The sequence below is a fragment of the Pleurodeles waltl genome, chromosome 10 (genome assembly GCF_031143425.1).
Source record: "Pleurodeles waltl isolate 20211129_DDA chromosome 10, aPleWal1.hap1.20221129, whole genome shotgun sequence".
NCBI classification, from domain to species: domain Eukaryota; kingdom Metazoa; phylum Chordata; class Amphibia; order Caudata; family Salamandridae; genus Pleurodeles; species Pleurodeles waltl.
Window position 1 is genome coordinate 25,813,999 of NC_090449.1, and position 288,358 is coordinate 26,102,356.

A 288,358-nucleotide genomic window follows, 5' to 3' on the forward strand; every position below is an offset into this window, starting at 1 on the left:
CACACTGTTTTATCATCTGAAAATTATACTTGGTTTACATAAAAATGCAAATGACACTAATTTAGAAATAGTGCAAATGCTTTCACCTCTATGGAAGCACGAAGGGTATGGTGGATGCGAGGGAGTTTTAAACTCTTGCTGCATGGCATCAATTTCTTATTTGACTATGTTTAATTCTGTGTGATTCTCTTTGGGACTTGAATTACTACATCAAGCTTTGTCACTATGCACTCGCTTGTGAAAGAGTAGTTATAGGGTCTGATTATGAGGCTGGCAGTCTTGAGACTGCCAGCCTTGTGGTGGCGGTCAGGACCGTCACTGCTGTGGCAGACCAACTGCCACATTGCGACCCTAGTGGTCAGACCTCCAGGGTACCGCCGTTACTGCTGGCATCGGAGAGCCAGACAGGCTGACGGTGACGGAGGTCAGAATCAGTCACTGAGGGCCACAGGAGGACCCCTGCACTGCCCATGCACTTGGCATGGGCAGTGCAGGGGTCCCCCTGCCCAACACCCTCGCAATGCCAGTGAGCATTGCGAAGCGGGTTGTGCCTCCTGTGGCAGCAGCATTGCCACCTGCTCGATTACGAGCCGGCGACAATGTTGCTGCCACTTTCCCGTCAGCCCAGCTGGAAAGTCGGAATGGGCCCGACAGGGATGTAGCCACCATGGCGGCAACTTTCTCATCGGGAGTTCAGCAGACGGGTTATCCTGTCTGCTGAACTTGTAAGAGGCACATAGTTCTACTTGACTCCTGTAGAACTGCAAGGTTAAGGCCTGATTTATATAATGGCGGCATGTATACTACATTGCAAAGTGGTGTCAGTTGACAGACTGCATCGCTCTGGAGACAAATGCCAACCCAAATTCCAAATGCAAGGGTGGATTGTCTATGACAGCACCTTGATACAGGAAGCCAAAACAAACAGCACAGTTGAAGGATGGCACAATGCCTTCCAATCCACACAAGTCAAAACCTAACCTACACTCTATACATTTATAGAAGCATTACAAAAAGAGCAAAGCTGCCAACAACTACGAATGGAACAATCTCTAACCCAAATAGGACCTAAAGTTAGCAAACAAACCAAAAAATGTACGACATGCTAAAATTTAAAGTAAAACTCTTCATAAACATCAAATGAATAGATTACTCAGAAATAATAGCCAAATGCAGATTATAAAATAACTACTTACTGACAAAACTCCAAAAAATAGAATACACTTAACCAACATAACAAATAATAAACATAAGATTTCATTAATTCAGTTTAAACATTAAGCTCCAATATTAAATAAGACTGAGATAATAAAATAATATATCATTTTTAACATGAAAAATCTAAACCTCACTAACCAAAAACTTCAAAGAACAAACTCAATCCATGACATAAAATAAATGCAACACATAAACCACACATGTCTAAATGCCAATCACATAATATTTATACAAACAATAAAATATAATATTTCCCACCCAAAACAAATAAAATAAATATAACTTACTGTTCTGGAGCTGTTGATCTTCCTCTCTATCCATATAGTCAAAAATAATAATCCACTAGACATGGAGAAAAGATTTTCCCAAAATCAAACAAAAAATGCAAAAATAAAACAAATTCAATAGAGATCCTTCGAAGCAATCCATATTACCTAGGAACCATAAAAACCTGAAAAAGTGTTTAAAAAATGAAATGCTCATGGAAACCCAAAACAAGAAATCAAAATTAAACATATTGGTTTATTATCAATCAAAAGTAATTCCTTAAAAAAAAAGTAGTAACTTCCAATGCCCATAGGAAATGTTTATAGACAAACATCTGTAAAGTAAACAAGAAAACCCACCAGCAAAACACATTACACTATCAAAAAACTACATTTACATTACACTTAATCATCATAAATTACATATAATATTATAAGATCAAATAATGATACATTATTAAAACAGTGTACAGAAGCCCAAAAGTAAACACAAGTGAAAAACATTAATGTTCATACATGTAAATGTACAAAAACACCACAACCTACAATATAACTAACCTTTAGACCTCGCCACAGATCAACACTACCCTCAAAACCCTTAAAAAACCTTTCAAAAGGACTTAACAGTTCCAATGAGCAGCAGCACCTTACTGTGACACAGATCCTGGCAAAAAGCCTAAAAATCACACAAATAGACTACATAATTAAAGGTGGAGGTAAAAAAAAGGGGCGCTAAATAAACTAAAAAAAAGATTCCCACAGAAGTGATTGGGAAAAAATGTTCAAATGTCGAATAAATGTATTACAAAATGTAAAGAGTTACTAAACATGTAAATAATGTAAACACATTTTTAAAACAATGTAAAGAAATGTAAATTATAAATCAAATAATAGTATAAAATATGCAAAACACTTAAATATATAAACTGAAAAAAACTTATGTTGAAATGAAGTTGAAAATCTGTGTATAAAACAAGTTAAGAAATGTTAAAAATGTTAAACTATGGAAAAAATGGAAAGGTAAAACATACAATACTATTCAAATATGATTTACATTTTCTATATAATAGTAAAAATGTACTAAAATGTTTCATTTATCTATTTAAAAACGTTTATTTTAAGTTGAAATATATATTTTCAAAAATGTAAATATATACATTATACTTTGAAAACCAATAAAATTAGAAACATGTGTTACGTCTTTATTTTATAAACTATGCATTTAATAATATAATATTTTTATTATAAACATACAACTTTTTTATTATATTTCTAAACACTAACAATACTAATTAAATAAACTATTTCTACTACATATAAATACAATTAAAAAGAGAATTTCACATAAAAAATTTAAAATTAAATTATCACACTCCAAAGTGAACCATTTATAAGAATATATTCCCACTCCAATCTAAACCAATTTGGGGAAGGTGCTGAGCATTAAAGGGGTGATATTCACTATTCCCACTCCAAAGTAAACTATGTTGAAGAAAGAGTTGAACACTAAAGGGGAGCAATGTACTATTCCCACTCAAATCTAAACTAAGTTGGGATAGGTGTTGGATACTAAAGCGGTGACATTTACTATTTCTACTCCAATTTATACCAATTTGGGGAAGGTGTTGGAAATTAAAGGGATAACATTTACTATTTGTGCTACAATCTGAAAGATTTTATGCAAGGCGTTACACAAAAAAAAATGTAATATAGACAATCAATACTCTATACTCAAACATAATTTTTTAACTATAAAATAAATAAAAACATAATTCAAAAACACACTAACCAAAAATACAAACCTATATATTCATAATAAAACATATACCCATATTAGATTATTCTTATCGCAATTCATTATTAGTATATTTCTTATCATTCCTAAAACATAATGTAAAAGAATAATCATACTCCACAATTAACAATCATAAAAGTAAAAATAAAAACTATTGCTTATTATAAATAATTTAAAAAACAATAATTTTAGAAAATATATTCTCAACAACAGAACGTATTCAATTATTAAATATAATAAACTCTGATTGTTGTTTTCATAACAAATGTTTCATAAATAAACAATAACATAAAAATATACAACACAATATAAATTCATGCATCATAATTACTACATATTTATATTATTTTCATGTTATAATTGAACAACATTTAAAAATAAAATGTGTCCAAAACAGTTTCTACATATACATTATAATGTCCAAAATAAAAAAATAAAATATTTTAATTCTGATAAAATATTGTATACTTTTTTTAAACATTGAATCCAAATTTTTATTTTATGAAAGTTTACAATTAATATAATTAATAAATATTTAACATTATTATAAACTCTTATGTATTAAACTAATCAATGTAACTAAAGCTATTTAAACATTTCACTATATCAATCTGCATATCATTAAAATAATGAACATTACATTTAAATAAAACTGTCCACATTTTAATAATCATTCCGCCCTTCTCCCCTAAACAATATATAAATCCATTGTTTTCAGACATAAAACAACTAAAAATAATAATTTCTGCAATTTCATAATAAATTATCTTCTTAAAAACACAAAAAAAATTAAACATTTATTATCAGACATGCTACAATAAATTACATTCAAAATAATACTTACAGATGGTATTACATATATTTTTTATATCAATATTTTTTACAACAATATTGAAAACATTTCCTGTCAGTGATATATTTGATGTCTCAGGATTCTTGACACAATATTTTTGTTATCACAATGTCTTTTATAAGATATTTTGTCCAAATTCCCACTCACATGTATTGCAACATACTCCCATAGAAAATTATGGAGTGTCCTATGTGCCCTTATGAAAGTCGCAGCACCATATATTTTTCCCTAGAAAAAGCATTCTGGGACTCAGTAGTGATAAATGGGCATCACATAGAACAATTTAGGCATAATGATCCTTTTATAGAGCCCAATTCATCCAGCAAGACAGAGATATCCACACCTGGGGCTTTGAGTTATGGTATTAAATTCAGTTCCCCTGAGCATCTTGACTACTATGTATTTTGCCAGTTCACTGCTAATTCCAAACCCTTGTAGTAAGTATATGATTGATATGCCCCTGTTAATCAATAGTCCAGATATTTCCTCAAACCTTTCTGGGATTTCAATGACCAGACTATCCCTGATGTTAGATGTGTAGTAATAAGTGATCCACGTAGGATTGGACAGGGTGATTATGTATATTACTACAGACAAGACCCTGCACCAATAGGTTCATATGAATCCATGCTGTCTAAGGCTCAACGGCCAGACCAAACAAGTGGTGAGACTAGGCAGCCATGTTGTGTCTCGCTTTGTATAGGAAATGGAGAAGATAGCACTTTGAACTTGTGATACTGGATGTGGATATTGTAACTGGATGTGTTGTAGGAATGTCAGACCCATGTTAGTCCGCTCTAGTATTAGTGTTTCCAGTTTACAGTGTCAAAGACTTTCTTAAAGTCATTTTGCATAATTACCACTGGGCTGTTATGTTGTGCATCTTTGCCATGACCACATCCAGTCTTTTCATGTTATGGCTTGTTCTCCATATTGGCATGAAGCTATTCTCATAGAGCTGTACTAAAGATGGTTTATTCCAATCATCTGGGTCGCTAGAGCTTTAGTAACTAATTTGTTTTTTGTAATAATCAGAGATTGCATCCCCACCACATGGCCCGGCTTAGGTATCGCAATCACAGTTGTCAAGCATAAATTGTCATAGTACCTTTCTGAGCAACCTTTTCTACCTTTTGTGTCACTTTATACAGGTATTTGTTTGTGATTGAGGAGACTTTTTTAAACATTCAGGCCAGTAGGCCAGTTGGGCCAGTTGGTTTTCCACTATTCATAGCGGTTAGGGCAGCTGACAATTCCTCTTCAGTGAGAGGTTGTTTTAAGTTTAAGAGGTCCTTCCAACAAAATTTTCAGGATTTTGAGCTCTGTATAGGTTTCAATAATGGTTTGCAAGCATTTTAGCAGAATTCTTGAGCCTTACTTCAGGTTCCACCTCTGATTTTAAGGTATGGGAAGCCTTAAAAGCATATTTTAGAGGTCAGGTTATCTCTTATCTAGTGGCTTGTAGGAGGGTGGAAAAGATTCAGCACGCTAATCTTCAAACTCGACTAGAGGAAGCTTTGAAAGTGCATGCGCAGGCCCCTGATAAGCCCACACAGACAGCGTTAGTCCAAGCTGAATTAAACTGGCAGACATTCTTTACAGCCAAAGAAATAGTAAATCATGCTTTATCTCTTCAGAAAAGATATGAGGAAAGTAAATTCATTGGTAAGCATTTAGCTTGGTCAGTCAAACAGAGCCAATGTGAACATCATTAAAATGATATGCAACCCCTTGACTAACACAATTCACTCACCACCTTCAGAGGTGGCACAGATATTTCTTAATCATTACGCCAGGATATATCCCGAAGCGCAGAACAGCTCTTCCCAGGTAATTACAGACTGGTTAGAAGGGATTAGAATGCCAACTTTGACAGCGTCACAAATTGAGTCCTTATCCACACCAAAAACATTGACTGAAGTACAGCTGGGGATAAAGTTGTTACTTAACACTAAAGCCACTGGTCACAATGGAATATCAGTGGAGGTATATAAGACCTGCTCTCCACAATTAGACCCATTTCTCACACGCCTATTAAACCAGATTTTACAAGGGTGCCATATGCCTTGTTCCTTTACAGATCGGTTGTGGTCAGCGTCCTTAAGAAAGATAAGTCAAAGACGGATCCCAATGCATATCATTCCAAAAGTCTTCTTAATAGCGATTATAAGCTATTTACTAACATAGCCACAAACAGACTACCTGTTGCGACTCAGTCACTTATTCATTCAGACCAGAATGGATTTCTTCCACAGCGGTACATTTTCTCTAATACAAACTTCTTGAGTCAAGCGATCGATTTTTACTCCAATCAGGGCACAGAGATTTTTATTTTAATGCTTGAAGCGGAATAAAGCTTTTGATTTTGTAAAATGGGACGTGCTGCATGCAATTCTTCAGAAGCTGGCATTTCCGTCAAGTTTCACATGTTTGATGAGAACATTATACTGCGTGGCTAAAGCTAGTATCATCATAAATATTATCATTAAAAGGAGCACCCGTCAAACATGTTCAATGTCTTCTATCCTGTTCACCTTTATTATAGAACTGCTAGCTTGTGCGATTCATGAAGATCATAATATAAGGCCACCCATTCAGGGGGCGGCAAAGTTAAAATTGTATGCGGATGATATAGTGCTATACTTATCTGTGGACAAGAGAAATATTCAACACACCTTTGACAAAATTGCTGAGTTTACAGCTACCGGCAGTTGTAAAATTAACCCCATTAGTGCCTGTGTCGCTTTGGTGTGAGTGGGCTGCCCCTCCCCTCAGGGGGTTAATTAAGTATAAAAAAAGTAGGGCTTTCCCTCTGGGGGACGATCGCACCCCCAGGGAATAAAATAAAATATATTTAAAATACAAATACAAAAAAATGGCGGGTTGGCCCTTCTGACACGGGCTGACCCCGATGGGGGCATAATTTGCTTTATACCTGTGGTTCCACTTGGGGACACAATCGGCTCACAGGGAAACCACACATATTAAAATACAAGTGTTACAGAGAGATAGAGATTGACTCTCTCTCTCTCGCTCTCTCTCTCTTTATAAATATATATATGTAAGTTTGTTTTATAAATGTGTGCTTTTCCTGGGGGCTGTGACCACACATATATAGAACAATCATTTGCAATGCAATACATCTCGCATAGTTCAAGCAAGTTATTGTCCTCTTTTGACAACAGTGCCCACGAGCAAAAACGAAAGGCAGCATGAGTGGAAACTGACAAAAGACAACGTGGCAAAATAAAAGTAAGTTAGCTTTAAAGAATAAAATGTTGTAGAAGTTAAAAAGAACAAATAGTACCTTGATCATTGTGACCGGGTGTTTCCGTTCACTCCGGCACAGAGTACTACAAGTGACGTATCGGAGGGTTCCGATACGTCACTTCCGCGTCTCCCCGTTGTTGGGGAAACGCGACGAGAGCGAGGCTGGCGGGATGCCGTTGCCAGGGAAACCAATGTGGTTTTCCGGCACGGCAGAATAGAAGAGAGGAACGCGCCGCAACAGGAGGAGAGACCCGTGGAGAGAGGAGAGAATAGGAGCCCGGAGGAGACACACAAGGAGGAGGAGAACCATCAAGAAGGACCGACGAGGATGGGAGGACGAGGAGATCCTGGGGACAACGAGGAACCCAAGCTGGATAACCCTGGAAGGGGAGATCAACAGGAGGACCGCCACAATTCCAGCCACGACCCTGGAGGGTCGTGGCTAAACAAGGTACGGTCCTTTTGGACTCAGAAAAGGGGCACAAATCAAAAGGGGACTGGGGAGGGGATATAGAGGAGGGGTGGAAAGGGAGGAATAAAAAGGGACACCGCGACCATCACATGTGAGACACTATTTCCCTCACCAATCCTAGACTATGGTCAGGTCATTCCCCAACTCCTCACTGGCACCAACCCCATCCTTTTGTTCTTACCTTTTCCCCAGTCAGTGATAGTAGAGAGAGTGAAAACCCTGTTATAGACCCCATACTTACCCTAGCGTTTTCTGTCCTTCTGTTTCCGGTACCGCCCTGGACCCACCTGAGAGAACAAGCCAGCAATTCAACCTGAAAGAGAAAATAAGAGAACCAGAGGAAATCACCAATCCGGGAAAGAAGACGAACAAGGCCATAATTTCGGGAAAACCAACCCCACCTTTGTTATAAACATTTCTTTTTTCCACCATTTAATTTGAATAAACCACTTACCTAAGCAATACCAACACCTCTCAGCTGCCTTTATACTGTTCGATCTGTCACAGTGGTGTCAGAAGTGGGATTTTGGGGACCCCTCCCAGACAAACCGAACAGTATACATAATGAGTGACACCCCCTCGTTGGAGGATATGATAAAACAACTGGCCGAAGGCCAGCGACATCTGCAGTTGGTGTGGGAGGCACACCAACGAGAAGCAAAAGAGGACAGGGAAGCCTTACAATCGGCTTTGAAAAGCCAGGCAACAATCCTAGCAAATAATCAACTGGTCCACGAGACGGCCATGAAGAAATTAACCAAGACCATTGCTGTCAGTAAGGTCCACCCCAATGTCCCAAGTTCTGTGTTGCAGAAATATCAAGAAGGTGAAGACCCCGAATCCTTTTTCACTAACTTTGAGAGAGTGGCTTCGTCAGCCCAATGGCCTGAGGATAGATGGGGCCAGTATGTCGCACCTCTACTTACGGGGATATTACAAGCAGCATATCAAGCAGCAAACCCGGGGGGAACCACACCATACCAAGAGATAAAGACTAGTATCTTAGAACGTGTGGGACATGACACCGAATACTATAGGGTCAAATTCCGGAAAATCAAATGGGGACCGAATGAGGACCCCCGAACCTTTTATTATCGCGTAAAGGATTTGGCTTTGAAATGGTTGGGTCCTTCCGGGAATAGCAGGGAGGAAGTGATCCAGACGATCGTTCTCGAACAATATTTAGATGCCTTGCCTACGGCTACAAAACACTGGATCCGCCAACATCCAAAAGTGAATACTGACATGGCGATCGATTTAGCATGTGCCTATCATCGCTCGGTGGATGTAAGGAGTGTACCACCCCGACCCAGCATAAAACCGGGGCTATCCCACCCCAAAAGTGCTCCCAGAGCCCTTCCCGACGAGCCAGTTCCTCGCAGATTAATCGTCAATCCACCAGTACCAGGACCCCAATGTTACAACTGTGGGGAATGGGGACACATCGCCCGCATGTGTCCGAGGAAACAGGATAGTAGTGAGCCAATGGAGATCGGAGTAACTCGGCGACGGGTACTGTGTACAGGAAGAGGTAACCTGAAGTTTAAACAGACCCTGAACATCAATGGACGAGCGGTATGGGCTCTTATTGATTCAGGTTGTAGCCAATCAGTAGTGAGGAAAGATATAGTAAACCTAGCAGACAAGGAAGTAGAGCGATGGGTGAATATTTGCTGTATTCACGGAGACAAAGAGCAATACCCCTTACATAAGCTAACAATAGAGTGGGGAAATTACCGGGATGTCCTACCTATGGGAATAATGACAGAACTGATTGAAGAATGTATCATCGGGACTGATTATGAACATTTTCAAGAGATCCTGGATCATGTTAGAAAACCCAAACTGACACAGGACTGGTGGGGGGAAGCTCCCTTTTCTGACAGTGTTATTGAATGCCCTATAACCCGTAGGAAATTGTCACGTAGAGAAAAACGGGCGGAAAAAGCGAATCACCGGGGAAAAGAGGCACCAGGACAAAGCCAAGGCCTTATAGCCGAAACACATGAGGCACCTGTCAGTTTTTCCCAGCAACATAGAGAAGATCCTTCTCTCGCCCAAGCTTGGAAGTCCGCAAAATCTGAAGAAACCGAGGAGGTGGGTCCCTACTTCCTAATTAAGAAAAACCTCTTATACAGGATAACCACTACTCGTACAGGGGAGCATAAACAACAACTATTGGTACCCGAGCATTATAGAGATCACGTCCTAACTCTGGCTCATAGTCAACCAGGTGGGGGTCATTATGGGAGGGAAAAAAACGAAGAGTACCTCCTTAGGCGGTTTTATTGGCCGGGGGTTTTCGCCCACATACGCAAATATTGTTCCCAATGTCCCAGGTGCCAACTTACTGAACCGGGTAGACCTAAGAAAGCCCCTCTAATGCCCCTACCCATCATAGACATCCCTTTTAGTAGGATGGGGATGGATCTGATTGGACCTGTAGTACCCTCAACGAAAGGTCACATGTATATCCTAGTTATGGTCGATTATGCCACCCGATACCCCGAGGCTGTTCCTTTGAAAAGTATGACAACCAAAATGGTTGCCCAAGCAATGATAAACGTCTTCTCTCGAGTTGGGTTTCCGCATGAAATACTCACCGACCAGGGGACCCCCTTTATGTCTACTCTCATGAAGCAGGTGTGTAAGACATTAGGTATTTCCCAAATCCGAACTTCGGTGTACCATCCACAGACGGATGGATTGGTGGAACGGTACAACCGAACAATAAAAACCCTATTGAGGAAAGTAGTACAGGACTCAGGGAGAGACTGGGATCAGAAATTACCATTAGTGTTATACGCAATACGAACCCATGAACATGCCTCAACAGGCCATAGCCACTTTGAGCTCGTGTTCGGAAGACAGCCTCGTTCCCTTTTAGACATGGCCATTGAAACATGGGAAGAAGAGGCAGAAGAAGGGGGAAGACCATTATTAGAATATGCCCACAACTTACGGTCTCAGCTACAAAGTTTATGGGAAACGGTTAGAGCAAATATGGAACGGGCTCAACAAACCCAAAAACAGTATTATGACAGAGGGAGTAAGTTAAGGGTTTTACAACCAGGAGATCAGGTACTAATAATGCGTCCCACGTCTGAACAAAAACTGATTGCAAAATGGCAGGGTCCCTATAAGGTACTACGAGCCGTTTCTCCTATCACCTATCTGATTGAAATCTCGAGCAATCCTCAGAAAACCCAGATTTATCATATAAATCTCTTAAAAAAATGGGAAGAACCAGACAACTCCGACACTTCCGGAGAATTGGGCAGATTCCTATGTCCTAGCAAAAACTTGCATATCGAGTTTTGTCCAACCGAACACAACGATGGGGAGAGGCTACCCGCAGTAAATGAATCATTAACAATACCAGAAAAGGAACAGGTATATAGCTTACTAGAGCACTTCCAAAAGTTTTTTTCAGTAGTGCCAGGTAAAACCACCTTGATAACCCATAAAATAAGGACTACACCGGGTAAAATTGTTAGGTTACGGCCGTATCGTATCCCCGAGGCAAGGAAACAGATTATGGAGGACGAAATACAGAAAATGCTAGAACTAGGGGTGGTAGAGCCTTCGACTAGTCCCTGGTGCTCCCCAGTCGTCCTGGTGCCAAAACCTGACGGTACTATCAGATTCTGTATTGACTTCCGGAAGCTTAACGAAAATTCAATGTTTGACACATATCCAATACCTAGAGTGGATGACGTCCTAGAAAAACTGGGAAAGGCAAAATATATGTCCACATTAGATTTGACTAAAGGGTATTGGCAGATTCCATTAGCCCCAGAGGATAAAGAGAAAACGGCTTTTGCCACTCAGTCCGGTCTTTATCATTTCACCGTGCTACCATTCGGACTTCATGGAGCACCAGCTACGTTCCAACGATTAATGGATAGACTCTTAAAACCATTTCAAACTTTTGCAGCAGCTTACCTAGATGACGTAGTTATCTTTAGTGAAACCTGGTATGATTATCTAAACCATTTACAACAGATATTCCATACTCTCGCAAACGCTGGTTTAACGGCCAACCCTAAAAAGTGCGTTATAGGAAAACCCGATATATCTTACTTAGGATACAAAATCGGTCAAGGGAATTTACAACCTCAAACTAAGAAAGTAGACGCTATTCTAAATGCACCTAACCCTAAAACAAAAAAAGATTTACGCTTGTTCCTAGGATTGGTAGGCTACTATCGAGGGTTCATACCCGAATATTCCACCCTTGCCGCCCCCCTCACAGATCTTTTGTCTAAATCCCATCCTAATCGGTTAGCCTCTTTTTCGGAGCAACAGAAGGCTAGCTTTGAGCAACTGAAGTCCTATCTGACCAAAGACCCAATACTACAGTGCCCGGATTTCTCGAAACCCTTCCATCTATACACAGATGCTTCTGATGTAGGGTTGGGGGGAGTACTGGCCCAACCCGACGAGGAAGGTAGGGATCACCCAGTAGTATATGTCAGTAGAAAGCTGTTTCCCCGGGAACGTCACTATCCTGCCATCGAAAGGGAATGTTTGGCCATCAAATGGGCCGTGGACACTTTACAGTATTACCTTTTAGGTCGACCTTTTATTCTTTTTACGGATCATGCTCCCCTCACTTGGTTGGCTGCTCATAAAGATACAAATTCCCAGATTTTGAGATGGTTCCTTGAACTACAACCATTTTCCTTTCAGGTCCGTCACATACCAGGACCCCAACAGGCCCCGGCTGATTATTTGTCTCGGTTCCCGGACTCTACTACGGTCCTCGAACAGGACCGTTCATGGGGAGAGGTGTGTGACCGGGTGTTTCCGTTCATTCCGGCACAGAGTACTACAAGTGACGTATCGGAGGGTTCCGATACGTCACTTCCGCGTCTCTCCGTTGTTGGGGAAACGCGACGAGAGCGGGATGCCGTTGCCAGGGAAACCAATGTGGTTTTCCGGCACGGCAGAATAGAAGAGAGGAACGCGCCGCAACAGGAGGAGAGACCCGTGGAGAGAGGAGAGAATAGGAGCCCGGAGGAGACACACAAGGAGGAGGAGAACCATCAAGAAGGACCGACGAGGACGGGAGGACGAGGAGATCCTGGGGACAACGAGGAACCCAAGCTGGATAACCCTGGAAGGGGAGATCAACAGGAGGACCGCCACAACGCCAGCCATGACCCTGGAGGGTCGTGGCTAAACAAGGTACGGTCCTTTTGGACTCAGAAAAGGGGCACAAATCAAAAGGGGACTGGGGAGGGGATATAGAGGAGGGGTGGAAAGGGAGGAATAAAAAGGGACACCGCGACCATCACATGTGAGACACTATTTCCCTCACCAATCCTAGACTATGGTCAGGTCATTCCCCAACTCCTCACTGGCACCAACCCCATCCTTTTGTTCTTACCTTTTCCCCAGTCAGTGATAGTAGAGAGAGTGAAAACCCTGTTATAGACCCCATACTTACCCTAGCGTTTTCTGTCCTTCTGTTTCCGGTACCGCCCTGGACCCACCTGAGAGAACAAGCCAGTAATTCAACCTGAAAGAGAAAATAAGAGAACCAGAGGAAATCATCAATCCGGGAAAGAAGACGAACAAGGCCATAATTTCGGGAAAACCAACCCCACCTTTGTTATAAACATTTCTTTTTTCCACCATTTAATTTGAATAAACCACTTACCTAAGCAATACCAACACCTCTCCGCTGCCTTTATACTGTTCGATCTGTCACAATCATGTTGGAAGCAGAAGGGCACTAATTAGAATGAATTAATCAGTGCTTGGTCCCTGACCCACACAGAGGACAGGAAATGATGCCAGGTGTGCCTTGATGAATTACCAGTCTGTAAAAAAGAGTGCCACACAAACTAACAAATGGTGAGCGACAGGCGGGCTCCGAGCCCTTTACTGAACACAACAGAGTCTCGCAAGCAAGACGCATGAGCTAGCGCATGCACTCGCAGACTCGATCCTAAAAAAAAGGTGATATATATAAACTAAAAACTGTAAACTTTGCACTTGTATAGCGCACTACTCACCCGTTAGGGTCTCAAGGCTCTGTATGCATACCACTGTGGAACCCCTCCTGGCTTTTCCCTGTGAGGCTCCCACTCCTGGGCACCCCCAGGCATCCAAGCACTGTGAGGGCCGTTGTGGAGATTAAGCAAGCTATTGCCCAGAGTTACAGAGTGGGACTCATTAATTAGATTAGGCACGAGGTGAGAATTATCTGGTCCAAGGGAATTGAGCGTAAGACCCGCCAAGGTCGGAATTGAACCCTGGTCCTAAATATAGAGAGAGAGAGAGAGTGAGTAAGAGTCTCTATATATATGTATATAATAATATAGAGGGGGTATTTTTATAAGCGATATATATAAATATATATATATAAATATATATATTTACATATAGATGTATAGATAGCAGGTATAGATAGCATTCAGGCAGCAATAAAAATGTCACAATAACTCTTCTGATTATGTTCCTGCTAGCAAAGGAGATCGGACTTTTGTCTAGTTGCAGTTTTCACACCATAAAATAGCACAGAAGGTTTATATGCCTGCTGCAAAGAACAGATCTTAATTACATGTGAGTAGTTGAGTGGATTAGTACCAGCCATTACCTGTGCTTTAAAACTCAGAAATGTATGTGCGGGAGGCTATGGAGAGATGAAGGGCACTTTTGCTGGGTGGTAGTGAGGGAATACAAGGAGGAGGTCATGGGACAGGAGCACCAAAAATCATTGTTGCACTGGGCCCCACTAGCACTAAAGGCTGTGATGATGGGTATCTGGCAAGGTAAAGTAATAGTGTGTCTTTTTTGTTTTTCCCAGTGCCTTTAAAGAACCTCCTGATTGAAGTAAGAAGCAAAGGTAAGATGACTGACATTTAGGCCCTCATTTCAACCTTGGCGGGCGGCGGTTGGGCGGCCGCCAATGCAGCCGCACTCCCGCGGGGTCTATTCGGAGATCCCCGCTGGGCCGGCGGGTGGAAACCTGGAGACCAGCGGGGATCTCGGCCGCAACACGGAGAAATGGAACCGGCAGTGTTGCGGCTGTGCAACTAAGGGGGACGACATTGGAGCAGAATCTGGTAGTGATTTTTCAGTCCGAAGAGTCCCATCGGACGACACCTCTTCCAGGGATTCTGAAGGAGATGATGAGGACAGTTGTGCTGTGCCTAGGCAAGCACAGTCTGTGCAGCGGGATAACAGCAGGTTAGCCCAACCCAGAGAGCAGGTGCATGCAGCAGCAAGCACAGACAAAGTGTTCTCTTGGCAGCTCCCCGATTAAGCCCCCCTAATTCCATCTTTTACTGGTGATGCTGAATGTAAGGTCAATACGGCCAACTTTTTGCCAGTCGGCTACGTCCATCTCTTTTTGGGATGTTGACCTTCTTTAGCAAATTGTGCAGCAAAAAAATCTGCATGCAGAACAATTTCTGATGGAGCATTGAGCCACTCTAGGGCACCCCAGTGGACTCCCACTTTGCTGGCAGAGTTGAAGATATTTTTGGGCCACATGCTCAAAATGGGGTTAGTGCAGAAACCCACCTTGCAGTCCTACTGAACCACTTGCATGGTTTGAGTAACCCCTACCTTCACACCGTACATGAGCAGAGATCGTTTTTTGCTATTGCAGCGCATGCACCCGCCTCCGCTCCACCGGGATCCAAGGCCAGGCCCTGGACTGGATCGCCTCCTTCCTCTCAAACCGTTCCCAAAGAGTTTACCTCCCACCGTTTCGCTCAGACCCCACCGAGATCATCTGCGGCGTACCTCAAGGCTCATCGCTCAGCCCGACACTCTTCAATGTCTACATGAGCCCCCTCGCCGACATCGTACGCAAGCACGACATCATCATCACCTCCTACGCCGACGACACCCAACTTATACTCTCCCTCACCAAGGACCCCACCAGCGCCAAGACCAACCTACAAGAGGGCATGAAGCACGTCGCAGATTGGATGAGGCTCAGCCGCCTAAAGCTGAACTCTGACAAAACGGAAGTCCTCATCCTCGGCAACGCCCCATCCGCTTGGGACGACTCCTGGTGGCCCACGGCCCTCGGCACCGCACCGACCCCCGCAGACCACGCCCGCAACCTCGGCTTCATCTTGGACCCTCTTCTCACCATGACCAAGCAAGTCAACGCCGTGTCCTCCGCCTGCTTCCTCACCCTCCGCATGCTCCGCAAGATCTTCCGCTGGATCCCCACCGACACTAGAAAAACCGTGACCCACGCCCTCGTCACGAGCCGCCTGGACTACGGCAACACCCTCTACGCTGGGACCACCGCCAAACTCCAAAAACGCCTGCAACGTATTCAAAACGCCTCGGCCCGCCTCATCCTCGACGTACCCCGCAACAGCCACATCTCCGCACACCTGAGACACCTGCATTGGCTCCCAGTCAGCAAAAGCATCACCTTACGACTTCTCACCCACGCACACAAAGCCCTCCACAACAAGGGACCGGAATACCTCAACCGTCGCCTCAGCTTCTACGCCCCCACCCGTCTCCTCCGTTCCTCTGGCCTCGCGCTCGCTGCCGTCCCTCGCATCCGCCGCTCCACGGCGGGTGGGAGGTCCTTCTCCTTCCTGGCAGCCAAGACCTGGAACTCCCTCCCCACCAGCCTCAGGACCACCCAGGACCACTCCGCATTCCAGAGACTTCTAAAAACCTGGCTTTTCGAGCAGCAGTAGCGCGCTTTATAAATGTTAATGATTTGATTTGATGCTGCATTTCAATTACAATTCTTATGCATTGCCCCGGGACCATCCAGGCCATGACAGGTTGTTCAAAATTCAGTTTGTTGTGGAACATTTGTCTGCCAGTTTTCCAGAGATCTATACTCCTGGAAAGAATATAGCAATCAATGAGTCCTTGATCCTGGACAAAGGGCGGCTGCTGTTCAGAAAGGACATTGCGTGAAAAAAACCTTGCTACGGCATCATGATGTATATGCTGTGTGAGAGCTCTTCTGGGTATGTGTACAGCTTGAGAATGTATACAGGGAAGGACTCCATGCTAAACCCTGTAGGTTGAATTCCCACATTAGGGGTCACTGGAAAGATTGTATGGGAGCTTGTCCAGCCACTCCTTCACAAAGGTTAAAACCTTTATGTAGACAATTTCTATACAGGAGTACAGCTGTCCCCCCTCCCCTCAGCACCTTGAGACCCTCACGGGTGAGTAGTGCGCTTTACAAATGCTATTATTGATTGAGTGAGCTCTACAAAGTGAATAAGTTCCACAGGATATTTGTTTGACATTTTACATTCGAGACCTTAGGTAGTATTCACAATCGTGTCTGCTTCAGTTTCAACTGTAGATATGCTCGCTCTGTTTGGGAATAGGCCTCACAAGGCGTACTCGGACACCCCCAACTTGAACCCACAAACTGGAAGGAATTGGATTCAGCACAGTAAGTGCACTGATTATGCATGAATGACATGTTTTCTTGAGCTTCAAGTAGCTAATGCGGAAGGAATTAGTATAGGTTTAATTGCCAATTATACAGGATTAGTCAGGACTCTGATGAGGACAAAGACATGAACGGGTAGGAAAAGCTTATGGTAGGTGTGCTTTCCCAGTGATATTGCACTGGTAGAAATCAGATATTAAAGGTAGTACAGATGCAAATCTTACACCTATGGATTAAACCCATTGGTGCCACGCTGGCACTGAAGGACAATGACATGTATGGGTCAGTATTTGACCTACTTGCCATGTTCATCCTCTGTCAGAACTTAGTAGATGTTCAATTTGCTATAAGTGCATTACAATCACACACTGCACCTAACGGTGGCTTGGACATATGCTATGTGTCACAGACTACCCTATGTGCCAAACACTACCATTCTTCATAGTTTATTACATTCTCGTTAGGGAACTTCGCAAAAATTCTACAGCATGTCTGCCTTAGTTTCAAAGGTAGATATGCTTACTCCGTTCGAGGCATAGGCCTCACAAGGCATACTCAGAAATCCCAAACTTCCATCCATAAACTGAGTTGGATTTAGCATAGTGAGTGCGATAAAGGCACATGAAAAACAGGTAGTTCTAAGCCTCATGTGGCTGTCATGGGAGCCATAAGTTAAGGTTCCTTACACATGCCTTTGGTAATGTTCAGGAAGAAGGAGGCAGTTACTTGACAGGTGGTAAAATGTAGTCAATCTTATTCTGTCCTGTGGCGTATGACTGTGATGGGCTATTGTCTGGTAGAAGTAAGTTGATGTGAGTGCAGTGATTGGTTGGATTGGGCCTGTGGCTGGCGATACGAAAGTGTTGTGCGTGAATGGACCATAAAGCTGTTGGTGCCGGGAAGTGGCTTCATGAATCACCTTCAGAAGGATTGGTTTCAATATTCATACTTAAATAAGTATTCATGCTTTGAAACCATAAATTATGGAGGTGCTAAAACCAACCAGTGTGAGTGGTGGATTATCTTTAACATATTAGTACCAGGGGAGTCAAAGGATGCAGGACTCCGTGGCACTCAACAGTTTTCCTTCGCCCAGAATCCCCTTGAAATCACAAACTTTGCTTAAAAAACACATTTTCCTCGCATTTCCCTGAGGGAAAGTTCTGGAATCTACAGGCAGCCACAAATTTTATACCAGCCAGCGTTCCCCTAAGTCTCCAGAGAAAAACGTTGCCTCACTTGTGTGGATGGGCAAGTGACTGTGGCTGCGAAGTGCCCAAAACGTATGGTGGAGACATCAAAATTACTTATCACAAAACAGCCTGGTTTTGTAACACGGTCACCTCCATATTTGGTCACGGGCTCAGCGGCCATATACGGAAACCTACCAAACCCAGGCATTTCTGAAAACTAGACACCCAGGGCAGTCCAAGGAGGTGTGGTGTGTGTGGATTCTACAAAGTGTTCATACCCAGAGTACTCTACAAAGGTGAAATGTTGATCAAAAACACTATTTTTCCTTGCTTTTCCATCATGTAAACTACAGGAATGTGCAGGGATCCACAAAATTCCTACCACCTAGTGTTTCCCCACTTGTCCTGATAAAAACATAACCCCACTTGTGTGCCAGTGCCTAGTGCCCATGTCAGGAATGGATCACTCCAAGGTCAATAGTAGTCCTTATGCAAGGACTACCATTGACCCTTGTGTGATCCATTCCTGTCACAGGCACTAGCCCCAGGCACACAAATGGGGTAGCAATTTTATCGGGACATGTTGGGGAATACTAGGTAGTAAGATGATTGTGTATCCATGCATATTCCTGTAATTTACTTCTCAGAAATGCAAGGAAAAATACTTTTTTAGTCAATGTTTCACCTTTGCAGTGTATTCTGGGTAAAAAGAAATTGGGGAATCCACACAAGCCACACCTCCGTGAACTTCCCTGGGTCTCTATTATTCAGAAATGTCTGGGTTTTTCCCAAAATGGTTCCTGATCCCGGACTAATTAGTACACTCACCTTAGTTATCATTATCGTCACAGTACGTTTTGGGCCCTTCCCTGTTGCAGGCGCTTGGCCTAACAACACAAGTAAGGTATCATCTTTATCAGGAGGATTGGGGGAATGCTGGGTGGGAGGAGGTTTGTGGCTCCCCTCAGATTCTAGAACTCTGCATCGCTTTATTGTGAGGAAAATTTGTTTTTTTAGCCAAATGTTGAGGTTTGCAAAGGATTCTGGTTGACAGAACCTGGTGAGAGCTCCACAAGTCACCCCATTCCGGATTCCCCTAGGTATCTAGTTTACAAAAATAATTAGGTTTCCTAGGTTTCCCTGGTGCTGTCTAAGCTATAGGCCAAAATCAACAGCTAGGCACTTTAAAAAAAAAACAGGCCCATTTTCATTGGGAACATTTTATTTCTCCACATTGTGTTTTGGGGCATTTCCTGTTGCGGGCACTAGACCTACCCACAACCATTTTTATTGGGAGACTTAGGGGAATGCTGAGTACCAGGAAGTTTGTGGCCCCTCTCAGATTCCAGAACTTTGCATTGCTAAAATGTAACGAAAATTTGTTTTTTAGGCAAATTATGAAGTTTACAAAGGATTCTGGATGACAGAACCTGGTGAGAGCCCCACAAGTCACCCCATTCTGAAGTTCTCTAGGTGTCTAGATGTTCAAAAATGTATAGTTTTGCTAGGTTTCCCTAGGTTCCAGCTGAGCTAAAGGCCAAAATCCACAGGTAGGCACTTTGCAAAAAACGTGTCAGTTTTCATTGGAAAAATGTAATGTGTCTACCTTGGGTTTTGGGGCATTTCCTGTCACGGACACTAGGCCGACCCTCACAAGTGAGGTACCATTTTTATCAGGAGACTTGGGGGAATGCTGGATGGAAGGAGGTTTGTGGCTTCCCTAAGATTCCAGAACCTTACAGCCCTGGAATGTGTGGAAAATGTGTTTTTAGACAAAGGTTGAGGATTGCGAAGGATTCTGGGTGACAGAACTTAGTGTGAGTCCCACAGGTCACCCCATTCTGGATTTCCCTAGGTGTCTAGGTTTTACAAAATTTAGAGGTTTGCTAGGTTTCCCTAGGTGCCAGCTTAGCTAGAGGCCAATATCCACAGCTAAGCACTTTGCAGAACACATGTTCGTTTTCATTGGAAAAATGTGATGTGTCCACCTTGGGTTTTAGGGTGTTTCCCGTTGCATTCACTAGGCCTATCAACACAAGTGAGGTACCATTTTTATCGGGAGACTTAGGAAATTCTGGGTGGAAAGACGTTTGTGGTTCCCCTCATACTCCAGAACTTTGCATTGCTGAAATGTGAGGTAATGTGTGTTTTTTAGACACATTGTGAGGTCTGCAAATGATTCTGGGTGACAGAACTTAGTGATAGCCCCACAAGTCACCCCATTCTGGATTTCCCTAGGTGTCTTGTTTTAAAAAATGCATAGGTTTTCAATGTTTCCCTAGGTGCCGGCTGAGCTAGAGACCAAAATCCACAGCTAGGCACTTTGTAAAAAACGTGTCTGTTTTCATTAGAAAAATGTGATGTGTCCATGTTGTGTTGTAGGACATTTCCTGTTGTGGGCACTAGGCCTACCCACACAAGTGAGGTACCATTTTTATAAGGGAGACTTGCGAGAATGCTGGGTGGAAGGAAGTTTGTGGCTCCCCTCAGATCACTGAACTTTGCATCGCCTGAAATGAGAGGAAAATGTGTTTTTCAGACAATTTTGTGAGGTCTGCAAAGGATTCTGGGTGACAGAACCTAGTGAGAACCTCACAAGTCATCTTATTGAGGATTCCTCCAGGTGTCTAGTTTTAAAAAATGCATAGGTGTGCAAGGTTTCCCTAGGTGCCGGCTGAGTTACAGGCCAAAATCCACAGCTAGGCACTTTGCAAAAAACACGACCATTTTCATTGGGAAAATGTGATGTGTCCACTTTGTGTGTTAGGGCCTTGCCTGTTGTGGAATTAGACCTATCCACACAAGTGAGATACCATTTTTATCGGGAGACTTTTAAATGCTGGGTGGAAGGAAGTTTGTGGCTCCCCTCAGATTCCAGAACTTTGCATTGCTGAAATGTGAAAAAAATATGGTTTCTTATACAAATTTTTAGATTAGCAAAGGATTCTGAGTGACAGAACATGGTGAGAGCCCCACTAGACACCCTATTCTGGATTCCCCTAGGTGTCTAGTTTTAAAAAAAGTATAGGTTTGCTAGGTTTCCCTAGGTGCCGGCTGAGCTGGACTCCAAAATCCATAGATAGGCACTTTACCAAAAATGAGTGAGTTTTGAGTGGAAACATTTAATGTGTCCATGTTGCATTTTTGGGCATTTCCTTTCGCGGACACTAGGGGGTCATTCTGACCCTGGCGGTAAAAACCGCCAGGGCCAACGACCGCGGGAGCACCGCCAACAGGCTGGCGGTGCTCCCTTGGGCATTCTGACCGCGGCGGTACAGCCGCGGTCAGAAACGGAAAACCGGCGGTGTACCGCCGGTTCTCCGCTGCCCTGGGGAATCCTCCATGGCGGCGCAGCTTGCTGCGCCGCCATGGGGATTCCGAGCCCCATACCGCCATCCTGTTCCTGGCGGTTTTGGCTGCCAGGAAGAGGATGGCGGTATGGGGTGTCGTGGGGCCCCCGTAACAGGGCCCCACCAAGATTTTCAGTGCCTGCCATGCAGACACTGAAAATCGCGACGGGTGCTACTGCACCCGTCGCACCCCTTCCACTCCGCCGGTCCCATTCGGAGCCGGCATCCTCATGGAAGGGTGTTTCCCGCTGGGCTGGCGGGCGGCCTTCTGGCAGTCGCCCGCCAGCCCAGCGGGAAACCCAGAATAACCGCGGCGGTCTTTTGACCGCGCAGCGGTATTCTGCCGGCGGGACTTTGGCAGGCGGCCTCCGCCGCCCGCCAAAGTCAGAATGAGGGCCTAGGTCTTCCCACACAAGTGAAGTACCATTTTTATCGAGATACTTGGAGGAAAACAGAATAGAACAACAAGTGTTATTCCCAACTGTCTTTCTCTACATTTGTGCCTTCCAAATGTAAGACAGTGTGTAAGAAAGAAATCATTTTGAGAAATGCCCTGTAATTCACATGCTAGTATGGGTACCCTTGAATTCAGAGATGTGCAAATAACCACTTCTTCTAAACTCCATTTCTTGTGCCCATTTCGGAAATAGATAGGTTTCCTTGATACCTATTTTTCACTCTTTATATTTTACCAAAAGATTTGCTGTATACCCGGAATACAATGAAAACCCATTGCCAGGTGCAGCTCATTTATTGGCTCCGAGTACCTTGGGTTCTTGATGAACCTACAAGCCCTATATATCCCCGAAACCAAAAGGGTCCAGCAGACGTAACAGTATATTGCTTTAAAAAATTTGCCATAGTTGGAAAAAGTTACAGAAGAAAACAAAGCTAGAAATGGCTGTTTTTTTCAACTCAATTTCATTATTTGTTTTATTTCAACAGGTACATTTTTTAGGAAAACCTTGAAATAGCTACACAAATGACCCCTTCTTGAATTCAGAATTTTGTCTACTTTGCAGAATAGTTTAGCTGTCTGGGATCCACCATTGGTTTCTCACTCATTTCTGTCACTAACTGGAAGGATGCTGAAAGCACCAAAAATAGTAAAAATGGGGTATGTCCCAGTAAAATACCAAAACTGTGTTGAAAAAATGTGGTTTTCTGATTCAAGTCTGCCTGTTCACGAAGGCTGGGAAGATGGTGATTTTAGTACTGTAAACCCTTTGTTGATCCCATTTGTAGAGAAAAAACAGATGCTTTCTTCTGCAGCACTTTTTGCCCATTTTTACCCCAAAAAACTATTTTAGCTGTATTTTGACTAATTTCTCGGTCCCCTCTAGAGGTACCCAAAAACTGTGGGTACCTTGAGAATCCCCAGGATGCTGGAAAAAATAGAATGCAAATTTGGCGTGGATAGCTCATGTGGTCAAAATGTTATAGGGACCTAAGCGCAAACTACCCTGAATAGCCAAAAAAGTGCTCTGCACTGGTGGGGGAATAAGGCCCAGCAGCTAAGACAAATTTGGAGGCCCTTTTGTTTAGTTGTTCCCCAGATATTTTTCCTTCAGCTATACATGCGACATGGCAGGCTGGGCAGCCCGTTCGATATTTGGGTGTTAAGGTCACCAAAACTTTTAGGCCCATATTTATACTTTTTTAGCGCCGCATTTGCGCCGCTTTTTAACGCAAAAACGGCGCAAACTTACAAAATACAATTTGTACTTTTTTTAGCGCCGCATTTGCGCCGCTTTTTGACGCAAAACGGCGCAAACCTACAAAATACAATGGCATTTTGCAAGTTTGCGCCGTTTTTGCGTCAAAAAACGACGCAAATGCGGCGCTAAAAAAGTTTAAATATGGGCCTTAATGATCTATTCGCTCTTAACAAGCGCACTATTATTAAGTAAGGCTCACACACTACTTAAACAATGAGGGAGGCTTCCCTTTACTATTATAGGATGGATTTCCCTCATTAAAATGAACTTACTACCGTTGTTTGTATTCACATTTTCTAACGTGAGCTTTAAATTACCAAAACCCTTTTGATGCCATTGACGCAGAAATGCTACATTTATTTGGCAAGGGAAGAAACCACGGGTAAAGTTAACAACTCTCTAGATAACACAGGAGGAAGGCGGTCTGACGCTCCCATGTTTTAAAATATATTATCAAGCTGCTCTTTTGAACTGACTGCCATTCGCCTCTAAGTGAACTATTAGTGCCTGATTTGAACAATATGTTACAAATCGCAGGGAGAGACCCCACCACCTTTACAGATCCCTAGATCACCAAAGATAACTCGATGTAAGACCCCTAGAGCTGTGACAACCCACTTTAATTTAATCTGGCAGGAATACAAACTCCATAGATTTCACCCACAAATAAGGCTCGATGACTGTGTGCACGGCTGGGGTTATATCTTGGTCCCTACCTGCTTAATCGGTGGGCCGCGGCAGGTTGCGTCAGGCTCAAAGACTTTTTTCGCAATAACCAGTTCATCTCATGGGCGACTTTAAGACAGGAGCATCCACTGGTAAGCCCTCCATTTTTTTTTGTTATACTCAAATAAAACATCTCTGTTCCAGTTATCCGGTAGGTTCTAGTGAAGTAACGGAAAAAATCAGATGGGCTTTTTTTATTTCGCGTTTTTCAAGAGTGGGGAACTAGTATTGAGTCCTATTCCAGAGCTTAGGCCCACATCCAATCCAGACCCATATGAGTAAAATGGCAGCTAGTTCAGGCGGTGAAATATCTCTAGCTCAATGTTGCTATGATGATTGGTATAGGGTAAAGCCATTGGAGCAGCCAATTTGAAGAGAATGGCCTTTTTTGTAAATGTATGATTTAGTACATATACCCCAGACAGAATCAAGCAGATGTATGGTGCAGCAGACGCAATATGTTTCAGGTGTGGGAGGGAAGTAGGGGACTGGTGTCATATGATATTCACTTGTCCCAGATTGTCAGGATTCTGGAACAATATTTATAGAGAAATTGGGAAGCGGGTGAGGCAAGAAATGGTTCCCGATCCATTAGGAGTTCTTTTTGGTATTACTTCCGGGGCAAAAGGATTTTCCACTGAGCAAAACCAGTTTTACTTCATAGCTCCCCTAGTGGCAAAATCTTTTATTCTAGCAAATTGGAAGTCGGAATTTGTACCAAAAGTCGAGGGAAAAAAAAGAACATTATGGCTAAGTCAGCAAATTGGATACCTTGCCTACATCTTAAAATATGCAGCTAAGGAACTACAGTACATTGTTCTGTTTTAGTCACTAAACAGTGAGTACGTTTCCCCTACTTTAGCACCAAATTCATACACTCAGCTTTTTGAAGCCAACCACATGGCTCTTGATGTATCTAAAAGTGTTTATCTGAGGGGCCTACAGGTAGTCTTTAACTGCTTGTGTGTCAATTTGGACTATGTGCTCCGATGTACCTTCTCCAGGTTGGTTAGTTAGGCTAATAGCCTTACTGTTGATTCCTCTGTCAATTTGTTTATCCTGTGGAGAAAGGCCAGTGATCTCCTTTGCACAACCACTTTATATGCTTCCCATAATGTACCGGCTGATATGCCTACGACCTCATTTATTTTAAAGTATCACGTTGACTCTTTTCTCAAGTGTTGAATCAAATTCTGGTCTAGCGGTTCCCATGTTTGAAGCGCCAACTGAATATCCCGCCCAATCAGCAGCTCTACAGGGGAAGATAGGAAACAATCCGGGATCCTGCCACTATGTTTGCATCTAATAAAGTTAACATGAAATAACCTATGCATGAGTATGTATCTTCAGGTGCACAGAAGTAGGTATATTCCCTGGTTTTGTGGTTGCATCATCTCCATGCATCCACCAAGGCCCAGGTAAGAGCAGGCCAGGTCGACATGTCTTGCTGCTGTATGTATCCTTTCCTCTATCCATCCTGGCAATGAAGCATGGAAGGGCATCCACGATCCAACTGCCCAACCTGCAGACAAGCACGAGTCACAGGTGAAGGAATATAAAGGTTCAGTAGGGTTCAACGCTGTGCCTCCAGCTTGCCAATTACAAGTGTGAATCTGCTTTGTACTTCCACTTCATGTCCAAGTGCTGTAAATGGGTAGGACTTATAGAGCAGCATGGCCACCTCTCTAGACTAACATATGAATTCTGCATGGTAGACTCTAGATTAGCCATAGCTTCAAGAAAGGGTGCAGATTTTATTAATCAGCAATGGGGTCTACTGCAGAAACCTGTCTATTTATGCTAGATGCCTCAAGGCATATTGCAGCATTGCACCCTTTTATTCTTACCATTTACATAACTGACATTCCATGACATTACACATGTTTGACCGACTGCCTCTCTACCGAGTCGATGCCATTCAGGTTTATATGTTGTGTGTAGGTGCATAATGTGAGCTCCATTCAACGTACAAATAAGATCTAATCATAACCTAATATAAACAACACAACTGTCCACCTCCCTCTTATTCTAATCCAGCAAGAGAACATGTCAATCAATCACTCATTTGTAGAACACGTCGCTGTCACCCCTGAGGGTATCTGGGTCCACTCACACTCCCCCCCCTTTCAACATTTTACTTATACACTATTTAAGTGGTTTCCTGGACTAGAGAGTAATGTATGTTATCTCCTCCTGGGCATTCTCGGTTCCGCATTCATGGAATAGTCTCATTGGTGAGTAGTCGGGTGTCTAAGAATCATCATAGGGGTATTATTGCTCTTATGATGTACATATGCCCAATCAGGATCTCTCCATATTCCAGGATCAGTGTAATCCCATGAGCACTCTGTACCTACACCACCTTTTATTCATCTGCTATATAACCATTATTTAATTTCACTTGTTTTATGGTCACAATGTTCATTTCAATGTTAACTCATGCTTAATATATACCGGTCGGGCGTCACAGTTATAGCTGGCTTATTTGTCTCTGCCAGGGCCTGTCAAGTTATCTTCTGTTACTCTCGTGCACTGGACATCACCTTCACCAACCAATCCATTATTGTTATTTTTATTTTGTGCAGTTCTATATAGCAAGAACTCGACCCAAAGGTATTGGAGCGCTTTACATGAGCACCAGTTACATTGAATAAGGACACATTCTTTTTTTTTTTTTAGGCATTCATTACCTGTGGTACCCTGGTCCTCTGGCTCCCTTATCATATCCTGTGTTGCTGCTAGTTTCTGTGTGTTAGTATGGCACTTTGCTCCCGGTAGAGAAATTTCTTCCCTAATCTTTGCCGCTTTGAGGCGTCTTGTCTAAAGGGAACGTTCTGATATATGTTCCTCTTTTTGTGTTGGAGGCAACCAGTGTCTCTTTTTCTCAACGCAACTCCATCCTTTCTCCGGGGTCTCGAACAAAACTGATTTTCCTTGTAGGAATATTTTTCACTTAGCAAGATATAAAAGACTACAATTTAGCTACATGACACTTGGGCCCTCATTACGATCCTGGCGGTCGGTGAATTAGTGGCAGTAATACTGTCAACAGGCTGGCAGTAATTACCGCCAAATTATGACCATGGCGGTGATATCTCCGATAGACAGCCAATGTACCACACTGACCCCCAGGGCGGAAACAACAGTCACCACGGCGGTAGCCGCCTACAGCCAGGCGGAAGACAAAGTACCGCCCACCATATTTTGACTCACAAAACTGCCACCTTTACCGGGGCGGTACCAACGCCATCAAAAGCCTGGTGGAAACAGAGCACAGAAGAGAAATGACCCACCATTGGAGACACAGGGAAGAGCCACGCTGCCATGGAACCAGAACTGCAAGTCTTCCCAATGATATTCTATGTTATGCTCCACCTGGAACACCAGCACTGCCAAAGACGACGACGGTGAGTACAGCCGCCTAGCACACAAGGGAGGGTGGGAGGAAAACAAGAGTGACACACACATGCACCACACACACCCGACACACACACACCATACACACAACCATATGCATTACAAAAACAATTTGACCACGAAAATCTGCAGAATAAAGCAAAGGCAACAGGTATTTACGAAAATGATTGTAATCAGTCCAACAATAAAATTAAAAATCTGATTTACACATTAAACAGATCTGTACACGTGTATAAAAAAAGGGACACTGTCCAGTTCATAGTTCACAGAGCCCACATGGCCACAGGGCACAGTCCAAGGCCCCACTCAAATCCTACATCAATCCAGAGAGAACACTGCAGGGGCATCAGTTGGCAAATATGCAGGCCCCTTAGTGGTGGGGGGGGCAACTCAGCCGGGAACAAGCCCACTGGTTCTGGAGGGTGCAAAATGCCCATTGCTCTTTATCCTGGGGTGTGCAAGGCCACAGCCTCTCGAGTGGGTGTCTTCCCCACTGGTTCTGGAGGGGGCAACTTGCCCATTGCTCTTTTTCCTGGGAAGTGCAACGCCACAATCTCTCGAGTGGGTGTCTTCCTCACTGGTTCCAGAGGGGGCAACATGCCCATTGCTCTTTATCCTGGGGAGTGCAAGGCCACAATCTCTCAAGTGGGTGTCTTCCCCACTGGTTCTGGAGGGGGCAACATGCCCATTGCTCTTTGTCCTGGGGAGTGCAAGGCCACAGTCTCTCAAGTGGGTGTCTTGCCTACTGGTTCTGGTGGGGCAGGCTGCACAGCAGCCCTTGGAGGCTGAACTATATGGTGTCCGCTGGCGGTGACGGCTACACTGTGGTGGTGGTTGTGGGAGGCTCCTGCTCAGCCCCTGCACTCTCCGATGGCTGCACTGTGGTGGTGGTTGTGGGAGGCTCCTGATCAGCCCCTGCACCCTCCGATGGCTGCACTGTTGTGGGGGTTGTGGGAGGCTCCTGCTCAGCCACTGCACCCTCTGATGGCTGCCCTGTGGTGGTAGTTGTGGGAGGCTCCTGCTCAGCCCCTGGACCCTCCGATGGCTGCACAACCACAGCTGGCGGTGTTTGGCTGGCAGCTTCCGCTGGCGTAGTTTGCCTCCTCTCCTCCTGCTCATTGGTTGGGGATCCCTTACCCTTCCTGGCACTGGTGGATGGGCTCTTCCCCCCTCTGCCTGCTGGTGAAGGCTCCTTCCCCTTCTTTGCAGCTGCTGCAGGCTCCTTCCCCTTCTTTCCATCTGGTGCAGGCTCCTTCCCCTTCTTTGCAGCTGCTGCAGGCTCCTTCCCCGTCTTTCCAGCTGATGCAGGCTCCTTCCCCTTCAGTATTGTTGGTCTGAAATGCTTACCACCATGAGTAGGTGGTACTACCACTGGCCCCGTGGACTGTTTGGCTGAGGAGCTGGTCTGGGTCCTTGCTACCCTGCCCATACATGCAGGACGGGGGGCTGAGGGATAGGGAAGAGGTCAAATTGGGCAAGGAAAAGCTTTTTAGGTATTTTGGGGGGTTGTACGACGGAACACCGAGTTCCAAAACAACTGGTGCCTTAACAACGAGGTCGGAACACCGACCTCGTTGTTACTACTAATGATTTTACCACGAATGCCTTAACAACGATTTTCGTTGTAAAGGCATTCCTGATAAAAGCATTACTAATAGGCACCATTGACCCTACATCCCTCACCCCACCCCAACCCCACCCCAAAACCTAAAACCCCCTGACCCCCCACTCCCTCCCCAAAACCAAAACCGCCCCACTCCCCCAACCCCACCCCAAAACCTAAAACCCCCTGACCCCCCACTCCCTCCCCAAAACCAAAACCGCCCCACCCCCCCAACCCCACCCCAAAACCTAAAACCCCCTGACCCTTCACCCCCTCCCCAAAACCAAAAACGCCCCACCCCCCAACCCCGCCCCAAAACCTAAAACCCCCTGACCCCCCACTCCTCCCCAAAACCAAAAACGCCCCACCCCCCCAACCCCGCCCCAAAACCTAAAACCCCCTGACCCCCACCCCCTCCCTAAAACCAAAAACGCCCCACCCCCCCAACCCCACCCCTAAACCTAAAACCCCCTGACCCCCCACCCCCTCCCCAAAACCAAAAACGCCCCACCCCCCCAACCCCACCCCTAAACCTAAAACCCCCTGACCCCCCACCCCCTCCCCAAAACCCTCCCTTCTTTGTACCTTAACCACACATGTTCGTAGTTCAGAATATACGTAGTTAAGGCACAAAATAACGGAGTCGTGGTTATAAAAAGCGTTGTTGCGCTTTCGTTAACCATGACTTCGTTAATAAGACGTCGTAATAAAGGATGTTTCCCATTTTGGGGCGGGAAGAGGGAGGAGTAATGGAAGTGGAGGATGAGGGAGTGGTTGTTGAAGGTGTTTGTCTGCTGGATTTGGGTGCAGGTGCTTGGGCTGTATGCTGTTGTGAGGTGGATGGCTGATGGGTGTCTGAGCGCTTGCGTTTGTGTACTTTAGGAGGGGGGCAGACACGGTGGGAGAGGACACATGGGACGCATGCATGGATGTTGTGGAGGTGTCTGCCAGTGAGATGTGTGTTCTGCTTGGTGTGGTGATGATGCTGGTAGTGGATATTGATGTAGTGCATGCAGGTGTGAGTGTAGACGTAACTGGGTGGGAGGTGGAGGAGGAAGGGGAGACAGTGGAGATAGTAGGTGTTGTCGTGTCTGCAACTGAATGGTGTTTGTGTGAGTGCTTGTGGGCTGAAGTGTAGTGCTTGTGTTTGCCTGTGACACTCTTGGGTGTTGTCTTGTGTGCATGCTCATCTGGCTGTGGGTTTGGGATGGGTTGGGGTTGTGGAGAATTGGACTGGAAAGTGGAAGCTGGAGGGGAGACGGTTGAAACTGGGACAATGGCTGCCATCAGAGAGGAGGCCAGAGCCTGAATCGATCTCTGTTGGGCCACCAATCCACCGTGAATGCCCTCCAGGAATGCATTTGATTTCTGCATCTGGGCTGCCAGCCCCTCAATGGCATTCACAATGGTTGTTTGCCCTACAGAGATGGATCTCAGAAGGTCAATAGCCTCTCACTCAGGGCAGTAAGGCTCACAGGGGCAGAGCCTGAGGTGCCTGGGGCGAAGGAGATGCCCACCCTCCTGTGTGAGCGGGCACTGGCATCTCGCTGAGGGGCTACTGGGAGGGCAGTGCTGGTACGGGGGTGGCGACTGTACCTGTAGCTGGGGTGGTCACAAAGGTATCCGCCACCACCAGGGAGCTCCCATCGGAGGAGGTATCAGAGTCTGTATTGTCCCTTCCAGTTTCCACCGTGGTGCTCCCCTCGCCCACCGTTCCACTGGTGCCCTCAGCGTCGGTGGACTCTGCCTCCAGGGTCCTGTGGGATGCAGCTCCCTCTGTCACCAGTGCCGCTGCTCCTCCGCCAGATAATGCTAATGCACATAAGGACAGGATGACAAAACAAGTAAGGGGGGAGAGAGACAAAGGATACACAGGATCAATGACTGCACCAACACCACAGTTGGCGTACACAGCACCCTCACACACAGGGAACAGGCCTACGCACTATGCATGGCACTACCAGTGAAATGGCTAGTCACTAAGGAATGAGGAGGGGCACACACCGCCAACTGCAGCACACCTGGGACCCATGCAGCCCAGACCAGGAGTGAATACTCACAAGCTAGGTAAGCAGTATTTCACATTCAAACCCTTAGCCACCAGAGGACCTAGGCTGTGATGTCTGGCCCTGCCTAGGGGCACCCACTGACACACAACCACCACCCGGATACCACCCCTCCAGCCGTAAGTTGTAATGATAGTGTCAAAGCCCAGCTCACCTGAGTCCTTGTTCAGTTCTGATGGAGGTTGAAGACAATCCGACCCCACCCTGAAACTGCTTGTTCCAGCACACTAGTTTTTAAAACAGTGCACTAAGAACAGAAGCTCAAGGGAAGGGGGGAAGTGGATAAAATAAAATAAAGAGACAACAGCGTTCTTGCGTTTCCACTGTTGAAGTGCTGCACAAATCTGCGGCCCTCTCTGACTTCGGTAGAAACTGGTGCCTATTACTCTAAAGCTTCTAAAACATTAAACAAATACCGTTATTGGAATTATCAATATCAAACATTTATCTTAATATAACTAAAGCCTAAATTGCCAATAGCAGACTCACTTTTCCCATATTTCCAGAATCTTTTATAAAACAAATACTGTACTTTTACGTCAAAATACAGCATGTAATTTGTGCAAGTCCTTGATTTACTGTTTGCCTTGCTGTTAATGGTTTCCACGGTTCGATTCTTAAAAGTTCCATAAAAAAATGTTTGCTTCACAAAGTTCTGCAAAGTATTGTTGTAACAAAGAGTTTGAATCACAATGTTCGTGGAAGGTATCTTGTTTCAAATTGTCTATACACGAATCCAGAAATTGTTGTCAAAGTTCGTTCAGGTAATAAAAGTTTTGCACTTACTTATTGCTGGCAAGAGATACTGATCAGTCTAACCTTGTCTTCTTTCTCTTTTGCAGGTTGCTTGTAGGAGAGAGGCTGAGGCAAGGAGGAATCGGAAACCGGAAGAAGGAAGAGCCAGCAGCTGCGCCCATTGAAGCCAATGAAAGTCTGTAGAGAGCAGGAGTGCCAGCGCCGAGGGATCTGTCCTCAGGTAAGCGGGAGGTAGACGAGCACAAGCACTGGGCGAGGCTCGAGGGCTGCCTTTTATAGACAGGGCTGGGTTTGGTCCTCACATGCTGCACATGTTCTTGAAAGGTGTGCAGAGCTGGGTGTGGTTTGAAGAGCTGGGTGTGGTCCTCACATGCTGCACATGTTCTTGAAAGGTGTGCAGAGTTTCAGTTATTATGCAAATGAGTTAAATTAACACATGGCCTAGAGAGGAGTGTTTTAAAGAAGCCTTGGTAAAAGCAAGGCCCAATGTGTAAACAAAACAGCACATTAAACAAGATACACAGAAGCCTAGGGGGGGGGAAGGTGAGATAACAAGAAAGGCTTTCAATAGTAAGTTTAAAAGGGAGCTATTACAGAACCCACTAGTGCAGTGAGAGGGGACATGCTCTTTGCTGTGCACAAACCCTAACAGATAGCCATTGTACTCACCCCTTGTGGCTGCTGTGATGCCCACAAGCACCCATCCAGCTCTGGGTAGGCCACCGCCAGTATGCGGGCCATCAGGGGTTGTTAGGGTCAGATGGGTACGCCTTCCTCGTAGAAAGGCCATTCCCAGCTGGGCCTCCGCAGTCTTTAATGCCCAGCATCTCAGGTCCTCTCACTGTTTGCGACAGTGGGTGCTCCGCCTGCCATAGACCCCCAGGGTCCAAACGTCCTTGGCGATGGCACGCCATATTCCCTTCTTTTGATGGGCGCTGACCTGCAGAGGCAATACAGACAGGAGAACACCATTAGACAAACAGTCCAGCCTGTCACACAAATGGCCCACCATACCCCTTTGCATCACCACTGGCACACACACACAGCCCACACCATGTACACCGCCAAGAGGACATCCACCCACCCCCCTTACATGAGGCCTTCACACACCACTCCATGCATTCATGCCACATGCATGGTGCCCACAGTGTACTCACCTGTTGGTCTGGAGGCCCATACAGCAGTCCATACTGGGGTAGGACCCCATCCACCAGTCGTTCCAACTCCTCAGAAGTGAAGGCTGGGGCCCTTTCACCAGTCACAGGGGCCATGGTATTTTCCAGACACAGGTCACAGCAGCACATGCAGTGTAGGTCCTCTCCTTTGGAAGGTCAGGAAACAAGTGATGAATCTGATAGAAGATGGCAGTCACGTCCGCAGTGGTGCATACTGTCACCGCCGGCATAGTTCACCATTGGCCACTGTACACCATAGGGCCCAATAATAACCAATGAGGAATTTCACGGCGGTTCACGACTGCCTACCGTCACAGCACACAACGCCAGTGGCATTACCTCACTTCCACCTGTCTCTCCACACAGGACACAGAAACACCATTTCAGGGGCGGTGGACAGGCCTATCGATTAATGCTGCATCACAGGATAAATAGGCACATACTTCACAAATTCCACTGTCCCATAACATGTTTGCACATTGTTCAGTTTGTGACAGCCCACTCACTCTTGTGTCCCTTAGATACCTACTGCTTCGGATGAATAGGAGGTGGAGATCTACCCCCGTGTACAGATCCCTGGTGGACTTGGCTACACTGGAGGACAGGCACATTATACTCACCTACAGACTGGACAGGGCTACAATCAAAAAGTTGTGTGCCCAATTGGAGCCCGACCTGATATCTGCTATCTGTCACCCCACTGGGAATCCCCCTCTTGTGCAAGTGCTATCAGTTCTCCATATCCTTGCAACTGGTTCTTTCCAAGTGACAGTGGGCTTGGCAGCAGGAATATCACAGCCAATGTTCTCAAATGCGCTAACAAGAGTGTTGTCTTCCCTGATAAAACACATGTGCAGCTACATTGCATTCTCCCAGGTTGAGGAATTGGCCACTGTAAAGGCCGGATTCTACGCAATGGGACATATCCCCAATATAATTGCACAAATACACATATTGCATTTGTGCTTCCACGCCAGAATTAACAGGTGTTCAGGAATAGTAAGAGTTTCCACTCCATGAATGTGCAGATGGTGTGCCTGGCGGACCAGTACATCTCCCACGTCAATGCTAAGAATCCAGGGTCGGGGCATGATGCCTTTGTCTTGAGGAATAGCAGCATCCAAAATGTAATGGCCCAACTACAGAGGCACAGGGTGTGGCTAATAGGTGAGCCCTGGTTCCCACCCAGTATATGTTGGTGTATGTCTATGCTGTTGGCCATATAGGATAGTGTGTGGCTAAACGTTGTCCCTCAATATTTGCAGGTGACTCTGGTTACCCAAACCTATCATGGCTGCTGACCCCTGTGAGGAATGCCAGGACAAGGGCAGAAGACCGTTATAATGAGGCAAATGGGCGAACCAGAAGGATCATTGAAAGGACCTTTGGCCTCATGAAGGCCAGGTTCCGGTGCCTCCCTCTAACAGGTGGATCCCTGTGCTACTCACCCAAGAAGGTCTGCAAGATAGTAGTGGCATGCTGCATGTTGAACAACCTGGCCCTCAGATGCCATGTACCTTTTCTGCAGGAGGAGGAGACCGGAAATGCCCCTGTGGCAGCAGTGGACCCTGAGGACAGTAAGGATGAGGAGGCAGAGGATGAGGATGTGGACAGCAGAACATCTGTGATACGTTAGTACTTCCAATGACACACAGGTGAGACAGTGCAACTTTACATTTCTATGACTTTGGTTGTATTCTGTGTGGCATTGGCATGCTGGCATTTCCCACTTCTTTGCCTACTTACTGTTACCTCTGGATATTTATTTTGCAGATGTTGGTGATATGACACATTCTCCTGGTGTGATCACAACAGCCAGCTACTGGTCATTAATTCTAAGCTCATTCTATGTACAGTTTATTTGCAAAGGTTGTAGTTGTTTCAATCAATACAAATTTGAAATACATGAAATAATAGTAGTCGATTTTTGTCCAAGGGTGTTTATTGTAGTGCTGAAATATAGAGGGGAACGTGCAATGGAATGGGGTGATGATGGAGGAAAGTCCAGGGTATTGTTCCAGTCTGTTTGTAGCACAGGTGCATTGTCCATGGGGACATAGGATGGGGAGCAATGGCAGTTCAAGGTGGACAAGGTGACTGAGTGGGATACAAGAGGGACAATCAGGAGTCTCATTTCCTGGCGGTGGTCTTGGTAAGAGTCTCTGGCTTCTGTCTGGTTTGCAGGGAATGTTTGTGTAGTGGTTCACCTTCTGCAGGGGGAGGGGTGCTGGTGGCCTGTTGGTCCTGTGGCAGGACCTCCTGGCCACTAGCGGCAGCGGAAGTGGAGGGCTGTTCAGATGACTGGCTAGTGGTAGGGGTCCGCTGGTGTGTCACTGCCTCCCTCATAATGTTGGCCATGTCTGCCAGCACCCCCTGCTATGGAGATCAGGGTGTTGTTGATGGCCTGCAAGTCCTCTGTGATCTTCTGTTATTGTCCCTCCTGCAGCCGCCTGTTCTCCTGCATGTTGTCTAGGATCTGGCCCATCGTGTCCTGGGAATGTTGGTAGACTTCCAGGATCTCAAAGAGTGCCTCCTGGAGAGTCAGTTCCCTGCTCCTGTCCTCCCCCTGGCGCACAGCAGTCCTCCCACTGTCCCTGTTGGCCTGTGACTCTGTGCCCTGAACGGTGAGCCCACTGCCACTGACCCCAGGTTCCTGATTGTCTTGTGTGTGAGGTGTGGCCTGGGGTCTCTGTACAGGTGGACACACTACTGATTGATGTGCCCTGGGGACAGAGGTTTGGGTACGCTGGGTGGGTGCTGTGGTGTTGGTTCCTGATGGGGGGGATCTGTGGTGGTCTGTGACTGCGCTTGGGTGACCGGCTGTCCAGTGGTCCCTGATAGGTCAGGTAGATCGTCCAGATCCAGAAGTCCAGAGTTACTGTCATCACTGTGAGACTCTTCTGTTGGGGTACCTGTGGGGATCTAAATTATGTATTATGCTTCAGGTGTTTGGCATTTGTACTTCCCTAGCTTCCCCTCTATGGTTGTTTTTTGCTTGTGTATGTTGGTGTATTGTGGGGTTGTTAGTTTCCCTATGCTGTGCATGCTTTAGTGATGAGTGTCCATGCAGGGCTGTGAGGGGTGTCCATGCATTGGTACAGCATGCAGAGCTTGGCAATGGGATTAGTGTGATGTGATGGTGGAGTGTGTGGGATGGAGTGGAGTGATGGGAGTGAGGGTGACGGTGTGTGATGGCATGCAGGTATGGGGGGTGATAATTGTTAAAAGTTGACTTACCAGTGTCCAGTCCTCCTCCAACTCCGGCGAGTCCCTCAGGATGCAGTATTGCCAGTACCCACTCCTCCCATGCTGTGAGTTGTGGGGGAGGAGGTCCACCTCCAGTCCTCTGTATAGCGAGTTGGTGTCTTGCTGTTATGGAACGTACCTTCCCCCATAGGTCATTCCACCTCTTCCTGATGTCGTCCCTTGTTCTGGGGTGCAATCCCACGGCGTTGACCCTGTCTACGATTCTCCGCCATAGCTCCATCTTCCTAGCAATGGATATCTGCTGCACTTGTGATCCAATTAGCTGTGGCTCTACGCGGATGATTTCCTCCACCATGACCCTTAGCTCCTCCTCAGAGAACCTGGGGTGTCATTGTGGTGCCATGAGTGTGGTGTGGTTGATATGGGTGAGGGTGTGTGGAGTGATGTGTTGGGGTGTGTGACGTAAGGTGCGTGGGTGGTGTATAGGTGATATGGTATGTGGCTCTGGTTGTGTGGGTGCTCTTGCTGTCTCTCTCTCTGCTGGCAATGGTTTGTCTTCGTAAAGGGTTGTGTGTAATGTGGGTGTGTGTTGTATAGTGGTGTGGGGGTGTGGTGTGTGTATGGGTGTCAGGTGTGTGTAGTTTGAATTGTCCAGTGTGGTGTTGTTTTGTTTCAGTGTGTGTATTTTGAGCGTGGCGGTATGTACAGCCAATGGTTTACCGCCATTGAATGTGTGCTGCGGTGATTCGTGGGTCATAATGTTGTTGCCATTATTCTGTTGGCGTAACGGTGTGGGCTTGGTTACCGCCAGTTTATCACTGACATTTGGGCTGGTGGACTTGTGAGGTGGCTGTATAGTGACGGACTGGTATGTGTGTGTCATAATATGGTTGGCGGTTATCCGCCGCGGAGGCGTTATGTTGGTGGCAGTCGGCATGGCTGTAAGTGGGATTTACCACCAATGTCATAATGAGAGCCTTAATGTTGTTCCATCTATAATTAATATCTAGGGCAAGTTTAGGATTTGCATGGCTACTGACTTGCCTCCTAGTTTACTAATGGCATTGTCGTTGGAGGGCAAGCCATTAATGTTTCCAAAAACTACCACTTTCAACAAATGTCTGTCTATGCAGTAATATAATCTGATGTACCAGGGTGAAATGCTTCTGCATGTTAAAAAATGCACTTTCTTAATTGTAAAGACAGCATATGAAAATAAGTTACTTGCCTGTAACTGTAGTTCTCCAGTACTGGAATCTTTCATAGTTTCACATGCTTGAATCATTCCCTGTCGTTGAGATAGGAATGCCAGATACCAAATAATAGCAATGCAAAGTTAAATATATATACAACATGAAAGCCTTAGGCCCTGCTATTTTGCAACCTACCATAGTCTATTTAAAAAAGAGACCAAACCTATCTGTCAGCAAATCATGCTGCCCTACCCTCTAGAACACTCCTGAGAGAAGCTCCAGTCTCTCAGATTCTCCACAGCACAAGTGCAGGAGAACCCTAAATAGGAGAGAAAAGGTGAGCTTCCGAGAGGAGTATGGTGGGTTGCATGTGAATCTATGAAAGATTCCAATACTGAAGAACCACAGTTACAGGTAAGTGACTTATTTTCTTGCTTTACTTGAACTTTCATAGATTCACATGCTTGAATCAGAGTAGAAAGCAGGTATAATAGCACAATACACTATGAAATGTTAAGAATACAATTCTTTTCAAATATCATAGTAGAACATTTATACTCAAACATATTATTATTTACGACGTAACTCTGTACTCAAGTTGTAAGATGCGGTTAAACATATGAAAACAGTTCCATATGAAGTTAGTGAATAAAAAGAAACATATTAGATCTTATGCAATGTGCGGAACTAGAACGAAGGATGGTGGGAAGAAGGAGGTGGCTCACTTTTACCGAAAAAGATATCTCAGAACTGTTTGGCCCACAGCAATGAAGCCTTTAAGGGTCGAGTCCAGACAGTAGTGTTGCGTAAAGGTGTGGGTATTCTTCCAGGTAGCTTCTCTGCAAATGTCCTGGAGTGGCACAACAGCAAACTGAGCCATTGACGTTGATATAGATCTTGTGATATGAACATACACTGAAGTCTGTGGTAGCTTTCTGGCTGCTTGGTAACAAAAGTGAATCGCAGCAGCATCCATCTAGCTATGTTCTGTGTGGAAAGAGGTTGCCCCTTCCATGGTGCACTGTAATTCACAAATAGCTGGTTAGACTTCCGGAAAGTCTTGGTCTTGTTTATATAGAATTTCATGACTCTCTTTTGAGGTCCAAAAAATGAAGAGCATTTCAGCTGGTGTTGAAGGGTTCGGAAAGAAAGTTTTAAAGGATCAAGTGCTCATTGAGATGAAAGTCCAAAGGGACTTTAGGGATAAACTTTGAGTTTGTGCAAAGATTTACCCGGCCTTCTCTAAATTGTAGGAAGGGTTCCTGAATAGTGAGACTTTGGATTTCACTGACATGCCTGACTGAAGTCAGGGCCACAAGAAGAGCAACCTTCCAAGATAAGTACTTTAAATCTGCTCTGTGAATAGGCTCAAATAGGTGTTTCGTGAGCTGTGACAGCACCATGTTTAGACACCAAGATGGAGCAGTAGGTCTGAATGGAGAGAATATTTTGCGAAGTTACCATATGAAACATTTGCTATTACCAATATTTTATTTGAGACCCCCTGAGGTCGAGGATAGGCCATCATTCCTTCCACTTTTTTGCAGATGAGAAAGAAACGGGAGTAGAACCCCTTTCCTTGCTGTGTAAGAGGGGCTTCCTCTATCGCTCTTCTGGAACATGGTCTTTAATTCCAATCTGAGTAGATGTTTGGAAATGGAAGTGTGCGGTGGGTTTAATGGTGGGGCCTGAATAAATTCTAGTGTGTGTCTAAATTGAACAAAGTTGAGGACCCATCGGTCCGATGTTATCTCTTGCCAGCATTGGATGAACTGGGATATTCTTTCTCCTAGTCTTAATGGCGGGGGAGAGGAGTAGCCGGAGCCTGCACCAGGCCATTGGCGATGACCTGGTTCCTTTCCCTGATGTGTTGATCGTCCTTGAGGTATAGGCCACTTGAGGTGGTTGTCTTTGGGAGTATTGAGAACAAAACTGTTGAGGAGTAGATGTATAGGAGGGATATCTGTATTGTTGAAAACCTCCTTTATATGAAGGCATCCCCCTTCCTCTGGCCCACGAAAATGCAACTTCTGAAACTGCAGATTTCCCAAACATTAAGCAGTATCCATGTCTGATTTAATTGTCTGTAGCGCTTCTTCTACATGCTTGCCAAAATGGGCCTCTCCACCAAAGGGAAGACCTAGAATCTTATTTTGCCATTCAGGCCTAAAGGAGGTAGCTTTAAGCCAACCTTGTCTCCTGAGCACAGCAGACCCTACTAGTTGCCTATAAGTGGTGTTGGCGAAGTTGATGGTGCAGTCTATAACTTCCGCTGATGTGCCCTGTCCTTCATGCAAGATCTTTTTTACCTCCACCATAGCTTCTTCTGGAAGTTGATCTATGTATGGTGCGATGTCAGCTCATAGCTGCTGATCATATCTGCCTTAAACAGCCAGAGATGTTGTTGCTCTCTCAGTGCTGACATTGAGGAAAAACGCTTACTGATGTTATCTAAGTGTCTTCCCTCTTTGTCCGGAGGCACCAAGATCAGAGTGGAGGGGTTCTTGGATCTTTTTCGGGCTGCCTCTCTGATCAATTAATCCGACTTCGAATGACCAGTAATAAAGCCAGGAAATCCTCCTGTGCTTTATATTCCTTATCGAGGCACGGAAAACCCGCCATCACTGAAGCCAGATTCTTCATAACTTTCAGGCCTTCTTCCCAGATATAGTTGACGATGGGCATGGATCTTACACTCTTCTAGAGCGGTTCCTAAAAATCTTATACGAAATAGTCCATCTGTTTGGTAGGCATGTGGAGGGCAAATCTTTTAGCTGCTCTTTCCAGTAAATTGTGAAAACCCCCAAAGTCTTCCGGTGGCAAGTCCTCTTGGGTAGGTGAAGGAGACTATGGTGTAAGGATGAGGTAGGCATACTATTCTGTATGTGGAACATGCAGCTCTCGCCTCATCTGAGGTATCTGGGTCATGAAGAAGGGGAGTGTATGGTGTGCACCGAATCAAGGTTGGCAATGACATAGGCCTCTGTGCTAGCGTAGATGGTTGAGCGGCATAAGATGTGGTAATGGTGAATGTTTGCTGTGCAGGAGCTGCATTGGATGGAAAGTGCTTTCTATGAAGTTAGAGATCCAGGTAGACAAACCATTTCTTCTAGGTATGGTTGTTGATACTGATTATGGGAAGCATAATAATCCTGGTGTTCAAATTCCTCCTCATTTCCTTCCTCTCCTCTTGGTATTTAACATGTAATTCAGAGGGACTATGTACAACCCCAAAGTGTCCCTCCTCGTCAGAGTCTTCTTCATCCAAAGGATGAGCTGCTATAAAGGGTGTCATCTTGCTGGGAGAGGTGTGTTCTGGGGTCATAATCTTACTTTTTTGTCTTGAAATTATTTTTGTCAGTGACTGAGTCATTGATGGGGTCGTCGACTGATGCGTTAGCTTTATGCTGATTGCCGCAGGCGAAATAGCTGTTGATGATGGAGCCATTGTCAGTGTAGTTGAAAAGGAGCTTAGGGAAACCTTCACTGTTGAAGGTCTAGTCATGGACGCCCTCGACAAGAAGCAAGAAGTGGTAGACAATGTGGTAACTGTAGCTGTTGTCATCGTCGATGATGCCCGCGTATATGTTTTCGTCATCGGACGTCCTCGTCAACAGTGGAATAGTCATCGAAGGTCTGTCGGCAGGCGGAACTGAGGAAGGATTTTTAAAAGAATGACTGACCTTCAGTGGAGATGTAGGTGGCTCTGAGGATGACTTGGAAGACTTTTTTGAAGAGGTAGCCAATTCTGTTTTCTCCTTTTTAGAAGAGGATGACTTGCCTTCCTGAGGAGATGCTGAAGGACTGCGGTCCTTGTAAGACCCGTTAGTGGTCTATTAAGAGCCTTTTTGGGCTGCTCAGAGGAGGATTCTGAAAGGGGTGAGCTTTCCCTCTTATGAGATCTTTTAGGGGACCAAAAGGAATCCTCACTGTCTGAGGCAGAACTGGCTCTTTCCTGGTCTTGAGTTTTTGGAGCCATATTACCAGACTTCCCTCTCTATCCTTCAATGTTTTTGTTGAAAAGGTACAACATACCTTACAATCCTTGGCAGAATGATCAGGATAGAGGCAATAAATGCAGTGCTTCTGAGGGTCTTCTGAATGAAGTCTCTTTTTCCACAGGTACTGCAGGCTCTGAAGATACTTGTGTTGTCTTTGTCTGACATGATGAATGAAGGTCAGGACAAACTAATTCTGTGTGAAGAATGCTGTGGGAACCAAAACAATACTTCCTCAGCAGAAACATCAGATTAAAGTATCCAAATAGGAGCAGAGCTCAGTGGAGACTCCCTAGCAGAACATGCTCTAGAAAATCTGAGGTACTGGAGCTTCTCTCCGGAATGATCTAGAAGGCAGGTCAGCCTCATTGGCTTGCAGATAGGTTTGGTCTCTTTTTTAAATAGACTATGATAGGTTGAAAAATAGAAGGGCGTAAGGCCTTCATGTTGTATATATATTTAGCTTTGCATTGCTATTATATGGTAGAGGGGACTCCCATCTCGACGACGGGGGAATGATTCAAGCATGTGAATCTATGAAAGGTCCAATACTGGAATAACCTATTTTTACATTATGTATTTTGCGGAATATACGTGCCAAAAATGTTCACGGCTCAGCTCGTACATGAACTGTTAGAGGCAAGCCAGACCCATGGCTTGACTCTGGCTCAGCCAGCTCTATTAATTTGCCTGCACGCCCTCTTCTATTTGCAGCTCAGGCTTAGAACATGGGGTAGTGAGTGACTTGATAAAATGATTTGTAAAAGAAACATGCAGCCATGCCCACGTACACCAATTTGATAACCCTACTATAAAGGCTTCTTGTAGCAGAGACAAAGAAGGGAGCATGAAGTGAAAATGCATTTAAATAAGTGATCCTATGGCTGGAGCTCCAGGTCATTGTGCTGTACATGATTGTGGATATGAGTTCCCAAGTGGCCCAGGAGGAACTGGAAGGGACGTATCTTCAGCAGGGTTTTTGGAGTGTGACAACCCACTAATGTATTCTTGGCTTGATAGTTGGGTCTGGTGTGCGGTGAGTCAGGTCTGCTATGTCGAGTTTCTTTTTGTTCTCATATCAATAAGAGGTTTTAACTTGTTCATGTATTGGATCAGGCTTACAAAAAAACAGTAGTCAATCTGCATCAAGAGAGGTACTCCCTGAACAGGTGCAATGTACTACTTTTTGGGATACACAAACATTGGCAGTAGTAGACTTGGAAAGCTGTGCCAGTCTTAAGATACCAGGCATACTACAAGCAATCAAACATTCAAAAGGACGAGCAATCAAAAATTCAAAAGGTGATGGGATGAATGGAAATAGTTTAACCAGTGGCAAACGCTCAGGGTAGTATTCCAACCCATAATTTTAGTCAGAGGCCCGCCTAAAGCAAATCAGTACTGACTCTTGGTCATTTCACCCCTTCACCGTGCAGCCCACTGCTTCTTTAGTTGAGAAATTAGAGATTTACACCCACCCCGAATCTCAGTGATGAAACTACACCCCTGCCATCTCAGGTATTTTTTCTTCAACTGAGATCCATACCAACCTTGCCTATTTCTTCCAAAGCCTTACTATTTGACGGCCTATCTGCAGGCTGGGCAGTCGTAAAGGTGATATAAAATTGTTTGTTTGTTAATACCAAAACAGAGTAAGCTTACACACAAGTGTAAGCTTACCTTCGTGAATCAGGCACCTCGGCTTTAGCAATGCAGCCTCAGTCTTGAGCTGTCTCTTCAGTTTTCATCCTCTACCTCTCTAACCTTTTTAAGCAGCACCAAGGAAATTACATCACAGTTAAGCAATCGATCAATGTAAACAATGCGTTTGATAAGCTTTATAAATCAGCAGACCTAAAGCCCCACAGCTTGTTTGAAGCAAAAATGCACGTGAACTATAATCCTAGCTCTCCTTCAAGAAAATCTCCATTGAAACTATAAATATTGAATTGCCCTGCCCACACACCGTGTACTGGAGCACTTTTCAAAGAAAATTGTATTTCATTTTTGCTTTTCCTCAGAAAAACCATGTCCTCTTTTTTAATGCAAAATAATTCAGCAGCCTATTAAAAAGGCTCGAGTGAACAATTACTTTATTCTCTTTCAAATCAAAACCCCATTAAAATATATAAAAGTCACTGGAGGAATTAGGTGACAAGAAAATACTTCTCTTGCAAACCTTTTTTAAAGGAAAGGAAATTAAACAAATAGGACAATGTAGCCCTGCAGGTTGCCTTCCTTAAGCTCCGAAGTACCAGGAAATGTTGAGAAGTGGTGGTCTCATCCAATACCACACAGCAGATGAAAGTCAATGGAGGGGTAGACCTTCAGAGGCCTTCAAAGGAAAAAGAAAGAGACAAAAATAAAACAAAACAAAGGTGCATAGAAATGCCAATGGGGTGACTGAACTAAGTGAGCGGGAACCATACAACTAAGCAATTGTGAGGCAATTTGCTAATATCAACTGGTTGCTTAAATTACCCAAGATGTGACAGTACTGCAGTGCAACTGTCTGGCCAGAGAAACTCTGCTCCTGCCCATCAGACCCAGTCTCCCAAAAAATGTTGTCCACAGTCTCCGTGCTCGTAGAGTTCTTATTCTGCTCTTCTCCCAGATCTTTCACCTGAGTAGGCAAACCTTACCTGCTCTGTCCATGAGTCATGCTAAATATTCCTTATTTAGGCAGCAGTAATCGCTTCACCCTTACTAGAGCGTGCTTTTGGTCTTTCAGCCAAAGTCTTATTGGCATTCTTGTAGCAAAATTAAAAGCAAGAAAGTATCCATCAGGCGAGAGAAGACTGCTTAATGTAGCCAGTCCTGTGCATAAGGGCCCATAACTGACAAACATGTGTTTAGTTTTTCATATGTCTTTTGTTTTGTCCAAATAAAATTTAAGCACACACCTCCCATCTAATGTATAGAGAGAGATATTTCAGCCAGCAATGCAGGACTGAAAGAAAGTAGGCAAAGCAACAACTTGGTTTAAATGAAAATTTTAGATTATCTTAGATGGAAACTTCAAATGTGTCTGTATTGTCATGTATAATCAAAGGGCTTCCAGAGCTTAATTTGCTACTGGGATGCTGCACAGAAGAGCTGTGATACATTTTCTCGCTACATTGTGACAGATATTCTTGTGATAGTAGGGGTGCCTAGACTCTGATACTGAGTAGAGGTCAAAGGGAGGCACTTCTGTGCCAATGTCGGTAGAGTCAGTATTTAGGACACTGGTTGTCAATATAAATGTACCTGAACACTTACCAGGTTGTGCTGGCATTTTCAGTTGCCAACTTAGTTCATTCACAGTAGTTTGGTCTTTTATTTCTTTTGCTTTCTTCCCTTTGATGGTTCTCTTGGTTTGTGACTATTGCTTTCTTTAAAGACCTTGATTATGGATTGTGTTTTGGCTTTGTTGTTGTTCTCTGCCTTGCACCTTTTAACCACCTTAATTCAAGTATGGGCAGCAACCGGGGCTTGTGTCATCTGTTACATCACCATCCACACACATTGTAGTTTAGGTTTCCAGTGGGCCAAAATTTCAAAGCGGGGAAGCACATCCTAATTTTATATCCAGTTAATATTATACATTCAGGTCAATTTACAGTACTAATGATATGTGTGCTTGTTTGCATTTTAGTGTACATCTAAACTATCTGAGAATGCCAGCCAGTGAAAACCATATTCTGAAATACATAAACCAAGAGAGAGTTGCGTGTGACAAGACAGAGTATTCCTGGCTGCCACTTTCTCTCTCTCTCTGTCCCATTCCGGCTTCATTCTAGTATTAAGTTGTATTTCACTGTGTACTGGGAGAACTGTGTCCTGGGGAGCTGTGCAGGTTGTCATCAGATTCTGCCAGACAACACATGCAATGGCACACATGACCACTTTGTTCTTATCAAACAATGTACAAGGTTCCTGGAAACACAATGCTTGAATTTCACTGACCCTACATGCAAGGGTGATAGCTACACAAGCTGCTTTGCATGACAAAGGCTGAAGGAAAGCTTTCTGAATTTACTCAAATGTAGAGCCCATGATTCTTGAGAGAACAATTTTAACTCCCACAGAGAAGAACGTTTCATGATGGTTGGAAAAACTTTCTTACGTCCTTCTCAAAAGTCTTTAGCACCCAGGGCTTTAAAAAAGAGGTCTGTGAAGGGTATTTTCTTCATATCAACTCCAGTTTGATTCCAGTACTATCCAGTATATGTGCAACCTGTATCGTCACAATTCTTTCCGAGCGAGTATGCTCTCTCAGAATCAGGTTAGACTCAGAAATAATTGTGAAGATACTGGTTGCACATATACTGGGCATTACTTGAATTGTCATAAGGTCCCTACATCTGGCACACCAACCCAGGCGGCTTGCATCCGACTCTACTGTCATGGATGGAGCAAAGATGGCCCTCACTTTCCATGTGTCCATGAGATCGAGCCACCACTGAAGTTCTTGATAGACTTCTGAGGTGAGGGTTACTTGATCTGCATAATAAAGGCCTTTCCGCAACGGTTGTATCTTGAGACACTGAAGTGCCTGATAATGGAGGAAGTAATTGACAATAAGTGGATAAACAGAGAGATGGCCCATTTGTGCTCAGCCATAGAAGTCAGTTTATCCTCCTGACTATATGTTATTAAATTTCAACAGGGTTGTGGGGAGAAAAGGCTTGATACATGAATCAATAACAAGTTACAAAATCCACCACTAAGAGAAATGTACTGAAAAATATTTCTATAAATTCTTTTAGGGTACCCTGGTCTTTTGCTTCAAATACCAGGTCCAGATTTTTACAAAAAGGACCCAAAAAGTCCAAAAGCTTTTCAGGATCTGTTGATGCCCTTTTTCAGAGCTTTCACAAATTATCCTAAAAAGGTGGAGAGTTTGGGGTCAACTTCACGGGGGGTCCTGGCGATTTCCCCATTATAGAAGACTGAGGACACTGTCTGTGGTTGCAGATTTTCTTCAGGAAGGACTTTTTTACTCTTCTCTGGATATTTTCAGCTGTCTTAGGAGAAGGAGTCCACTCAGCCAAACGAGGATGAATGACGTCTTCCAGGTCAAATGTACCTGCAATTCAGTTTGAGACCCTTAGGGACCTTCCTCTCGAGCCCAGGTCCTCCTGTACCTCTTTTTTGACACTGGTAGCCGGGAGCGAACCTCTTCACTTTCCGATGTGTCAGAGTCTGCCTCGACATCCTCTACATCTTGAAGTAACCGAACAGTCACTGGCGTCTCCTCCTTCTCGTCTTCTGTGCGTGTGGCCACGGTCTCTAGGGAAGGCTTTTTTTTAACTCTCCAATGCGCCTGCCTTTGTTGAGGCTAGTTTGGGTTTTTTGGGAGGCTGAAGGTTCCGGACATGTCAGCAATTGTGGAGGTTTTTGTGGTAGTCCAGCCAAAAAATACAAAAAACAAGTTTATACCAAACAGTTGCTCAAATATTAACATATTTTGTTTAATTTACAATCAAATATTAAAAAGATTTCACGTTTTCAAGTTTGCTTCTTTATTTCCATATACTTTTTAATTTAAATGTAGAAATTCATTTATTATTTAATTCTTTAACAAAATCGCAGACCCCCTGGGTAGGCCTTGCAAATTCCCTGGGGTCCTCCAACCACAGATTAAAAACCACTGCACTTAACCAACCAACCACTGGCTTTGGCAAGGAGTCCCTGTGGACTTTCATGAAACATGATAATTTCAACTGGTAACATACCTAACATAAGTGATCACATTTCCATGTAGGCTAATGTATATTGGAATGACCAACCACAAGACCGCCAAACTCGTAATAAGACCCTTAGAATCTGAAAAACGAAAAAAGGATTGATAAATATTTTTTCAGTCTCGAATTTCAGGACATACATGCACTTTTTTTTTGTTAGAGTACCTGCCATACAATTTTGATATTTTGTCTGTGAAACACTACAACAATTTTGTAACAGGCGTTTGATATATACCACCCTTCACTTAAGTTCCAGCTCGGTACTGGGATGAATCATCTGGCCTCTGAACTTCATGAGAAGGTCCAATCTGCAGGACAGCCTCATGTGTGGAAGTTCCGAAATGTGGAGTAGGTCTGTGAATCACCATTGTCAGGGCCACTCCAGAACTGTCAATATCATTCTGGCCTTTGAGTAAGACAGTATGATGAATATGGATGGAATCAAGGGTAACTGAAGGAAAAGCCTAAAGAAATTGTCCGGACCAGTCGTTCCATAGGGTGTTCCCCAATGTCCCTGGCTGGTAAAACCTAAAGGCGAAGTTTGGACATCTTTGTTTTTCTGCAAAGCGAATAGATCTATGTGAACAACAACTTCATTCAGCACTCATTTGTCATTTTCTTGAGGAATGCCGCTTAGGTAATCTGCTAGTATATTCTGGACACTCAGTAGATGGGTTGCAATGATCCTTAGTTTCCTAGCCAGCAACCAATTCCATATTGTTTGGGCTTCCAGTGATAAGGGCCTGGACTTTGTTCCTCCTTTCTTGTTCAGATAGTATATTGTTGTTGTGTTGTCTGGCTAAACAAGGAGGTAATCATTCTTGAAGGATGGTAGGGAAGACTTGAGGGCTAAATAAACAGCTCTTAGTTTCTGAAGGCTGATAAGTCATTTCCTTCCCCGACCATGTTCCCTGAATTTGAATGTGATCCATGTGCGCTCAGCAACCTAACAGAGAGGCATCAGTCACTATTGTTTGAGATGAAACATCCTGATGAAAAAAGTACTTTGTACTAATAATGATCGCATCCTACTATAAATCTCAGGAACTTGCGGTATTTCCTGACTATCAGAGTGTGAAAGTGGAAATCCTGAAGAGCTATGGAACAAAGCTAGTGTCCTTGATGGATTTGAGGATAAATGTGATGTAATTTCAGGCATTCTGAATGTATCCTCTTCGTATTCATTTATTTGTGACTTTCAGATCTACTATGCGCCTGAATTTGTTTTTTGGTCCTTTCATCTTCACCAAGAAATAATGGGAATAAATTCCAATCCACGTTGGTTGGGAGGTGCAAGGCCCACTGCATGCTTCTGTAGAAGAATGTTCACTTCTGATCTCAGCATTTGTAGATGTTGTTCAGATGATTTTAGTGTAATATTTGGTGGATGACTGGTGAATCTGAGGCAATAACCATTTTTTGTGATAGATTTCCACGCTGTTGGATGTTTAGAAATGCTTCCCCTCACTGGAGTGTGTAACAGAAAAAGGGGAAGCAAAGGTTAATTTTTTGGAACCTGCCGGAGGCTTTCCCGCTTCAGCAGTTTGTTGGCCACCTCTTCCCATTGGTTGATGCTTTTGATGCTGCTGAAAATGCCTTTTTGCTGCATACAGTGGCAACCTTGGAAACACTGAGGGGTTTGAACCCTCTGCAAATAAAAATGTCTCTCATAAGCCTTGCAAGGATGTTTTCTCTGTTCTTTACTGCTTTCAAGAATTCCATTTAACTTTTCATGCAAGCCATTTCCTCATCTGTATGGCTCCCAAATAGAGTGTTACCAGAGAAAGGAAGGTTGTGAAGCTTCTGTTGAGATTCCTGCTTCTGAGCTGTTGGAAGATGCTAAGAATGTCCCCTAAGAGCCAATCTGTGGCAATAACTATGGGCTGCTAGCAAAGACGAATCAGCAGCATCACTGATTACTTGGTTAAAGACCATCATGCCTTCATTTATAATTTCTCTGACGTTCTCCCTGCAGTCTCTTGGGAGATCATCTTCAAATTGTAGTAAGAAGCCCCATAAGGATCTATCATATCAGCTGAGGAGGTCAGATATTGCAGCTTTCATGTTCGGACCTGCTGTGCCGCATACCTTCCGCCCTACTGAATTGAGTTTCCCACTTTCTTTGTCTGGTGGAACCGTAAATGAAGGATTAGTAGAATTAATTTTCTTCACAGCCAAGATCACAACTGAATAAGGAGTAGGATTTGACCACAGGAATAACGAATCCTGCTCCGGAGGCTTATATTTTTTCTGAAGCCTAAATGGATCTGCTTTAGCTGAAGCTGGTGTGAGGAAAAGTTCCATAGCTGATTCTAATAAGCCTAGAACCAGAGTCAGAAGAGGTTGAGATGTAGAACGTTAGTGAAGAGTCTCAGATATCACCAATGTAGGCGTTATGGAGCAGCCAATGGAATATTTAGTTTTGTAGCTCCTCATATGAGTACCTCCTCAAAGGTATTTATGTCATCAATTATGAGACTCTTGGCTGAGGAGAGTCAGTCAAAGTTGGTGCATATCTTCTGGTGCTAGAAGATGAAGTTGAATAAAAAGACCTCCTGGATCGTGAACTAGACCTGGACCTAGAATGATATCAGAGTCTGTGGCTAGACAAGCGTCTTGACAGAAAGTGCAGAGAATGGTGAAGGCGACGCCTGGAAATGGCTCTTGATCAAGATCTGTAACGATATCTAGATTTTGCTCAAGGAGACTTAGATATCTGTGGAGAGGCTGAATGATTCACCAGTGAAGGAGATCCCAAAAGTGCCTCTGTCTGAGGGAGAGGCAGAGGTGAGGGAAACGGTGTAGGTGCTGAAGGAGCAGGAGGATGCAATGGAATAGGTTGCTGAGAATCTGGAATGAGGACTGGTAATGATGGAGAGTATGTTCTGGAGTATTCTGAATCAGAAGTTGATGGCAACCTGCTTGCTCTCGTTTTTCTGACCCACTCCACAGATCTGGAATGTCTCAACGTCGAAAGGCTTCTCGATGGTGTGTCTTCTTTGTATCAACCTTATGGACTTCCTCAACATCAGACGTCTCCTCTGTTTCAACCTCATAGAATCCTTTGACGTTGACCTTCTGTGCCTGAGTTCGCCTTCTTTTTGCCACAGGGAGGACGTCTGTCGAATAAAGATGGCATTTCGTATGCCTGGAAAAACAATTTTCAGTCTTCACTCTGTATAGGATAGGTCTCTGTCTATTGATTGGATTACGAGTTTGGCTTTCAGAAAAACCCGACCGCCAAACTCCTGATGAGAAGACCGCCACAGTGCTGGCAGGCTCTCCACCAGCCCCATTACGAGTTTTCCACTGGGCTGACTGGCGGTAACCAAGGTTTCCACCAATTAGCTCAGTGGAAAATGTGCAGAGGCATTGCCCTGGCTCCACATGGAGCCAAGACCAACAACCCCCTAGCAACCTTGGAATGCGCATTGTTTGCAAACCAGACAGTGCGCATTCTGATGGTGCTGGGGAGGGGGCCCCCTACACTGCACTGTCAATGTTGTGGGCAGTGCAGGTTTTCCCCTGTGGCCCCCAGCCCATGTTCTCCACCAGCCTTTTCATGGTGGTTGAACTGCCATAAAAAGGCTGGCAGAGAACATGGTTGTAATCAGCACAGCAGCACTGACTTCAGCGCTGCTGTGGCTGATTACAACCACAGACACCATCATCCCGTCGGGATCAACGATCCTGGCGAAGATGGTGGTCTTTTGGCAGTCTGACAGCTAGGGTCCTAATGTGGGGGTCGGACCGCCACAGACGGAGCGGGCCTACCTCCACCACGAGTCTGGCGTTCTTTGGACCACCAGACTCGTAGTAGGGCCCTATGTCCGGGTTCTGCCAGTGCTTTGGCACCTTCGGTTTTAGTGTGCTCTATAAATTTTATATACATACATACATCCAGACCTGGGTGTGGAGCGCGTACCTGAAGCTCAATCCAGCCAAGACGGAATTCCTGTTATTTGTCAAAAACATCAAACAGAATACATTACAAACTTGGTTCAATTACATGAACCTTGACTGTTTGAAACCCACCATTCACCAAATGGGATTCACCCTGGACACCAACCTCACACTCAAGGAACACACTGCCAAAAAAACAAACTGCTATGGTACCAGTTCTCTCTTATAAAGAAAGTACAACAGTTTCTTCTAGAAAGCGACTTTAGAAGTGCTGTTCAAGCCCTCAAACTCATGCATATGGATTGTGGTAATGCCCTAGTCCATGGCCTCCCAGACTGCACATTGGTACACCTTAGTCGCATACAACACGCAACAGCATGTCTCATCCAGCACCTGAAGACATATGATCACATCTTTCCCATCCTGGTGGAACTCTATTGGTTCCCCTTGCAATCCCACACCATTTTAAAAAGCAACTGCATCATTTGCTAAGCCATCACGAACAGCATCCCTTCTTATCTTGTAGACAGCTCATCTTCTCTAGTGGTTCTCAGCACACCTGCAGCCATGATACCATCAGACTCCAGACTACGCAGTATAAAAAAGACAGCAGGCCTTTTAGATCTCAGCACCCAGAATCTGAAACAACATTCCCATATCCATCAGGACACCATCAATACTGCTCCAAATTCGGAAACAGTTGAAGACTCGCCTCCTTACGGAACACTACATCACAATGCATTAAAAATCCACAACCAAGCTCCCTTTCTCATTACTTGTTGATGTCATGCTTACCTTTGGTTCAGATGCCTTTTGGCTATGTTTGCGCTTTAGAAATACCATATGCATACATACATATACATACATACATACATACATATATACATACATATGTCAAATCTGTCTAGTGTGTGAGCTTCAAATTCTATTTTTGTGTATTTTTACCGCAAGTTTGCATTGCATATATTAGCAGAAATATATGATAAACATGTGTGCCCAATTTGTGATCCATATTTTTGGGTTGAGGAAGAGGTTTGGGTCCCTGCGCTGAACAGTCAGAGGGAGAGAAAATTGAAGACATATTTGCTTGCTACCTGGGAGGTTTGTGGGCTGTGCTTGTGAGAAACAAGCTTCGCTGAACTTCTTCCTTGGGAAGAGGGGCCAGTGCACGAGTGGAGTGACACTCTCAGGTTTGTTACAGCTTAAACGTGAAAGCCTTACAATGCTACTTGTTTGAACTGTTGTATTGTAATCTTTCTTAGGAGTAGCCACTACTGAAATTCCATTAGTTAGACACACATACATTTACAGAAAGAATCGTTTTGAGCCACCCCGCCTCTGTTCCTGCAGTGTCCGAGGAGAAGACAGTCTATATGTACTTCACGAGAAAGAGGTGTCACAATAATCCCATGAGTCTATTTGTATAATTGCAACCACTTCCTGTACATGAGAAACGTTGACTTGTAAATTACATTTTTAACTCAACATTTTTTTAAACAACCTTGGGTGCGTCTGTCGGCCGCTTGCCGACACCGGGGAGGGCTTAAAAGTGTCCTCCACTGCTAGCACCACAGGATTTCTTTTAATAAAAGAAAAAGCAGGGGGGGATGCAGAATTCTTTCCGCATCTCGTACCGTCCTCTGCCCATCTGTGATGTCAGCGCACCACGAGGCTTGCTGATGTCACAATTTCCCTACCGGAGCAGCGAGAAGACACAGGTAGATGTTCTCTCCTGCTCCAGTGGGGGGAAAGGCATGAAAAAGGCCTCCCTGTGGCCACACTGGAAAGCGGAGAGGCGCCCTTTTCCAAGGAGGCCTCTCTGAAACTGCTTCCTGGCAATGGATCGCAAGACACCGTGATCCACTGCCAGGAAACACACTAGATCACCAGGGAGATGTCCTTGGGGGTCAGCCCTCTGGGTATGGCCCTGCCCCTCGACCCGCGGGAGCACGTTTATATATATGAACAAAAGGTGTTTTTTTCCTGTGGGAGGGGCGTGATCGTATGTATATACATATATATAGATAGAAAAATTTCTTCCTCTCCCTCACTCTCTCTATATATATGTATATGTACAGATAAACATACATATAGATAGATGCATATACAGACATACATTTATATGTATATATATATAGAGAGAGAGGGCAAGAGAGGTATTTCTCTTGCTCTCTCTATATGTACATATATATATATATATACATATAAACAAAAACAAAAAAATAATATATATATATATATATATATATCGACTTTAGGGCACTGCAACTGGCACTCACATGGGGATGAGGGGGATGACATCTGCAGAGTTCCTTGTACGTCCAGCTTTCAGGCAGCAATAAAAGTGTCAAGACAACTCTTGTGATTAATGTTCTTACTAGAGAGAGGAATGGAGTTTTACCTAGTGGCACTTTTGACTCTCCACAATGTAGCACAGAGGGTTAATATGCCTGCTGGGAAGAACGACTACTTTGCAGATCACAGATCTGTATTTTATGTTGATAACTGAGTGGATTACTGCTGTTATCACAGATTTGTTTTATTGCTGCAGTTCATAAGATACAACTGTAATGTAAAACAGTGACTGTTAAAAATTGTCATCAAAGAGCTGCATGTAAACTGCATAAAATAGGTCTGAATGTTATGTTTTGTTCCCACAGTCTTTGATTCTCTATTCCTAATGTTGCTAAAAATAGTTAGTTTGGGTAGATGTACATTCTTGTTGGTAAAGCCAGGCTTTACCAGTGCTCTAAAACAAATGAAATGTACTTGAGAGAGGAACTATGGACAGATAAGCAGCTGCTGTTCAGGCAGTACATTGCGAGCTAGCAGCCCACTATGGCTTCAAACTGTACATGCTGTGTGAGAGCTCTCCTAGCTATGTGTACAGTTTAAGAGTGTACACAGGGTAGGACTCCACTCAAAACCCTGCAGGTTGCCCTCCCACACAAGGCGTCACAGGGAAGATTGTATAGGAGCTTGTCCAGCCACTCCTTCACAAAGGTTGTAAACTTTATGTGGACAACTTCTATACCGGGGTAGAGCTGTTCAGTGAGCTGTATGAAGATGGCACTGTGGCCTGCAGCACAGCTCGCTGTCACCGCAAATGATTCCTGCAGGAGCATGTTTGTAAGAAGCTCCAGATATCCCAGAGCAGTGTATTGAGTTCCAACAAACTGCTCACAGTCAAGTTCTCAGATAGGCGTGATGTGTACGTGCTCATTACAACTCATGATGAGGGCACTGCCCCGGCATGGTTTGCGGTCAGATGGCCTACGTTCACAAGCCCAACTGAAAACTTGATTACAACAAGTGTATGGGTGGAATGGATAAGAGCAACCAGGTTCTTCAGCCATACAATGCGAGTTGTAAAACTTACACCTGGTACAAGAAACTATTTACCCACCGGCTCCAAATGGCAACATACAATGCGTATGTTGCTTATCGTCAGACAACCACAGGAATACTCATGTCTTTCCTTGAATTTCATTTGTCAGTCATTGAAAGTCTTACTGCTACAGAAGCAGTAGCCTCCACCTCATATGTTCTGGAGGACGTGACAAGGCTGAAGGAGTGACACTTTGCTGACTGCATTCCTGAAAAATCTAAAAAGGCTCAACCATGTTGTCGTGAAGTCTGCAGTAAGCAGGAAAAGAGGCAGGGGAGTCGAGTTTACTGTCCCCAGTGCCCATCTCAGCCTGCACTGTGTTTTCCTAATTGCTTTATGTTGCATCATACAAAACTGAAGTACTGGGAAATTGATTGAGGTGGAGCTACCGTTAGGTAAACTTTTCAAAGGATGTGCATGGATGCCTATTGTCCATGGGCCACTACTTCGCTAGGCAGACAGCCACAGAATTTTAGTTCCTCTACTTGAGGAAATCAGGGCTTCCTTATGGCCTGCCTGAAACCTTTATCCGCCATCAGAACGTGGTATGTGTTCTGTTCAGCGACTGACAAGTTCATTATAGTCCCGACACTGCACATACTGGTAGACAGAACATACGCCATGTTGTCACGGAGTGCCATGTGGCAATATATTAAAGGCTTGACTAGATTTTGAAATGCTTGTTAGGGAACTTATGCATATTACACAAGGACCACCCTGATTGCCCACGGGAACCAGAGTAAGTTTAGTAAGTCAAACAAATGTCCTGTGCGACTTATTCCACAATATTTCTACTTGCTTTGAAAATGTGCAAACTCAATTAGTAACTTGTATAATAACTAATGTTACTGAAAGGGGGTACTGGACACAATGGGGGTCATTCTGACCCTGGCGGTCATTGACCGCCAGGGTCAACGACCGCGAGAGCACCGCCAACAGGCTGGCAGTGCTCTCAAGGGCATTCTGACCGCGGCGGTTTGGCCGCGGTCAGAAAGGGAAAACCGGCGGTCTCCCGCCGGTTTTCCGCTGCCCTAAGGAATCCTCCATGGTGGCGCAGCTTGCTGCGCCGCAATGGGGATTCCGACACCCCATACCGCCATCCTGTTCCTGGCGGTTCGGCCGCCAGGAACAGGATGGCGGTATGGGGTGTCGTGGGGCCCCCGTAAGAGGGCCCCACAAAGAATTTCAGTGTCTGCTTAGCAGACACTGAAATTCGCGACGGGTGCAACTGCACCCGTCGCACCCTTCCCACTCCGCCGGCTCCATTCGGAGCCGGCTTCCTCGTGGGAAGGGGTTTCCCGCTGGGCTGGCGGGTGGCCTTCTGGCGGTCGCCCGCCAGCCCAGCGGTAAACGCAGAATCACCGCGGCGGTCTTCGGACCGTGGAGCGGTGTTCTGGAGGGGGAACTCTGGCGGGCGGCCTCCGCCGCCCGCCAGAGTTAGAATGACCCCCAATATCTTGTATGATGATTGTTTTCACACCTCGATTAAAACATGGGAAAACAATCATAATACAAGATATTGGCCCTGATTAAAAGTTTGACGGACAGGAACACCTATCCGCCGAACTCCCAACAAGGTGGCCGCCACTGAAGTGGCAACATCCCCGCTGGCCTTATTATGACTTTCCCCCTGGGCTGACGGACGTAAACAAAGGTTTCCACTGGTCAGCCCAGCAGAAAAGTGATGGCAGCATTGTTGCTGGCTTGTAATAGAGCCAGCTGTAATGCTGCCGCCCGCACGGGGCACCAGCACTCTGGCGATGCGCACTGTCTGCACAGCAGACAGTGTGCATTAAGAGGGTCTTGAGAAGGGGGACCCCTGCACTGCCCATGCCACGGCCATGGGCAGCCAAATCAAATCAGGGTTTAGAAAGCGCAACTACTCACCCATAAGGGTCTCAAAGCGCTATGGGGGTTTGTCCTCTGAGCTTCAGTTAAAGAGCCAGGTTTTAAGGTCCTTCCTGAATTAAGGTAGCAATGGTGACTGCCTGAGGTGCAGGGGAAGGGTGTTCCAGCCCTTTGCCGTGAGGTAGGCAAAGGATCTTCCACCAGCCAAGGCCTTCCGTATGTGGGGTACAGTGGCTAGTGCTTGCTGAGCGGAGCAGAGAGGTTTGGTGGAGGAGTAGAAGGTGATGCAGTGGTTAAGGTAGGTAGGTCCTAGGTTATGGAGGGCTTGGTAAGTGTGGACGAGGAGCTTGAAGTTAATTATTTTCTTGACAGGAAGCCAATGGAGGTCTCTTAGCTGAATGGAGATATGTTTGCAGCGAGAAATGTCCAGGATGAGTCTGGTGGAGGCGTTTTGGATGTGCTGTTGTTTCTTCAGGTTCTTCTGGGTGGTACTGGCATAGAGGGTGTTGCCATAGTCGAGTCTGCTAGTAACCAGGGCATGGGTTATGGTTTTACGGCAGTTCATTGAGATCCATTTCTACATCTTCCAGAGAAGTCGGAGTGTGTGAAAGCTGGAGGATGCAACTGAATTGACTTGCCGGGTCATGGTGAGCGATGAGTCCAGGATGAAGCCAAGATTACGTGCATGGTTTGTTGAGGTGGGGGGATGCCGAGGGTCGATGTCCATCACGAGTCATCCCAGACTGATGTGGATAGTCCCAGGATGAGGATCTCGGTTTTGTCAGAGTTGAGCTTGAAGCAGCTGTCCTTCATCCAGGCAGCGATGTCTTCCATCCCATTGTGAACATTCCTCTTGGCAGTAGTGGTGTTATCAGTCAGTGAGATGATCAGCTGGGTATTGTCACATAGGAAATGATCTTCAGCCGATGGTTTCTGATGATGGTTGCGAGCGAGGCCATGTAGATGTTGAAGAGTGTGGGGATCAGGGAGGAGCCCTGTGGAGTTCTGCAGCTGATCTCCATAGGTTCTGACAGGTAAGGCGGGAGTCTGATTCTCTGTGTTCTTCCAGAAAGGAAAGAGCGTATCTATTCTAGGACCTTTCCGCAGATGTCGGATGCGTGTAACACGGAGCAGAGGGTGAGATGTGAGACCGTGTCGAAGGCGGCCGGTCCAGTAGGATGAGGGCTGCTGTATGGCAGTGATCGAGGAGCGAGTAGATGTTATCTGTGGCGGCGAGGGGGCGGTCTCCGTGCTGTGATTGCTCCTGAAGCCTGATAGGTGAGGTGTCCGGGATGTTGTCCTCGATGTGCCTGCAGAGCTTAGCATTGATTGCCTTTTCGATGACCTTGGCTGGAAAAGGCAGCAGAGATATGGGGCGTTAATTCTTGATCTCCAGAGGGTCGGCTGTGGGTTACTTCAAGAGGGGGCAGATCTCAGCAACTTCCAGTCGTCTGGGAAGGGGGCTGTCTCTATGGAGCAGTTGAGGGTGTGTCAGCTTGGGTGCGATAGATGTGGTGGCCTTGTTGAAAATGTGGTGAGGACAGGGGTCAGTAGGGGCTCCGGAGTGGATGCTGCTCATGATGGTACTGTTCTCATCTGTGGTAAGTGTGGTCCAGCAGTGGAGGGTCTGTGGTGGTTCGATGGGTCAGATCTGGGAGATTGTTGGAGGGTTCAGAGGGTCTTGGGATCCGAAGCTGTCAAATATGTCTTTGATTTTCCGGTGGAAGAAGTTAGCTAGCATGTCGCAGAGGTCTTGGTATGGAGGGGTGCTTGCCGTTTCTGACTGGGGTATGGCAAACTCTTTGACCACGGCAAAGAGTTCTTTGGTGTTGTGAGCGGTGGTGCTGATACGGTCCTGCAGGGCAGCTTTCCTGGTGACTTTGAAGCGGTCTTGGTCGGATTTGGTTGCAGCTTTGAAGGCCTCAAATTCTTCGGGGGACTTGCTGTTCCTCCATCTTTCTCTCTAGCCGTCTGCAGGTGTGCCTGGAGTCCTGGAGTGTGAGGGAGAACCAGCTGGCCTTCTTGAGGTGCTGTTTCGCTGAGGTCTTACGGTGAGGTGCTAGGGTGTTGGCACATTCGAGATCCATTGGTGGACGTTCCATTCTGAGATGTTAGCGTCTGCAGTGGGGTGTTGGAAGACTTCCTGAGGGTGTTGGAGAGCTGTTGCTCGGTGACCCAGTTCAATTTTTTGCTTGGGGCTTGTAGTGTGTGGAGGTGGAGGTGAGGTGAAGGGGAAATGGATGCAGTGTTGGTCAGTCCAGTGAAATGTGGAGGTGTTGTCGATGGTGATGTTGCAGGTGGAGAAAATGGCATTGAGCGTGTGTCCAGCAGTGTGTATTGGTGAGGTGATCAGTTGCTTTGTCCTATTGTGGCAAGGGTGTCAAGTGGGAAGCAGTGTTAATGTCATTGCCGTTGTTAATGTGGTAGTTAAGGTCGCCGAGTAGGAAGTAGTTTGAGGAGGCGAGAGTGTGAGGAGAAATGATGTCGACTGAAGCCTGGCCGGATGGCCTGTAGATGAGAGTGCTGTGGAAGGCTGACTTGGGTGTGGCATGTGTCTGGAAGTGGAGGTGCTCCATGAGGGGTGAGTGTTCTTCTGCGTTGGCTGTCAAGCGGAGGGAAGATCTGTGTACGATGGCCAGGCCGCAGCTTGGGTGAAAGGACGGTCTTTGCGGAGCAATCTGTAGTCACTGGGGATGGCGATGTCCGGTTCAGATGCAGGGTTTGTCCAAGTTTCAGTGAGAAAGCCACACTCGTAATCAGGCCCATAGTGTCCTGTATACTTTTTCAATAAGAAAATGAGTTACTTACCTGTAACTATAGTTCTCCAGTATTGGAATCCGTCATAGATTCACACGTTTCAATCATTCCCCGTCATCGAGATGGGAGTCCCCGGTACCTTTCACAAAGTAGTTTTGACATAGGCCTAAACCTAAAGACCGTAGGCCTTTCACTTTAATATTCTATCAGAGTCATTTTGAGAAAAGGACTTAAATTGAGAGTCCACCAATCAGGCAACACAACCCTTTAGAACCCTCCTGGGAGAAGCTCCAGTCCCTTCGTTTTTTCAAGCACTAGTACATAATCATCATAACAGTAAATAAGAGAGGTAATGGTGAGCTTCTCCAGGGAGATGGGCGGTTTGCATGTGAATCTATGAAAGATTCCAATACTGGAGAACTATAGTTACAGGTAAGTAACTCATTTTCTTACTCCAATATTGGAACTTTCATAGATTCACATACTTGAATCATAGTAGTGAGTAGCAGCGATGCACACTGAAGTGTAAGCTATGATTGTTTCAATAGAATATGAACAAGATGCATAACTAAACATATATATATATATAAAACATGGCTTAAGATTTGTTATAGAGACCATACTGCATATCAACATTTCATATTTAATACATTTGAAATAAACAATGTGCAGGTCTGACCTTAGGATGGCAGGCTGGCAGAGATAGCTCACCTTTACTGGAAAAGATGTCTTAAAACTGCCTGTCCCACAGCTGCTTCTCCTTGAGGCACTGCATCCAGGCATGTTGGGTGAATGTGTGGCAGTTCTTCCAGGATGCTGACCTGCAAATGTCCAGGAGCTGCACCCCCGCAAACAGTGCAGTGGATGTTAATACTGCCCTGGTTGAGTGGGCACAAATAGAAGCTTGTAGTGGCATGTCTGCTGCTTGATGGCAAAACCAGATTGTCGATGAAATCCATCTTGAGATGCTCTGCTTGGAAAGAGGTTGACCCCTTCTTGGTGCGCTGTAAGCCACAAACAATTGACTAGACTTGCGAAAGGATTTGGGCCTATCCAGGTAGAACTTTATGCATCTTTTTACATCTAATGAGTGAGGAGCCCTTTCCACTGCCGTTGCCAGATTTGGGAAGAATGTCTTTAGGACCAGCGGCTCTTTGTTATGAAAGTCAAAGGGAACTTTGAGTATAAATTGTGGGTTTGTGCGTAGGAGTATTTTATCCTCTTTAATTTGTAAGAAGGGTTTTTGGATAGACAGAGCTTAGATCTCACTGACTTACCTAGCTGATGTAAGAGCTTTCCTCCATTAAAGAAATTTCAGATTAGCTCTGTGGAATCTCTCAAATGGTTGTTTCATGATCTGTGCAAGGACTATGTTGAGATTCCAGGAAAGAGGAGGAGGTCTGCAAAACGGAAAAACCTTGTAGAGGCGCTTTAGAAGTTGTTTGATAATTCTGGAGGACCACAGAGAAGGTGAAATGCATGAGCATTTAAACAACAAGGTTGTCACCAGGTGAAACCTTATGGAGAAATGAGCAAGGCTGGAACCTGCCAGATGTAATAAATATAGCATTATTTGTTCTGGTGAAGACGATATGGAATGTACCTGTTGTTGCAGGCACCATAGACAGAATCTCCTCCACTGACATGAACAAGTTTTATTAGTGCTGATTGCTCTGGCCCTGGACAGTATATCTCTGCATTCTGGAGGAATCTCTAGATGTGCGAACTATTGTGCTCAGGAGCCACGCAGATAAGTGTAGTCATTCTGGATTTGGATGTAAGACTTGCCCCTTGTTCATTGTCAGCAGTTGCGGAGATATCTTCAGTGGGATGTGAGGCTTCTCTGAGCACAGGAGAAGCTCAGTGAACCAATGCTGCTGAGGCCACGTTGAAGCTATTAAGATCAGCGTGTGGGGTTCCATCTTCATTTTTTTTTAGGACCATTGGAATCAGGAGAATGGGCGGAAAGGCGTATGCAAAGATTCCGCACCATGCCTTTGAAAACACATTCCCCCATGGTCCCCGATGGTGATGCCAGCTTGCGTAGTATCGGCATTTGGTGTTTGATGGGCTGGCAAAGAGGTCGAGGTTCGGTCTCCCCTACTTAGAGAATATGTGGTCAACTGTCCGTTGATCCAACTCCCATTCGTGGCAGACTGATTTTAATCTACTGAGAGAATCTGCTTTTTTGTTTTGCTTCCCTGGTACATGTTTTGCTTGTAGCAACACTCCATGTTGCATATCCCATTCCCAAATTGTTCTGCGCTTCTCTGGAGAGGAGTAGGGATCTTGTGTCTCCTTGCTTGTTGAGGTAATGCATTGTAGTAGTTTTGTCCATTCTTAGTAGTACCTCCAAACTGGCAATTTTTGCAAGGCAGGATGAACTGCTTTTAACTCTAGGAGGTTGATGTGCAGTTTCCCAAGAGGCAGTGGCTATTTGCCACTGATCAGTAGGTCCTGCAGAAACGCTCCCCACCCTTCTAATGAGGCATTCATGGTGATGACCCATGGTGATGGCTGAATTTGGAAAGAGAAGCCGATCAATAGATGAATCTTCTGGGTCCACCAGCCGAGAGCTTTGATTATGGGCAGAGTGATATTGACTTGATTGTCGAAGCTGCCTGTGGTTTGAATCCACTGCAGTCTGAGCGGTAAGGGGCACATTTTCAGTCTGCAAAATGGTACTGTGGGATGCATGAGGACATCATACCAAGTATTGACTTGTAAAGGCGTACTGAAAAGTTTTTTCTTATTTAAACTGTCTTAGCCAAAGCCATTAGCTTTTGCTGTATTTCTGTAGTAGGGCAGGCTATGTTGGAGTTGGTGCTCAGGTTTGCTCCTAAGAAAGTGACTGTATGCCATGGTTGAGGATTGGACTTCTCCCAATTTGTGGTTAGGTCGAAGCTGTTGAGCAGGGCTGTGCACTTTTTTGTTGATGTGCGCGCTGCTGAGAAGGGCTTTGCTTTTACAAGCCAGTCCTCCAGGTTTGGGAATACTTGGTGCCTTTGTCTTCTCTAGAATGCAGCCTCAGGTGCTAGGCACTTTGTAACTATCCCGGGGGCTGATTGTTAGACTGAATGGTAGAACTTGAAACTGGTAGCAGCTGCCGGCTATCGTGAATCTTAGCTATTGTATTTGGGAGGTGTGGATTGGGATGTGAAAATATGCATCCTTCAAATCTACGGTGGACAGATAGTCTCCATATTTCAAACTGAGGAGGACATCCTGCAGAGCTATCATGTGGAATGATTGTTTTTTGAGATAGGTCTTTAAGTCTCTGCGATCGAGGATAGGTCACCAGTCATTCCATTTTCTCTGAGTGGGGAAGAATCTGGAGTAAAATCCTTTCCCCTGCTGAGACAGTGGAACTTTCTCTATTGCACCTTTGAGAATCATCTTTTTCACCTCCAGTTTGGGCTGGTGGAGATATCTGGGAGTAGATGTGCGAGGAGGATTGGGAGGTGACATTTGGACAAACTCCTGAGTGTTTCCAGAGTGTCTGATGTTATGGATTGCCATTGCTGGAGGAATTAAGAGATCTTGCCCCCTAGTTTGAAGGGTGAAGGAGTGAGGTAGCCGGAGCCTCGGATGGATCATTGTCTGTGAGTTGAGTCCTTTGCCTGACGAGCCGATCATCCTCTAGAGATGGTTCTACTGTAGGCCGCTTGCAGAGACTGCCTCTGAGTATATTGATGGCAAAATTGTAGGGAGGTGGGTCAGTACATGGGATTCTCTGTAGTGTTGATAGTCTCCCCTGTATGAAGGCACCACGTCCTTTGGTACCACGAAAGGAAGGCTTTCTAAATTGTAGGGTACCTAGAGATTTGTCAGTCTTCGTATCAGTTTTGATTGCCTGAAGAGCTTCATCAATATGTTTCCCAATTAGGGCTTGCCCATAAAAAGGGAGGTCTAGGATCTTGTTTTGCACCTCTGGGCGAAAAGACGTGGCCTTCACCCAACCTTATCTTCTAAATACAGCAGCCCTTGCCAGCTGACGCAATGCAGTAGTGGCAATATCCATCACACAGTCAATAATCTCTGATGATGTATGCTCTCCTTCTTGTAGGATTTTTTTGGCTTCCTGCTTAGAATCCTCTGGTAGCTGGTCGGTATATGTGGAGATGTCAGCCCATGGTTATCTATCGCATCTGTACAGGACCGCTAGAGAATTTGCATCTCTTACCGTTAGGCTTGGCATTTAGGAGAACCGCTTGCCAATATTATCTAACCTTATTCCTTCCTTATCAGGAGGCACCAAAAGTTGTATGGACGGGTTTTTGGATCTCATCTGGGCCACTTGTGCTATCACTGAATCTGGATGAGGGTGACCAGTTAAGCATGACGGGGCATCTTCTAGCGCTTTATATTTTTTATCAAGATGTGGGAGTACTGCTTTGTCTGTTGCTAGGTTCTGCATAATCTTCAATCCCTCTTCCCATATACAACTGATCATCTGCATGGAGTGTATTGACTTTCGGAACAGCTCTTTGAAGTCGTATAAAAAAGAATCCATTTGCTTGGATGGCATCAGAAGTGCAAATCTTTTGGCAGCCCTTTCCATCAGATTGTGAAATCCTTTGATTTCCCCTGGAGGTGAGTCTACCTTCACAGGTAAAGGAGATGATGGAGTCGGGAGGACATAATCATCCCATTCTGAGTGATTGTCTTGAAGTTCACCTTCCTCCTGCTCTCCTTCTGAGTAGCCTGTAACATGGCTGTATTAGGTGTATAAACATTAGCCAAGGGTAAAGATGTGGGCCTTTGCAGCGGGTTGGTTACTTGAGGTGTTGATGATTTTACCAGTGAAACCAACTGAGGTGCTGCTTCATCAGTGGGTGGGAATTATTTTTTATAGTCCACCAACATGGTTCGCAAGTTAATAATCAGGGAACTCGGCATATAAACCATTCCCTCTTGGTGTGGTAGCTCTTGAACTGTATAAAATTGTGGATCATAGTCCTCATAGTATTTGTTGTCGTCATCTTGACATTTTACATTTAGCTGAGAAGGACTATGGCCCTCATTACAACCCTGGCGGTCGGTGATAAAGCGGCGGTAATACCGCCAACAGGCCGGTGAAAAAAAAAAATTAATTACGTCCATGGCGGAAACCGCCAACACAGACAGCCACTTTAACACTCTGACCGCCACGGTGGTAGAAACAAACACCGCAGCGGTAACCGCCAACAGACAGGTGGCAGTCAATGTACCGCCCACACTATTACAAGGCACCAATCCGCCAGCTTTTCCGGGGCGGTGCCAATGCCTTCAAAAGCACGGTGGAAACAGAACACAGAAGGGAAACCACTCACCTCTCGACACTCAACAAACAACCAGGATGCCATGGAGCCTGAGTTATAGGTCCTGCCGATGCTGGTCTACCTCCTCATCTACCAGGAACATCAAAGACGGCGGCGACGACCACGGTGAGTACTGCACCTAGCACACCGGGGATGGGAGGAGGGAAAAGAGAGTACACACACACCCAAAACCCGCACCCCCCACCCACAACAACACACATACCATATCCAGTCACATCACAGATACACCCCGTCACCCCCTGGAAGAACGCAAGGACCAAATGAAATGAGTTTAATGAGTGTAATATTCGAACAATCAGATAGCCCAAGATAACTTATAATCATCAGTATATACAAATATTAACAGCAAGTAAACAAGTCCGTAAACTGTCCCTTTAAATGTCCGTGGACCATTGGTCCCAAAAAGCATGGGCGAAGCCCACACACGACACCTGCCTCAAAACGGAGAGAACACTGCAGGGGCATCAGGTCCAAAAAAACAGGCACCTCAGGGGGAAGGGGAGAGTACCTCAGCCGGATGATGGGATGACGCCACTGCTCCTCGAGGGGGCTCCATGCCCACTGCTTGGTCCTGGGGAGTGCAAAGCCACAGTCTCTCAAGTCTCTCAAGTGGGTGGGTTGCCCACTGCTTGCGCCTGGGAAGTGCAAAGCCACAGTCTCTCAAGTCTCTCAAGTGGGTGGGTTGCCCACTGCTTGCTCCTGGGGAGTTCAAAGTGTCAGGAGGTCCAAGTTCTCGGGATCTGCACGATGCTGATAAGGGTCCCACTTCCAGGCAACACCAAAGTCAGATGCCGTTATGGCACTGAACTTTAGAGGGGCCCGGCCGGGGGAAGGGGTAGTCGGGAAGGTACAGCCAGGAGGGAGATCTGGAAAGGAAAAGGTTAATACAGCACATGCAGTAAATGATATACAACAATAATTCACTGTCTCCCAAAGATCTCACTAATCTCTATTTCTACCAGAAGAAACAAAATTCTGCATGACTCTTAATCCAGAGATCCAAAACGCAGTATATCAAAATATGTCGCAAATATCTTGCCTTTATAATATTGACTTTTGTTCTGAATTGAACTTACTCAGATCTCAACAAGAAAATGTTAAACCAAGCACAATGTCACTTTCTTCTGCTAAGGAATATCATAGAAACTCAAATAACCTTATGACTTGAAATCAGCGCTTTCACAACGTAAGAAAATTACACCATAATCTAAACGAAATACACATAAGCAATTGTGTAGCCAACTTTAGCAGAAAATGTCACAAAGAACATGGTTACTTTGAGTTACACAAAATAAGCGGAATATACACAAGCAATTGTGTATTCAACTTCAAAGGCAAATGCTACAAGGAAAATTGTTATTTTGAGTCACACGGAAAATAACTGCCAAAAGAAACAATGTTGCAAAGCAACTTGGTCGGAACGTTTCCGATTTCGGAGTTCACTGAGAGGGCAAGAATGCCCCAAAGGAAAGTTCTCACCGCCGTGAGCCAGCTGCTCGTAAATGAAGACAGACTCGAGAAATCTCAGGCAGAGACGCAAAAGGGACCCGCTCTCCAAAGACGCTCACAATAGGAAGCGTTGGTTAAACGGGTGTGGCAGGTATTTATAACCTGACCACACCGAAAGTAGTTTTCGGCAGAGGAGGCTGGGAAATGAAGTCTTTCTTGACTTCCCCGTTTCCATGCCCATTGTAACGTGCATGTTCAAACAATGAGCGTGCAGGTGTCTTGCTCTAATGTTCACAAGGGCAAATGTTCACGAAGGCAACAGAACCACCAATGGCCCAAGTGTCTGGGCAGATGACTTTTACCACACAATGTGCATGGTTTTACAGAGATGGTGGCTTCAACATATGGGCAATTGCTGGTTTGTTGGGATAACGAAGATGAAAGTTACATATTAACCGTGGGGCATGGATTTGTGAAGCAGGTTCCCAAGAGTCCTCTTCGGGACCATAGCCTTTCCAGGCTACTAAATACCATAAAGAATTGCCACGGAATCGAGAATCTCGAATGGACCGTACTTCATATTCCCATTGATCCTGAACAAGAATTGGAGGTGGACGTGTGTTACACTTTGCAATAGCAGGTTTAAGTAATAAAGTGTGAAAAACAGGATGAATCCGTAAGGACGGGGGTAACTTCAATTTGTATGTTACGGGGTTAAGGCATCGAAGGATTTCATAGGGCCCTATGAATTTTGGATGAAACACACTTTTATCTTTGAAAGTCACATTTTTTGTGGACAACCAAACCATGTCTTTCACTTTGTATTCTGGGCCGGTTTGGTGTTTTTTGTCACATTGTTTTTTTTTGTATCTTACCTTGGCTTGTTGAAGATTTTTCTGAAGTTGTAAATGGAGCTTTTTTAAATGTGATAACATCCCCTGTACTGCAGGCGTTTCTGGTGTGGAACTTGGTAAATCAACAGGTAAGATACGTGGGTGTAGACCATAAAGACCATACAATGGAGTGTTTTTTGTCGAGGAATGACAAGAATTATTATAGGCTAACTCGGCAAGCCAGAGAAGTGTTGGCCAAGAAGAAGGATCTTCTGCTGTGTAACAGCGTAGGTCTTGTTTTAAAGGCTGGTTTAATCTTTCGGTCTGTCCATCAGTTTGTGGATGGTAACTTGTAGATAGATTAGAATCAATATATAGGGCCTGGCACCATTTCTGCCAGAAATGTGCTGAGAACTGAGATTCTCTATCGGACAGTATAACCTTTGGAAGACCATGGAGACGTACAATATTTTGCAAAATTAGATTAACTAGGACACTTGATGTGGGAATTCCTTTGCAGGCCATAAAATGAGCATATTTAGTGAGACTGTCTATGACTACTAATACTGTGTTTACCCGGTCGACTTCAGGGAGACCTGAAATGAAGTCCATTGAAATATGTTCCCATGAGTAATCAGGAGTTGTTAAAGGTATCAATAGCCCTTTTGGTTTAACATGAGAGCTTTTACAACGGTCGCAAGTCTTGCATAAATCGGTCATTTGTTTAATATCTTTGGTAAAAGTGGGCCACCAAAAATATCTCTTCATAAGTTTTAAGGTTTTTTGAGGTCCTGGGTGGCCTGCTACTGGAAGTGTGTGCAACCATTGGAACGCTGTGCATTGTAACTCTTTCGTGGGTAAAAAGATTTTAGAATTATAAAAGGGTAATCCTTGTCGTATTGAGTAATCAGTGCCTTTTTTAAGCCAAATTGGCCACTCCGTGGTGTGGAAATGAGTACGAATGGAATCAAGGAATTCGTCTGCTGCTATTAAACATATAATTTGGAAGGATTAATGATTGACATTGGTTGAGGTTTTTCGTGCACTAATGTAGAATCTTGTCTTATTAAAGCATCAGCTTTTTTGTTATCATTGCCTGGTCTAAAAGTAACAACAAAATCGAATTCTGCTAAAAACAACATCCATCGTAATTGTCATGGGGTTAGCACTCAAGCTGAACTCATGAATTGTAAGTTTCTGTGGTCTGAATAGACTGTGATTTGGTGGATTGTTCAGGACAAATAATGTCTCCATTCTTTGAATGCTTCAAGAATTGCCAATAGTTCTTTTTCTGCGATTTTATAATTTTGTTCTGCCGTGTTAAGTTTTTTGGACATATAGGACACGCGATGTAATTGTCCTGTAGTACGATGTCGTTGTGAAAGAATGGCCCCAATTGCCACATCGGAAGCATCCGCTTCTACAATAAATGGATCCGAAATTCGTGGATGAGCTAGGATAGGGGCAGTGGTAAAAGCTTGTTTTAACATCTGAAAAGCTTCTTCAGTTTGTGATGACCAAATAAATGGGGTATTTTTGCGAAGTAATTTCGTAATGGGAGCCACTTTTTGGGAAAAATGATCAATGAAACGCCAATAAAAATTGGCGAAACCCAGGAAACACTGGACATCTCGAACAGATTTAGGTGTGGGCCAATCAATAACAGCTTGGATTTTTCGGTCGGTCATTTGCATCCCCTTGGGTGTTAAAGTGATGCCCAAAAACTCCACTTCTTCTGTATGAAACTCACATTTACTAAGTTTACAGTATAGGTGATGTTTTCGTAGAGTTAAGAGTACCCTTTTCACATGTTTATCATGGACTTCTTTTGCACTGGAATAGATTAGAATATCATAAATGTAGACAATGACAAATAGATCTAGATATTCTCTTAAAACGCCATTGAGAAAATATTGAAATGCAGCAGGAGCGTTACAGAGGCCGAAGGGCATTACTTGATATTCAAACAAGCCATAACGGGTTTTGAAGGCTATTTTCCATTTGTCTCCTTCTCGTATACGGACCAAATGATATGCCCCTCGAAGATCAAGTTTCGTATAAATGACAGCATCCTTTACTTGATCCAATAGTACTGGAATCAAAGGCAAAGGATATTTATTTTTTATCGTGATTTTATTCAGTGCTCTATAATCAATGCAAGGTCTCAATTCTCCATTGGCCTTTGGAACGAAGAACAAGGGGGAGGCTGCTGGAGATCGTGATGGTCTAATTAACTTGTTTTTTTAAACATTGTTCAAGATATTCCCGTAAATATAGATTTTCTTTTTCAGAAAGGGCATAGATTCTACAATTAGGGATCACAGATCCAGGTGTCAAATCAATTTGGCAATCATAAGGACGATGGGGTGGTAGTGTACTAGCTGCTTGCTCACTAAATACATCTGCATATGTGGCATATTGGGAAGGCAATGTTATTATTTTTTCTGCAGCTGCAGCTATCTGTTGAATAACCTGTTTAGTAGTAAGACAAGTGTTGGAGCAGTAGGACGATGAGAAGGTTAGAGTCTCCTTTTTCCAATCTATGTGTGGGTTATGTAATTTTAACCAAGGCATAACCAAAAAGAAACCATATTGGGGGGCTTTAATAACATCAAACTGTATTTGTTCTAAATGTTGATGGCCATTAGAATTATAACATGCCAGTTGAATTGACGAAGTGTGAGGGGTGATTGGACCTCCAGCAAGTTCACTGCCATCTACAGCTTGTACAATTTCTGGTATTACCTTTTTTTTTACACATGAGTTGTAATCGGTGTGCAGTTTGGGAATCTACAAAATTTCCAGTGGCTCCTGAATCTATTAGAGCAAAAGCCTTCTGCCATTTATCCATAATCAAAAGCTGTATTGGAATACGAAAATGTCTATGGTGTTGATTTGAACAGGAATGTACAGAAGGGATTGTAGAACACCCAAGGGATTCCCTTCTCTATCTCTTGGGTTTGCTAGTTTTCATCAACATTTCCTACCGAAGCAACTTGACTTTTGGTAGCAGAAAAAGAATCTGTTTTGTTTTTGGGTTTGACTGAACAATCCCTTACGAAATGTCCCTTCTTTCCACAATATAAACACAGACCTTTTTGACGTCTTTGTTCTTTTTCTTCTTTGGTTAATGGTTGGCGAAGTGTACCAATTTCCATAGGTTCACTAACAATATCCGAAGAGGTGGAGGAAAGAGAGGGGCGATATCTATCTTGATGCCAAGTACCACGTTCAGGTCTTTTCTTATCTCCTTTTCTTTCAGAAAGTCTATGATCAAGTCTTAGAGTTAGATTTATCAAATCTGTACATGTTTTAGGTTGAGGATCGATTTGAGCCAAAACATCTTTTAGTTCCTCCTTAAGGCCTTGATAAAAAAAACGCAGCTCTTTTTTCCTCAGGCCAAGCTGTCTCAACCACCAAACAATTGAATTGTGAGAGATAAGAAATAAGGTCTTTGTTTCCTTGTCGTAGTTCCAATAGTTCTTTATCAGCTGACATGGTAACTGCTTGTCGGTCAAACACCTTCTCAAATTCGTCAACAAATCGACGCCAATTGTAAAGCAAAGGACTATCTTGTCTCACTAGGGGAACTGCCCAATTGGCTGCATCTCCTGACAAGTAAGAAATAAAAAAGGCAATTCTGGACTGTGGGTCAGGGAAAGCAGCCGGACGGCAAGTGAAATGTAACTCCATTTGGGTAAGAAATATCCGGACTTTGTTGGCATCTCCAGAAAATCTCTCAGGAGTGGCCAACGGTATCTGTGTAGGAACAGTGACAGATACATTGGTGGGAGATGGGGGTAAACGCGCAAAGGTGCGCCTCCAGGACCGTCCACCATAGTTTGTAAGTGAGTGACTTTAGTAACTAAAGCTGCAGTTTCATTCCTAGAATCCTGTAGTTCTTTTTGTAATTGCGTTAATGCCTGCATCACTGTATCTAAGGTAGCTATCTCGCCAGCTATCATGCAGATCAAGAGAAGAGAAAATGCGTGGCTTCCTATTCTGTCAGGAGGTCCAAGTTCTCAGGATCTGCACGATGCTGATAAGGGTCCCACTTCCAGACAACACCAAAGTCATTTGCCGTTATGGCGCTGAACTTTAGAGGGGCCCGGCTGGGGGAAGGGGTAGTCGGGAAGGTACAGCCAGGAGGGAGATCTGGAAAGGAAAAGGTTAATACAGCACATGCAGTAAATGATATACAACAATAATTCACTGTCTCCCAAAGATCTCACTAATCTCTATTTCTACCAGAAGAAACAAAATTCTGCATGACTCTTACTCCAGAGATCCAAAACGCAGTATATCAAAATATGTCGCAAATATCTTGCCTTTATAATATTGACTTTTCTTCTGAATTGAACTTACTCAGATCTCAACAAGAAAATGTTAAACCAAGCACAATGTCACTTTCTTCTGCTAAGGAATATCATATGTGTATTCAACTTCAAAGGCAAATGCTACAAAGAAAATGGTTATTTTGAGTCACATGGAAAATAACTGCCAAAAGAAACAATGTTGCAAAGCAACTTGCTTAGAACGTTTCTTAATCTAAATAAACTCCGATTTCAGAGTTCACTGAGAGGGCAAGAATGCCCCAAAGGAACGTTCTCACCGCCGCGAGCCGGCCGCTCTTAAATGAAGACAGGCTCGAGAAATCTCAGGCAGAGACGCGAAAGGGACCCGCTCTCCAAAGACGCTCAGAATAGGAAGCGTTGGTTAACCGGGTGTGGCAGGTATTTATAACCTGACCACACCCAAAGTAGTTTTCGGCAGAGGAGGCTGGGAAATGAAGTCTTTCTTGACTTCCCCGTTTCATGCCCATTGCAACGTGCATGTTCAAACAATGAGCGTGCAGATGTCTTGCTCTAATGTTCACGAGGGCAAATGTTCACGAAGGCAACGGACCCACCAATGGCCCAAGTGTCTGGGCAGATGACTTTTACCACACAATGTGCGTGGTTTTACAGAGATGGTGGCTACAACATATGGGCAATTGTGGCAGCGCACTACTGGAGTCCTGACACAAAGCCACAGTCTCTCAAGTGGGTGGGTTGCCCACTGCTTGGTCCTGGGGAGTGCAAAGCCACAGTCTCTCAAGTCTCTCAAGTGGTGGGTTGCCCACTGCTTACTCCTGGGGAGTGCAAAGCCACAGTCTCTCCAGTGGGTGGCATCTTCCACTGGTTCTGGAGGGGGCTTGGTGCCCAGAGTGTTTCATCCTGCTAAGGACTGGGTTAGTGGATGCCTTTCTCCACTGTGCTTGGTGCCCAGAGTGCTTCATCCTGCTAAGGACTGGGTTAGTGGAGGCCTTTCTCCACTGGTTCTGGAGGGCGCTTGGTGCCCAGAGTGCTTCATCCTGATAAGGACTGGGCTAGTGGATGCCTTTCTCCACTGTTCTGAAGGGGGCTTGGTGCCCAGAGTGCTTCATCCTGCTAAGGACTGGGTTAGTGGATGCTTTTCTCCACTGGTTCTGGAGGGGGCTTGGTGCCCAGAGTGCTTCATCCTGCTAAGGACTGGGTTAGTGGATGCCTTTCTCCACTGGTTCTGGAGGGGGCTTGGTGCCCAGAGTGCTTCATCCTGCTAAGGACTGGGTTAGTCGATGCTTTTCTCCACTGGTTCTGGAGGGGGCTTGGTGCCCAGAGTGCTTCATCCTGCTAAGGACTGGGTTAGTGGATGCTTTTCTCCACTGGTTCTGGAGGGGGCTTGGTGCCCAGAGTGCTTCATCCTGCTAAAGACTGGGTTAGTGAAGGCCTTTCTCCACTGGTTCTGGAGGGCGCTTGGTGCCCAGAGTGCTTCATCCTGCTAAGGACTGGGTTAGTGGATGCTTTTCTCCACTGGTTCTGGAGGGGGCTTGGTGGGCAGTGATGCTGCACCAGGGGTGTGGCAGTTCCCATTCCCTCACCTGGGTGTCTGAGCCACAAGATTTTCCGGTAACAGGTAGCATGATACTCCATGGAGGCAGAGCCACACTCCACCTTGCGACGACTTAGGCTGCAAACTGCTGGTAGTGCCAGTGCTGGTGGTGGTGCCTTATGTAGTGTGTGCAGGGTCCAGGACGTGTGAATGGTAGTGGGGGTGGTGATTGCACATGAGCGGTGTGTAGTGATGGACGTGCTGGTGATGGAGGTTGTGTCTGAGGATGTAGTGCATGCAGGTGTGAGTGAAGACGAGACTGGGAGGGAGGTGGAGGACGTGGAGGAGGGGGACACAGTGGAAGCAATAGATGTTGGTGTGTCTGCATGGGGATGGTGCTTGTGTGAGTGCCTGTGAGATGTGTGGTGCTTATGTTTGCCTGAGCCACTTTTGTGTGTTGATGTGTGTGCATGCTGGTCTGATGGTGTGCTGGGGATAGGCTGAGGTACAGGGGATTGGGTCTGGGTAGTGGATGTTAGAGGGGGGAGGCTGGACACAGGGACAGTGGCTGCCATCAGTGCTGAGGCCAGAGCCTGAAATGCTCTCTGTTGGGCTGCCACGTCAGAATGAATGCCCTCCAGGTATGCATTTGTTTGCTGCAAATGCCTCTCGACACCCTGGATGGCATTCAAAATGGTTGACTGCCCAACAGTGAGGGATCTCAGGAGGTCAATAGCCTCCTCACTGAGGGCAGCAGGGCTGACTGTGGAAGGGCCTGAGGTGCCTGGGGCGAAGAGATGCCCACCCTCCTGGGTGAGCAGGCACAGGAAACACACTGAGGGGCTGCTGGGGGGGTGGTGCTGGTAGGGGGGGTGGCGGCTGTACCTGTTGTTGCGGTGGGCACAGAGGTGCCCGTCACCACAAAGGAGCTCCCATCAGAGGAGGAGTCGCTGTCGCTGCTGTCCCCTCCTGTCCCTGTCGTGGAGCTCCCCTCGCCCTCCGTCCCACTGGTGCCTTCAGACTCCGTACATTCACCCTCCTGGGCCATGTGGGTTGCAGCTCCCTCCTGCTCCGGTGCCACTGCTCCTCCACCAGATGATGCTAATGCACACAAGGACAGGGTGACAAAACAAAAAGGGGGGGAGACAGAGGAGACACATGGTCAATGCCAGCAACACCTCTACCATTGGCGGACACAACACACATGGAGCAGCCCTATGCACTAGGCCATGCACTAACTGTTCATAGGGAAATCACCAGAACATGGGGGACTATGCCTAACCCCATTTGCTGCACACCTGGAACCCACAGGAGCCTGACTGTTTGTAGATGGCCACTACCACTATTGGGGTTGGAGTGCCACAGAGCCTGCTTAACAAGGGACCTACCCTAGCAAGTTCACCCTGGCCTAGGGGAACCCACAGCCCACATACCGCACCCAGACACCTCATAAAGCGTGCAGAGTCAGGTGAATGAGACTGTACTCACCTCCTTGTGGCTGCTGTGATGCCCTCAAGCGCCCATCCAACTCCGGATAGGCCACCGCCAGGATTTGGAACATCAGGGGGGTCATGGTGCGACAGGCACCCCTTCCACGTTGGGAGGCCATCCCCAGCTGGGCCTCCGCTGTCTTCTTGCTCCAGCAGCGCAGGTCCTCCCATCTCGTGCAGCAGTGGGTGCTCCGTCTATGATAGACCCCCAGGGTCCGTACTTCCTTGGCCATGGCACGCCAAATACCCTTCTTCTGGTGGGTGCTGACCTAGAGGAAAGGTAAAGTAAGAAAAGAACTTACTCATCCATCTGGTTCGTCATACTCATTGGCCACCAGTTCCCACCCATGCCCTGACACACATACACTCACCATCCTCACATGCAGGCCTCAGCCCCCCCAACATGTATCTTCCATCCACACCACTCCATAAATTCATGTCCCACGCATCATGCTCACAGTTTACTCACCTGTTTGTCTGGAGGACCGTAGAGTAGCGTGTACTGGGGAGGACCCCATCCACTAGTCTCTCCAACTCCTCCACACTGAAGGCAGGGGCCCTTTCCCCAGACACTCGAGTCATTGTCGCTTCCAGACTGAGGTCACAGCAGCACTTGCAGTGTAGGTCCTCTCCTGTTGAAGGTCAGGTATCAAGTGAGTGAACAGCTAGAAAATGGCGGTCACGTCCGTGGCGGTGCGTCCCGTCACCGCCAGCGTACATCGTCATTGACTCCTGGAGCCCAAAGGGCCCAATGATAACCAATGCTGAATTGAGCGGCGGTCTTCGACTGCCTACCGCGACTCAGCACAACGCCAGCGCAGTTACCTCATTTCCCCTTGTCCCTCCTTACAGGTGAGGCAGCCGCCATTTCAGGGTGGCATATGGCAGGGCACCTAACTGTGTCACAGCACATTTTGGCAAAAATACGGACAGATAACACCACACACCGATTTAATCACATTAGGGCAAAACCCTTGTGCAAATTATGTGGTACATGACCCTCTGCTCACCATTCTCCTCCATAGGGCACGCCCACTGGGGCAGATGATTGGATGGTGTCATCCACTGGTGTACTGACCCCTGGTGGACCTGTCAACAATGGAAGACAGACACATCATTATCACCTACAGACTTGATCGTGCCACAATCCAAGAACTGTGTGCCCAATTGGAGCCAGACCTGACGTCAGCTATCTGCCATCCCACAAGTATCCCCCCTCTAATGCAGGTCCTGCCAGTGATCCATTTCCTGGCCAGTGGTTCCTTTCAAACAACAGTGGCCATTGCATCAGGGATGTGTCAGCCAATGTTCTCTAACGTGTTGTCCAGAGTGTTATCTGCTCTGCTGAAACACATGCGCAGCTACATCGATTTCCCCCAGGTGGAGGATTTGCCCACAGTCAAACCTGACTTCTATGCCCTGGGACATATCTCCAACATCATTGGTGCCTTTGATGGTACACATGTGGCATTTGTCCCCCCCCGCAGGAATGAACATGTGTACAGAAATCGTAAAAGCTACCATTCAATGAATGTGCAGATGGTGTGTTTGGCAGACAAGTACATCTCCCATCTGAATGCCAAGTATCCTGGCTCTGTGCATGACGCTTACATTTTGAGGAATAGCTGCATCCCTTATGTGATGGGCCAACTCCAGAGGCACAGTGTGTGGCTAATGGGTGAGCCCAAGGTCCCCACACAGTATGAATAGGTGTCTGGGTATGGGGTAGTCCCTAAGGGTTGGTGTATGTCTAACAGATATCCCTCAACATTTAGAGGTGACTCTGGTTACCCCAACCTCTGGTACTGGCTACTGACCCCAGTGAGGAATGCCAGGACAAGGGCAGAGGAACGCTACAATGAGGCACATGGGCAAACTATAACGATTATTGAGCAGACTTTCGGCCTCCTGAAGTCCAGATTCTGGTGACTCCATCTAACAGGTGGCTCCCTATACTACTCACCCAAGAAGGTGCGCACGATCATCGTGGTATGCTGTATGTTGCACAACCTGGCTTTGCGATGCCAGGTGACTTTTCTGCAGGAGGATGGGCCAGATGTTGGCGTCGTGGCAGCTGTTGAGCCTGTGGACAGTGAGGAAGAGGAGGCAGAGGAAGAAGATCTTGACAACCGAAACAACATCATCATGCAGTACCTCCAGTGACACACAGGTAAGAGACTGGCAATGCTCATCTCATATTACTCATATACTATAGGACAATGTATAAGTCTGCCTTTTTACCTCTGTGTATGGACCTGGACAGATCACTTTGGCTTTCCTTTCCACAGATCTGGGTACCACATTCTACCTTCTGCTATGTTTACTGCTGCCCAACAACTGTCATACTTTGGTATGTGCAAATGAACATTTACATTTATGTTTGTCTAAGAGGTTGTAATAATACATTTGTGAAAGTACAGACTGACTCCAGATTGTTTTGTGATTCAAGGGTGTTTATTTAAGTGCTAATAAGTAGAGGGGTATGTGCAATGGGCTGGGGTGATGGTGGAGGAACATCCATGGTAGAGTCCAGTTTCTTTGTATCACAGGTGCATTGTCCAATGGGGCATAGGAAGTGGAGCAATGTCAGTTCAAGGTGGACAGGGTGACATAATGGGACAGAAGGGTGACAATCAGGAGAGTCCTATTTCCTGGTGTGGGTCTTGGCAATGTTCTCTGTCTCGTGCCTGGATCGCAGGGACCATTTGTGGGGTGGTTCTCCTTCTGCAGGGGGTGGGGTGTTGGTGGCCTGTTGTTCCTGTGGCGGGACCTCCTGTCCACTAGCGCCGGCGGACATGGAAGGCTGTACATCATTTGGGCTGGTGTCAGGGGCCCGCTGGTATGCCACTGTCTCCCTCATGGTGTTGGCCATGTCTGCCAGCACGCCTGCAATGGTGACAGAGTGGTGTTAATGGACTTCAAGTCCTCCCTGATCCCCAGGTACTGTTCCTCCTGCATCCGCTGCCCATGGTCTACTGGGAATGGTGGTATGCTCCCATGATGTTGGAGAGTGCCTCGTGGAGAGTAGGTTCCCTGGGCCTGTCCTCCCCCTGTCGCACAGCAGTCCTCCCAGCTTCCCTGTTGTCCTGTGCCTCTGTCCCCTGAACCGTGTGCCCACTGCCACTGATCCCAGGTCCCTGATCGTCCTGTGTTAGTGGGTTTGCCTGGGTCCTTGTAGTGGTGGACACACTACTGATTGACGTGTCCTGGGGGCAGTGGCATGGGCCCACTGGATGGGTGCTGTGCTGGTGTTTCCTGAGGGGGAAGGTTCTGTGGTGGGTTGGGACTGTGGCAGGGGAACCGACTGTCCAGAGGTCCCTGATGGGCTGGGCTGATCATCTTGATCCAGGTATGCAGAGCTGCTGTGGTCACTGTGGGCCTCTTCTGTGGGGGGACAGGATATGGCTGGCACCTCCTGTCTGGTAACGTTGTGTAGGGGTCCTGTTGGGGTGTAAATGCATTGTTATTGTATCGGTGTTTGCCATCTTGTGCAATGGGTGTGTTTCCCTCTATTACTGTGCTTGCAATATCGCTTTGGCACTTGTGTGAGTGGTGATTGTGTGCCCTGGGTGAGTCTCTCCCTTGGACATGCTGTGGTGATGGGTGTCCATGCAGGTCTGTGATGGGTGTCCATGCATTGTTGGCACTTGCAGGGCTTGGTATTGGGATGTGTGGGTTGTGATAGTGGGGTATATGTGAGGTGTTGGGGTGATGGGTGTGAGGGTAGGGGTGGGGTTTGTGATGTCATGCAGGTAGGGTGGGGGATATAGTAGGAAAGCTTTGCCTTACCAGAGTCCAGTCCTCCTGCTACTCCTGCGAGGCCCTCAGGATGCATGATCGCCAAGACTTGCTCCTCCCATGTTGTTAGTTGTGGGGGAGGAGGTGGGGGTCCACCGCCAGTCCTCTGTACGGCTACCTGGTGTCTGGATACCACAGAAGGAATGGTTTCTTACCTGTAACTCCAGTTCTCTCGTAGGGGTATTTCCATGATAGTCGTAAGCAACCCTCTGGTGTCTGTATTGTGGAGGATTTCTGAGTGTGGGCTTCTGCACGGCAGTCAGCTGAATTTACCGCCAGGGTTGTAATGAGGGCCTATGTGCTGTTCCATAGGGTCCCTCCTCATCAGATTCGTCATCCCACTCCAGAAGGTGGGCTGGTATCAATGGGGTTATCTTGCTCAGAGAAATATGCTCTAGGGTTATTTTGGCTGCTTCTTGTCTGTTTTGCAGTTTTCTGCTCATCAAGAGAGTCGACAACGAGTTCGTCGACAGTGCTGAAGTTGAAGTCTTCGACAGTGCAGCGGGTGTGTTTGTCGTCAGTGGAGCTGGTGTCATTAACAACTTAGAAGAAATCTTTATCGTTGATGGTTTGGTGGATAAGGCCACCGCCGACGTCGTTGGAAAAGATGTAGATGAAGAAGCGATGGCTACCGTTAGCATCAATAATGATGGCAGAGTATAAGTCTTCCGATGCCCTCGTCTACTGTGGATAACTCAGTGGTGGTAAGGACATTGATGGCTGTAACGATGAAGTCATCAGCAATGGTGGAGAAGTCGTTACCTTTGTCGACGAGGCTGTCGTTGACGGTGGGGATCTCATAGACGGTCTTTTGACATGTGTAGCAGAGCAAGGCTTTTTAAATGTATCAAACACCTTAATAGGAGGTGTAGGAGGCTCAGGCCATTTTTTAGCCCTTTCCGTACTGCTAGTTCGCTCTTTCTTCTCCGTAGAAGGGTGGTAGCTAGCTCTATGAGGATATGAACAAGGGCTGCAGCCTTTGTAAGAGCCTGAGGTGGTCTTTTTATAGGCCTTCTGTGGCTGCTCTGAGGAGGATCTTCCCTGAGATGCCTTCTCTTTTCTGTGATCTCCTAGAAGAAGTAGAGGAGTCCTCAGTGTCAGAATCAGAAACTGGTTGAACTCTAGACTTAAGTTTCTGCAGCCAGATTAATAGCCTGCCTTCCTTGTCCTTCAGAGTTTTAGTGGAAAAGCAACGACATACCTTACAATCCTTTGTGTAGTAGTCTGGATAGAGGCAGTAGAGACGATTCTAGTGTGGGTCTTCAGAATGTAATCTCTTCTTACCACAGGTTTTACAGGATCTGAATAGACCCTTTGTTTCTTTGTCAGACATGGTGACAGTCTTAAGGGAAAGTGTAGAAGTAAGAACTAAAGGTAAAAACCTTTAGAACACAGATGAAAATAGGCTAAATCTTCTGAATATCCAAAACACAGAGAAAATCTGAGCAGAGCTCTGTGGAGACGCCCAAGAACGACGTGCGGTAGAAAATCTGTGGGACTGGAGCTTTTCTCAGGAGGGTTCTAAATGGTGATGTCACCTGATTGGTGGACTCTCAAATTTAGTCCTTTTCCCAAAATGACTCTGATAGAATACTAAACTGAAGGCCTAAGGCCTTTAGGTTTAAACCTATGTCAATACTACTTTATGAAAGGTACCAGGGACTCCCATCTCAACGACAGGGAATGATTCAAGCATGTGAATCTATGGAAGTTCCAATACTGGAGTAATATTGTTTACAATGCACGTTATTAATTGAGTTTGCACACTTTCAAAGCAAAAGTAGAAGTGTTGGTGAATGTGTCCCACAGGACATTTGTTTGGCTTATTACTTTAGGGAACGTATGCAGTATTCCCTAAAAGTTTGCATTAGTTTCAAGAGTAGATATGCCCGCTGAGTTTGAGAAAGAGGCCTCAGAAGGCTTACTCGGACACACCCAACTTGCATCCACAAACTGGACGGAGTTGGATTTAAGACAGTAAGGCCCTCATTACGAGATTGCCCGAAACCGGACCGCCACGTCGGCAGCGAGACCGCCGCTAGGCTAGCCGTGAAGACCGCCACATTACGACTACGGTTTTGAACCCAATGCAACACAACCAACTTTCCGCCAGAGCCGCCAGTGCGGTTTGACCGCCGCCGCTGGCGGTAGCCATCTCCAGGCCAGCGGGAACCAATTCACCGCCCATCATATTACGAGTCAGCAGAACGTCATAATTTCCGGGGTGGCCTGACCGTCACGAAAAGCCTGGCGGAAACCAAAAGTATAAAAGAAGACACTCACCTCCAGATACACAGACAAGTCTGTGGCAGCCATGGCAAATGAACTGCAAGTCTTCCCAGTGTTGTATCTCGCCATACACCTTCAGGACCAGCAACCACAACGAAGACGACAACCGTAAATACCACTGCCTGGCACACACTGGAGGGAAAGGCAGTATTATACACCCACACACAACACACTCACCCGGCACAGATACTGAAGGCCACACACACACACGCACACACGCAAACAAACGTACCGTACCAGCACACACATCTACACACACACACAAAATACACAAACGGAAACGCCAAACAGACATGTGCCATACACACAGCACAATGCACACGCACACCACCAACACAGTCATACAGATCCATACACAACACCCCACAATCACAAAACAACATCACAATCACACAAATGAAGTCATAGACAGGCACGTCAAGAAAAAACACACAAACAAAAAACTCTACGTAGCAAGAACACACAATCAATATTACTGAACAGACATTCAAACAATGACACAGGTGAGACGCACAAACCACATACAAAGAACTTCAGAGATGCAGCACCATACACACGGACTCACACATCACCACCATACAATGCCACTAGCCAGAATACAAACACATCACAACATGCACATGGCACAAGTCATCTACCCAGCGTATGCACCAACACAGACACAACCCATACACAAACAATACAAACCGTATCACACAGATATCACACAACCATGTAGAAGGAAATGAGGATGAATACTTCACCTTGACAACCACATTTCTGTGGGTAGATGTATTCCACATTATCAATATGACACAAAACTATTTACAAAATGGGCCTACTGGACAGTCCTCTGTCCAAATGTGCCGTAGACAAATAGGGCACATTACATGGCCCCAACTTGACTCCTGACTGCAAATAGGCCTCCACGTGAAAGGGGCATGAATGGGGCAGGCAGGCACCTCAGGGGTGGGGGCATGGGGGCGGTGAGGGTTCTTGGGTTTGGAAGGGGGGTTCTTGGATTTGGGAGGGGGTGGTGCTTTAGACCGGCCTGGGTGGTGGGGGGGTTGATTGGGCTTTGGGGTAGGAGTAGGGATCTTAGATTTGAGTGGGGGTGGGTGTTTTGTAATGGGAGGGGCTTGGGCACTAACAGGGGGGGCCATGGGAGGACTGGGAGGTGGAAGAGCTGGGTGGTGGCAGGGGGACATAGCATTTAGGGGCAAAACGGGGTGGGACAGAAGTAGGGAACAAGTCAAGGGAGGCAAGGAAGACTTTCTTAGGGACACGGGGCGCGTCACATGAAAAAGGTTTAGGAGTGGAGGAAGAGGGAGTGGTTGTATGATGTGTTGGTGTGCTAGACGTGGATGCATGTGTGTGCAATGTGTGCCTGTGTGTGGTGGGTGTATGTTGTGTGGGTGAGTGAGGGTGTTTGTTTCTTCATAGGAGGGGGAAGAGATGCAGGGAGAGGGAATGGAAGATGTGTGAGTGTATGTTGGGGTGGTGGCTGCATGTGAGGTGGATGTGCTGCATCTGGTAGTGAAGGTGGTCGTGGTGAGTGCGGATGTGGCGTGTGATGTGGGTGTCTGTGTGTCTGCTCTTGTGGTGTCTGAGGGTATGACAGGACTGGTGACTGGCTGCTGTCAAAGAGGAGGCCAGAGCCTGAAACGATCACTGTAGGCCAGCTATGGCATTGTCAATGCCTTTCAGGTAGGCATTGCTCTGCTGCATCTGGGATGCCAGTTCCTGGATGGCATTCTCGATGGTTGACTGCCCCACAGAGATGGACCTCAGGAGGTCAATAGCCTCCTCATTGTGGGCAGCAGGGCTGACTGGGGCAGGGGCAGAGTTGCCTGTGGCGAAGGAGACGCCAAACCCTCCTGGGTGAGTGGCACAGCCAACTGGCAACTGGGTGGGGAGCTACAGGGAGGGCGGTGCTGGTAAGGGGGTGGTGGAAAACGATGATGCTGGGCTGGTCCCAGATGGGTCCGCCATCACCCGGAAGCCACCACTGGAGGAGGAAGCCGAAGATGATGTTGTAGCTGCTCTAGTCTCCCCCATGGTGCTCCCCTAGCCCACCTTCCCACTGGTCACCTTGGCGTTGGTGGACTCTGCCTCCTGGGTCCTGGTGGATGCGGCTTCCACACTCGCCGGTGCCCCCTCTCCTTCGCCAGATGATGCTAATGCACACACAGAGAGAGGTGGCGAGACAATGAGGTTGGAAGAGAAAGAAAGGGGGGAAGGGTCAATATCTACCCATCTTGTACACATACCGACAAGATATCAACTTATCCCGGCCAAGACAAATAGTGGCTATAATACAATTACTATAATCATAGTCCAGGTATCCATAACCAACTATATAACTTCACCCAATAGACAATAATGAACATCCTACATGCCTGTCATCTGTCATACTCACATGTCTAATATTTTACTCCATGAACATACTTACCTACATGTCAATCATAACACAATGAAAAACAAATAAACTTCAGAGGTACTCTATACACAAACGATATGACAGGTACGTGTGGAATACATTTTGTACAGATGTTCGTTTACACTGCAATGAATCCTCTTTCAGCGTACACTACACACACTTGTCATACCTCAAATACAGAGCTAACAAGATAACTTTGGCTGAGTAAAGTAGGCTCATGGATAGAAAATGAAGATTGTAGTATGCCGCAACATTGAAGTTTGTCTTAATTGCAGTTGACAATTTGGTACAGCACCACCACATCAATGCTTGCATGGCTTTACAAAGCCAACGCACATCACTACAACACAATTGGAGTGACAACCATGACTCTATACTTACCTAAATCCATTAGACCTCGTCAATACCTAAGTCTAGTAAGGGGCACAGTAGAAATACCATACAAATGTCACCTAACAGTCTGAACTTACCCCCTTGTGGCTGCTGTGCTTCCCTCAAGCGTCCATCCAACTCTGGGTAGGCCACCACCAGTATACAGGTCATTATGGGGGGTCAGGGTCCAATGGGCACCCCTTCCTTGTTGGGATACCATCCCCAACTGGACCTCTGCGGTCTTCCGAGCCCAGCATCTCAGGTCCATCCACCGCTTCCTGCAGTATGTGCCCCGCCGGCTATGGACCCCCAGGGTCTGCACTCGTTTGGTAATGGCTCTCCATAACCCTTTCTTCTGGTGGGCGCTGACCTGCATGAGAGACATAGAAAAAATGAGAACATCATGTAGAGGATACAAAACATCATCAGCATTGGCTGACATACAGCATACACAGCACATGCACATACCCAGTACACTGTACACCACTTACATGATTAGCATATTATTCCACCTTTCAGACATCCCATGTCAATGTGCACACACCTTTGCCAGCAAACACCCCCGAGACGAAAGTAATCAAACGTTGCACTGACCTGTTGATCTGGAGCCCCATACAAGTGTCCATGCAGGGGTAGAACCCCTTCCACCAGTTTATCCAGTTCGTCCAGAGTGAAGGCTAGGGCCCTATCCCCTGCAGTATGTGCCATTGCAGCTCCCAGATACAGAAAACAGCAGCTCACACAGTGGAGGTCTTGCTTGCTCGAGTATCAGGAGTCAAGTGAGCTGGGCTATACAAAATGACAGTCACGGCCACAGCGGTCATGACCGTCACCGCAAGCGGTGATCATCATTGGCCCCAGTTTCCCATAGACATCAGTGTTAACCAATGAAGAGTTGCACGGCGGTTCTGCCCACTGTCCACCATGACGACTCCCGCAGGCGGAATGAGGTCACTTCCATCTGTCCTCTGCATGCAGGACAGGAGGCTGCCATTTTACATTTTTTAATTAATGTTATGTGATCCCACTGCGTCATTACTTGAATATTTACACAATATGCTTAATGTAAGGTGTCAACTCATTGACACTCACATATGAAGTGGGTGTCAGCTGGCAATACTTCAGATGTATGTTCATATCCATGTAAGAATATTCCGTACTGTGTAACATATAGGAAGTTTTTGTTTGTTTATGACTTCAATTCCTACACACATCCCTCTGTCAGAATGAGGTACTGCCATAATGTCTGGGTAGGAATGATGTGTGGATAAATGTTTCCATCTGCAACATGCCTGAGAACTTACAGGATCAATCCTTTCTGATTGTCCTATGATATTGATCGGTCATGACACTGTAAGAAATGTACTGAGTACTGTTTGTCCCCCTGCCTAGCTACCGCCAAATAGGAGTGATAAAGAACGCACCAGTCTACCGGTCCCTATTACACCTAGAGAAAATGGAAGAGAGGCACATTATGATGACCTAGCGACTGAACCGTCTGACCATCAGGGAACTGGTTCACCAGTTGCAGCCATACCTCCTGCCAGCCTTTAAGGAATCCTCATGCCATCCCTTCAACAGTACAGGTGTTGTCTGTCCTGCATTTTTTGGCATTTCAGGTGACTGTGGGACTGGCTGAAGAGTTGTCACAGCCGATATTCAGTGTAGGATGTGCTGGATGCCCTACTAAAGCTTAGGAACAGGTACCTAAGGTTCCCACAATGTCCAGAACTGAACACTGTTAAGGCTGCCTTTTACAACATTGCTCATGTGCCACATGTAATAGGGGCCTGTAGCGGGACGTCCTCCGTAGACGCAACCTGTAGATGCCCCAGGGGTACATCCACGGATTCCCATGCCGTCTTATCTGACTTGGAAGACCTTTCCACCGTACAGAGGATCGAGGAGACGCCAGATATTGCAGGGCTTTTTAAAGCCCGGGAAATCGAGGATGAGGGAGGGCCGCCGCAGCCGACGCAGTCACCGCAGGAGCAGAGGAAGACGGACAGGCCGACCACGACATGGGAAGACGAGAATTCCACACGGACACGGCACAGCAGACCGGGCGACCAGGAGGCAGCAACACGCTGAAGCCGGTCATGCTCTAGGAGAGCGTGGCCTAACCAGATATGGGAAGGGGAGTGGGCAAAGAAGAGACATTTTAGTTTTATTTTTAGGTTTTCTCTTTAAACTCTAAAACCGGGCCCAGATAAAAGACCTGAACATAGTGTATATTGCTTTTTTTTTTTTTTTTTCTTCTTTCTAACCAGAAGGTTGTTTAGATTTTAGTTATGCCAAGACATGGTATATAGTTATAAAGCAACACTAAACAGAATCAAAAAGAAAAAGTAAGGAGACAACGGAAACAGTGGAATTATGTGTTGACATCTTTATTTATATTTAGAAATATACATATACGTCATTTTTGTGTTGATTATTTGAGAACATTAAAAGAAACAAACAATAAAGAGCAGAACAGAAAGAAACACAGTAAAGACAGGAAACCGAAAGCAAGACAGAAAGAAAGTGAAAAGAGAAGAGAAAGAAGCACAACAGGATGTTAAGAATCTCTCAGGATAGAAGTGTAACAGAGAGAAAAGCAAAGAAAGACCAGCACAAGAAAATAAAAGGTAGAGAGAAAAGTAAGAGATAAAAAAGGAAAAAGAAGGAACATCGAACAAAAAAAAGAACATACTTACCAACTTCCTGTGTTCTTCTTTTTTTTACATGCTACTCCTGAGTTGGCCCTGGATAAAAGAAGAACAAAAGGGAGAAAAGCTTGAAGATTAAGAAAGCAAAGGAGAAAGCAAAGAAAAAGAGCCAAGACACACCAGGGATAAAATGATTAAGAGACTGTCAAACTCTTCTTTACTTTAATAAACCACTATAGCAAAGACACACGTGTACCTATATTACAGATGCTCTCCTACAGGGCCATTGATGGTACTTACATCGCCTTAGTACCTCTGAGGGCCAATGAACAGGTGTACCTAAACCAGAAGAGTACATATTCAATTAATGTTCAAATGGTGTGTCTTGCAGACCAGTATGTATCACATGTGAATGAGGAACTCCCTGGTTCGATACATGATTCCTACGTCCTGAGGAACAGCAAAGTCCCTGCATTGATGTGACATCTACAGCGAGAAAGAGCCTGGCTCATTGGTAAGTGTACTGCTGTCCATGTCATACATCTGAACTACCTCGCCACACAGTCAGCTCTATGCCTATCACAGTTCCCTAATGTACTGTTCCTATGTCTACACAGGTGACTCCAGATACCCCAACCTGCCCTGGCTCCCTACTCCAGTTAGATATCCAACTACAGATGGGAAGGAAAGGTACTAAGAGGGACACAGCCGGACAAGGCATGTGATAGAGAGGTCTTTCGGCCTAATGAAAGCAAGATTTTGTTGCCTCCATGTGTCCGGTGGTGCCCTACAGTACCGATCAGGGAAAGTCTGCAAGATCGTTGTTGTATGCTGCATGCGACATGCTCCATAATCTGGCACTCAGAAGGCACATCACAATGTTGGAGGAGGGGGTCATTACTGCAGGAGCTGTGGCTGATGCTGGTGACCCTGATACTGACAAGGAGGCAGCTGACAACAGGACTGACCTAATTTCCCAATACTTTCAATGATACTCAGGTATGTGTGATCTAAAGTTTAATGAACAGTTGAACCCTGTATGCGAGATGTGGTTTTGTCCTTCAATGTTGTACGCATCACGGTGTATGAGGAGACTACTGCCTTCCATCTTCGTTTTCAAACCTGAAGGGATGCTGACTTAACATGATGGGAAGTGTAAATGCAATGCTGCCATTTACATGTGGTGAATGCTGGTGCCATTACAACTCATCCTTATAGATGTACTGAAGCTGTATAGTTCTAAGTCTGAATTGATAAGACAATGGAATGTACACATCTTTGAACTGTCCTGTTCAGCAGCCCTATCATCTTGTACTCTGAACTGCTGTCTGGCATCTACCTATTATTGACAATGCAAGGGGTTGTACTGTTGGGGATATCATCTATATGGAATGATACCATTACTTTGCATGTGCGTGACTAACAGTCCTAGCATGTAGATATGTGGTGTCCTACTCGCTGCAGCATGTATCTATCCTGTGTATGTGGAATACTGCTGTATGTGTTTTATAATGGTCTACATGGGTTACTTCATTTAACATTTAGGTTTCTATTCAGGTCACGTGTGTTTACAATCTGCTTCCTGACATGACTGTTGCCACCCTTGCCATTGGATGTTACTACCATATAGATGTACTGACACACCTGCTGGAAATTCCTGCAACATCTGTCACACTGACAAACTTGTTGTACAGATATGTGTATTTGATTACTGTTTGTTACCAAAGATGTCACTATAAACAACGAAGGCACATACATCATTACTTGTGCTCATTAGTGTTTGTTTTGTGTTTCACATCACAGTTCTGAGGAGTGGGGCTTATGATTTCTGAAATCATCAGAGTGGGTGGTCCAGCTATTGGTTCCACAGGTCCTTTATCCATGAGCCTGGGGATAATGGAGTTTGGCATTGGACAGTCAACAGGGTGCAACAGTGGCACACAAGGGAGAATGTTCAGGAGAGGGATCACTTCCTGGCGGTGTGTTTGGTCTTGATCTCAGGTTCCTGCAGGATGTCTGGATGGACGACCTTTTTTGCGGGGCATTCCTCAGCTGCAGGGGCGTTAGTAGCATATGGGTCCTCTTATTGCCCTTCCATTCCAGTAGCTGGGGCAGATGCTGAGGGCAGAGGTGTTGTAAGATCACTGGATGGGGCCTGCTGTTGGGTGGAGGATGCACGCAGATTCTTGTGAGTTCAGTGAGCACCCTTACAATGGAGATCATGGTGGCATTGTGTGCCTGCCACTGCTGCATGGCCTCCTGATGGTATTCCCTCTGCAGCCTCTGGTTCTCCTGCAAGGTGGTGAGTATCTGGCCCATCGTGTCCTGGGATTGTTGGTAGGCTCCCAGGACTATGGAGATGGCCTCCTGGCCAGCTGTACCGTGTTCCTGCCTCATCCCTTGGCCCACAACTGCCCTCCCACTGGCCCTTGTCTCCGTTTGCCTGTGCCCCTGGCACATTGGGGCCCCTCCCACTGACACCAGGACCTTCATTGTCTTGGGTTTGGGGTGTTGATTCTGGTTCCTGTACTGTGGAGGACACTGATGACTGGTCTGTCCGTGGGACACAGGTTTGGGAAGGTGGACTCAGCTGGGCTGTAGGTGCCACAGGGGAGGTGGATACAGTTGTGGGCGGGGTGGGGCTAGTGATGGAGGACTGACCAGTCATGCCTGATGGGACAGGTAAGTTGTCCCTTTCCAGAATTCAGGATATTGTTCCTCTATTGGACCTACTTCCAAGGGCTGGCTTTCAGTTTCTGGCATCCTCTTCTGTGTGGCAGTACTAGGGATACCTGTGGAGTGAGAAGAATTGTGTTGCATGATGGTATAGTAGTTGTGGTAGACATGGTTGTTTGCTATCATTGCCTGCAATTGCTGACCTGTAATGGCATTGACAGTTTCTTGACAACTGCTAGTTTTTGGGTCTGTTGGAAGTTGCTAATGTACTTTTTTGCTATACAGTTGATGGTGGTCTTGACTGCCGTCATTGCCATGCACTGATGTGCATTCAACATTTCTTGATAGCTAAGGTGGGGGAGTGACATGGTTATACGTGCAGGTGTCCAAATGTGGAGTGAAATTAGCAGGTCTACAATGGTTGGGATTGTTGGATTGTGGTAGTTGTAGTACATGCTGCAGTGTGAGAAATCCATGCACTAGGTGGGCCTGTGTGGGAATGGTGTTAGTGGGGAGGTGTGGCATGCAAGGGAGGGTACTGGGTTCATGGTGGATTGGTGCACGTAAGGGTGGTGTGAGGGGGTGACAGGTGGTGGGGGTACATGCTGTGCAGGAGTACATTGTGGCCGGGGAGTGTTGTTGACTTACCAGAGTCCAGTACTCCTGGTATTCCCATCAGGCCCTCTGGGTGTAGGATGACCAAGACCTTCTCCTCCCCAGATGAGAATTCTGGAGGAGGAGGTGAGGGCCCACGGCCAATCTTCATTACGGCGATTTGGTGACATGATGCCATGGACTGCACCTTCCTCCGTAGGTCGTTCCATCTCTTCCTGATGTTGTCCGTTGTGCTGAGATGGTTTCCCACTCCCTTCACCCTGTAGACGATCCTCTGCCATAACTCAGTTTTCCGGGGCTATGGATGTCTGCTAGACCTGTGCTCCAAACAGTTGTGGCTCCCCTCTGACAATTTTGTTGACTATGACCCTCAACCCCTCGTCTGTGAATCGTGGGTGTTTTTGTGATGCCATTGTAGTTGTGTTGTGGGTGGTAAGGTATGTAGATATACGGGGATGCTGGGTGTGCTGTTTGTTGGGGTGAGGTTGAGTGCTAGGGTGTGCATGTGGTTTGTGGTATATGTGTGCAGTGGTGATGTGCGTGTTGTTGATACTGTTGTGTGTTGTGTGATGCATGTTTAGTGTGATGGTGCCTAAGATATCCAGGTGCAGTGTCTCCTGTTGTTGCGGGCTTCCCTCTCTCTGTGGAAATTTCTGGATGGTAAGGATTGTGGGTGTGTGTGTAGGGGTGTGTTATATGGTTCTGTGATTAGGTGTATGTGTATCAGGTGTGGGGTATTCGTATTGTCCAATGTGGTGGTGTGTTCTGGTGGAGGTGCATTTTTGACTGCAGCGATTCTGAACGCCAATAGATTACCATCATGCAAAGACTGCGGTGCTGATTTGTGAGTCGTAATATGGAGGGTGGGATGTTGTCAGCGTGGCGGTGCTGGTGGTGGAACCGCCTCTCTCCTGCTGTTGATCAGGCAGACGATGTCGGGTTTTTGACTGTTTTTGGGTGCTGTTCTGTTAGTGACTCGTAATATGGTGGCATTCAGACCGCCATCACTGGCGTTCTTTCGGTGCCGCTTAGACGGTGGTCTTAGGAAAATACCACCAAAGTCGTAATGAGCACCTAAGTGTGCTGATGGTGAATGAAAGACATGTTTTATTGAACTTCAAGTAGCTATAAAGGAAGACATTGTGATAGATTCACCAGGTAATTATACAGAATTCATCAGGACTCTGATGAGGACAGAGACCTGAACGAGTAAGAAAACCTTACGCAAGGTTTGCTTTCACCAATGATATTACATAGGTAGTAGCCAGGTAGTAAAGGTAGTACAGATACACATGCCATGATTTCATCTTGACCTATGGATTCAAACCCATTGGTGCCACACTCGCCCCGATACTGAATTACTTTGGCACATATGGGTAAATGCTTAACCTCCTTGCCATGTTCTTCCTCCGTCAGAACTTAGTATATGTTCAGTTTGTTGGATGATAAGTGCATTACAGTGACAGCACTACACATAATGGTGGATGAAACATATGCTACGTTCTCACAGACTACCTGGGTGTCAAAAATTACCGTTCTTCACAGTTTATGACGTTCTCTTTGGGGAACTTCAGCAGTATTTCCCAGCATGTTTGAAAGGTAGATATGCTCACTCAATTTGGGGAATGACAACTTGGAGAAATACTCAGACACAGCCAACTTGCATCCACAAACTGGAGGGAGTTGGATGTACCACAGTTAGTGCACTAAAGATGCATGTAAGACATGTCTTCCTGAGTATCACGTGGCTGTCATGGGAGCCATTAGTAAAGGTTCACAAGGCATGTGTTCGGTAATGTTCAGAAAGGAGGAGGTTACTTGACAGGTGGTAAAATGTAGTCACAGATTCCGTCCGGTGCTGTATGAATGTGATGAGCCTTTCCATGGAGGTTGTATGTTGATCTGAGTGCACTGATTGGTTGGATTGGGCCCATGGCCAGTGGCATGAAAGTCTTACATGTGGTGTGTGAATGGTGGGTGAATGGACTATAAAGCGTTCGGTGCCTTGACATGGCTTTATGGCTCACCTTCAGAAGTCTTGGTTTCAATATTCAGATACTTGGTAAGCATTTGTGTTTTCAAGCCATCATTTCTGGAGGTACTAAAACTAACCAGTATAAGTGGTGAGTTAACTTAAAAGGATTAGTACCAGATTTATATCTGTGGTGGTAAGATGGCTCTTACTAAGAACTCATTTTTTCTCTCATTACGGGTAGCTCTGGATTTTTGGCTCTACCTCAGCCAGCACCTAGGCAAACCTGCACATTTGCGAACAGTAAACAACCAGGAGAGTCCAGGGATACATGACGTGCGTGGCACTCACCACGCAATATTATTCAGAATCCTTGCAAATGTCAAACTTTCATAAGAAACATACATTTTTATCACATTTCTGTGACAGAAAGACATGGAATCTGCATGAAGTTCTCATACTTCTCCTGATAAGAACGGATGGCCCAAGAGAAAAAGGCATAATAGGCCCGAAATTGGCATGTTGAGAGACAAGAAATAGCATTAGGTGTGGTGTTTCGGGCCATGCTGTGGCACCACCTATGCAAACCTACAAACCACAGACATTTTTTAAAACTAGACAACCAAGGGAGTCTGGGGCGCGGTGCCATGTGTGGATTTCACAAGGTTTTCTTACCCACCATACTCTACAAATCCCAAACTCTGACAAATATCACTTTATTTCTGTGATGGAAAGTTCCGGAATCTGCAGGAATCCACAAAATTCCTATCACTCTGCATTACCTTACTTGTGCCGTGAAAAATCCTATGTGGATGGGCCTAGTGCCTGCTACAGGAGCAGCTCAAACCAAGATCAACGGAAGCCCTTGCCAGGCAGACTTCTACTGACCTTGATGTGACCCATTTCTGTAAAGGGCACTAGGCCTACCCACACAAGTGAGGCACCATGTTTATCATGAGAGTTAGGTAAATGCTGAACGGGTGCAGCTTCCTGTAGATTCCAGAACTTTCCATCCCAGATGTGAGGAAATGTGTTTTGTGAGTCAAAGTTTGAGGTTTCCAAATGATTCTGGGACAAAAAACTTGGTGAGACCAATGCAAGTCAACCCACCGCAGATAACCCTAGGTCTAAAGTTTTCAAAGATGTACAGGTTGGCTAGGTGTCCCTAGGTGCCGGCTGAGCTAGAATCCAAAATCTAGAGCTAGCCACACTGGAAAAAAGGGTCAGTTTTCGGTGGAAAAAATGTGATGCGGCCATGTGGTGTTTTGGGCAGTTTCCTGTCAGGACCACTAGGCCTCCCCACACAAGTGAGCTACCATTTTTATTGGGGCACTTAGGGGAAGGCCTGGTGGATGGCGGTTTGTGGCTCCCCAGAGATTCCAGAACTTTCCATCACAGAAATGTGAGGAAAATGTGTTTTGTTATTCAAAGTTTGAGGTTTGCCGGGGATCCTGGGTCCACATTGTGGTGACAGCCATGCAAGTCAGCCTACCCTGGATACCCCTAGGTGTCTAGATTTTAAAAATGTACATGTTGGCTAGGTTTCCCTAGCTGCCAGCTGAGCTAGGGTCCAAAATCTAGAGTTACTCACCTTGGGAAAAAAAGAGTCAGTTTTCGGTAGAAAAATGTCATGCGTCCATGTTGCGTTTTAAGCAATTTCCCTTTGCGGGCACTAGGCCTTCCTACACAAGTGAGGTACCATTTTTATCAGGAGATTTAAGGGAATGTGTGATGGATGGAAGTTTGTGGCCCTCTGCAGATTACAGAACTCTCCATCACAGAAGTGTGAGGAAAATGTGTTTTTTAGTCAAAGTTTGAGGCTTGCAAGGGATTCTGGGTAAAACAACATGGTGGGACTCATGCAAATCAGCCCTTCATGGATAATCCCAGGTGTGTAGTTTTCAAAAATGTACAGGTTAGCTGTGTTTCCCTAAGTGTCGGCTGAGCTACAGTTCAAAATATAGAGGTACCCACAGTGGAAAAAAGGGTCAGTTTTCAGTGGTAAAATGCGATACGTCTAGGTTGCGTTTTGGGACGTTTCCTGTCGCGAGCACTAGTTCTACCCAAACAAGTGAGGTACCATTTCTATCATGAGACTTGGGGGAATGCCAGGTGGAAGGAAGTGTGTGGCTTCCCACAGATTCCAGAACTTTGCAGTACAGAAACTTGACGCAAAAGTGTTCTTTTTAGTCAAACGTTGAGGTTTGAGGTTAGGCCTACGCAAGTATGCCCACCCTGAATTACCCCAAGTGTCTAGTTTTTAGAAATGTACAGGTTGGCTAGATTTCCCTAGGTGCCAGCTGAGCTAGGGTCAAAAACTTAGATCAACCCAGATTGGAAAAAAAGGGTCAGTTTACGTTGGAAAAATACGATGCGTCCATGTTGCGTTTGAGCCGTATTTTTAGTCAAAGTTTGACGTTTGCAAGGGATTCTGGGTCAAAAAACCTGGTGAAATCCACAGAAGTCAGCCCACCTTAGGTATCCCTAGGTGCCAGCTGAGCTACGGCCCTGGATCTCGAGGATGGGTACTCACAAACATTTTGCCAGGGGCCAAAATTACAGTCTGGTTTGTGGCCGAGGGCCACACCGATGGGCCTGTGGGGGTGGGCGGGCAAAGGGGCGGGGCTACTGGTGTAAAAAAACATTACTAGATAATGCTGTATTTCAAAGCCAGATGTAAGGCCAAAGCTAGATATTTTGACAATACATTTTTATTACACAATAGCATTCTTAAGAGGCACTGCATGGTAATCATCGCTAAGCGGATATTCAGCACAGGTTTAACTGAGACCGAAAAATGGGTACATCAAAGAAAGATATACTAAGAACTTATTTTACACTTCATGTCTCATCTTAGTGTCCTGTAATCTGGTAATATGGCCCTCATTACAACCCTGGCGGTGGGTGATAAAGCAGCAATAATACCGCCAACTGGCCGGCAGTAAAAAAAAATTGAATTATGACCATGGCAGAAACCGCCAACACAGATAGCCACTTTGACACTCTGACCGTCACGGCGGTAGCAACAAACACCGTGGCGGTAACCACCAACAGCCAGGCGGAAGACAATGTACCACCCACAGTAATATGAGAGGCCAATCCGCCAGCTTTTCCGGTGCGGTACCAACACCAGCAAAAGCACTGCGGAAACAGTACACAGAAGGGAAACAACTCACCTCTCGACACTCAGGGAAGAACCACAATGCCATGGAGCCCGAGCTGCACATTTTTCCAATGCTGGCCTACCTCCTCATACATCAGGAACACAAACAGCGGCGAAGACGACCACGGTGAGTACCGCACCAGCACACAAGGGAGGGGGGGAGGAAAAAGAGAGTGACACACACATACGCAACACGCAACACCCCTACCCTCACCCTCACCCCCAACACCATACACACAAGCAGATGCAACAACATTACACATACACCCAGTAACCCTCAGGAATAATGCAAGGACAAAAGGAATTGATGAAATTGAGTGTAATAGTATAATATCAGATAAATACATCCTTAAAGCAATAAACAGTAAGTACAATATATACAAATGGAGGGACAATGCCCACTCCAAAATGTCCGTGGCCCACAGAGCCATTACACACATAGGCCAAGGCCACACTTGACTCCTGCCTCAATACGGAGAGAACACTGCAGGGGCATCAGGTCGAAAACACACAGGCACCTCAGGTGGACGGGGAATGCCGGAAGATGGTACAACACCACTGCTCCTGGATGGAGCAACATGCCCACTGCTTGGTCCTGGGGAGTGCAAAGCCACAGTCTCTCAAGTGGGTGGTTTGCCCACTGCTTGGTCCTGGGGAGTGCAAAGCCACAGTCTCTCAAGTGGGTGGTTTGCCCACTGCTTGGTCCTGGGGAGTGCAAAGCCACAGTCTCTCTCGTGGATGCCTTCTTCCACTGGTTCTGGAGGGGGCTTTGTGCCCAGTGTGCTTTATCCTGGCAAGGAGGGGGTTAGTGGATGCCTTCTTCCACTGGTTCTGGAGGGGGCTTTATGCTCAGTGTGCTTCATCTTGACAAGAAGGGGGGGAGTGGATGCCTTCTTCCACTGGTTCTGGAGGGGGCTTTGTACCCAGAGTGCTTAATCTTGGATGGTGCAAGGTCACAGTCTCTGACCTGGATCTCACACCTACGGGTGTTGCAGGGGCCAGGATACACTACAGCCCATGTAGTCACGACTACACACTACTCGCCGGCGGTGACGGCTGCTCAGTGGATGGCAGTTGTGGTGCAGGTGGAAGTGCTGTCAGTGGTGGGTGTAGGCTCCAGCCCTTTCCCTGCAGCCTCGGATGGCTGCCCACTGGGGCTGCTGGTATGGGTGCTGGTGGCGGTGCAGGTGGCGGTGCTGGCCGCAGTGCAGGTGGCGGTGCTGTCAGTGGTGGGGGGAGGCTCCAGCCCTTCCCCTGCAGCCTCAGACGGCTGCCCACTGGGGCTGCTGCAGCTGGCAGTGGTGCTAGTGGCGGTGCAGGTGGCAGTGCTGGTCACGGTGCAGGTGGCGGTGCTGGCCGCGGTGCAGGTGGCGGTCCTGTCAGTGGTGGGGGGAGGCTCCAGCCCTTCTCCTGCAGCCTCGGACGGGTGAAGTGCCATGGCTGGTGTTGTTTGCCCCTTCCTGTCCTTGGCGGATGGTGGTGCCTCCTTGCTTCTGCCAGCTGGTGTTCCCTTCCTGCCCTTGCTTGCTAGTGGTGCCTCCTTCTCCTTGCTGGCTGGTGTCCCCTTCTTGCCCTTGCTAGGTGGCGGCCCCGTCCTGCCCTTGGCAGGGGGTGCAGGAACACCGGCTGTGCTGATGGGTGCCTCCTTGGAGCCTCTCCCACCTGCAGTAGCTGCAGAAACTACAGTGGCCGTGGACAGGGTGGCTGAGGTGCTGGGCTGGGTTCTGGCCACCCTGGCCCGAAGTGAAGGATGGGGGGGGGAGGGCAGGGAATAGGTCAAGGCTGGCGAGGAAAAGCTTCTTAGGAACACTGGGGCAGGAAGAGGGTGAAGGGTTGGGAGTGGAGGAAGAGGGAGTGGTTGTAGGAGGTATCTGTCTGCTGCGTTTGGGTGCAGGTGCATGGGCTGGATGCTGTTGTGGGGTGGATGGCTGTTGGGTGTCTGAGTGGTTGCATTTGTGTACTTTGGGAGAAGGGGTCACAGACACAGTGGAAAGGACACAGGGGACGTGTGCATGGATGTGGGGGTGGTGACTGCCAGTGAGGGGCGTGTAGTGATGGGTGTGCTGATGATGGAGGTAGTAGATGAGGATGTAGTGCATGCAGGTGTGAATGCAGACGCTACTGGGAGGGAGGTGGAAGACAAGGAGGAGGGGGACTCAGTGGAGGCAGTGGATGTTGGTGTGTCTGCATCTGGATGGTGCTTGTGTGAGTGCCTGTGGGATGAAGTGTGGTGCTTGTGTTTGCCTGAGCCACTTATGTGTGTTGATTTGGGTGAATGCAGGTCTGAAGGTGTGCTTGGGATAGGCTGGGGTTGAGGGGATTGGGACTGGGTAGAGGAAGTTGGAGGGCGGAGGCTGGAGGCAGGGACAATGGCTGCCATCACTGAGTTGAGCAGAGCCTGGAATGCTCTCTGTTGGGCCGCCACAGCAGAGTGAGTGCCCTCCAGGTATGCAGCTGTTTGTTGCAAATGCCCTGCTAGACCCTGGATAGCATTCAGTATGGTTGACTGCCCAACAGAGAGGGATCTCAGGAGGTCAATAGCCTCCTCACTGAGGGCAGCAAGGCTGACTGGGGCAGGGCCTGAGGTGCCTGGGGCGAAGGAGATGCCCACCCTCCTAGGTGAGCAGGCATGGGAAAGACGCTGAGGGGCTGCTGGGAGGGCAGTGCTGGTACAGGGGGTGGCAGCTGTACCTGTAGTTGGGGTGGGCACAGAGGTGTCCGCCACCGCCAGGTAGCTTCCATCGGAGGAGGAGTCGATGTCGGTACTGTCCCCTCCTGTCTGCGTCATGGTGCTCCTCTCGCCCTCTGTCCCACTGGTGCCCTCACCGTCGGTGGATTCGGCCTCCAGACCCATGTGGGATGCAGCTCCCTCCGTCGCTGGTGCCTCTGCTCCTCCGCCAGATGATGCTGATGCACACAAGGACAGGGTGACCAAACAAAAAGGGGAGGGAAGAGACAGAGGATACACATGGTCAATGCCAGCAACAACACTACAGTTGGCGTACACAACTCACAGGAACCAGCCCTATGCACTAGGCCATGCACTACCAGTTACAATGCTAGTCACCAGGCCATGGGGTACAATGCATAACACCATTAGCTGCACACCTAAAACCCACAGGACCCTGCCCAGTAGTAGATGACCACTAACATAAATGGGGTTGGAGTGCATCTGAGCTTGCCCAACATGGAACCTACCCTGCCATGTTCGCCCTGGCCCAGGGGCACCCAGAGCCCACATTCCCCACTCAGGTAACACCTTAATGCGTGCAAACTCATTATTCTGAATCTGTACTCACCCCCTTGTAGCTGCTGTGATACCTTCAAGCGCCCATCCAACTCCGGATTGGCCACCGCCAGGATGCAGAACATCAGGGGGGTCAGGGTACGACAGACACCCCTTCATCGTTGGGAGGCCAGCCCCAGCTGGGCCTCCTCCATCTTCCTTGCCCAGCAGCGCAGGTCCTCCCACTGTTTGCGGCAGTGGGTGCTCCGCCTGTCAAAGATCCCCAGGGTCCGCACGTCCTTGGCGACGGCACTCCAAATACCCTTTTTCTGATGGGCGCCGACCTGCAGAATAAGATACAGCAGAAAAGGTATTATTCATACCGTCCGGACTGTCATACTCATGGCCCAACATATCCCTCCCATCCCCTTACGCACATACATTGACCACCATACATGCAGCACTCTGTCCAGGACCCCTCAGCCCCTCCCCTACACTAGGCTTACACACACAGCACTCCGTACATTCATGTCCCACGCATCGTGCTCATAGTGTACTCACCTGTTGGTCTGGAGGACCATAAAGTAAATGGTACTGGGGCAGGACCCCATCCACCAGTCTCTCCAACTCCTTCGAAGTGAAGGCAGGGGCCCTTTCCCCAGACACTCGAGCCATGGTCGCTTCCAGACACAGGTCACAGCAGCACTTGCAGTGTAGGTCCTCTTCTGTTGAAGGTCAGGCAGCAAGTGAGTGAACAGTTAGAAAATGTTGGTTACGTCCGCAGCAATGCGTACCATCACTGCCGGCGTACATCACCATTGGCTCCTGGAACCCGTAGGCCCCAATGATAACCAATGCAGTGTTGCACGGCGGTCGTCGACCGCTGCCCGCAACGGCGCACAACGCCAGTGGAATTACCTCATTTCTACTTGTCCCTCCTCACAGGTCAGGCGGCTGCCATTTCAGGGGGGCACAGGCCATGGCACCTAACTGCGTCACTTCAGACATAGGCACATCAACGGACTTACAAGTTCACATACTTTTTCTGTAAAAATAGCATATTGATCAGAGTATATGTTTGAATATGACCATCTGCTCACCGTTTTTCACCCTAGAGTTCAATCGCTGAGGATGAATAGGAGATGGAGACGTACCCCGTGTACAGACCCCTGGTGGACCTGGCGACAATGGAGGACAGGCACATTATCCTAACCTACAGACTTGATAGGGCCACAATCCAAGAGCTGTGTGCCCAATTGGAGCCAGACCTGATTTCAGCTATCCGCCACCCCACAGGTATCCCCCCTCTAGTGCAGGTCCTTTCAGTGCTCCATTTCTTGGCAAGTGGTTCCTTCCCAGCAACAGTGGCCATGGCATCAGGGATGTGACAGCCTATGTTCTCAAACGTGCTGACCAGAGTGTTGTCTGCCCTGATGAAACACATGCGCAGCTACATCATATTCCCCCAGGTGGAGGATTTGGCCACAGTGAAGGCTGACTTCTATGCAATGGGACATATCCTCAACATCATTGGTGCTATTGATGGTACACATATTGCCTTTGTCACCCCCCGAGAAATGAACAGGTGTTCAGAAATCAAAAGAGATTTCACTCTCTGAATGTGCAGATGGTGTGTTTGGCAGCCCGGTACATCTCCCATGTCAATGCAAATTATCCTGGCTCTGTGCATGATGCCTTTATCTTGAGGAATAGCAGCATCCCATATGTGATGTCTCAACTCCAGAGGCACAGGGTGTGGCTAGTAGGTGAGCTCATGGTCCCCACCCAGTTGATGTAGGTATATGGGTTTGGGTTTGGCCCTAAGGGTGAGTGTCTGGCTAACAGGTATCCCTCGATATTTTCAGGTGACTCTGATTACCCCAACCTTTCATGGCTACTGACCCCAGTGAGGAATGCCAGGACAAGGGCAGAGGAACGTTACAATGAGGCACATGGGTGAACAAGGAGGATCATTGAGCGCACCTTTGGCCTCCTGAAGGCCAGATTCCGATGCCTCCATCTGACAGGTGGATCCCTGTACTACTCACCCAAGAAGGTGTACCAGATCATCGTTGCATGTTGGACAACCTGGCCTTGAGAGGCCAGATGCCATTTCTGCAGGAGGATGAGGCTGGAGATGGTCGTGTGGCAGTGCTGGAGCCTGTGGACAGTGACAAAGAGGAGGCAGAGGAAGAGGATATGGACAACAGAACTACTATAATTCAACAATACTTCCAGTGACACACAGATAAGACACTGTAACTTCACCTTCCATTGCAGTTTTGTGTTGGACATTGTACATGGCAGCCTGAATTTCCGATTTCTATGGCCACTTACTGTACCCTTTGGCATCTCTTTTTTTGGCATCTATTTTTTCAGATATCTGTTCCCCCCTCTGGCTCCTGGTGTGTTTACTGATGCCCACTACAGGTCATACCTATGTATATGTAACTGTACATTTGAATTGCAATGTTTACAGCTTGTTAAACTAACACATTTTTCAATCAATTGACAGACTCCATACTTGTATTAGTTCCAAGGGTGTTTATTTCTGTGATAATAAGTGCAGGGGGTATTGCAACGGGATGGGTTGATGGTGGAGGAATGTCCAGAGTAAAGTTCCAGTCTATTTGTATCACAGGTGCATTGTCCAAGGGGGCATAGGAAGTGGAGCAATGGCATTTGAGGATGGACAGGGTGACAGAGTGGGACACAAGGGTGACATTCTGGGGAATCTTATTTCCTAGCGGTGGTCTTGGCTATGGTCTCCGGCTTCTGTCTAGATCGCAGGGACCTTTTGCGTAGTGGTTCTCCTTCTGCAGGGAGTGGGGTGCTGGTGGCCTGTTGTTCCAGTGGTGGGGCCTCCTGTCCACTAGCGTCAGCAGAGGTGGAGGGCTGTTCATCGGTGTGGCTAGTGTCAGTGGCCCGTTGTTGTGCCACTGCCTCCCTCATGGTATTGACCATGTCTGCCAGCACCCCTGCAATGGTGACCAGGGTGGTGTGGATGTCCCTCAGGTCCTCTCTGATCCCCAGGTACTGTCCCTCCTGCAGCCGCTATGTCTCCTGCAGCTTGGCCAGTATCTGGGCCATAGTCTCCTGGGAATGGTGGTATGCTCCCAGGATGTTGGTGAGTGCCTCGTGGAGAGTCGGTTCCCTGGGCCTGTCCTCCCCCTGTCGCACAGCAGTCCTCCCAGCTTCCCTGTTGTCCTGTGCCTCTGTCCTCTGAACCGTGTGCCCACTGCCACTGACCCCATGTCCCATATTGCCCTGTGTTTGTGGGGTTGCCTGGGGTCCCTGTAGCTGGTGGACACACTGCTGATTGATGTGTCCTGGGGACAGAATGATGGGCCCGCTGGGTGGGTGCTGTGCTGGTGTTTCCTGAGGGGGGAGGCTCTGTGGTGGTTTGAGAATGTGGCTGGGTCACCGACTGTCCAGAGGTCCTAATGGGCCAGGTTGGTCATCGAGATCCAGGCGTGCAGAGCTGCTGTCATCACTGTGGGCCTCTTCTGTGAGGGGACTGGATGTTGCTGGCACCTCCTCTCCAGTGACGTTGTGTAGGGGTCCTGTGCGGATGTAAATGCAGTGTTATTGTTTCAGCGTGTGACATCTTGTGCATGGGTATGTTCCCCTCCATGGTTATTACCAGGGCAGCTTTGGCTTGTGTGAGTTGTGATTTGGTTGGCTAAGGGATTGTCACTAGTGTGCATTCTGTGGTGATGGGTGTCCATGCAGGTCTGTGATGGGGGTCCATGCATTGGTGTAGCGTGCAGGGGTTGGTATTGGGATGGGTGGCTTGTGATGGTGGGGTGTATGTGAGATGGTGGAGTGATGGGGTCAGGGTAGGGGCAGGAGTTTGTGATGGCATAGGCATAGGGGGAATAGAGTAGTAAAGATTTGACTTACCATAGTCCAGTCCTCCTACTACTCCTGCCAGGCCCTCAGGATGCATGATCGCCAAAACTTGCTCCTCCCATGTTGTTAGTTGTGGGGGTCCACCGCCAGTCCTCTGTACAGCTATCTGGTGTCTTGTACCACGGAACGCACCTTCCCCATAGGTCGTCCCACCTCTTTCTGATGTCATCCCTTGTTCTGGGGTGCTGTCCCACGGCGTTGACCCTGTCCACGACTCTCCGCCATAGCTCCATCTTCCTAGCAATGTACGTCTGCTGCACTTGTGATTCAAATAGCGGTGGCTCTACCCGGATGATTTCCTCTACCATGACCCTTAGCTCCTCCTCTGAGAACCTGGGGTGTCTTTGTGGTGCCATGGGTGTAGTAGTGTGAGTGGTATGTTTGAGGGTGTGTGGGGTGATGTGTTGGGGTGTGTGCTGTGAGGTGCCTGGATGGTGTATGGTTGATGGTGTTTTGTGGCTCTGATTCAGTGGGTGCTCCTGGCTTGTCTCTCTCTCAGTTGTCAATTTTTTTTGTCGTAAAGGGTTGTGGATAATGTGTGTGTGTGTGTTTTATATTGGTGTGGTTGTGGTGTGTGTATGTGTGTCAGGTGTGTGTAGTTTGAATTGTCCAATGTGGTGTTGTTTTGTTAGTGTGTGTGTATTTTGAGCGCAGCGGTATGTACCGCCAATGGTTTACGGCGGTGATTTGTGGGTCATGATGCTGTGGGTATATTTCTGTTGGCGTAACGGTGTGGGTTTTGGTACTGCCATTTTATCACTGACCTTTTGGCTGGCGTACTTGTGTGTGTGTCTGTATAAAGGCAGATTTCTATGTGTGGGCCATAATACGGGTAGCGGTATACCGCCGCGGTCGCGGTATGTTGGCAGCAGGCAGCATGGCAGTAAGCGTCACTTACCGCCAATGTCATAATGAGGGCCTATGTCTGAAACAGCAAGCCTTAAGAGTTGATCCAGATATAAGTGTGTTACTTTATTTCTGAGTTTACTCTTCAACAGTCCCATTGTGGAAAATGAACTTTCACAAACATATGTTGACCCAAACATTCAAATTACTTTCTGGGCCACTGTAAAAAGAAGAGGAAATTTGTCAGAAGACACAATGTTCCAGAATTATTCTGGTGCCTACCCCCAAAAATATGCCTCGAGATCTACCACTTTCATGGGACTTCAGGTGGAAAATACTATACATAAATATCGTGAGAAAGATGCAGTGCTCGAGAATCCCACAGAAACAGAAGCACAGGCATGCATACCTCTTCCCACTCAATATGCACAAAGGCACACATATAAGCACATCAGGGGCACGCACACTCAAACATAATTACACAGACAGAAGTCGCGCTTATTACCGCACAACATGATGCATGAAACTGGCAGCTTGACCCATTAGAACCCCAGCAGTTGCTGTGCACTTCAACCACCATTACTACTGTTAGGCTTCAGTTTCTAAGAATGCAAATATATAAAAAATATGCAGACTAGAATTACGATCAGTGCTTAATTTGTGCTTGTTGTTTCCACTGTGGAGCACCAGCACTTATTTTTGAGGGCTGGCGGTTATTTTTCTGCCTCAAGCATTTATTGTGAGCAAAGGACACATATGGGAAAGACGGAGGAAGAGAAAAGCGAAAAAGTGTCACAAAGGGAGAAAGCAGAAAGCTGCAAGAGTGAGCTGAAGGGGCAGGGAGTGGCTTTATATGGATTGAAGAGGCCCGAGATGGCTTCAGGATTACGCTGCCTCAGTATTCCGTGTTCGCACATTTAATTGCAGCAGCCGCATGTTTAAGAGGAGGCATCTGGGCACGGGCACGTTTTTATTTACAAATTAAGCACTGATTACGATACACCTCCCCCCAACCCGGTTACGTTCCAGCTCATTTAATGACTCTGTGTACCTTGGGTTCTCGAAAAGCCTACAAACCCTGTATGTCCCCGCAACCAGAGGAGTCTAGCGGATGTAATGGTATATTGCTTTTGTAAAGCGGCCATCGTGACAAAAAGTTACAGATGGAAATGTTCTCACAATTGTCTCTTTTTTCATACTCAGGGCCTGATTACGACTTTGGCGGTCCCACCATGAAACCGCCAAAGCCACAGGGAGGATGCAACTGCCATGGCGGTGACCCCCTCCCCACCCCCACGAAGTGTATTACAATATACCCTCCGGTCTGACCAGACAGTGCGCATTTTGAAGGTGCTGGGTGGGGAGGGGGGCGGTCCATGGACCCGAAGACTGGATTTCCACTAGCCTTTCCATGGTGTGGTCCCTGACATAAAAAGGCTGGCGGAAAGTGGGTTTGTAATCAGCCAGGCGGTGCTAAGTTCAGCACAGCACTGGTTAGTTACAACTCCAACCGCTCTCACCACACTGGGAATTATGTTCCCAGCGAGGACGGCAGTCCCCTGGTGGATCCGCCTGCAAGGGTTTTAATGGGGTGGTCGGTCCACACAGTTGCGGCAGTCCAACCGTTACCATGAGGCTGCCGGTCCTTGGACCGCCAGTCTCGTAATCAGGCCCTCAGTTTCAGTATTTTCCTTATGTCAACAGTTAATTTCCTTGGGAAAACTTTGAGGGATGTACTAACACGTCCCTTTGCTGAATTCGGAAATGTGTCTACTTTTCAGAAATCTATAGCTTCTCTGGATCACCCACAGGTTTCGCATTGTTTTCCACCATAAACTGGAAGTAGGTTGGGAGCACAAAAAATAGGGAAAATGGGCTACCACTTTGAAAAATGCCAAAACTGTAGTACAAAATTAAAGGCCTTGTTACGAGTTTGGCAGTCTCAGGATCGCCATGTTGGTGGTGGCAGTCCGACCACCAACAGGTTTGCGGAGGAGACCACCAAGTTATGACATAGACGGTATTCACTACAGAATACAGCCATAGCCACCTGCATGCCATTTACCTACCAGACCATTTACCTACCAGAAAGATTACGAGGTTGCACACCGCCAAGGATTCCACCGCCATTGCACTGCCAAGGAAACCCAGGCGGAAATGAACTGCATAAAAGGAAACACTCACCTTCAGGAAGCCAAACTCATCCAGAGCAGCCACGGAACCAGAATTCCACGTCATCCCGCTGCTCCTACTCGCCCAGAGACACCAGAATCAACGCTGAAGACGACAACAGCAACCGTGAGTACACGCGCACACACTTACCTGTCACTGTTGTAAATTGCCGAAGTTCATATGCTCACACAACATACCAATCATGAATGAGGGAGACACACACATAACTTGAGACTGACACGCACACTCACAGACAGCCACATACACACACATGCACATACACAGTGCACACACTATGGCCATCACACACACACGTCAAAAACACACACCTACTCCCGGAAACACAGAACCAGCACAGTCACACACAACAACACCACAAAACGTCACTACAACACCACAACCGCAACACCATCAATTCATTGGCTAGCACCCACAATAGACACTACCCAGTAACAAATCACAAATACAACACAAATTACCAGCAACAGGGAACAAACATACACTATCATACAACCATACAACGACATATACAGCAGATACACATCACAACATATCTGACATACCATGCACCAAACATGCACACAGCGAAAGCACACAAAGCCACACAATACTGCAACAAACACATGTCAGCACAAACACCACTGAATACCATGACAACAACATGCCCCCAACATACACATGGCCATCACCCAACACACACCCATCACTGGGGGACAAAAGCTATGCAAACAACCTCACATGCTGCCCAGACAAAACAGTTAGCACAAGCACCCACTTACACACAAATACTCACACACACACAATTTCAGACACTCCCAAATATTCCCTCAGAAAAGAAATGCAGGACAAATATGTAACGTCAATACCAACAACTTGTCGGTCCAATTATGTATTAAAAGTGATAATAAATATGAAAAAGTCCAAGGCCGCTGGCCAGTCCAAATAGAAATAGTGCAACATGCACATGATGCACATCTGTTTGCCCCGAACTTGACTCCTGACTGCCAGGTAACCTCCACAGGTAGCGGCATCAAGGGGGCGGGCAGGCACCTCAGGGATTAATGGGGGGTGGCAGAGGAAGGGATATGGGCTTAGGCTTTTGGAGGTGGTTCCTTTAGGATTTTGCATTCTGAGAGGGGTTTGGGTCTAGGCTTAGGGGATGGTTGGGTTCTCTTGGGAGGAGTAGACTTCTTGGCGGGAGAAGGGCATGGGTACTTGCAGGGGGTGTAGGGGAGGCCTTGGAGGCAGAAAGGTTGGGTCTGGGGATGGAAACTGAGTGTTTAAGGGGCTCACGGGGAGAAAGAGGAGTATGGAAAAGGTCAAAACATGAAAGTAACACTTTTTTAGACACACAGGGATGGTCATCAGAAAGGGGTTTGGGAGTGGAGTGTGAGGGATTGGTTGTCTGATGAGTCAGTGTGGGTGTCGTGGGGCTGTGTGTGTGTGGGAGGTGTGCTTGTGGGTGGTGAGTGTCTACTGGGTGGGAGAGCAAGGGTGTTTATGTATATGAGAATGAGGGGGGGTGGAGGCGCTGGGGGATGCCATGGTGGGTGGTTGACTGTCTGTTGGGGTGGTGACTGCTGGTATGGTGAATGCGTTGCATGTAAGAGTGTCAGTGGTTGCGGTTGTGATATCTGCGGGTGTGGTGACTGGGGTGGATGTCTGAGAGTCTGCTATGGTACTGTCTGTGGGTAGGATTGGTGTGGTGGCTGGATCTGCGAACTGTTGGTGTAGCGTCTGCAGGTGTGTCAGGTGTCCTGTCAGAGATGCTGGGTGTGGTAGGGGTGTCAGGGCAGGTAGTGACTGTTGCTGTGCGTACAGGTGTATGTTGATTGTGTGAATGTTGGTGGTGTGTCTTGTGGTGCTTGTGCTTGTCTGAGCTACCCTTGGATGTTGAGATGGGTGCATGCCTGTCTGTCTGCATGCTTTGGCTGGGTTGGGGAAGAGGGATTTGGGAAGAGGAAGGTGGAGGGGGGATGGGAGACAAAGGGTGACTGGCTGCCGTTACTCACCTGTCAGACTTTATGTTGCACATAGAGCTAGATCCAGTGCAATGGGAATGGACGGAGACAAAAGACCTGAACAACTTACCAACAGGATACCTGGAGTATGGATCAGTAGGTGGGAAGGCTGATCCAGCAGGTAATATATAGAGCAGTATAGTGGTACACATATGACACTGTCACATGTGCATCACCACATGCTTCAATACAATATGGTTCACACTGGGGAGTTTAATGTACCCATACACACTAGAAGCTCCACACCTGTATGTCAATGTTATAACCTGTACACCTAGGTGTACCCAGGGGACCATTTGCCTTTAGCACTTACTACATTGTCACTGCTTAAATACTCACACATTATTCACTGAACTGGTATAGACATGTACTTGTGTGTAGTCAGTACTTACCCCTTTGTGGCTGCTGTGCTGCCCTCAAAGCCCATCCAACTCAGGGTAGGCCACTGCCAAAATGTGGTCAAGGACCGACGGGCACCCCTCCTTCGTTGGGATGACATCCCTAGCTGGGCCTTTGCAGTTTTCCGCACCCAGCGTCCCAGGTCCTTCCACCGCTTCCTACAGTAGGTGCTCCGCTGGCTATGGAACCCTCAATGTACACACTTGCTTAACAATGGCATGCCAGAGTCCCTTCTTTGGATGTTCGTTGACCTGCATGGATGACACAGACAAAAGGAGAAAGTTATGTCCACATGCACTATCCAAACACAAGTGGTCAGAACACTTCTGTTAACCCCTTCTGTGCCGTGGACGTAATGGTTACGTCCAGTGGCACAGTGCTCATGTGCCAAGGACGTAACCATTACATCGTCGGCACTGAGCTCAGAGGGAGCGCTAGCGCTCCTCTGTGGGCTTCCCTCCCACCCCCCAAGGCAGGGATGGAAGGGGAAGCCCTTCCACCCCGACCCCCCCTGACCACCCCAGTGACGTCTGATGATGTCAGCGCGCATTTGCGCGCTGACCTCATCAGAGGCCACTTCCCTGAGCTTCCAGCGCAATCGGAAGAGAAATGCAAAGCATTTCTCTTCCGATCATGCGATGGGGGCCCTGAGAGGCTTCGAAGGGAAGGAAAGGAATTTCCATCCTGTTGAAGTCTCTCAGAGCATTTCAAAAGCCGGATCGTAAAGCGATCCGGCTTTTGAAATGCCCACTAGACACCAGGGATTTATTTACCAAGGGAAATTGGCATAAGGGGCAGATCGGCCTATTGTTGTTAGGCCGATCTGCCCCAGGGGGGCAGAAACCACTAGGCGCCAGGGATAAAAAAAAATTGTGTGTGTTTTTTGTTGTTTTTTTTTTAGAGTTGGGGGGCGACCCCTTAGGCAAGGGTCGCTCCCTAGGGGGCAAATTATATTTAGGTCATTTCAGCCCCCCTTGGGGGCAGATCGTCCTATGTTTATGAGGCCAGTATGCCCCCAAAGGGGGCAGAAACCACTAGACACCAGGGAGTTGTTATTTTTATGGTGAATTCACGGAAGAGGAGTGATCCCTTTGGCAAGGTTCGCTCCCGGGGGGGGGGGAGCAATTTTATTTTAGGCCATTTCTGCCCCCCTGGGGGCAGATTGGCCTATTGTTATTAGGTTGATCTACCCGCGGGGGGCAGAAACCTCTAGACACCAGGGATAATTTTATTTGTATTTTTGTTTTTGTTTTTTTTTGTTTTTTAGAGGTGGGGAGTGACCCCTTAGGCAAGGGTCGCTCTCCTGGGGGGGGGGGGCAAATTTATTTTAGGCCATTTATGTCCCCCCTGTGGGCAGAAACCACGAGGCGCCAGGGATACATTTTTTGGTGTTTTTTTTGTTTTTTTAGAGTTGGGGAGCGACCCCTTAGGCAAGGGTTGCTCCCTAGGGGGCAAATTATATTTAGGCCGTTTCTGCCCACCTTGGGGGCAGATCGGCCGATTTTTGTTAGGCCAGTCTGCGCCCAAGGGGGGCAGAAACCACTAGGCACCGGGGATCTTTTTTTTTTGTGCCAATTTCACACAAGGGGAGCGACCCCTTAGGCAAGGGTCGCTCGGGGGGGGGTGGTAGGGGGGCAAATTAATTTTAGGCCATTTCTGCTCCCCTTGGGGGCAGTTCAGCGTATTTCTGTTAGGGTGATCTGCCCCCCGGGGTGAGAAACCTCTTAGGCACCAGGGATTGGTCTGTGTGTATGTGTGTGTTTTCTTTAGGGGGGCAGCCCCTTGGGTAAGTGTCGCTCCCCATGGGGGCACATTACTGTTGACCATATCTGCCTCCCTTCGGGGCAGATGGGCCTATTTTTGAAAGGCCCATCTGCCCCCAAGGGGGGGGGGGCAGAAAGCCCACCAGAGACCATACCCTCACCCCAAATAAATGGGACCAAAGTTGTTCTGCCCACCAGTGGGCAGATGGGGCAATTACCCCTGATCCACACCCTGGGGGGCAGAAAGTCTACTAGATGCCAGGGAATTAAAAAAATATATATTAGGGTGGTGGCTACAAACCAGTATGGGCCTGGTTATGCCCCCCACCCCGACTGAAGGGGGTAACAGTCTTTCAGCTCTCCCCCGCACTGTAAAACATCTTATCCCACAGCAAGCAAGAAGACATTTGATTATTTTGGGTTTTGGTTTTATATGTAGGCCATGAGAGCTTGGCTAACTCTCAAAATCGTCCCACTTGGAATGGTGAGGTCTGCACTTTATGGACTTTGGGACTCTGCCATATAGAAAAATCCACAAGACCTAGACACATCTGAAAACTAAACATCTGGGTGATTCCAGGGTGGTTTGTTTCACATGCACCCGCACCATTTTCGTACCCACAATGCCCTGCAAACCTCCAACTTTGCTGGAAATTACACATTTTTCCAACGTGTTTGTGATGAAACCTTCCGGAATCTGGAGGAATCCACAAAATTCCTACCATCCAGCATTGTCTCATCTATACCGATAAAAATTCTGCTGCACTTGTCAGCCTAAAAATGTTTTTTTGCCAACTGCCCTTTTGGACCCCAATTGGTTCCCCCTCAATATCAACATGTTTTTGGTTCTTCCCTTTCACAAGCACTTGGCCCACCTACACAAATGAGGTATCATTTTTACCGAGAGACTGAGGGGAACGTTGGGTGGTATGAAATTTGTCCCAGTGCGGTGATCCCACACAGAAATGTGGGAAAAATGTGATTTTTTAGCTAAATTTGAGGTTTGCTGAGGATTCTGGGTAAGAAAACATTAGGGGATCCACGCAAGTCACCCCCCTGGACTCTCTCGGGTGTCTAGTTTTCAGAAATGTCTGGGTTTGGTAGGTTTACCTAGATGGCTGCTGAGCCCAGGACCAAAAACGCAGGTGCCCCCCGCAAAAACAGGTTTTGTATTTGATAATTTTGATGTGTCCAGATAGTGTTTTGGGGCATTTCCTTTCACAGGCAGTAGGCCTACCCACAAAAGTGAGGTACCATTTTTATCGGGAGACTTGGGGGGAACGCTGGGTGGAAGGAAATTTGTGGTTCCTCTCTGATTCCAGAACTTTCTGTCACCGAAATGAGAAGAACAAGTGTGTTTTTGGCCTAATGTTAAGGTTTGCAAAGGATTCTGGGTAACAGAACCGGGTCAGAGCCCCACAAGTCACCCCATCTTGTATTCCCCTAGGTGTCTAGTTTTCAAAACTGCGCTGGTTTTCTAGGTTTACCTAGGTGCCAGCTGAGCTAGAGGCCAAAATCTACAGCTAGGCACTTTGCAAAAAACAGCTCTGTTTTCTTTGTGAAAACGTGATGTGTCCACGTTGTGTTTTGTGGCATTTCCTGTAGCGGGCAATAGGCCTACCCCCACAAGTGAGGTACCATTTTTATCGGGAGACTTGGGGGAACACTGGGTGGACGGACATTTGTGGCTGCTCTCTGATTACAGAACTTTTTGTCACTGAAATGAAAGGGAAAAGTGTTTTTGGGTCAAATTTTGAGGTTTGCAAAGGATTCTGGGTAACAGAACCTGGTCAGAGCCCCACAAGTCACCCCATCTTGTATTCCCCTAGGTGTCTAGTTTTCAAAACTGCGCAGGTTTTCTAGGTTTACCTAGGTGCCAGCTGAGCTAGAGGCCAAAATCCACAGCTAGGCACTTTGCAAAAAACAGCCCTGTTTTCTTTGTGAAAACGTGATGTGTCCACGTTGTGTTTTGTGGCATTTCCTGTAGCGGGCAATAGGCCTACCCCCACAAGTGATGTACCATTTTTATCGGGAGACTTGGGGGAACACTGGGTGGAAGGATATTTGTGGCTCCTCTCTGATTCCAGAACTTTTTGTCACCGAAATGAAAGGAAAAATTGTTTTTTTGGTCAAATTTTGAGGTTTGCAAAGGATTCTGGGTAACAGAACCTGGTCAGAGCTCCACAAGTCACCCCATCTTTGATTCCCCTAGGTGTCTAGTTTTCAAAACTGTGCAGGTTTGCCAGGTTTCCTTAGGTGCCGGCTGAGCTAGAGGCCAAAATCCACAGCTAGGCACTTTGTAAAAAACAGCTCTGTTTTTTTTGTGAAAATGTGATGTGTCCACTTTGTGTTTTGGGGCATTTCCTGTTGCGGGTGCTAGGCATACCCCCACAAGTGAGGTACCACTTTTATCATGAGTCATAGGGAAACACTGGGTGGAAGGAAATTTGTGGCTCCTCTCTGATTCCAGAACTTTATGTTACCGAAATGAGAGGAAAATGTGTTTTTTGGGCCAAATTCTGAGGTTTGCAAAGGATTCCGGGTAACAGAACCTGGTCAGAGCCCCACAAGTCACCCCATCTTTGATTCCCCTAGGTGTCTAGTTTTCAGAACTGCGCAGGTTTGCTAGGTTTCCCTAGGTGCCGGCTGAGCTATACGCCCAAATCCATAGCTAGGCACTTTGCAAAAAACAGCTCTGTTTTCTTTGTGAAAATGTGATGTGTCCACTTTGTGCTTTGGGGCATTTCCTGTCGTGGGCGCTAGGCCTACCCCCACAAGTGAGGTACCACTTTTATCAGGAGACATGGGAGAACGCTGGGTGGAAGGACATTTGTGGCTCCTCTCTGATTCCAGAACTTTCTGTCACCAAAATGAGAGGAAAATGTGTTTTTTTGGCCAAAGTTTGAGGTTTGCAAAGGATTCTGGGTAACAGAACTTGGTCAGAGCCCCACAAGTCACCCCATCTTGGATTCCCCTAGGTGTCCAGTTTTTAAAACTGCACAGGTTTGCTAGGTTTCCCTAGGTGCCGGCTGAGCTAGAGGCCAAAATCCACAGCTAGGCACTGTGCAAAAAACAGCTCTGTTTTCTTTGTGAAAATGTGATGTGTCCACGTTGTGTTTTGGAGCATTCCCTGTTGCGGGCGCTAGGCCTACCCAAGCAAGTGAGGTACCATTTTGAACGGGAGACTTGGGGAACACAGAATAGCAAAACAAGTGTTAATGCCCCTTGTCTTTCTCTACATTTTTTCCTTCCAAATGTAAGACAGTGTGTAAAAAAGATGTCTTTTTGAGAAATGCCCTGTAATTCACATGCTAATATGGGCACCTCGGAATTCAGAGATGTGCAAATAACCACTGCTTCACAACACCTTATCTTGTGGCCATTTTGGAAATACATAGGTTTCCTTGATACCTATTTTTCACTTTTTACATTTCAGCAAATGAATTGCTGTATACCCGGTATAGAATGAAAACCCATTGCAAGGTGCAGCTCATTTATTGGCTCTGGGTTCCTAGGGTTCTTGATGAACCTACAAGCCCTATATATCTCCGCACCCAGAAGAGTTCAGCTGACGTAACGGTATATTGCTTTAAAAAATCTGACATTGCAGGAAAAAGTTACAGAGTAAAACGTGGAGAAAAATGGATGGTTTTATCACCTCAATTTCAATATTATTTTATTTCAGCTGTTATTTTCTGTAGGAAACACATGAAGGATCTACACAGAGAACCCCTTGCTGAATTCAGAATTGTGTCTACTTTTCAGAAATGTTTAGCTTTCTGGGATGCAGCATTGGTTTCTTACCCATTTTGGTCACTAACTGGAAGGACGCTGAAAGCAGAAAAAGTAGCAAAAATGGGGTATGCCCCAGTAAAATGTCAAAATTGTGTTGAAAAATGGGGTTTTCTAATTCAAGTCTACCTACTCCTGAAAGCTGGTGATCTTGCCACCGCAAACCCTTTGTTGATGCCATTTTCAGGGAAAAAACACGAGCCTTCTTCTGCAGCCATTTTTTCCCATTTAAAAAAAAAAAATGAAATTTTCACTGTATTTTAGCTAATTTCTTGGTCTCCTTCAGGGGAACCCACAAAGTCTGGGTACCTCTAGAATCCCTAGGACGTTGGAAAAAAAGGGCGCAAATTTGACGTGTGTAGCTTATGTGAACAAAAAGTTATGAGGGCCTAAGCGCGAACTGCCCCAAATAGCCAAAAAAAGGCTCGGCACAGGAGAGGAAAAGGCCTGGCAGCGAAGGGGTTAAAGTCAGTTGACAAACATACCCTTCCTCTCAGTCTAAACTCATTCACAATTTACCGTCTGCAGCCAGCCCATGAGTGAAGTGGTCTCTCCCATACAACATGCATGACCAGTACCTGGTATTGACTACACAGATATGACCAGGCCACATGATTATCCATAACATGGTATGTCTCTATGAACATTTATCCCACTATTATTGTTGTACATGCTGCAATCTATGTTGTGTATGAAGGAAGTAAGATTACACACTAGCTACCATGTATCCCTACTGTATATCTGCCTATGCACATGTACACATTTCATACACCCAGACATGGCTGCCCAATTCCTTACTACCTCACATTTCATGTATATCATTATACACTCCACCTCTCACCCATTGGTATACCACTGGACTCACCTGCTTCTCTGGTGCACCATATTGTTGTTCATACAGGGGTAGGGCCTCATCTATGAGCTTGTTTAGCTCTTCTGGAGTGAAGGCTGGGCCCTATCACCAGCAGGACATAGCATGATAGCTCCTAGAGGCAGTACACAGCATCTCAGGTAGTGGAGGTCTTGAGGACAGAAGTGTCTCGAGTCAAGTGACCATTACAACAGAAAATGGCGGTCACGTCCGCCACGTACATGACTGTCACTGCTGGAGGACATGGCCATTGGCGCAGGTCCACCAAAGGCAGCAATGTGTTCCAATGGTAATGTGCACTGCGGCTGTGACCTCCTACCGCCATGACGACATCCACCGGCTGAGTTAGGTCACTTCCTGATGTTGAGTACAGTAGGTCAGGCAGCTGCCATTTTGAGGCAATTATATGTATGGAAACGTTATGGAATCAGCGTCATCGACAAATATCTATATTGTGCAAACTATTAGTAAATGCTGCCAGAGGAAATGGTGGTAATGGAAATGATAACCTATTCTCAACATCCTATGTGCCACCACAATGGAGTATGGGTGCAACAGATATGTTTCACATGTAAACTAGGTTGGACTGTCAAACACTGACAGTCACAGATAAATATGCCTGTATAGTACATCAGAGGATTCATGGAATGTAAACCAAGAGGACTGTCATTGGATGCATAGCAAGATAATGTACTTCTAATGTAATATGTTGTATCTGACATCATATGGAGATATATGTGACTTCTATTTGAACATATTCACTATGTGTAAATTGAAAAAATCACCTACGATCCAAATTGTTCCCACATAGTTACCCTTGCATGAGGAGAGGAAGACAACCTCCAGTGTACTGCCCACTAGTAGACCTGGACACCATGGAGGAAAGACAATACAGATCTATGGTTTCAATAGGCATAAATCATGGATCTCTCCATCAGCTGGAGCCAAATCTGATGCCTGCCATTGGCAATCCCAATAGCATACCTCCGTTCGTTCAAGTCATATCAGTGCTACACTTGCTGGCCACTGGGTCCTTTCAGAATACAGTGGCCCTAACAGCAGGGATGTCTCAGCCCATGTTCAGTCTGGTTTTGAAGGCTGTACTGTCTGCATTGTTGAAACACCTGGACAGCAACATCAGGTTTCCCCAACGTGCGGAATTGGCCTAATTGAAGGCAGAGTTTTATGCTTTGTGACACATTCCACATGTAGTTGGAGCTATAGATGGCACCCATGTAGCCTTGGTTCCCCCCCATGCCAATGAACAGGTATACAGGAACAGGAAAAACTACCACTCAATCAACACCCAAGTGGTGTGTTTGGCAGACCAGTACATTTCACAAGTTAGTGCAAAATAAGGACCAGACTTGACAAGGGTGAAACAGTTTCCCCCATCCTGCTCGACCTCTCCACAGCCTTCGACATCGTATGCCACAAAACCCTTCGCATATGCCTCTTCGACGCCGGAATCCACCACAAAGCCCTGCACTGGCTCACTTCCTTCCTCTCCGAAAGAGCCCAAAGAGTTTGCCTCCCTCCATTTTGGTCTAAAGCTACCAAGACCATAGGTGGAGTCCCCCAAGGATCCTCCCTCAGCCCCACCCTCTTCAATGTCTACATGGTTCCGCTCGCCAGCATTGCCCACCCCCACGGTCTCAACATCATTTCCTACGCCGATTACACCCAGGTCATCCTCTCCCTCATGAGAAACCCCTCTACCGCCAAGAACAACCTCCCCGCCGGACTCCTCGCCATCGCCAATTGGATAACAGCAAGCCACCTCAAACTGAACTCAAGAAAAACCAAGGTCATCAGCACCCACGTATGCAATCTTGGCTTCATACTTGACTCGTCTCTTTCCATGACTCTGGAAGTCAACGGCATATCATCCTCGTGCTTCAAAACCCTCTGTATGCTACGCAAGACCTTCAAGTGGATTCCGATAGAAACCAGAAGAACGGTCACCCACGCCCTCGTCAGCAGCAGACTGGACTACGGTAACGCCCTCTACGCGGGGACCACAGCCAAGCTTCAGAGAAAACTCCAGCGCATCCAGAAAGCCGCCGCACATCTCATCCTCAAACTCCCTCGCCACGAGCACACCTCCACCCACCTCAGATCCCTACACTGGCTGCCCATCAACAAAAGGATTGTTTTCAAAATCCACGCTCACAAAGCCCTCCACAACACCGGACCGGCCTACCTCAACGAACGACTTAACTTCCACATCCTGACCCGCCAGCTCTGCTCTGCCGACCTTGCCCTCGCAACAGTCTCTCGCATCCAACGCACCACCTCTGGTGGAAGATCCTTCTCCCACCTCGCCGCCAAAACCTGGGACTCCCTCCCCACCAACCTACGCAAGACCCAGGACCTCATAGCCTTCAGAAAGCGCATCAAAACATGGCTCTTCGAGCAGTAGCACCCCCCACCACCACCACCCCCAGCGCCTTGAGACCCTATCGGGTGAGTAGCGCGCTTAACAAATTATTGATTGGTTGATTGAGGATCAATCCATGATTCCTTCGCAACAGCAATATCCCACTGCTGATGACACAAATCTACACAGAGACGGCCTGGCTGGCTGTACCATGTATTTGTACCATAGGAAAATGGATTTTGTTTTCAGAACAGTCAACTGGGTGTATCTGTGGCACACAAGGGGAACAATCAGGAGAGGTACACTTAATGGCAGTGGGTTTGGTCTTGGCATCTGCTCCTCTTGGATGTCTGGGTGGACATCCACATTTGAGGGGGTTCCTCTGCTACAGAGGGTTGAGTGGCTGAGGCATATCCTTCTCCTAGCAGGGCCTCCATTCCACTAGCAGCCATTGATGTAGAAGGGCCTGACAAAACATTACTAGTAGAAGAGGCCTGATGTTGTTGGGCAGACCTACCCAGGGTAGTGTTGATGTCCCTCAGCACCCCAGCAATGGAAGCCAGGATGGCATTTTGTGCCTGCCACTTCTGCATAACTTCCTGGTGGTTGCCGTCACTCTGCAGCTGTTGGATTTACCCCATCATGGTGACTAACTGGCCCATCATGCCTTGGGAAGTTTGGTAGGCTCCCAAGACTTGGGAGATGGTTTCCTGGTCAGTATGGTCCCTTTGATCCCCCATCCTGTGGCCCACACCATCCCTTCCACGGACTCTACCTGCACGTGCCTGTGCCCCTGGCACAGTGTGCCCACACCCACTGATGCCAGGACCATCATTGTCAGAGGTGACAAGAGGAGACTCAGGTACCTGTACTGGGGGGCACACAATGTTAGAAACAGTCCTTGGGACACAGGTTTGGGTGCAAATGGTTGCTTGTGATGTGGATGCAAAAGGGCTGGGAGGAGTGGATGTGGGCAGGGGGAGGCTGGCAGTTGTTGACTGACCAGGAGTCCTTGATGGGCCAGCTTCATCGTCAGTGTCCAAACATGCAGGGGTGTTATCCTCACTGGGGCCTTCATCCAGAGGGGTAGTGGCAGTCTCTGGTATCCTCTCCATAGTGACAATGGCAAGCTTACCTGTGGGAGAAGTGGAGAACAGTATTGCTGTGATACAACGAGTGATGTTTCAGTTTGAGTATTAGTGAAGTTGTGTGAGATGCACACAGTGCCTTAACATGATCCCCAGGAATGACAGTGGCAGCTGCTGGCAAATCTCACTTAGTACAACATGAGACTCTGAAATTTCCATACCATACACCACGATCAAAGATGTTAAACTATATTGGTAGTTATCAGACTGCTGATACCCTCTTATGTTGTCTGACTATTGACATGGGTGTTAACCTTTGTTGCCTAGTGAAGTGTCTAGCATGATACCTGGCACAAAAAGCTGCACAATGCACAATAGCGTCAGAGTAAGGACACATTATGGTAGTAAGCAACTGACATTGACCTCTATGTGGATGTACTGCATGTGCATCCACTTTGGCATCTAGATTGCTTCTCCCCCCACTCCCACCCCAGGTGAGTCAATTCCATTCTTGACATTGCTTTTCTAAGGGCAGTTTGATGGGGCACTCAGGTGTAGCTGTGTTTTGCTTGTAATGATAGTGGGAATGGGCCTTTGAATTACTGTCATTGCCATATACTGTTTCACAGTGGAACATTCTTGATGGGTTACATTGGTAGTTATTTTCACATGCATAACATCTCATATTTGGTACATTGTTCAGGTTTTCATTATGGTGGAATATTGTCTTCTGAGAGCTGTAGTGCTATCAGTTCCCAGTGCTTCACATGCAATTCCCAAGGGCTGTGGAGCCAGATGAGTTTGGTGGATATGTGGAATGCCAGGGAGGGATACTGGGGTATTTGGACAGAGGGGTGGTGGGTGGTTTGTTTATTGAGGTGGGGTAAGGTGGTGAGGGAGCATGTATGACAAAACAATTGCATGACTTGTGAGGACTTACCTGAATCGACTCCCCTAGGTATTCCTGTCAGGCTCTCTGGATGCAGGATGCTCAAGACCTTCTCCTCCCAAGATGTGAAAGTAGGCGGAGGAGGTGGCAGTCCACCACCAGTCTTGAGGACCGCCAGCTGGTGCATGGATGCCATTGACCGTACCTTCCCCCTGAGGTCGTTCCACCTCTTCCTGATGTCCTCCCTTGTGCATGGATAGGTGCCTACAGAATTGACCCTGTCAACTATTCTTTGCCACAACTCCATTTTCCTGGCTATTGATGTTTGCTGGACCGGTGCTCCGAACAGGTGTGGCTCTACCCTGAAAATTTTGTTCACTGTGACCCTCAACTCATCATCTGTAAAATGTGGGTGTTTTTGTGGGCACTTGGTAGTGGTGGTGTAGACGGTGAGGTAGTGTTAAAAAAGTGGAAAATTGTATCAAAAGTAAGTGATGAGGTGTAGGTGCTGTGATGTGAGTGGGTGACTGTTGTGTGTTGTGTATGCTGTGCAGGTGATTGCTGTATGCGTACTGAAATGTGTGAAGGTAGCATCAGTTGTTATAGTACATCTATGATTGTTGTTTTTCCTCTGTGGCATTCTGGTAGCAAAGGATTGTGGGTTGTGTAGGGGTGCATTATATAGTGGATTGTGTAAGTGTGTTGAGTGTGTGAATGTGTGTCAGGTTTGGGGTATTCAAACTATTCAATGTGGTTTTGTGTTCAGTGTGATGTGAGTTGAGACCGCAGCGGTTTGCACCTCCAATAGTTTTCCGCATTGGAAGAACAGCAGTTGTGATTTGTGGATTGTAATATGATGGGAGGATTTTTGTCAGGCTGGTGGTGCTGGTGGTGGGCCCACCTCTTTTCCATCCTCCAGTGTCCTGGCAGTTTCAGATATTTGGCTGTATTTCTGGCAGACTCCACAGCATGACTCTTAAGACAGCAGTCGGATTACCGCCAACATGGCTGTCTTTTGGCAGCCGCCACCGCAGTGATCTTCCCAAAAGACCGCCAAACTCATAATGACCCCCTAAGCTTTTTGATTCAGCTCTGCATGTTCCTGAAAGCTGGGAAGATGGTGACTTTAGTACAGTAAACCATTTGTGGATGCCATTTTAGGGAAAATATCAGCCACTTTTATATGGAGCACTTTTTCTCTGTTTTTGTCAAAGTGTTGCTATATTTTTCCTATATTCTTGGTTTCCGCCAGAGGCATCTAGAAACCCAGGGTACCTTTACAATCCCCAGGATGTTGGGAAAAAAGAACACAAATTTGTCATGGATACCTTATGTGGGAAAGAAGTTATGGTGGCCTAAGCCCAAACTACCGGAAATAGCCATAAAAGGCTCAGTCTTAGGAGGGGTGGGATTTGGGGGCTTGCTGTAGGCCCAGCAGCTAAGGGGTTAAATGTTTTGTGTTGAAAGCGGTGGAAGAGCGAATGAGCTAGTGGTGACGCAACTATAAGGCCAAGGTCTGTTTTTGGCGTTATCTCATCGGGTTACATTGTCCCCATTGTGTCCTTGTTTTTGGCACAACAGACTTGTTGAAAAGGAAGAAGGACAGAAGAACATTCTGTTTGCTGAAAGGAAGCACAAATGTGTTTGAAATGTTAGAACATGTTGATTTTCCTTTTCCCTGATGTGAAGTGGAAAATAAAACATCGTTTAGGAGGACACTGCAAAGTGAAAGTAACGCCTCTTGATTCTCTTTCCTGGATTCCCACTCGACAGGGAGGTCAGACACAAGTATGCATTGCTGTAATTGCTGGACAAATAAGGCCCAAATAGATTGAGGCCTGGAAACTGCAAATACATGGATTACAGTGATGTAGCTCTAACAGTGAATAGTATGTGTAAGATATATTTGTCTTTTTAAACACATGAGCACACGTGAAGATCTGCCTTCGATGTTGAACAGCATGGATTCGTGCTTCAGAATTAAGAACCACGGGTTCAACGTTGCATTTTTGGTCAATCAATGTATAGATTTAAAAGAGGCAGTGTTAATGGTTTTTTAAAACAATGCCAAAACCACATTTAGTACATAACAGTGGTTGAGTCAGTGCAGTTGTGAAACACAGACTAGTTTATCTCATCTTGCCAGAAAGTAGTAACTGAGAGGCTGAGTGGAAACCGTTCCATATTTCAAGAGGGGGAGATTTCGAAATACACTACTTACCAGTAACTCCACCTCTCCATTGTTGGCATCTTTCATACATATTCACACGCTTGAATCATACAGGCCGTAACGCCTGGGAGCTTTAAGTAGCAAAACTCAGTGTTAAATGGTCAGAGACCCCAACAAGTGTTTATTTGGTAGTACATCCACCTCCTTTGAAACAATCCAAACTTCACCAAATGAGGCAGAAGTGTACTGTACTCCCCATAGAGGACACCAGAGCACAGATACTGTTGCACAAGTGTGAAGAGCACATATCATAGCAGTGAGCCTCTGACCCAAGAGAAGGCAGAGTCACATATATCTGAAAGGTACTAGCACTGGAGCTACAGATAACTAACTGATCTCTTCTCAAGCAATGGATGTTTCATATATTCATTTCCTTGAATCATAATTGCAAGCAGTAAATATTATTCGAGTATAACGGGAATCACCTTACTGATATAGTTTGCAGAGAACGGCTTGGCTCACTGCTGAGTCGACTGCTGCATTCACAACAGGCAATAATGCCTGGTGAACATATACCTGGTTTTCCAAGTGGTTGTACAGCAAATGTCATGTAAAATCACTCTTGTACAGAGTGCAGCTGTTGTGTCTATGCTTCTGGTGTAGTGGTGCCCTAACTGTCTTGGACCAGTTTGCCTTTTTGTGATAGAAAGTAATGCATGTGGACAGCCAAAGTTCAATGCCTTGTTTGGATTAGGGGAGTCTCTTCTCAGGTAGATAAACTAATCTAAAAAATGTAAGTTCTTGTTCTGTCTAAGTTGATACTGTGCACCTGTGAATATCCAGGGAGAGCATAGAAGTGGATGGATTAGGAAATAAAGATCACAGGATGATAGGTTAATTCAAGTGAAAGTCTGTGGGGACTTTTGAATGAATCTTGGGGTGGTTTGTAAAGTCATCTTGTCCTTGGTGAAGCAAAGATATGGCTGCCTTAAGGTGACTACCTGTAATTCTCTAACACACCTTGCTGTGGTTGAAGCAAGTAGAAGCACGGGCTTCCATGAAAGCTATTTCAAATATGCTCCATGGATGGGTTTGACAAGAGGTATAATAAGTTGACTCAGCAGTGTTTAGCTTCCATGTACCTCGATTACACTTCACTGAAGAAAAAGCCATAACGAGTCCTTTCATTTATTATTTTGCATTATACAGTCATTCAGAATCTGGAAATTGTGGGTAAATGAACCTTGACCAATGAGGACTTGAGTCCACTCTTGGCTAGCTCTAGCAACTACAATAACACCCGATGGAACTGCATAGAGGATGGGTTAAGGTTCTTATTTTTGCACCACATTGGAGGTTTAAGTTGTGGAGGGCACACGCACCCGTGCTAATATGTCTCTGTAGTCTTACAGGAAGTTCAGATGGCTGTGCCCTAATAGGTCAGGAACAAAGCTGTTCGGCTCAGTGTTTTGAGATTGTGATGGAGAATCTATCCTTTGTGTCTGGAGAGGAGCCTGCAATGATTGTTCAATGCTGTACCAAAATGTAGGAGGCAGTGGCAATCAGACTCTGGAAATAATGATCTGCACTCAAACTCCTCAGAAATCTGGAGACGGGGGGGAGTGTATGAAAGTGAAAATGTTTAATCATGTTAAAAAAACGATTGCCTGGGGCCTTGGTTGATGGAATCAACTAGTGTAATACCAGCATTTCTTTTTCTATAGGGTGGCGACCAGGTCTACTGTTGGCTAACTTTACTTCTGAAAAATGTAACCTTGTGGCTCTGGCGGAGCTTTCACTTGTAGCAATCTGTCTGGGTGCAGCTGAGAACATCTGCCTGGTCATTTTAGTATTCGAACAGATGTCCCACTATAAAGTCCACATAGTTGATGCCGGCCCAGTTCTTATGCATTTGGGCCTCTTCCAATAGAGAATGGGACCTTGATCCTCCGTGCTCACTATGTAGTACCACATAGTCGCGTGATTCGTATGTCTCGATACTGCTTGCTTCGTTAACCTCAAGAAGAACAACCGCAGGCCTAGTCTGAAGGCCCCTAACTCCACGATACTTATGTGGAGTACCTTCTCCGCCTCTGATTAGACGCATCTCATGGACAGCTCCTGCATGTTTATGCCACACCTTTTCAATGACTAAATGTTATGCTCATCCTACTTACTGACGGCTGGAACAGAAGACCTGCTTTTAGTTTGATGGGAAACTCCACCACAGCAAGGCTTGCTTGATTTTTACTTTGTTGTATAATGAGTCAGTCTCCTGTTTCCGTAGGTGTTCTAGCTTCTGTTGAATAAGCCTCATTCAAAGTTCAATCCCTGCAGAAAATAATCAGAGCAATGCAAGAAAACTTAAGACGTGAGAGAGATTTGTATATTCTGACATGTACTGTCTGTTTGAAGCAAAAAGCCTTTGCCATGACCTGAGGTTTTGCTACTCTTTCTTCTGAGGGGAAATATTTCCCGATTTGTGTCCATGATTGCCCCTAGAAACTGTAATCTTGTAACAAAATGACACAAGGATTTCCCGGTGTTCAAGGTCAGTCCTAGTTTTTTAAATATGCTGATAGAGGCAGGTATGGAGGCATAAGCCTCTTTGTTTCATGGTCCTTCACGAGGCAGTTCTCTAAGTGCGGGGATACTTGGTGACGTTACCTTTGAAAGAAAGTCAGATACTGGCGCCATGCACTTTGTAAAGATTGGGGATGCTGACTTCAGACCAAGTGAAAGCACCTTGAATTGAGAGTGGTGTCCTCTCACCAGGTCTCATAGGTGATTCACAATGAATCCTCAAAGTAAATTATAATCAAAAGCCTTGCCGTCTGAAAAACATAGATGGATGAAGCCAAAAATATTTGTAATTAACAAAAAGTCCTTTGCATAACAAACAGTGGTTGCTCCTCTGCTTGGACGGAAGAGCGTTGCCCCCTCACCAGCAGCAACCGCTGCAAATCCTTTAACAAGGAAAGGATAATAAACCATATTATCCTTTCCTTGTTAAAGGGCGGGGCATATGGGGTGACGAGTGGTGAGGGGAGTGCGTTGTGCTCTCCCCTCACTGCGCATGTATGTTTGGCCGGCTGTCTCGGGCTGGCCAAACACATGCGCACAGGGCTCCCTCCAGCCCGGCCATACAGTTGCCGGGCTGGAAAGAGCTTGCATAGGAGCGGAGGTGAGTTTAAAAACAAATTGTTTTCTTTTAATGTTTTTAATGTCCCTCTACCCTCTCCCACGTATGCCGCCCCGCCGCCTGTGACCCCTGCGAGCCGCGACTGATAACAAATATGGATGGATAAATGTACATGGGGGTATACTTCAATTGAATATTTACCCAAAGACTTCCCAAGATGCTACAAATCATAAGTCAATAAAAAAAACAAAATTTTAAACATAAAGTTCTATCACAAACAAGCAAAAAGAACACAGGGCGAGTATTTAATTAGAGTAACATACCATACACCTTCCTACATACAAGTTATCCATACATCTAGAAGACATCTAGTAGACCCAAAAAATCTACAAGTATAAGCCGAATTATAAAAAGAAATCCCCAAAAATAAAAATAAGATATACATGCAATCTTTAAAATAAACAATAATGCATTCTACTTAAAAAATATAAACATCACAAATAAAAATGGGAAAATACCCCATCATAACTTGAGCTGGTTGGAGTCGGCATCCTGCATAGGAATGTAAGCTATACGAAATACATCCAAAAACAGGAATACTAACATGATTTTGCCCTTGCTAACCTCCCCTACTGTGTCCCTACAATAAATGGGGCACTAATTCACTATTTTGATTACATAAAAAGTTCTCCCCCGAGCACTTGCACTAGCACGATTCCATACTTCACCATGTACTTCCACTGACTAACGAAAATGACAGTGAAACAGGAAATGCATCAGAAAAAATGGTTGAAGTAAAAAACATAAGAGAAGGACAATTTCTTCCATGAAAAATAATGGAAAAACACGGGAATGCTTAGGAAAAAGGTGTCTTACGTTTTTAAAAATTTGCATTAAAAAATCTAATAATCATGTATTCATTTTTAAACATTTTAAAAAAATAATATATATTCTTCTAATGTTTACGAAGCCAGTATGTGTGTGAGTTAAATTTTTATTTATTAAATGTTAATAATTCTCAATTAATGTAACAATTTAAAATATTTTTAATTTGAAGTTATAATTATTCATTTAAGAATAAGGCGGTCATTCCAACCGCGGCGGGCGGCGGTAGCCGCCCGCCTGGCGGGAACCGCCGAATGACCGCACCGTGGTCAAAAGACCACGGCGGCCATTCTGGCTTTCCCGCTGGGCCGGCGGGCGACCGCCAAAAGGCCGCACGCCGGCCCAGCGGGAAAGACCCAGCAACGATGAAGCCGGCTCCGAATGGAGCCGGCGGAGTTGCTGGGGTGCGACAGGTGCAGTGGCACCCGTCGCGATTTTCAGTGTCGGCAAAGCAGACACTGAAAATCATTATGGGGCCCTGTTAGGGGGCCCCTGAACTGCCCATGCCAGTGGCATGGGCAGTGCAGGGGCCCCCAGGGGCCCCACGACACCCGTTCCCGCCATCCTGTTCCTGGCGGTAACAACCGCCAGGAACGGGATGGCGGGAAGGGGGTCGGAATCCCCATGGCGGCGCTGCAAGCAGCGCCGCCATGGAGGATTCCCTGGGCCAGGGGAAAACCAGCAGGAAACCACCAGTTCCCCTTTTCTGACCGCAGCTTTACCGCCGCGGTCAGAATGGCCCAGGAAGCACCACCAGCCTGTTGGCGGTGCTTCCGCGGTCGTTGGCCGCCAGGGTCAGAATGACCCCCTAAGTATAATAGAACAGACTTAAAAAAGCAAACAATTGTAACTAATTGTTTACCTGCTATTTCCCTACACTACCCACCGTTATCACTTGTAACCACTGTTTCCCAATTGTGAAATGTTAGTAAATAAATGATTACTTAACAATATTTGTTTTTAAATAAAACATTTGGCGTTTTAAAAATTAAGCATGAATATTCAACTGACTAACACTTTCTAATGTTAATACAAAATCTCAAAATAAATAAATGTAACTATAGTTAAAAATAAATATCCCAAGAATTAGTACACTTCCCACCCTAATTCCCTGTAACCCTTACATCCTGCTCCTAAAGCGTTGTTGTAAAATCTTTTAAAATCTTTTTTAAATTAAAATATATGTTTTTAATACTTGAAATAATACTTGAGTATTAAATTATCAAATTGTTTTTGGGACTTGATAGGTAATGTGCAGGGAAATAAGAAAATAGTAGTTGCTAACCCAGTTGAAGAAGATGCTTGTTTAACTATATCCTGAAGTTGTATAGTGAAAATCCTTATTCAAACTCCTAAAACTGAGATAATGAAAACATGTAAAAAAAAAAAGGAAATGTTGTGAATATCATACAATAAGTGAAGTATTCAACTACAAAAGAAGTCGAGGGACTTATTAAGATGTTGCCAAGTTAAGGATCCAAAGGGCCAGATGACTGCAAACATTTTGAAGGCTCAAGTCCCGACACCTTCTTTATGAGGCTGTGGTTAGCTTAGAGTACCCGATACATGGAGAGGCAGCATCAGAGTGCCAATATACAAAAAAGGGGACATAGAGTTATCAAGCAATTATCAAATGATAGAAGACATGGATATTTCATGTAAAATAAAAGTTAAAACATCTTGTGGAATGGGCGGAAAGCTTGAGCGCACTACCAAAAACACAATTGGCACTCCAGAAGTTTTATTTACTCATTGAAGGTTGTTTCCTTTTTAAATTTTTAGATGAGAAATATGCCATAAGTAAAGGACCGCCTTATTAGGCCCATATTAATTTGAACACAGGACCACTATCAACAGAACTAGACTTTGGGAAATAAGGTACAATGGAGGTTCCCTCCCTGAATGAAACTGAAAATTCAACTGCACAATGGCTCTCGAAGCAAATGCAAATCGGTAGTATTGGTGCCTTGACAAGAAAAAGTGAAGCCCCCAAAAAGGCTGCATCCTATTATTTTTGATTTATATGGCTGATGCTACCCAAATAATGAAGGACTCATGCTCATTTCTGCGAAACTGGATGAGGAACACATCTCAAATTTATATTTTATGCTGATGATACTCTTTTAATAGACATAGGGGGTCATTCTGACCCTGGCGGTCATGGACCGCCAGGGCCAACGACCGCAGAAGCACCGCCAACAGGCTGGCAATGCTTCCATGGGCATACCGCCGCGGTCAGAAACGGGAAACCGGCGGTATCCCGCCGGTTTCCCGCTGCCCCAGGGAATCCTCCACGGCGGCGCTGCAAGCAGCGCCGCCATGGGGATTCCGACCCCCTTCCCGCCAGCCTGGTTCTGGCGGTTTTCACCGCCAGAACCTGGCTGGCGGGAACGGGTGTCGTGGGGCCCCTGGGGGCCCCTGCAGTGCCCATGCCATTGCCCTAACAGGGCCCCACATAGATTTTCAGTGTCTGCGTGGCAGACACTGAAAATCGCGACGGTTGCAACTGCACCCGTCGCACCCCTTCCACTCCGCCGGCTCCATTCGGAGCCGGCATCCTTGTGGAAGGGGGTTTCCCGCTGGGCTGGCGGGCGGCCTTCTGGGGGTCGCCCGCCAGCCCAGCGGGAAACTCAGAATGACCGCCGCGGTCATTTGACCGCGGTGCGGTCATTCGGCGGCTCCCGCCGGGCGTGCGGTTACCGCAGCCTGCGGGAGTCAGAATGACCCCCATAATGCCAGTAAGCCTGTAGAGACAAATAAATAACTGGGCCAAGTACTGTCAAGATAAAGAAGTGATAATCAATTTTGTGAAAACAAAAGCTATGGTTTTCACAAAGAAAACTGTTATAAAAAATGGAAGTGGACACTAATCTCACAGCAACTGGAGACTGTGAATAAATACCCATACCTGGGTATGACTTTTAAAACGAATATTCATTTTAAGAAGCATTAGGAAGGGCTTGGATTGAGAGCTGAAACGGCAGCTGGATTACTGAATCAAATGGACCAGAGGTTGGGACATAAATTGATTTAAGTTTTGAAGAGATTCAATAACTTGAAAATTGTTAATTTACAGCTATATGGAAGTGAGATCCTAAAGCAGAAAGATATCTGGCGAATTCAATCGATTGACATTAATATATGGAATTAATGCTTAGAACTCCTGGTCTGTATTGCCCACTGTCCAGTAAGTTTGGATTTGAGCATGGCAAGCATAATAGTTAAGTGTTAACAAAGAGGTTACTGGTGCATTATAATTGTGTCAGCTGAGGACTTGATGAGACATACAATTCTTTTTACAGGCTTCAAATAGAGATGCAAGGTATGACAACATAAAATAAATTATGGCAATAGCTCTTCCTTTGGGCTTAGTAAATCCATGTGAGCTTTCAATCATAAAAAGGAAGTGAATTAGTAAAACCTTGGTGAAGGAACAGTTTTGGAAAATGATTCACTAGGGTGTGGAAACGGATTGAGATATTAACACTAATTGGAAATAGAATATGATGTCAAAACACAACCATACCAACAACACATATTAGAGGAATATTAGAAGATGGGTGATGAAACTAAGGTTGGGAGAAGTCCCTACAAACATTAACATTAAGGTGAACAAAACACACAACATGGATGTGGCTAAATTCAACCCAAACTACCCTTTTTGTAATACTGTTTCAATTACCTTATTACACTTGACTGTATTTTGCACATACTTCTTATAGGAAAAAAAAAATGAATTATTACTCCCAGTTTTTAGACAAATGCAGGTATAGAAAATTGACAAACTGCTCTGATTTATTATGAAATGTGGAAAACAGAAATTATATTCTAATTTGAAGAAAATTTTAAATATTGTAAAAAAGCCTATAGAGAGGAAAGAGTACCACAAAATGTTTACTCAATCCTTTGTAAATTTTTAACAGTAAAAATGGAAATGGATGTTAAGTTAAGGACTGTCCCTTCTGGAATTTTGTTAATATTATATCATTACACTTTGCAACATATTTTGCACCTGAATGTCAGATAGAGGAAAAGTCTTGTCGAATAGATCTGTAAAATGCTGCTGTTATTAAATAATTGTCACAGATATGTTATTTGCTTATAAACTACCAAAGGTGATGAATAAATGATCGATTTGTGGCTTGTCTATTTTTAGGTTATGGACTTTTCTTTTATGGAACCTTGTTTTATTATATTACTGCACTTTGCACACACATTTTAGAAGTAAGTGGAGGAATAGTTTGATAGTAAATATTTGTCAGTATCTCACCTGGATTTTCTGCACGAGTGAGAGCATGATGTGAAGCTGGGATCCAACGTCCTCAAAAGACAAGAGATCCCAACATAGACAAAGCTACTCCTGATCAACGGGGAAGAGACGAATAGACAGATAACAGCACTGCTTCGGGTGACTCCTGTTCCGAAGATAAACAGCAACTCAAAACGTCTCCGAAGGCATATACCTGTAACATACACAACTGATATTACTAACCTATATTAACATACTAGTAAATAATCCCCCTATGATATATGGCTCTTCTTTTATTTGTACCTGATTATTCCCCTCAGGTACACGTTGTAGGAAGCTGGCCTGGTGTGTGGTAAGCACCTATGGTGTTATCACCCTATACCAGGTCCAGGTATCCCCTATTAGTGAGGTGCAGTCAGTGTCTACGAAGCCAGGCTGTCTACAGGTAGCTGTGGATGAGCAGCCAAGGCTTATCAAGGAGACATGCAAAGCTCATGCAATACCACTTATGGTCACACAGCACTTACACACATGAAAGAACCACACAGTGTTACAAAAATAAAGGTCCTTTATTTTAGTTACACAAATACTATATAGGCAATACTCTACTAGTAGGCAAGTAAACAAACTATTATATACAGCTTTGTAATCAGGATTGGGCATAGAAAGCAATAGAAAACAGTGAATTATCAGTAAAACAATAGAGACCCCAGGGGAGACCAAACCATATACCAAAAAAATGGAAAGCGAAAGTCAGACTCCTCCACCGAGGTAAGTAGAATCTGTAGAAGGGAGCTGGAGGAACCCCAAAAGGTAAGTACCAGAGTGCCCCCCAGTGACCAGGAGAGAAGAGGTAAGTGCTTGGTTTTTCCCAACCCACAGAGAAACTTTGTAAAAGGACTGTGCAATACCCAAGCAAGACTGCAAGAAACAAAAGATGGATCCAGACAGAAGAGGACCTGCAAACAAAGAGGACTAAATCTAGTTCCAGTTGGAGTTCCCAGATGGGGCAGGAGACACTACTCACCCTTCTGGAGGTGTAGGACCAGGTCAACAGTGAGGACCAGGAGTCAGCTATGCAGCACAGGAGCAGTGGAAGAGCTTCCAAAGTAATGCAGTCGATGTCCCATGTCAGAAGAAGAGTTGCAGTCCACCAGTGGTGTTGAAAAACAAACAACAACCCTTGGCAAAGGCAAGAGTCTCAGAAGAGACGTTGCATAGATGCTGGGGACCAGGAAGGTCTGAGAGGACTCAACTCAAGGAGAGGAGTCCCAGGTGACCCCCCAGCAGTCAGGAGAGCAAGACGTTGTGGATGCAACCCCCACAGGCAACTCACAGGCAGCAAGCACAGGAGTTGTAGTGAGGCCCACTCACCACACTTGGAAAGGAGTACCACGTTGCTAGAGCAGCAGGCAGGAGACCACGTGTTGCAGAAAAGAGTGCTGTAGGCCAAGGCTACCAAGAGCCTGAAGATCCCTTGGAAGGAGAGCCAACAAGCCTTGGTAGCTGCAAGAGTCGAGGTGCACAGGGGTACCGTCCTGCAAGGAGAGGGAAAGACTCACCACCTCCAAAGTTGGACAGCTGGTAGAGGGGACCAAGGGGACCACTCAAGACTACCACCTGTGTTGCTGGATCCATGCAGAGTTGCAGGAGAGAGGACCTAAGCAGCCAGTCGTCATTGCAGTTGTTGCCTGCGGATGCAGGGGAGTGACACCTTCACTCCAAGGGAGAGTCCTTCTTTCTTCTTGGTGTAGACTGAATATTTGCCACCCTCAGAGGATGCACAGCTAGGGAAATGTTGCAGTTGCTGGAAGGAGTCGGAGAAACAAAAGTTGCAGAGAGAAGTCATCGCTAAAGCTGCAGATTGTAGGTTCCTGTGAAGTCCAGTTGCGGTTTCAGTGGCCAGAAGTCAAAGTAAATATTGCGGAGGAGTCCTGCTGGAATCTTGCATGTCAAATTCGAGGACCCACCCAAGAGGGATTCCCTGTATAGCCCTAAAATGGGGATTGGTCACCTAGGATGGTGACCACCTATCCTGGGGGGGCTGTGACATCACCTGCCTGACCTGGTCACTCAGATGCTCCCCAGAGGCATCTACTCACCTTGGAATCAAGATGGCAGAATCAAGGGGACACCTGGAGGAGCTCTGGGCACCACCAGTGGTCCAGTTTCACACCAGAGCAGGGGCTGGAGGTCCCTGAACTGGTGCAGACTGGTTTATGCAAGGAGGGCACCAAATGTGCCCTTCAAAGCATACCAGTGGCTTGGATAGGCTTCTCCTTCCAAGCCAGGTAATACCTATTTCTAAAGGGGGAGGGTGTTGCCTCCCTCTCCCAAAGGAAGTTTGTTCTGCCTTTCTGGGCTTGAGCTGTTCAAGCAGCAGGAGGGTAGAGACCCATCTGTAGGATGTCAGCAGCGCGGGCTGCCCGGGAAAACCCTGCAAACTGGTAGGAGTAAAGCTGGGGGACCTCTAAGGAGAGTGCAAGGAATCATACAAACAATACTGGCAACAGTATTGGGGTATGATTCCGACATATTTGATACCAAACATGCCTAGGTTCGGAGTTATCATTATGTAGCTGGGCATAGGTAGTGACCTGTGTTCAGTTCAAGGCTAAAATGGCTTCCCTGCACTCACAAAGTCCAGGAATATGGAGATGGAGTTCGTAGGGGGACCTCTGCTCATGCAGGGGTGCCCTCACACAAAGGTACTTGCAACATGCCCTCTTGGCTAGGAGGGTCTGCCATAGGGGTGGCTTACAGTGACCTGTAGTGAAGAGTGCATGCACCTTTACACACAGGCTGCAATGTCAGGCCTGCAGACACATTTTGCATGGGCTCCCATGGGTGGCACAATACATGCTGTAACCCATGGGGAACGCCTGGTGCCCCAATGCCCTGGGTACCTAGGTACCATAGACTAGGGGCTTGTATGGGGGCACCAGTATGCCAATTGAGAGGTATACTAAGTCAGGGACAAACAAATTTAGAGGGAGAGAGCACAATCACTGGGGTCCAGGTTAGCAGGATCCCAGTGAACACAGTCAAAACACACTGACAGCTGGTAAAAAGTGGGGGTAACCATGCCAAAAAGAGGGTACTTTGCTACACACATTTCATACAATACACACTCATGGACATACATCAATATGGACACATACACACACGTAATATGCACACTTTGGCCAGCACACACTGCACTGCAACACTACACAAATACACAAAGCCAGACATCTCAGGCACAGGGATACTAAAGGCTACACAACATTGTCACACACAGTAGCAATAACACACATACAACACATAGAATGCACACACTCATATTCCACATTGGCCAAGGACTGTCCACACATACAACACACATGTCTATTGAGTTGCCATGGAACACATACAACAACACCAGTAAACAGTCCTGCAATGGACACACACATCACACACATCACAGCTCAATGGAAGCTCATTGGCATGCACAAAACAAACACACAGATACACCAAGAACAACATAACAACTATACCTACATAATTTGGATGATGCCATGTGGGACACACAGGGAAGGAGACAACACTGGCACATATTCCATTCAGAACAGGAGCCTCAAACAACATGTCCATAGGAAAGGGCCCTGCATGGGTCTCAGGGATAAACAATACCAAAATCAATTGTCATGCACATCTAAACAATGGGTTAGGGAAAGTCAACAAAGCACATACAACTACTACATGGGCCATACCTCTACAGGAACCATCTGCAAAGGACACACACCTAAATGGACAACATGCACAGGCAAATGCAAACAAAGGTAGCACAATTCAACACACTCCATGTCTGCACATACAAAACTCAAGCTGACACACATCACATGTATACATAAGTCAGATCAGGGAGACAAGCCTAACAGCATACATGCTCACATTAGACATCACAAAAAGAAATACTTACAATACCAGTGTACAATGTCATGACACCACCATTGCATTTACCCCCACACACACACCTATACACACAACATATACCCTTCTGTTGGGGGACAACAGCACTGCACACAAACTCACATACTGCTAACAACAACAACTGGAGAACCAAGCAGGCTCAAACACACACAACTGGAGGCACACAACCAAGGCCACTGGAGGCACACAACCAAAGTCACTCAGAAACAACTGGAAAGCTAGAAAAGGAATTGCAGGTCCAAGGTGTACCCAAAACAAAACAACTGTGGGGTTTCTTAACTTTAACAACTATGAATGTCCAAAGGTCATTGGCCAGTCTATGGAAAATTCCATGTTAGAAAAGGGGTCTTTGGTTGGCAGTCAGGTTACCCCCTGTCCAAGCAAGGACCCTCACTCTAGTCAGGGTAAAGCAGAATCACACTCAGTTAACTCATGCTCACCCCCTTGGTAGGTTGGCACGAGCAGGCAGGCTTAACTCAGAGACAATGTGTAAAGTATTTGTACCAACACAAACAGTAATACAGTGAAAACACTACAAAATGACTCAACACCAGGTTAGAAAAATAGCCAATATTTATCTGAACAAAAAAGACCAAAACAACAAAAATCCAACATACACAAGTCAAGTTATGAATTTTTAAAGATTGAACACAAAATAGCGCTTAGAAACACAAATGCTTCAATTCCCAACAATCTGACGCCAATGGCGCAGGTCACGGAGTCACACGGACCGCCAGGTACAGTACCTTGTGTAAATGAGGAAACAAGCTGGTGCACGGAGTCGGGGATCACGGAGTCGCTGGTTCTGAGGCTGCGTTGGTTCCGGTGCCACAGAGCGGAGGCATCATGGAGAGGTATTGGGTCCTTGCTGCGGAGAGGTGGAGGTGAGGTGGATTTGGTGCAAAACATGGGATCCGCGCACTTCTAGAGGAGTTGATGTCTGGCGGTCATGGCGTGGTGTGGCAACTTCCACGGAGTTGCAGACTTCAGCTAGGCTGCAGCGGCGTCGGGCCTGCGAGGTCGTCGCATTTCAGTGAGGACCACGGCTTCGGTTGCAGGTGGCGTCACAGGATTCGGCAGCAGTGTCGATCCGGAGTCATCCAAAGTCGGTGTTCTTGGATTTTCTTGGTTTTCCACCAGTTTCTCCTTTCAAGGGCCCAGGGACCGGATTAGGCACCACCTGGCAGGAGTCTCAGCAGAGAGTCCAGGTGCTGGAAGAGGAAGTCTTTGATGGCCCTGAGACTTCAGAGCAGGGGGCAAGTTCAGTCCAAGCCCTTAGATATTCTTATCAAACAGGAATATACAACAAAGTCCAGTCTTTGTCCCCTTTCACAGGCAGATTCAGCAACTGCAGGATAGTCCAACAAAGCACAGTCACAGGCACGGGCAGCACTTCTCCTCAGCTCTTCTCCTTGGCAGATGTTCCTCTTGAATGAAGAAGTGATCTAATTTCCAGGGGTTTTGGGTCTAATACTTATACTCCTTTCTGCCTTTGAAGTAAGCATAATTCAAAGAAAAGTCTCTATTGTTTGCAAGATCCTGCCTTGCCCAGGCCAGGCCCCAGACACACACCAGGGGGCTGGAGACTGCATTGTGAGAGGGCAGACACAGCCCATTCAGGTGTAAGTGACCACTCCTCCCTCCACTCTAGCACAGATGGCACATCAGGATATGCAGGCTACACCCCAGCTCCCTTTGTCTCACTGCCTAGAGGGGATTCGCAACCAGCCCATGTGTCAAAATGACCCAGACAGGGAATCCACAAACAGGCAGAGTCACAGAATGGTTTAAGCAAGAAAATGCTTACTTTCTAAAAGTGGCATTTTCAAACTAACAATCTAAAAACCCAAAAAGATGTATTTTTAAATTGTGAGTCCAGAGACACCAAACTCCAGATTTCTATCTGCTCCCAAAGGGAATCTGCCCTTTAAGGTTATTTAAAGACAGCCCCCATGTTAACCTATGAGAGTTACAGGCCTTGAGACAGTGAGAACTGAATTTAGCAGTATTTCACTGCTAGGACATGTAAAGCACATCAGTAGATGACCCACCTTTAACATACACTGCACCCTGCCCACAGGGCTGCCTAGGGCCTACCTTAGGGGCGCCTTACATGTAGAAAAAGAAAATGAGTTACTTACCTGTAACTTTAGCTCTCCAGTATTGGAACTTTCATAGATTCACATACTTGAATCATTCCGTGTCTTCGAGATGTGAGTCTTCGGTACCTTTAATTAAGTAGTATTAACATAGGTTTAAACCTAAAGGCACTTAGGGCTCTCAGTTTAGCACTCTATCAGAGTCATTTTAAGACAAAGGACCAAACTTAAGGGCCCACCAATTGGGAGACACCACCCTCTAGAACCTTCCTGAGAGAAGCTCCAGTTCCTCAGATTTTCTAAGAACAAGTGCATAGAGGATATAATAGAGATAAGAGAGGTGAAGGTGAGCTTCTCCGGAGAGGCGGGCGGGTCGCATGTAAATCTATGAAAGATTCCAATGCTGGAGACATTGGAGGACAGTAAATCATTTTCTTACTCTAGTATTGGAACTTTCATAGATTCACACCTTGAATCAGAGCAGTGAGCAGTATTGATGCACATTGTATAACACGTATCTCTGTTCCATACATATATTCATAGCATGTGTACATGAACATATATATAACTTAAAGTTCTAAATCTTAGATATTAGACTTTTACAAGAATTTACCATGCATTTCAAACTATTTTGTTTTTATAGGCAATGTGAATATCTGAATTTAGGATGGTGGGATGAGAGCTATAGCTCACCTTTACTGGAAAAGATTTCTGAGGACTGCCTGGCCCACATCTACTTCTCCTTGAGACAATGAGTCCAAGCAGTAATGTCTGGTAAATGTATGACAGCTTTTTAAAGTTGCTGCCCTACAAATGTCTTGGAGAGTTCACCTGCAAATAGTGCTGCTGATGACGGATACTACATGCGTTGAATGTGCACGAACAGAGGTTTGCAGTGGCTTGCCTGCTGCCTGATGGCAAAACCGGATTGCTGAAAAAATCCATCTTGCGATGCTCTGTTTGGAGAGCGGTTGACCCCGTCTGGGTGCGCTGAAAGCCACAAATAATTGGCTGGTTTTGAGAAATGCTTTGGTCCTGTCCAGATAGAATTTAATGCATCTTTCAATGTCTAAAGAGTGTAGAGCCTTCTTCGCTGGAGTTGTAGGATTTGGAAGAATGTTTTGAAAACGAAGGGCTCATTTAAATGGAAGTGCGAGGGGACTTTTGGTTTGAAACGTGGGTTTGTGTGCAAGATTATTCTATCTTTTTTAATCTGTACAAAGGGATCTTGTATAGACAGTGCTTGTATCTCATTGACTCGCCTGGCTGATGTTAAAGCATTAAGGAGAGCTACTTTCCAGAAAAGGAATTTCGTAGGAGCTCTATGGATTGGTTCAAATGGTTGTTCCATGAGCTGCGCAAGAACAATGTTTAGATTCCAGGGGAGGAGGAGGTCTGAAGGGTGGAAAAACTCTGAAAAGCCTTTTAAGAAATCATTTAATTAATCTGGAGGACCATAGCGAAGGTGAAGAATCTGACCGCCTAAAAGATGCAATCGCCGCCAAGTGAACCTTTATGAAGTGCGCCAAATGTAGCAAATAAGGCAATATTTGTTCCAGTGATGGGGACATAGAATCAATCTGCTGTTATTGACACCATAAACAAAATCTTTTCCATTTACACGGATTCATTTTGTTGGGGCTAATTACTCTGGCTTTTGATAGTATATCTCTGCACTCTTACGGAATGTTTAGGTGTGCAAACTCAAGGTGCTCAGGAGCCATGCTGACAACTGCATTGATTGAAGATTCGGATGCAAGACTTCTCTGTTGTTCATTATTAGCAGATGCGAAGATATTCTCAGTAGGATGCGAGGCTTCAATGACAGGAGAGGAAGCTCCGTGAACCAATGCTGGTGAAGCCAGTATGGGGCTACTAGTATCAGCGTGAATGGTTCCCTCTTCATTTTGGTTAGGACTCTCGGGATCAAGGGAATGGGTGGAAAAGCATAGGCAAAGATTCCTGACCATGCTATGGAAAATGCATTCCCCCTTGATCACGTTTGGTGATGTCAGCTTGCGTAGTATTAGCATTTGGTGTTTAACTGGCTGGCAAAGAGGTTGTGTGATCACCACTGGACATATATGTGGTTGACCGTGGACTGGTTTAGTTCCCATTCATGACAGACTGATTTTAGTCTGCTGAGCGAGTCTGCTACCTTGTTCTGGATGCCTGGAAGGTGAACTGCTGTTAGCAGTATTCCATGCTGTACGGCCCAATTCCATATCTCCTGAGCTTCCTTGGAGAGAGGAAGGGATCCCTGTTTGTTGATGTAATGCATCTTACTGGTATTGTCTATTCTTATTACCACTTCTGAATCGGCTATCTTTAGGAGGAACACCTGAAATGCTAGGTGGACTGCTTATAGCTCTAGCAGATTGATGTGCATTGTTTGAAATGATGGTGGCCATTTGCCACTCATCTGCAGGTCCTGCAAAACCACTCCCCAACCCTCCTGTGAGGCATCTGTGGTGATTATCCACGGGGCTGGACGATGAAGAAAAGATAGGCCGATGGAATATGATGTTTCTGAAACCACCATACCAAGCCTTGGTGATGGCCGGAGTGATTTTGATGTGATCTTCGAAGCTTCCTGGGACCTGGAGCCATTGCAGATTGAGCTGTTCTTGGAGGGGACACATTCTGAGTCTGCAGAGAGGAACTATAGGTATACATGAAGACATCATCCCCAATAACAATTTGTTAAGCCGTACTGAAATGAATTATTTTCTTTGCACTGACTTCCCCAGAGATAACAGTTTTTGTTGTCTTTCCACAGTGGGGCAGGCAATGCTGGATTGAGTGTCCAGGTTTGCCCCTAGAAAATGTGTCTTGCGTGATGGATGTGGCTTGGATTTCTCCCAGTTTATAGTTAGATCTAAGCTGTTGAGTAAGGCAATGCACTTTTTTGCTGACCTGCGAGCTGCAGAGAAGGTGTCTGCTTTTATTAGCCAGTCGTCTAAGTATGGGAATACTTGGGCCCTCATTACAACCCTGGCGGTCCAAGACCGCCAGGGCTGTTCTGTAGGAAGCACCGCCAACAGGCTGGCAGTGCTTCCCAGGGCATTATGACTGCAAGTTTCCCGCCACAATGGCCCCGGCGGTTGTAATCCGCCAGGGCAGCACTGCTTGCAGCGCTGCCTAGGGGATTACGAGTCCCCCTGGAAAAGGCTGGCGGTACGGGGAGTCGCGGGGCCCCTGGGGACCCCTGCACCATGCCAATGGCATGGGCAGTGGAGGGGCCCCCTGACAGGGCCCCATACAGCTTTTCACTGTCTGCTATGCAGACAGTGAAAAGCGCGACGGGTGCAACTGCACCTGTCGCACGGCTGCAACATCGCCGGCTCCATTTGGAGCCGGCTCCTGTGTTGCGGCCAAGATCCCCTCCGGCCCAGCGGGGATCTCCAAATGGCCGTGGTGGGGGTGTGGCTGCATTGGCGGCCGCCCGGCGGTCTGATCTCCGCCCGCCAATGTCGTAATGAGGGCCTTGATGTTTTCTTCTCCTGAGGAAGGCTGAAACAGGCGCTGGGCACTTCCTGAATATCCTGGGAGCTGATTTTAGACCGAATGGAAGGACTCGAAATTTAAAGTGGCTTCTAGCTTCCACGAATCTTAGGTACTGTCTGTGGGCTTGATGAATTGGGATGTGGAAATATGCATCCTTCAGGTCTAGGGTAGAAATAAAGTCTCTCTGGTTCAACAGAAGAAGGATGTCCTGTAGAGTTATCATGCGGAACAATTGTTTTTTCAAATAGGTGTTTAATTCTCTGAGATCGAGGATGGGTCTCCAGTCTTTCCATTTTTTGTGAATGAGGAAGAATCTGGAGTAAAACCCTTTCCCTCACTGCAATGGTGGCACCTTTTCTATTGCGCCCTTGAGGAGTATTTTGTTGATCTCTCTCGAGTTGTTGTAGATACTTTGGGGAAGTTTTGCGAGGAGAATTGGGAGGAGGTATTTGGACAAACTCTAGTGTGTATTCACACTTTCACAGTTGTAAGACCCACTGGTCTGATGTTATGGTTTGCCATTGCTAGAGAAATAGTGAGATCTTTCCGCCTAGAGTTGGGGGTAGGTGTTTGGGAGTAGCTGAAGCCCTGGATACATCATGCTCTGTGAGCCGAGTCTTTAGTTGGACGAGCACAACGTCCCCTGGTAGTAGACCTACTGTAATCCACTTGCGGAGGTTGCTTTGGGAGTATTACCGTCGAAATTGTTGGGAGGTGGATGCGAACGACTGATGTCTGAACTGCTGGTAGTCTCCCCTATATGAAGGCATTCCACGTCCTCTCGTGGTTCGAAAGAAAGACTTTCAAAACTGGAGTGAACCTAAAGATTTTGCCATCTCCGTGTCGGATTTTATCAACTGCAATGCCTCGTCAATATGTTTGCCAAAAAGTGCTTGACCATCAATTGGAAGATCTAGTATTTTATTCTGTACTTCCCGACAGAATGATGTGGCCTTCAGTCAACCTTGCCTTCTGAGGACAACAGCCCCTGCAAGCTGACAAAAAGCAGTAGTGGCTATGTCCATTGCACAATCCATTATCTCTGCCGATGTGCATTCTCCCTCATGCAAGGTCTTTTTAGTCTCTGCTTTAATGTTCTCCGGCAGTTGATCAAGGTATGGGGCCATGTCAGCCCATAATTGTCTGTCATATCTGGCTAACATCGCCAGGGAGTTAGCCGCTGTTATAGTTAGACTAGACATTGAGGAAAATCTTTTGCCAATATTGTCCAATCGTCTACCCTCTTTGTCCGGAGGTACAGAAATTAGGTTAGAAGGATTTTTGGATCTTCACTGGGCTGCTTGTGTTACCACCGAATCTGGGTGAGGGTGACCAGTCAAGCATGCTGGGGCATCTTCAGGTGCTTTTATACTTTTTATCGAGGCATGGGAGCACTGCTGTGACTGTCGCTTGGTTTTGCATGACTTTCATACTTTCCTCCCCTATGTAACTGACTAGTGGCATGGAGTGTAGTGACTTTTGGAATGGCTCCTTAAAGTCATATAGAAAACAATCAGTTTGCTTTGATGGCACTGGAATTGCAGAACACTTAGCAGCCCTTTCCATAAAATTGTGGCATTCTCTGATGTCCTCACGAGGTGAATCTACCTTTGAAGGTGAAGGAGACGGTGGAGCTGAAATAATATACTCGTCCCACTCCGACTGATTGTCGAGGAGCTCACCTTCCTATTGATCTCCTTCTGATGTGTCAGTCTCATGTGGGAGGGTCATATCTGAAGTAGCCACATTTGTCAGAGGTAGAGTGGTCGGCCTCTGACGCGGGGTGGCTACCAGAGAAACTGGAGATGATGGTGGCTGAGGTTGCACCTCTTCTGTAGCAGGAAAGCGCCTACTATAGTCGGCTAGCATTGCTCAGTCAGATATTACAGAGTTTGGCATATAGAAACCTTCATGATATGCTTAATCACCTACGTAGTATTGTGGGTCATAAGCTTCGCCGTACACATCATCGTCATCCTGTTACTTTACATTCAACTGCAAGGGACTGTGCGCTGTATAAAATGGACCCTCATCATCCGATTCGTCGTCACCCTCCAAGAGGTGGACTGGTATTAAAGGGGTTATTTTACTAGGAGAAGTATGCTCTGGTGTAATTTTTGTTGTTTCTTGAGTTTTGTGTACTTTTTCCCTTGTCGATGGTGTCATAGACACCTTCGTCGATGGCGTGACAGGAGCAGTCGTCTATGCTGCGTTCGCTGCTGCATATTTTGAGGCTATCTTAACCATCGACGGTTTCATGGTGGAAGCTACCGTCGACAGGGTCGTCGTCGATGAAGAGTGTGACAAGGAAACCATGGTTACCTTCGTAGACTATGACGACGTATACGTCTTTGTTGACGATAATGTCCTCGTCGACGGTGGGTGACTCGTCGTTGACATTGCCGTTGGAGGGGCCGTCGATGGTATTAATACATAAACTGTCGTCAACGGTGGAACGTATCTCATTTCTGCAATCATCGACGAGGATGTCATCTACAGTGGGGTTTTGGCAAGTGGTCTTTCGGCTGTAGGTGCAGAGGAAGATCTTTTAAACTATTCAGCTGACTTAGAAGGAGGCACAGAAGATAATTTTTTTAGTCCCTTTCAGAAGTGCTGAAATGTTCTCTTTCCCCTTTTGCAGAAAATTTGTGAAGTGATAAAGAAGGGCTGCCGCCTTTGTAAGACCCTGAGGCGGTCTTTTTATAGGCCTTTCTTGGATGTTCTGAGGAAGACCTTGAGTGAGGAGATCTAGCTCTTTTATGTGATCTAATGGAAAATGGGGAAGAATCATCGCTTTCAGAATCAGAAACTCGGTTATCACTAGATTTAAGTTTTTGCAGCCATATCAATAATATGCCCTCTCTACCCTTCAGGGTTTTAGAGGAGAAGGGGCGACTTAACTTGCAGTCTTGGCAGAGTGGACTGGGTAAAGGCAGTATATGCAGTTCTGGTGAGAGTCTTCAGAGTGTAATCTCTTTTTTCCACAGGTCTTGCAGGATCTGAAAAAGCCCTTCTTTTCCTTGTCAGGCATGGTGGAGGCCTTACCAGCTATCAGTCAGAATTACTTGTGAAGAGTATAACTTTCTGGGTATTTCAAAATTTGAGAAGAGCAGAGCAGAGCTCTGAGGAGACTCCCTAGCACGACGTGCAGTAGACAATCTGGGGAACTGGAGTTTGGTCCTTTTTTCTAAAATGACTCTGATAGAGTGCTAAACTGAGATGCCTAAGGGCCTTTAGGTTTAAACCTAGGTTAATACTACTTAATTAAAGGTACTGGGGACTCCCAACTCTACGATGGGGAATGATTCAAGCATGTGAACCTATGAAAGTTCCAATACTGGAGTAAGGGTGGGTTTAGGCCTGGCAGGTGGGTACACTTGCCAAGTCAATTGGCACGTTAAAACTGCACACACAAACACTGCAGTGGCAGGTCTGAGCCATGTTTACAGGGCTACTCGAGGTTGGTGGCACAACCGGTGCTGCAAACCCACTAGTAGTATTTGGTTTACAGGTCCTGGGCACTTTTAGTGCACTGTACTAGGGACTTACTAGTAAATCAAATATGCCAATCATGGAAAGCCAACAACACATACCTTTTACATAGGAGCACTTGTACTTTAGCAATGGTTAGCAGTGGTAAAGTGCTCAGAGTATCAAAAACAGCAAAAACATCAACAACTTGGGAAGCAGAGGCAAAACGTTAGGGGAGACCACGCCAAGGATGCCAGGTCTAACAGTCTAATAATGGCACGCTGAAATCGAAATATAGGTAAGCTCATATAAAAGATGGTTAAATCATTACTTGCTTTTCACAGTTCAAATCTGGAATAAAACATCCAATCTATTCATAACATCCAGTGCAAGTTTAGTCTGAATTTAAGAAGACTGAGGATTCATGTGAGATTCAAAGAAGATGAACAAGCGCCAAAGAAGCAAACGCCGACACGTGTTTCGCCCCCTAGTGGTATTGTACCTGGCGCTTTCTCAAGGCTGTAGAGCATAGAAAAACATGTTGAAACCAACTATTCTTCATATCAAAGAAGCAGAGCAAAAGACAGTGACGAAGCACCTAAGTGTAAAGGTTGGAAAAAAGTAGTGGGAAAAGACCACTGTCCAAAGAGCTATTGCGTAAAGGGACCTTCTATGGAAACGATAATGAAGAAAGCTTATCAGGTGACTGACGACATCGTTATTGGTGTAAGGACAAAATAGTATGGAAATGATATTGTTAGAGAGTAAAGTAGAGACTCTAGAAGCCCCAGAGAGAGTTGGTGAAGATAATATGCAGATCGCGAAATTCACAGTATTATCCTCTAAGGATAGTAATATCCATATTGTATTTCATGAACCGAAACAACACCTGAAAGTGTCCAAACAGTGAGTTACCCCTGCAATATTCCTTCATGGTCACACTGTCACAAAACTTATGAAATACTTTTCCAAATATTCTTAAGAACAGTTCATACAGAGTCTTATCATCCTAATACAGACAGTTAACAAGTTAATCTGTATCAACAAAAGGTCAATAAAAAAAAAAAGTAATGTGTCTAAGGTTACATTCACTGTGTAACATATAAATATGAACATGATGTAAATCGTATGTAATTGGTATTACAATACAACAGAGATCTAAATATACAAAATGAGAGTGATAAAATAGAAGTAATGAATACATACAGAACCATGTCGGCAAACAATGTCATAGCCGAGGGCTCATAAGTGAAGTAAGCAAAAAGAAAAAGGAAAATCTGATCCCGATTAGCAGATTATAATAATAAAATTAAAGTTAATGCCATTAGGTGTTATTACAGCAATGAATGAAGCAATACCAAACAAGTATAAGTCGAAAAATACATTTGTTAAATGAGGTGATACAGAGAAGTCCTGTATGTAATAGAAGAACAAGTTACTTACCTTCGGTAACGCTTTTTCTGGTGGATACAATAGCTAACTATGGATTCCTCACCATATGAATTCATCCTTGCGCCAGCATCTTACGGAAAGTTCTCTTCCTAGCTCTCCACGTCGACGAGGACGTCACAATTGCACGGCTCCACGCGACTCCGTCTGACGTCAATAAGAGGTCCTCGCCGGCGTGCTGACGTCAGTTTCACCCATTTTTTACGTGCCTTTGAGGCGAACAGATGAGAACCGACATCTACAACAAATCCAATAAATACATATACACATAAAACTCTCATGATGTAACATAATCAAAAACCATCATTTATATATACAGGAAAAATATAAATATACACATATATATATATACAACCACATATCCTAGTGCAATCAGACAGGCAACGGGGAGGCAGGTGGGACTGTGAGGAATCCACAGGTAGCTATTGTGTCCACTAGAAAAAGCGTTACCGAAGGTAAGTAACTTGTTCTTCTGATGGATACAAACTACCTGTGGATTCCTCACCTTATGGACAGAGTCCCAAAGCAGTACCGCACTCGGAGGTGGGTGCCCGTCTGATTACACCAAGAAATCCTGTAAAACAGATCGCCCAAAATGGCCGCCTTACAAATGTCCACCACCGGTACTCCCCTTGCCAGGGCCGAAGTAGCCGACTTAACCCTGGTGGAGTGAGCCCTGATACCCTCAGGAGGAACTTTCTTTGCCAGTGAGTAGCAAACTTTTATACAAAGAATGACCCACCTGGAGATTGTTCTTTTATGGACTGCTCTGCCCTTCCGCTGACCAACATACCCCACGAACAGCTGATCCTCTAGGCGAAAGTCTTTTGTCCTCTCAATATAAAAACTGAGAGCCCTTCTAGGGTCCAATCAATGGAGTCTCTCTTCCTCTTTAGAGGGGTGGGGAGGAGGGTAGAAAGAGGGAAGGGTAATAGTCTGCCCCATATGAAAAGGAGTGACAACTTTTGGCAGGAAAGCCGCCCTGGTTTTCAGTACCACTTTATCAGGAAAAAACAAGGTAAAGGGGGGTTTTACAGAAAGGGCTTGAAGCTCCCCAATCCTCCTAGCAGAGGTTATAGCAATAAGGAATACCATCTTAAGAACCGAATACCTTAACCGGTTCTGTGCCTTAGGCGAGATCATCTCGTCCAAGGCTACAGTTCCCCTGTGCCTTGGACGAGATCATCTCGTCCATGGCACAGGGGAACTTGGGGGCGCGCTAGCGTGCCCCCCGTGCACCCCCCTTCCCCCCCCCCAAGTCGGGATGGAAGGGGAAGACCTTCCCCTTCCACCCCCAACCCCCCCACCCCCGCCTGTGACATCAGCGCACGAGTGCGTGCTGATTTGTCACAGGGGCCTCCCTAGTCGCGCTGGAAGCTCTGCTTCCAGCGCGATTGAAAAAGAAATGCAAAAGCATTTCTTTTTCAATCACTTGGGAGGCCCGGAGGGGCTTCAAAGGGAAGGAAAAGTATTTCCTTCCCTTTGAAACCCCACTAGACACCAGGGATTTTTTTTTTTTTATTGAAACTGACAAAAGGGAGCGACCCCTTGGGCAAGGGTCGCTCCCAGGGGGGGCATTTTTTTGAGAAGGCCTTTTCTGCCCCCCCTGGGGGCAGAAACCTCTAGGCACCAGGGACCATTTTTTTTTTATTTTTTTTTTTAATGTTTCATTTCTTTTTTTTTTGGTGGGGAGCGACCCCTTAGGCAAGGGTCGCTCCCCTTGGGGGAAAATTATATTTTGGCCATTTCTGCCCCCCTTGGGGGCAGATTGGCCTATTTTGATGAGGCCAATCTGCCCCCAAGGGGGGTAGAAACCACTAGACACCAGGGATTTATTTTTATTTTTTATTGTTATTGACAAAAGGGAGCGACCCCTTGGGCAAGGGTCGCTCCCAGGGGGGGCATATTTTCAGGAAGGCCTTTTTGCCCCCCCTGGGGGCAGATCGGCCTACTATTCGGCCGATCTGCCCCCAGGGGGGGCAGAAACCTCAAGGCACCAGGGCCCATTTTTATTTTTATTTTTTTATGTTTCATTGTTTTTTTTTTTTTTGGTGGGGAGCGACCCCTTAGGCAAGGGTCGCTTCCCTTGGGGGAAAATTATATTTTGGCCATTTCTGCCCCCCTTGGGGGCAGATTGGCCTATTTTGATGAGGCCAATCTGCCCCCAAGGGGGGTAGAAACCATTAGACACCAGGGAGTTTTTTCTTTGCGTGAATTTCATGCAAAGGGAGTGACCCCTTAGGCAAGGGTCGCTCCCTGGGGGGGAGGGCAATGTATTTTAGGCCTTTTCTGCCCCCCCTGGGGGCAGTTCGGCCTATTATTAGGCCGAACTGCCCCCGGGGGGTGGGGGCAGAACCCTCTAGGCGCCAGGGCAATTTTTTTTTTTTTTTTTTTTTTAATGTTTCATTTCTTTTTTTTTTGGTGGGGAGCGACCCCTTAGGCAAGGGTCGCTCCCCTTGGGGGAAAATTATATTTTGGCCATTTCTGCCCCCCTTGGGGGCAGATTGGCCTATTTTGATGAGGCCAATCTGCCCCCAAGGGGGGTAGAAACCACTAGACACCAGGGATTTATTTTTATTTTTTATTGTTATTGACAAAAGGGAGCGACCCCTTGGGCAAGGGTCGCTCCCAGGGGGGGCATATTTTCAGGAAGGCCTTTTTGCCCCCCTGGGGGCAGATCGGCCTACTATTCGGCCGAACTGCCCCCGGGGGGGTGGGGGCAGAAACCTCTAGGCACCAGGGACCATTTTTTTTTTTTTTTTTTTTAATGTTTCATTTCTTTTTTTTTTGGTGGGGAGCGACCCCTTAGGCAAGGGTCGCTCCCCTTGGGGGAAAATTATATTTTGGCCATTTCTGCCCCCCCTTGGGGGCAGATTGGCCTATTTTGATGAGGCCAATCTGCCCCCAAGGGGGGTAGAAACCACTAGACACCAGGGATTTATTTTTATTTTTTATTGTTATTGACAAAAGGGAGCGACCCCTTGGGCAAGGGTCGCTCCCAGGGGGGGCATATTTTCAGGAAGGCCTTTTTGCCCCCCCTGGGGGCAGATCGGCCTACTATTCGGCCGATCTGCCCCCAGGGGGGGCAGAAACCTCAAGGCACCAGGGCCCATTTTTATTTTTATTTTTTTATGTTTCATTTTTTTTTTTTTTTGGTGGGGAGCGACCCCTTAGGCAAGGGTCGCTTCCCTTGGGGGAAAATTATATTTTGGCCATTTCTGCCCCCCTTGGGGGCAGATTGGCCTATTTTGATGAGGCCAATCTGCCCCCAAGGGGGGTAGAAACCATTAGACACCAGGGAGTTTTTTCTTTGCGTGAATTTCATGCAAAGGGAGTGACCCCTTAGGCAAGGGTCGCTCCCTGGGGGGGAGGGCAATGTATTTTAGGCCTTTTCTGCCCCCCCTGGGGGCAGTTCGGCCTATTATTAGGCCGAACTGCCCCCGGGGGGGTGGGGGCAGAACCCTCTAGGCGCCAGGGCAATTTTTTTTGTGTGTTTTTTTTTTTGTTGTTTCTTTTTTTAGAGATGGGGAGCGACCCATCAGGCAAGGGTCCCTCCCCTGGGGGGCAAATTGTATTTAGACCATTTCTGCCCCCCTGGGGGCAGATTGGCCGATTTTAGGTCAATCTGCCCCCAAGGGGGCAGAAACCACTAGGCGCCTGGGATTTGTTTTTTGGCGCCAATGTCACGCAGGCGGAGCGACCCCGTAGGCAAGGGTCGCTCCCGGGGGCGGGGGTGGGGGCTGGGGGGGGCAAATTTATTTTAGGCCATTTCTGCCCCCCCTGGGGACAGTTCAGCCTATTATTAGGCCGAACTGCCCCCAGTGGGGGGGGGCAGAACCCTCAGGGCACCAGGGCAAAAATTTTTGTTGTGTTTTTTTTTTTGTTTGTTTGTTTTTTTCGAGATGGGGAGCGACCCATCAGGCAAGGGTCGCTCCTCTGGGGGGCAAATTGTATTTAGGCCATTTCTGCCCCCCTTGGGGGCAGATTGGCCGATTTTAGGTCAATCTGCCCCCAAGGGGGCAGAAACCACTAGGCACCTGGGATTTGTTTTTTGGCGCCAATGTCATGCAGGGGGAGCGACCCCGTAGGCAGGGGTTGTTCCCGGGCAGGGGCAGGGGAGGCTTGGGGGGTTAAATTCATTTTAGGGCATTTCTGCCACCCCCCCTCCCGGGGCCGGCTGAGCTAGAGGCCAAACTCCACAGGTAGGCACTTTGCAAAAAACACCTCTGTTTTCTGTGAAAAAATATGTTCTGTCCACGTTGTGTTTTGGGCCACTTCCTTTCGTGGGCGCTAGGCCTACCCACAGAGGTGAGGTACCATTTTTATCGAGAGACTTAGGGGAATGCTGGGTGGAAGGAAATTTGTGGCTCCTCTCAGATTCCAGAACTTTCTGCCACAGAAATGTGAGGAACATGTGTTTTTTTAGCCAAATTTTGAGGTTTGCAAAGGATTCTGGGTAACAGAACCTGGTCCGAGCCCCGCAAGTCACCCCTCCTTGGATTCCCCTAGGTCTCTAGTTTTCAGAAATGCACAGGTTTGGTAGGTTTCCCCAGGTGCCGGCTGAGCTAGAGGCCAAAATCTACAGGTAGGTACTTCGCAAAAAACACCTCTGTTTTCTTCCAAAATTTTTGATGTGTCCACGTTGCGCTTTGGGGTGTTTCCTGTCGCGGGCGCTAGGCCTACCCACGCAAGTGAGGTATCATTTTTATCGGGAGACTTGGGGGAACGCTGGGTGGCAGGAAATTCGTAGCTCCTACCAGATTCCAGAACTTTCTGCCACAGAAATGTGAGGAACATGTGTTTTTTTAGCCAAATTTTGAGGTTTGCAAAGGATTCTGGGTAACAGAACCTGGTCCGAGCCCCGCAAGTCACCCCATCTTGGATTCCCCTAGGTCTCTAGTTTTCAGAAATGCACAGGTTTGGTAGGTTTCCCTAGGTGCCGGCTGAGCTAGAGGCCAAAATCTACAGGTAGGCACTTCGCAAAAAACACCTCTGTTTTCTTCCAAAATTTTTGATGTGTCCACGTTGCGCTTTGGGGTGTTTCCTGTCGCGGGCGCTAGGCCTACCCACGCAAGTGAGGTATCATTTTTATCGGGAGACTTGGGGGAACGCTGGGTGGCAGGAAATTCGTAGCTCCTCCCAGATTCCAGAACTTTCTGCCACAGAAATGTGAGGAACATGTGTTTTTTTAGCCAAATTTTGAGGTTTGCAAAGGATTCTGGGTAACAGAACCTGGTCCGAGCCCCGCAAGTCACCCCATCTTGGATTCCCCTAGGTCTCTAGTTTTCAGAAATGCACAGGTTTGGTAGGTTTCCCTAGGTGCCGGCTGAGCTAGAGGCCAAAATCTACAGGTAGGCACTTCGCAAAAAACACCTCTTTTTTCTTCCAAACTTTTTGATGTGTCCACGTTGCGCTTTGGGGTGTTTCCTGTCGCGGGCGCTAGGCCTACCCACGCAAGTGAGGTATCATTTTTATCGGGAGACTTCGGGGAACGCTGGGTGGCAGGAAATTCGTAGCTCCTCCCAGATTCCAGAACTTTCTGCCACAGAAATGTGAGGAACATGTGTTTTTTTAGCCAAATTTTGAGGTTTGCAAAGGATTCTGGGTAGCAGAACCTGGTCCGAGCCCCGCAAGTCACCCCATCTTGGATTCCCCTAGGTCTCTAGTTTTCAGAAATGCACAGGTTTGGTAGGTTTCCCTAGGTGCCGGCTGAGCTAGAGGCCAAAATCTACAGGTAGGCACTTCGCAAAAAACACCTCTGTTTTCTTCCAAAATTTTTGATGTGTCCACGTTGCGCTTTGGGGTGTTTCCTGTCGCGGGCGCTAGGCCTATCCACACAAGTGAGGTATCATTTTTATCGGGAGACTTGGGGGAACGCTGGGTGGAAGGAAATTTGTGGCTCCTCTCAGATTCCAGAACTTTCTGCCACAGAAATGTGAGGAACATGTGTTTTTTTAGCCATATTTTGAGGTTTGCAAAGGATTCTGGGTACCAGAACCTGGTCCGAGCCCCGCAAGTCACCCCTCCTTGGATTCCCCTAGGTCTCTAGTTTTCAGAAATGCACAGGTTTGGTAGGTTTCCCTAGGTGCCGGCTGAGCTAGAGGCCAAAATCTACAGGTAGGCACTTCGCAAAAAACACCTCTGTTTTCTTCCAAAACTTTTGATGTGTCCACGTTGCGCTTTGGGGTGTTTCCTGTCGCGGGCGCTAGGCCTACCCACGCAAGTGAGGTATCATTTTTATCGGGAGACTTGGGGGAACACTGGGTGGAAGGAAATTTGTGGCTCCTCTCAGATTCCAGAACTTTCTGCCACAGAAATGTGAGGAACATGTGTTTTTTTAGCCAAATTTTGAGGTTTGCAAAGGATTCTGGGTAACAGAACCTGGTCCGAGCCCCGCAAGTCACCCCTCCTTGGATTCCCCTAGGTCTCTAGTTTTCAGAAATGCACAGGTTTGGTAGGTTTCCCTAGGTGCCGGCTGAGCTAGAGGCCAAAATCTACAGGTAGGCACTTCGCAAAAAACACCTCTGTTTTCTTCCAAAATATTTGATGTGTCCACGTTGCGCTTTGGGGTGTTTCCTGTCGCGGGCGCTAGGCCTACCCACACAAGTGAGGTATCATTTGTATCGGGAGACTTGGGGGAACGCTGGGTGGAAGGAAATTTGTGGCTCCTCTCAGATTCCAGAACTTTCTGCCACAGAAATGTGAGGAACATGTGTTTTTTTAGCCAAATTTTGAGGTTTGCAAAGGATTCTGGGTAACAGAACCTGGTCCGAGCCCCGCAAGTCACCCCTCCTTGGATTCCCCTAGGTCTCTAGTTTTCAGAAATGCACAGGTTTGGTAGGTTTCCCTAGCTGCCGGCTGAGCTAGAGGCCAAAATCTACAGGTAGGCACTTCGCAAAAAACACCTCTGTTTTCTTCCAAAATTTTTGATGTGTCCACGTTGCGCTTTGGGGTGTTTCCTGTCGCCGGCACTAGGCCTACCCACACAAGTGAGGTATCATTTTTATCGGGAGACTTGGGGGAATGCTGGGTGGAAGGAAATTTGTGGCTCCTCTCAGATTCCAGAACTTTCTGCCACAGAAATGTGAGGAACATGTGTTTTTTTAGCCAAATTTTGAGGTTTGCAAAGGATTCTGGGTAACAGAACCTGGTCCGAGCCCCGCAAGTCACCCCTCCTTGGATTCCCCTAGGTCTCTAGTTTTCAGAAATGCACAGGTTTGGTAGGTTTCCCTAGGTGCCGGCTGAGCTAGAGGCCAAAATCTATAGGTAGGCACTTCGCAAAAAACACCTCTGTTTTCTTCCAAAATTTTTGATGTGTCCACGTTGCGCTTTGGGGTGTTTCCTGTCGCGGGCGCTAGGCCTACCCACGCAAGTGAGGTATCATTTTTATCGGGAGACTTGGGGGAACGCTGGGTGGCAGGAAATTCGTAGCTCCTCCCAGATTCCAGAACTTTCTGCCACAGAAATTTGAGGAACATGTGTTTTTTTAGCCAAATTTTGAGGTTTGCAAAGGATTCTGGGTAACAGAACCTGGTCCGAGCCCCGCAAGTCACCCCATCTTGGATTCCCCTAGGTCTCTAGTTTTCAGAAATGCACAGGTTTGGTAGGTTTCCCTAGGTGCCGGCTGAGCTAGAGGCCAAAATCTACAGGTAGGCACTTCGCAAAAAACACCTCTGTTTTCTTCCAAAATTTTTGATGTGTCCACGTTGCGCTTTGGGGTGTTTCCTGTCGCGGGCGCTAGGCCTACCCACACAAGTGAGGTATCATTTTTATCGGGAGACTTGGGGGAACGCTGGGTGGAAGGAAATTTGTGGCTCCTCTCAGATTCCAGAACTTTCTGCCACAGAAATGTGAGGAACATGTGTTTTTTTAGCCAAATTTTGAGGTTTGCAAAGGATTCTGGGTAACAGAACCTGGTCCGAGTCCCGCAAGTCACCCCTCCTTGGATTCCCCTAGGTCTCTAGTTTTCAGAAATGCACAGGTGTGGTAGGTTTCCCTAGGTGCCGGCTGAGCTAGAGGCCAAAATCTACAGGTAGGCACTTCGCAAAAAACACCTCTGTTTTCTTCCAAAAATTTTGATGTGTCCACGTTGCCCTTTGGGGTGTTTCCTGTCGCGGGCGCTAGGCCTACCCACACAAGTGAGGTATCATTTTTATCGGGAGACTTGGGGGAACGCTGGGTGGAAGGAAATTTGTGGCTCCTCTCAGATTCCAGAACTTTCTGCCACAGAAATGTGAGGAACATGTGTTTTTTTAGCCAAATTTTGAGGTTTGCAAAGGATTCTGGGTAACAGAACCTGGTCCGAGCCCCGCAAGTCACCCCTCCTTGGATTCCCCTAGGTCTCTAGTTTTCAGAAATGCACAGGTTTGGTAGGTTTCCCTAGGTGCCGGCTGAGCTAGAGGCCAAAATCTACAGGTAGGCACTTCGCAAAAAACACCTCTGTTTTCTTCCAAAATTTTGGATGTGTCCACGTTGCGCTTTGGGGTGTTTCCTGTTGCGGGCGCTAGGCCTACCCACGCAAGTGAGGTATCATTTTTATCGGGAGACTTGGGGGAACGCTGGGTGGCAGGAAATTTGTAGCTCCTCCCAGATTCCAGAACTTTCTGCCACAGAAATGTGAGGAACATGTTTTTTTAGCCAAATTTTGAGGTTTGCAAAGGATTCTGGGTAACAGAACCTGGTCCGAGCCCCGCAAGTAACCCCATCTTGGATTCCCCTAGGTCTCTAGTTTTCAGAAATGCACAGGTTTGGTAGGTTTCCCTAGGTGCCGGCTGAGCTAGAGGCCAAAATCTACAGGTAGGCACTTCGCAAAAAACACCTCTGTTTTCTTTCAAAACTTTTGATGTGTCCACGTTGCGCTTTGGGGTGTTTCCTGTCGCGGGCGCTAGGCCTACCCACGCAAGTGAGGTATCATTTTTATCGGGAGACTTGGGGGAATGCTGGGTGGAAGGAAATTTGTAGCTCCTCCCAGATTCCAGAACTTTCTGCCACAGAAATGTGAGGAACATGTGTTTTTTTAGCCAAGTTTTGAGGTTTGCAAAGGATTCTGGGTAACAGAACCTGGTCCGAGCCCCGCAAGTCACCCCATCTTGAATTCCCCTAGGTCTCTAGTTTTCAGAAATGCACAGGTTTGGTAGGTTTCCCTAGGTGCCGGCTGAGCTAGAGGCCAAAATCTACAGGTAGGCACTTCGCAAAAAACACCTCTGTTTTCTTCCAAAACTTTTGATGTGTCCACGTTGCGCTTTGGGGTGTTTCCTGTCGCGGGCGCTAGGCCTACCCACGCAAGTGAGGTATCATTTTTATCGGGAGACTTGGGGGAACACTGGGTGGAAGGAAATTTGTGGCTCCTCTCAGATTCCAGAACTTTCTGCCACAGAAATGTGAGGAACATGTGTTTTTTTAGCCAAATTTTGAGGTTTGCAAAGGATTCTGGGTAACAGAACCTGGTCCGAGCCCCGCAAGTCACCCCTCCTTGGATTCCGCTAGGTCTCTAGTTTTCAGAAATGCACAGGTTTGGTAGGTTTCCCTAGGTGCCGGCTGAGCTAGAGGCCAAAATCTACAGGTAGGCACTTCGCAAAAAACACCTCTGTTTTCTTCCAAAATTTTTGATGTGTCCACGTTGCGCTTTGGGGTGTTTCCTGTCGCCGGCACTAGGCCTACCCACACAAGTGAGGTATCATTTTTATCGGGAGACTTGGGGGAACGCTGGGTGGAAGGAAATTTGTGGCTCCTCTCAGATTCCAGAACTTTCTGCCACAGAAATGTGAGGAACATGTGTTTTTTTAGCCAAATTTTGAGGTTTGCAAAGGATTCTGGGTAACAGAACCTGGTCCGAGCCCCGCAAGTCACCCCTCCTTGGATTCCCCTAGGTCTCTAGTTTTCAGAAATGCACAGGTCTGGTAGGTTTCCCTAGGTGCCGGCTGAGCTAGAGGCCAAAATCTATAGGTAGGCACTTCGCAAAAAACACCTCTGTTTTCTTCCAAAATTTTTGATGTGTCCACGTTGCGCTTTGGGGTGTTTCCTGTCGCGGGCGCTAGGCCTACCAACGCAAGTGAGGTATCATTTTTATCGGGAGACTTGGGGGAACGCTGGGTGGCAGGAAATTCGTAGCTCCTCCCAGATTCCAGAACTTTCTGCCACAGAAATGTGAGGAACATGTGTTTTTTTAGCCAAATTTTGAGGTTTGCAAAGGATTCTGGGTAACAGAACCTGGTCCGAGCCCCGCAAGTCACCCCATCTTGGATTCCCCTAGGCCTCTAGTTTTCAGAAATGCACAGGTTTGGTAGGTTTCCCTAGGTGCCGGCTTAGCTAGAGGCCAAAATCTACAGGTAGGCACTTCGCAAAAAACACCTCTGTTTTCTTCCAAAATTTTTGATGTGTCCACGTTGCGCTTTGGGGTGTTTCCTGTCGCGGGCGCTAGGCCTACCCACACAAGTGAGGTATCATTTTTATCGGGAGACTTGGGGGAACGCTGGGTGGAAGGAAATTTGTGGCTCCTCTCAGATTCCAGAACTTTCTGCCACAGAAATGTGAGGAAAATGTGTTTTTTTAGCCAAATTTTGAGGTTTGCAAAGGATTCTGGGTAACAGAACCTGGTCCGAGTCCCGCAAGTCACCCCTCCTTGGATTCCCCTAGGTCTCTAGTTTTCAGAAATGCACAGGTTTGGTAGGTTTCCCTAGGTGCCGGCTGAGCTAGAGGCCAAAATCTACAGGTAGGCACTTCGCAAAAAACACCTCTGTTTTCTTCCACAAATTTTGATGTGTCCACGTTGCCCTTTGGGGTGTTTCCTGTCGCGGGCGCTAGGCCTACCCACACAAGTGAGGTATCATTTTTATCGGGAGACTTGGGGGAACGCTGGGTGGGAGGAAATTTGTGGCTCCTCTCAGATTCCAGAACTTTCTGCCACAGAAATGTGAGGAACATGTGTTTTTTTAGCCAAATTTTGAGGTTTGCAAAGGATTCTGGGTAACAGAACCTGGTCCGAGCCCCGCAAGTCACCCCTCCTTGGATTCCCCTAGGTCTCTAGTTTTCAGAAATGCACAGGTTTGGTAGGTTTCCCTAGGTGCCGGCTGAGCTAGAGGCCAAAATCTACAGGTAGGCACTTCGCAAAAAACACCTCTGTTTTCTTCCAAAATTTTTGATGTGTCCACGTTGCGCTTTGGGGTGTTTCCTGTCGCGGGCGCTAGGCCTACCCACACAAGTGAGGTATCATTTGTATCGGGAGACTTGGGGGAACGCTGGGTGGAAGGAAATTTGTGGCTCCTCTCAGATTCCAGAACTTTCTGCCACAGAAATGTGAGGAACATGTGTTTTTTTAGCCAAATTTTGAGGTTTGCAAAGGATTCTGGGTAACAGAACCTGGTCCGAGCCCCGCAAGTCACCCCTCCTTGGATTCCGCTAGGTCTCTAGTTTTCAGAAATGCACAGGTTTGGTAGGTTTCCCTAGGTGCCGGCTGAGCTAGAGGCCAAAATCTACAGGTAGGCACTTCGCAAAAAACACCTCTGTTTTCTTCCAAAATTTTTGATGTGTCCACGTTGCGCTTTGGGGTGTTTCCTGTCGCCGGCACTAGGCCTACCCACACAAGTGAGGTATCATTTTTATCGGGAGACTTGGGGGAACGCTGGGTGGAAGGAAATTTGTGGCTCCTCTCAGATTCCAGAACTTTCTGCCACAGAAATGTGAGGAACATGTGTTTTTTTAGCCAAATTTTGAGGTTTGCAAAGGATTCTGGGTAACAGAACCTGGTCCGAGCCCCGCAAGTCACCCCTCCTTGGATTCCCCTAGGTCTCTAGTTTTCAGAAATGCACAGGTTTGGTAGGTTTCCCTAGGTGCCGGCTGAGCTAGAGGCCAAAATCTATAGGTAGGCACTTCGCAAAAAACACCTCTGTTTTCTTCCAAAATTTTTGATGTGTCCACGTTGCGCTTTGGGGTGTTTCCTGTCGCGGGCGCTAGGCCTACCCACGCAAGTGAGGTATCATTTTTATCGGGAGACTTGGGGGAACGCTGGGTGGCAGGAAATTCGTAGCTCCTCCCAGATTCCAGAACTTTCTGCCACAGAAATGTGAGGAACATGTGTTTTTTTAGCCAAATTTTGAGGTTTGCAAAGGATTCTGGGTAACAGAACCTGGTCCGAGCCCCGCAAGTCACCCCATCTTGGATTCCCCTAGGTCTCTAGTTTTCAGAAATGCACAGGTTTGGTAGGTTTCCCTAGGTGCCGGCTTAGCTAGAGGCCAAAATCTACAGGTAGGCACTTCGCAAAAAACACCTCTGTTTTCTTCCAAAATTTTTGATGTGTCCACGTTGCGCTTTGGGGTGTTTCCTGTCGCGGGCGCTAGGCCTACCCACACAAGTGAGGTATCATTTTTATCGGGAGACTTGGGGGAACGCTGGGTGGAAGGAAATTTGTGGCTCCTCTCAGATTCCAGAACTTTCTGCCACAGAAATGTGAGGAACATGTGTTTTTTTAGCCAAATTTTGAGGTTTGCAAAGGATTCTGGGTAACAGAACCTGGTCCGAGTCCCGCAAGTCACCCCTCCTTGGATTCCCCTAGGTCTCTAGTTTTCAGAAATGCACAGGTTTGGTAGGTTTCCCTAGGTGCCGGCTGAGCTAGAGGCCAAAATCTACAGGTAGGCACTTCGCAAAAAACACCTCTGTTTTCTTCCACAAATTTTGATGTGTCCACGTTGCCCTTTGGGGTGTTTCCTGTCGCGGGCGCTAGGCCTACCCACACAAGTGAGGTATCATTTTTATCGGGAGACTTGGGGGAACGCTGGGTGGGAGGAAATTTGTGGCTCCTCTCAGATTCCAGAACTTTCTGCCACAGAAATGTGAGGAACATGTGTTTTTTTAGCCAAATTTTGAGGTTTGCAAAGGATTCTGGGTAACAGAACCTGGTCCGAGCCCCGCAAGTCACCCCTCCTTGGATTCCCCTAGGTCTCTAGTTTTCAGAAATGCACAGGTTTGGTAGGTTTCCCTAGGTGCCGGCTGAGCTAGAGGCCAAAATCTACAGGTAGGCACTTCGCAAAAAACACCTCTGTTTTCTTCCAAAATTTTGGATGTGTCCACGTTGCGCTTTGGGGTGTTTCCTGTTGCGGGCGCTAGGCCTACCCACGCAAGTGAGGTATCATTTTTATCGGGAAACTTGGGGGAACGCTGGGTGGCAGGAAATTTGTAGCTCCTCCCAGATTCCAGAACTTTCTGCCACAGAAATGTGAGGAACATGTTTTTTTAGCCAAATTTTGAGGTTTGCAAAGGATTCTGGGTAACAGAACCTGGTCCGAGCCCCGCAAGTAACCCCATCTTGGATTCCCCTAGGTCTCTAGTTTTCAGAAATGCACAGGTTTGGTAGGTTTCCCTAGGTGCCGGCTGAGCTAGAGGCCAAAATCTACAGGTAGGCACTTCGCAAAAAACACCTCTGTTTTCTTTCAAAACTTTTGATGTGTCCACGTTGCGCTTTGGGGTGTTTCCTGTCGCGGGCGCTAGGCCTACCCACGCAAGTGAGGTATCATTTTTATCGGGAGACTTGGGGGAATGCTGGGTGGAAGGAAATGTGTGGCTCCTCTCAGATTCCAGAACTTTCTGCCCAGAAATGTGAGGAACATGTGTTTTTTTAGCCAAGTTTTGAGGTTTGCAAAGGATTCTGGGTAACAGAACCTGGTCCGAGCCCCGCAAGTCACCCCATCTTGGATTCCCCTAGGTCTCTAGTTTTCAGAAATGCACAGGTTTGGTAGGTTTCCCTAGGTGCCGGCTGAGCTAGAGGCCAAAATCTACAGGTAGGCACTTCGCAAAAAACACCTCTTTTTTCTTCCAAACTTTTTGATGTGTCCACGTTGCGCTTTGGGGTGTTTCCTGTCGCCGGCGCTAGGCCTACCCACACAAGTGAGGTATCATTTTTATCGGGAGACTTGGGGGAACGCTGGGTGGAAGGAAATTTGTGGCTCCTCTCAGATTCCAGAACTTTCTGCCACAGAAATGTGAGGAACATGTGTTTTTTTAGCCAAATTTTGAGGTTTGCAAAGGATTCTGGGTAACAGAACCTGGTCCGAGTCCCGCAAGTCACCCCTCCTTGGATTCCCCTAGGTCTCTAGTTTTCAGAAATGCACAGGTTTGGTAGGTTTCCCTAGGTGCCGGCTGAGCTAGAGGCCAAAATCTACAGGTAGGCACTTCGCAAAAAACACCTCTGTTTTCTTCCAAAAATTTTGATGTGTCCACGTTGCCCTTTGGGGTGTTTCCTGTCGCGGGCGCTAGGCCTACCCACACAAGTGAGGTATCATTTTTATCGGGAGACTTGGGGGAACGCTGGGTGGAAGGAAATTTGTGGCTCCTCTCAGATTCCAGAACTTTCTGCCACAGAAATGTGAGGAACATGTGTTTTTTTAGCCAAATTTTGAGGTTTGCAAAGGATTCTGGGTAACAGAACCTGGTCCGAGCCCCGCAAGTCACCCCTCCTTGGATTCCCCTAGGTCTCTAGTTTTCAGAAATGCACAGGTTTGGTAGGTTTCCCTAGGTGCCGGCTGAGCTAGAGGCCAAAATCTACAGGTAGGCACTTCGCAAAAAACACCTCTGTTTTCTTCCAAAATTTTGGATGTGTCCACGTTGCGCTTTGGGGTGTTTCCTGTTGCGGGCGCTAGGCCTACCCACGCAAGTGAGGTATCATTTTTATCGGGAGACTTGGGGGAACGCTGGGTGGCAGGAAATTTGTAGCTCCTCCCAGATTCCAGAACTTTCTGCCACAGAAATGTGAGGAACATGTTTTTTTAGCCAAATTTTGAGGTTTGCAAAGGATTCTGGGTAACAGAACCTGGTCCGAGCCCCGCAAGTAACCCCATCTTGGATTCCCCTAGGTCTCTAGTTTTCAGAAATGCACAGGTTTGGTAGGTTTCCCTAGGTGCCGGCTGAGCTAGAGGCCAAAATCTACAGGTAGGCACTTCGCAAAAAACACCTCTGTTTTCTTTCAAAACTTTTGATGTGTCCACGTTGCGCTTTGGGGTGTTTCCTGACGCGGGCGCTAGGCCTACCCACGCAAGTGAGGTATCATTTTTATCGGGAGACTTGGGGGAATGCTGGGTGGAAGGAAATTTGTGGCTCCTCTCAGATTCCAGAACTTTCTGCCCAGAAATGTGAGGAACATGTGTTTTTTTAGCCAAGTTTTGAGGTTTGCAAAGGATTCTGGGTAACAGAACCTGGTCCGAGCCCCGCAAGTCACCCCATCTTGGATTCCCCTAGGTCTCTAGTTTTCAGAAATGCACAGGTTTGGTAGGTTTCCCTAGGTGCCGGCTGAGCTAGAGGCCAAAATCTACAGGTAGGCACTTCGCAAAAAACACCTCTTTTTTCTTCCAAACTTTTTGATGTGTCCACGTTGCGCTTTGGGGTGTTTCCTGTCGCCGGCGCTAGGCCTACCCACACAAGTGAGGTATCATTTTTATCTGGAGACTTGGGGGAACGCTGGGTGGAAGGAAATTTGTGGCTCCTCTCAGATTCCAGAACTTTCTGCCACAGAAATGTGAGGAACATGTGTTTTTTTAGCCAAATTTTGAGGTTTGCAAAGGATTCTGGGTAACAGAACCTGGTCCGAGCCCCGCAAGTCACCCCTCCTTGGATTCCCCTAGGTCTCTAGTTTTCAGAAATGCACAGGTTTTGTAGGTTTCCCTAGGTGCCGGCTGAGCTAGAGGCCAAAATCGACAGGTAGACACTTCGCAAAAAACACCTCTGCTTTCTTTAAAAAAAATGGGATGTGTCCACGTTGCGTTTTGGGGCGTTTCCTGTCGCGGGCGCTAGGCCAACCCACACAAGTGAGGTATCATTTTTATCGGGAGACTTGGGGGAACATAGATTAGCAAAACAAGTGCTATTGCCCCTTGTCTTTCTCTACATTTTTTCCTTCCAAATATAGGAGAGTGTGTAAAAAAGACATCTATTTGAGAAATTCCCTATAATTCACATGCTAGTATGGTCACCCCGGAATTCAGAGATGTGCAAATAACCACTGCTCCTCCGCACCTTATCTTGTGCCCTTTTTGGAAATGCAAAGGTTTTCTTGATAGCAATTTTTTACTCTTTATATTTCAGCAAATGAATTGCTGTATACCCGGTATAGAATGAAATCGCACTGCAGGGTGCAGCTCATTTATTGGCTCTGGGTTCCTCGGGTTCTTGATGAACCTACAAGCCCTATATATCCCCGCAACCAGAGGAGTCCAGCAGACGTAACAGTATATTGCTTTCCATAATCTGACATTGCAGGGAAAAGTTACAGAGTAAAACGTAGAGAAAAATTGATGTTTTTTTCACCTCAATTTCTATATTTTTCTTTTTCAGATGTTATTTTCTGTAGGAAACCCTTGTAGGATCTACACAAATGACCCCTTGCTGAATTCAGAATTTTGTCTACTTTTCAGAAATGGTTAGGTTTCTGGGATCCAGCATTGGTTTCATGCCCATTCCTGTCACTGACTGGAAGGAGGCTGAAAGCACAAAAAATTGCAAAAATGGGGTATGCCCCAGTAAAATGCCAAAATTGTGTTGAAAAATTGGGTTTTCTGATTCAAGTCTGCCTGTTCCTGAAAGCTAGGAAGCTGCTGAGTTTAGAATTGCAAACCCTTTGTTGATGCCATTTTCAGGGGGAAATCCACAAGCCTTCTTCTGCAGCCACTTTTTCCAATTTTTTTGAAAAAAACGAAATTTTCACTGTATTTTGGCCAATTTCTTGGCCTCCTTCAAGGGAACCCACAAAGTCTGGGTACCGCTAGAATCCCTAGGATGTTGGAAAAAAAGGACGCAAATTTGGCTTGGTTAGCTTATGTGGACAAAAAGTTATGAGGGCCTAAGCGCGAACTGCCCCAAATAGGCAAAAAAAGGCCTGGCACAGGAGGGGGAAAAGGCCTGGCAGCGAAGGGGTTAAAGGACATGAATGCCTGGGCTCGAACGGTGAACCCATCAGAAATGTTAACACAAGATTTAAATCCCACTGAGGCATGTGAAAGGGTGTGGGGGGAAACTTATTAAGCAAGCCCTTAATAAACCTATTTACAATCGGAGATTTAAATAAAGAGGGCTGATCCGGGAGACAAAGAAAAGCTGATAGAGCGGCCAAATAACCTTTCACTGTAGCTACTGAACAGCCTTTCTTTGCTAAATCAAGAGCAAATAACAAAACATCGTTAAGGTGGGCTTTTAAGGGATCTTTCTGTTTCTCTCCACACCAAATAACAAATTTAGCCCACCTACCGGCATAAATGGATTTAGTGGAGTGTCGCCTGGATGATAGAATAACATCCACTACATCCGGTGGGAGAGAAAAAGAACTCAGGTTGCCCCGTTCAATCTCCGGGCATGAAGGTGCAGGCTCTGGAGGTGGGGGTGTAGAACCTGCCCCTGCGACTGCAAGAGGAGGTCTGCCCTGAGCGGGAGACGGAGCAGAGGGCACTTTGAGAGTTGTAGAAGGTCTGTGTACCACACCCTTCTCTGCCAATCCGGTGCCACCAAGTTGACTTGGGCCCTGTCTTGGCGAATCTTCCTCAGGACCCGAGGAATCATGGGTATGGTGGGGAAACGCGTAAAGCAACTAGCCGTCCCAGGGTATTTGAAACGCATCCCCGAACGCTCCTTGCAACGGATACTGGAGACTGCAGAACGACGGGCAGTACACATTCTCCCGAGTGGCGAATAGATCTACCTGCGGAGACCCCCACATCTCGAAGATGTGCCGGACTAGATCTGGATGGAGACGCCACTTGTGATCAGCCAAGAAGTGCCGACTGAGACTGTCCGCACGTACGTTCAGAACCCCGGCCAAATGATTTGCTATCAAGCAAATCTGATGGTCCTGAACCCAGGACCAGAGCCGCAGAGCCTCTCTGCAGAGAAGGTACAACCCTACTCCTCCCTGCTTGTTTACGTACCACATTGCGGTAGTGTTGTCCGTGAGGACTTGAACTGACTGACCGCGAAGGGAAGGAAGGAAGGCCTTGAGAGCCAGACGTATCGCCCGCAGCTCCAACAGATTGATATGAAACATCTGTTCCACCGGAGACCAATGACCCTTGATCTCCAGATCCCCCAGATGAGCCCCCCACCCTAGAGTGGAGGCATCCGTAACAACTGTGGCCACTGGAGGTGGCAGTGAGAACGGCCTTCCTTGGGCAAGGTTGCCGTCCACTGCCCACCATTGGAGATCTGCTGCAGTGTCCCTAGAGATCCTTATCGAATCCTCGAGATCCCCTTTGTGCTGAAACCACTGCCTGCGGAGGCACCACTGAAGAGCCCTCATATGCCAGCACGCATGAGGGACCAACAGAATGCAAGAAGCAAACAGACCAAGCAGGCGTAAGACCTTGAGGACTGGAACAACCGCTCCATTTCGAAACATTGGAATCAGCGCCTGAATGTCCTGAATCCGCTGAGGCGGAGGGTAGGCCCGATACAATGTTGTATCCAGTACTACCCCTATGAACTGGAGGCGTTGAGAGGGCTCCAGGTGAGACTTGGGCACGTTTACCGAAAACCACAGATCGAACAACAACTGGGTTGTCACCTGCAGGTGATTCAGCACCAGCTCTGGAGACTTGGCTTTGATCAACCAATCGCCCAGGTAAGCGAATACCGCTATTCCCTTCCGCCTGAGATGTGCTGCAACCACCAACATCACCTTTGTGAAGACTCGAGGTGCTGAAGTAAGCCCAAATGGAAGGACCGCAAACTGGTAGTGTTGCGACCCTACCACAAACCGGAGATACTTCCTGTGCGACTTGAGTATAGGGATATGAAAGCACGCATCCTGCAAGTCGTCAGACACCATCCAATCCTCTTTGTTCAACGCCAGAAGTACCTGTGCCAGAGTCAGCATTTTGAATTTCTCCTGCTTGAGGAACCAATTCAAAATCCTCAGGTCTAGGATCGGCCTCAGGCGACCGTCCTTCTTGGGGATCAGGAAATATCTTGAATAACAACCCTGACCCCTTTCCTGCTCCGGAACCAACTCTATTGCACCCTTTGATAACATGGCCAGAACCCCCTGTAGCAACAACAGAAGATGGTCCTCTGAACAAAACGAGGGACAGGGGGGGAAAGGGAGGAGGGAACTCCTGAAAGGGGTGAGCATATCCTTTGTCCACAATATTCAACACCCAGGAGTCTGCTGTTATCAACTCCCACTTGCGGAGAAAAAGACGAAGCCTTCCCCCTACAGGAGAGGCATGTTCTATAAAGTGGGGAAAACTAGGGCTGCTCCCCCTGCTGTTGTCCACCAGAGGAAGAGGATGACGGAGAAGGGTGCTGCTGGACTGCCCCTCTAGCTCTAGCCCTCCCATGCCCTCTAAAGGGGCGATAAGATGGATTGGCAGGCTGTTGGGCCGAGAACTGAGGACTCCGAAAAACCACCCCACGACCAAAACCTCTGAACCTGCGAAAAGACCTATAAGGGGCAGCAGGGGTAGCCTGCAAGCCTAAGGACTTTGCTGTAGCTCGGCTCTCCTTAAAACATTCAAGGGCAGAGTCAGCTTTCTCCCCAAACAGCCGTTCACCATCGAAGGGTAAGTCAAGTAAGGTGGTCTCTACATCCGAGGAGAATCCGGAGGACCTCAGCCACGCATGCCTCCTTGTCCCCATCGCCCTAGCAACTGAGTCTGTGGTATCAAGGGCAGATTGTATAATCTGCTAAGCCGCAGCCTGCGCATCCGAAAAGAGTGTTCCAAAAGGCCTCTGTACCTCCTGTGGCAGATCCCCGACCATAGCCTTGGCTAAATCCATAAGGGCATGGACATACCTGCCCAGCACACAGGTAGCGTTCACAGCTTTAAGCGCCATGCTGCAAGACGAAAAGATCTTTTTTGAAGACTGCTCCATTCGTTTGGACTCCCTATCAGACGGGGCCACAGTGAACGAACCAGGAGCAGACTTTGTGGAGCAAGACGCTTGAACCATTAAACGTGAGAGGAACCCAGGATCCCCGGGTGCCCCCCTATGCCTCCTTGCCACCGCTCGTTGAAGGGCAGCAAAGGATCAGCTGAGGATGTAGAGGGATGCAGCACCTCAGTTAGCAGATTTGTCTTTACCTCTGCTGCAGATAAAGGCAGGTTTAAATAGTCCGCTGCCTTTCTAATGACCGAGTGGAATGACGCTGCTTCCTCCGTAAACTCCCCTGGAGATCAAATGTCCCATTCCGGGGAAGTATCCAGCCCACTGGCTGACCCCAATCCTTGGAATTCCTCCGAAGGCTCCATAAGCTCACCCTCTTCCAATTGCCGGTATTCTTCTTCTTCAAAAAGACGCAAGGCCTTTCTCCGAGATCAAAAGCGGGATTCTAACCTCGACGTCGACATCAAATCCACCGGCGCCGAATCCCGACCAGGCACAGAAGAAGATGCATGGATCCGAGCATCACTCGGACCCGGCGCTGACACGGACTCCAACTGAACCTTCTTCGGAGTCGGCTGGCACGCAGGTAATGGAGCTGGCTGGTCAGAGGAGAGCATCGGCGTTGGCTGATGCGGAGATGGCAATGGCGCCACGGATCTAGATGGGGACGCCATACCTTGAGGAGACATCATCGACGTTGACCCGGCACCCTCAACCGGGCAGAACGGCATAAACGGCTTCATCTGATATGGAGCCGGGGAGCCCAATGAAAAAGCTAATGGCCCCGTGGGACCCGCTGGTGCACCAGCAGGGGCCATAGCCTGGAAAACAGCATACATGGCATTTAAAAATGCTGCCGGATCCGCTCCCAGAGCCGGGAAGGCAGGATATCTCTGATCTTGATCCTGCTGCTGCACATCAGGCTCTTGCGGCGCCGGAGAAAACTGAGGGCTATGAGGAGCCACCTCATAGACTGATGGCGTCGGAGATACTTCTGGGCTCTAGGGCTGCGGAGTCACAGTAGGGCTCACCTCCCAATTACTTTGCCGTCGAGTTGATGGAGACCTCGACCGGCTCCGTGTCGATCAGCGCCATGAATCATGACGGCGCCGAGAGTCATGACAACGCTTCTTCTTGCGCCTCCTGGAAGAAGCGTGAGATGAAGCCCTATTGTGGCCCTTCTTCTTAGCCTTCGCTAAGAAAAGCTTGGCCTCTCTTTCTTTAAGTGCCTTAGGATTCATACTCTGGCACGAACCACACCCCTCGACATCGTGCTCAGAGCTAAGACACCAAAGGCAGTTCTCATGTGGATCAGTGACCGACATCCTACCGCCACATTCATTACAAGGCTTGAAACCCAATTTTCTCGGGGGAGACATTGTAACAACCGAAGATACACACCGTCCAATGAGCCAGGAAAAAAACGTTGGCGTCGAAGGCACGGAAAAAAGGAAAATGACGTCAGCAGGCCGGCGAGGACCTCTTATTGGCACGGTGACGTCACACGGAGTCGCGTGGAGCCGTGCAATTGTGACGTCCTCGTCGACGTGGAGAGCTAGGAAGAGAATATTCCGTCGGATGCTGGCGCAAGGATGAATTCATAAGGTGAGGAATCCACAGGTAGTTTGTATCCATCAGAATAAGGAGGTAACTTAAGATACACTACGATATCTAAGGAAAGGAAAAAAGGCTTGAGGAGCGCTTACTGAAGTCGAGGTATCCGGGATAAATCCTGCGTTACAGTGTCATGATTTCCTAGAACCAGCGTTCAGGTATGACACCATTTTTATTCAAGAAGCACTACTATAGTTACGATTGCCTGTAGGTCATAGAGAGGGAAAACCGCCTAGTAGCAGCCATCTTGGAAGTAGGAGTTGGTAAAACGATCCCAACTCCTACTTTAGTTTTAACTACCCATGTGTCGGGGAAACAGTGCCTCATAGCCGGTAAAGTAGATAGTTATGTTAATAATCCAATACCTGACCCAGGAGGACCGGTGCATATGTATTTCTAAACCAAGATGTTATACAGGTTCCTAAGAATAAAAATAAAAAGCAAAGGAAATAGTTTTACTGCTAAAGAAAAAATACGAATTAAGCGAAATAGAATTGAAATTTAAAGACGCATGGCGGGCATCTTAGAACTGTCGAAAAAACATCATTAATAATAAAACCAATGAAAATGGTGAAATTAATCATGACAGTATGCAAAATTAAATAAGAGAATGAGTGAAAAGAAAGTGCCCGTGGCCAAGTGGAGGCTCAAAGTAGGTTAGTACTAAGCTAAAGGTTAGGCTGCTTCTCCAAAGTATTAGAACTAAAACTACTCGAACAAGGCATACCAACCATATGTTTCCACTTTACATGACTTCAAGTACATACATATATTCTTCAAGATAGGTTCAGTTAAAATACCCATACCCGAATCATTCTAACTCCCAAACATGTCGTAAATACTTGAAGGCAAATAATTGCATTGTGACATCCGAAGTACAAAAAATATAGTAAGAAATGTTACAGTAGATAAAACATACTGTACAGTCTCACAGTAACCAATAGTGCCATTCTGCATCTTTGTTTAAACCATTTCTAACAGTATCAAAGCGAATGTTGAGTGAGCTTTCCTGTTGTCGCAGTTTGAGTTCCTGATCTCCTCCTCGGGGATGGTGTCTCATTTTCAAACATGACATGATATGAAATGTTCAACCAATGGAAGGTGCACATCATTTCCTTGAATGTTGGGAAAATGTTCCTGAATCATTTGTTTCAACCGTCTGATAGTGCTCCCAATATAGTATTTATTACAGGGACAGATGATAAGATATATTAAATAGTGCTATCACCGTTGATGAAATCCTTAATAGTAAAACCATAATCATTAATAGGGCGCTATTTCCGGGTGCAGCGGCAGGAGCCAAGCCCCCTCGCCGATTGGAGTGACTGAAAGGGGCGGGAAGCGGCCCCTTTTAAAAACAAACGCGCGCGCGCTGCGTGTGGACATGCTATTTCTGGGTGCAGTGGCAGGGGCAGGAGCCAAGCCCCCTCGCCGATTGGAGTGACTGAAAGGGGCGGGAAGCAGCCCCTTTAAAAACAAACGCATGCCTGCTATGTAATGAAGTGTATGAAGAGTATTTTTATCGTATAATAGTCGCTATAGCAACTTATATGCATCTTGGGTCCTGTTTAGTATAGAGTATCAGTTTCTTTTTACTATTTAGGGCTTTATCAAAACTCCTGTTAAGCCCGTATAATGCTAGATGGATCCTATACATCTGTTTATAGAATGGATGACACCATTCAAAAATGGTCGATCTGTTTACCTAAGATGGGGACTATTCTTATTCCAGAACGGTCGCCATAGCAATGAGTATGCCACATGTGTCAAATAATCTCATTATCTAGATTGCCCAGGGTTTAAAAGCGGATGTCAAGTGGGGCTCAGTTTACTTTCTTTGCCGATCGGGACGGACATGGCGGATCCCTTATGTTATGGGGTAAGCGGTTACTAATTGATTGCAATTTCATGTGCTTCACGGACCTTTCAGGCAGTATTATCGATGACTAGGCATTTAAAGTTAAATATACCGCAAATGCCTTTTCTTTGTAAATGTCATCCGGTGGAACGCTGTTTTGTAGTATGCCTATTAATTTACTCTCCCATTGGGATTGTTTTGTAGTAATAACACAAATTAATAGCATATTAGTACATGTGTGGTGTTAGAATTTATAAATATATGTTTTTGTCTAAGCACTTGTAGGTTTGTGGGGTTATGGTTTGTGAGCTGTGTTTTTTTGTAAAATAGAAATAGCTATATTTATATATTTATTCTTAAAAGCTTAGGTTATTATTTTTAGAGTGCAATTTCTCGTGTTTTTTTTAAATTATATTATGGGCTCTTTTGGTGGTCTTTCTTTGTAGCATTTTGGCCATTTATGTAGGGCTATTTGTTTATGGAGTTTGTTGACCTCTTTTTAAATTCTCCATCTTTTGAAAATTTTGAAAATATTAAATTTATGTGTGGGTAGTCGATAATTTTGGTTGTTACTCGTTTCTCAATCCGTGGGATATTACATAGTGTTGTCATTCTTTTTAGTAATAATAGCTTTGACATTTAATTCCAATAATATGGAAAGACAATCATTTTATCCGGTTCTGTGCCGCGGACGTAATGGTTACGTCCTGCGACACAGTGCTGCTGTGCCGAGGACGTAACCATTACGTCCTCGGCACACAGCCCAGAGGGAGCGCTTTCGCTCCCTCTGTGTGCTTCCCCCCACACCCCCCAAAGGCAGGGATGGAAGGGGAAGCCCTTCCCCTTCCACCCCTGCCCCCCCCCCACCCCGCGATAATGACGTCAGCGCACAATCGCGCGCTGACTTCATTACAGGGTGCCGGTTGCACAGGAAGCCATTTGCTTCCTGTGCGGCGACAGAGGAAGAGATGAGTTTCTCTTCCCGGTGGGTGGGGGGTTTGCAAAAAGAGGCACCGAAGGAAAGGAAAGGGTTTTCCTTTCCTCCGGTGTCTCTTTGAGCCGGGCAGCAGGAATGCCCACTAGACTCCAGAGATTTTTTGTTGTTGTTATTGATGTGTGTTTTGAGTGTCGGGGAGCGGCCCCTTGGGCAAGGGTCACTCCCCTTTTGGGGGCAAATTATTAACGGCCATTTCTGCCCCCCAAGGGGGGCAGAAACCACTGGAATGCCAGGGATGTTTTTATTTTTGTTTATTTATGTGGGGGTGGTGCCCCCCTTGGGCAAGGGGCGCCCCCCCAGGGGGCATAGAACTGTTGGCCTTTTCTGCCCCCCTTGAGGGCCGATCGGCCTATTTTATTTAGGTCCATCTGCCCCCAAAGGGGGCAGAAGCCACTTAGGCACCAGGGATTGTGTGTTTAGTGGATGGGGGGGCGGCCCCTTGGGCAAGGGTCGCTCCCCTTTGGGGGGCATGTCTTTGAGGGCCATTTCTGCCCCCCCAGGGGGTCAGAAACCACTAGAACGCCAGGGATTTATTTTATAGGTTTATTTTTGTGGGGGGGCGTCCCCTTGGGCAAGGGGTCCCCCCCCAAGGGGGGCATTGACCAGTTGGCCATTTCTGCCCCCCTTGGGGGCAGGTGGGCCTATTTGTTTTAGGCCCATCTGCCCCCAAGGGGGGCAGAAGCCACTTAGACACCAGGGATAGTGTGTGTGTGTGTTAGTGGATGGGGGGGGCCCTTGGGCAAGGGTCGCCCCCCCTTTTGGGGGCACATGTACCAAGGCCATTTCTGCACCCCTTGGAGACAGATCGGCCTATTATTTTTAGGCTGATCTGCCCCCAAGGGGGGCAGAAACCACTAGAACGCCAGGGATTTTTTTTTTATTTGTTTATTTTTGTGGGGGTGTGTCCCCTTGGGCACGGGGCGCCCCCCCAAGGGGGGCATTGACCTGTTGGCCATTTCTGCCCCCCTTGGGGGCAGATGTGCCTATTCTTTTAGGCCCATCTGCTCCCAAGGGGGGCAGAAGCCACTTAGACACCAGGGATAGTGTGTGTGTGTGTTAGTGGATGGGGGGTGGGCCTTGGGCAAGGGTCGCCCCCCCTTTGGGGGCACATGTACCAAGGCCATTTCTGCACCCCTTGGAGACAGATCGGCCTATTATTTTTAGGCTGATCTACTCCCAAGGGGGGCAGAAACCACTAGAACGCCAGGGATTTGTTTATTTGTTCATTTTTGTGGGGGGGCATTGACCTGTTGGCCATTTCTGCCCCCCTTGGGGGCAGATGGGCCTATTCTTTTAGCCCCATCTGCCCCCAAGGGGAGCAGAAGACACTTAGGGGGTGATTCTCACCCTGGCGGGCGGCGGAGGCCGCCCGCCAGAGTTCCCCCCTCCAGAATACTGCACCGCGGTCATTAGACCGCTGCAGGTATTCTGGGTTTTACACTGGGCTGGAGGGCGACCGCCAAAAGGCCGCCCGCCAGCCCAGTGTAAAACGACCTTCCCACGAGGACACCGGCTCCGAATGGAGCCGGCGGAGTGGGAAGGTGCGACGGGTGCAGTGGCACCCGTCGCGAATTTCACTGTCTGCAATGCAGACAGTGAAATTCTTTGTGGGGCCCTCTTACGGGGGCCCCTGCAGTGCCCATGCCATGGGGGATTCAAATGGGCAGCGGAAAACCGGCGGGAGACCGCCAGTTTTCCACTTCTGACCGCGGTCAAACCGCCGCAGTCAGAATGCCCAGCGGGGCACTGCCAGTTGGTCTTGGACCGCCAGGGTTAGAATGACCCCCTTAGTCACCAGGGATAGTGTGTGTGTGTGTTAGTGGATGGGGGGGAGGCCCTTGGGCATGTACCAAGGCCATTTCTGCCCCCCTTGGGGACAGATCGGCCTATTATTTTTAGGCCCATCTGCCCCAAGGGGGGCAGAAGCCACTTAGGCACCAGGGATAGTGTGTGTGTGTTTTTTTGTTTTTTTTGTTTGGGGGCTGTCCCCTTGGGCAAGGGTCGCTGCCCATGGGGACACACTACTAAAAGTATTTTCTGCCCTCCTTGGGGCAGATAGGCCTATTATTTTAGTAGGCCCATCTGCCCCTATGGCAGAATCCACTTAGGCACCAATTTCTAAATGTTTGATGGTGGGGTGTTTGTCAACTGATGAAGTATTTGCATTTGTGATAAAAAAAAATCCTCCTTTTTGTTCTAGTTCAAAGCTTTTGCTTTATTTGCTGTGGCTCCTTGCGGTTTTGGCAGTGGTTGACCTGCGGTTTCCATAGTTGCATGTTTTAGGTAAGTAAAAACAATTAACTCCAAAGGAGTATTGTTGCCATGCATGAATGACATGTTTGTAGGGGGTGTACTAAATGCATGATTGTGTGTGAAATTGTCGTTAGATTTGTGCACAATGATATTTGTTTTGTCTTATTTCTAAGTTGCTTTTCTTTCTTTCTTTTTAGTGGGATATCATTGGCGATTGCTGTGTCTGTGCAGAGTAGTTGCTGGTGATTCAAGCTTTTTCAGGCAAGTGAGCGGTATAGTTTTTGAGTTTATAACTCGTACTAATAAAGCTACACTTTGTTACTTATCTTACACAGTGCTGGTTGTTGGTGGTGAATTTGTCCAGTTAATTTTAGTAGGAAAGATCATGGCTAGCCGCAGGATGACCGCTCAGCAGGTGGTTGGTATGCTTTTTGAGTCATTGTCTGATCATGATTATGAGACGGACTCTGCATCTGAGGCAGAGGAGAAAGTGAGAGATTCTGGTAGTGATGTTTCTGTTGGAGAGGAATCTTCTGATGAGGAAGCCACACTCAGTGCAGATGAAGGGCCTGTTTTAGAGGAGGACACTGATGTGCCATTAGTGCAGCAACCTGGGGATGAAAGGTTTCCCGTTATAAGACCTGATCTCTGGGTTGCCCCAAACATGGAGCAGCCAGAGTTGCCTGCCTTTACTGGTCTCCCGGGGTGTAGCGCCAATACAGAGAACTTTTTGCCTGTCAATTTCTTTGAGTTATTCATGGATGATATGTTTTTGGAAGAGATTGTTGAGCAGACTAATTTGTATGCGGAGCAGCATTTGAGGGATATCGCTGCTAGACTTAGGCCACACTCTAGAGCTACCAATGGATTCCCACAAATTTGGAGGAGATAAAAAAGTTTTTGGGTTTGACTTTTTTGATGGGGTTGATAAGGAAGCCGTCACTGGCTTCTTATTGGTCTACTAGTCCCTTGATGGCAACAGCTATATTTCCAGCGACCATGAGTCGTAATCGGTATTTGCTTCTTCTTAGGATGCTGAATTTTGTTGACAATGCATTAGCCTTGCCACGACATCACCCAGATTCTGACCGTCTTTTTAAGATTAGGCCTGTCCTTGATCATTTTGTAGATCGGTTTTCGGAGGTCTATGTTCCAGGCAAAGAGATAAGTGTGGACGAGTCTTTGTCCTCTTCAAGGGTCGTTTGGTTTTTAGGCAGTACATTCCTAGCAAAAGGGCACGATATGGAATTAAATTGTATATGCTGTCTGGAAGTAGTACAGGATATGTGTATAGTTTCCGTGTCTACACTGGTAGGGATTCCAATATTGACCCCCCTGGTTGTCCTCCCACTTTTGGAGCCACTGAGAAAATTGTGTGGGATCTTGGTAGACGACTGTTCAACAAAGGTCACAATTTGTATGTAGATAACTTCTACACTGGAGTGCAGTTGTTCAAGGAATTGTTTAAAGTGGACACTGTTGCTTGTGGCACAACTTGTTGTAACCGGAAAGGCTATCCAAGGGAGCTTGTTTGTAAAAAACTTGAGAGGGGACAGTGCAGTGCCTTGCGGAATGATGAGCTGCTAGCTTTGAAATTTTCAGACAAGAGGGATGTCTACATGCTAAGTACCATCCATGATGAGAGTACTTCCCCGTGACTGTTTGGGGCCAGGTTGCTGAAGTGCACAAACCTGTGTGCATTTTAGATTATAATAAGCACATGGGAGGTGTAGATAGAGTTGATCAGAGGTTGGAACCTTATACTGCTATTCGTAAGTCTTAATTTGCTATAAGTTAGCAATTCACCTCTTCCACTTAGCAACCTTTAATGCTTTTATTGTGTTTAGGGATAGGTCTTCAGAGTCAAAGATGACATTTGTGAAATTTCAGGAGTCAGTGATAGAGAGCCTTATTGTGGTGGAACAGGCCAGAGTTCCTAGAGAAGCAGTGGTGGAGGATGTGGCTAGATTAAAAGATCACCACTTTGCTGTGCACATTCCTCCCACACCCAAAAAAGACTTTCCAGCTAAGAAATGTAGAGTGTGTTTTTGAAGACATATCTGGAGGGAGACTCGAATGTACTGCCCAGATTGTCCTTCAAAGCCTGGGCTGTGTGTGGGTGGTTGTTTTAAGAATTACCACACCCAGAAGAATTACTGGGAACAACCATGAGTGTAAACTCATGTCTGTTTTGTATTTTCATGTGTTCAGGTTCATGGTTAGCATTTCTGTCATGTACTTAGTTAGAGCTTTTGTGTTTGTAGTTTTGTAATTATTTCTACTTAGTTAGGGGTTCCTCTGTTTAAAAAAAATAAAAAATGATGCATTGTGTGTGGAGTGGGGCTTGGCTGAGGGTGTACATAGTGTACATATTGACTTGCTGTTGGCTACTGCAAAACACTGCCAGCCAAACACCAGTCCACACAGTCCCATCAGCTGGTATGATTGTTGTATCAGGCATGTGGGCGTATGTAAGTGATGGGCCTTTGAGTGGCGCTGTCTGTCAATGTGAGTGTTGTAATGTGCTGGGCCCGTGGCTGGCGGTGTGAATGGTCTTGTGCGTGTCATGTATGAAAGGTGTGTGAATGGACTGTAAAGCGGTTGGTGCCTTGTCGCGGCTTTACAGCTCACGAGCTGTGAGTCATTGGTTCAGTTTTTTGCCATTCAGTTATTAACAGTGCATTTCATTTTTGTGAAATCTCTTGTTAATAAAATTTGATCCACTGAACCATCACTCACCCTCGTGCCAAATCCAACCAGTATGTGTGGTAAAAAAGACAAAACCTGCTCCGCTGTAATCAGGCGTCGCAGCACACCTGTGACACGCTAGGTGCCTCGGGTGGGACCCCGATGATGAAGCATGCCACCAACTTGGTTGGTGGGTGAGGGGTCTTTTTCACATAACCTAAGTGTGTTTCTTTTCACAATTTTAGTGTTTGGCACATCACAGACGTGTGTGGACACATTAAAATGATATATTACAAAACTACCTGTGTTTAGGGGGGGAGGGGGCACCTATGTTTTTGGTCCTGGGTGCGGCCTTCATCTAGGGAAACCTACCAAACCCAGACATTTTTTTAAACTAGGCACCCCAAGGAGTCCAGGGAGGTGTGGCTTGCATAGATCCCCCAACATTTTCTTACCCAGACTCCTCTGTAAACCTCAAAATGTGCTTAAAAAAGCATATTTTCCTGACTTTTCTTAGTAGGATCACAGCTCCAGCACAAAATTCCTACTCCCCAGTGTTCCCCTCAGTCTCCCAAGTAAAATGACACCTCACTTATGTGGGTCCCCAAAGCAGAGTCAGCCTAAAGATGTATAAAAGAAGAATATGTCCTTATAAACTTGCTGTGCTATCCCCTCTATCTCTACAAGTTTTGGGCCTTATTCTGTGGCAGGCACCGGGCCCACCCACACAAGTGAGGTATCATTTTTACCGGGAGACTTGGGGGAACGCTGTGTGGAAGGAAATTTGTGGCTCCTCTCTGATTCCAGAACTTTAAGTCACCGAAATGTGAGGAAAATGTGTTATTTTTAGCCACATTTTGAGGTTTGCAAAGGATTCTGGGTAACAGAACCTGGTCAGAGCCCCACAAATCACCCCATCTTGGATTCCCCTAGGTCTCTAGTTTAAAAAAATGCACAGGTTTGGTAGGTTTCCCTAGGTGCCGGCTGAGCTAGAGGCCAAAATCTACAGGTAGGCACTTTGCAAAAAACAGCTCTGTTTTCTGTCAAAAAATGGGATGTGCCCACGTTGTGTTTTGGGACATTTCATGTTGCGGGCGCTAGGCCTACCCACACAAGTGAGGTATCATTTTTATCGGCAGACTTGAGGGAACGCTGGGTGGAAGGAAATTTGTGGCTCCTCTCAGATTCCAGAACTTTCTGTCACCGAAATGTGAGGAAAATGTGTTTTTCTTTAGCCAAATTTTGAGGTTTGCAAAGGATTCTGGGTAACAGAACCTGGTCAGAGCCCCACAAATCACACCATCTTGGATTCCCCTAGGTCTCTAGTTTTAGAAAATGCACAGGTTTGGTAGGTTTCCCTAGGTGCCGGCTGAGCTAGAGGCCAAAATCTACAGGTAGGCACTTTGCAAAAAACAGCTCTGTTTTCAGTCAAAAAATGGGATGTGCCCACGTTGTTCTTTTGGGACATTTCCTGTCGCGGGCGCTAGGCCTACCCACACAAGTGAGGTATCATTTTTATCGGCAGACTTGGGGGAACGCTGGGTGGAAGGAAATTTGTGGCTCCTCTCAGATTCCAGAACTTTCTGTCACCGAAATGTGAGGAAAATGTGTTTTTTTAGCCAAATTTTGAGGTTTGCAAAGGATTCTGGGTAACAGAACCTGGTTAGAGCCCCACAAGTCACCCCATCTTGGATTCCCCTAAGTCTCTAGTTTTCAAAAATGCACAGGTATGGTAGGTTTCCCTAGGTGCTGGCTGAGCTAGAGGCCAAAATCTACAGGTAGGCACTTTACATAAAACAGCTCTGTTTTCTGTCAAAAAATGGGATGTGTCCACGTTGTGCTTTGGGGCATTTCCTGTCACGGGCGCTAGGCCTACCCACACAAGTGAGGTATCATTTTTATCGGGAGACTTGGGGGAACCTGGGTGGAAGGAAATTTGTGCCTCCTCTCAGATTCCAGAACTTTCTGTCACCGAAATGTGAGGAAAATGTGTTTTTTTAGCCAAATTTTGAGGTTTGCAAAGGATTCTGGGTAACAGAACCTGGTCAGAGCCCCACAAGTCACCCCATCTTGGATTCCCCTAGGTCTCTAGTTTTCAAAAATGCACAGGTTTGGTAGGTTTCCCTAGGTGCCGGCTGAGCTAGAGGCCAAAATCTACAGGTAGGCACTTTGCAAAAAACAGCTCTGTTTTCTGTCAAAACATGGGATGTGTCCAGGTTGTGCTTTGGGGCGTCTCCTGTCGCGGGCGCTAGGCCTACCCACACAAGTGAGGTATCATTTTTATCGGGAGACTTGGGGGAACGCTGGGTGGAAGGAATTTTGTGCCTCCTCTCAGATTCCAGAACTTTCTGTCACCGAAATGTGAGGAAAATGTGTTTTTTTAGCCAAATGTTGAGGTTTGCAAAGGATTCTGGGTAACAGAACCTGGTCAGAGCCCCACAAGTCACCCCATCTTGGATTCCCCTAGGTCTCTAGTTTTCACAAATGCACAGGTTTGGTAGGTTTCCCTAGGTGACGGCTGAGCTAGAGGCCAAAATCTACAGGTATGCACTTTGCAAAAAACAGCTCTGTTTTCTGTCAAAAAATGGGATGTGTCCACGTTGTGTTTTGGGACATTTCATGTCGGGGGCGCTAGGCCTACCCACACAAGTGAGGTATCATTTTTATCGTCAGACTTGGGGGAACGCTGGGTGGAAGGAAATCTGTGGCTCCTCTCAGATTCCAGAACTTTCTGTCACCGAAATGTGAGGAAAATGTGTTTTTTTAGCCAAATTTTGAGGTTTGCAAAGGATTCTGGGTAACAGAACCTGGTCAGAGCCCCACAAGTCACCCTATCTTGTATTCCCCTAGTTCTCTAGTTTTCAAAAATGCACAGGTTTGGTAGGTTTCCCTAGGTGCTGGCTGAGCTAGAGGCCAAAATCTACAGGTAGGCACTTTGCAAAAAACAGCTCTGTTTTCTGTCAAAAAATGGGATGTGTCCACATTGTGTTTTGGGACATTTCCTGTTGCGGGCGCTAGGCCTACTCACACAAGTGAGCTATCAATTTTATCGGCAGACTTGGGGGAACGCTGGGTGGAAGGTAATTTGTGCCTCCTCTCAGATTCCAGAACTTTCTATCACCGAAATGTGAGGAAAATGTGTTTTTTTAGCCAAATTTTGAGGTTTGCAAAGGATTCTGGGTAACAGAACCTGGTCAGAGCCCCACAAGTCACCCCATCTTGGATTCCCCTAGGTCTCTAGTTTTAAAAAATGTACAGGTTTGGTAGGTTTCCCTAGGTGCCGGCTGAGCTAGAGGCCAAAATCTACAGGTAGGCACTTTGCAAAAAACAGCTCTGTTTTCTGTGAAAAAATGGGATGTGTCCACGTTGTGTTTTGGGACATTTCCTGTCGCGGGCGCTAGGCCTACCCACACAAGTGAGGAATCATTTTTATCGGCAGAATCGGGGGAACGCTGGGTGGAAGGTAATTTGTGGCTCCTCTCAGATTCCAGAACTTTCTGTCACCATAATGTGAGGAAAATGTGTTTTTTTAGCCAAATTTTGAGGTCTGCAAAGGATTCTGGGTAACAGAACCTGGTCAGAGCCCCACAAGTCACCCCATCTTGGATTCCCCTAGGTCTCTAGTTTTAAAAAATGCACAGGTTTGGTAGGTTTCCCTAGGTGCCGGCTGAGCTAGAGGCCATTTTCTTACCCAGACTCCTCTGTAAACCTCAAAATGTGCTTAAAAAAGCATATTTTCCTGACTTTTTTTAGTAGGATCACCACTCCAGCACAAAATTCCTACTCCCCAGTGTTCCCCTCAGTCTCCCAAGTAAAATGACACCTCACTTATGTAGGTCCCCAAAGCAGAGTCAGCCTAAAGATGTATAAAAGAAGAATATGTCCTTATAAACTTGCTGTGCTATCCCCTTTATCTCTACAAGTTTTGGGCCTTATTCTGTTGCAGGCACCTGGCCCACCCACTCAAGTGAGGTATCATTTTTACCGGGAGACTTGGGGGAACGCTGTGTGGAAGGAAATTTGTGGCTCCTCTCAGATTCCAGAACTTTCTGTCACCGAAATGTGAGGAAAATGTGTTTTTCTTTAGCCAAATTTTGAGGTCTGCAAAGGATTCTGGGTAACAGAACCTGGTCAGAGCCCCACAAATCACCCCATCTTGGATTCCCCTAGGTCTCTAGTTTTAAAACATGCACAGGTTTGGTAGGTTTCCCTAGGTGCCGGCTGAGCTAGAGGCCAAAATCTACAGGTAGGCACTTTGCAAAAAACAGCTCTGTTTTCTGTCAAAAAATGGGATGTGCCCACGTTGTGTTTTGGGACATTTCCTGTTGCGGGCGCTAGGCCTACCCACACAAGTGAGGTATCATTTTTATCGGCAGACTTGAGGGAACGCTGGGTGGAAGGAAATTTGTGGCTCCTCTCAGATTCCAGAACGTTCTGTCACCGAAATGTGAGGAAAATGTGTTTTTCTTTAGCCAAATTTTGAGGTTTGCAAAGGATTCTGGGTAACAGAACCTGGTCAGAGCCCCACAAATCACCCCATCTTGGATTCCCCTAGGTCTCTAGTTTTAGAAAATGCACAGGTTTGGTAGGTTTCCCTAGGTTCCGGCTGAGCTAGAGGCCAAAATCTACAGGTAGGCACTTTGCAAAAAACAGCTCTGTTTTCAGTCAAAAAATGGGATGTGCCCACGTTGTTCTTTTGGGACATTTCCTGTTGCGGGCGCTAGGCCTACCCACACAAGTGAGGTATCATTTTTATCGGCAGACTTGGGGGAACGCTGGGTGGAAGGAAATTTGTGGCTCCTCTCAGATTCCAGAACTATCTGTCACCGAAATGTGAGGAAAATGTGTTTTTTTAGCCAAATTTTGAGGTTTGCAAAGGAGTCTGGGTAACAGAACCTGGTCAGAGCCCCACAAGTCACCCCATCTTGGATTCCCCTAGGTCTCTAGTTTTCAAAAATGCATAGGTTTGGTAGGTTTCCCTACGTGCCGGCTGAGCTAGATGCCAAAATCTACAGGTAGGCACTTTGCAAAAAACAGCTCTGTTTTCTGTCAAAACATGGGATGTGTCCATGTTGTGCTTTGGGGCATCTCCTGTCGCGGGCGCTAGGCCTACCCACACAAGTGAGGTATCATTTTTATCGGGAGACTTGGGGGAACGCTGGGTGGAAGGAAATTTGTGCCTCCTCTCAGATTCCAGAACTTTCTGTCACCGAAATGTGAGGAAAATGTGTTTTTTTAGCCAAATTTTGAGGTTTGCAAAGGATTCTGGGTAACAGAACCTGGTCAGAGCCCCACAAGTCACCCCATCTTGGATTCCCCTAGGTCTCTAGTTTTCACAAATGCACAGGTTTGGTAGGTTTCCCTAGGTGACGGCTGAGCTAGAGGCCAAAATCTACAGGTAGGCACTTTGCAAAAAACAGCTCTGTTTTCTGTCAAAAAATGGGATGTGTCCACGTTGTGTTTTGGGACATTTCCTGTCGGGGGCGCTAGGCCTACCCACACAAGTGAGGTATCATTTTTATCGTCAGACTTGGGGGAACGCTGGGTGGAAGGAAATTTGTGGCTCCTCTCAGATTCCAGAACTTTCTGTCACCGAAATGTGAGGAAAATGTGTTTTTTTAGCCAAATTTTGAGGTTTGCAAAGGATTCTGGGTAACAGAACCTGGTCAGAGCCCCACAAGTCACCCCATCTTGTATTCCCCTAGATCTCTAGTTTTCAAAAATGCACAGGTTTGGTAGGTTTCCCTAGGTGCCGGCTGAGCTAGAGGCCAAAATCTACAGGTAGGCACTTTGCAAAAAACAGCTCTGTTTTCTGTCAAAAAATGGGATGTGTCCACATTGTGTTTTGGGACATTTCCTGTTGCGGGCGCTAGGCCTACTCACACAAGTGAGCTATCAATTTTATCGGCAGAATTGGGGGAACGCTGGGTGGAAGGTAATTTGTGCCTCCTCTCAGATTCCAGAACTTTCTGTCACCGAAATGTGAGGAAAATGTGTTTTTTTAGCCAAATTTTGAGGTTTGCAAAAGATTCTGGGTAACAGAACCTGGTCAGAGCCCCACAAGTCACCCCATCTTGGATTCCCCTAGGTCTCTAGTTTTCAAAAATGTACAGGTTTGGTAGGTTTCCCTAGGTGCCGGCTGAGCTAGAGGCCAAAATCTACAGGTAGGCACTTTGCAAAAAACAGCTCTGTTTTCTGTCAAAAAATGGGATGTGTCCACGTTGTGTTTTGGGACATTTCCTGTCGCGGGCGCTAGGCCTACCCACACAAGTGAGGTATCATTTTTATCGGCAGAATCGGGGGAACGCTGGGTGGAAGGTAATTTGTGGCTCCTCTCAGATTCCAGAACTTTCTGTCACCATAATGTGAGGAAAATGTGTTTTTTTAGCCAAATTTTGAGGTCTGCAAAGGATTCTGGGTAACAGAACCTGGTCAGAGCCCCAGAAGTCACCCCATCTTGGATTCCCCTAGGTCTCTAGTTTTCAAAAATGCACAGGTTTGGTAGGTTTCCCTAGGTGCCGGCTGAGCTAGAGGCCATTTTCTTACCCAGACTCCTCTGTAAACCTCAAAATGTGCTTAAAAAAGCCTATTTTCCTGACTTTTCTTAGTAGGATCACCACTCCAGCACAAAATTCCTACTCCCCAGTGTTCCCCTCAGTCTCCCAAGTAAAATGACACCTCACTTATGTGGGTCCCCAAAGCAGAGTCAGCCTAAAGATGTATAAAAGAAGAATATGTCCTTATAAACTTGCTGTGCTATCCCCTTTATCTCTACAAGTTTTGGGCCTTATTCTGTTGCAGGCACCTGGCCCACCCACACAAGTGAGGTATCATTTTTACCGGGAGACTTGGGGGAACGCTGTGTGGAAGGAAATTTGTGGCTCCTCTCAGATTCCAGAATTTTCTGTCACCGAAATGTGAGGAAAATGTGTTTTTCTTTAGCCAAATTTTGAGGTTTGCAAAGGATTCTGGGTAACAGAACCTGGTCAGAGCCCCACAAATCACCCCATCTTGGATTCCCCTAGGTCTCTAGTTTTAAAAAATGCACAGGTTTGGTAGGTTTCCCTAGGTGCCGGCTGAGCTAGAGGCCAAAATCTACAGGTAGGCACTTTGCAAAAAACAGCTCTGTTTTCTGTCAAAACATGGGATGTGTCCAGGTTGTGCTTTGGGGCGTCTCCTGTCGCGGGCGCTAGGCCTACCCACACAAGTGAGGTATCATTTTTATCGGGAGACTTGGGGGAACGCTGGGTGGAAGGAATTTTGTGCCTCCTCTCAGATTCCAGAACTTTCTGTCACCGAAATGTGAGGAAAATGTGTTTTTTTAGCCAAATGTTGAGGTTTGCAAAGGATTCTGGGTAACAGAACCTGGTCAGAGCCCCACAAGTCACCCCATCTTGGATTCCCCTAGGTCTCTAGTTTTCACAAATGCACAGGTTTGGTAGGTTTCCCTAGGTGACGGCTGAGCTAGAGGCCAAAATCTACAGGTAGGCACTTTGCAAAAAACAGCTCTGTTTTCTGTCAAAAAATGGGATGTGTCCACGTTGTGTTTTGGGACATTTCATGTCGGGGGCGCTAGGCCTACCCACACAAGTGAGGTATCATTTTTATCGTCAGACTTGGGGGAACGCTGGGTGGAAGGAAATCTGTGGCTCCTCTCAGATTCCAGAACTTTCTGTCACCGAAATGTGAGGAAAATGTGTTTTTTTAGCCAAATTTTGAGGTTTGCAAAGGATTCTGGGTAACAGAACCTGGTCAGAGCCCCACAAGTCACCCTATCTTGTATTCCCCTAGTTCTCTAGTTTTCAAAAATGCACAGGTTTGGTAGGTTTCCCTAGGTGCTGGCTGAGCTAGAGGCCAAAATCTACAGGTAGGCACTTTGCAAAAAACAGCTCTGTTTTCTGTCAAAAAATGGGATGTGTCCACATTGTGTTTCGGGACATTTCCTGTTGCGGGCGCTAGGCCTACTCACACAAGTGAGCTATCAATTTTATCGGCAGACTTGGGGGAACGCTGGGTGGAAGGTAATTTGTGCCTCCTCTCAGATTCCAGAACTTTCTATCACCGAAATGTGAGGAAAATGTGTTTTTTTAGCCAAATTTTGAGGTTTGCAAAGGATTCTGGGTAACAGAACCTGGTCAGAGCCCCACAAGTCACCCCATCTTGGATTCCCCTAGGTCTCTAGTTTTAAAAAATGTACAGGTTTGGTAGGTTTCCCTAGGTGCCGGCTGAGCTAGAGGCCAAAATCTACAGGTAGGCACTTTGCAAAAAACAGCTCTGTTTTCTGTGAAAAAATGGGATGTGTCCACGTTGTGTTTTGGGACATTTCCTGTCGCGGGCGCTAGGCCTACCCACACAAGTGAGGAATCATTTTTATCGGCAGAATCGGGGGAACGCTGGGTGGAAGGTAATTTGTGGCTCCTCTCAGATTCCAGAACTTTCTGTCACCATAATGTGAGGAAAATGTGTTTTTTTAGCCAAATTTTGAGGTCTGCAAAGGATTCTGGGTAACAGAACCTGGTCAGAGCCCCACAAGTCACCCCATCTTGGATTCCCCTAGGTCTCTAGTTTTAAAAAATGCACAGGTTTGGTAGGTTTCCCTAGGTGCCGGCTGAGCTAGAGGCCATTTTCTTACCCAGACTCCTCTGTAAACCTCAAAATGTGCTTAAAAAAGCATATTTTCCTGACTTTTTTTAGTAGGATCACCACTCCAGCACAAAATTCCTACTCCCCAGTGTTCCCCTCAGTCTCCCAAGTAAAATGACACCTCACTTATGTAGGTCCCCAAAGCAGAGTCAGCCTAAAGATGTATAAAAGAAGAATATGTCCTTATAAACTTGCTGTGCTATCCCCTTTATCTCTACAAGTTTTGGGCCTTATTCTGTTGCAGGCACCTGGCCCACCCACTCAAGTGAGGTATCATTTTTACCGGGAGACTTGGGGGAACGCTGTGTGGAAGGAAATTTGTGGCTCCTCTCAGATTCCAGAACTTTCTGTCACCGAAATGTGAGGAAAATGTGTTTTTCTTTAGCCAAATTTTGAGGTCTGCAAAGGATTCTGGGTAACAGAACCTGGTCAGAGCCCCACAAATCACCCCATCTTGGATTCCCCTAGGTCTCTAGTTTTAAAACATGCACAGGTTTGGTAGGTTTCCCTAGGTGCCGGCTGAGCTAGAGGCCAAAATCTACAGGTAGGCACTTTGCAAAAAACAGCTCTGTTTTCTGTCAAAAAATGGGATGTGCCCACGTTGTGTTTTGGGACATTTCCTGTTGCGGGCGCTAGGCCTACCCACACAAGTGAGGTATCATTTTTATCGGCAGACTTGAGGGAACGCTGGGTGGAAGGAAATTTGTGGCTCCTCTCAGATTCCAGAACGTTCTGTCACCGAAATGTGAGGAAAATGTGTTTTTCTTTAGCCAAATTTTGAGGTTTGCAAAGGATTCTGGGTAACAGAACCTGGTCAGAGCCCCACAAATCACCCCATCTTGGATTCCCCTAGGTCTCTAGTTTTAGAAAATGCACAGGTTTGGTAGGTTTCCCTAGGTTCCGGCTGAGCTAGAGGCCAAAATCTACAGGTAGGCACTTTGCAAAAAACAGCTCTGTTTTCAGTCAAAAAATGGGATGTGCCCACGTTGTTCTTTTGGGACATTTCCTGTTGCGGGCGCTAGGCCTACCCACACAAGTGAGGTATCATTTTTATCGGCAGACTTGGGGGAACGCTGGGTGGAAGGAAATTTGGGTCTCCTCTCAGATTCCAGAACTATCTGTCACCGAAATGTGAGGAAAATGTGTTTTTTTAGCCAAATTTTGAGGTTTGCAAAGGAGTCTGGGTAACAGAACCTGGTCAGAGCCCCACAAGTCACCCCATCTTGGATTCCCCTAGGTCTCTAGTTTTCAAAAATGCATAGGTTTGGTAGGTTTCCCTACGTGCCGGCTGAGCTAGATGCCAAAATCTACAGGTAGGCACTTTGCAAAAAACAGCTCTGTTTTCTGTCAAAACATGGGATGTGTCCATGTTGTGCTTTGGGGCATCTCCTGTCGCGGGCGCTAGGCCTACCCACACAAGTGAGGTATCATTTTTATCGGGAGACTTGGGGGAACGCTGGGTGGAAGGAAATTTGTGCCTCCTCTCAGATTCCAGAACTTTCTGTCACCGAAATGTGAGGAAAATGTGTTTTTTTAGCCAAATTTTGAGGTTTGCAAAGGATTCTGGGTAACAGAACCTGGTCAGAGCCCCACAAGTCACCCCATCTTGGATTCCCCTAGGTCTCTAGTTTTCACAAATGCACAGGTTTGGTAGGTTTCCCTAGGTGACGGCTGAGCTAGAGGCCAAAATCTACAGGTAGGCACTTTGCAAAAAACAGCTCTGTTTTCTGTCAAAAAATGGGATGTGTCCACGTTGTGTTTTGGGACATTTCCTGTCGGGGGCGCTAGGCCTACCCACACAAGTGAGGTATCATTTTTATCGTCAGACTTGGGGGAACGCTGGGTGGAAGGAAATTTGTGGCTCCTCTCAGATTCCAGAACTTTCTGTCACCGAAATGTGAGGAAAATGTGTTTTTTTAGCCAAATTTTGAGGTTTGCAAAGGATTCTGGGTAACAGAACCTGGTCAGAGCCCCACAAGTCACCCCATCTTGTATTCCCCTAGATCTCTAGTTTTCAAAAATGCACAGGTTTGGTAGGTTTCCCTAGGTGCCGGCTGAGCTAGAGGCCAAAATCTACAGGTAGGCACTTTGCAAAAAACAGCTCTGTTTTCTGTCAAAAAATGGGATGTGTCCACATTGTGTTTTGGGACATTTCCTGTTGCGGGCGCTAGGCCTACTCACACAAGTGAGCTATCAATTTTATCGGCAGAATTGGGGGAACGCTGGGTGGAAGGTAATTTGTGCCTCCTCTCAGATTCCAGAACTTTCTGTCACCGAAATGTGAGGAAAATGTGTTTTTTTAGCCAAATTTTGAGGTTTGCAAAAGATTCTGGGTAACAGAACCTGGTCAGAGCCCCACAAGTCACCCCATCTTGGATTCCCCTAGGTCTCTAGTTTTCAAAAATGTACAGGTTTGGTAGGTTTCCCTAGGTGCCGGCTGAGCTAGAGGCCAAAATCTACAGGTAGGCACTTTGCAAAAAACAGCTCTGTTTTCTGTCAAAAAATGGGATGTGTCCACGTTGTGTTTTGGGACATTTCCTGTCGCGGGCGCTAGGCCTACCCACACAAGTGAGGTATCATTTTTATCGGCAGAATCGGGGGAACGCTGGGTGGAAGGTAATTTGTGGCTCCTCTCAGATTCCAGAACTTTCTGTCACCATAATGTGAGGAAAATGTGTTTTTTTAGCCAAATTTTGAGGTCTGCAAAGGATTCTGGGTAACAGAACCTGGTCAGAGCCCCAGAAGTCACCCCATCTTGGATTCCCCTAGGTCTCTAGTTTTCAAAAATGCACAGGTTTGGTAGGTTTCCCTAGGTGCCGGCTGAGCTAGAGGCCATTTTCTTACCCAGACTCCTCTGTAAACCTCAAAATGTGCTTAAAAAAGCCTATTTTCCTGACTTTTCTTAGTAGGATCACCACTGCAGCACAAAATTCCTACTCCCCAGTGTTCCCCTCAGTCTCCCAAGTAAAATGACACCTCACTTATGTGGGTCCCCAAAGCAGAGTCAGCCTAAAGATGTATAAAAGAAGAATATGTCCTTATAAACTTGCTGTGCTATCCCCTTTATCTCTACAAGTTTTGGGCCTTATTCTGTTGCAGGCACCTGGCCCACCCACACAAGTGAGGTATCATTTTTACCGGGAGACTTTTGGGAACGCTGTGTGGAAGGAAATTTGTGGCTCCTCTCAGATTCCAGAATTTTCTGTCACCGAAATGTGAGGAAAATGTGTTTTTCTTTAGCCAAATTTTGAGGTTTGCAAAGGATTCTGGGTAACAGAACCTGGTCAGAGCCCCACAAATCACCCCATCTTGGATTCCCCTAGGTCTCTAGTTTTAAAACATGCACAGGTTTGGTAGGTTTCCCTAGGTGCCGGCTGAGCTAGAGGCCAAAATCTACAGGAAGGCACTTTGCAAAAAACAGCTCTGTTTTCTGTCAAAAAATGGGATGTGCCCACGTTGTGTTTTGGGACATTTCGTGTTGCGGGCGCTAGGCCTACCCACACAAGTGAGGTATCATTTTTATCGGCAGACTTGAGGGAACGCTGGGTGGAAGGAAATTTGTGGCTCCTCTCAGATTCCAGAACGTTCTGTCACCGAAATGTGAGGAAAATGTGTTTTTCTTTAGCCAAATTTTGAGGTTTGCAAAGGATTCTGGGTAACAGAACCTGGTCAGAGCCCCACAAATCACCCCATCTTGGATTCCCCTAGGTCTCTAGTTTTAGAAAATGCACAGGTTTGGTAGGTTTCCCTAGGTGCCGGCTGACCTAGAGGCCAAAATCTACAGGTAGGCACTTTGCAAAAAACAGCTCTGTTTTCAGTCAAAAAATGGGATGTGCCCACGTGTTCTTTTGGGACATTTCCTGTCGCGGGCGTTAGGCCTACCCACACAAGTGAGGTATCATTTTTATCGGCAGACTTGGGGAGCGCTGGGTGGAAGGAAATTTGTGGCTCCTCTCAGATTCCAGAACTATCTGTCACCGAAATGTGAGGAAAATGTGTTTTTTTAGCCAAATTTTGAGGTTTGCAAAGGATTCTGGGTAACAGAACCTGGTCAGAGCCCCACAAGTCACCCCATCTTGGATTCCCCTAGGTCTCTAGTTTTAGAAAATGCACAGGTTTGGTAGGTTTCCCTACGTGCCGGCTGAGCTAGAGGCCGAAATCTACAGGTAGGCACTTTGCAAAAAACAGCTCTGTTTTCTGTCAAAACATGGGATGTGTCCAGGTTGTGCTTTGGGGCATCTCCTGTCGCGGGCCCTAGGCCTACCCACACAAGTGAGGTATCATTTTTATCGGGAGACTTGGGGGAACGCTGGATGGAAGGAAATTTGTGCCTCCTCTCAGATTCCAGAACTTTCTGTCACCGAAATGTGAGGAAAATGTGTTTTTTTAGCCACATTTTGAGGTTTGCAAAGGATTCTGGGTAACAGAACCTGGTCAGAGCCCCACAAGTCACCCCATCTTGGATTCCCCTAGGTCTCTAGTTTTCACAAATGCACAGGTTTGGTAGGTTTCCCTAGGTGACGGCTGAGCTAGAGGCCAAAATCTACAGGTAGGCACTTTGCAAAAAACAGCTCTGTTTTCTGTCAAAAAATGGGATGTGTCCACGTTGTGTTTTGGGACATTTCCTGTCGGGGGCGCTAGGCCTACCCACACAAGTGAGGTATCATTTTTATCGTCAGACTTGGGGGAACGCTGGGTGGAAGGAAATTTGTGGCTCCTCTCAGATTCCAGAACTTTCTGTCACCGAAATGTGAGGAAAATGTGTTTTTTTAGCCAAATTTTGAGGTTTGCAAAGGATTCTGGGTAACAGAACCTGGTCAGAGCCCCACAAGTCACCCCATCTTGTATTCCCCTACATCTCTAGTTTTCAAAAATGCACAGGTTTGGTAGGTTTCCCTAGGTGCTGGCTGAGCTAGAGGCCAAAATCTACAGGTAGGCACTTTGCAAAAAACAGCTCTGTTTTCTGTCAAAAAATGGGATGTGTCCACATTGTGTTTTGGGACATTTCCTGTTGCGGGCGCTAGGCCTACTCACACAAGTGAGGTATCAATTTTATCGGCAGACTTGGGGGAACGCTGGCTGGAAGGTAATTTGTGGCTCCTCTCAGATTCCAGAACTTTCTGTCACCGAAATGTGAGGAAAATGTGTTTTTTTATCCAAATTTTGAGGTTTGCAAAGGATTCTGGGTAACAGAACCTGGTCAGAGCCCCACGAGTCACACCATCTTGGATTCCCCTACGTCTCTAGTTTTCAAAAATGTACAGGTTTGGTAGGTTTCCCTAGGTGCCGGCTAAGCTAGAGGCCAAAATCTACAGGTAGGCACTTTGCAAAAAACAGCTCTGTTTTCTGTGAAAAAATAGGATGTGTCCACGTTGTGTTTTGGGACATTTCCTGTCGCGGGCGCTAGGCCTACCCACACAAGTGAGGTATCATTTTTATCGGCAGAATCGGGGGAACGCTGGGTGGAAGGTAATTTGTGGCTCCTCTCAGATTCCAGAACTTTCTGTCACCACAATGTGAGGAAAATGTGTTTTTTTAGCCAAATTTTGAGGTCTGCAAAGGATTCTGGGTAACAGAACCTGGTCAGAGCCCCACAAGTCACCCCATTTTGGATTCCCCTAGGTCTCTAGTTTTAGAAAATGCACAGGTTTGGTAGGTTTCCCTACGTGCCGGCTGAGCTAGAGGCCAAAATCTACAGGTAGGCACTTTGCAAAAAACAGCTCTGTTTTCTGTCAAAACATGGGATGTGTCCATGTTGTGTTTTGAGACATTTCCTGTCGGGGGCGCTAGGCCTACCCACACAAGTGAGGTATCATTTTTATCGTCAGACTTGGGGGAACGCTGGGTGGAAGGAAATTTGTGGCTCCTCTCAGATTCCAGAACTTTCTGTCACCGAAATGTGAGGAAAATGTGTTTTTTTAGCCAAATTTTGAGGTTTGCAAAGGATTCTGGGTAACAGAACATGGTCAGAGCCCCACAAGTCACCCCATCTGTATTCCCCTAGGTCTCTAGTTTTCAAAAATGCACAGGTTTGGTAGGTTTCCCTAGGTGCTGGCTGAGCTAGAGGCCAAAATCTACAGGTAGGCACTTTGCAAAAAACAGCTCTGTTTTCTGTCAAAAAATGGGATGTGTCCACATTGTGTTTTGGGACATTTCCTGTTGCGGGCGCTAGGCCTACTCACACAAGTGAGGTATCAATTTTATCGGCAGACTTGGGGGAACGCTGGGTGGAAGGTAATTTGTGGCTCCTCTCAGATTCCAGAACTTTCTGTCACCGAAATGTGAGGAAAATGTGTTTTTTTATCCAAATTTTGAGGTTTGCAAAGGATTCTGGGTAACAGAACCTGGTCAGAGCCCCACAAGTCACACCATCTTGGATTCCCCTAGGTCTCTAGTTTTCAAAAATGTACAGGTTTGGTAGGTTTCCCTAGGTGCCGGCTGAGCTAGAGGCCAAAATCTACAGGTAGGCACTTCGCAAAAAACAGTTCTGTTTTCTGTGAAAAAATTGGATGTGTCCACGTTGTGTTTTGGGACATTTCCTGTCGCGGGCGCTAGGCCTACCCACACAAGTGAGGTATCATTTTTATCGGCAGAATCGGGGGAACGCTGGGTGGAAGGTAATTTGTGGCTCCTCTCAGATTCCAGAACTTTCTGTCACCACAATGTGAGGAAAATGTGTTTTTTTAGCCAAATTTTGAGGTCTGCAAAGGATTCTGGGTAACAGAACCTGGTCAGAGCCCCACAAGTCACCCCATCTTGGATTCCCCTAGGTCTCTAGTTTTCAAAAATGCACAGGTTTGGTAGGTTTCCCTAGGTGCCGGCTGAGCTAGAGGCCATTTTCTTACCCAGACTCCTCTGTAAACCTCAAAATGTGCTTAAAAAAGCATATTTTCCTGACTTTTCGTAGTAGGATCACCGCTCCAGCACAAAATTCCTACTCCCCAGTGTTCCCCTCAGTCCCCCAAGTAAAACGACACCTCACTTATGTGGGTCCCGAAAGCAGAGTCAGCCTAAAGATGTATAAAAGAAGAATATGTCCTTATAACCTTGCTGTGCTATCCCCTCTATCTCTACAAGTTTTGGGCCTTATTCTGTTGCAGGCACCTGGCCCACCCACACAAGTGAGGTATCATTTTTACCGGAAGACTTGGGGGAACGCTGTGTGGAAGGAAATTTGTGGCTCCTTTCAGATTCCAGAACTTTCTGTCACTGAAATGTGAGGAAAATGTGTTTTTCTTTAGCCAAATTTTGAGGTTTGCAAAGGATTCTGGGTAACAGAACCTGGTCAGAGCCCCACAAATCACCCCATCTTGGATTCCCCTAGGTCTCTAGTTTTAAGACATGCACAGGTTTGGTAGGTTTCCCTAGGTGCCGGCTGAGCTAGAGGCCAAAATCTACAGGTAGGCACTTTGCAAAAAACAGCTCTGTTTTCTGTCAAAAAATGGGATGTGTCCACGTTGTGCTTTGGGGCATTTCCTGTCGCGGGCGCTAGGCCTACCCACACAAGTGAGGTATCATTTTTATCGGGAGACTTGGGGGAACGCTGGGTGGAAGGAAATTTGTGCCTCCTCTCAGATTCCAGAACTTTCTGTCACCGAAATGTGAGGAAAATGTGTTTTTTTAGCCAAATTTTGAGGTTTGCAAAGGATTCTGGGTAACAGAACCTGGTCAGAGCCCCACAAGTCACCCCATCTTGGATTCCCCTAGGTCTCTAGTTTTCAAAAATGCACAGGTTTGGTAGGTTTCCCTAGGTGCCGGCTGAGCTAGAGGCCAAAATCTACAGGTAGGCACTTTGCAAAAAACAGCTCTGTTTTCTGTCAAAACATGGGATGTGTCCAGGTTGTGCTTTGGGGCATCTCCTGTCGCGGGCGCTAGGCCTACCCACACAAGTGAGGTATCATTTTTATCGGGAGACTTAGGGGAACGCTGGGTGGAAGGAAATTTGTGCCTCCTCTCAGATTCCAGAACTTTCTGTCACCGAAATGTGAGGAAAATGTGTTTTTTTAGCCAAATTTTGAGGTTTGGAAAGGATTCTGGGTAACAGAACCTGGTCAGAGCCCCACATGTCACCCCATCTTGGATTCCCCTAGGTCTCTAGTTTTCACAAATGCACAGGTTTGGTAGGTTTCCCTAGGTGACGGCTGAGCTAGAGGCCAAAATCTACAGGTAGGCACTTTGCAAAAAACAGCTCTGTTTTCTGTCAAAAAATGGGATGTGACCACGTTGTGTTTTGGGACATTTCCTGTCGGGGGCGCTAGGCCTACCCACACAAGTGAGGTATCATTTTTATCATCAGACTTGGGGGAACGCTGGGTGGAAGGAAATTTGTGGTTCCTCTCAGATTCCAGAACTTTCTGTCACCGAAATGTGAGGAAAATGTGTTTTGTTAGCCAAATTTTGAGGTTTGCAAAGGATTCTGGGTAACAGAACCTGGTCAGAGCCCCACAAGTCACCCCATCTTGTATTCCCCTAGGTCTCTAGTTTTCAAAAATGCACAGGTTTGGTAGGTTTCCCTAGGTGCTGGCTGAGCTAGAGGCCAAAATCTACAGGTAGGCACTTTGCAAAAAACAGCTCTGTTTTCTGTCAAACAATGGGATGTGTCCACATTGTGTTTTGGGACATTTCCTGTTGCGGGCGCTAGGCCTACTCACACAAGTGAGCTATCAATTTTATCGGCAGAATTGGGGGAACGCTGGGTGGAAGGTAATTTGTGGCTCCTCTCAGATTCCAGAACTTTCTGTCACTGAAATGTGAGGAAAATGTGTTTTTTTAGCCAAATTTTGAGGTTTGCAAAGGATTCTGGGTAACAGAACCTGGTCAGAGCCCCACAAGTCACCCCATCTTGGATTCCCCTAGGTCTCTAGTTTTCGAAAATGCACAGGTTTGGTAGGTTTCCCTACGTGCCGGCTGAGCTAGAGGCCAAAATCTACAGGTAGGCACTTTGCAAAAAACAGCTCTGTTTTCTGTCAAAACATGGGATGTGTCCATGTTGTGCTTTGGGGCATCTCCTGTCGCGGGCCCTAGGCCTACCCACACAAGTGAGGTATCATTTTTATCGGGAGACTTGGGGGAACGCTGGATGGAAGGAAATTTGTGCCTCCTCTCAGATTCCAGAACTTTCTGTCACCGAAATGTGAGGAAAATGTGTTTTTTTAGCCAAATTTTGAGGTTTGCAAAGGATTCTGGGTAACAGAACCTGGTCAGAGCCCCACAAGTCACCCCATCTTGGATTCCCCCAGGTCTCTAGTTTTCAAAAATGTACAGGTTTGGTAGGTTTCCCTAGGTGCCGGCTGAGCTAGAGGCCAAAATCTACAGGTAGACACTTTGCAAAAAACAGCTCTGTTTTCTGTCAAAACATGGGATGTGTCCAGGTTGTGCTTTGGGGCATCTCCTGTCGCGGGCGCTAGGCCTACCCACACAAGTGAGGTATCATTTTTATCGGGAGACTTAGGGGAACGCTGGGTGGAAGGAAATTTGTGCCTCCTCTCAGATTCCAGAACTTTCTGTCACCGAAATGTGAGGAATATGTGTTTTTTTAGCCAAATTTTGAGGTTTGGAAAGGATTCTGGGTAACAGAACCTGGTCAGAGCCCCACATGTCACCCCATCTTGGATTCCCCTAGGTCTCTAGTTTTCACAAATGCACAGGTTTGGTAGGTTTCCCTAGGTGACGGCTGAGCTAGAGGCCAAAATCTACAGGTAGGCACTTTGCAAAAAACAGCTCTGTTTTCTGTCAAAAAATGGGATGTGTCCACGTTGTGTTTTGGGACATTTCCTGTCGGGGGCGCTAGGCCTACCCACACAAGTGAGGTATCATTTTTATCATCAGACTTGGGGGAACGCTGGGTGGAAGGAAATTTGTGGTTCCTCTCAGATTCCAGAACTTTCTGTCACCGAAATGTGAGGAAAATGTGTTTTTTTAGCCAAATTTTGAGGTTTGCAAAGGATTCTGGGTAACAGAACCTGGTCAGAGCCCCACAAGTCACCCCATCTTGTATTCCCCTAGGTCTCTAGTTTTCAAAAATGCACAGGTTTGGTAGGTTTCCCTAGGTGCTGGCTGAGCTAGAGGCCAAAATCTACAGGTAGGCACTTTGCAAAAAACAGCTCTGTTTTCTGTCAAAAAATGGGATGTGTCCACGTTGTGTTTTGGGACATTTCCTGTCGGGGGCGCTAGGCCTACCCACACAAGTGAGGTATCATTTTTATCATCAGACTTGGGGGAACGCTGGGTGGAAGGAAATTTGTGGTTCCTCTCAGATTCCAGAACTTTCTGTCACCGAAATGTGAGGAAAATGTGTTTTTTTAGCCAAATTTTGAGGTTTGCAAAGGATTCTGGGTAACAGAACCTGGTCAGAGCCCCACAAGTCACCCCATCTTGTATTCCCCTAGGTCTCTAGTTTTCAAAAATGCACAGGTTTGGTAGGTTTCCCTAGGTGCTGGCTGAGCTAGAGGCCAAAATCTACAGGTAGGCACTTTGCAAAAAACAGCTCTGTTTTCTGTCAAAAAATGGGATGTGTCCACATTGTGTTTTGGGACATTTCCTGTTGCGGGCGCTAGGCCTACTCACACAAGTGAGCTATCAATTTTATCGGCAGACTTGGGGGAACGCTGGGTGGAAGGTAATTTGTGGCTCCTCTCAGATTCCAGAACTTTCTGTCACCGAAATGTGAGGAAAATGTGTTTTTTTATCCAAATTTTGAGGTTTGCAAAGGATTCTGGGTAACAGAACCTGGTCAGAGCCCCACAAGTCACCCCATCTTGTATTCCCCTAGGTCTCTAGTTTTCAAAAATGCACAGGTTTGGTAGGTTTCCCTAGGTGCTGGCTGAGCTAGAGGCCAAAATCTACAGGTAGGCACTTTGCAAAAAAAGCTCTGTTTTCTGTCAAAAAATGGGATGTGTCCACATTGTGTTTTGGGACATTTCCTGTTGCGGGCGCTAGGCCTACTCACACAAGTGAGGTATCAATTTTATCGGCAGACTTGGGGGAACGCTGGGTGGAAGGTAATTTGTGGCTCCTCTCAGATTCCAGAACTTTCTGTCACCGAAATGTGAGGAAAATGTGTTTTTTTATCCAAATTTTGAGGTTTGCAAAGGATTCTGGGTAACAGAACCTGGTCAGAGCCCCACAAGTCACCCCATCTTGGATTCCCCCAGGTCTCTAGTTTTCAAAAATGTACAGGTTTGGTAGGTTTCCCTAGGTGCCGGCTGAGCTAGAGGCCAAAATCTACAGGTAGGCACTTTGCAAAAAACAGCTCTGTTTTCTGTGAAAAAATGGGATGTGACCACGCTGTGTTTTGGGACATTTCCTGTCGCGGGCGCTAGGCCTACCCACACAAGTGAGGTATCATTTTTATCGGCAGAATCGGGGGAACGCTGGGTGGAAGGTAATTTGTGGCTCCTCTCAGATTCCACAACTTTCTGTCACCATAATGTGAGGAAAATGTGTTTTTTTAGCCAAATTTTGAGGTCTGCATAGGATTCTGGGTAACAGAACCTGGTCAGAGCCCCACAAGTCACCCCATCTTGGATTCCCCTAGGTCTCAAGTTTTCAAAAATGCACAGGTTTGGTAGGTTTCCCTAGGTGCCGGCTGAGCTAGAGGCCATTTTCTTACCCACACTCCTCTGTAAACCTCAAAATGTGCTTAAAAAAGCATATTTTCCTGACTTTTCTTAGTAGGATCACCGCTCCAGCACAAAATTCCTACTCCCCAGTGTTCCCCTCAGTCTCCCAAGTAAAATGACACCTCACTTATGTGGGTCCCCAAAGCAGAGTCAGCCTAAAGATGTATAAAAGAAGAATATGTCCTTATAAACTTGCTGTGCTATCCCCTCTATCTCTACAAGTTTTGGGCCTTATTCTGTTGCAGGCACCTGGCCCACCCACACAAGTGAGGTATCATTTTTACCGGGAGACTTGGGGGAACGCTGTGTGGAAGGAAATTTGTGGCTCCTCTCAGATTCCAGAACTTTCTGTCACCGAAATGTGAGGAAAATGTGTTTTTCTTTAGCCAAATTTTGAGGTTTGCAAAGGATTCTGGGTAACAGAACCTGGTCAGAGCCCCACAAATCACCCCATCTTGGATTCCCCTAGGTCTCTAGTTTTAAAACATACACAGGTTTGGTAGGTTTCCCTAGGTGCCGGCTGAGCTAGAGGCCAAAATCTACAGGTAGGCACTTTGCAAAAAACAGCTCTGTTTTCTGTGAAAAAATGGGAGGTGCCCAGGTTGTGTTTTGGGACATTTCCTGTTGCGGGCGCTAGGCCTACCCACACAAGTGAGGTATCATTTTTATCAGCAGACTTGAGGGAACGCTGGGTGGAAGGAAATTTGTGGCTCCTCTCAGATTCCAGAACTTTCTCTCACCGAAATGTGAGGAAAATGTGTTTTTCTTTAGACAAATTTTAAGGTTTGCAAAGGATTCTGGGTAACAGAACCTGGTCAGAGCCCCACAAATCACCCCATCTTGGATTCCCCTAGGTCTCTAGTTTTAGAAAATGCACAGGTTTGGTAGGTTTCCCTAGGTGCCGGCTGAGCTAGAGGCCAAAATCTACAGGTAGGCACTTTGCAAAAAACAGCTCTGTTTTCAGTAAAAAAATGGGATGTGCCCACGTTGTGTTTTGGGACATTTCCTGTCGGGGGCGCTAGGCCTACCCACACAAGTGAGGTATCATTTTTATCATCAGACTTGGGGGAACGCTGGGTGGAAGGAAATTTGTGGTTCCTCTCAGATTCCAGAACTTTCTGTCACCGAAATGTGAGGAAAATGTGTTTTTTTAGCCAAATTTTGAGGTTTGCAAAGGATTCTGGGTAACAGAACCTGGTCAGAGCCCCACAAGTCACCCCATCTTGTATTCCCCTAGGTCTCTAGTTTTCAAAAATGCACAGGTTTGGTAGGTTTCCCTAGGTGCTGGCTGAGCTAGAGGCCAAAATCTACAGGTAGGCACTTTGCAAAAAACAGCTCTGTTTTCTGTCAAAAAATGGGATGTGTCCACATTGTGTTTTGGGACATTTCCTGTTGCGGGCGCTAGGCCTACTCACACAAGTGAGCTATCAATTTTATCGGCAGACTTGGGGGAACGCTGGGTGGAAGGTAATTTGTGGCTCCTCTCAGATTCCAGAACTTTCTGTCACCGAAATGTGAGGAAAATGTGTTTTTTTATCCAAATTTTGAGGTTTGCAAAGGATTCTGGGTAACAGAACCTGGTCAGAGCCCCACAAGTCACCCCATCTTGTATTCCCCTAGGTCTCTAGTTTTCAAAAATGCACAGGTTTGGTAGGTTTCCCTAGGTGCTGGCTGAGCTAGAGGCCAAAATCTACAGGTAGGCACTTTGCAAAAAAAGCTCTGTTTTCTGTCAAAAAATGGGATGTGTCCACATTGTGTTTTGGGACATTTCCTGTTGCGGGCGCTAGGCCTACTCACACAAGTGAGGTATCAATTTTATCGGCAGACTTGGGGGAACGCTGGGTGGAAGGTAATTTGTGGCTCCTCTCAGATTCCAGAACTTTCTGTCACCGAAATGTGAGGAAAATGTGTTTTTTTATCCAAATTTTGAGGTTTGCAAAGGATTCTGGGTAACAGAACCTGGTCAGAGCCCCACAAGTCACCCCATCTTGGATTCCCCCAGGTCTCTAGTTTTCAAAAATGTACAGGTTTGGTAGGTTTCCCTAGGTGCCGGCTGAGCTAGAGGCCAAAATCTACAGGTAGGCACTTTGCAAAAAACAGCTCTGTTTTCTGTGAAAAAATGGGATGTGACCACGTTGTGTTTTGGGACATTTCCTGTCGCGGGCGCTAGGCCTACCCACACAAGTGAGGTATCATTTTTATCGGCAGAATCGGGGGAACGCTGGGTGGAAGGTAATTTGTGGCTCCTCTCAGATTCCACAACTTTCTGTCACCATAATGTGAGGAAAATGTGTTTTTTTAGCCAAATTTTGAGGTCTGCATAGGATTCTGGGTAACAGAACCTGGTCAGAGCCCCACAAGTCACCCCATCTTGGATTCCCCTAGGTCTCAAGTTTTCAAAAATGCACAGGTTTGGTAGGTTTCCCTAGGTGCCGGCTGAGCTAGAGGCCATTTTCTTACCCACACTCCTCTGTAAACCTCAAAATGTGCTTAAAAAAGCATATTTTCCTGACTTTTCTTAGTAGGATCACCGCTCCAGCACAAAATTCCTACTCCCCAGTGTTCCCCTCAGTCTCCCAAGTAAAATGACACCTCACTTATGTGGGTCCCCAAAGCAGAGTCAGCCTAAAGATGTATAAAAGAAGAATATGTCCTTATAAACTTGCTGTGCTATCCCCTCTATCTCTACAAGTTTTGGGCCTTATTCTGTTGCAGGCACCTGGCCCACCCACACAAGTGAGGTATCATTTTTACCGGGAGACTTGGGGGAACGCTGTGTGGAAGGAAATTTGTGGCTCCTCTCAGATTCCAGAACTTTCTGTCACCGAAATGTGAGGAAAATGTGTTTTTCTTTAGCCAAATTTTGAGGTTTGCAAAGGATTCTGGGTAACAGAACCTGGTCAGAGCCCCACAAATCACCCCATCTTGGATTCCCCTAGGTCTCTAGTTTTAAAACATACACAGGTTTGGTAGGTTTCCCTAGGTGCCGGCTGAGCTAGAGGCCAAAATCTACAGGTAGGCACTTTGCAAAAAACAGCTCTGTTTTCTGTGAAAAAATGGGAGGTGCCCAGGTTGTGTTTTGGGACATTTCCTGTTGCGGGCGCTAGGCCTACCCACACAAGTGAGGTATCATTTTTATCAGCAGACTTGAGGGAACGCTGGGTGGAAGGAAATTTGTGGCTCCTCTCAGATTCCAGAACTTTCTCTCACCGAAATGTGAGGAAAATGTGTTTTTCTTTAGACAAATTTTAAGGTTTGCAAAGGATTCTGGGTAACAGAACCTGGTCAGAGCCCCACAAATCACCCCATCTTGGATTCCCCTAGGTCTCTAGTTTTAGAAAATGCACAGGTTTGGTAGGTTTCCCTAGGTGCCGGCTGAGCTAGAGGCCAAAATCTACAGGTAGGCACTTTGCAAAAAACAGCTCTGTTTTCAGTCAAAAAATGGGATGTGCCCACGTTGTTCTTTTGGGACATTTCCTGTCGCGGGCGCTAGGCCTACCCACACAAGTGAGGTATCATTTTTATCGGCAGACTTGGGGGAACGCTGGGTGGAAGGAAATTTGTGCCTCCTCTCAGATTCCAGAACTTTCTGTCACCGAAATGTGAGGAAAATGTGTTTTTTTAGCCAAATTTTGAGGTTTGCAAAGGATTCTGGGTAACAGAACCTGGTCAGAGCCCCACAAGTCACCTCATCTTGGATTCCCCTAGGTCTCTAGTTTTAAAAAATGCACAGGTTTGGTAGGTTTCTGAAAATGTGATGTGTCCATGTCGTGTTTTGGGGCATATCCTGTCGCGGGCGCTAGGCCTACCCACACAAGTGAGGTTCCATTTTTATCGGGAGACTTGGGGGAACGCTGGGTGGAAGGAAATTTGTGGCTCCTCTCGGATTCCAGAACTTTCTGTCACCGAAATGACAGGAAAAAGTGTTTTTTGTTTGCCAAATTTTGAGGTTTGCAAAGGATTCTGGGTAACAGAACCTGGTCAGAGCCCCACAAGTCACCCCATCTTGTATTCCTCTAGGTCTCTAGTTTTCAAAAATGCACAGGTTTGGTAGGTTTCCCTAGGTGCTGGCTGAGCTAGAGGCCAAAATCTACAGGTAGGCACTTTGCAAAAAACAGCTCTTTTTTCTTTCTGAAAATGTGATGTGTCCACGTTGTGTTTTGGGGCATATCCTGTCGCGAGCGCTAGGCCTACCCACACAAGTGAGGAATGCTGGGTGGAAGGAAATTTGTGGCTCCTCTCAGATTCCAGAACTTTCTGTCACCGAAATATGAGGAAAATTTGTTTTTTTAGCCAAATTTTGAGGTCTGCAAAGGATTCTGGGTAACAGAACCTGGTCAGAGCCCCACAAGTCACCCCATCTTGGATTCCCCTAAGTCTCTAGTTTTCAAAAATGCACAGGTTTGGTAGGTTTCCCTAGGTGCTGGCTGAGCTAGAGGCCAAAATCTACAGGTAGGGACTTTACATAAAACAGCTCTGTTTTCTGTCAAAAAATGGGATGTGTCCACGTTGTGCTTTGGGGCATTTCCTGTCGCGGGCGCTAGGCCTACCCACACAAGTGAGGTATCATTTTTATCGGGAGACTTGGGGGAACGCTGGGTGGAAGGAAATGTGTGCCTCCTCCCAGATTCCAGAACTTTCTGTCACCGAAATGTGAGGAAAATGTGTTTTTTTAGCCAAATTTTGAGGTTTGCAAAGGATTCTGGGTAACAGAACCTGGTCAGAGCCCCACAAGTCACCCCATCTTGGATTTCCCTAGGTCTCTAGTTTTCAAAAATGCACAGGTTTGGTAGGTTTCCCTAGGTGCCGGCTGAGCTAGAGGCCAAAATCTACAGGTAGGCACTTTGCAAAAAACAGCTCTGTTTTCTGTCAAAACATGGGATGTGTCCACGTTGTGTTTAGGGACATTTCCTGTCGGGGGCGCTAGGCCTACCCACACAAGTGAGGTATCATTTTTATCGGCAGAGTTGGGGGAACGCTGGGTGGAAGGAAATTTGTGGCCCCTCTCAGATTCCAGAACTTTCTGTCACCGAAATGTGAGGAAAATGTGTTTTTTTAGCCAAATTTTGAGGTTTGCAAAGGATTCTGGGTAACAGAACCTGGTCAGAGCCCCACAAGTCACCCCATCTTGTATTCCCCTAGGTCTCTAGTTTTCAAAAATGCACAGGTGTGGTAGGTTTCCCTAGGTGCTGGCTGAGCTAGAGGCCAAAATCTACAGGTAGGCACTTTGCAAAAAACAGCTCTGTTTTCTGTCAAAACATGGGATGTGTCCACGTTGTGTTTAGGGACATTTCCTGTCGGGGGCGCTAGGCCTACCCACACAAGTGAGGTATCATTTTTATCGGCAGAGTTGGGGGAACGCTGGGTGGAAGGAAATTTGTGGCTCCTCTCAGATTCCAGAACTTTCTCTCACCGAAATGTGAGGAAAATGTGTTTTTCTTTAGACAAATTTTAAGGTTTGCAAAGGATTCTGGGTAACAGAACCTGGTCAGAGCCCCACAAATCACCCCATCTTGGATTCCCCTAGGTCTCTAGTTTTAGAAAATGCACAGGTTTGGTAGGTTTCCCTAGGTGCCGGCTGAGCTAGAGGCCAAAATCTACAGGTAGGCACTTTGCAAAAAACAGCTCTGTTTTCAGTCAAAAAATGGGATGTGCCCACGTTGTTCTTTTGGGACATTTCCTGTCGCGGGCGCTAGGCCTACCCACACAAGTGAGGTATCATTTTTATCGGCAGACTTGGGGGAACGCTGGGTGGAAGGAAATTTGTGCCTCCTCTCAGATTCCAGAACTTTCTGTCACCGAAATGTGAGGAAAATGTGTTTTTTTAGCCAAATTTTGAGGTTTGCAAAGGATTCTGGGTAACAGAACCTGGTCAGAGCCCCACAAGTCACCTCATCTTGGATTCCCCTAGGTCTCTAGTTTTAAAAAATGCACAGGTTTGGTAGGTTTCTCAAAATGTGATGTGTCCATGTCGTGTTTTGGGGCATATCCTGTCGCGGGCGCTAGGCCTACCCACACAAGTGAGGTTCCATTTTTATCGGGAGACTTGGGGGAACGCTGGGTGGAAGGAAATTTGTGGCTCCTCTCGGATTCCAGAACTTTCTGTCACCGAAATGACAGGAAAAAGTGTTTTTTGTTTGCCAAATTTTGAGGTTTGCAAAGGATTCTGGGTAACAGAACCTGGTCAGAGCCCCACAAGTCACCCCATCTTGTATTCCTCTAGGTCTCTAGTTTTCAAAAATGCACAGGTTTGGTAGGTTTCCCTAGGTGCTGGCTGAGCTAGAGGCCAAAATCTACAGGTAGGCACTTTGCAAAAAACAGCTCTTTTTTCTTTCTGAAAATGTGATGTGTCCACGTTGTGTTTTGGGGCATATCCTGTCGCGGGCGCTAGGCCTACCCACACAAGTGAGGAATGCTGGGTGGAAGGAAATTTGTGGCTCCTCTCAGATTCCAGAACTTTCTGTCACCGAAATATGAGGAAAATGTGTTTTTTTAGCCAAATTTTGAGGTCTGCAAAGGATTCTGGGTAACAGAACCTGGTCAGAGCCCCACAAGTCACCCCATCTTGGATTCCCCTAAGTCTCTAGTTTTCAAAAATGCACAGGTTTGGTAGGTTTCCCTAGGTGCTGGCTGAGCTAGAGGCCAAAATCTACAGGTAGGGACTTTACATAAAACAGCTCTGTTTTCTGTCAAAAAATGGGATGTGTCCACGTTGTGCTTTGGGGCATTTCCTGTCGCGGGCGCTAGGCCTACCCACACAAGTGAGGTATCATTTTTATCGGGAGACTTGGGGGAACGCTGGGTGGAAGGAAATGTGTGCCTCCTCCCAGATTCCAGAACTTTCTGTCACCGAAATGTGAGGAAAATGTGTTTTTTTAGCCAAATTTTGAGGTTTGCAAAGGATTCTGGGTAACAGAACCTGGTCAGAGCCCCACAAGTCACCCCATCTTGGATTTCCCTAGGTCTCTAGTTTTCAAAAATGCACAGGTTTGGTAGGTTTCCCTAGGTGCCGGCTGAGCTAGAGGCCAAAATCTACAGGTAGGCACTTTGCAAAAAACAGCTCTGTTTTCTGTCAAAACATGGGATGTGTCCACGTTGTGTTTAGGGACATTTCCTGTCGGGGGCGCTAGGCCTACCCACACAAGTGAGGTATCATTTTTGTCGGCAGAGTTGGGGGAACGCTGGGTGGAAGGAAATTTGTGGCCCCTCTCAGATTCCAGAACTTTCTGTCACCGAAATGTGAGGAAAATGTGTTTTTTGAGCCAAATTTTGAGGTTTGCAAAGGATTCTGGGTAACAGAACCTGGTCAGAGCCCCACAAGTCACCCCATCTTGTATTCCCCTAGGTCTCTAGTTTTCAAAAATGCACAGGTTTGGTAGGTTTCCCTAGGTGCTGGCTGAGCTAGAGGCCAAAATCTACAGGTAGGCACTTTGCAAAAAACAGCTCTGTTTTCTGTCAAAAAATGGGATGTGTCCACATTGTGTTTTGGGACATTTCCTGTTGCGGGCGCTAGGCCTACTCACACAAGTGAGCTATCAATTTTATCGGCAGACTTGGGGGAACGCTGGGTGGAAGGTAATTTGTGGCTCCTCTCAGATTCCAGAACTTTCTGTCACCATAATGTGAGGAAAATGTGTTTTTTTAGCCAAATTTTGAGGTCTGCATAGGATTCTGGGTAACAGAACCTGGTCAGAGCCCCACAAGTCACCCCATCTTGGATTCCCCTAGGTCTCTAGTCTTCAAAAATGCACAGGTTTGGTAGGTTTCCCTAGGTGCCGGCTGAGCTAGAGGCCATTTTCTTACCCACACTCCTCTGTAAACCTCAAAATGTGCTTAAAAAAGCATATTTTCCTGACTTTTCTTAGTAGGATCACCGCTCCAGCACAAAATTCCTACTCCCCAGTGTTCCCCTCAGTCTCCCAAGTAAAATGACACCTCACTTATGTGGGTCCCCAAAGCAGAGTCAGCCTAAAGATGTATAAAAGAAGAATATGTCCTTATAAACTTGCTGTGCTATCCCCTCTATCTCTACAAGTTTTGGGCCTTATTCTGTTGCAGGCACCTGGCCCACCCACACAAGTGAGGTATAATTTTTACCGGGAGACTTGGGGGAACGCTGTGTGGAAGGAAATTTGTGGCTCCTCTCAGATTCCAGAACTTTCTGTCACCGAAATGTGAGGAAAATGTGTTTTTTTAGCCAAATTTTGAGGTTTGCAAAGCATTCTGGGTAACAGAACCTGGTCAGAGCCCCACAAGTCACCCCATCTTGGATTCCCCTAAGTCTCTAGTTTTCAAAAATGCACAGGTTTGGTAGGTTTCCCTAGGTGCTGGCTGAGCTAGAGGCCAAAATCTACAGGTAGGCACTTTACATAAAACAGCTCTGTTTTCTGTCAAAAAATGGGATGTGTCCACGTTGTGCTTTGTGGCAGCTCCTGTCGCGGGCGCTAGCCCTACCCACACAAGTGAGGTATCATTTTTATCGGGAGACTTGGGGGAACGCTGGGTGGAAGGAAATGTGTGCCTCCTCTCAGATTCCAGAACTTTCTGTCACCGAAATGTGAGGAAAATGTGTTTTTTTTGCCAAATTTTGAGGTTTGCAAAGGATTCTGGGTAACAGAACCTGGTCAGAGCCACACAAGTCACCCCATCTTGGATTTCCCTAGGTCTCTAGTTTTCAAAAATGCACAGGTTTGGTAGGTTTCCCTAGGTGACGGCTGAGCTAGAGGCCAAAATCTACAGGTAGGCACTTTGCAAAAAACAGCTCTGTTTTCTGTCAAAAAATGGGATGTGTCCACGTTGTGTTTAGGGACATTTCCTGTCAGGGGCGCTAGGCCTACCCACACAAGTGAGGTATCATTTTTATCGGCAGACTTGGGGGAACGCTGGGTGGAAGGTAATTTGTGGCTCCTCTCAGATTCCAGAACTTTCTGTCACTGAAATGTGAGGAAAATGTGTTTTTTTTATCCAAATTTTGAGGTTTGCAAAGGATTCTGGGTAACAGAACCTGGTCAGAGCCCCACAAGTCACCCCATCTTGGATTCCCCTAGGTCTCTAGTTTTCAAAAATGTACAGGTTTGGTAGGTTTCCCTAGGTGCCGGCTGAGCTAGAGGCAACAATCTACAGGTAGGCACTTTGCAAAAAACAGCTCTGTTTTCTGTGAAAAAATGGAAAGTGTCCACTTTGTGTTTTGGGACATTTCCTGTCGCGGGCGCTAGGCCTACCCACACAAGTGAGGTATCATTTTTATCGGCAGAATCGGGGGAACGCTGGGTGGAAGGTAATTTGTGGCTCCTCTCAGATTCCAGAACTTTCTGTCACCATAATGTGAGGAAAATGTGTTTTTTTAGCCAAATTTTGAGGTCTGCAAAGGATTCTGGGTAACAGAACCTGATCAGAGCCCCACAAGTCACCCCATCTTGGATTCCCCTAGGTCTCTAGTTTTCAAAAATGCACAGGTTTGGTAGGTTTCCCTAGGTGCCGGCTGAGCTAGAGGCCAAAATCTACAGGTAGGCACTTTGCAAAAAACAGCTCTGTTTTCTGTGAAAAAATGGGATGTGTCCACGTTGTGTTTTGGGGCATATCCTGTCGCGGACGCTAGTCCTACCCACACAAGTGAGGTACCATTTTTATCGGAAGACTTGGGGGAACGCTGGGTGGAAGGAAATTTGTGGCTCCTCTCAGATTCCAGAACTTTCTGTCACCGAAATGACAGGAAAAAGTGTGTTTTAGCCACATTTTGAGGTTTGCAAAGGATTCTGGGTAACAGAACCTGGTCAGAGCCCCACAAGTCACCCCATCTTGGATTCCCCTAGGTGTCTAGTTTTCAAAAATGCGCAGGTTTGCTAGGTTTCCCGAGGTGCCGGCTGAGCGAGAGGCCAAAATCCACAGCTAGGCACTTAGTAAAAAACAGCTCTGTTTTCTTTCTGAAAATGTGATGTGTCCACGTCGTGTTTTGGGGCATATCATGTCGCGGGCGCTAGGCCTACCCACACAAGTGAGGTACCATTTTTATCGGGAGACTTGGGGGAACGCTGGGTGGAAGGAAATTTGTGGCTCCTCTCGGATTCCAGAACTTTCTGTCACCGAAATGACAGGAAAAAGTGTTTTTTGTTTGCCAAATTTTGAGGTTTGCAAAGGATTCTGGGTAACAGAACCTGGTCAGAGCCCCACAAGTCACCCCATCTTGGATTCCCCTAGGTGTCTAGTTTTCAAAAATGCTCAGGTTTGCTAGGTTTTCCTAGGTGCCGGCTGAGCTAGAGGCCAAAATCCACAGCTAGGCACTTTGTAAAAAAAAGCTCTTTTTTCTTTCTGAAAATGTGATGTGTCCACGTTGTGTTTTGGGGCATATCCTGTCGCGGGCGCTAGGCCTACCCACACAAGTGAGGTGTCATTTTTATCGGGAGACTTGGGGGAACATAGAATAGCAAAACAAGTGTTATTGCCTCTTGTCTTTCTCTACATTTTTTCCTTCCAAATGTAAGACAGTGTGTAAAAAAGACGTCTATTTGAGAAATGCCCTGTAATTCACATGCTAGTATGGGCACCCCGGAATTCAGAGATGTGCAAATAACCACTGCTCCTCAACACCTTATCTTGTGCCCATTTTGGAAATACAAAGGTTTTCTTGATAGCTATTTTTTACTCTTTCTATTTCAGCAAATTAATTGCTGTATACCCGGTATAGAATGAAAACCCACTGCAGGGTGCAGGTCATTTATTGGCTCTGGGTACCTAGAGTTCTTGATGAACCTACAAGCCCTATATATCCCCGCAACCAGAAGAGTCCAGCAGACGTAACGGTATATTGCTTTAAAAAATCTGACATTGCAGGAAAAAGTTACAGAGTAAAACGTAGAGAAAAATTGCAGATTTTTTCACCTCAATTTCAATATTTTCTTTTTCAGTGGTTATTTTCTGTAGGAAAACCTTGTAGGATCTACACAAATTACCCCTTGCTGAATTCAGAATTTTGTCTATGTTTCAGAAATGTTGCGGTTTCTGGGATCCAGCATTGGTTTCATGCCAATTTCTGTCACTGACTGGAAAGAGGCTGAAAGCACAAAAAATCGTAAAAATGGGGTATGTCCCAGTAAAATGCCAAAATTGTGTTGAAAAATTGGGTTTTCTGATTCAAGTCTGCCTGTTCCTGAAAGCTGGGAAGCTGGTGATTTTAGCACCGCAAACCCTTTGTTGATGCCATTTTCAGGGAAAAAACCACAAGCCTTCTTATGCAGCCCCTTTTTCCAATTTTGTTTGAAAAAAACAACATTTTCACTGTATTTTGGCTAATTTCTTGGCCTCCTTCTGGGGAACCCACAAAGTCTGGGTATCGCTAGAATCCCTAGGATGTTGGAAAAAAAGGACGCAAATTTGGCCTGGGTAGCTTATGTGAACAAAAAGTTATGAGGGCCTAAGCGCGAACTGACCCAAATAGCCAAAAAAAGGCTCGGCACAGGAGGGGGAAAAGGCCTGGCAGCGAAGGGGTTAAAGACCATGCAAATATAAGGTATGATGTGTTTGATATCATATTTATTTCTCTATATATAAAAAATGTATTATTATTATTTTTTCTTTTCAATAAATATATTGTTAAAAATTACAGAATGATGGCGATAATATAAAAATCTTTAGAACTATGTAGATTATATCCTTTTTTTAAAAACTGGTGTTTATATTTTGTTTTTTGTATTTTGTCTTTGTAAATATTAGTAATATGTGTCATGTGATATATTAATATATATGTCTTCATCGACTATATGTGTGAATAACATTCCTGGTAGCATGTGTCCCTTGTCTCTTATGATTATGAGTTCTTTATGACCATAAGTATGTGTATTAGAGGTGATTTTTTGTATATATTTTTTGTATGTTTTTGTACATTTTCTTTTTATTGTTAAATTATTTTTGTATTTATTGTTTCTTTTCTATCCTGGTGTGATATATACTTTCTTTTTGTGTTACATTTCAGCCCTGAAGAAGTCCTTTTGTGTAGGACGAAACGCGTTGGCTGATTGCTCGTTTGTTCAAGAAAAAGCAATTATAAAAAATGAAGATTTTTAAAAGACAACGTTGTGTTACTGGACTTTACTGACTTTGCGCAGTGGTGCACTATCCATATCTTTTTGCATGTAATCCTTTCAGGATTGCCCCTGTGGTGGCATGTGCCGTGATTTGTGCACAGATATAGCCATAGATATTGGGCGACAATATAGTTCACAGAGTTTTAATATTTATGGTAGTCTAAGACAGGTGTATTTGTAAGGTTTAACCCGCCACCAATTCAGTAGCAGTTTTCTTCTATACATTTGTTTAATGTATCTACTTCATCGCTGTAAGATTCATATTCTTCCTGTGCTATCCCTACCAACAATCGAAGCATATTGTTAGCGGCTGTGTGTAAATTTGCTTCCCATTGTTGCAATTTGTCTGAAGATGTTCTACCAACAGGTGGGAAGAACAAGATTCTGAGGCCTCTGGGAATGAGATCGTGTTCAATATATTTTTTGAGAGAGGCAACTTACCATCATTTGGAAGTTTCTTTTTTGACCTCTCTTTCTAGGGCCTGAAAGGTATTCTTTGCAGAAAAAGGATTATAGGTGTTGGCACGATTTTAGCTAGCTCCTGTAGTATCAAACAAATGATTCAATCTGGGCCCTTTCAGGACTTTACATAATAATGGCGCGCTGTTGTGCCTAAACTTGACACCTAACTGCCACAGGAGGGGGCATCAAGGGGGCAGGCAGGCACCTCAAGGATTTTCCATGGGGAGGAGGCGGATTGGATTTGGGAGGGTTGTAGATGGGCTTAGGAGAGGTAGGCTTCTTTTTGGGAGGAGTGGGCTTCTTGGGTTGGGGGAAGGCTACTTGCAGGGGAGCAGGGGAGGCGATGGAGGTGGAAGGCTTAGACTGGGAGCTGAGTGGGGTCCTTTTGGGTCTGGGATGAGGGAGAGGGGAATAGGTTAAAAGTTATGGTAAACTAAGAAATGTTTTTTGGGTGCACAGGGACAGTCATCAGAAAGGGGACAGGATTTGGAGGTTCAGGGAGTGGTTGTAGGCTGTGTAGGTGTGGGTGTCTTGGGTGCATGCTTATGGGAGTATGCTTGTGTGTGGTGGATGTCTGTTGGGTGGGTTATTGTGGGCGTTTATCTGTCTTGGGCTTAGGGGCCAAGGTGCTGAGGGATGCTGAGGTGGGTGGGTGACTGCAGATGTGGTGGATGTAGGTGTTTCTGTAATTGTGGTGTCAACAGGTTTGGTTCTTGGGATGAATGTCTGAGAGTCTACTGGGGTGGTGTCTGTGGGTAGGATGGATGTGATGGCTGTGTCAGTGACTGTTGTGGTGGTGTCTGTAGGTATGTTTGAAGTTATGTGTGTGATGCTGGGGGTGTTAGGGGTGTCAGTGGAAGCTGTGACTGCTGCTGTGTCTTTGGGTTGATGTTGTTTATGTGCATGCCTGTGTGTCTTGTGGTGCTTGTGTTTGTGAGTGCAATGTATGTCTGTTCAGGTGGATGCATGAGGATCTGTTTGTGTGCTTTGGGTAGGTAGGGGAAGGGGGATTTGCACTGGAAATAGGGAGTTGGAGGAGGGATGGAAGGTGAGGGGTGACTGGCTGCAATCAGTGTGGAGGCCTGAGCCTGAAAAGATCTCTGTAGGCCAGGCATTGCACCATGAATGCCTTCCAGGAATACATTAGTCTGTTGGAGTTGACTTGCCAGTCCTTGGATGGCATTCACAATGGCTGACTGACCCAAAGAGATACTTCTCAGGAGGTCAATAGCCTCCTCACTAAGGGCGGCAGGGGTAACAGGAGCTGGGGCAGATGTGCCTGCAGCAAATTAAATGCCCACCCTCTTGAGTGAGTGGGCACGGCCAAGTAGGTGGTGATCAACGGTGAGGGCAGTGATAGAACGGGGTGGCGGACAAGTATGGTATGGGGGGGGGGCGTCCACGATGGGTCCGCCACCACTAGGAAGTGGCCACTGGAGGAGGAATCCGATGATGAGGATGTAGATGCCATGTCATCCGTCGCACTCCCCTCGCCCTCCAGGCCACTAGGACCCTCTGTGTCGGTGGTATCTTGACCCAAGGTCCCATGGCCAAATGCTTCCTCATTTGGCTATGTCCTGTCTCCTTTGCCTGCCTCTGCTTATGCTGCAAGAATGAGAAATAGGGTCATAACATGTGCATGATAACACTTCAATCACAACTCCGATTGACAAACAATAAAATCATGTCAAGTAGGTTCCATCAAAAACTTTCACCTAAATGGCACACTGTTGTGCCATAATATATGCATGCATGTCATCTGGACTTTCCAAAGTTACCCACAGGCTAATCAGTATCTCAGCCTATTACAATTGCATGACTGAAGTCTTGCAACCACAACAACCTCTCCATCCTCAACAGTTGTGCCACATGCAGCAGACCCCAGTTAACTTGTAGCCAACAAAATATCCGTTTGTAAAGTATCTTTCCATACTTCACACACAAGTTTATGCACACATCTATTTTCAATTTACATGATGTACCAACAATTTGAGATGATGCCAATGAAATCCATCTATCTCAGATACAAAAGTGTAATATCCCAGAGTAGTCAGTATGGAAATACCCATGTCAAAATGGACACATTTCAACAATTCAACAATGTACAGCTCAAAAAGTGACATCTGTCCCAACAGAGACAAGGAGGTAGCATCAATGTCACTCAGACAGGCCTCAACTCACATGTGCCATTAAAAGGAACAACATTGACATCAGGTCCAAGATGTCAGGGATAGATGTCTCCAGAATACACACAACAATGAATTGCTAACTCTGCAAATTGGGGTGGTGGGCAGTTCTGAGCCTGCGGTGCAGGGTAGCAGGGAGGGAAGCATTGGGACCTCTAAAGTTATAATTTTGTTTAAGGTTGGGTTTGCTCCTCTTCTCATGCATGGTACCATAGCTCCAGGGGGCACAGTGGGGCTGCAAGTAGGAGGAAGTGGTTCCCCAAACACCAGCAACTCTGACATGCAGCATACTACACTTTGATATGAATGCACGATCTAGACTCAAGGTATGGTCTTGGAATGTAAACGGCCTGGGCAGCAAAATTAAGTGCAACCTGGTGATGCAATACCTGCGCAGATGCGCACTGGGTGTGGTCCTGCTCCAGGAGACGCACTTAAAGGGCAACCTATACAAAGCTCTTGATCACTTTGGTTACAAAATGGCAGTGCATTCTGGGTACTCCACAGACGCACGCAGGGCTGGTAAACTGTGCCACTAACTCTCCAGCACACTTGGTATGACTCACAGGGTCACTGTGTGGCCCTAGCGGGAAAGTGGGAGGGAACTTGTTTAAACACATGCTCGGTCTATATCCCCCTAGAATACACCTCGCCACACTGCCTGCACTCAGAGAACTGCACCTACAGATGCCACAGGACTGTTTAATACTGGGAGGAGATATGAATGCGGTAATGGAACTACATCTGGAAAGGACGGGCTGGAGCAGCGTGAGAGATTATCAAGGTGGGCCGCAGGCATTGACAACAGCAATGGGGTTGACAGATATATGGAGGGAACACAACACAGGTGTCCAACATTTTACCTATTTCTCGCTCCTCCACGTGAGCCTTTCCCGTCTAGACTACATCTTTACTCAGCATGCATATGCAGCTAGCTTTCAGGCGGTGATGCACCTAGCCAGATGCATATGAGATAATTCCCCAGTTGAGGTACAATTACAGGGACTGTAAAGGGACCTAACCTTGGCCCCTAGGATTGACCCGTGGTACTGTTGCAATGAATAACTAAAAGGGAAGCGCTGCCAAAAGGCGGAAAATCCAAGAAAAATTAGGGGTCAGTGCCCTCTGCCACCATGCTCTGGAGGCATTCAAGACTGTAATAAGAGGACAAGCACTGGCACGCATAGGAGGGCAAAAAAAAGAAGGCAAACTCAAGTGTGGGGCAATAGAGAAAGACATCCTAGCCCTGGAGGCCGAAATACGGACAGGGAAATGTTCGGATCTTAGCCATCGACTATGCCTGAGACTGGTTGGAAGCACTACAAAGCCCCCGAGAGATAGGAATCAGGGTACGGTTCCGCTTGGTGCAACTCAGGATCCTACATAAATCCTATCACTCAAGGTCCTTCTCACACAGAATCGGAAGGGCTGACTCTGCATCACTGCAGGGGTTGTGGACTAGTTTCTTGCACATCCTGTGGGACTGCCCACATATTCAGGACTAATGGAGGAAGGTCACGACGACCATTTCTCGAACGCTTGCAGTAGAGGTGCCCAGGTGCGCGAAATGGCTTCTGTTAATGATCATAGGGGACAGCGCTTGGAACAAGAGTCAGAAATGTTGGCTGGCACTGGCAGCTGGAGTGGCAAAACGAAATATCGCTAGGGCATGGGAAAAGATGAACCCCCCATTTTCTGAGTGGGAAGCAGACTAAGGCCCTCATTATGACCTTGGCGGGCAGCTGACAGCCGGGAGGACGCCAATGCAGCCGCACTCCCGCCGCAGTCATTTTCAGATCCCCACTGGGCCGGCGGGCGGAAACCTGGTTTCCGCCCGCCGGCCCAGCTTGGGATCTCGGCCGCAACACAGGAGCCAGCTCCAAATGGAGCCGGCGGTGTTGCGGCCTTGCGACGGGTGCAGTTGCACCTGTCGCGCTTTTCACTGTCTGCATAGCAGACAGTGAAAAGCTGCACGGGGCCCTGCCAGGGGGCCCCGCGACTCCCTGTACCGCCAGCCTTTTCCAGGCGGTTCAAACCGCCAGGAAAAGGCTGGCGGTACGGGGACTCGTAATCCCCTGGGCAGCGCCGCGGTCGTAATGACCCGGAATGCACCGCCGCCTGTTGGCGGTGCTTCCGTCACAACAGCCCTGGCGGTCTTGGACCGCCAGGGTTGTAATGACCCCCTAAGACTGGTGTCAAAGAGCAAAGAAGGAGGTGGTATATTTAAGCAGGGGATGTCAAAGGAAGTGGGAGACAATATGGGGAGCATGGAATGACTATAGCGGACTCTGATGGGACAATGACTGGCGCGGAGGGAATGCCTCTCAAAATACCTGGCATGCACACATGGAACTGCTTGATCTAACCACTATGCCCGTTAAAGCGCTGCCTCCCGTGTGGATCCTTTTGTGCTGCAGCTTGCAACATGCACTCTGTACAATCTAATGACAAATTGTTCTATCAGCTCACATCAGTGGTTCATTCTGTATGATAAGTATGTTTACTAAAAAATCATTTTTTAAAACAATGAATCAGTTAACCCCAGGACAGTCACCACTAATATCTGACACCCACTACAATTACCTCCTCTGAGTTTGGCTGTAGTAAACATCTGTACCTTGCATGTTGGAGAGACACAGAACTTGCAAGGACTAATAGAAGGACCCCAACTTGCTGTTCAATGAGAAGCAAGGAATAGTTTCTTACCTGTAACTCCAGTTCTCTTATAGGGGATTTCCATGTTTAGTCATAAGGGTAGAATAGAAAAGCAAGCCCATCCCATAGACAGCGGAGGAGGAGACAGAACAATAATGAAATGCGCTATCAAGCAAAGAGGTTCCTGAGAGAAGCCTGTCCTACTTGAGCATCTGCCCTCACATCAGAGGCAAGACAGTAATGCTTAGTGAACGTGTGGACAGACCTCCAGGTCGCAGCTCTACAGATCTCAGGGAACATTCCTCATCAAGGCAGTCATGGCAGACCTGCCTCTGGTAGAATGTGCTCTTGGTCTGCCAGGTAGGGTTTTGTTAGCTAGTTGGTAGCAAAATAGAATACAGGAGGCAATCCACCTAGAGCAATGGTTTCAAACCTGTTAATGCCGCACCCCCCCCCCCCCCCCCAGTGGGAAAAACAAAAAATTGGGCCCCCCTCACAATTTTTCATAACTATTCTATTAAGTTGGCAATGTTTAACAATGTCTATACTTACTTAAACATAGCAGTTACGTTCTGTTACCTTTTAAAACATGCAGCAAACATTTTTCTGCTTAAAACAAAGCACAATTATCTGCATAATCCTTCTTTTGGCCAGAGCCTGGCAGCCCTCCCCTGGGATCACTTGAGGCCCCCCGAGTTTGATGACCCCTGATCTAGAGATTGATTGTTTGGAGGTGGCCAGACTGGTGCAAACCGGCCCATAATTATCACGCATTTGTTTAGATTTTTGAATAGATTTGGTTTTATCAAAGTAGAATTTTAAAACCCTCTTTACGTCTAGAGAGCTGAGAGCCCTCGCAGCTGGAGTAGATGAGTTTTGAAAGAAAGTTGGCAAAGAAATTGACTGGTTGACATGAAAGTCAGAGATAACCTTGGGCAGGAATTTAGGATGTGTTTGCATCACTACTTTGAAGGAGTGGAATACTGTGTAAAGATAATGAGTACAGGGAGCCTGAATCCTGCTAACCCTGCCTGTTGATGTAATTGCTACAAGGAAAGAAGTTTTCCAAGTGAGGTGTTAGAGAGATGCCTTATGTATGGGCTCAAATGGATGTTGTATGAGGCGTGAAAGGACCACATTAAGCTCCCATGGTGGAGATGGGTGTCTAACTGGAGGAAAAAACGTATTTAACCCCTCTAGGAAATCTTTTATTACTGGTATCTTAAAGAAAGAGGCTTGTGATCGACCTTTTCTGTATGCAGTCAGAGCTCCCAGATGGACTTTAGTAGAAGAGAATTGCAGACCAGATTTAGCCAAGTGTAACAAATATGGTAGAATGACATCCACCTGGCATGAAGTAGGGTCTATCGTTTTGGAGGAACACCAGATGCAGAGTCTCTTCTGTAGGAAAGTACCCTCTTTCTTGGCATGGTTACCCCCATTTTCTGCCTGTTGTCAGTGTGTTTGATTGTGTCCATTGGGATCCTGCTAACCAGGACCCCAGTGATTATGCTCTCTCCCTTCAAACTTGGTTACCTGTACCATTTTCACCCCACATTTGGCATAATGGTCCCCCAGGTAAGTCCCTAGTATATGGTACCCAGGGCATGAGGGTACCAGAGGATCCCCATGGGCTGCATCATGTATTATGCCACCCATGGGGAGCCCATGCAAAGTGTAACTGCAGACCTGCCATTGCAGCCTGCGTGAAAGGGTGCATGCAACCGTTTCACTAACAGTCACTGCACCAGATCCCTGTAAGTCACCCCATGGCAGACCCTTCTAGCCCAGAGGGCAGGGTGCAAGTACCTGTGTGTGAGGGCACCCCTGCCCCACCCATGAACTCCAGTTCCATTTTCCTGGACATTGTCAGTGCATGGACACCTTTTTATGCATGTACTGGACATAGGTCACTACCTATGTCTAGCTACATAATGGCAACTCCGAACCTAGGCATGTTTGGTATCAAACATGTCTGAATCATACCCTAATACTGTTGCGGGTATTGGAAGTATGATTCCATGCACTCTGGGGGCTCCTTAGAGTACCCCAATCATTGCACCTACCAGCTTTCTGGGGTTTTCCGGGCAGCCCAAGCGGCTGCCACCCCTCAGACAGGTTTCTGCTCTTGAACAGCTCAAGCCCAGGAAGGCAGAAGTAAGGATTTTCTTTGGGAGAAGGGGGTATTACCCTCTCCCTTTGGAAATAGGTATTATATGGCTTGGGAAGGGTAGCCTCCCTAAGGTTGGCAGGGACCTCTGGGAGCATCATCTGAGTGGCCAGGTCAGGCAGGTGACGTCAGAGCCCCCTCCTGATAGGTGGTCAGCCATTGGAGCCTGCGTGAAAGGGTGCATGCAACCTTTTCAGGGCTATTTAGGGTCCTTCGCCTGGGTGGGTCCTCAGATTCGGCTTGCAAGACTCCAGCAGGACTCCTCTGCAACGTCTACTTTGACTTCTAGCCACTGAAACCATGACTGGACCCTCCAAGAACCAACAATCTGCATCCACTGCGAAGACCCTCCTTGCAACATTGTTTCCACAGCTCCTTCCAGCTTCTGCACCATTTCCCCGGCTATGCAACCTCTGAGTGTGGCAAGTCTTCAGTCTGCATGAGAAGGAAGAAGGAATCTCCCTTGGAGTGAAGGAGGCACTCCCCTACATCCACAGGTACCAACTGCAACAATGACCGGCTGCGTGGATCTCCTCTCATCCTGAGCTCTATGGATCCTGCATCACAGGACGTAGTCCGGAGTAGTCGTCTTGGTCCTCTCTGCCAGCTGTCCAACTTCGGTGGAGGTAAGCATTTGTCTTCCCACGCAGGACAGTATTACTATGCACCGTGTTTCTTGCGGATGCCAAGGCTTGTTGGCATCTACTCCAAGAGATCTTCCTGCTCCTTGTAGCCCCAGCCCCCAGCATTCCATTCTGCAATGCACTTCTACTCTGCATGCTTCTCCTGTGGCATGGGACCCTTCTCCAGTAATGCTGCGTGGGCTCCTCTGTGACTCCTGGTTCCTCGTCCAGTGGGGGCTGCCTCTTCTTCTTTGGACTCTCTGCCTTGCTGAGGGTCCACCTAGGACTCACCCCATTGGTTGAGCCATCCTGAACCTTGCTGGTCCCGGGCAGCTCCACTTCTGCTTCACCGCAATTTCTGCCTTTTCCAAGGCTTGTTGGTGGCTCTTTCACGCCACTCACCGACTGCAATCATCCATCCGGCGTGGGATGTTGACTTCATCCTCCAGGAACTCTTCACCTGCTTCAGGGCTGCATTCCTGAGCCCCTTTGACCTACCGTCAACCAACTCCTGCATTCACAGTTGGGTTGGTAGTAGCTCCTACCCCTCATGGGCTCTCCTGTGACTTTTGGACTTGGTCCCCTTCTTCCACAGGTATTTCTCAAGGTTGTTTTGGCCATGTCACTGTGCCATTTAAGAGTCCTCTCATTGTTTTTTATGTGAATTATAGGTGATATCCTTTTGTGTGTTTGTGAGGTAGTTGAGAAGAATGTGTATACTGGGTAATATGCACTGAAGACTTGTTTCACAACATTACTGACGTGAGTGAATGATGGGTTGTGTTGGAGATGAATGGCATCATTGTGAATTTGAGGAATTTGGTTCAGAAATGCTACAGGGGAATTCAGGGAGTGTGTTCTCTTTGACATCACCTGATATTGAAAATGCTCCTCTGACATCTGAAGTACAGAGAGGTCCCTCGGCTGACGTTTGAGTGGTTTGAAGAAAAACACATGTATAGAGTGGTTGATGTGAAACGGACACAACATTTGATAAAAAGAAAGGATGAATGCTAAGTACCAGTTTAATTTCGGACAAGCCTGTGGTTCTTTTCTCTACCCATGACATGCTTTCACACAAGAACATAACCCACAGTCGGAGTGGGTAAGTGCACAGAAGGGTTTCTCTTATGCCAACGCCTTCCGGATTGCATAGTAAAAGAGCTCACTTTCATCATGCAGGTTCTCTGTTCTCGAGTTGCATCTGCCTCATTGTTCCCGGTGTCTCTGCTTTAGTTGTCCAGCATCTAATTCTTTTTCACTTCTTCCACGTCTGCGCCCATCCATCATGCAGCTCTCAAGCGACCTGTTGCTCGTGGCACAGCAACAATGACATCGTCAGCAGTTCACTGTGACATGCTTTTTCCCAGGGCAAGATGACTGGCAGCATCACAGTGCGCACTCATACAATGTGTGCTCAATACGGTGCGTGCAGTTTCAAGGCTGCTCTGCGTACCCAATAACACCCCTATTGTTTGAGGTGACCTGGTGGGAGGTCTTACAGTCGTAGACTACAGCTATTGTTAGAGGCAGATAAAAGGCAGAAAGAGCTTTGCTGTGTCCCTCACAGTTTGACAGCAGCACTGCCTCTCCTTTGTCAACGTCGTGCCATGATCCCAGGAGCATCTTGTACTGCAGAGGCCTAGGAAGAAGCTACATAGGTTAAATTAAGTTTCAGTCTGGCACAGTGGGGCGTCTGTGTAGCAGCATAAAATGTTAGAAAGCCCTGCTGCATTCATGAACTGTTGGAAGGCAGTACTCGGTTCATTGATGGAAACAAAATGTTGGAAGCACTGGTTGCTTTCATAAAATGTTAAGGACATTGGTTGTATGTGTATAGTGTTAGTACAGAGAAAATTATCTGCTAACAGAATGACTTCATATTACAGTATTTTCCAAGTTGACGTCTTTCTTTACCGGTGACTCCTGCGGTACTAAAGTAAACAGCACATCACAGAAGTTACACCTTCCTACATAAAAAGTAGCAATGAAATAACATGGGTGTAGGTACCGTACATCCATACAGAAAACACCGTAATAGCAAGGCAGGTTTAACTGGAGGTGAAGGGAACAGGTGTTATTTCAAAGGGGTGTCACATAGGTCGCTGGCTGAGGACGAATTGTTACCTGTGGGGACACGGGTGGATCGAGATCTGAGCGCATTTGGGGGTAAATATATGCTTGTTAGACATTGATTGAAAAAGGGTGCATCACAGTATATCTTGTTACGTATCGCAGTATGTCTTGTGGTGTAGCGCAGTATATCTTGTGGTATATCACAGAATATCTTGTGGCGTATCACAGGAAATCTTGTGGAGTATTGCAGTATATCTTGTGGGGTATCACAGTATATCTTGTGGTGTATCACAGAATATCTTGTGGCGTATCACAGGATATCTTGTGGAGTATTGCAGTATATCTTGTGGGGTATCACAGTATATCTTGTGGTGTATCACAGAATATCTTGTGGCGTATCACAGGATATCTTGTGGAGTATTGCAGTATATCTTGTGGGGTATCACAGTATTTCTTGTGGAGTATTGCAGTATATCTTGTGGAGTATTGCAGTATATCTTGTGGGGTATCACAGTATATCTTGTGGAGTATTGCAGTATATCTTGTGGGGTATCACAGTATATCTTGTGGTGTATCGCAGTAAATCTTGTGGCATATCACAGAATATCTTGTGGTGTATCGTAGTATATCTTGTGGCATTCAACTGAATATCTTGTGGTGTATCGCAGTATATCTTGTGGCATATCACAGAAAAGCTTGTGCGGTACCACAGTATATCCTGTGGAGTATTACAGTATATCTTGTGGAGTATCACGGAATATGTTGTGGTGTATCGCAGTATATCTTGTGGCGTATCACAGTATATCTTGTTAAATATCACAGTATGTCTTGTGGTGTAGCGCAGTATATCTTGTGGTGTATCAAAGTATATCTTGTGGCGTATCACAGAATATCTTGTGGTGTATCCCACTATCCCTTATGGCATACCACAGAATTTCTTGTTCATGTCACAGTATAGCTTGTGGTGTATCATGGAATATCTTGTGGTCTATTATAGTATGGCGTATCACATGAATACTTGTGGTGTATCACTGAATATCTTGTGGTGTATCCCACTAAATCTTGTGGCATACCACAGAATATCTTGTGGCATATCACAATATATCTTGCCTTGTATTACGGTATATCTTGCAGCTAACAAACCTTGGAGGCAAAAGTATAATAGGGTCTGAATTAACAATGATGAATGAACAAATGAGAGTGAGATGTGACACAGTGTATGGGAGCAAATGGGATGACTCCAGATACATATAAATGTGTTGTGTTCAATGTGCAGATTCTTAAGGAGATCCTTCCTCCCCAGAGACAGGACAGTAGGGAATCCAGGCATTACACAGGAAGGTGATAATGAGATTAGCTCGTGAGTGGTTTGGTAAGATGTCTTGTGCATCACAGGGTGGGGTCATATATTCATATCAGGAGCATATGCAGGCGCCTGCAGCATCTGTGGCACAGAGTGCCACCAATTCCTCAAAGGGATCCCATTAAGCCCAACGTCAATGAATATCTGCGAGATATACAAGACTCAGGTGCCCCTCATCACATTATTCCGATGGACACATATAAAATGTTGAGCTTATGTTTGATGAATGTAGTAATATGTTATATTAAGGGTAATGTATTATGTATTAGCTTTATGAATTGTTGGCCTTAATTTAGTGAAGTCTTGGCCTAGTTGCACGGCCTCATGTCCACCTGCATTTCCTAGATGTTTCATGAAATGGATGCTTAGAGAATTAACTTGTGATTTTCCACTGTACTGACCATGTGCTCACAGCTGAAGTTCTTTCTCATGAGAAACTGCTTGCTAGAAGATGCTGTACTTGCTAGTGAAACAATGTTCCACGTAATGTGTGTAAGACTGACCTTCACAGGAGAAGACAATGGATGCACTGACTGGAGTATAAGCTGCAACAATATTGATACCTGATGAGCCGAATGACGAGAGCGGGAGAAGAGGAGCAAATCGTCGACATGTGAACCATGTAGTAGTAAAATTGCAGATTTGAAGTTTTAGTTTCATTGGACTAAGAGTAAACATGTGATCTCCGGACCAATTAGGATGTGGGAAGTAGTTTTAGGAAATCTAACTTAGCCGGACTGCACTGAGAGGAAAAAAGCCATTCTCTACATTCTTCTTGAGTGTTTAGTTATCCTCTTCAAACTGCTTAGAGAGACTTTACCTTTCCTGAACTTTAATGCTGAATCCTGATGTATTGCTGACCGAACTGATGTCCTGTCGACGAAGACTGTCACAGCTTGCTGAACCATATTGAAACAGGTATATAGTGACGTTACTGATTGTTATGTCTAGTTGCTTTTGTTTCTAGGTACCAACCCCTATTTTGATAGAGCCACAGTTGGATGCTTTTCCAAATTTGTGTGACTAAATTGTTTTGCCTGAAGTCCAAACATGCTATTCTAATCTGATGTGTATTAGGGTTCTCACTAATGAAGTTCACTACAGGTAATAACAGTTGATGTCTTTTTCTTTGCTGAACCTAAATGTATGTAATATCGTTTGCACAGTTATTCTTGCTACTGATTTGTACTGTAACCTTAGAATATGTAGTACCTCAAGCTTTGATTAGATTGCGATTCTTTTGCCACTTTGATCAGCCAGTGTTTTTCCTGTATGTTTATAATTTGATCTTGAGGCTAAGTTACGTGACATTAGCATTGTTAATATAGGGAAATAAACATTCTAACTTTTACATAAAAGTGTGGTTATTCGTGGCCGAGAAGTCATGATATGTGGAAATTACTGACTCTCATTAATTATTATGTCATTGATTGTAGATGTTATTGATCTGTATTGATACAGGATATATGGTGGGAAAAACTTGAAGTGCAGTCAAAAGGTCCATTGGCCTATTTGGTCTCTCTTGTAAGTTTACTTAATAAGGTCTGACGCGCTAACACTGACTACATATAGACTAAAATAAGGGCCAGTGGCAGAAATGAGGAAAGGTTAATTAAATAAGGGAGAAAACAGAGACACTGGACATCACGACTCTGACTCATTACTTACCCTGGCACTTGATATCTTGAAGCTGCAGAGTATATCTAAATGCACAGCACTATCCTTAGTTACTTGCCAAGAAGATCCTATACATAACTGTAAAACTGAACTGGTATACCTTATCCATAGCTCCGTGTAACCAACTCTCTGTGCTTAGAACTGGTAATTCCTGAAACTGAACATACAAACAATAAGTACCTCAAAGAAGGGGTCAGTGACCCATCTCCCTGTGAACAGAAAAACTACACCTATGCACTCTCTGACCAAGATGAGCTATGGTTTCTACTTGCCTCAAATAGCACTTCAAAGATAATTAACAACACTAAGGGCCTCATTCTGACCCTGGCGGACGGCGGAGGCCGTCTGCCAGGGTACCGCCGCTGAATGACCGCACCGCGGTCAAAAGACCGCGGCGGCCATTCAGACATTTCCTCTGGGCCGGCGGGCGCTCTCCAAAAGAGCGCCCGCCAGCCCAGAGGAAATGCCCCTGCAACGAGGACGCCGGCTCAGAATTGAGCCGGCGTAGTTGCAGGGGTGCGACGGGTGCAGTTGCACCCGTCGCGTATTTCAGTGTCTGCTTAGCAGACACTGAAATACTTTTCGGGGCCCTCTTACGGGGGCCCCTGCCGTGCCCATGCCATTGGCATGGGCACGGCAGGGGCCCCCAGGGGCCCCGCGGCACCCCCTACCGCCATCCTGTTCCTGGCGGGCGAACCGCCAGGAACAGGATGGCGGTAGGGGGTGTCAGAATCCCCCATGGCGGCGCAGCAAGCTGCGCCGCCATGGGGGATTCTAAGGGCAGTGGTAAACCGGCGGGAGACCGCCGGTTTGCCTCTTCTGACCGTGGCCGAACCGCCGCGGTCAGAATGCCCTGCGGGGCACCGCCGGCCTGTCGGCGGTGCTCCCGCCGACCCTGGCCCCGGCGGTCTTAGACCGCCGGGGTCAGAATGACCCCCTAAATTTCTTGCTATTCCTTAGCTTAGCATTTCATATAAAGATACTAGAACTTCAAAACCTTATCTGTAACACTTAAGCATTATATGAGTGACATAATCCTGATTTAAAAGCCATTCCTGCTGTCTCACAGGATAACCATCAAGTAAATGCAACAACTCATAGGCTTGCAAGAATTCATACGTATGTTCAAATAGTTCACAATTTGATTCATTAACTAGAGCTGACACCTTTGGCAAAGAAAAATTCTGGCCATTTCTTCACATTTTAAGATTCTGCAAAGGACCAGACATGAAAATTAAGGAGAATTTTACATGAAGTAGTATGTACTAATTTTGAACATGGCCTTTCCCCGCTAAGTTTGCTTTAATTAACAACATGACTCCCAGAAATACTTGTCAAAAATTGAAATGTCCTTCAATGCAATTGAAAGAAGAAACTGATCTTTAGTAAAGGAAATCCTGGATCCAAGCAACGTTCTGGCTGCAGCAACATTTTATCACTATTGCCTAGAAGAAGAGATGTGGGCCATGAGGGAAGTTATACTTAGATGAAGAAGATGGCTGCAGCCTCTTTAGACTATCTGAGAGTTTGTGGCTTGCTGGGAAATGCAGTTCATTGTTGATATGTTGTTCCAAAATCCCAATGTAGTCTCTATGTATTCGAAGCCTCAGTCCAGGCATCACTGGCACTCTGCAGGTACTGCCAAGACTTCCCTTTTCTGAGAATGATTCTGCATGAGCAGGCTTCAAATATTGCTCTCCACTCTCACCAAGGTTTAAGGAGTGCTCCAACCCCCTTCATTCTATAATGGCAGCTTTGCTGTAATGGTAAATTCATTATCACTTGTAACCTTCTATAAGTCACGTTTTGCGAGATCACTTGTCCAACAGATAGAGGTACTTGTAATTGTATTTGCATTTGTAAAGCGCATCCAACCCAGCGGGTATCTAAGTGCTTGGGGTGTGAATAAGCCTTCGGCACGAAGAACCAATTCTTACCCAAACCATCCTAATCTGTCCTAAATAGCCAAGTTTTGACTGCCCTGCAAAATTCAAGATGTGAATCGATCCTTCTGAAACCCGGTGGTAGCATGTTCCAAAGCTTGGCTGCTGCCACTGAAAAGGTTCCACCCCATCTGTCCCTCCTAAATCTGGGTGTATTTACCTTCTTGTTGCTTTCCAATCTCACGGTTCTACTGGGGACGTACCAAGAAAAAACGGTCCTTAGATATCCTGAGATGGGCTGATGCAATGCCTTATGTACAAGGCATATTGCTTTAAAACTAATCAGTTTCCTAATCAGAAGCCAATGAAGGGATGTCAAGCCCTTCCTCACGAGTGCCTCTTCAGAAGCCAGAGGATCAACCGCCCTGCCCCATTTTGGATTAGTTGCAACCTGTTGAGGGAGTATTTAGCAGCATTTCGATAAAGAGGATTGCAATAATCCAAGTGAGAGATGATAAGCTCCAACACAACTGAAACTCTAAGCTCGGCTGGAATAAAATGCAGGATCTTCCTGATCATTTTAAGTATCCAGTGGCATGTCTTTACTATGTTACTAACCTGCCCCTCAACGGTCAGTTCCAAGTCAAAAACCATTTGTATGTTTTTTGCTTACTTCACAGGAGTGGAAGAAAGGCTGCATGCCTCCGGCCACCAGCTGCTATTCCAAATGGAGCTGGTGAACCCAAAAACAGAATCTCTGTTTTATCACTATTCATCATAAGTCAATTTTGTTTCATCCAGCTGCTAAACTCCACCATGCAGGACCTAAATCTCGCAGCCACCGCTGTCCAATCTTTACCAATCGGCATCATGATTTGTGTGTCATCCGCATAGGAAGCCATCTGAAAGCCATAGGAATTTATTTAGTGTGCCAACTGAGTCACATATAGGTTGAACAGAGGTGAACTAAGGGACGAGTCCTGTGGCACCCCACATGGCAACTGGAAACGAGAGGCTCTAAAATCCTCAACTGACTATATTCATCCTGCTTCTAAGAAAGGAATCCAGCAACCCTGCCCCTCAGTCCTGCCTGCCGGAGCCTACTCCTCAGCAAGGATGGTGAGATGGCATCAAAGGCTGCAGACAGGTCTAACATTATGAGGATGACAGCACTGCCCTGATCCACCTGACACCAAATATAATTGGAAGCTGACAGCAGAGCGGACTCTGTACTGTGATTGTTCCTGAAGCCGTGCTATGATGAATCTAGGCATTCATTATTGCCTAGAAAAAAGGCTAATGCTTTAGTCACATGTTATTCTAATATTTTAGCTGGAGGTGGTATTAAAGAGATGGATAAGAGATTATTCAGGTCATAAACATCTCCACTAGGCTTTTTTTTGAGACGGCAAATAATGCCTTTCTTCCACCTCTGCGGAAATTCCCCTGTGGTCAACACCTGCTCATAAATTATCTCTAAGGTCGAACTTAAGGTGTGTTAGAAATTGGGTCTCTAGGTGGCAGTGGTTTGCACCCTGTCCAAGTAGGAATCTTCACTCTAGTCAGGGTAATGGAGTCCACAGCTAAGATAACCCCTGTTCACACCCGTGGTAGCCTGGTATGAGCAGTCTGGCCTATCTCAGAGGCAATGTGTAAATTATTTGTACACACACTCAAACACACACACACACAGTAATGCAGTGAAAACACCACAAAAGTATTCTACACTCGTTTAGAAAAATAGCTAATATTTATCTGAGTGAAACAAGACCAACACAACACAAATCCAACATATACAAGTTAAGATATTAATTTTTGAATAATAAACCTTAGTGTAGAGCTTAGAAACACAGTAGCTCCCACTGGAATTATTGCAGAATCCTGACTGAGTCGTTCCCAACAATCTGATGCCACTCTCAAGGGAGTGTGGGACGGTCATGGATTCGCATGGACTCCGGGTACAATACCTTGGAAAACGATGAGGAAACACAGATGTTGCATGAAGTCGGGGAGGTGAGGCAACGCTGTAGCCAGTGCGGCGTTGGTTCCTTACTGCTACTGCGGAGATGAGGCATCAGTTCCTTACGGCTGCAGTGGAGGTGATGCAGCATTGGCAGCGAGGGATCAGTTCCTTACGACAAGGCGGGGTCGATGAATCCAGCAGGTCAAGATGCCAAGCATCAACTTTGCAGTGCCACAATCACACCACGGGGCCACAGATGCTGCGGCAGAGTCAGAATTGGGTGTCCTTGACATCAGACACATGGCACTCAGGACTCACGATGGGTGGGGTTGTTGTCGTTTCCTGAAGGCTAACAATGGACAGTAGGAGTAGCAAATGCAACAATATAATTAAAAGTAAATGGCTTGGATGATATGCTCATCGTAATATTGCTCTTACCTGTACAATGGAATGGTGTTATAAGTCTCTGGCCCTCATAATAACCCTGGCGGTCGGTGATAAAGCAGCTGTAATACCGCCAACAGGCCGGCGGTAAAACAAATTGAATTATCACCATGGCGGAAACCTCCAACACAGACAGCCACTTTAACACTCCGACCGACATGGCTGTAGCAACAGGCATTGCGGCGGTAACCGCCAACAGCCAGGCGGAAGACAATGTACCGCCCACAGTATTAAAACAGGCCAATCCGCCAGCTAATCCGGGGCGGTACCAACGCCATCAAAAGCATGGTGGAAACAGTACACTGAATGGAAACGACTCACCTCTCGACACTCAGGGAAGAATCACAACACCATGGAGCCCGAGCTGTACATTTTTCCAATGCTGGTGTATATCCTCATACACCAGGAACATAAACGCCAGCGAAGACGACCACAGTGAGTACTTCACCTAGCACACAAGGGAGGGGGGGAAGAAAAAGAGAGTGACACACACACGCAACACCCCCACCCTCACCCCCAACACCATACATACAAACAGATGCAACAACATTACATGTACACCCCGTAACCCTCAGGAATAACGCAAGGACAAAAGGAATGGATTAAAATGAGTGTAATAGTACAATTTAAGATAAATACGTCCATAAATCAATAAACAGTATATACAATATATACAAAAGGAGGAACAATGCCCACTCCAAAATGTCCGTGGCCCACGGGGCCATAACACATAGGCCAAGGCCACACTTGACCCCTGCCTCAATACGGAGAGAACACTGCTGGGGCATCAGGTTGAAAACACACAGGCACCTCAGGGGGATGAGGAATGGGGGGGCACCTCAGCTGGAAGATGGTACAACACCACTGCTCCTGGAGGGGGCTACATGCCCACTTCCCGGTCCTGGGGAGTGCAAAGCCACAGTCTCTCTAGTGGGTGGGTTGCCCACTGCTTGGTCCTGGGGAGTGCAAAGCCACAGTCTCCCTAGTGGGTGGGTTGCCCACTTCCTGGGCCTGGGGACTGCAAAGCCACAGTCTCTCTAGTGGGTGGGTTGCCCACTGCTTGGTCCTGGGGAGTGCAAAGCCACAGTCTCTCTAATGGGTGTGTTGCCCACTTCCTGGGAGTGCAAAACCACAGTCTCCCTAGTGGGTGGGTTGCCCACTTCCTGGTCCTGGGGAGTGCAAAGCCACAGTCTCTCTAGTGGGTGGGTTGCCCACTTCCTGGTCCTGGGGAGTGCAGAGCCACAGTCTCTCTAGTGGGTGGGTTGCCCACTGCTTGGTCCTGGGGAGTGCAAAGCCACAGTCTCTCTAATGGGTGGGTTGCCCACTTCCTGGTCCTGGGGAGTGCAAAGCCACAGTCTCTCTAGTGAGTGGGTTGCCCACTGCTTGGTCCTGGGGAGTGCAAAGCCACAGTCTCCCTAGTGGGTGGGTTGCCCACTTCCTGGTCCTGGGGAGTGCAGAGCCACAGTCTCTTTAGTGGGTGGGTTGCCCACTACTTGGTCCTGGGGAGTGCAACGCCACAGTCTCCCTAGTGGGTAGGTTACCCACTTTCTGGTCCTGGGGAATGCAAAGCCACAGTCTCTCTAGTGGGTGGTTTGCCCACTGCTTGGTCCTGGGGAGTGCAAAGCCACAGTCTCTCTAGTGGGTGGGTTGCCCACTGCTTGGTCCTGGGGAGTGAAAAGCCACAGTCTCCCTAGTGGGTGGGTTGTCCACTGCTTGGTCCTGGGAAGTGCAAAGCCACAGTCTCTCTAGTGGGTGGGTTACCCACTGCTTGGTCCTGGGAGTACAAAGCCACAGTCTCCCTAGTGGGTGGGTTGCCCACTTCCTGGTCCTAGGGAGGGCAAAGCCACAGTCTCCCTAGTGGGTGGGTTGCCCACTTCCTGGTCCTGGGGAGTGAAAAGCCACAGTCTCTCTAGTGGGTGGGTTGCTTGCTGCTTGGTCCTGGGGAGTGCAAAGCCACAATCTCCCTAGTGGGTGGGTTGCCCACTTCCTTGTCCTTGGGAGTGCAGAGCCACAGTCTCTCTAGTGGGTGGGTTGCCCACTGCTTGGTCCTGGGGAGTGCAAAGCCACAGTCTCTCTAATGGGTGGGTTGCCCACTTCCTGGTCCTGGGGAGTGCAAAGCCACAGTCTCTCTAGTGGGTGGGTTTCCCACTGCTTGGTCCTGAGGAGTGCAAAGCCACAGACTCTCTAGTGGGTGAGTTGCCCACTTCCTGGTCCTGGGGAGTGCAAAGCCACAGTCTCTCTAGTAGGTGGGTTGCCCACTGCTTGGTCCTGGGGAGTGCAAAGCCACAGTCTCTCTAGTGGGTGGGTTGCTCACTTCCTGGTCCTGGGGAGTGCAAAGCCACCATCTCTGGAGTAGATGGCTTCTCCACTGGTTCCGGAGGGGGCTTTGTGCCCAGTCTGCTTCATCCTGCCAAGGAGGGGGTGAGTGGATTCCTTCTTCCACTGGTTCTGGAGGGGGCTTTGTGCCCAGTCTGCTTCATCCTGCAAAGGAGGCAAGGAGGGGGTGATTGGATGCCTTCTTCCACTGGTTCTGGAGGGGGCTTTGTGCCCAGTTTGCTTCATCCTGAGGGGGTGAGTGGATGCCTTCTTCCACTGGTTCTGGATGGGGCTTTGTGCCCAGTCTGCTTCATCCTGCCAAGGAGGGGGTGAGAGGATGCCTTCTTCCATTGGTTCTGGAGGGGGCTTTGTGCCCAGTCTGCTTCATCCTGGATGGTGCAAGGTCACAGTCTCTCACCTGGGTGTCACACCTACAGGTGTTGCACAGGCCCAGATGCACTACAGCCCATGTAGTCACGACTACACACTGCTCGCCGGGGGTGACGACTGCTCAGTGGATGTCAGTTGCGATGCAGGTGGCGGTGCTGTCAGTGGTTGGGGGAGGCTCCAGGCCTTCCCCTGCAGCCTCGGACGGCTGCCCACTGGGGCTGCTGCTGCTTCCAGTGGTTCTGCTGGTGGTGCAGGTGGCGGTGCTGGCGGCGGGTCAGTGCTGGCCATGGTGCAGGTGGCGGTGCTGTCAGTGGTGGGGGGAGGCTCCAGCCCTTCCCCTGCAGCCTCGGACGGCTGCACACTAGGGGCTGCTGCTGCTGGCAGTGGTGCTGCTGGCGGAGCAGGAGCGGTGCTGGCGTCAGGGCAGGTCGCGATGCTGGCCACGATGCAGGTGGCGGTGCTGTCAGTGGTGGGGGGAGGCTCCAGCCCTTCTCCTGCAGCCTCCGACGGCTGCAGTGCCATAACTGGTGTTGTGTGCCCCTTCCTGCCCTTAGCAGATCGTGGTGCCTCCTTGCTTCTGCCAGCTGGTGTTCCCTTCCTGCCCTTGCTGGCTGGTGGTGCGTCCTTCCCCTTGCTGGCTGGTGTCCTCTTCTTGCCCTTGCTAGGTTGTGGCCCCTTCTTGCCCTTGGCAGGTGGTGCAGGCACACTGGCTTTCCTGACGGGTGCCTCCTTGGAGCCTCTCACACCTGCAGAAGCTGCAGAAACTACAGTGGCCATGGACTGGGTGGTTGAGGTGCTGGGCTGGGTTGTGGCCACCCTGGCCCGAAGTGAAGGACGGGGGAGGGGTAGGGAATAGGTCAAGGGTGGCGAGGAAAAGCTTCTTAGGGACACTGGGGTGGGAAGAGGGTGAAGGTTTGGAAGTGGAGGAAGAGGGAGTGGTTGTTGGAGGTGTGTGTCTGCTGTGTTTGGGTGCAGGTGCATGGGCTGGATGCTGTTGTGAGGTGGATGGCTGTTGGATGTCTGAGTGCTTGCGTTTGTGTACTTTGGGAGGAGGGGTCACAGACACAGTGGGAGAGGACACAGGGGACGTGCGCATGGATGTGGGGGCGGTGACTGCCAGTGAGGGGCGTGTAGTGATAGGTGTGTTGGTGATGGAGGTAGTGGATGAGGATGTAGTGCATACAGGTGTGAGTGGAGACGCTACTGGGAGGGAGGTGGACGATGACGAGGAGGGGGACACAGTGAAGGCAGCGGATGTTGGTGTGTCTGCATCTGGATGGTGCTTGTGTGAGTGCATGTGGGATGAAGTGTGGTGCTTGTGTTTGCCTGAGCCACTTCTGTGTGTTGATTTGGGTGAATGCAGGTCTAAGGGTGTGCTTGGGATAGGGTGGGGTTGAGGGGATTAGGACTGGGTTGAGGAAGTTGGAGGGGGAGGCTGGAGACAGGGACAATGGCTGCCTTCAGTGAATTGGCCAGAGTCTATGATGCTCTCTGTTGGGCCACCACGCCAGAGTGAATGCCCTCCAGGTATGCATTTGTTTGCCCTGCTAGACTCTGGATGGCATTCAGTATGCTTGACTGCCCAACAGAGAGAGATCTCAAGAGGTCAATAACCTCCTCACTGAGGGCAGCAGGGCTGACTGGGGCAGGGCCTGAGGTGCCTGGGGCGAAGGAGATGCCGTCCCTCCTGGGTGAGTGGGCACAGGAAACACGCTGAGAGGCTGCTGGGAGGGTGGTGCTGGTATGGGGGTGGCGGCTGTACCTGTAGTTGGGGTGGGCACTGAGGTGTCCTCCACCGACATGGAACTTCCATCAGAGGAGGAGTCGCTGTCGGTACTGTCCCCTCCTGTCTCCGTTCTGGTGCTCCCCTACTCCTCCATCCCACTGGTGCCCTCACCGTCGGTGGATTCGGCCTCCAGGCCCATGTGGGATGCAGCTCCCTCGGTCGCCGGTGCCTCTGCTCCTCGACCAGATGATGCTGATGCACACAAGGACAGGGTGACAAAACAAAAAGGTGGGGGAAGAGACAGAGGATACACTTGGTCAATGCCAGCAACAACACAACTGTTGGCATACACAACACACAGGGAACAGCCCTATGCACTAGGCCACGCACTACCAGTTACAATGCTAATCACCAGCCCATGGGGTACAATGCCTAACACCATGAGCTGCACACCTAAAACCCACAGGACCCTGCCCAGTAGTAGATGCCCAATAGCATTATTGGGGTTGGAGTGCATCTGAGCTTGCCCATCATGGAACCTACCCTGCCATGTTTGCCCTGGCCTAGGGGCACCCAAAGCCCACATCCCCCACCCAGATGACACCTTAACGCGCGCAAAGTCATGAATCTGAATCTGTTCTCACCCCCTTGTGGCTGCTGTGATGCCTTCAAGCGCCCATCCAACTCCGGATAGGCCACCGCCAGGATGCAAAGCATCAGGGGGGTCAGGGTACGACAGGCACCCCTTCCTCATTGGGAGGCCAGCCCCAGCTGGGCCTCCGCCATCTTCCTTGCCCAGCGGCGCAGGTCCTCCCACCGTTTGCGGCAGTGGGTGCTCTGCCTGTCAAAGACCCCCTGGGTCCACACCTCCTTGGCGATGGCACGCCAAATACCCTTTTTCTGATGGGCGCTGACCTGCAGAAAAAAATACAACAGAAAAGGTATTATTCATACCGCCCGGACTGTCATACTCATGGCCCAACATATCCCTCCCATCCCCTTATGCACATACATTGACCACCATACATGCAGCACTCTGCCCAGGACCCCTCAGCCCCCCCCAGACGAGGCTTGCACACACACAGCACTCCATACATTCATGCCCCACGCATCATGCTCATAGTGTACTCACCTGTTGGTCCGGAGGATCATAAAGTAAACAGTACAGGGGTAGGACCCCATCCACCAGTCTCTCCAACTCCTTCGAAGTGAAAGCAGGGGCCCTTTCCCCACACACTTGAGCCATGGTCACTTCCAGACACAGGTCACAGCAGCACTTGCAGTGTAGTTCCTCTCCTGTTGAAGGTCAGGTAGCAAGTGAGTGAACAGATAGAAAATGGAGGACACGTCCACGGCGGTGCATACCATCACCGCCGGCGTACATCACCACTGGCTCCTGGAACCCGTAGGCCCCAATGATAACCAATGCGATGTTGCACGGCGGTCATCGACCGCCGGCCGCAAAGGCGCACAACGCCAGCGTAATTACCTCATTTCCACTTGTGCCTCCTCACAGGTCAGGCGGCTGCAATTTCAGGGGGGCACAGGCCATGGCACCTAACTGCACCACAGCAGACATAGGCACATCAACTGACTTACAAGTTCACATACTGTTTCTGTAAAACAAACATAGCATATTAATCTGAGTATATGTTTGAATATGACCTTCTGCTCACCGTTTTTCACCCTAGAGTTCAACCACTGAGGATGAATAGGAGATGGAGACATACCCCCATGTACAGAGCCCTAGTGGACCTGGCAACAATGGAGGACAGGCACATTATCCTAACCTACAGACTAGATAGGGCCACAATCACAGAGTTGTTGGAGCCAGACCTGATTTCAGCTATCCGCCACCCCACAGGTATCCACCCTCTAGTGCAGGTCCTGTCAGTGCTCCATTTCTTGGCAAGTGGTTCCTTCCAAGCGACAGTGGCCATGGAATCAGGGATGTCACAGCCTATGTTCTCAAATGTGCTGACCAGAGTGTTGTCTGCCCTGATAAAACACATGGGCAGCTACATTGTATTCCACCAGGTGGATGATTTGGCCACAGTGAAGGCTGACTTCTATGCAATGGGACATATCCCCAACATCATTGGTGCTACTGATGGTACACATATTGCCTTTGTCCCACCCCGGAGAAATGAACAGGTGTTTCGAAATCGAAAGAGCTTTCACTCTCTGAATGTGCAGATGGTGTGTTTGGCGGACCAGTACATCTCCCATGTCAATGCAAAGTATCCTGGCTCTGTGCATGATACCTTTATCTTGAGGAATAGCAGCACCCCATATGTGATGTCTCAACTCCAGAGGCGTAGGGTGTGGCTAATAGGTGAGCCCATGGCCCCCACCCAGTTGATGTAGGTATGGGTCTGGGGTTGTACCTAAGGGTGAGTGTCTGGCTAACAGGTATCCCTCGATATTTTCAGGTGACTCTGGTTACCCCAACCTCTCATGGCTACTGACCCCAGTGAGGAATCCCAAGGCAAGGGCAGAGGAACGTTACAATGAGGCACATGGGCGTACAAGGAGGATCATTGAGCGAACCTTTGGCCTCCTGAAGGCCAGATTCCGGTGCCTCCATCTGGCAGGTGGATCCCTGTACTACTCACCCAAGGTGTGACAGATCATCGTTTCATGTTGCATGTTGCACAACCTTGCCTTGAGACACCAGGAGCCTTTTCTGCAGGAGGGTGAGCCTGGAGATGGTCGTGTGGCAGCGGAGGAGCCTGTGGACAGTGACTAAGAGGAGGCAGAGGAAGAGGATGTGGATAACAGAACTACTATAACTCAACAGTACCTCCAGTGACACTCAGGTAAGACACTGTAACTTCACCTTCCATTACAGTTTTGTGTTGGACATTGTACATGGCAGCCTGATTTCCCTATTTCTATGGCCACACACTGTACCCCTTGGCATCTCTATTTTCAGATATCTGTGCCCCACTCTGGCTCCTGGTGTGTTTACTGCTGCCCACTACAGGTCATACCTTTGTAAATATAACTTTACATTTGAATTACAATGTTTACAGCTTGTTAAACTAATACATATTTCAATCAATTAACAGACTCCATACTTGTATTAGTTCCAAGGGTGTTTATTTCTGTGATAATAAGTGTAGGGGGTATTGCAATGGGCTGGGTTGATGGTGGAGAAATGTCCACGATAGAGTCCAGTCTATTGGTATCACAGATGCATTGTCCAAGGGGGCATAGGAAGTGGAGCAATGGCAGTTCAAGGTGGACAGGGTGACATTCAGGGGAGTCTTATTTCATGGCGGGGGTCTTGGCAATGTTCTCTGGCTTCTGCCTGGATCGCAGGGACCTTTTGCGTGATGGTTCTCCTTCTGCAGGGGGAGAGGTGCTGATGGCCTGTTGTTCCTGTGGTGGGGCCTCCTGTCCACTAGCGTCAGCGAAGGTGGAGGGCTGTTCTTCGGTGAGGCTAGTGTCAGGGGCCTGTTGGTGTGCCACTGCCTCCCTCATGGTGTTGGCCATGTCTGCCAGCACCCCTGCAATGGTGACCATGGTGGTGTGGATGTCTCTCAGGTCCTCCCTGATCCCCAGGTACTGTCCTTCCTGCAGCCGCTGGGTCTCCTGCAACTTGGCCAGTATCTGGCCCATGGTCTCCTGGGAATGGTGGTATGCTCCCAGGATGTTGGTGAGTGCATTGTGGAGAGTCGGTTCCCTAGGCCTGTCCTCCCCCTGTCGCACAGCAGTCCTCCCAGCTTCCCTGTTGTCCTGTTCCTCTGTCCCCTGAACCGTGTGCCCACTGCCACTGACCCCAGGTCCCTGATCGTCCTGTGTTTGTGGGGTTGCCTGGGGTCCCTGTAGTGGTGGACACACTGCTGATTGACGTGTCCTGGGGACAGAGTGATGGGCCCGCTGGGTGGGTGCTGTGCTGGTGTTTCCTGAGGGGGAGGCTCTGTGGTGGTTTGGGAATGTGGCTGGGTCACCGACTGTCCAGAGGTCCCTGATGGGCCAGGTTGGTCATCCTGATCCAGGCGTGCAGAGCTGCTGTCATGACTGTGGGCCTCTTCTTGGGGGGGACTGGATGTTGCTGGCACCTCCTCTCCGGTGATGTTGTGTGGGGGTCCTGTGGGGATGTAAATGCAGTGTTATTGTTTCTGCGTGTGACATCTTGTGCATGGGTATGTTTCCCTCTATGGTTGTTATTAGCAAGGTAGCTTTGGCGTGTGTGATTTGTGATTTGGTTGGCTAAGTGATTGTCACTAGTGTACATGCTGTGGTGATGGGCGTCCATGCAGGTATGTGATGGGGGTCCATGCATTGGTGTAGCATGCAGGGCTTGGTATTGGGATGGGTGGGTTGTGATAGTGGGGTATATGTGAGGTGGTGGAGTGATGGGGGTGAGGGTAGGGTAGGAGTTTGTGATGGCATGCAGGTGGGGGGGGGATAAAGTAGTAAAGATTTGACTTACCAGAGTTCAGTCCTCCTGCTACTCCTGCCAGGCCCTCAGGATGCATGATCGCCAAGACTTGCTCCTCCCACGTTGTTAGTTATGGGGGAGGAGGTGGGGGTCCACCGCCAGTCCTCTGAACAGCTATCTGGTGTCTTACAACCACGGAACGAACCTTCCCCCGTAGGTCGTTCCACCTCTTCCTGATGTCATCCCATGTTCTGGGGGGCTGTCCCACGGCGTTGACCCTGTCCACAACTCTCCGCCATAGCTCCATCTTCCTAGCAATGGACGTCTGCTGCACCTGTGATCCGAATAGATGTTGCTCTACCCGGATGATTTCCTCTACCATGACCCTTAGCTCCTCCTCTGAGAACCTGGGGTGTCTTTGTGGTGCTCTGGGTGTAGTGTGAGTGGTGTGTGTGAGGGAGTGTGGGGTGATGTGTTGGGGTGTGTGCTGTGAGGTGAGTGGATGGTGTAGGGGTGATGGTATTTTTTGGCTCTGATTCAGTGGGTGCTCCTGGCTTGTCTCCCTCTCAGTTGTGAAATTATTTGGGTCGTAAAGGGTTGTGGGTATGGTGTGAGTGTGTTTTATATTGGTGTGGGTGTGTGGGTGTGGTGTGTGTATGTATGTCAGGTGTGTGTAGTTTGAATTGTCCAATGTGGTGTTGTTTTGTTAGTGTGTGTGTATTTTGAGCGCGCAGTCTGTACCGCCAATGGTTTACCATGGTTGAATGTCCGCTGCGGTGATTCGTGGATCATGATGCTGTGGGCGTATTTCTGTTAGCGTAACGGTGTGGGTTTTGGTACCACATTCATTTTATCACTGACCTTTGGGCTGGCGGACTTGTGTGTGTGTCTGTATAGTGGCGGATTTCTATGTGTGGGTCATAATACGCGTATCGGTATACTGCCGCAGTCACGGTATGTTGGCGGCAGTCAGCATGGCGGTGAGAGGCACTTACCGCCAATGTCATAATGAGTGCCTCAGTCCAGATGGACCTTCTGTTCTACTAAAACTTAATAAAACATGTATAAAAAAAATTATAGAGTGAATGCACAAACAGCCCAACTGTTGCCCTAACCCAGACATATATCCAGCAGACAGGCAGAGGCAGAGAATGGTTAAGCAAGAAAATGACCACTTTGTAAAAGTCGCATTATCAAACTTACAATTCAAAAACCAACTTTGCCAAAAGATGTATTTTTAACTTGTGAGTTCAGAGACCCCAAGCTCCCCATCTCTATCTGCTTCCAATGTGAAATTGCACTTGAAATATATTTCAAGGCAATCCCCATGTTAACCTATCAGAGAGATAGGCCCAGCAATAGGGAAAACCGAATTTAGTAGTATTTCACTATCAGGACGTGTAAAACACATCAGTACATGTCCTACCTTTTAAATACACTGCACCCTGCCAACAAGGCTACCTTAGGGGTGACTTACATGTAGTAAAAGGAAAGGTTTGGGCCTGGCATGTGGGTCCACTTGCCAGGTCGAAATGGCAGTTTAAAACTACACACATAGACACTGCACTGGCAGGCCTGAGACATGTTTGCAGGTCTACACATGTGGTTTGCACAATCAGTGCTGCAGGCCCACTAGTAGCGTTTGATTTACAGGCCCAGGCCACACCTGTTGCCCTTTACTAGGGACTTATTAGTAAATCAAATATGCCAATCATGGATAAACCAATCGACCAATACAAATTTAGACAGAGAGCATATGCAATTTAGCACTAGTTAGAAGTTGTAAAGGGGGCACAGTCCTAAAGCCAACCAAAACAAGTCAGAAAAAATGGGAGGAAGAAGGCAAAAAGTTCAGGGTTGGCCCTGCAAAACAGACCATGTCCAACAAGGTGTATCACTGTAGCGTGGTAGTAGAAAGGGGTGTAGCTTCCATTTGTGCAGCACGTGCAGTGGCACCAAGGCCCAGAGGCCTGAGGGGTCCACTGAACCTTGATTATTGATGTATTGTACAGTTCAAACAGTGGCCAGGGGGCTCTTTACCTTCCTTACACAAGGACCCAATGACGCTATGTTACTGGAAGTGGACCGTTGTCTGCCTTGCAGGATTCTGAACTAACTAACTTCAGTCTACTGTGTCGCAGGCGTTTTTTCGGAGTAACCCTTAGCACCCATAACCCTGGAGTGTATGGAGAAAATATTGTGCAGGCCACTTCCATGAAGCCAGAAAGAAGCAAAAAAAGCGTTTGCAGAACAATATCTTTGATAATGTCTACAAAATATGCCTCCTATATAAAGTACCCACATCACTTACAGATAACGAGTACTGAAACAGCTGGAATATTACTACAGTGTTTACGGTGTCAACAGAACACACTACTGGAAATTAAAATGTGTGAGAACACCTCCTAGAAACATCGTACAAATATCTGCAGCAAATTAACAGCCCCTCCAATTTCTCATCACTGCTGAGACTCACAGAAAACAATATAAACAAGAGTGATACATCATGAAGTCGAACCAGTCTCTACTTCCAAGTATTCAAGCCAAATTCGTTCACACCATGTTTGAAGCAAAACGTTCTCAGGTGGTCTACAGAACATTTCACCCAGCAGCAGATATATCAATTGTGACAATTCCCCCGAATCCTGCCCGGATTGGCAGGTATCTAAAGATGTCCGCAGTGTCCACTGCCCAGGAATTCTGGTCCAAAGTTAGTTATGTCGTGTGGCATTTATAAAGCGCTCATTCCACCAACAGTCTATTGGTGCTGAATGAATAATTAAATTCAGATAGAAGAGTTTGTATTCAGCATAAAGTCTTAAGTGTTTTCTAAATATTGGGTGTAATTTGATATATGTTTAAGTGTTTAGTGGTGACATATTTCAAAGTTTGGGGTGGATGCACATAAAGCAGTCTCCGAATGGTGATTTTCGAAAGGACGGTATTTGACTAAGGGGATAGCAGCGAAGGTTACAAAGATTTCACAGGTAAGTAATGGCGGCTCAGCTCAGGTGTGTGCGCGTGTGTGTGTGTGTCTGGTTTGGTAAGAAGAGTATGGCTCTCACAACGCGAGCAGCTGGGGTGACAAGGTGCGCTGCTTGCCTTTAAATACACCGAGGCCATTGTGCAAGGGGTCTGTACATCCTAAAACAGAAGGCGGTACAGTAATAGGCCTGGAGCTGATGAGAACAGAGATAATTAGTTCAAAGGGTTTGGGCAAAGATACTAATGGCTTTAAACAACTAGTAATCTTGTTCGTAGGGAGCTATGGCAGACACATTTCCATATTACAAATAAACCTAAAATAGTCATAAATCAAGTCTCATCGTAATTTATTCTCAAAAAGATGTTGAGCGTTTCAAAAAGGTTTATCTTCACTTTCGCCTTTATACAATTCCAAGATTACCACATAAATCTTGTGATAGCTACAACAAAAATATTTTTACAAGAAGTACTTTCAACCGATTCAATTCAGTCAACACATATGTGCAGTTTAAACTGTATTTGTCAGCATCATAAATTGTTTCAGCCAGCACGTGTCTCACGGCGCAACATGACGCTTCTTCAGAGCTATTTCTTCTAGGTACATTTCATGCGGTCCCTTAGCTTGCAATGCCCTTTCGGGGTGCGTAGGCTGAATGTTGAAGTTAACCTTGTTTTGGAGAGTCCTGTCTTAATCACGATACCAAATGATGGTGGGTTTTAGTGATCCACGTGAACACAGGTCTCCCAGACTTTTCTTGTCTCTTGAAGAGCGACTCTTCATCGTTGAGCGCATCATTTGGTTGGATCACCGGGTGCACTCGTTTCTGACAGCACGGATTGTTGGTGCCACCACCTCCACCTATTGTTGGCAGATAAGGCTAGTGCAATTCCAATTGCAAATGCTTTCACCAACCTCTCAGTGGAAATCATTAGTCTGTAAACAGAATTGCAATTAAAAGCAACTTTATAGTACATTGAAGTGTTGGCCCTGTTTTAAAAATCCAAATGCTAACTTCTGAAAAATACTTATCTAAGTTTTCTTTCGTATTTTGGGTCAACGTCTTTGTAAGAATCTTGGTTTTATAGAAGGAAAATTCTAAAATTCAAAGTACAAATAGCAATTACACACGCACAACTGAATGAGTGCATGAAACAAACAGCTGTTCAGAACTGTCGGGATTTTCTGCATGGCGTGTGATGCCAGATTTCACCCTAGGCTTCATTAAAGAAATCTGCAGTGAAGAAATGTGCTGAAACAATCTTTCATGCAGTGCCAGATTTTATACTAGACAGCATTAAAGCAATCTGCTGTGCAGTGCCAGACTTCACACCCTGCTGCACTGAACCAATCTGTCATGCAGTGCCAGATTTCACTCCAGTGTCATACTTCAAGAGTGACTACACTGAAGCACTTTGCCACGCAGTGCCAGATTCCACACTAGACTGCATTGAAGCAATCTGTCGCCTTTCAACACGCCACACTTTGAAGTAGAACGTCATCACAATGTTACTCATGCAGGACAACTTTCTTATACCTATCCAGGTATACCAGGTGCATAGCGTGTTTATGGATTATCAATATTAAAAATGAAGACTTTCACACTGGGAATGCATGTGAAGTCTTCATAGTGACATATGCATGAGCCTTCAACAACATCATTGTTCTAGGCAGCTATCGGAATTGGGTGTTAAAGCAAGGGTGTGTGTCCTCCTAGGCAGGTCAAAATATATCGAATATCCAACCCCTTCAGGAATATCAATGGCGCTACTCAAGTAGTAAACGTATTGAGATAATGCACAGCTGTCAATGGGCCTGAAACCACTGGCTGCCTGTCTGAGTTTTCTACAATAAACAAAGACAGTAGCAAATTTATTTATAGGTAACAATGAGGTGTGGCATCACTTTCCAAGCCTATGAAAGCAGCTATGGGAATACCGTTTATGACAAAAAATGTTCTCTGCAAAGTATATGAAAAACGGTTTTTCCAATATCTATATCCTTCAGCTCATGGCTTTTCATAATCATAAATGCGTCAGATGTTTCAGAAATAGAAACCTTCACTCAGAGAGTCTGGCTTTTCCACATTAAATGAAAAATCAAAAATCAAAGTACAGATGTGGATAGACCAAATCATATCCAATGAGTACCAGATGGAAACAGATTACAATCACAACTGAAATAGGTAGTGGAAATCTCCAGACAAGGTGCAGAGCAAGATTATACTCTCAGCCACAGTAATGTTTTCTTGTTCAGCATTTAATTCAACTGTCGTGAAAAGTCATTATACCTTGATCTGCAATAGAAAGATATCATGCAAATAGATTTTTTTTAACTGTGCTTCTGATTACAATCACTGGTAATTAGTTTTAATAAGATCCAGCTAACATTCTCCAAGCATCCTTAGTGGTCTTCGAATTGTACTCAGAGGAAATCCATCCTGTTAATGTGTTAGCAGTTTTTCTTTTGCTCTGGGCATCTGATAACATATCTATTCTTAACCTCTGAACGGGCTGCAGCGCATGGATTTAGTCTGCTACATGTGATCTATTTCTAGGTGAAGATGTTTTGTCTTTTAAATTGCTATAGTTGCTATTCTTGTAAACCCGCTTCTCCACGCGTTGCTATAAGTGGTAGTAAAGCATTAATCGGACCAACTTCTTCCCAACCTGCAATTTCTGGTGTTGACACAACAGACCATGCGGTAGGGCACATCAGCTACTACGTAGAATATAATGTGAATTTTAATCAGTTATTTTAGAACAGAAAATGCAAACTTCGTCGGAGTTGTGGAATGCGGGTAACTGAGGATTAGTACACACCGACATCCAGGTACAGTGCTTTGCAGAGACACACGCAATTCTGTCTAAATTGGCCCTCTCCTCACGCGTGATAACTGCACTGCTCTCCAGCATTCACCCCAAAGGGCTCACATGCAAAGCAGTGGATGACAAGAGAGTTGCTGATGAGCCTGGGAGGGAAGTATTTCCTCCTGAATACAGTCTGTGCACTTCCTTTTTAGGTCCCGACTACACAACTGGCATACAGCTTCATATTTATGTTGCTTTCACACTACCTGACGTCTCTATCCACGCTTTACTTACTTACACCCAAAACTGTACTACTCTATATCACTCTAAACTATGCTACTCTACACTACTCCACTCCTATGCCACTCCACTCTGCACTACTTGACGTCACTCCACTCGACTCAACTCCATTCTACCCTACACCACACTTCTCTACGTCACTCCACTCTACACCACTCGAATCCATGCCACTGCATTCTATGACACTCCACTCTATGCCACTCCACACCATGCCACTCCACATCAAACCACTCCACACAATGCGACTTTAAGGCCACTCCCCCACTACCCCACTCCATTCTAAGCCACTGTACTCTACGCCATTCCATTTCAACCCACCTCACTCCACACCACTCTACGCCACCATACTTCAATGTACTCTACACCACTCCACTGTACACCACTATACTCTATGCACTTCATTGTATAATACGACAATTCACGCCACCCCACTCCACTCCTCCCCACTCTATTCTTACTAAACTTCATGCCAGTCCACTCACTCTACTCTATGCCAATTTTGGTCATTCTACGTCACTCTATTCCACTACATTCCAAACCATTCTACTCTATGTCACTTCACTCTATGCCACTCTACTCTACACCACTCCACTACATGCCACTCTACGCCACTCCCCTCTATGCTGCTGTACTCTATGTCACTCCATTCAGGACCAGCTTTAGTGCTGGTGGTGTCCTGTGCAACAGTCTTTTTTGGCGCCCCCTCATCCCGTGACCACCTCCTTGGATTCTCTCACTACCACCCGTAAATGTGCCCCTCAGCTCCCATCGCCCCCCTTTCACATTCACATACATTAATTTGTTTTAAAGCGCTTGTAAAGGTCGGCTTTACTATTCCACTTAGCTATCTACATAAAAATGTAGTTCTGTTCTATGCAGCAGGCATATTAACCATCTAGGCTACTTTATGGAGAGTCAAAGCTGTTGCTAGACAAAACTCTCATCTGTCTCTCTAGCAGGAACATTAATCACAAGAGGTAGCTTGCCATTTTAGTTGCTACTTGAGGGCTGGACTCACAAGGAACTTTTAGCAGCTGCTTTTAAATCACAAGTTTCAAAGTTATTGCTAAACACAGGCCCCCCTCAGGTCAGGGCCCCCCAATTCAGGTCAGCACCTGGTGTGGCTGCACTGTTTGCACTACCCTAAAGCCGGCCCTGAATCCATTCCACTCCACGCTACTCTACCTAACTCCACGCTGTTGTGGGTTGACTTTTTAGCACCTAAGTTGGGTACCCATATTTTATCTTTTAGGCCCATAGCCTGTGTCTTTAAGGCATGCACACATTTTACTCATTTTATTGTATTTTACCAAAGCTAGATTTTCAGCTTGTTGCTTTTACATTTTATCAGCTGCCATTCTTAGAAAACACATTTTGTTTGTGTTCCACATTTCTAGGCACTTTGTATGCATTTCGTTCTGTGCTCTGTCAGGGACTGTTATATTTATCCACAATAGTTTACTTAGTATTGCTACTACAAGAGCATAAAGTCAAAGACACACAATAGCATCAGACGTGTTCTCACAACACAACATGTTTTTTTAATAAAAACACAACACAGGCCAAAGGACGTTAGAGAGGGCATTCCAGCCGGAGAAGCTATCTTATGCTGTGTGCCACTTCGTCGCAGCTTTGCTGATCTTGGTCTTGGCTTCTAGGCAACCAGGAGGACTGCCAAGCAGACCAACAGGCAAGACCATGGCCTATCCCCTCAGGTATAGGGTCGGGGAATCCTTCCATAAGACAGGGACAGGAAGAAAAAGCAAAAACTGCTATGCTCACATTACAGAATAGGGTGTAGGTAGGAATTCTTATACACATATTTATTCCAGGATGTTGGGACTGTTTATCTGTTTTTCTCTGATGGTCACAGTTATCTCTGTGATATGTTTCATCCTCCTAAGAATGGCAGCTCATGTATTTATTTAACCTGTCCTGCATCTCTCTGTCTGTCTTCGCTTGTGTGAGAACATTGTGTAACTGAGAGAAAAGGGTTTGTCTGTCGACCACGACTTCCCTGATGAGTCAGAGTATCATGTTCTCTAGGCTGCCACAAATCACAAATACTCATCAAATTTTGGTGAGGTGGTGATAGCTAGCAGAAAAGGTTAGGCAGACATTTTCCAACAAGTGAGGGACTTACTCAGCCACCCAGATGTGTTGGTGCTGCCGGCAAACACCAAGCAGTCATACCCCCAAGGTAAGAGTCCAACGAAAACGCAATTCTGCTCTGTGCCACTCTACTCTACGCCACACTACTCCATGCCACTCCACTCTGCTCTACTCCATTCCACTCCACTCTGCTTTACTCCATTCCACTCCACTCCACATCAATCCAGTCTATGTCACTCCACTAACTTTTAGCCATGCTGAACAGCAGCCATGCTGATGTACGATATGGCTTATAGACAATGGCAAAGCCAGTAGCTCTCACATAACCAAAGCCAATTGGCTTTGCAATGCTTGTTCTGTAAAGGTGCAGGGTACAAAGACTTACTAGTGTCCTCTCACAGTAAGAGTCATAGTCCATCTGTTGGCTAATGTGATATTCCTTAGACGTGTGAAGGACTAACTGGAAGCAACAGGGATTGAGCTGGGAAGCACAGGAGGACACTGCAGAGCTGAGAAAAGATTCAACTGTTTGTTTTTGAGGTGTCTGGAACTGTGGGATAGATGTCCTGTCACAAGGAACACTTATATGACAGGAAGTGCATCAGTTTTCTGAAAAATACAGGGGTTATGGGAGCTTTTGTTCGGAATAGGTCAGCATACCCCACAGCTGGTAAGTAAAGTTATCCAGGGTTATAAGTGGGTCTGGTCCATTCAGGTCTCAGACCCAGCAGTATTTACAAAATGGACATTGAAACTAGTCACTATCAGGCACTACTATATTCATGTCCTTAACCTCACTGGCAAATATACTGATGGACATCTGAGCAATCAATATAAAGAACATAAAAGTAATCCATGTCAGCGATGTTGTTTCTGATTGTATTTTACATGTTTAACACTGTTAGCAACGCAAACTCTATTTCCAGGATATTATGTTTCTGTATTCTTTAAAGTAGCATACTGGTCTTGGATAGTGGATACTTTTAACTAGGTCACCTCTACGTGTTTATAATGGGCCACGATTACAAACCTAGAGGGAACATTAATGGAGCGACTGAGACAATCTGAAGACAACGACCCCTTCCATAGGCCTCAGTAATGCTTAAATCACAGTCTCAATTTCAGAACATTTTCAATATTATTTACAAAATTGTTCCTAACTATTTATCTTAAACAGCTAACAACCATTGATAATGCGAATAGTTCTGGTTGGTATTCGATGTATGTCAGTTAATTTGTTATATACCTGGATGCAATATTAGAAGACTCAGAGAGGCACCAAAATACTGTTTGATAGGTACGCAATGGGAATCACAGAAATTGTTTACATGTTTAATCCATGCCCTTAATCTCATAGGGCACATCCCTTTTAGAGCCCCCCCCACTTATTTAACCTCACTAAAAGTCCAGAATGTACCCTTTAAGGACACTTCTCACCCCACTGCACAATGGAACCATCATGGAGCTGGAGAAGAAAAGAAGACTTCCCTGCCTGCTGCACTGATGACTGCCTGTCAGAGACACTTGAAAGGGATGTTTCTTTAATTTCTGTGACCAGGTCATTCCTCTAGAGCTAGTGGTACCAGTTTACTGTCACAGGGCCCATTCTCAGAACTGCTGTATTAAATTACTTAAACAGGTACAAATATGAATAACTATAAGTTCAAGTTAAAAAAATATGTAAAAAAAAGTATAATGTAAATGTAAAATATTTAATACACTATTTGAATGTAAAAAACGAGTTACTTACCTTCGGTAACAAATTATCTGGTACAGACATATTCTAGTTGCAGATTCCTTACCTTAGGAATTTCCCCCCCTCGTCAGACTAGATCCAGAGATTTTTCTTTGAGCAGTACCCTTGCGCGCCGTCGACTCCACATGTGTCGTTGGTATTGTGGTCACTGTGATGATGTCGCAGTCGTATATAGACGCCACCCCGGCGTGCTGAAGTCAGTATTTTTTCACAACTTTCGACGCCAGCAGCACGGAGCAATGAAGACCACTGAGAATGGTGTGCCAGAACTAGGGCCCTGAAAAGGGAATCCCTGTCCCTAGAAATCAGTTTGCAGTGAGGGGAGGATGGGCGGGTCGGTGAGGAATCTGCATCAAGAGTATGGTTCTACCTGATAAATGGTTACCGAAGTTAAGTAACTTGTTCATCTGATAGAAACTTCTAGTTGCAGATTCCGTACCTTAAAATAGATACCCAAGCAATACCATCCTCGGCGGTGGGCTGCGAGCCAAGATCATACTAGAAAGTCCTGCAGGATCAAACGACCAAAGTAGCCGTCTCTGCGGACCTGACTGTCCAGGCAGTAATGTCTTGTGAATGTGTGCCCGGAAATCTTTGGTACGACTGAGGTAGAATGCCAATGCTCTTTTTGGATCCAGATGGTGGAATCTCTCCTCTTCATGTAAGGGATGTGGGGGTGCATACAATGCAGGCAAAGTGATGGATTAGCCTCTGTGAAAAGGCGTAACAACCATGAGAAGGAAGGAGGTCCTCGTACGCAGCACCACTTTGTCAGGGTGAACAGACAAAAATGGGGGTTTAGAAGAAAGAGCTTGAAGCTCAGTCACTCAGCGAGTAGAGGTGATGGAAACAAGAAATGCAGTTTTGAGAGTAAGGAGACGCAAGGGTGAATTGTGTAATGGCTCAAAAGGGGCGCACGTCAAGTAAGTGGGGACCAGATTGAGGTCCCACTGAGGCATAATAAACGTAGTGGGAGGAAACAAAGTAGCCGTCTCTGCGGACCTGACTGTCCAGGCAGTAAAGTTTTATGAAAGTGTGCAGGAATGCCAACGTTGCTGCCTGGTAGATGTCCAGGACAGGAACTCCGCGTGCTAATGCTATAGAAGCAGCAGTCGCTCTTGTGGAGTGAGCGAGCAAGCCCTCAGGTGGTTGCTTCTTTGCCAAAGCGTAACACAGTTTGATGTAAAGTAATACCCATCGTGAGATGGTAAGCTTCTGCACCGCCTTCCTTTTCGTCGCACCCACATACCCAACAAACAGGTGATCGTCCACCGGGAAATCTTTAGTACGATTGAGGTACAACCCCACGCTCTTTTTGGATCCAGAGGGTGGAGTCTCTCCTAATCATGAGAAGGATGTGGCGGTGCGTAAAAAGTGGGCAAAGTTAGGGATTGGCCTACATGAGAAGGCGTAACAACCTTGGGAAGGAAGGAGGCTCTGGTGCGAAGCACCACTTTGTCAGGATGGAGAGATGGAGAAGCACACTCATTCTGCGAGCAGAGGGGATGGCAATCAGGAAAGTAGTTTTAAGTGTGAGGAGCCACAAGGGACAATGATGGAGTGACTAAAAAGGGGCACTCATAAGGTAGGTAAGGACCAGGTTCAAATCCCACTGGGGCATTATGAACGAAGTAGGTGAGTACAAATGGAGGAGTCCCTTAAGGAATCTCCCAACAATGGGAGACTTGAAAAGAGAAGATTGACTGGCAATCTCAGAAAGGCTGAGATGGCAGATAAGTAGCCTTTAAGGGTGCCCAAGGCAGAGCCCTGCTGGGCAAGAGAGCGGATGAACATTAGAATCTCAGCGAAAGAGGTGCAGAAAGGGGATCAATAGATTTGTTGGTACACCATGCCACAAATTTGTGCCAATGACAGGTGTATACCGTTTTGGTGGAGGGACACATGGCTGGCAAGATAAAAATACAGAGTTTGGGTAGAAGGTCAAAAGCTGTCAACTGCTACCGCTCAGTCTCCATGCAAGAAGATGGAGACTGAACAGGCTTGAGGGAAGAACCATCCCCTGCTGCGACAGAAAGTCCTCCTAAAGGGGCAGTCCGATTGGAGGATCCGAAACCATGTTCAGGAGCTTGTGATACCATACTCTTCATGCCCAGTCCGGAGCCACAAAGATTACTTAGACCCGGTGGTTCTTGACCTTCTTCAAAACTCTGGGTAGAAGTGGTATTGGCGAGAATGCATAAAAGAGGCCTGAGTTCCACTCAAAACAAAAAGCGTCACCAAGCAAGTGCTGCCTTGGAAACTCCAAGGCGCAAAACAGCTGACATTGCACGTTTTCTGCAGAAGTTAACAGATCTAACCAAGGCTCTCCCCACTGCTGAAAGAGACCTTGCGCCACCTCCGGATGGAGACACCATTCATGATTGACCATGCTTCGACGGCTGAGTTTGTCTGCTCTGGCGTTCAGACAGCCCCCCAGATGTTGAACCATCAGGGTTATGCCCTGGTGTTCCAGCCACTTCCAGAGGCACAGAGCCTCTTGACAAATGGTTCACAACCCCACTCCACCCTGCTTGTTGTAGTACCACATGGCGGTGGTGTTGTCCGTGAACACCTGCACCACTTTTTCTTTGAGAGAGGGAAGGAATGCTTTAAATGCAAGCCTGATTGTTCGGAGCACCAATAGATTGATGTGGAGTCTGGACTCCGCCGGAGACCAGAGGCCTCTGATCTCTGCCTCTCCCATGTGACCTCCCCATCCTAGGAGTGACGCATCTGTCACTACAGTGAGATCTGGCTGGGGAAGGGAGAAGGTTATGCCGTTGACTCAATCCTGATTTGAAAGCCACCACTGCAGATCTTGTGCAGTTCCTTACAGATCTGGACCATGTCGGAAAGATTTCCCTGACCCTGTGCCCACTTGAACTTCAGGTCCCACTGCAGAGCCCGCATATGCCATCTGGCATATGTCACTAGCAGGATGCAGGAGGCCATGAGGCCCAGCAGCCGCAGAGTCATTCTCAATGAAATCCAGGATAGAGGCTGAAACATTGGTATAGTAGCCTGAATATCCTGGACTCAGTTTTCAGGAGGATGAGCCCGAAACTGTACTGTGTCCAGAACAGCTCAGCTGAAGGGGGTGTACGAGAAGGAGTCAGCTGTGACTTCGACACATTTATAGTGAACCCTAGTGAATACAGAAGGTGCGCCGTAGTCTGAAGGTGAAAGAAGACAGTCTGGGGTGTGCTTGCTTTCAAAAGCCAGTTGTCGAGGTAGGGAAAGACTGAAACCCCTAACCTGCGCAGATGAGTTGCCACCACCACCATCACTTTTGTGAACACCCGATGGGTGCTGGTAAGGCCGAAGCATGGTAAACTGAAAGTGCTTGTGACATACCACGAATCGCAAATAACATCTGTGGGCAGGCAGGATGGGTATGTGGAAGTAGAGGTCCTGCAAGTCCAACACTAGCATCCAGTTTCCAGGGTCCAAGGCACACAGGACCTGAGCCAGGATGAGCATTTTTAACTTCTCCTTGCTGAGGAAGAGATTGAGGGCCCGGAGGTCTAGGATAGGGTGAAGGCCCGTGTCCTTCTTGGGCACCAGGAAGTACAGGGAATAACAAACACAACCTACTTCTGGCACAGGGACCCTCTCTAAGGCTCCCGTGGCCAAAAGGGCCGTGACTTCCTTGCAGAGAAGTGCCAAATGATCCTCTGCTAAGGGGTCGTAAGATGGTGGCATGGGCGGTGGTGTAGTTTCGAAGGGGAGGGAGTAGCCCCTTCTGACGTTTTGCAAAACCCACCTGTACATCGTGATGGATTACCAGTGAGGCAGGTGATGGCGGATTCTGTCACCAACTGGTCAGAGATGTTGCGACTGACTAGGAGGGTTTTGAGGCTGCAGCAGGGGAGGGGGTGGACGGGGCAGACCTCTGGCTTCTGGACCCATGAGCCCATGGGATTCCGCGTTCACAGCCACGCAGTGGCTAAGTAGCATGCACGGATAGGTGGCTGCTAGGAAAAAGACGTTGGAGGGAGCCCCTTTGGTGGCCCTGAAAGAGGAGAAAAGAGGACTGTGCTGGGTGAAGGGCTGCTGTGAAGACAAGGGACCGAGCTGTAGCCCAGGACTCTTTAAAACGCTTGAGTGCCGAGACGCTCTGTCTCCAAAGAGACGGGTGCACTGAAGGGCATGTCCATAAGAGACTGTTGGACATGCCCCGAAAAGCCAGACATCCTCAACCAGCCATGGTGCCTTAAGGCCACTGTTGATGCAACCGATCTACCCAGTGAGTCGGTCGTGTCCAGCCCACAACAGATCGTGAACTTGGCTGCATCCCTCCCATCAGCAACAGCTTGGGAGATGATGGCCTGGGCCTCCTCCTAGACCAGCTACAACACCTGTGCGACCGTATCCCATAAGGAATGGGTGTAGCGGCCCAAGAGGCATGCTGTGTTCACGGACCACAATGCCAGACTAGAGGAAGAAAACATCTTCTTCCCAAGCTGATCCAGTCATTTTGATTCCCTATCCGGTGGTGCGGATGGGAATTTGCCAGATGAGGAAGAAGCCTGGATGACAAGGCTCTCAGGTGTAGGGTGTTGAGACAGGAATTTAAGGTTATTTGACGCAGGCCAATGGCAGCAGGCGATTGCCCTATTCACAGGAGCCCCTGTGCTGGGTCTGGACCAGGTGCCCAGAAGGACATCAATGAGAGCTTCATTGAAGGGTAAAAGGGGTTCCGAAGTGGAAGCCCCAGGCTGAAGCACCTCAGTCAGGAGGTTAGTCCTGACCGCCACATATGGAAGCTCGAGGCCGAGGACCTCAGCCGTCCTGCTGGTCACCATAGAATATGACACTCCCTCTGCCATGGCCACGATAGGGAGAGAAAGCATGCCAGCATCTGGAGAAGTATCCAGACCACTAGCCACGCTCAATCCTTGTGCCCAGTTCAATTCAGGGTTATCTAGCTGGTATTTCAGAGGGTCCAGCAACCCCTCCAAAATTTCTCAGTATTCATACCCATAGTGAAAAGGGTCAAAACCCAACCTGGGGTGAGAAGACCCCATCGAAGACGGATCTGGCATCGAGTAACGACGTTCCGGCTCTTGGCCGTTGGGGATCAGGAATGGGTCGACATTGATTGTGGGCCCAACTGGTGTGGGAAACGTTGACATCTTTGCCAGAGCCAGGGAAGGTCATGTTAGCACAACCGGCATCAGCCATCAGTGGCCGGATCCAAAGCCAGCGGCACGGAACCCAAGAGGCCCCCATCTGATCCCCAGGGCCCTAAAGGCGCCGCAGGGGGGTTGGTCTGCCCATAGATGAGGTGCATGGGCGCATAAAACTCCTTCAGCTGCGCAGGGGTGGCTTCGCCTCCCGGAAAGTGGGGTACGCACGGAGCGGACCCAGAAGTAGGCACCGCAGACGTAGGCCTAGAGCGTCAATGCTCTTCCCCCATTGCATTAAGCGATGGGCCGAAGTTGAAGAGCGTTTGAACTTCTTTGACTTCTTCTTTTTATGACCTGAGTGTCCCGAAGATTTTGAATGGGATGATGAAGAGTGGTGATGACTCTGCAAACTGTCTTTTGACCGTCCTCTCGAACGAGACTGGGAGTGATGTGGAGTCGAGCGCCAGGCTGCCATGAGCTTCAGGGACTGCTCCCTCAAAGCCTTTGGGTACATGGCTCGGCACTCGGAACACGATTTCTGTGACGCCATGCTTAACCACGGCATCTCTGTTTACTACCGCGGTCGGACAGCGCCTCTGCTTATCGGAGCGCCGTCCTCCGCGTTTTTGTCTGGCTTTTTGCGATGCATGCCAGGAAGCATTTTTTATGCTCTAGGTCGCGTCGTTCTTACCTGTCCTTATAATATTTTTCTTTCCTGTCGGTGGGGGACTCCTTTCTTTTTTCTTTATCTTCTTTTCTTCTGTCTTTTCTGTGCTCTTGTCTTCTTCTTCTTTTTGGTCTCCAGGCTGTCTTCTTGCAAGGATCCATGTTGTCTTGTTCTGTTCCTTTTTCCCAGCAGGCCTTTTTTTCTTATATTGCTACTTTTTTCCTATTCTTTTCTATGGGCCTTTTCCCATTCCAAGATGGTGTTGTTTCCTTTTCCTGTGTTGTCACTTCCTGTCTTCCTGTATATAAGTTACTCAGTCCTGATCTGCTTTACGTTGCAAACACTTCCTCTTGGTGGTGATCTTCGTTCCTGTTCGTCGTTTGTTTTCCAGTTCCTGCTCCTCTGATTGCGAATTTTTCTTCTTTTTTTCCAGCATTCATTCCTGTTTTTTCCTCTGTTTCAGTAGTTCCTCTTTTAGAAGTTTTTCCCATTTTTTGTTTTTTTTCCTCTAGTACTCCTTCTGGAGGGTACGGTCTGCCTTGGCGTTTTTCTGTCAAGCAGCATCGTGGCTACTCGAAAGGGCCCGGCCCTATCTTGGACTATCCAGAACCAGCAGAAGACCGGGTGCTCTTTCAAACCCTTCCATCAAAGGTGAGAAGCATCATTCAGACCATTACAACTTCAGGTCATGGTCGTGCTCCAGACACTCCATGCCCACAAGGTGCAGATCTGTCAGCGACATCATTCGGTGACAGGAGTCACACGGTTTGAACCTGGTCTTCCCTGATATCCCTCGACACACCAGAAAGTAAAAAATTACGACAAAAAGGTCAAAGCTAGTCAAAAAATGACTAAGGGTAGCTCTTCTCCGGATCTGCACATGTCATGGAAAAAAAACACTGACATCAGCGTGGCAGGGTGGCGCCTATATACGACCGCATTATCATCATGGTGACCATGACCCACCGACACACGTGGAGTCAACCGACACCACCTGACGGTGCGCAAGGGTACTGCTTGAAAAAAAGTCTCCGGATCCAGTCTGACACCCAGGGAAAATTCGAAGGAAAGGAATCTGCAACTAGAAGTCTCTATCAGATAAATAATTTAACAGTGAATGTTATTCATTTTTCTTAACATTTATTGAACAATATTTTTAAATGTTAATTTTTTACTAACAGATATTGTCACATGTATTAAATTCAAGGCAGGTTTTTACATATTTGATAATTAAATAATAAATGTGTACTATCTTTATATATATTTTCTCTCTGTGACATTTCAATATATGAAAATATCTTGGACTGGAATTCAACCGAAATCTCCAACTATGTCTAGGTCATCTCAGTTCCACCTTTTACATTTCTGTGCACCCTCTCACATCTGGCATACCTTTTATCTCATTCATGGTCTGCAGCAGAAACAACGTGTACCTGATTGATTCCTTCATTTTGAGCAGCTGCAGGTCTGCTGACAGTAAGATCCAGGGGCGACTCCTCCATTAGAGTGGAGGAGCATTGCCACACCAGCTAAAATACCCCCAGAGATGAAAAATAATATGGTTATAAAGTTAGTTTATTACCATTTTATTTTTCAGCACTCCGTCCAGAACTGAATGTCAGGGCGTGGGCGTGGTCTGCTGGGTGGCAGCAACAGGGAGGAGTGGTGGTCTGCCTGTGCACTAGTTAAAGTGTGCATGTCTCTTTGGCCGGCTGTCTTGCGACTGCTAGCCAGACATGCACTTTAAACCTCTCAACCCAGCTGGTTTAGACAGCTGGGTTGAGAGCAAGCACAGGCCTCCAGTGCCCTCAGGAGCACCGAGCAAGGCCGCTCCCTCCAGTCCTTCCTGGCACTTCTCTCATCCTGGTTAACAGCATGAGAGCAGCGCCAGAAGTGATTAAGGGAGTTGGCTGAGGCCTGTGCTGGAGTCTCCATGACGGAGTGTGGAGGACGTGCGGTCTGCTGGATCTGAGGTAAATATCTTTTTATTTGATTAAGAAGCACACGCATGTACCCATTTGTTCCGCCCACCCCACTTTCGGAGTTGCCACTGGTAAGATCATTCTCAAACTGCAACTACACTAAGGGCCTGATTCAGACCCTGGCGGCCGGTGACCGCCAGGGTCACCGGCCACGGGAGCACCGCCGACAGACCGGCTGTGCTCCAAAGGGCATTCTGACCGCGGCGTTTCTGCCGCGGCCAGAAAGGGTAAACCGGCGGTCTCCCGCCGGTTTACCGCTGCCCTTGGAATCCCCCATGGCGGCGCAGCTTGCTGCGCCGCCATGGGGGATTCTGACACCCCCTACCGCCATCCTGTTCCTGGCGGTTCGCCCGCCAGGAACAGGATGGCGGTAGGGGGTGCCGCGGGGCCCCTGGGGGCCCCTGCCGTGCCCATGCCAATGGCATGGGCACGGCAGGGGCCCCCGTAAGAGGTATGTGTATTTCTCACTGTGTATTTCAGTTTCTGCCTAGCAGACACTGAAATACGCGACGGGTGCAAACTGCACCCGTCGCACATGCCCACTCCGCCGGCTCCATTCGGAGCCGGCTTCCTCGTGGGGAGGGGTTTCCCGCTGGGCTGGCGGGCGGCCTTCTGGCGGTCGCCCGCCAGCCCAGCGGGAAAGCCAGAATGGCCTCCGCGGTCTCTCGACCGCAGAGCGGCCATATGGCGGTTCCCTCCAGGCGGGCGGCGACCGCCGCCCGCCGGGGTCAAAATGACCCCCTAAGTCATTGACACATAAATGCTTACTCTATCAGTTACTGGATTAGAAGAACCCACCTGAAGCCCTATACCAGCAAAACTGAAATTCTGACCTTTGCTAAGTTTGAATTGTTCTCATTCACCTCTTAGAGTCAGAAAAGTATGCTTCAAGGCCCTCTGCATCATTCATACCTGCCATGGGACATGCATTCTTTCGAAGTAGACTATGGATCAACAGCTTGACTACACCTGTGCTTGATGATCCAGCTCTGGTTTGAAATACTAACCTTCAGCAAATCTCCACAAGGAGGCTCAAAGTTCCCGATCAAAACCTCCAGACTCTGAAACTTTCTTCAGACAAACATTCAGAATATTCACAATCACCTGGCTTTCCAAAGGGTTCCCAAGACCATGCTGTTTGTATGCACATTCTTACCACTATTACTGTGAGGAGCTTGACAAAACTCTGGGTTATGGCAAGACCTGGATCATCATGCCCCATTCAAACTTCCACCACTGGCTTGCAGTGCCAAAATCAGAATACACCTCACAGAAATTACACATAAAACTAACATCCACTCCTGCTTTCTTACATCCAAGCACTCCCAGCCACACATACAAAGTTCTGCCTTGCCTACCTCTGATCAAGCGCATCATTCAACATTTCATTGTAATCATTCCTTTCAGCTTATGCCACACCAAGAATAGTGCAACACAATCAGAGGATAGCTAGACTGTTGAGGTCAAAGGATTTCAATTAAAAAAAAAATCAAATTATATTTTAAGTTTAAAAGGCAATGTACTTTTTCAAAATTAATGCAATTGGTATTCAAAACTATTTGTCAAATGTGCATTGCGACTAGGTAATCAATTAAAATGTGTCACTTCTTCAGAGTCAACATATAATTCATTTCATTATGACTAATAGGTCTGTGCATATAGATGCACTCAACCAAGAGTTACACCACAAAAGGATGGTTTATAAAGAAGAAAAATAAGAAAAAACTAATTTTAGAACAAGACAAAAAACAATCAATACAATCAAATAAGTTGTAAAGGACGATACGATTTAAAACAGAACAAAAACACTTACTGCACTTTAAGAAGAAAGGGATTACATAAATACATTTAAAAAAAGCTAGACTCTAGTATTAAAGTGAATAGCTTCTATTGTGCAAATCGGAAGTCAAATGCCGTTAACATAGAGGCAATATTTTCTTTTATTGAAGGCATTCAGTATCAAATTCAATACACTGGCAAGCGAGATCCGGCATAAACATGTCTATGTGGGAATGTGGTGGAAAACAATTCAAAAACTATTACCTTCAATCTAACAAATACGCGTTTGAGTATTTCCAAGGTCTTACTTCTGCTTTTACTTAGATAAACTGCAGAAAAAATATTAACACATTGTGTTGTCAATAGATGAAGGTCAAATCAAAATATTGAACCATACCTATTTGTTTTGAGTAGGTCTTTTTTTGAGGAGCTGTGTATCATAAATTCAAAAACCTATTGTAAACATCATAAACAGGAAAAAATGGAAGTAAGCGTTGTTATCGAGGATAAGTACAAATAGAGCTGACATTATTTTTGTGTCATCAATATTTTCTAAAGTAGAGAATGATTAAAGTGACCAAGGTAGACACCCACAGTACTGTATCATGTGTTACATCCAAGTATGGAACACACAAAATACTTCCCAAGGTTTTTGGAATAAATGACAGCAGGATACCGCTCCAGTGAGACACACACACTACCGACCATGTTTCTCAATGGTCACAAGGCAATACATTGATACTGACCAAAGACATAAAATCAAATGTATAAGTATACACACTTATATGGAAGTAAATTATTCTTTTGAGTCATTGCTAAAGGAACACAGCTCATAAAAAGCTAAACTCTCGTTATAAAGAATATCAGGTTTGGACAATCATGCTACAAATGTTAAGTATCTTGACTCATTAAGGGAGCACAGTCCGAAGAACGGTATATATCAGTATAGTTTGATCTTTAAATCTGAGCAGTAATTAAATCAACTGCATCAATGAATTGTACACCTATGTAATAAAGGAACAGTAGAACTAGCAGGAAAGAAACTCTTCTAAGCAAACAAAATCAATACAATCGCGCCTACAAATAAGTATAATAACTCATAGTAATCCGGCATCAGCTCTACAGCTAATAGCAGCCATGAATGCTAGTATGTTGAGCGACCAAAAACGTGAAAAAATATGCAATATTACGGCCCATCATATAGGACGGGGGTCCAAATAAAATAATATTTTTAGTTAATTATGGTTTAAGTCTGTTTATTGATTTGCAGAGAAGCACAATGTACTTCCAAAGGCCGGTGGACCTGCTGAGACAAGGTACAGTTTTGAACAAGGAAAACACAAACCCTTTATACCCACTGGGGGCTTCAAATCCCTCCCACACCACCCTACCTCAAGTATGCTCCCTCAAGGATGTTCCATCCATTTCGTTTGCATATTTTACCCACCAGAGAATGCCACAATATGCCTCCCATAGCTGCGATGTTAGGCGTAGTGATGCCCATGTAATGTTAGGATGTGGTAGCAGAGGTCGTGAGGCGTAGTAGACAGATATTTGGGACGTAAGAGTTCCCTAAACTCCTGCACGAGGAAAGTAATGCATGGACGCCGGGTTTTCTCAAATAATGTTTCTCTCGCCTCGAGCATAACTGAGATCTTTTCCATTCCCAATACTTTTCAAAGTTAGTGCAGCCATGCCCCGTGTTCTGGAGCGATACTTTTACCCCACAGGGACAAGATGGCCTGTTTAGCTACTCATAAGGACAGGACCATGACCTTCCCTCGTTGTGGGCACAATAGGAATGTGAATGCAGTGGGTGGACCCAAAATAGTATAGGCTGGAATAGGAGGTGTGGAACAAGTTGATAATGTTATGGGGTGCTGTTGTCCAGTATTGCTGCAGCTTTGGACAATGCCACAGAAGAGGCGTGAGGGTGCCCAATGTACCTCATCCCCTCTGGCATTGTGGGGATCTACACAGGCACCCAGCGTGCACTCAGGCTGGGGTGTAGTGTCCATAAAGAGTAACCTTAACCACTGCCTCCCTGCCTACAGCACTGGATGCTGTTGGGCATGCGCAATGAAATATCTCTTTCCATTGCCTATCTGGGAGTGTATTATCCAGTTCATTCTCCCATCGTTTTTGCGCTGCCATGTGCGGTATGGGAATAGTCGTCTGGAGCGATTTGTTAAAGGCAGAGACGAGGTGCTCACCATCGGATTTGGTGATGAGCCATTTTCCAAAAGGCGACAATGGGCGGATTGTGAATATCCGAACTGTAGGAAAGGTTGCCGAGTGGCAAATTTGCAAGTAGCGCATATATTCAGTCTCTTGCATGCCATAGCCCCGAAGTTGCTCAAACGATTGCAGTCCGTCAGGATCATAGAAGCGCCCGATTTGTTTACAATTCGCTTGCTTCCATGTTGTAGTCCGCTGCTGGTGAGAACTCAGCACTGTCTATAATAGGAGCAACTGGAGAAAGAATTGAGGTTAGGCCCAAGGGAGAGCAATGCTATACAGGCAGTCATGGCGGCCTGTTGTATCAGGTAGCTGCACACTCCCCACGTCTGTGTTTCTTGGGCAGTCTTGGGATCATACACATATGCATGCCGGCAACAGACTAGTCTATACAGCACCAGTGTTTCTCGAATGCCGTGCATCGCGATTCCACATTGTATCGTAGTTCGGTGGCTACGTAGCAGTACTTATGCCAGGGGATCCCCAATCCTCCCTCCTCCGTCAGGGCATTTGGTGCTGTTCGGGTATACGAGTTTACTTCACCTTTCAGACAAAGCCCTTTATCAGTTTTTGTGTGGCAAGAACAGTGCCCTCGGATGGCCGTAAGGGGGAGGACCTGTGTAGTGTACAGTATTTTCAGATGAAGGGTCATCTTAATGGCTCTTATGCGGCCCAGGTATGACAGGATCCCCATCTGCCAGTTCTGTAGATCTCTGCGAATCATGTACAGGAGACCTGAGAAGTTCTGTTCAGCTATCCGCTCTATTGCAGAACAGATTTTAATGCCATGTATGTAATATAATGTTGCACACATGAGGAAGGGCACTGTTCCTGCATGGTTTTCTGTCACTTCCTTGAGATACTGATCTCTAGAGCCTGCAACTTTTGCTCATTCACTTTAAACCATGACACTAGGTCAAAGGGCCCCCAGTTCACATAACAGAGCAGGAGAATTTTGTCAATGGGGCAGTGAGCATCAGAAGGACATTGCCCTCGTAAAGGGCTATCTTATTTTCTGTTTTGCCAAAAATCATCCATGCTATGTGAGCATTCTGGCGTATGACTTGAGCAAGGGGATCCATGTAGAGGGCAAATAGGACAACCCTGATGTGTCCACCTCTGTATCCCAACGGGCCCCAATGTTTTGCCATTCAGACATACCCTAGCCTATGGGCGTGTTAGCCACTCAACACCATCTCCAGAATCTTGGTCCCATTCTGTTCTTGCAGAGAACCTCCTGGAGAAAGGGCCTATGGGCCCTGTCAAATGTCTTTTCAGCGTCTATGGACAGTAGGATAGTTAAAGTGGCCTGTCAATAATTTGCAGTATGCATTTTGTGTTATCAGGGCATTCTCTTTCAGAGGTGAATCACATTTGATCAGGTCTTGCATGTAGTGGGCTAGTTTCGAACTAGGATGCCCATAAAGATCTTTGCATCTTCATTGAGAAGGTAGACTGGATGGTAGGAAGCACATTTTGGCATTCTCCTTCCCCGGCTCGTATATGACTGTGCTTACTGTATTGTGGGACTAAGGGCCAGATGTAGGTAGCCTTTTGCGCCTCACAAACGGCGAAAAACGCCGTTTGCGAGGCGCAAAAGGCCTCATGCGATGCAGAAACACATTTTGCGAGTCGGAACCGACTCGCAAAATGTGTTTCCGACTCGCAAATAGGAAGGGGTGTGCCCTTCCTATTTGCGACCGCATCGCGATGTAGAGTTGATTTGTGACCGCGAAATCCCATGGGACCCCTTCCCCTTTGTGAATGCAAACAAAAATATTTTTTCAGAGCAGGCAGTGGTCCTATGGACCACTGCCTGCTCTGAAAAAAACTGAAACAAAAAGGTTTCGGTATTTTTTCCATTTGCAGCTCGTTTTCCTTTAAGGAAAACGGGCTGCAAAGAGAAAAAAAAAACTGCTTTATTGAAAAGCAGTCACAGACATTGTGGTCTGCTGTCTCCAGCAGGCCACCATCCCCGTGAGTGCCTAGACTCGCTATGGGGTCGCAAACTGCGACCCACCTCATAACAATTTATGAGGTGGGTCTTTGCGACCCCATAGCGAGTCGCAGAAGGTGTCTGAGACACCTTTCTGCATTCCCTTTTGCGAGTTGCAAATTGCGAGTCGCTGGGACTCGCAATTTGCAACTCGCAAAAGGGAACCTTCCTACATCTGGCCCTTGGTGACCAAGTGTCTGCAAAGGAGTTCAAGAGCTTAGTCAGCTGGGGGTTGAGGGTTGGGAGGTATGGGGTAGAGTAGTTTATGTAAAGCTGCTGTAAACCTATCCCAGGCAGGGACTTTTCTGAAGTGGAGCTTGAAGATGGTAGTTGTGACGTCCGCTACCACAACCTCCATATCTAGTGAGTCTGACTGTTTTGAGAAGGTCGGTATTGAAACCACATCTAGACAGGTCTGTGTGTTCTCGCTGGAGGGCGGGTCTGAGGTGTATAGTTCAGAGTAAATATTTTGGAATGCCACCGCTATCCCCTCCAGGGTGTCAACCATCTCTCCCCTGTGGGTATCTATTTCAGCAGCCTTGTATTTCCACACATAGTGCCTATGCTGGGTGAGTAGCAATGCATATTCCACAGCATCCCAGTCCACGCTATGAGCTGTTGGAGCGCTGCTGTAAGTTGGCACCAGATTTGCCAGGAGCCTGTATGCTGTCTCTCGAGTTCACCCACCCTGTGCTCTAGGTCATGTCACTAAGCCCTCCATTCTGCATTGAGTTTAGCAGCAATAGTGATTAATTCCCCCCAAGGACACATTTAAGGGCATGCCAGAGTATGGCAATCTGTGAGACTGACCCTTTATTCTCTCTCAGGTAAGTAGTGATGTGTCTGTGAATGGACTGGGTAATATCTGCCTGCTTTAGGATGTTGTCGTTTAGTCAACAGTGTTTCTTCCAGGGAGGCATGTCAGGGTCTTATAGTGTAAGTAGCACTGAGGCATGGTCTGACATAGCAATAGCCCCTTTAACTACCTGGATGACCCTTGTCAGGAGCTGTAGGGTGCCTAAATAATAATATAATCTAGCATACGTCTGGTGTGAGAGAACATGTTCTCTACTGGTAGGATGGTGGACATGCCAGATGTCCACTAACCTAGGTCTCTAAGCCAGGCCTGTCCAGCATTCAAGAAAGCTCAAGTTTTCCTCACTCTGTGCAGAGCGATTGAGGTTAGGGCCAAGTTGAAGTCTCCCACAACAACTATTTCTGTGTCTGGGGTTGTCATAGTTTGAGATCGCCTCTTGCAGGAAGCTTTCTTGATTGTCATTTCGGCCATATACATTGCAAAGTGTGAATGTGTGTGCTTGCTGCACTATTCGCACCACCAGCATCCTGCCTCGGATTTCAGCGACAGTGAATAGGATGTTGCCCTTCAACGTATCAGCCAGTAGTATAGCTACCCCCCTTCTTGTTTGGGCTTGGTGACAAGAGCTTTGAGGACAAACAGCGAGTGCAGAGACAGCACTAGTCATTCTTCAAAAGATTGGTTTCTTGTAAGAGGCAGATGTCACTGTCAGTGTCTCTGAGCATACAAAGCACAGACTTGTGCTTCATTGGGACATTGAGGCTCCAGATACTTAGGCTAAAGAACTTCAGTAGTGGCAAATTTTGTCTCGCTAAGCAGCCCAGTGAGTGCCTGCTGTGGTGCCTTGACTTCCTAGTAAATGGAGCATGTGAGAGAAATATAGCATGGAAGCAGCACTGCAGTAAGAGTGTGGTTTCAAAGTTCCCCCAATAATCTGTCAACTGAAGTTCATACACATCCACCTTTGCCCAGCTGCATTATACAATACAAAGTCTGGGCAATGGGATTGCCCATTGGATCAGTGATCTGTCTTACCAGTCCGATATGTGCTACATGCAATCCCTCTGGCCTGGCCACGGGACAGCTGTGTGTCATGTGCCCCGCCCAGCAGATAGGTGTTGCACAACAGTTAGTTGGCCGTAATCTCAGCCTCAGAACTCGAGGGCGTCCATATGCAGCTTATCCAGGACTGCCTTTCTTTTGTGTTGTATTCCTTCCTTAGATGGTCTCACTGTCGACTTCCTCCTTAAAATCTTGGTCCATCGCCCGCTCGTTGTGGAGGCCACTCCGCAGCCAATGGAAGAGACGGGTCCAATTGGGACACCATCTCTGCCAGTTCCAGGATTTCTAGATTCAACACTTGTTCCGTAAAGGAAAGAACCTCTGCAGCTTCTCCGTTTGTGATAAAAAGAAGACATAAGGGGTGCGTCCAATGATATTTCAAAGCTTTGTTCTGGAAAAATGGGGTGAAGGGCCTTCATTGTCAGCTGGGCTGTAGGGTGCCGAGTGCAATATTTTGATAGAGGCATATTGTGGCTCCCTCGAAGTGAATGGAAACTATCTAGCGGGTCCCTTCCATGATAGCCTCCCTCTGGCAAAAACAGTTGAGGTAAATCTAAATATCTGTTGAGGCGTTCCCTGTTGACTCAATGGGCCCCATCTAGTTATATGTCTGCCATGGCCAGATCAGGGAGGGTATGGTTGAAGAGGCATTTAACATATGTCTCATTGTCCATCCTTTTGCCCCCCGAGGGACTCCCTGTATTTGGATCTCCAATATCTGCCTGCAGTGTGAGGTTTTGGTCTCGCACGTCCCCAAATTCACACATGAACGTGTCCGGTTCCTCCTATTTCACGTCGCTATTGTCCTCCATGGTGGAGACTCGCTGTCCCATTTCTCCTATTTTGTGGCACGTCCTTCATATCTTTTGAGACTTCTAAGCATGGACATTTCTTGGAAGAGCTTGCCAAACAGGTTTTCCATGAGGGTCCGGGTCAGGGGGAGTTCTACCCGTGGTGGACAGGATCTCTGCGAGGAGGGCTCCCTACTCTCCTCTCAATGTAAAATTTGTGGTGCATCTCTGTTTTCTTGGCGTTCACCTTAGTGAGCACATCTTCGAGGAAAAAGTCCTTCCTGGATTTATTTGTCATCATGCTAGTGAAATATGCAGGCCCCAGAGCGCCAGCGTCATTTCCACACCTGCCCCACCAAGAGGGTCCACCCAGAGGGTAGACACGGTAGGGCTTTGCTCACTGGGTCCAGGCCCAAAGCCTGTCCTGGTAGTTACTGCAGGACTGGCAGGGCAGGCACATTCAGGTCAGCAGTGTCCCCCCCAGTGTGATCTGCTGGCTCCCAACACAATCCAGGCGCCAGGGTGGGAGGGGCCTCGCTGCGATGTAGGTGCTGCCAGTGTTGGAGCATGGAGCAGGCTACAAGTCTCTGTTCATCTGCAGCCCGTACTGTCACTGCACTGTAGGGCTGGTCTACGTTTACCTGGGGGTTCTCACACTGTTAGTCATCCTCATTGTGCCCTGCATAGTCCTCCAGAAGCTCAGCAGGGAATCCCTCAGGAGAGTGAGGGGCACTGTGTGAGTCTACTTTGGGGTGGTTCATCCAGCTCAGAGCACTGTGTGAGTTTAAGAAATGGCCCTTCAGTCCCCCACCTTCACTGCACTTATGTCTATGACATTGGTTTGTCGGCCCCTAACCCAGTACAAGAAGAAGGGGTGGAGGGGGCCACACCAGCTCGGGGCAAAGCACAGGCCACAAGTCTCTGACCTCCCAAGGCCCACACTTGCCATATCCACCTGGGGCGGTCTGCTCTCGCCCTCGGCTCACCACCTCTCCAGGTGGCCTCACTGAGCCCAATGTAGTCCTCCACTGTGCCGAGGCCACTCCCCATTCATGGCACACGCATCTTGAAGAGAGCTCACTGGCTGCGGTACGGGCTAGCATTCAGCTGTGGGAGGGTTTTCCCTTTGGTGTTGAGGTCGCTACAGTTTGGTGGGTCTCACTCAACCAATGAAGCCCCACCAAGGGGAAGTCTCAGGGTCCTGAGTGGGGTGGCAGAAGTATCAGTATGGCCAGATGTGGAGTGTAAGAGAGGCGCTGCTACTCCGTCTCCATCTTGAACACACCCTCATTATTAATTAATCATGAAAGTACTATTATATCAAAAAATATTATGTCCAAAGTGAAAATAAGATGAAGTTTGCTAAAGATATGAACTCTTTCAAGGATCTCGCTTGTCGATGCAAGTATGTTCTCAGCTCCTTGTCTAACTTGTGCAAGAGTGGAACCACCTTTTTCTTGATACCGAATTACGGGCAGTGAAATGCGTGACGGGTGCTACTGCACTCGCTGCACATCAGCATTGCCGCCAGCTCTATTACGAGCCGGCAGCAATTTCAATGTGTCTTTTCCGCTGGGCCAGCGGACGGTAACAATGTTACCGTCCGCTGGCCCAGCGGAAAAGTTATAATAGGAAGAAAGAAATACCGCTGACACTGGCGGTATTCTGACTCCTGCAGCCTCGGTGGCCTTTTTGAAAGACCGCTGTGGTTGTAATGAGGGCCTATGTCACTGAAATCCATAAGGTGTACTGGGAGAAGAGAATCCTATACAGTGAGGCAATTAACCCTAAGCCAGGAGAGTAGTGGTCCCTCAAATGTACAGAGAATTGTTCCTTAACCTGGCCGAGGACATCCCCTTAGCTGGATGTCTAGGGTAGATGAACACATTGGACTGGCTGGTCAATCACTTTTACTGGTCTCAGATGTGAGAGAAAGTAAAGGAGATTTGTTGCTCCTGTGTTGTCTACAAGGCCAGTGGCAAAGCAGGTAGCAAGCCAAAGGCTCCCCTCATGCCACTGCCTGTGGTGGGAACCCCTTTGAGAGGGTAGGGATTATCATTGTTGGTCCCCTAGACCCACCTACTGCCTATGGCAATCAATTTAACTTGGTGGTAGTAGTTCATGCCACCAGATACCCAGAAGCAATTCCCCTTACAACAGTTACTGTCCCTGCAGTAGCTACAACTCTAGTTGGTATCTTTACCAGGGCTGGGTTCTATAAGGAGGTCATATCAAATAGAGGTACAAAATGCATGTCTGCCTGTCTGAAAGCATAGTGGGATGAGTGTGGAGTGGCCTATAAGTTCACTACCCCCTCCCCGAAGAAATGGACTAGTAGAAAGATTAAACAAGACCATGAAAGGCATGATCTTGAGTTTAGCTGAAAAAAGCCAAAGGAGGTGGGATATAATCATATCATGCCTACAGTTTGCATACAGGGAGGCCCCTCAGAAAGGAGTAGGTTTCAGCCCTTTTGACTGCTCTTTGGACACATTGTTAAAGGTCCTTTAAGTTTGGTGAGAAAAGGTTGGGAGAGACCTCCCAATAAGCCTGAACAGGAAATACTGGAGTATGTACTATGCCTTTGCTCCAGAATGGATCAGTACATGAAGATAGCAAATAGGAACTTGGAGGCCAGCCTGGTGCTTGTCAAGCACTGGTATGGCCAGAAGTCTTCCATGGTTAAGTACCAGGCTGGACAACTGTATGGGTGTTAGAGCCTGTAGTACCAAGAGCTCTCCAAAACAAATGGACAATGACTCACCCTACCTTGGAAAAAAGGGTGAAGTCACATAGCTGGTGGATTTGGGAACCCTCAGGAAACCTCATAGAGTGAAGCATGTGAACAGGCTCAAGCTTCATTATGACAGAGCAGATCTCACTATGCTCATGGTGAAAGATGAAGGAGAAGAGAGTGAACCACTGCCTGACCTGCTGTCCACCAATGTCAAAGATGGATTAATGGAAGAAAATAAGTTACTTACCTGTAACTATAGTTCTCCAGTATTGGAATCTTTCATAGATTCACATGCTTGAATCATTCCCCGTCGTCGAGATGGGAGTCCCGGTACAATTTTCATAAGTAGTGTTAAAACATATTGAAGAGAAAAAGGCCCTAGGCCTCTTCAATTTCATAGTCTATCAGAGTCATTTTGTGAAAAGGACCAAACCTGATCCTCCACCAATCAGGCGACAGCACCCTTCAGAACCTCCTGAGAGAAGCTCTAGCACCTCAGATTTTCCAAGCACAAGTGCTTATATTATGTTGAATATATGTATAAATAGAAAGAAAGAGGTGAAGTGAGCTTCTCCGGGGAGGCGGGTGGGTCGCATGTGAATCTATGAAAGATTCCAATACTGGAGAACTATAGTTACAGGTAAGTAACTTATTTTCTTATTCCAGTATTGGAACTTTCATAGATTCACATGCTTGAATCAGAGTAGAAAGCAATAACTATGCACATTGTAAAATGACAACATCTTTAATAAACAAATTATCTTAAACCACAAACCCTTCTTATCATCATGCATAAATTGATGAAGTATGAGTGTACTGACATATGTCTATATATATATATATATATATATATATATATATATATATAGATATATATATATATATGCATATATATATATCTATATATATATATGTATATAAATATAAGTATCTCCTTATCTCTAATATATATAGAGATATACCTGTGAAGATACATGATGAAATTTGAATAACAAACCAGTAATAAAACATCATAAGACACTACTGTAACATGATCAATGTCTGAAAACCCGCTTACTTATGGGATTATGATAGCGTTCTCTTATCTTTAGATGCATTTCTGTTTATTATTTTTTTATTTTTTTCTCAATGTGCATACCTGTTCTAGAATGGAGGGATGTAGGAGAAATGGCTCACCTTCACCTGAAGGGATTCCTGAGAACCGCCTGGCCCACTGCTACCTCTCCGTGCGAGAGGGACTCCAAGCAATAGTGCTTAGTGAAGGTATGACAGCTCTTCCATGTTGCTGCCCTACATATGTCTTGTAGTGGCACTCCGGCAAACAGTGCCGCTGACGATGAGACTTTTCTTGTCGAGTGAGCATGCACAGATGACTGCAAAGGTTTGCCCGCTGCCTGATGGCAGAAGCGAATAGCAGAGGCGATCCATCTAGAAATACTCTGCTTGGATAGCGGGTACCTCTTCCTAGGAGCACTGTACGCCACAAATAGCTGATTAGAGCGCCGAAAAGTTTTAGTCCTGTCCAAATAAAATTGAACGCATCTTTTCACGTCTAAAGAGTGTAATGTCCTCTCCGCTGGAGTAGATGGATGAGGGAAAAAAGACTTGAAGACCAAAGGTTCGTTCATGTGAAAGTCTGACGGAACCTTTGGAATAAAATGCGGGTTAGTGCGCATTAGTAGTCTATCTTGTTTAAGCTGCAGGAATGGCTCTTGGATGGACAGCGCTTGCACCTCACTGACCCGCCTAGCTGATGTATGAGCTATCAATAAGGCAACCTTCCACAACAAGTATTTGAGGGAAGCACGGTGGATCGGTTCAAATGGTGCTTCATCAGTTGTGCCAAAACAATATTCAAATTCCACGAAGGAGGTGGCGGTCTGAAAGGAGGGTAAACCCTGAACAGCCCCTTCAGAAATCTCTTAATCAGCCGAGAAGAGAAGAGCGAGGGTGTCTCATCTGAACGTCTGTATGCAGCTATGGCTGCTACATGAACTTTAATGGACGAGTGTGCTAGGCCAGATCGAGCTAACTGTAGGAGATACAGCAATATCTCTTCTGGTGGTGAAAGTAGAGGGTCGATTTGACGCTGATGACACCAGGCACAGAATCTTTTCCATTTACACTGGTACGCCTTGTTAGTGCTATCCGCTCTGGCCTTTGACAAAATATCTCTGCAGTCCTGCGGGATGTTCAAATGCGCAAATTCTCTGTGGTGAGGAGCCATGCTGATAACCGCATTGAGTGCGGATCGGGGTGCCGAACTTGGCCGTTGTTCATTGTTAGTAAATGAGGTAACGGCTCCAGTGGAATATGAGGTTTGACTGACAGAATGAGGAGCTCTGTGAACCAATGTTGGCGCGGCCAGTACGGGGCTATCAGTATGAGAGTGCACGATTCTGTTTTCATCTTCGTGAGGACCCTTGGGATCAACGGAATGGGAGGAAAGGCGTAAGCAAAGATGTCTGACCAGACTATCGAAAACGCATTCCCCCAAGATCCCTTTTGGTGATGCCAACTTGCGAAGAACTGGCATTTGGCGTTGTCCTTCTTCGCAAACAGATCCACTGTTGGTGTTCCCCACTGGGAAAAAATCTGGGTCAGTACTGTCTGGTCTAGTTCCCACTCATGACAGTCCGATTTCTGCCTGCTGAGTGCATCTGCTGCCTTGTTGTTTATTCCCGGCAAGTGTACCGCCGATAGTGTGATGCTTTGCTGCGAGGCCCAGTTCCAGATTGCTTGGGCTTCCCTGGAGAGGGTGAGAGATCTTGTACCTCCTTGTTTGTTGAGATAGTGCATCGTAGTGGTGTTGTCCGTTCTTATCACCACTCGCGATCCAGAGATTCTTGGGAGAAACGCTTGTAAGGCGAGGTGCACTGCCCTGAGTTCTAGCCAATTGATATGCATTCAATGACTCAATACTGCGTACTGGTAGAGGGTTGGACTTCTCCCAGTTGATTGTGAATCCGAGATTGATCAGTAAGGAAACGCACTTTCTTGTTGACTTGTGTGCTCCTGCGTAAGTCTTTTCCTTTATTAACCAGTCGTCTAAGTATGGAAAGACCTGGTGCTTTCTTCTCCTGAGAAAGGCTGCAACTGGTGCTAGGCATTTGGTAAATATTCTTGGGGCTGATTTGAGCCCGAAGGGAAGGACGCGATATTGTTAATGGCTCCCGGCTACGGTAAATCTCAAATACTTTCTGTGGGCAGGGTGGATTGGTATGTGGAAGTATGCGTCTTTGAGGTCTAGTGATGACATAAAATCTCTTTGATTGAGACGCAGAAGGACGTCTTGCAGGCTGATCATTCAAAACGATTGCTTTTTTAGGTATACATTTAGTTGCCTTAAATCGAGGATCGGCCTCCAATCCTTCCACTTTTTTCGAATGATGAAGAACCTGGAATAAAATCCTGTTCCTCGTTGAGCCCGAGGCACCTTCTCTATAGCTCCCTTGAGAAGGAGCTTGTAGACCTCTTTTTGAGTTGTTGAGGATATCTTGAAGGAGTCCTGCGGGGAGGGTTGGAGGGAGGTATCTGGACAAATTCTAAAGTATGGCCCCGTTCCACTAATTGTAGGACCCACTTGTCTGACGTAATGGTTTGCCATTGACTGAGAAATAAGGAAATTCTCCCGCCCAGGGTAATAGGAGGAGGACTGAGCATAGCCGGCACCTCGAAAACATCAGGTTCTACGAGCTGAATCTTTGGCGGGGGGGTTGAACGTCCACGGCCTGCCGGTTTACTATAGGCTGGTTGAGTCGGTTGCCTTTGGGAGTAGTATGGCCGATATTGTTGTGAAGATGATGGATAGGAAGAGTATCTCTGTTGTTGATATCCCCCTCTGTAAGAGGGCTGGCCAAGCCCCCTAGGACGAAAGGACGATCTTCGATATTGCAGGGTCCCTAATGACCTTGCCGTGTCCGTGTCCGTTTTAATTGACTGTAGGGCTTCGTCCACATGTTTCCCAAATAGCGCTTGCCCATCAAAGGGTAAGTCTAGGATCTTATTCTGGACTTCTGGGCGAAATGAGGTGGCTTTGAGCCAGCCCTGTCTTCTTAATACAGCAGCACCTGCAAGCTGTCTGAAAGCAGTGGTCGCTATATCCATTGCACAGTCTATAAGCTCTGCAGACGTGCGTTGACCCTCTTGTACAGTCATATTTGCCTCTGATTTTACATCTTCTGGCAGTTGATTAATAAACGGTGCAATATCCGCCCAAAGCTGTCTGTCGTATCGAGACAAAATAGCCAAGGAGTTGGCAGCTCTAAGCACTAGGCTGGCCATAGACGAAAATCTTTTCCCTATGTTATCTAGCCTTCTACCCTCCTTATCTGGGGGTGCGGAAATCGGAGCAGAAGGATTTTTTGATCTTCTTTGAGCCGCCTGAGCTACTACTGAATCTGGAGGAGGATGTCCTGTCAAGCATGTTGGTGCATCATCAGGAGCTTTGTATTTCTTATCCAGACGTGGTAAAACTGCTGTGACTATTGCCGGATTAGTCATGACTTTAAGGCCTTCTTCCCACAGGTAGTTCACCATCGGGATAGAGCGCACAGACTTCTGGAAGGGCTCTTTAAAATCATAAAGGAAACAATCTGCTTGCTTCGTAGGTAGCGGTAAAGCAAAACGCTTGGCTGCCCTCTCTAGGAGATTGTGAAAACCTCCAATGTCTTCAGGTGGGGACTCCACCTTCGAATGCGAAGGAGAAGATGGAGCAGGAATGATATACTCGTCCCACTCTGAGTGAGTATCTATGAGCTCTCCTTCCTCCTGATCTCCTTCTGAAATGTCAGTGTCTTGGGGAATTGTCATGTCCGGGGTGGCTACATCTGTGAGATACAAAGACGTTGGTCTTTGATGTGGAGTAGAAAGACCAGAAATGGGCGATGGAGGAGGCTGTTCTCCTTGTGGAGGAAACCTTCTGTTGTAATCCACTAACATCGCTCTAAGGCCAGTAAGCAGGTCAGAAGGAATATACGTTCCCTGCTGATACTGCTGATGCTCCGAGCAAGCCTGGGGATCATAAGCTTCCTCATATTCCTCCTCTTCCTGGTATTTTACATTCAATTCAGAGGGGCTGTGGGCTGTTCCAAAAGGCCCATCTTCATCTGAATATTCATCTCCCTCCAAAAGATGTACTGGTACCAGGGAGGATACCTTACTAGGTGAAGTGTGGGTTGGAGTTAACTTTTCTGTTCTTTTTTGATGTTTTTCCCTCATCGACGGTGTCGTCGACGATGTGTAAATTGACTTTGTCGTGGACGGTGCCGTCGACGCTGGACGCACCGTTATTTTAATAGCAGAAATCTTCACCGACGAGTCTACCGTCGACGAAGTCGTCGACGATGGTAGGGCTGACACTGACATCAGCGCCGTTGACGATGACGAGGTGTAGACGGTCGTCGACGCTGATGTCGTCGTTGCATTTCTCGTCGACGGTGGTGTACTTGTTCTCGTCGACGATGTCGCCGACGGAGCCGTTGACGATGGAAAACCTGAAGTAGCTGTTGTCGTCGGCAATTCGCCCACCGACGGTGCCGTCGACGGGGAATCCGTCGACGAGGCCTTTTTTCCAGTCACAGAGGATGGCTTTTTGAAAGGCACAGATGGTGGAACAGATGAGGATTTCCTGTGCCTCTCAGAACTGGAAGCATGTCTTTTCCCCTCTTTACTTGAGAGTTTAGTTGGGGAAGAAGATGGGCTGCGACCCTTATAAGACCCTGAAGCAGTCTTTTTGAGGGCTTTCCTTGAGATTTGTGAGGGAGATCTAGAGCGTGATCTTGCCCTTTTAGTTGATCTCTTGGATGTTGATGATTCCTCACTCTCAGAATCAGAAACTGGATCCTTCCTATGCTTCAGTTTCTGCAGCCATATTAATAATCTGCCTTCTCTATCCTTTAAGGTCTTAGAAGAAAAAGTACGGCAAATCTTACAGTCCTTGGCTGAATGATCTGGGTACAGGCAGTAAATGCAGTCTTGATGAGGATCTTCAGAATGAAGTCTTTTCTTCCCACAAGTCTTGCAGTCTCTAAAGAGACTTTTCTTTTCCTTGTCAGACATAGTTGAAAAATAGCAGACAAATCCAAATAAATGAGTTTCTCTGAGAGAAAAAGAGCTGAATAAAGGTGTGAAAACAGAGCAGAGCTCTGAGGAGACTTCCTAGCACGACGTGTGGTAGAAAATCTGAGGTGCTAGAGCTTCTCTCAGGAGGTTCTGAAGGGTGCTGTCGCCTGATTGGTGGAGGATCAGCAGGTTTGGTCCTTTTCACAAAATGACTCTGATAGACTATGAAATTGAAGAGGCCTAGGGCCTTTTTCTCTTCAATATGTTTTAACATTACTTATGAAAATTGTACCGGGACTCCCATCTCGACGACGGGGAATGATTCAAGCATGTGAATCTATGAAAGTTCCAATACTGGAGTAAGAAGTAGTACTGTTCTCCACTTTGTCCCAAAAACAGCAAAAAGACTGCTAAAACCTGCTCAGTCAGTTTGCTGACCTCTTTTCCATGACATCAAGTTTGGCAACATGGTGTACCCATGATGTGGACACCGGTGACAATTTACCTGTCAAAAACAAGACATACAGGTTGTCATACCAGGTCAAAGCTAGCATCAAAGCGGAGGTTGCAAAGATGCTAGAGTTGGGGGTGATTGAACACTCTAGTATTCCATGGGCTAGCTCCGAAGTTCTGATGCCCAGGTCAAACTCAAAGGTTGAGGAAACCAGAACTGAGATTCTGTGTTTAATATAAAGACTTAATGCAGTCACCAAGACTGATACCCACCCCATTCCAAGAACACATGAGCTCATAGACAAGTTGGGGGCAGCAACATATCTGAGCACCTTAGACCTGACATCAGGTTATTGGCAGGTAGCCCTCACACAAGCAGCCAAGGAAAGGTCTGCCTTTTCAACTCCTGAAGGCCACTTTTAGTTCAAGGAGATGCCCTTCAGATTGAAAGAATGCACCTGTCACCTTCCAATGTTTAGTGAACAGAGTACATTCAGGGTTAGAAAGCTTTAGTGCAGCATATCTGAATGACATTGCTGTCTTTAATTCCACGTGGGAGGATCACCTGGTCCACCTCAAGGAGGAGCTTCAAGCCCTTTGAGTGGCATGGCTGACTATAAAGGCAAGTAAATGCCAGAAAGGGCAAGGGTCTGTAGTGTATCTGGGCCACCTATTAGGTTGATGCCATGTACAACCTGTCCAACCCAAAATCCAGACAATTCTGGCCTAGAAAGCTCCTAAGACGTACACTTAACACAGAGGGGGTCATTCCGACCTTGGCGGGCGGCTGCACTCACGCAGCCCCCATTCCGACATTCCCGCTGGGCCGGCGGGCGCTAACCAAGTTTGCGCCCGCCGGCCCAGCGGGAATGAGGCCGCAACACAGGAGCCAGCTCCTAATGGAGCCGGCGGTGTTGCGGCCGTGCGACGGGTGCAGTTGCACCCGTCGTGCTTTTCACTGTCTGCTATGCAGACAGTGAAAAGCTGGCTGGGGCCCTGTTAGGGGGCCCCTGCACTGCCCATGCCGGTGGCATGGGCAGTGCAGGGGCCCGCAGGGGCCCCAGGACACCCCTTACCACCAGCCTCTTCCTGGCGGTGCAAACCGCCAGAAACAGGCTGGCGGTAAGGGGGTCATAATCCCCGCGGTCGGAATAGGGAAGAAAGCACCGCCAGCCTGTTGGCGGTGCTTTCGTCATTTTTGCCCTGGCGGTCTCGGACCGCCAGGGTCAGAATGACCCCCAGAGTCTTTCTTGGTTGGATTGGGTGTTACCGGTCATTTGTGAAAAAGTATGTTACCACTGTGGCAAGCTTAACCTCAAAGAAACAGCCAAAGAGGGTCATATGGACTGAATAATGTCTAAAGGCCTCTGAATCCCTTAAGGAAGCTTTGTGCTCAGCACCTGCCGTTAGCAAGGACTTTGCTGTGCAAACTGATGCTTCAGAACATGTGATTGGGGCAGTGTTTTCACAGCTACAGGATCAGGGTCAAGATCAACCAGTTGCCTTTATCAACAGGCAACTCCTCCCCAGACAGCAGCGTTTGTGTGCCATTGGGAGGTAAGCCTTTTCTGTGGTTTGGTTCTTGAAGAAGCCGATACCCTATCTGTTTGGGACTCACTTCAGAGTTCAAACTGACCACAGACTTCTCAGATGACTGATGCAGATGAGAAGAGAGAACCCCAAACTGTTGAGATGGTTCATGTCCTTAAAGGGTATCGATTTTACAGTGGACCTGCAACTGACCATGTGTGTTGCTTCACCCTTCAGAATAACAGAACTATGCACTTCAGGATAGTTTAGAGCACAATGTGAAACAATCACTCTTGCACACCTTAGTAAGTAGAATCATCAGGTTTATTTATGGGGAAAGTTCTCATATAGCAAAACTGACCACACTAATATATCATGAAAAATAACATGAGAATAACTGTGAGAATATAAACACTCTGATATCATGAAGAATAACACGAAAATGACTGCAAGAATAAGTGCATATTACACACGCACACACAATATGCTTCAGTGCTTATAAATTGAAAAGCTTCACCGAAAAGAGAGTCTGCATCCCTCCGCCGTACACAAAGCCGGGGAACCCAAATCGGCTGGCACAGGGAGCCTCCTTCGGGACAATCAGTCCTCCTGGCATTGCGTCCAACCCAGAAGAGAGTTCCTAAACCAGTCCATCCAGGCTCCTGACCTTTATAGTATTTACTAACGCCCAGGAGTCTTTTCTAGAAAAAGACCCCCTCCTTTACAAATTGTGCAATCGGCGGTACCTTGTTCACCCTTCGAGACGTCTCCTCGGAACGGGCCAGGTTCCCAGAAGAGGGCTCCAAGGTGAAGCTTGCATTCCTCCTTGAGTACAGGCGCATCCCCCTGTTGTCCTAACTGATAGCTCGTGGAATGTAAAGAGCGCCCTTCGTATCAGGCAGATGGAGCGAAGTTGAGCAGAAAAACACCCCACCCTGCTGCTTGCAGAAGCTTGTGGAAAAACACAGAACAGTGCTTTACGCACAGAACCAGACTCGACAAAATGGAGTCGTGAACCAATGTAAAATGGAAGCAGAGGCCAATGGTCCATAGTATATTTCATTGTTCTTACTCTGCACCACTGTTCACCTTGCACGTAAGGCATGTAGCAATACATTCCACCCTTGGACCAATGGGCCAACTTACAACTAAGTATATCCTATAAGCTGAAATGGCAATGCTCTTGGGCGACACTGAGATAGAAGGTTAGGCACCCACTGAATACAACAACATAACGAAATTAAAATAACTATTACGATAATGATTACATCAAGGATATAACGTAGTTAGCCTAAATTAGGCAGCCATCCAAAAACCCAGTCCCACCACCCCTTGTCAACATCTTGCTGCACTCCCTTCACTAACTTATGCAGGGCCTCTATGTGCGAGTTGATTGATATGGAGTGGTCGGATAAATTAAAACAACACAACCCTTCAAAATCGCTGCAGCATGGTTGTTTTTGAGCAGTAAATAATCAATAGCGGCGCGATTCTGCAAAGAGGCTTTTCTAGTTCCCTGTACATCTAATAACAGCTCAGCTAAAGCAGCTGATGTATAATTAATATTTTTAACTACTAAACATGCAAGTTTATTAATAACTCTGGTACTATACACTGCGAGCCCTGGCACCCCTATGATAGAACCAGCTAAACTGATATATTCCGTTTTGGAAAGTAATGAGATTTCAGAATCAGAGTCTGTAGACAATTGAATAGTGTCTCTGGTATAGCGAGGATGTAGAGCAGAATCTATAGGAAACATGAGAAAGCCTAAGCGTGTCCAGGCACAAGGCCCTCCAGTTAGATTGGCTGGGATATAGGTAAAAGAGATGTTACCACATGAAAAGAGTCAACCTTTAGGCAACTTAACGTTTTGAATGTGGCTGACAAGGCACCACATTTTAGCAGAACATTGAATTATTTACATTCAAACAGGTCAGATCATTTCGTGAGTGGCACAATGTCTGTTGTGCAGCAGTCAAGTTTTTGTCTCTTTTCTCCAGTTTAAGCTGAGCACATTTACCAATTTTTGTAGGATCACAAGTCAATGAATAGCACACATCCCCATTTGAGATGTTAAACGTGAGTATGGATGTCATGTTCCTCCACCTCCGGGCAATGACGGCAGTACTCATAGAGTGACAGATGAGAACGAACGTCACTCACACCCACCATCCCATCCTGGTTTGTATTGTTAAAGATGTGCAATAATACCGCAGCAGGAGTGGGCACCGCCACCAGACAAGTGGTAATCAGATCTTGAACGCTTCGCATGTTACTCATACAGAAGTGAGATACATTCAGCACTTCTTGCGCCAGATGAATCCAAACATTGTTCGGTTGATGCAGTAGCATCGGCATCTGCGGCTGACGATTGAATTTTTGGGCTATGAGCCCCTCCCGCTCCCCTGTGGAGTCTCCCGAAAGGGCTCCATACACCACACTCATCGCACAGGCACTCCACAGGATGATCTGAAAACAACAAAAGACAAAACACGTATTATCATTCTCGCAAATAGCATTTGTCAGCGGGAACATGTTCCCATTTGTCTTGACCAGGTCGCATAACTACCAGGACATTGTCTGGTCCAGTGGCAATGACATCAGCGGGTTGAGGAGGGTTATTTGGGGATTCAATCCACACTTTGGCCCCTGGGTTCTTGTCAGTGGATCCGAACCCTCCTTTGCCTCTTACAGTGAGAAGGGCTGGGGCACCCCCCTTCTTGACAACACCTCCATAAACCGTCATCATGACAATTTGGGCAACGCGATCACCGGGTTGCACCACTAGGTCCGTGTCACCACTGTTCAAGAGAATGACTTTCAACTCGCCTTGGTAGTCTGCATCTATCACGCCTCCTAAAACTTGGATGCCTCTCAGGGCAAGCCCAGATCGAGGGGCAATTAGACCATAATGCTCAGGGGGAATCTGAATTCCAACCCCCGTTTCAATCAGAGTGATGTCTCTAGGCTTCAATCGATGCATGTGTAAAGCATGCAGGTCAAGTCCTGCAGATTCTGGTGTAGCTCGATATGGGGCCGAAGCTCCTGGAGTTGTTTCCCAATACACAATGGTATTGCTTGCTGTAAATGGATTAATCTGTAAAGCAGGTGTGAGCATTCTCATGAGAGGTGTCTCGGCATTTGTAAGGGGTCGGTTGTTCAAAATTTGCAAAGCATCGTACAAATTAACCCTCCACCCCTTCAGTGTCCCATCAGACAGTTTGCGCAATTGTTCTTTCAACAACCCATTAATTCTCTCAATCAGTCCCGCTGCTTGTGGGTAGTAAGGTATGTGAAAAATCCACTCAATGTTGTGTTGTGCACAATAGTTCTGCACTAGTCTGCCCTTGAAGTGGCTGGCGTTATCACTTTGAATTTGGAGCGGCACTCCATAGTACAGAATCAACAGATCTAAGGCCTGATTACAACTTTGGAGGAGGTGTTAATCTGTCCTAAAAGTGACGGTAAAGTGACGGATATACCACCAGCCGTATTACGAGTCCATTATATCCTATGGAACTCATAATACGGCTGGTGGTATATCCGTCACATTTGGGACGGATTAACACCTCCTCCAAAGTTGTAATGAGGGCCCTAATGTTTTCAGGGTGCTCTGCTGAGTTGCGCGCTTGCAGGGAAAGGCTATGAGATAACCAGAGTAAGTATCCACCACTGTGTACGCATACTGACACCCTCTGCTTACTGGCATTGGTCCAATGTAATCAATCTGCCATATCTGTCCTGGCAATTTACCTCTGCCTAGCTGGCCTCTCACCACCTGTGGGACCGGTCTGTGCTGTGTATGCTGAAAAATGGGACATTCAATGATTGCTGTTTTAATTAAATCTATGGGAAGATGCATCCCTCTAATCTCTGCCCACCTGTGAGTAGCTTTTTCTCCAAGATGTCCGCATTTCTGGTGTGCCCATTTAGCCATTCCCACCAAATCAGAATTCTGCGCCTCCACTTCAGCCTCTTGAATCTTGGCTCGATCGTCTGCAAGACAATTGAACCATCGGTCTAATGAATCAGTTGGACAGTGAGCGTCCACATGATAGACAGTCACGGTGCTTTGAGGTAACATTTCCCAGATCTCCTGCCATAACTCCTTCCCCCATACCTCTTTGTTATGGATTTTGTACTGATGTGCATGCCACTTGGGAAGCCAAGTAGCTAACCCATTGGCGGTAGACCAGGAATCTGTATAAATGTGACATTTTCCGGGTAGCTCTTGTTTCAAAGCTTGATACACAGCATAAAGCTCTGCAAACTGGCTTCTTCTTCCCTGTCCTGTAGTTGTTAAAAGCTTCTTTGTAACAGGATTATAGGACACTGCTTTCCAGTGCCTTTTTGCTCCAACATATTTTGCTGAGCCATCTGTGAACCACACATGTTTTTTATCATCTGTAGACAACTCTGGGAACGGCTGGCCCCACCCTACCGGGGATTCACACACCAGAGGTACATCGTGCAACATTTCTGAATTCTCCACTGGAGCCTGCGCTACCTGCTCATGGAAACCGGCGGTTCCTTTTAGACCCCCTCATGCCCTGTCCTGGACATACCATTTCCATTTTATAATGCTGGCTTCCTGCGCATGCCCAATTTGATGAGTCTTAGGAGAACTCATCACCCACTGCATGATGGGGATTTCAGGTCTTAAAATCACATTATGTCCCAATGTAATTTGCTCGGTATCAACCAAAGCCCAATAGCAAGCCAACAGCTGCTTCTCAAAGGGAGTGTACCGCTCTCCTGCCTCGGGTAACTTCTTTGTCCAAAATCCCAGGGGCACCCTCTTTCTTCCTTGTTTTTGCCATAAGCTCCAATTGGCATGCTGCCCCTGGACTGTCACACTTAGCTCGATGTCTCCCTCCTGAATTGGCCACAAATCCAAAGCATGCTGAATGGCGTCTTTCACCAATTCAAACGCGCGCTGCTCCTGCTCTCCCCATTCAAACGCATTCTTCTTTCGTGTAACTTTGTACAATGGGGCCAAAATCTGAGACAAATGGGGTATGTGCTGTCTCCAATACCCAAATAGTCCAATAAAACTCTGGGCTTCCTTCCGATTTCGCGGCACTGCAAATTCTTTAATCTTTTGTTTCACTTTGGCAACACTTCTCTGTGTCCCTGATTCCACTGAATGCCCAAAAATTTCACGCTCTGAGACGGTCTCTGCACTTTCTCTGGGTTAATCTCCCACCCTTTATTCTGCAAATGTTCCACCACCCTGTCTAGCTGAATCTGCACCTGTTCTTGTGTCTCTCCCTGCATCATCACGTCATCTATGTAGAGGGAAATTTGCACTCCGGGAACCACTGGTACTTCATCCAAATGCTCTGCCACCAGCCGGTGACAGATAGTGGGGCTATGTAAGTACCCCATGGGCAATCTACAGAAGGTGTACTGGCGCTCCGCCCACTGGAATGCCAGCTGGGGCTGGCTCTCAGTAGCTATTGGTATCGTGAAGAACGCATTGGCAATGTCAATTGTGGCATACCAAGTCCCACTGTGTTTCTGTATGTTTTCAATCAAGGTAATGGTGTCTGGGACCGCCGCGGCCAGAGGAGGTGTGTATTTATTCAACTGGCGATAATCAATGCAAATCCTCCAACTGTTATCACTTTTACGAACAGGCCAGAGGGCATTATTCCACGCAGTGGTGATGGGAATTATTACCCCGGCCTCCAGTAAATCATGTATAGTCTGGCTAATCTCTTCATGTCCTCCCGGTATTCTGTACTGTTTCATTTGAATCACCTTAGTGGCTTGGGGAAGTGTTACTGGAGGAATCTTCAACAGCCCCACCCTCGCGGCGGCTATTGATATAAATCTTTTGGAACCAAATTGATAACATCCATCTTCCAAATGTAGGGTCATCCCTTCCAAAATGTCAATCCCAATAATGTACTCGGGAATGGTCACAATCAAGACAGTGTATTTTCTCTTTGGGAGTGCCCCTATTTTCATTGGAACCACTATCTGCACTGTCGGGGTTTCTTTTCCGCCCAATCCCGTAATGGTGAAGTACTGTCCCTTGAATTTTCTTGGGTTTCCATGAATTAAAGAGGCCTCCGATCCGGTGTCAACAAGGGCTCAAACTTTTTGAACATTTCCATGTTTCCAATAAATTTCTACTTTGACATGTGGTCTGTTATCTTTGCGAGCCCATCCCTGCACCGGAGTTTGACCTGTTTCCTAGTCTATTTTTACTCTGCGCACATCGGACTCTGCCCAAGTCAGATCTGGATACAGTCTGCGGTAATTCTCAGGGAACTCCTCCTCCCTGTCTCTGCTTCGCAACCTCTCTGAGCTTACCAGCTCCCTCTCCCGCTCCCTGCCTCGAGTTCTCTCGGGACCTGTCTGTTCCCGGTCTCTCTCTCTGCTCCGGGTTCCCTCTGAGCCTTGGTGCCCTTGCTACCAATCTCCATCATCTGGGGATCTCTCTCTACCACGGGGCTCTCTCTCTCCCTGTTCTTCCTCGCGCTCCTTCCATCCTGCCTTTTTTTGGTTCACCAGTTTGTTATCTTTCTTGTTCCCTTTCCTGCTCCCCTCCTTTTTATCCAAACCGCGTTTGCGGTACATCTCCCACATGTCCTTGGTGGTTATCCCATCAATGTCATCCCTGGCCACCCCATCTTTCAGCAAGGCCAGAAACATGTCCCGCCTTGTCACCCTGTTGTTATCAGTACGACTCTCAGACCGTGAATTCCTCTCTGGCTTAGCCCACTCCCCTAAATCACTCAACTCACGCACCGCTTCTACCACCTGAGACAGTGGGTTACCAGTCTGATTAATTAACAAAGTCATGATGACATGCTTGTATGCAGGAAGAGCGGACCTAATCAGCCGGTTTCGCACAGACACATTTAAAATTCTATTCATCAAATTATGAGCATTACCTAGAAAGCTAGCTGTTTTCATCCCTTCCTCCTTCAATCTCTGTACTGCATCTCTCAAAGTATACCAAGGCTTTTCATTAGGCGGCCAGTCTGACTCTGTCGGATACTTCAGAGCACACCCTTGCACCGCTAACTCCAACAGATTGGTCATGGGACCATTCCCTGGATAAGTCCTAAACTCATTTTGGATAACCGGGTCCGTACTTAACATACAAAGCCTCGGGCCGTCACTGTGATCTAATTGGACCCCCTGCACCTCCATATCATGCACTCGCACCATCCACGTAAGCAATGTTTCCCCAGACCTCTGTCGAAATCTGTCTATCACATCACTTAGTTCTTGCTGTGTGTAACCCTCCAGAGCATCCAGCATCACCCCTCCAGGGTTAGCTGGGCTATGCTGTAACTTTCGCCGATATATTGGCTGCGCACTGACAACATTCCTGCGCTCTGTCTTTTTCTGACTAACATCTTGACAGTTATCACCCCCGGACTCATCTGAAAAATCAGACGTATCCCAGATGTTTCCATCCCAAAATTCAGGGTCAAAGGCTAATCCTGCCTGAGAGATAGCTAAATGTACCTTCTTTTTATTAACTTTCCCTCTTCGTTTCTTGTGTTTATATTGAGCGACGCTAACTGCCGTTCTCCCTGCAACCAGCTGGTACATTTCAAGCTTATCACTTAACAATTTATTTTGACAAGCTAACATGGTAGAGGAATTTCGGGCTTCTACTAACTCCTTCCCAGCTGCTCGTGGTCTTTCTGTAACTGTAAACATTTTTCATGCAACTTTCTGTACGCAGAGAGCAAGATCCAGCATCGCCTCCCTAACGTACAAATCTCTTTTCCGTTGTCAATTGACACTTTTTGTAAACATATAAAAACATCTTCAGGTTCTGCATTTAACATACATGCATTCCAATTTTCACACAAACCAGCACAACGTGACCATTCCTGAGCTAAAAGTTTATACGGGGCAGTTTCCCACCCCGGTATTTCTATGTCCGGATTTGATACATGAGAACTTGCTTTTGAACTCGCTTTGATTTTATTAAACATTTTCCTTTCTTTCGAATCCTGCCGACTACGCCAATTTGTGTTGCTTCACCCTTCAGAATAACAGAACTATGCACTTCAGGATAGTTTAGAGCACAATGTGAAACAATCACTCTTGCACACCTTAGTAAGTAGAATAATCAGGTTTATTTATGGGGCAAGTTCTTATATAGCAAAACTGACCACACTAATATATCATGAAAAATAACATGAGAATAACTGTGAGAATATAAACACTCTTTGATATCATGAAGAATAACACGAAAATGACTGCAAGAATAAGTGCATATTACACACGCACACACAATATGCTTCAGTGCTTATAAATTGAAAAGCTTCACCGAAAAGAGAGTCTGCATCCCTCCGCCGTACACAATGCCGGGGAACCCAAATCGGCTGGCACAGGGAGCCTCCTTCAGGACAATCAGTCCTCCTGGCGTTGCGTCCAACCCAGAAGAGAGTTCCTAAACCAGTCCATCCAGGCTCCTGACCTTTATAGTATTTACTAACGCCCAGGAGTCTTTTCTAGAAAAAGACCCCCTCCTTTACAAATTGTGCAATCGGCGGTACCTTGTTCACCCTTCGAGAGGTCTCCTCGGAACGGGCCAGGTTCCCAGAAGAGGGCTCCAAGGTGAAGCTTGCATTCCTACTTGAGTACAGGCGCATCCCCCTGTTGTCCTAACTGATAGCTCGTGGAATGTAAATAGCGTCCTTCGTATCAGGCAGATGGAGCGAAGTTGAGCAGAAAAACACCCCGCCCTGCTGCTTGCAGAAGCTTGTGGAAAAACACAGAACAGTGCTTTACGCACAGAACCAGACTCCACAAAATGGAGTCGTGAACCAATGTAAAATGGAAGCAGAGGCCAATGGTCCATAGTATATTTCATTGTTCTTACTCTGCACCACTGTTCACCTTGCACATAGGGCATGTAGCAATACACCATGCCAATGCATATGGCCTTTCCAGAATCTGTTTCAGTTAGATGATGAGAACCACTAAGAAAAGTTTTAGTTTCTTATCACCTTTGTCTGGTGTGGGGCCATGTAAGGAAATGCCTCTTTCTGCATGTTCACCTCCACATTTTTGGAATGATGCTGCTGGTTTTTGACTCTGAGAGTGAACTGAGGTCTGTTTTTTCAATTCTGAAAGTCCACTGAAGGCTAATAACTAGACCTCAGTACCAGTGCTCTAATCCCTTACAAAGTATTTGTCGAATTGGCTATCCCCAACTGTCAAGCACTGACCTAATCATAAGCCTATCAAGGGCATGTAAGACAATGTGTCCACCCAGAGCTGCAGCACTAATTGTGCCATCCTTTGTGTGACAAAGTACAAAATGGCTCCCAGCCTGCTACTGCAAATTGGAAGAGCAGTGGTCACACTGCCAGTTCGACTTTGCCATTCAAACCAATAGCAAGCCACCACTTCCCTTAACAATATATGCACGTCTCCCATAAGGAAGGCCTAAAGAGCCCTATGGGGAGGGAGCTGTATATTATTAAGTATATATATATATTGAGTTCTGGGGACTGAAAGTGCTCCTAGGTGAACCAACATTCGTGGTTCCACTCCAAACCGTAGTGGATTTCTGAGCCTGATGCTTCCCCAGTGGGGCCCACCAGTAATATTTGGAGGGTTTTTGACTTCCCTAGTAGGGGACTCGAATTAACATTTTTTTCATAAGGATTAGGTATGTACTAAGGTCCTGAGGAATCGCATGAGATCATTATTGACTAAAAAAAGCGAGAAACATGTTGACCCTTTGATTGAGTGACACAGGGATTCTGTGTTCTCTCCCTTTGTACCTTTCTCACTACGAGACTTATTAAACTATATATATTTTTTTAGGGAAGGTAGACATTATTTTACCATATCCCTATACATTGTTTTTAATCATGTCAGGGGTTTTAATATCAGAATAAATAGTAAATTTTTACCCCTAGTCATTTTAAACTTTTTCTATACCAATCCTTCTTCACATCTTGACCGGTTTCACAACAATTTTCAAAAGACCTCCGGCAAAGAGCCCCCCTGTGGGGCCCGTCAGGCATTGCAGTGCCGGCCTGACGAGGAGCATGGCCCTATGATGAAGCATGTCACCGGAAGGTGAGTGAGGGCTCTTGCTTCAAGCATATTACTTGCCCTTTTTTTTTGGAAACCTTTGGTCTAGAGAACCCCTTTTTTGTTGTTTTGGAACTGTGTGTATATTATTTGGATCTACTATTGGGAGACTTACACACTGGACCAGGAGTTGTTTTCTCCGAACCTCCCGCATTGCCCCTCCTTTTGTTGTTGTTTGAATATTGTTAAGTAGGACATCTATTTTATACATGTCTTAGCAGCAATGCCTCTAAATCTGTGTTTTGCTGTGGAAACGTTAGTAGTCATTTGGCTAACACAGGGTTACAGAATGACACCCCAGACCGACTAACTTCTAAATGGGACAACTTAACTGGGTACTGTAAGGTAACAAATTAATCTTGGCATTAAACCCAACATGATGCTTAGGTCAAATTTACTGTCACAATTAAAACAATGCAACTTTTAGAAAGTTGAGACTCTGTGACCCAGCGGGTCTAGTAGCCTCACAAGGGTACTGGCAAACAGACAGCTTTCTGCCCGACTGAGTAGTGTGAATGACTCCCAGGCTTGGGAACAATAGCAGCCTGCCCCTTCACAGGATGCCATTTAGGGTGTTAGCCCAAAAGGCGAGCTTCAAAGGAGAAGCCACCTTTGGTGGGCAAAAGGCGATCACACTTCTACAGGGCTCCCCTTTATTCAGGTAGCTGGGCTGGTGATAGAGAGGGGGAACCAGTGCCCAAATCAGTTTTTCTGTGGGCATGTAGCTTCGAAGTAGCCACACTTTTAGGGTGGGCAGACAAGCTCCTGACAAGGTACACTGCAGAGATCATAGGAGTTGGCAGATTGGTGCACTCTGGGATTGTTAGGTGCCACACATTGCCAGAAGGTCATCACCAGGAGGGAGGGGACCTGGTAGCCCATTCGCTAGTGACTGCATGGTTCCCTCACGGCACTTTCTTGGGAAAAATAAGGCCCCCTGGCATTAGGAACCTCAGGTCACATAGGAACTGGAACAAAGACCAAAGAAGTAATATCCTGCTGGCACCTGGACCGTAAAAAAAGACTGCACCATCTTCTGGGCTGCACCTATTGTGCCGTGGGCTAGCAAAATTGGGACTGTGGTCCCTGGCTCTGGAAAGGTCATACCCCAGCCCCAGACAAAAGCAGTGATTCCAGTGATCAGTTGGCTGATCCCTTGGATCCAGCTTAAGGGACAATAGAGCTGAAGAAGTCCAAACCATCAAGTTGGTAGCCACTTCAGAGAACTTGCTGCTTGTTGTTGCTAGGTGCCCCATGAGGCAGATCCTCCATTGCGAAAAGCTGGACCCAGAAGTGCTGTCAAAGTTCAGATTGGTTGCCCTAGAGGGACACTAGCCTCCCCTAAAAGATTTCACCCTGACCCATGTGTTTCAAGAACGGTAGCCCAGCCGCAGCTGGCCTTCTATTGTCTTAAAAAGGAATTTGTGGGACCCCAACCTCTATGGACAAAGCCCCCCCACATCACCTGTAGACCTAGGAACCACCACAAAGGAACCCCCTTCGACGCACATCTACTGGAGTATTTTTTAACATCTTTTCATCCTGTATCATCAGCATCAGGATCATTCCATTAATTAGTCTATGGCTGTTGTGCTCTAAAGTTTGGGACTGGACTGAAAAATGTGCTAGTGACCAGGTAATTGTCCATACTTACACCATTGATCCCCAGGCACTATCCTGTTGGATATGGTCGACCATGCTGAGCCGGAGTAGCCAAATTAACTATTTCAAACTTTTGAAGTTTACAAACTTTTGATTGACCAATGCTTGTTTGCAGTCGAATTAAAAAGTGATAAAACCTTTAAATATCTCTTCCTCCGGAACCTTTTGGTGGATTTTGCTCATCCTGGGCTCTAAAAATTCATAAAAATATAATCTATTTCTATAAATTGGTGTTGTGTTTCTTTTGTGCTTTGTGACTTTTTGATTTTGTTGTTTGATACTGTTAAATGCTTTTTTTTTTTTTTAAGTTCCTTTGCGCAAGCCTTGGTGCTTTAAAGCCATAGAAACCCATGGTTCAGCTTAAGGTTGTTCAAACAAGCCGGACTAGACCAAAGACAGTTTCTGTGAGTAAATTCCACAGTCAGGGTGCACATCCATACCATAAAACACACCCAGATCCTCAGAGTAAATAACATGCTCTTGAAATGGATACTTCTAACCACAGATTCCTCACCTTGTGTATACATACCAAAGCAGTACCACCCAGGTGATGGATCTGTGAAGTGACTCAGACAAAAATGTCCTGCAGGATGGAATGTGCAAAGTGCCCTTTCTCGATGGACCAGATTGTACAGAAAATAGTCCTTTGTGAACATACGAACAGATACCCATGTAGCAGTATGGCAAATGTACAGGACAGGTACTCTGAGAGCTAAAACGTAGTACCAGTCTTAAGGAATGTGAATGAAATCCCTCTGGAGGCTGATTCTTAGCTATTGTGCAGCAGATTTTGATGCAGAGAACAATTTAGGGGGAGATGGTCCTTTTTGAACTACCTTGCTCTTCTTTGCCCAGTTGAATCAAACAAAGAGCTGATCATCCACATGATGTTCTTTGGTATGATCAATGTAGTAACTTAGAGGTCGTTTAGAATCCAGCTGATAGAGTCTCTCCTTGACCACAGAGGGGAGGGGTGGGGCAAAAAATGCCAGGAGAATGTTTTTTTTTGTCTGACATTAAGGGGAATTACCATTTTTAGAAGGAAAGAAGCTTGTGTGCTTAGCACCAACTTGTCCGGAAAGAATGTAGAGTATGGCGGGTTGACAGAGAGGGTTTTTAGCTCACTCAAACACTGCACAGAAGTTATGGCCATAAAAAAAACCTAGAGACTGAGAAGCTACAATGGACAGCTATGTAGTTGCTCAAAAGGAGTGCACATGAAGACTGTGAGTACTAAATTCAAATTTCACTGAGGCATAATCAAAGGTGAAAGTGGATACAAATGCTGCAAGCCTTTCAAAACGCATCACAACAGGTGATTTCAATAAGTATGGCTGATCTGGCAACCCTAAAAAAGCCGACAGAAGAGTACCTCCTAACTGTGCCCAAAGCAAGTCCTTCATGGGCTAGAAACAACTCAAAAAGAAACTCTTTGGCTAGTTTGCTCGCAGTGGGTCGATCTGGTGAGTGCAGCACCAAAGCAAACCTTCTCCTTGAGGGAGGCATATACTGATTTCGTGACAAGACCCCTGGCTGCCAAGATGACATATATGGCTACAGGAGGAAGACTGAATGCAGTCAACTGCCGCTGCTCAAACTCCAAGCATGGAGATTAAGATTGCACAGCTCCAGGTGCAAGACCCTGCCCTGATGCTGTAATAGAAGATCCTCCCGAAGCGGCATCCTGACAGGAGGACAGCTGATCATGCCCAGAAATTCTAGGTGCTGGACTTTCATTACTGAATCCAGTGCCAGGAAGATGAATTGGGCGTGGTCGTTCCTTATCTTCTTCAAAACTCGGGGTAGAAGAGGTAGCGGAAGAGAGAATTACAGGATCCGATGTAGAACATTGCAGGCTCCCATAGACAATCATTTTGCTAAGATGAACCATATAGAATTAGATATGAAATGGACTGTTTTCAGACATGTGAAAGGCCCAAATGTAGGTGTATTATTATAATTAGAGGCTTACTTTATTTTACGTCTCAGGACCACAGAGTATGACTTGAAGGAGCTGTCAGAAAATTGTAAGTCCTTTAACAACAACTTCTTTGTTTATTTGAGTATTGCTTCAAAGCAAGGAGTCCGTAAACACTAATGTGTAAAACACACGCAGGGCTAACTACATGGAACTATGTTGTGCAGATTCCCCAGAGAAATGTTTCCTCGCACACACTGATTTATGAACAAGGCAGTGATGCAAGGTCCAAGGGCTTCCCCCTTTTTCTGAACAACAACGTTTGCAATGCACTTCCTTTATGGCACACATAAAAAGCTATTTGACAAACTAATGCCTTCTTTTTGAACTACAAGTCCCAAAATGCTTGTGGTCAAGTGGGACACAGTTTCCATGTAACAGTAAATCCATATGACCAACTGGATTAAGGATAGAAACACTTATGTACTGCATCTGCATTAAAGACCGGAACATGAGAGGACCGGTGTCTGAATTGCAGGATTGATGCAGCAGCAAAACGCCAGAATAAGCACACTACACTCCGTAACCAGCAAAACGAAGTTGGGGAAACAAATGACCTGATCGAAACAGCAGTAGATGGTTCAGCAACTACACCGGCTACCAAGAAAGAAGAGCAACAGATCAGCGTTAGAGGATGCATTGAAATGAGTAACCAGGGTTCTGATTCCACAAACTCCAGCCCCCTCGCATGGTTGTCGATATGAGTATTCTCAAAATGTGCTCATTCTACAGGCTATGACTTGTCCTAGGACAGGTAACTAAGTCCCTGAAGACATCATAACCATTAGGAAACCAGTAAGACTTCATACTGGAAGTACCTTTTTGGATTAGTACAACACATGCTATTGAGGCAGTGCTTAATTTGTGCTTGTTGTTTCCGGTGCTGAGCACCAGCACTTATTTCTGAGGGCCGGCGCTTAGTTTTGTGTCTCAAGCCTTTACTGTGAGCAAACGACAAGTGGGAAAGATAGAGGAAGAGAAAAAAGAAGAAGCGTAAGAAAGGGGAAAAGCAGAAAGCTGTGGAGTGAGCTGAAGGGGCGGGGAGTTGCTGTTAATGGATTGAAGAGGCCCGAGATGGCTTTAGCATTACACTGCCTCAGCATTATGTGCTCGCACTTTTAATTGAAGCAGCCGCGTGTTTAAGACGAGAGCTTTTAGTACCAGCACCTTTTTATTTACAAATTAAGCACTGTATTGAGGTATGTCATGAGATGTTTCCGAGTGTCTTTTAAATAAATATAGAAGAGTGTTTTTTAATTAAATATAGAAGAATGTCTCCCTGTTTCCACCACAGTGTCATGTATTGAACATAGCCCTGAGGAAGACCTTCAGCTAAACATGGCCTCTCAGAAGGTAAAAACGCATCAGAGTCATAAAAATGGGAATGAGGGTGGCCTGTTCCTATTGTAAAAAAGGCATAAGTCTGAAATAATATCCCATTCCTGGGCTCAGTGAATTCCAGAACTCAATAATAATGGGATTTTTGATTTTATGTTTTTGACTGAAAAGGACTCATGTCAATTGGACCCTTTTTAAAGTTTTTTTATGTTTGATAACATAGACGTATATTGAACACTTTGAATGCATATGTCTTAGAGATACCGTGTTGTCAATTTGATTTTCTTATGATGTGGGTATTTTGTACGTTTCTTGTGATTAATGTTTGTTGCACAATAATATATATTCAGCAACATGCAAATGTATTAATCCTGTCTATTTTTTCTAAAGCTTATGAAGAAGGAGTTTCTCAGTAGGTATTGATAAAGACATTTACAATTGTGACATGAACCTGAATACATATACCAAGAGTAAAGATGTGGTATATTTGAAAGTAGTTGAATTGATTGATGGCTGTTGGGGTATTGTTTGACTGAAATAGTATGAGATCCAAACCCCCTATTTATAAAACAAAACTTTATTTTGGCATTCAGTGCCAAAAACATCACATAGTACCACAATAAATAATAAATTCAAATTCATAAAATACATTTGGCTAAAATAAGTAAAAGAAATAATAATGCACAAAATGCAGGACAATCAAAGAGGAATATGACAAAACACAGTTCTAAGGTACAGTACTGGGACAGAAATATACATGTAACACTGCAGGATCATAAAGGTAGGCAGTCTTAGTCAATTTCCTTCTAATGCGCCACATTCCTCAGAGAAATTTGGCAACTGCAATGGAAATGGGCAGATTGGAGTCTGATTTTAAAATTCTCATGGCTGCATCGTGATTTCGGACCCCAAGCCATTTGCAGGTTGGCGTGAGCCATTTCCTTGGTGGGGGAGCGTAGGATGGGCATGCAAAGAGGATATGGGCAGTTGCCTCCTGGTGCAGCTTGCAGCAGGGCATAACATATTGCTAGGGGCCTTATTCTGCCACCTGCTGGTAAATGTTTTGAGAGGGAAGGAACCAAATATGAATTGTATATAGAGCTTCCAATCGGTCGGGTCTAGAATGCTGTCCAGGTAAGGTTCTAGCAACCAGGTATAACTGAAGTCCAAAAACTCACTAGTTAGACACCCTAATGAGAGCGAGCAAGATATGGACTGGGTTACCCACTCCCAGTAAAAAAGACTTCACTCTTTCTTTGGTCGGTGGTGGCCCTGTGTGTGAAGGGTTCCATGAGTCTCCCATCCCAATGGCAATCAATGCTGACTTAACTGAATGGATCCACCTGATCTTATTGGAGGTGTCCAAAGAACAAACTTCCCTAAACGCGGTGGCATAGGAGGAAAGTTCAGAAGTTGCCATGATTCTCCTCCAAAACAACAGCGGTCTGAGACTGACTATGGCAGCCAGTGATTTACGGGGCAGATCCAAATTCAAAGGGAGAAGCGGGATACTCGGGAGCAGGGAGGTGAGCTTTCTCATGAACATGTTCTCAATACAGGTAAGCTCCTTTATGTCCTCAAAGCCCCAGAGTTCAGACCCATAAAGTGCTGCGGAGACAGACTTTGGGCCTCATTCCGACATTGGCCGGCGGCGGTCGCCGCCGGCCTGTCGGGGGCCGCCAGAATACCGTTCCGCGGTCGAAAGACCGCGGCGGTGATTCTGACTTTACCGCTGGGCTGGCGGGCGGCCGCCTTCAGGCCGCCCGCCAGCCCAGCGGGAAAGAGGCTTCCACGATGAAGCCGGCTCGGAATCGAGCCGGCGGAGTGGAAGCTGTGCGACGGGTGCAGTTGCACCCGTCGCGTATTTCACTGTCTGCGAAGCAGACAGTGAAATACATTTAGGGGCCCTCTTACGGGGGCCCCTGCAGTGCCCATGCCAGTGGCATGGGCACTGCAGGGGCCCCCAGGGGCCCCGCGACCCCCCCTACCGCCATCCGGTTCCCGGCGGGAGAACCGCCGGGAACTGGATGGCGGTAGGGGGGGTCGGTATCCCCTCGGCGGCGCAGCTAGCTGCGCCGCCTTGGAGGATTCCTATGGGCGGCGGTACACTGGCGGGAGACCGCCAGTGTTGCCGGTCCGACCGCGGCTTTACCGCCGCGGTCGGAATGCCCATTGGAGCACCGCCGGCCTGTCGGCGGTGCTCCCGCGGTCCTCCACCCTGGCGGTTTGAAACCGCCAGGGTCGGAATGAGGGCCTTTGTGTTATGAATCTGGAGAGCAGCAGCTATTGGTCGTGTAGTTGATGCATGGTGCTCCCTTAGAAGGACACCCACTAGCTGGCTGAAATTTAGTGATGTGGAGTTGATATGGGCTTTCCAGGACATTGGGTTTGATAGTTTGATCCCCAGGTATTTGACGGTGTTAACTTGTTCTAATTTAGTCCCATCTAAGGAAAGATTCCCCCTATATAACCTGTGAGGGTTCATTACCTTGAACTTGGTTTTAGAGTTGTTTATTGAGCAGAAATCATCAAATCGATTCAGCAAGGATTGGAGGCCCATCAGGGTTTTGGATACCATCAGGGTGTCATCTGCGAACAGAAGTGTCACAATCTTTTAGTTGCTTAAGACTGGTGCGTCAGAGGGCTGCAAGGTTAGGTGTTGGATGACCTGATTCAGATAAAGGGAGAAGAGAGTTGGAGCTAGGACACAACCCTGCCGAATGCCCCTGACAACATTGATAGGATCGGTGAGATTGCCCTGGTTCCCCGAGAGTATTTTTGCATAGTTGGCCTTGTGTAGTCGACTGATTGTGGCCAGGAGCCCGGGAAGCATACCCATCTCATTGAGGACCTCCCACAGTTTACATTTAGGGACCAGATCGAATGCAGATTTAAGGTCTATGAAGGCTGCGAAGAGACTCCCCTTTCCTGTCACTACAACCTTCCAATACAAAAGCAGAAACCGGAACACCTGATCTATGGTGCTTTTTTTGGACCTGAAGCCAGCCTGGAATGGTGGTGATAGGATGTCATTTTCAGAAATCCAATCTTGGATTTTCGATAGTAGGGCACAACAGAATACCTTTTGAACTGTGTCAATAAGGCTTATGGGCCTATAGTTAGCAGGTAGGGACCTATCACCTTTCTTGTAAATGGATATTACCTCGGCACCCCTCCAGGACTCTGGAATGGAGGCTCCCCCAACAATTGCATTGGATAAGAGAAGGATGTACTCAGCCCATTTGTCGATGTTGTGAAGAAAAAGGTCACCAGGAATGCCATCGGGGCCAGCGGCTTTTAGTTGAACTATGTTGTTTATTGCATCTTGGATAGCTCCCAAGTTAAACAAACCATTCCCGTGGGTGGTGTTAGGCTGGGGTGGAAGTAAAGGGACAGAGATGGTTGAGAACTGAATATTGACAATATAGAGAGAGTTGAAGTGGCTGAGGGTCAAGGCATTTAGGTGCAGGGCAGCCGAGTGCCACTTCTTGATGGGGGGGAGCTCCAGCCTAGGTATGTGCCATATGTTATCTTCTTCCCTGAAATCGCCCATGTGATCCAGTCCAAGTGTTTCAAAGGTGGGATTGAAGTCCCCCGATACAATGAGGGCATGGTTAGAGGGTCTTTCACCCAATTGGGTCTCTAGGGACTGCAAGGTGATGGGGTAATTGGCCCCCTTGTCTCCCTGGCATAGATGTTGAAAATGTCGGTGACAGTGGACCCTGTTCTTTCGAGACTGATACCAAGGATGTCAGGGCTGTTGGTGGGTATCAGTTTCACTATGCACTGTATGCGATTTTCACCCATATAAGGAGGCCCCCCCGAAAAACGGCCCGCCTGGTTAGGAACAGCGGGTATGTGGTAGGTTGCATAGCCAGGTTTATGGGCAGGTTCGATTAGCCAGGTCTCCTGAAATATACATATGTTGTAGTGGTCGATAAAGGAGTTCCAGTGAGACAGCGGAGTTTGGATTTGATACCTGCCACATTCCAAGAGACGATCTTTACTTTCCAACCAGTGATCATGGAGTTGGATGATGGGAGCGGGTTTACCTGGAGATCTATGGTGGCTGGTGCAATGATATTGGGGGAAGCGGTGGGGGCCATCCTATTTCAGTCCGGTCTATCGTAGGAAGCCTGCGCCTCAAGTTCTGTTGGTCAGTATATCTTGGAACTGACAGTGGCATCATCTAAAGCCACTTTGGAGGGTGGCACACAAAATGGGGTAGGTGGCTCGAGTTTGAACTGTATGGTGGACCTGTCCAGGGGGTTAGTTCTTTGGTCTAGGGCTACTAAGTCATAGGCTTGCTGCCCGTTTTCTAGAAGAAGCTCGATGCAGTCAGACGGTGAGCTCAGAGACCTGTGCTGTTTGGCCCTAAGAATATCTTTTCTAATAACTGAGATACATCCTCTGCTATGTCGAATCCAGTGGGTGACTTTGTTACTCAAGGAGTCTTCCCCTTCCCTCCCTCCTGAGGATTAGATCTAGGCACGTTGGACATAAAGATTTTCTGAGGAGGGAGAGTTGTGGTCTTGGGAACATGTGTACTGCCAAGGTAACAACCCTCCCCTAGTGTGAAAGGTGTGAAGTTAACACTTTTGTTCTGGGGGTTGATGGAAGGAGATTCAATTCGCACACCTGCTGGTGTATGGGAACCCGATATACGGGCTGCGACCAAAGACCTAGAGATGGTGTCCTCATTCGGTAAACCAGGGTGGTCTCCATGATGTTTTGCATGATGGAGCATGGTGGAAACAGATGGTGCCAGAGCAGCGATGTTGGTCATAACTAGGGTGGCGGTGTTTTCCCTGGCTATTCTCCCTCTCTCTACCATAAGACGCCCCACTATAACCGCACGGTCACTATCATACACTTAAGGGCTACTATTTCTGGCCTGAATGTTTGTATACAACCTACCAAGTCGTCATTTGGGAGCAGGAGGGTGGCTGGTTGTTTAGGAAACCACCTGCCCTAGCCTGGGCAGGTGGAGCTACTGGATCCTGAGTTGTGGGTGGGTCTGAGAGATGTGATAGCTGAAGAAAGCGATTGGTACAGGGGATAGGCGAGGGAGGAGGCACCATTGCTGACTCATGAAGGGAGCTGGAGCTAGAAACTGAGTCTGCAGGGTTATGGGGCGCTGTGCTGGTCTTCCTACTCCTCCGTACCCTGGCTTTGTTAAACATATTAGATATGCTTTCCTGCTTGCTGGTCAGTGGTTGGATTGCAGGGCATGGTTTGGGACTCAGTGGTTGGTCTGCACCGGATGGTAGGGCTAATATTTTGCCGCAATCAGCTAGGAGGTCATCAATGCAGTCAAGTACTTCATTGCAGCCTGACATTTTGGTGTTTTTCTTGTGCTTTTTTCTCCCAACCCCAGCCCCACCCTCAGTTGCTTTCCTTTTGCTCATATCTGTGGCAGTGTATTGGGATGGGATAAGGGGCCTGGGATGGTGTTTGGGGGAGAACAGGATGGGGACAAAACTATTCGGGGTGGCTGGTAAAGAAAACTGGATTCAGGGGGATGGCCCTGCCCGGCCTCAGTCGGTCACAGACGGGCCCGCCCTTGGTCCGGGATTTGCCCGTTCATGACCCACGCGCTGTAGTATGCCCCCTTGCGCTTTATAACGCTTGTTGGATCTGGCAAGTGGGAGCAGGTGATGCACA